Source organism: Brachypodium distachyon, chromosome 3 (assembly GCF_000005505.3).
Source record: "Brachypodium distachyon strain Bd21 chromosome 3, Brachypodium_distachyon_v3.0, whole genome shotgun sequence".
Taxonomy (NCBI): Eukaryota; Viridiplantae; Streptophyta; class Magnoliopsida; order Poales; family Poaceae; genus Brachypodium; species Brachypodium distachyon.
Genome location: NC_016133.3, coordinates 56,875,065 through 57,121,665, shown reverse-complemented (window position 1 = coordinate 57,121,665; position 246,601 = coordinate 56,875,065). Strand labels below are relative to the sequence as shown.

The 246,601-nt window shown below is 47.2% G+C and overlaps 15 protein-coding genes, 3 long non-coding RNA genes and 2 pseudogenes across 32 annotated transcripts; 10 read left to right on the top strand and 10 right to left on the bottom strand.

The window, feature by feature from the left end:
- Window positions 1-3,328: 3,328 nt before the first annotated feature.
- Window positions 3,329-9,582, bottom strand: LOC100827481 (E3 ubiquitin-protein ligase COP1). The gene is made up of 13 exons (XM_010237758.3): window positions 9,055-9,582; window positions 8,251-8,328; window positions 7,510-7,665; window positions 6,989-7,348; window positions 6,637-6,791; window positions 6,463-6,528; window positions 5,888-5,966; window positions 5,642-5,797; window positions 5,465-5,563; window positions 4,993-5,097; window positions 4,738-4,917; window positions 4,003-4,113; window positions 3,329-3,880 (listed from the first exon to the last, which is right to left on the bottom strand). Exons 1-13 carry the CDS (start codon window positions 9,442-9,444, stop codon window positions 3,710-3,712), a joined length of 2,106 nt encoding a protein of 701 aa, XP_010236060.1. The 5' UTR covers window positions 9,445-9,582; the 3' UTR covers window positions 3,329-3,709.
- A 130-nt stretch (window positions 9,583-9,712) lies between these two features.
- Window positions 9,713-16,627, top strand: LOC100824813 (pentatricopeptide repeat-containing protein At1g76280). 6 transcript variants are annotated; one of them, XR_002964805.1, is made up of 7 exons: window positions 9,713-10,529; window positions 10,627-10,739; window positions 11,029-11,222; window positions 12,470-12,652; window positions 13,007-13,136; window positions 16,400-16,458; window positions 16,550-16,627. XR_002964805.1 is itself a non-coding variant. In XM_024461103.1 (6 exons), exons 1-5 carry the CDS (start codon window positions 10,417-10,419, stop codon window positions 15,752-15,754), a joined length of 723 nt encoding a protein of 240 aa, XP_024316871.1. In that variant the 5' UTR covers window positions 9,713-10,416; the 3' UTR covers window positions 15,755-15,790; window positions 16,400-16,538. The 6 variants fall into 6 exon arrangements, 3 of the variants coding, with proteins under 3 accessions (XP_024316871.1, XP_024316873.1, XP_010236056.1); XR_002964804.1 differs by lacking the exon at window positions 16,550-16,627 and having other exon boundaries at window positions 16,400-16,535; XR_002964806.1 differs by lacking the exons at window positions 16,400-16,458; window positions 16,550-16,627 and adding an exon at window positions 15,635-15,770.
- LOC100824507 (pentatricopeptide repeat-containing protein At1g76280) lies at window positions 16,627-21,616 on the top strand. Of its 7 annotated transcripts, XM_024461099.1 has the most exons (10): window positions 16,627-16,819; window positions 16,906-17,072; window positions 17,606-17,701; window positions 17,796-17,908; window positions 18,212-18,390; window positions 18,757-18,984; window positions 19,798-19,941; window positions 20,106-20,294; window positions 20,419-20,538; window positions 20,617-21,616. In XM_024461099.1, the coding sequence occupies exons 6-10, from the start codon at window positions 18,793-18,795 to the stop codon at window positions 21,025-21,027; spliced, it is 1,056 nt and encodes a 351-aa protein (XP_024316867.1). In that variant the 5' UTR covers window positions 16,627-16,819; window positions 16,906-17,072; window positions 17,606-17,701; window positions 17,796-17,908; window positions 18,212-18,390; window positions 18,757-18,792; the 3' UTR covers window positions 21,028-21,616. The 7 variants fall into 7 exon arrangements, with proteins under 7 accessions (XP_024316867.1, XP_024316868.1, XP_024316870.1 ...); XM_024461100.1 differs by lacking the exon at window positions 17,796-17,908 and having other exon boundaries at window positions 16,906-16,979; XM_024461102.1 differs by lacking the exon at window positions 17,796-17,908 and having other exon boundaries at window positions 16,906-16,979; window positions 18,195-18,390.
- A 755-nt stretch (window positions 21,617-22,371) lies between these two features.
- On the bottom strand, window positions 22,372-25,417 carry LOC100824200. The gene is made up of 7 exons (XM_003572983.4): window positions 25,160-25,417; window positions 24,966-25,059; window positions 24,361-24,418; window positions 24,202-24,245; window positions 23,930-24,078; window positions 23,570-23,591; window positions 22,372-23,266 (listed from the first exon to the last, which is right to left on the bottom strand). Exons 1-7 carry the CDS (start codon window positions 25,375-25,377, stop codon window positions 22,652-22,654), a joined length of 1,200 nt encoding a protein of 399 aa, XP_003573031.2. The 5' UTR covers window positions 25,378-25,417; the 3' UTR covers window positions 22,372-22,651.
- A 7,574-nt stretch (window positions 25,418-32,991) lies between these two features.
- LOC100826865 (1-aminocyclopropane-1-carboxylate oxidase 1) lies at window positions 32,992-35,493 on the top strand. The gene is made up of 3 exons (XM_003570497.4): window positions 32,992-33,247; window positions 33,532-33,761; window positions 34,542-35,493. The coding sequence occupies exons 1-3, from the start codon at window positions 33,119-33,121 to the stop codon at window positions 35,182-35,184; spliced, it is 1,002 nt and encodes a 333-aa protein (XP_003570545.1). The 5' UTR covers window positions 32,992-33,118; the 3' UTR covers window positions 35,185-35,493.
- A 1,237-nt stretch (window positions 35,494-36,730) lies between these two features.
- On the bottom strand, window positions 36,731-39,709 carry LOC100823891 (glucan endo-1,3-beta-glucosidase 12). Its single transcript, XM_010238594.3, has 3 exons — window positions 39,538-39,709; window positions 38,032-39,408; window positions 36,731-37,091 (listed from the first exon to the last, which is right to left on the bottom strand). The coding sequence occupies exons 1-3, from the start codon at window positions 39,611-39,613 to the stop codon at window positions 37,057-37,059; spliced, it is 1,488 nt and encodes a 495-aa protein (XP_010236896.1). The 5' UTR covers window positions 39,614-39,709; the 3' UTR covers window positions 36,731-37,056.
- A 4,100-nt stretch (window positions 39,710-43,809) lies between these two features.
- Window positions 43,810-49,239, bottom strand: LOC104583871. The gene is made up of 10 exons (XM_010237753.3): window positions 48,872-49,239; window positions 48,666-48,733; window positions 47,315-47,456; window positions 46,837-47,124; window positions 46,602-46,755; window positions 45,585-46,529; window positions 45,249-45,487; window positions 45,106-45,179; window positions 44,702-44,813; window positions 43,810-44,229 (listed from the first exon to the last, which is right to left on the bottom strand). Exons 1-10 carry the CDS (start codon window positions 48,890-48,892, stop codon window positions 44,206-44,208), a joined length of 2,067 nt encoding a protein of 688 aa, XP_010236055.1. The 5' UTR covers window positions 48,893-49,239; the 3' UTR covers window positions 43,810-44,205.
- Window positions 49,240-51,312: 2,073 nt separating this feature from the next.
- On the top strand, window positions 51,313-58,142 carry LOC100823275 (annotated as a pseudogene).
- Window positions 58,143-59,852: 1,710 nt separating this feature from the next.
- On the top strand, window positions 59,853-63,028 carry LOC100826552 (N-alpha-acetyltransferase 40). The gene is made up of 8 exons (XM_003570496.4): window positions 59,853-60,100; window positions 60,917-61,019; window positions 61,250-61,329; window positions 61,434-61,748; window positions 61,926-61,999; window positions 62,136-62,178; window positions 62,274-62,342; window positions 62,747-63,028. The coding sequence occupies exons 1-8, from the start codon at window positions 60,032-60,034 to the stop codon at window positions 62,756-62,758; spliced, it is 765 nt and encodes a 254-aa protein (XP_003570544.1). The 5' UTR covers window positions 59,853-60,031; the 3' UTR covers window positions 62,759-63,028.
- A 5,203-nt stretch (window positions 63,029-68,231) lies between these two features.
- LOC100825927 (homeobox-leucine zipper protein ROC8) lies at window positions 68,232-72,809 on the top strand. Its single transcript, XM_003570494.4, has 9 exons — window positions 68,232-69,073; window positions 69,169-69,286; window positions 69,465-69,650; window positions 69,771-70,241; window positions 70,339-70,437; window positions 70,551-70,980; window positions 71,069-71,352; window positions 71,481-71,573; window positions 71,663-72,809. Exons 1-9 carry the CDS (start codon window positions 68,961-68,963, stop codon window positions 72,008-72,010), a joined length of 2,142 nt encoding a protein of 713 aa, XP_003570542.1. The 5' UTR covers window positions 68,232-68,960; the 3' UTR covers window positions 72,011-72,809.
- Window positions 72,810-91,433: 18,624 nt separating this feature from the next.
- LOC100822966 (protein NRDE2 homolog) lies at window positions 91,434-100,483 on the top strand. Of its 3 annotated transcripts, XR_001407207.2 has the most exons (13): window positions 91,439-92,044; window positions 93,129-93,543; window positions 93,873-94,208; window positions 94,321-94,942; window positions 95,047-95,209; window positions 95,572-95,929; window positions 96,398-96,508; window positions 97,108-97,456; window positions 97,987-98,209; window positions 98,636-98,857; window positions 99,296-99,705; window positions 99,787-99,880; window positions 99,991-100,483. XR_001407207.2 is itself a non-coding variant. In XM_014901465.2 (11 exons), the coding sequence occupies exons 1-11, from the start codon at window positions 91,527-91,529 to the stop codon at window positions 99,447-99,449; spliced, it is 3,471 nt and encodes a 1,156-aa protein (XP_014756951.1). In that variant the 5' UTR covers window positions 91,439-91,526; the 3' UTR covers window positions 99,450-99,706. The 3 variants fall into 3 exon arrangements, 2 of the variants coding, with proteins under 2 accessions (XP_024317399.1, XP_014756951.1); XM_014901465.2 differs by lacking the exons at window positions 99,787-99,880; window positions 99,991-100,483 and having other exon boundaries at window positions 99,296-99,706; XM_024461631.1 differs by lacking the exons at window positions 98,636-98,857; window positions 99,296-99,705; window positions 99,787-99,880; window positions 99,991-100,483 and having other exon boundaries at window positions 91,434-92,044; window positions 97,108-97,537; window positions 97,987-98,126.
- Window positions 100,484-100,687: 204 nt separating this feature from the next.
- Window positions 100,688-103,747, bottom strand: LOC100822650. Its single transcript, XM_014900649.2, has 5 exons — window positions 103,353-103,747; window positions 102,901-103,088; window positions 102,394-102,505; window positions 101,599-101,850; window positions 100,688-101,342 (listed from the first exon to the last, which is right to left on the bottom strand). The coding sequence occupies exons 1-5, from the start codon at window positions 103,528-103,530 to the stop codon at window positions 101,071-101,073; spliced, it is 1,002 nt and encodes a 333-aa protein (XP_014756135.1). The 5' UTR covers window positions 103,531-103,747; the 3' UTR covers window positions 100,688-101,070.
- Window positions 103,748-111,329: 7,582 nt separating this feature from the next.
- On the top strand, window positions 111,330-130,117 carry LOC100822344 (annotated as a pseudogene).
- Window positions 130,118-148,725: 18,608 nt separating this feature from the next.
- On the bottom strand, window positions 148,726-149,319 carry LOC106866488. The gene is made up of 2 exons (XR_001406860.2): window positions 149,249-149,319; window positions 148,726-149,142 (listed from the first exon to the last, which is right to left on the bottom strand). It is a non-coding gene; the product is annotated as an uncharacterized LOC106866488 (long non-coding RNA).
- A 4,646-nt stretch (window positions 149,320-153,965) lies between these two features.
- Window positions 153,966-154,772, bottom strand: LOC106866485. Its single transcript, XR_001406856.2, has 2 exons — window positions 154,693-154,772; window positions 153,966-154,418 (listed from the first exon to the last, which is right to left on the bottom strand). It is a non-coding gene; the product is annotated as an uncharacterized LOC106866485 (long non-coding RNA).
- A 5,630-nt stretch (window positions 154,773-160,402) lies between these two features.
- On the bottom strand, window positions 160,403-161,525 carry LOC112271530. The gene is made up of 2 exons (XR_002964618.1): window positions 161,185-161,525; window positions 160,403-160,948 (listed from the first exon to the last, which is right to left on the bottom strand). It is a non-coding gene; the product is annotated as an uncharacterized LOC112271530 (long non-coding RNA).
- Window positions 161,526-162,626: 1,101 nt separating this feature from the next.
- LOC100825613 (universal stress protein PHOS32) lies at window positions 162,627-164,652 on the top strand. The gene is made up of 4 exons (XM_003570493.4): window positions 162,627-163,005; window positions 163,112-163,221; window positions 164,094-164,212; window positions 164,307-164,652. Exons 1-4 carry the CDS (start codon window positions 162,828-162,830, stop codon window positions 164,398-164,400), a joined length of 501 nt encoding a protein of 166 aa, XP_003570541.1. The 5' UTR covers window positions 162,627-162,827; the 3' UTR covers window positions 164,401-164,652.
- Window positions 164,653-164,881: 229 nt separating this feature from the next.
- On the bottom strand, window positions 164,882-168,325 carry LOC100825308 (putative D-cysteine desulfhydrase 1, mitochondrial). Its single transcript, XM_003570492.4, has 10 exons — window positions 168,057-168,325; window positions 167,828-167,893; window positions 167,504-167,698; window positions 167,305-167,415; window positions 166,799-166,890; window positions 166,133-166,222; window positions 165,940-165,997; window positions 165,756-165,869; window positions 165,437-165,534; window positions 164,882-165,216 (listed from the first exon to the last, which is right to left on the bottom strand). Exons 1-10 carry the CDS (start codon window positions 168,285-168,287, stop codon window positions 165,012-165,014), a joined length of 1,260 nt encoding a protein of 419 aa, XP_003570540.1. The 5' UTR covers window positions 168,288-168,325; the 3' UTR covers window positions 164,882-165,011.
- A 1,420-nt stretch (window positions 168,326-169,745) lies between these two features.
- On the top strand, window positions 169,746-176,700 carry LOC100824699 (probable cyclic nucleotide-gated ion channel 20, chloroplastic). Of its 2 annotated transcripts, none has more exons than XM_024460773.1 (13): window positions 169,746-170,004; window positions 170,541-170,991; window positions 171,218-171,403; window positions 171,862-171,960; window positions 172,336-172,473; window positions 172,995-173,246; window positions 173,805-174,071; window positions 174,324-174,469; window positions 174,607-174,684; window positions 175,079-175,208; window positions 175,442-175,688; window positions 175,771-175,933; window positions 176,137-176,700. In XM_024460773.1, the coding sequence occupies exons 2-13, from the start codon at window positions 170,551-170,553 to the stop codon at window positions 176,300-176,302; spliced, it is 2,313 nt and encodes a 770-aa protein (XP_024316541.1). In that variant the 5' UTR covers window positions 169,746-170,004; window positions 170,541-170,550; the 3' UTR covers window positions 176,303-176,700. The 2 variants fall into 2 exon arrangements, with proteins under 2 accessions (XP_024316541.1, XP_003570538.1); XM_003570490.4 differs by having other exon boundaries at window positions 169,747-169,916.
- Window positions 176,701-176,790: 90 nt separating this feature from the next.
- On the bottom strand, window positions 176,791-177,898 carry LOC100825003. Its single transcript, XM_003570491.4, has one exon. It carries the CDS (start codon window positions 177,826-177,828, stop codon window positions 177,232-177,234), a length of 597 nt encoding a protein of 198 aa, XP_003570539.1. The 5' UTR covers window positions 177,829-177,898; the 3' UTR covers window positions 176,791-177,231.
- Between the last annotated feature and the right edge of the window lie 68,703 nt (window positions 177,899-246,601).

The window sequence follows — 246,601 nt, the reverse complement described above, 5'->3', positions numbered from 1 at the left end:
GGGGCGGAGGTAGAGGAATATTTATCCAGGTGCACAAACTTTAACCTGGTGCACTTTGCGCACCACAACTTGGTGCAGTAGACAATTGCAAGGCTTAACCACTACTGAAATATTTCTTGGACACTGATTCCTGTGCACTAGGCGAAGCTCAAGTAGCTCCGCCCCTGGCAAAACAGTATCTTAATCTCGCAGCATAGGATATCTGAAGATACTTTCCCACCCAAAAAAAGGATAATCTTTGTTTGTTCAAACTAAATCATTGAGTCGACACAGCATCATAGCAGCAGAAGCCAGAAGCGGTAATTTTTTAAGAGAAGCTGTAATTAGCAACTCGTTGGCGCATGGCATTTTCCAACGGCCAAGTAACCCGGGCGCGAGGAGCCAGCCAGGAGGACGGATCCTTTAACCTTCCAGCATTCAGCAACCGATCGATTGCTGAATAGTTGTCAGCTCTGATCAGAGGACTGGTTGGTTGGTTGCTTCGCCTTGCCTCTGGCCGTCGCCAAGGGCCAGGGCCGGAGATAGCTATTGTTGGCACGTACTTCCTCCGTCTCGTATGCCTCTCTATATCATCAATTTAGCTAACTAAACATAAATTAAGTAATTAAAAGTTATATCATTAGAAAGTTTTTTCGATAACGAATCTAATGATATACTTTTTTTAAGAAATATACATTTAATTAATCAAATTAAGAATTTATGAACGCGTTCATAACTCGTAATATTATGGGACGTGCTACGAACCAACGTGTACGTTGTTGCAGTGGGCAGTCTGGCTTTGGCTTTGCGGTCTCGGCCGATGGCTTCTTCCGGAGTTCGAGCCTTCCCCGGTTGACGGCTTGGCAGCGCAATGCCATCTGGACTCTGTAGATCTCTCTAGCTTTTCTGGCTTTGGTGTCTTGCCTGCAGCAACCCCACCTCTGCTTCGGCCGCCAGGTTTCAGAAAACGTGGTGCCGCTGTGCCGTGAGGCTGACACTTCCAGTGGATCGTTGCACGGAACTGCGTAGTGGTGGTTTTCGTGGAATCGACTGGACAGTTGACACTTGAGAAGAAAATGATGTCACGCTGTTCCTTAACTTTCTTTTGTTCAAACCCACAAAATGATGTTGCTGAACTTCCTTCAGTTCAAACAAACATCACTAATTACAGAGTGGGGGGACTAGCCTGCCAGCTGAAGTCTTGTCACCACATTGTGCGCAGTGGCTTAATGGTTGTCATGCACATCAACATGATTTTTTTGTAATTTACTCGACGAGTAGGGTGCATGGTGCATGCACCAGGCAGAGCATAGACGCCCGGCCAGACCATCATTAGACAATCGAAACAACTTGCACCGGTATGCATAACTTTATGCGAGGTTGTTCTCATGGGCGGATCCAGTGTATGAGCAGTGGGGGCAATGATCCCACTCAATTTTGATACACCGGTACAAATGCTAGATTTTCATCATTAATGTCTCCTTTAAATTAAGTTACAGCTTCTTAAAAAGTCTAAGTGTCTTCTCTTAACTTCTCTTCTGGCTCCGCCCATGACTTGTTCTCGTGCTGGATACATCGGTAGTAGTACATCACAATCACAATCCAGCTTGAGCCTGCCTGCCCGTCCAATTTTTCGTTATGTTTTATGTAATGTATGCAACTGACAGATTCCACTCGAATCAGAAATAAGCAAAAGATCCCCGTCAGGAACTACCAGCTCGCGCCGGGAAAGCTCAGCACCGCTTAAGAAAATGCCTCGGGGCCTTGGCGTATTCCTATTCCCATACGGGAAAAAGAAAAAGGTCATGCATGCAGGGAGATGACTGCCAGAATATTCTCGCTTTTCACTATTCAAAAGAGAACCTTTTTCCCTTTGAAGAATCAGAAGAGAACAAATACGATGACGTCCCAGACGAATCAAAGTACAGAGGCAGAGCGAAAGCGGCGTATCGATGGATCGAGCTCAGCTCAGTCGATCGATTGGCCTCTTGGGGCAACTAAACAGCTGCTGCTTGGATGCACCGCCGCCCAACAACATGGAAAGTGATCACAAAGTGCATGCAGCTTTAATAAGGGTTTCATCAGGCCCTGTTGATCTTGATCTGTTCCGTGCTCTTTTTCTTGATGTCACAGGATCTGAGTTATCGACAAGAAAAAATATCTCCCCTCCTGGTTGGGATTTAGATACGGACTGCTAGCGTTTATGGACATGAACGTGGCATCTGGGATTTGTCAGGCGGGCGGCAGGCAAACCCAAGGCTGGGAATTGAGCACGTCTTCGTGTAGTTTGGCTGTTTGGGAACTCTGCGCCCGGCCGGGCCGAATCGGATCTAGCTCTTCGGGCCGGACAAGCCAATGAAATCTCAGCCAGGGATATGCTATTGCTTGCGTTGTCGCTCGTTTGGCCGATCGACGGGCGCCCGCCGCCGGTTTTCCTTGCAGGGGCATGTGTGCTAATTCACGGTGTGAAAAGCTTACATCACTGCTTCTCAAGTGTTGGAGGCTTAGAGGTAGCATGAGTTTTCTTCTTTTAAAATCGGCCTGCTACTAGCATTTCCTTTTTCGACCGATAAAAATACAACGAGGGGACAAAACACCACCGTACTTGCACAAAACCTCACTCGGCGACAACAACACACACGGGTGGGGTACGTGCCATTTCTTGTCCGCGTACTCCGATTAATACACATCAAATACTACTACTATCCCAATACTAACAAGACGAGCCCCACATGCCCACCCGTAGAAACGCGCAGTTGTTTACTCAAAAGCCATACGCAATATGCACGGGGTGACCCAGCGTTGCTCTGCAGCAGCTCCGTTGGTTCGGCTGCTCAAACCCCATAGGCCGTTTGGGCGCCCGAAAGGCCACCATTGCTCTTGCGTATTCGCGTTTCTCCGACCCGGCGGCTTCGACCAGGCCAACCAAGTACAAAAGGCTGCGACGCGGCAGCCGGCACGGCGCACCGCCTGACCTACAGGGTGCAGCCGGTGTCTGGTGCTTCAGGTCTGTGGCCGAAAGTTGAAAAACTAGCTGGACAGAGGTTGTTGGCAGGTTCACTTCACCCCGCCGGCTACTCGGTTTTGTCTCGAACGTAACATTGTTTAAGCTAGATGTGAACTTTTGTTGTCAGAGTAACACGATCTCACCATCACTGTAAAATGTCCATACAGGTTTTAGGGTACATACAACGGATGCGCTTGATCACAGGTCACGAAAGCCAGCCGACATGACAGGAAGCAACTATTTATGTGTTTTCAGCTTTGGCCTTTAAAACCAAAAGCATATAAAAAGGTCGCAAAGAAATGATGATTTTTTTTGCTTTCAAGCCAAATAAAAACCCACAAGTTAAGCCTAACCGAACACCTTGGTTACTCACATAAGAAGCGCGATGAACCAATGTTTTATTGCCGGTGTGCTCAGCAGTGCGTATCTTCCCACAGTTCCTAAACATTCAAGCCTGGCTTTCATTCAAGGCTTATTTCTCACCGCATATAAATGATAAGTCGACTGCTTTACCCCCTGTACAACAGAACCACCACTATGCACATTCCGAGCCCTCGAAACTCTATGTCAGCTGACTGTCTCCAAAATTCCGCGCCCTACAATGGAGAGATCAATATGCCTCCACTCCCACTTTGGGACATATAACGGCACAACAATGAAACGACTGGATATATATATGATATACACAAGCTAGCTATGGATCTCAGAAAGCCCTTGATCACGTCAAGGAGCGAGCACAAGAACTTTAATCGTCCCCTGACTGTTAGCAGTTAACATGGTAGGGCTATCACTCTTCCAGCAGACAGCGCTAATGAAATAAGTCCCAGGGTCATCATCAGCATCATCCACATCGGAGGATACAAACCTATGACTGGAAGCAGGTTTTGAGATAGCCTGCAATTCATGTGGAGTTGCTTTAAGTTAGACTGAAAGGAATTTTGATCTATCTGCTCGATTAAGCAGCATGGAAAAAGATGAAGCGTGGGGAAAAGGGCATGCCATAAGCTAGCAATTACCTTGTGGTAAACGAAAACCTCATTCGTTTCACTCCCGCAAGCAATATAATCGTTACTCACAGACAGCCCAACAAAGTTCTTCTCATTTTTGTGCCCTCTGAAGGTCCTTACCTGCAAAACATTACCAGTTCAACAAAAAGGTCAATAACATGCTACCTTCCAGTACCATTTTCTTTCATCCCTAGCACAATATAATAGCTGAACCAAATACTAAGAGAAAACGTGAAATCAAATACTATGATCAATTAATTGACGTATCAGTTTCCCTAAAAATAGTGCCAATCATAGGTTTGTATCCTCCATCCCATATTAAGTGTCGCAACTTTATCTAGATACGCATGTACCTAGACGCGTTTTAGTGTGTAGGTACATGCGAAAGTTGCGACTTGCGACACTTGATATGGGACGGAGGGAGTATACAAGAAAATACCCAAATGTTACAAGAGAAGTAAATTTCTGAAGTTGATATTTTTAGTAGTGCCATATGTGTATCACTGATAATTTTTTAATAAGTTTATAGTGAAATTATTCTCTAAAGCAAAAGATATTAAAGAGCATGAACATCCCGATTTTGACCCATGAGATCTGGAGACATTTACAATACCACAAACCTCCAATTTTTTACTTATAAGATACTAATGCATCCAAACACGCAACTATCACCCTTATGTTGTAGAAGCACAAGAGGAGACAATACAGTAAAAACATGGCATGGGTGATCTCAATGAGACATACTGGGCAATTTTCCTTGACATCCCATAACCGCAATGTGCTATCAGTTGATGCAGATGCAAGCTCATTATTAGACAAGAACTTCACATAAGAGACAGCTTTCTTGTGCCCGCCAAAAATATGGAGAGGTGTACTTGGATTCCGTAAATCAAAATAATGAATATTGTGATCAGCAGATCCGACCTGAAAGATTAGTAGCATCTGGTGAGCAAACAAATCATTTATTTGATACAAGTCAAAGAAATGAATGCAACATACCGCTACATAATAGCTCGATCCAGGATTATATTTAACAGAGCAAATATTTGCTTTCATATCAATGTTGATAGCGCTTGCTTCCTGTTTTGTGCACCACACTTTGACCTAGCATACACAGCAGTAGCTTCCACTTAGCTAAAACAGAAGCACCATGAAACTGCAACACAGATATTCAACACAACATTCTGAAGTTTCTATCTATGCATTATTGGGACTGGGATACCCAATAAAGGTAGAAGAATGTAATTTTTCAAAGTGAAGGATGGAAAAAATCTTATTAAAACCCAGCCAGCCAGGTTAAGTTAGATTCTAAACTAAGTTATCTTTAATGTATTCCAACAGCTAAATACCAAGATCTCCCTTTTTTTTAAACTCAAATACCAAGATCTCTTTCTTTTTTTTAACTCAAATACCAAGATCTCTTCCGGTTGGGAATAGGTAAAATATTTGCACCATTTCAGTTCTCAAATACCTTGCAATCATCACTCCCAGATACTAGCATTGAGGGCTCTGTACGTGAAAAATCAACACTCCATGCCCTTTTCTCATGCTCTTCATACTCCATCACACTCTATCAAAAATCAATAACATAAACTTCAGTGAACAATACATAACTTTGCAAAATGACTGTGGAACAGAGCAAGCTTACCTGGCGAGTTTGAACGTCCCAAACAGTAACTATACCCTCATAATCACTGCTTGCTATAACATTCTTCGAGTACTTGTTCCAGCTAAGACAGCTGAGTTTAGATCTGGTAGCCATTTCAACGACTGGGCAGTGGACATCTGATGGCTCATTAACAACCTAAGAGGTAGGATATGTCAAATTTGAGTAATTCCAAACTCTAGTTGTGGGCTTATGGCCAACACAGCTGCCCTGAATAAGTTTACTTACTGTAGAAAATTCAAAGACTTTAATGCGCTTCGAGACTCCTGCAGTAGCGAATAGCTCATCATCACGATCAAATTCAATACTGCATTTAAGGAATAACAATGTCAGATCACATAGTTCGTGTAAGGTGGTTGAAGGAAAAACATACAGGACTACAGGTAGACATCAAAAGGACTGGCATATGTGCCTTCAAACCAGAGAAATAGGAAAAAGAACCATATTTAGTCCCTAGTTGGATACTCCCTCCGATCCTAAATTGTTGTCGAAATATATACATACATCCATATTTGGGCAAATTTGAGTCAACAATTTAGGATCAGAGGGAGTAGTTATTAGTTATACATTGATGTTAGCAAATAATCTTTCAATAGATTTGTTCGCTAAGTGAACACTCGCAAAGCTGATCAACAGGAGCGGGTCAGATTGAACAACAACACTACTTGCCTCTCTGCCCCTATGTTAGCTTGGGGATTGTGCTACAAAAACACTACTTGCCTCAGACAAAGCCTATGCAAAGGAAATCAACTGTGGTCAGATTGAACTACATAATGATGGTGAATACTGATCAAAACGCTTACCTCGAAACAATGTTTGGAGAGTGAAACAGGTCTCCATGTCTAAGTTCCGCAATAACCCGCAAGCGACTGAAGCATACATCACATGATAGAGAACAAAATATATGATAAGCTCAGTGAATACCATAAACACTACTGTGAGCATATTATGTTTCTAAGACCAAATAATGAGCCAACCTGTATCGAGTGAATGTCGTTAGAACTGACTGAAAATCATCAAGACCCGCATGATAACCTTCTTTATTCATCATAACGGTGTCTCTTTCCTCCTGCCTGCGTGACTGTGCTCCATTACGCCGTCTTTGCAGATAGTATTCTTGAAGCTCGTTAAACTGCATTGTACCTCATACCATTAAATAACAACAAATTGCACCAAAACACCGAATAAGAAAAGGACTATGTGTCTGGTCTATGTTCCCAATTTACTTTCTTGCTATCTTGGTAATAATCTAATGATGTATTTAACTAACAACAATGATGACCGCAACGTAGAAGAGTGAAAAAAAATCTTGAAGACACCAACACCAACCTGTGCTTGAACTCGCCTCTTCCGAGCAATAACATTGCCAGATTGCATGGGGGGATTAGGAGGGTCTGAGCTAGCAAGGGCTTCCCTCCTTTGAAATCCCTGATGGTTTGCCTGATGTCTCAAATCAAGCCTCCTATTCTGTAAACCCCCTTGAGATGATGCACTAAGCGGTGCCCGAGAATTGGAGGCAAAGAGACTGCTAGGTTTGTCCGTAGGAGAGGACCACATCTTTGATGCGGCAGGTTCATCCAAAAGCATGCGCAACTTCATGGAGTATCTTTCTTTTGTTCGATACAAATCTAACCTATGTCTCTCCACACTGCTTATATCATCTTTGATGTACTGTAGATCAGTTTGAATCTGTGTAAAAAGAGCCAATGATATTAACAAGAATTAACTTTGTATAAAAAGCGACGCATAGAAGGATGGATAGAGTTTCTGTAATATAAATTTTATTGCCATAGTATGATGGAAAAAGAAGATAAACACTTGTATCTATATCATCAGGACTCAGGACAAACCTCATTCAACTCTTCCAGTTTTTGCTTTCTAAGGCAGTGCAAGAAGACTAGCAATATTTGCATATTTGTCTCGGATTCTTGTTGTTCCATTTGTCTCTTCTTCTCAGCAATCAAAGTCATAAGGCTGTCTAGCTCTTTAACTGTCATATCGTTTCCCTATAAACAAGAAAAGTTAAACGCCATGCCATACTGGTGATAGATCACCATTCTTCAGTAACTTTTTGTTGTGTGTATAAGAGCAGTGGTAAGAGTAATGGTAGTTATGCTGGTAAGGGAGAATAAAGAGCACTGAACAATGCAGGGTCAAAAAATAAAAATTACCAAATACAACTGTCATTTAGCGAAGTATGAATATATGATGCTCCAGAGGCAAACATATAGAACTGACTAATTAACTGATCAGTGTTCATATGCGATAACAGAGAGAATCAGCAGCTGTTCCTTAAAAGTTGGTGGTTATCTAGATTCAACGGTGGCGCAGCATACTGGGAGCAAAGTTTGTTCAGATAATTAGATGCGCATTGCAGTTAATTAGATTCGAGTCGTCGACAGTGGATGCAGGAAATAGCATGTCCATAGCAGAAAATGTTATAGTAAACATCTTTGTCCAGATCAATATATATCGCCATTCGCTACATATTGCAATGAGCATTAAAGAAACTGAAATTTGCAACAATGTTTCTGGAGCTGCCAAATATTACACGTGCAACGCCAGTAAGCAACACATGTGGAGTGACTGACCTGTTGCACAACATGTCGAAATTGATCAACGGGAGATGCTGTCTTTGCAATTTGGCGGGCCGACATTTTCTTCACGACCTATGTAGGCATAAGGGCGGAAAATAAAAGTTTGTGATTCCTTTCTGTAATGCTGGTATCAATAACAACTAACCAATAAGCATGAAGAGATGCTCTTAAATGTGCACCATGGATCCATTCAACATATACCAGGACAGACTATCTTAACAAAACTAAGGAAACATCGTAGCCATAGCATGGACTATTACATAACAAGCTGAACTAACAGAAGAGTAATGCAAGTTCACTTGTGAACAAACCTGACTACAATAAACTGCAATGTATCATGTAAGCGAAATAAACCGAACTATTTGACCAGGACTCTTGCCAAATATCTACAGAAGTACCACGAAACGTAATGTGGTAAACAAAATCATCACAAACACTTGATACTATTCACTAGTTGCTCCCAAAAGGCAAGAATCTGGTGATTTATACTGCATGCTAAAAAACTCAAAGAGCATTATACACATTCTGTTGAAAGCAGCTCTACTCGCCTGACAACAGCCCAAATCACACCCAAATCCAAGCAAATGGCATCAATTAACAGCGCTAAGTTTTCAAACTACTCCTGTAGCGTCGAGAAAATCCTGCTGGTTTTGCCACACTGGGAACCTCACCACGGGAACCCAAATCAGGCCGCGGGAACCTCTCAGCGACGGACAGCCGATAGCACATGAAACAACCGAGGACTGGAGGCCTCGGGACAGCAGTAGTGACTACTAAAGCGAAAGGGAAGCAGCGAACCTTGTCGAGGAGGAAGTTGGGGTAGAGCTGCGCTTTGGTGAGGTAGTTGCCGCAGCAAGGGCAGTCGCTCTTGTGGCCGAGGTGCGTGACGATGCACATGTAGCAGAAGCTGTGGCCGCAGGCGGTGAGGAAGGCGTCCTTGATGACGCCCATGCAGATCGGGCACAGCAGGTCCCCGTCTGGCGCGCCCGCCGCCGCCGCCGCCTCGCCGTCCGCCAGCGCCTGCTCCTCCTCCTCCTCCACCTCCGGCGACCGCGAGGCCGCGCCCGCCTCCTCCGCCTGCTGCCGCGCCACCACGGCTTGCGCGGCGGCGGACCCGTCCCCAGACCGCGCCGGCTCCGGCTTCGGCACCGTCGGCACCAGCGCGCCCGGCACCGATGAGTCCCCCATGGGGGAGAGGAGAAGACGATGCGTGGGGATGTGTGTGCGTGGGAGAGAGAGCAGAGCAGCCGCAGCGCCAGGAGGAGGAGGAGGAAGGAATTGGGTTCGGCGGTTGTGTGGGCGTAGGAGCTAGAAGAAGGGTGTATGGGTGGGAGGAGACCACGTCGGGGAAGACCGACCTTCCCGACCGACCGGAGTACTACCGGACGGGGGCCCCGGTGCCGCCGCTGCACGTCTGGCAGGCGCACGCCCACGACGCCAAAGCCCAGCCCGGCCCAGCCCAGCCCAAAAGCACTCGAGCAACTACCAAATGGACATGCTGTTTTCGCTCAAAAAAAAAATGGACATGCTGTTACTTGTCCATACGCTCAAAAAAAAAATGCTGTTACTTGTCCACGAACGTGAGATGTGGTTGCAGCCGCTGGCACGTGATGTGTAAGGTTGGCAGTGTACAACTAGAGCTTAATCGACCGAAGATGGCCATGATCGGCGCGTGTTAATTCGGGATACCGGAAAGGTGGAGCCTTGTTAGGAGAGGAGACGACGTGTTGCGTTCTGGGCTTCAGAGGAGTAAAACAGATGATGATGATGATGATGCTTGCTTTGTTGCTTATGGGAAACAGTAATGACAATGGCATATATGTAGCCATGCAGTGGTGACAGACAAGACTTTTTCTCTTATATGCGTCCCAAGCTGTTTAGAGATAAAGTAAACATAAAGAGATGAGATGTTTGTGAGCTTTAGTTTTGAAAATGAAATGAGAAATTCAAGGATATACATGTGTCTTTATTCTTTTTCTTGAAGAAACATATATTGGGTTCTGTCGACGCAACGGCCAATCAATTTTGGTTTGGATTTTTTTAGGCGGAATTCAAATCGATGGCTATTAAGAAAATCGAAAGCTTCACCGGTTGGATGGATCACCGGTCTGGGTTTTTTAACTATGCCTCCATGCAGCAGGCACGCGACGAGGAGAAGAAATGGCATCTTTGGCCCGCGCCGCCGCCTCCGCCGCGAAGCCCCTCGCCGGCCGCAGCCTTGGCTCGTCCCTGCCGGTCCCCACCCCAGCTCGAGCCGCCCGGATCCTGCGCAGGTAGGCCAGTAGGCGTCCCTGTTAATGGATTGATGGATGGACTGGGTGTGCGTGCGTGCGTGCGCTTACATTAATACATCGATGCTCCTGCGCGCAGGTCGGCGGTGGCGCGGCTGGAGACGCTGTTGCCGCTCCACACCCCGGTGGCCTCGGCGCGCCTCAAGTCCTGCATCGCCGTCGACTCCACCTGCTGGAGCTCTCTCTCCCAAGGTAAACCCTCCGCTTTTCAGTTCCTCTGGTTGTTAGGACCTACGAAGATGCAATGTTGACATTAGCTTAGATGTGTTATTGACATTAGCTCCTGCGCGCAGGCTTGAATTGCCTCAGTATAAGATGCTAGCGTTCAGCTGAACCTAAACCTAGAGCACTTTATATTTCATTTCTTATTGACTTGGTGGTCTTTGTCACTTTATCCATTTGTTTCATTGTATCCACGGTTGTTTATTGTAGCCTGCAAGTCAGGTGGTTCCTTGTGTAACCAATGTTCCTTTGACTGCAGAGCATCAGGATTTTACATGGAGGACTAGTTTGGCTGCTAGAATGACGCAAATTGATATTGTGAATGCTCTTCGTAAAGGTGATCGGCAGCGACCATCCGTTATGCTCTCGAATCTTCAACAAACTAAAGAAGCATTAACTTCAGAAGATTTTTCTGATATATTGGAGTACTGTGCAGAAGCACCTGATCCTTTGGTAAATCAACTGTCAGATGTATATTGTACCCAAAGCACAGTGTATATTGGTGTAGTCATCTTGATTAGAGCTCTTTTTGGTGTTTTCCAATATGTCTAGTTTGTGATGGAAACTTTGGAGCTCATGGAGGAGAATGTCATAGGTCTTAGTAAAAACAACTATAGATCTGTCACTCGAGCACTCAGCAAAGGAGGGCATATGAAGGAGGGACGCCAGACTTCTCATAACCCAAGTGATTTTTTTGTCTTTGTAACTTTAGATGGTTTGGGAGTATAATTATACGAATGCACTTGTAAAACTGCTTTAAATAGAGCATCGGTTGCAGCAATATACAGTTGTACCGTTTCTTCTGTGCACATTTTTCAACTTCCCATATCTTAGTGATACTAGCTAGTTGAAATGTCAATACCAAATTACCAATGCACTTTTGTGTAAAACTGAAGCTTCCCACTAGGCAAGACCTTTTTCAGTTTTCAGGGTACATGTGCCGGTATCTGTTCAAGTTTGTGCATTGGCATGCCACAAATAGTTGCATCCTCACTCATGTTTATAGAACAAAAATCTACTTGTAGACCTTGAACTTCCGTCGGTGTCTACTTTCTGCCTAAAACTGCAAAACTGTGTATGAATAACACTGAAAGCTCACCATCTGTTCAATCCCCCAGTGCTGTGGTAAGCACATGGCGTCCAAGCTATCCAAAACTGCTCGTTTGGTGGATGGGATGACGAGGGTCTGCTTTTAGGTGGTTTTGAAGTTTTGAGACAAAAAGAAGGCCAAATTTCTGTGGTCTAAAAGTGGACTTTTTCGTTGTTTATACTATAACTGCGAGTGGTGAATCAGACAATGGGCTGTACCTTCTTCAAAAGTATTTTGCTATTTCACAAGATTAATGCTGTTTAAAGAAGTGCGAGGTATTTTTTATAAAATATGTATAACTACCACGTGCTGTACTGTTCCAGAAACAAGATATGTATATATGTGTTCGCCCTATATCTCCTCTTAATGATCTATTATTCTATTTACTGTTTTGATGAAAAAACATGTTGTTTCGCTCATCTTTTCTTTCTGTTCTTCTAGATACGCCCTGCAGTTCTTTGTAATTTAATTTCTTGCATTTATGCTCTTTTGTTATATGTTTATCTGCTGATTGAATAATCCCTTATCCCTTGTCGCATATCAGTTTTTGCAGGAGATCTGATAGCTCCTTGCAGTCTACAAGTTGTTCACAATCATCTTTCCAATGTAGGCACTTAACTGGCTCAACTCTCTGGGGGGAAAAGAAAGCACCCACAGTCCCTTGCCAATCTTCAACATCTTTTTAAGTGCCTGTGCAAGCATCAGAAATCTGAATGACGCTGAAGGCTGTCTAGAGAAAATGGGAATTCATCTTGTTGGGAAGTCTGAAATAACATACTGTGAGCTTCGAAAGGTTTGTATGAACAAATATTCAATATGCCTAGTGATGATCTTCAGAAGATTTCATTTCGTATATAGTATTTAGTTCAGCACACTTACCTGTTGGCTGCAACAACGAGAAGACATAACCATCCATGTATTGTTAGCTATTGGGTCCTTGTTTCTAAATTAACATCTGATTGCCTTCATTTATCTTTTTTGTTCTCTTTTGGTCCATCACTGTAACCATTTCTTAGTTCGTGAACTTTTTGTTGGGAACTCTTGCATGTTGATTTTAGTTCTTAATGCTATGAAATACAGAAAAGTCACATGCCTGTTTCTTTTCTGTATTTCATGTTTTGGGCATGTCGTGGTGGTGTCACGGCAGATGCCATAGGATGGCTTATGTTGGGGCCGATGGACGAAGGAGGATCCGGAGGAGGGAGGACGTGATGAGAAACACGCACAGACACTCGAGCGCACACAGATTTACCCAGGTTCGGAGCCCTCTTGTCGAGGTAACGCTCCTACTCCTGCTTTGTTGTATAATCCGAGATTCCGAGATCTACAATGGCGCTCCTTGAGCTGTATTCTTGAGAAAGAAGAAGAAGAAGAAGGGGAAAACCCTAGATGCCTAAGTGTTGGATCCCTCTTCTGGGAGGGGTGGTGCTCTATTTATGGACCGCCCATGTCACACTGACATGTGGGTCAAGGGCTAACGTTATCTTCTATGGGCCCTGCCGGACACGCGCCTTGGTTTCCTTCGGGTGGCATCGCAGGGGACAAGACAACTTTACTTTTCCTGGCGTCCTGCAACAAGTACAGCAGCCGCCTGCCAGCTTCCGTCACTGATTCTCTTTCGGTGCTTCTTTGTGCAGTCGCTTGGCACCGCAACGTAAGCAGCGACTGCTTTTCCGCGATAAAGATAGCGCTGCTTTACTTTGCGCCACGCGATGAGGATAAGACCGTTGAGACATCTCGACGCGGCCGAGATCAGAGTATCAGTCCTTATCCTGCAATCTCATAAGACAAGATAGTCATACCGGCATACACTTGGTAGGCCGGCTTAGCATTAGTTTGGCTCAAGGATGCCGGCGTACATGCCTGTGCCGGCTTTGCCTTCATCATCTCGGCTAATGTGTGTCGTCAAGACCCTATCCGGGGTCATCCCCCCGACAGGGCATCTTTTGTTTAGGAAGTCCTTTTTGCATTTATTGTTTTTTTTTAGATAAAAGGCTTTTCGCCCTGTTCCATTTCCATAGAAACGAAACAATATTTTATCCAGTTAAGCTCCGGTTACAAGCACCAAGTGCTGAATTGCGGAAACTCGAAAGAGTAAAGTCTACCACCCACACATAGGAGGAAAAAACAGGAACTACTTGTAGCTAGTTTGCCCCTAGCTCGATTATCTCTTGTATCTGTATAGCTTCAGAGTACCCTTGGCCTCCGGCAGGTTGGGTGTTCCAGGCTCCACCACATCTGTTCGGCGTTTCTTGATCAGCGTAATCGGGGAGCCTCCGTTGCTTTGCATTCCATTAGTAGCAGACATTGGTCCCAGATCAGATTGTCTCTCTTTGGGCAAAGCGGTTGCCAGCGCTTTAATAAGCGAAGTAATTTCATCCATAGGACCTGTATATTCAACCAGATATGTCGGCCAAACAGAAGATCGTTACGAAATTTCCAGATTGTCCAAGTAAAAGCAGAAGTAATCATATTCACAACACCATTTCTAAATGATGTCCACTAAATCCTGTAAAATTGTTTTCGCCACCACACACTCAAAAAAGAGGTGGTGAATCGATTATAGCTCATTACAGAAAAGGCATGTTTTGTCATTTAATTCCTGTCTTTTACCTAGATTATCTCTAGTGAGTAATCTATTGTTGCTTAACAGCCATAAGAACATATGGATTTTCGGGGGAATTGTGATGTTCCACAAAGCTGGCACATAAACAGGGGACAAACCTCTGAAGTTAACTACATCATAAAGAGATTGTGAAGAATAAATGCCAGAGGTATTAAGCTTCCAGAACATTTGGTCTTTCTCTGTGGTGAATTCAACACTAGTCAAGATCTGAGAAAGAAGTTCCCATTGTTCCAGCAACCTAGGTCCAAAATTCCTTCTAAAAGACAATTTAATCTCTATCCCATCCCAAACAGCATCTAGAGTTGCTAGTTTTTCATTACAAATGACATATAAGTTCCAGAATTGTATAGCCAGGCTAGAGCCTCCAAACCACTGATCTTCCCAAAAACGAATGGATTTACCATCACCTACAATCCATTGGTATCCTAGTTGGGCAGCATAGCTGGCCCACATTATACCTTTCCAAAAAGTAGATCCCACCTCTTTGTCACAGGCAAAGATATTGGGGTTTGAAACATCATATTTAAATTCAACAATTTGTTTCCATAATCTATTTGAGTCAAGGTTATATCTATGAATCCAGGAAGCAAGCAAAGAAACATTAAGGTCTCTTAAGTTAGGGATTCCAAGGCCCCCATATTCTTTTTTTGTGGCCATCATTTCCCAATTTGCTAGATGATACTTGAAGTGTCCCTCATAGTTGTCCCACAGACAGTGTGCCATTTGAGAGTTTATGACCCGAATGGCCCAACTTGGAAATTTAATAAAAGACAATAGGTAAATAGGAATACTTGCCAAACAAGCCCTAATCAAAACAAATCTCCCTCTATAGGAGAGCAACCTACCCCTCCAACCAGCTACTCTTTTAATGACCTTATCCACCACAGGTTGAAGGTCCTCTTTCCTCAATTTACTATGATGTAAAGGAACCCTAAGATAAGTAATGGGAAGTTCACTTGTCTTACAACCAAAGACTTGAGAGAGTGAGTTGATTTCCACCTCCTCTAGATTCATAGGAATTAAGTCAGATTTATGATAGTTAATTTTCATCCCAGAGATCTGCTCATACATGGTGAGTATCCATTTCAAATTCTGTGCAATCAGCATGTCGTTTTTGAGAAAGATTAAGGTGTCATCTGCATATTGCAGGCTAATAATGCCACCAGAGCAGAAAGTAGGGAGAAGGCCAGTAACCAGGGAGTGGTCAGCTGCTTTTCTGAGCATCCTAGTGAACACATCAGCAACAAGGTTGAACAGGAGAGGGGATAGGGGGTCTCCCTGTCTCAAACCTTTGCCAGTTACAAAGTAACTACTTTCAGCATCATTCAATCTAATTCCAATGGAACCTCCATGAGTTAGGGTTTTTAATTTAGTTCTCCAATTCAGGCTAAAGCCTCTTTGCAAGAGCATCTGGTCTAAAAAATCCCAGTTGACTCGATCATAAGCTTTCTCATAATCCAGTTTGAGTAGGATTCCCTTCTCTTTTTTATGATAGATTTCATGAATAATTTCATGTGCTGTGACCACGCTATCTAGAATATATCTTCCTTTTATAAATGCAGTTTGATTAATGGAAATTAACCTATTTGCACAGCACCCCATCTTGGTGGTGCAAGCCTTAGCAAAGATTTTAAAGCTGCAATTTGTGAGGGCTATGGGCCTGAACTTTTTGAGAGAAGTGGCATCAGGTTCCTTGGGAATTAATGTAAGCATAGCAAAATTTAACCTATAAAGGTCAGCCTTATTATTATCAAAATCTTTAAACATCATTTATTGTTGTATTATACTTGTTTCTTGGGATACAATCTTATCACATATATTTTACATGCTATGATGATTAAAATATGTTTAAATGTTCCACTTTAGATCTAATATTGTGGCAGCTTGCTTATTTGGTTGTATTATTGTTTTTAGCTTGCAGTTTTTCAGAGAAATTTGTCTGTGGTGAATGATTTGTGGAAGGACTGCACTAGGTATTATAGTCCAAGCATTATTATTCAAAGGAAATTTTTGAGGGCTTTCTCTACACTAGGGGACCTTCAATCTGCATATCAAATCTTGCAGCACATGGTAGTTCTTGCTGGTGAAAGCCCTGACCATCTGAGGGTGTCTTGTAAAGGGAGATACAATCAACAAGATTAGACATTCCTGTACCTGCTTTGAATGAAGTAGAAGATCTGAAGCTTGTAGTGGACACTGACCTGCCATCATCATTTGAACGAAAGATGGGTACTGGAGGAGATTCGATTGATGCCCAGCCAGAGCTGTTCCAGATGGAAACTCAACCATCAAGACATGAGCAATTGAAGGGTCATGTAGCATTTCTTTCTGCTGGTCTGTTCTGCGTTCCAATTTCATATGCTATGCACTATTCTTGTCAGCTCAGTTATATAACTTATGCACTTTCAGTCTTGTTCCAGGTGGCAATCATGTTGACAATTCTGAAATAGACAGTGGGAGGATGTCAAAGACACTGCGATTTGCACCACTTGCAGTAAGGAAAATTTTACGATGGTCTTTCAATGATATTATACATGCGTGCATGTGACTTGACAACTGTGAGTTGTCTGAGCAATTATTTCTTGAGGTAAAACATATATATGGCTAATGTGTATTATGGTCAACTCGTCTTTCTGTTGCACTTACGTCTTTACCTAAGCACTTCTCTTATTACATTAAGTTTACCAACATTTCTTTCTTCTGGACTGTTCAACAGTCATCACTATGGTAAACATTGCAGTTGCTTACTGTTTTGTTTCATTTGTTGCTTATAATTTTACCCTCTTATGAAAGTCACGAGAGCAGAGCATGAACTCCATTTCTGCGTGAAGCACGAAATTCATTTAAAGTTTTAGTCACTTACATGTCGTCCTGCACGCTTGCAATTATTTCAGTATTTTCATTTTTTTTATAGTTTGCAGCTATTGTTAGTGGAAAAGTTGACAACAAGTGCGATAATTTCATTTATCACTTATTTCTTATTTTAATGGTGATAGCATTTAAATCAATAGCTTTTCACATGCATCTAACTGTGTCGATGATTTCAAGACCAGAAATTTCTTAAGGTGTTCACATCAGAGAAGTTTGATATTGGTGCTCTTCGTTGTCCTTTCTTCCCAGATGCGCAAGATTGGACTTCAGCCGTCAAGATTTACATATGATGGTTTTATCAATAGTGTGGTAGCTGGGAAAGGAGTTGCACATGCCATCAAAGTGGTATGTTACCAAAGCTTGTGGTATATCCTGTTATGTGAAAGGATATCTTGTTAAATATGATTGTGCACACTGTACACCCATTATTTGGTGACAGGGGTGGAGGACCCTATGTGTCAAGCTATCGCATTAGCCTTACCTTAATTCAGGCACAAATACCCACTATTCTGAGACCATGGCTAAACAATTGATCAGGAACACCAAAAAAAGGTGCAGTGACATAGAGGAGAGCAATCATGGATGGTCTAGTCAATTCATAGATCTAGTTCTTTCTTTTTTACTTTCTTTCTTTGAATATTGCCACACCAAAAAATTTGTTTGTCCTCCACCACTATTTGGTGAAACCCTGAATATAGTTTTGCTATACCTTTTTTTTGTTGCATAAAAGTAATATGCTATGATTTTGAATAGATATTGTAATATTAATCCCTCCACGGAAGCTACCATGTAAAACTGAACTGTATCTGTTCTTATGCAACTGCTAATCGCTGTTTAGTTCCTCGTGCTTTCCAGATTGAAGTGATGGACAGAAGGGGTATTGAACTTACAATGATACACTCGCTGCTCTTTCAGTTGGCTAAAGCAAAAGTTTACAGTTGGATCTGGCTGAGGATTTTCTGGAAATAATTTCAGAGATACAACCGAAGTATATACATGCTTTTAACGCTTTGCTTTCTGGTTGCGACATTGAGGTAATACATTGGCTCTGGAAAGAGATTTCTCTGAGATGTCATGTTTGTGTCCGTACCTTCCCGTCATCTAAATTTCAGCTCAGTCATTTTTACTGATCAGCTCATATCGTCTATCATAATCTCTGTCATTTCCCGTCCTTAATACTTGGTGCTTTGTCATATTCACAATAATAATACTCCCTCCGATCCTAAATTGTTGTCGAAATATTACATGTATCTAGACGCTTTTTAAGAATAGATACATCCATATTTGGGCAAATTTGACTCAAGAATTTAGGATCAGAGGGAGTATTTCTTTTGTTACCAATGTGCCCGACTTTGCTTGTTTGCATTGAAAGTATGAGCTAAATCCCCTCTTTTTTGTAGAATGAGCAAGAAAGGGCTATCCGCATACTAGCTAAAATGAAACAGTTGGATTTGAAGCCAAATCTCAGGACTTACGAGCATCTTTTTTCTGTGTTTGGCAATGTCAATGTTCCTTATGAAGAAGGAAATATGCCATCACATGCTGAGGTTTTGAAAAGGATAAGCATAATCGAGATGGACATGTTAAACCATGAGATCAAACATAGTTTTGTGTCTATGAGGAACTTGGTATGTCTACTTCCTATCCATATAGAAGTTCATCTTGTTTTCATGCACAGTTCAGAGGAAACGGAAGTACATGGCATGTAATATTCTTGCTAGGAAAAACACACATTTTGCTATGTACAGTAGAACTCTCTACTTCTAAGGCAATAATAATTTTAATATCCTGTTGCTACTTGACCTTTGCTATGGTCATTGTGAGACAGGGAGTCACATTTTCTTCTTTCTCTTTTTATATGAAATTGATTTATCAAGAGAGTTGGCACTTGGCGCTGGTAAGGAGCAAGAATGCAACAAAAGTGGCTAACCATTCTGTTAAGAAATAATTCCATTTGTATGGCTTTGTTACTTGCTCACATCAGGCTCTAAGCTGGTCGAAAGTCATTGTTTTTTTCTTTGCTTATGCTGGCATGTCCATGAAAGGAGATGTCATGTGGGGGCGCACGTATAGGCGCCGGCCACCTAGGGCAGAGAAGGAGCTGACAGGAGCATAATTTATGCTTGCCTTAACCTTCTCTCTTTCTGACCAGCAGTGATATCTTGATCACTTCAAGGTACCAAACCCGCTGTCAGTTCCAGTGTCTAATCTGTTAAAAAAATAGTTTATAATAAGTGGAAGGAAGGTTCCACTTTATTTGGAGTTTTAAGAAAAGGTTTCACTTTATTTGAACAGGATATCTCAATCATTTGCATGTGAATCGTGGTGTAATTGCCGAATTTCTGGTTTTGATCACTTGTTAGTATGATCTTTGATACTTCTTACAGTGATGGCATGTTCTGAGATCTTGATGTTTAATTTGCAACTTTATGTTATTTCAGATACGAGCCTTTGGAGCTGAGGGTATGATAGAGGAAATGCTGAGGTACTTCAGTGTTGCTGAGAATGTCTTGTGGAAAATGACTTATTCTCAGAAGAGTGGTCTCTACGGAGTTGTGTTGCACGCTTTGGTTAAAGCCAAGGAAGTATGGATCTACTGTTTTTTGCAAATTTGTTTCTTGTGACGAGAACCGGGTCTATTTCTTCTCCTATTTTGGGGAGTATGCATCAGGTTTCAAGGATATTTTTTAATGCCTCGTCTGATTCTAGTGGAACTTGTTGAATTTCATTACCTCTTTCTAATTTGCAGACACACAAGGCAATAAGAGCCTTCAAGGTCATGAGATCATGTGGTCTTCCAGCCAATATTGCTATTTATAACATGATGATAGAGTGCTGCAAGTTGTTGCCATGTTTCAAATCAGCTAGTGCTTTGTTGTCCTTGATGCTCCGAGATGGATTATGTCCTACGATTTTTACTTTTACATCTCTCATAAAGGTAATGCTAGTTAACAGAGCTGTTACTACTCATTGTGTAATATACTACTGATTCCTTCGGTTTAGTTGATTTGAATGTATGGCCCCCATTTACTTGAGTCTCATGTCTTGTTATTCCCTGACAGGTTGTATTAGTGAAAGAGGATTTTGAGGGGGCATTGGATCTGTTGGACATATGCATAACTGGGGGAATTAAACCTGACATAGAGATTTTCAACACAATACTCTCAGAGGCGAATGCAAAAGTATGTCAATGATAATAACTTGTCAGTTCTTATTCTCAAAATGTTGAAGTTAAACTATTGTCTTGTCATTCTTCACAGGGTCAGATTCATGTTGTTGAATATATTGTCGAGTGTATTCACATAGCAAAGACTCAGCCTGATCATTCAACACTTTGGCACACATTTTGTGCTTACGTGGATAAAGAATTGTACAACACTGCGATTGAGGCATTGCAAGTCCTCAGTATGAGAATGATATCCTTGGACGCAAGCATTCTCAAGGAAAAAGGAGCAGTTTTAGAGGATCTAATCCTTGGTGAAGAGACAGACGCTGAATTAAGGATCATGAAGGCATTCGAGCCAACTGAAGAACATATCGCGACAGCTTTACTGAATCTGAGGTGGTGCATAACAACTGGTTCCACCATATCTTGGTCACCCGAGGACAGTCTCTGGGCGAGGAGGTTGGCATCGTCCTATGACGGTAACAAGAGACCGGACGTGCTATGAGATTCAGGCATGAAGTATCTGTCTGTTCAGACCGAGGAGAAAGGCCAGCTGGCCAAATTCATTGGTTTTGACATGCTCTTGAGGCAAACTGGGGATGTAATTCTCCGCGTTGTTCTCCGGGCCAGGCTTGCAGCTCACGTGCAAATTCTCTTGCCTGTGACTGAGGTCGGACGAAGATTGAACTGCGTGGAACTCATATCATTCAATATAACAAATACGGAGTACTAACAAATTTCGAGTTAAGTTTGTACACTTCAGTCAATATCTATCTGTTACCTTAGTGTCTCATGGCCTCTATGACCTGCCAACATAGTTATTTGTTTCGTTATTTCCCACTAATTTTCCCCATTGGGTCTGTCTTGCTTTGAATAAAGACATTCTTTTTGTTGCTGTATGGGACGGTTAAGTCATCAAAGAATGATGACATGGTAGCGTGATGTATGCTCCTTGTCTCTCCATTCGATGCAAAAAGGTGTAATTTTGTTGTAGTAAGAAAGGATGTGATTTATTTATTTTTCTCTGCAGTGGAGGAAGATAGGGCTGCCCTATATGTAATCTTTTTCTATAGAGATCAGATGTTTCTTCCTTTTCTTGAAGAAACATATATTGGGTTCTGTCGATGCAACGGCCAACCAATCAATTGGTTTGGACTCTTTTCAGGCGAAATTCAAATCGATGGCTATGAGTAAGAAACTTGTGGACTTGGGCGGCCGAGACCAAGAGAGTGGGCTCTGAAGGTTTCACTAGGTTTTAACGCGCTCCAAGCAGCAGGCACGCGAGGAGGATCAGAAATGGCATCTTTGGACCGCGCCGCCGCTAGATCGGTCGTGCGCACATCGGCCCTCGCCGCCGTGCCTTATAAAAGTGGACGGAGGGCAAGCCACAGTTTGCAGTTTCAGCTACGAACCTGCACGGCCAATGCGTGCCAGCTATCTGGTTCATAGGGACGCCAGGTCAAGCTGGACAGAGGAAGTGCCAGAAGAAAGGGAGTTACCGTCGGCGTGGCACCATCTCCATTACCGTCGGTGGAGGCCACGAGCAGCAGGCACGTCGATGCATACTGGCTCACTTGATATTGGATCAAATTGGGGTTTTATGCGTGGGGTAAGCAGTTATATAGATGGAAGCCATCAAGATTGACGGTGGATGGGACGCCCTTGGAAATCAAACTACCTGCAAGAAGAATTCCCCCTAACATCTACTCCCTCCGATGCATATAAGTGCCAACTAAATCAGCGACACTATCATGGATCGGAGGGAGTATACAGCTTTCTTCTTGTTCCTTTCAGTTTTCTGAATGTTGCACACTCTACTGGTTTCATTTAACCGGGGATGCTCTGATCATACGGAAATAAGAAATACTCTTGCACCAGTTTTCTGAATGTTGGACTACCTGTCTCCCTAATCATACGAAAATAGGAAATAAACTTGCACCATGGACTATATCATCAGAGAAACAATCTAACACCACCAAAACATAGTACTCTGGAGTCTGGAGTTCTAGCATACACTCTCGTCGCACACAAACATCCTTATACCACCAAACACGCCACAATTTGCAGTTCTAGCACAAAATATCAATTTCCAGTGATCCCCAGTAAGTTTGGTTACCAGCCTGCCCCCTTCAGTCGAGCAGCTCGATGAGTGTCTTTCTCACCTCCTTGGCGAGGTCGCCGCGGCGCATCTCCACCTTCATCTGCACCAGCCTCTGCCTCTTGATCTTGGTGTCCATCGCTCGTGCCTTGTCGTCGTCCATCTTCCCGAACTCCCTCTTGAACAGGCCAGGGTGTCCCGCCTCCAGCTCCTTCACCTCCTCTGCCAGGTATGGGTACAGCTCACACATCTCGGCGAAACTCCTAGGCTCGTCGCCGTTCGCCTTCGCCGCAGCAGTCTTGCCGCTGCCCCATATGATGTTGGAGAGGTCGTAGAGCTGGCGGTCGTGTTCCTTCGTCGGCACCTCACCCCTCTTGATGGCATTGTTGTACCGCTGCCTCAGAGTAGCTTGCTTGGACTGGAGCTCCTTGCTGCCGTAGGCTCGGTTGTCGAGCTTGCCGGCGAGGGCCTCCATGAGAGCGTCGGGCTGTGGCAGCACGCCGTGCTCCTGGCGGTGAGCGACGAGGGCCTCGAGGATGTGGACCTCGTCGTCGGTGGACCAGACGCGGGGGATGCCGCCTGGCTTCTTGGCCTCGCCCGACGACGGGGGCGGCTTCAGCTTCTCCGCCTCCATCTTCGCAGCCTGCTCTGGCGGCGGCGCCTCCTCATCGGACTCAGATGACTCACCCTCCTCGTCGGATTCCTCGCCTTGCTGCTGTGGGACTGGAGGGGCGGTGACAGGGGCCGCACGGGCGGGCTCCTCCTCCTCGTCGTCCTCCTCTTCCTCTTCCTCTTCGTCTTCATCGTCGGTGGTCTCGGACTCCTCGCCCTTCTGCGGCGGCGCCGGCGGGTTCCTGGTGGGAGGGGGAGGGGACGCGAGGGCGGTCTCTTCGTCCTCCGACTCCTCGGAGCGCGAGCGGGAGTCGGTCTCCGAGGAGGAGGAGGCCGCCGGCGGCGGCGGCGGGGCCTGGCTCTTGGCGCCGCGCTTCGGGGCCATTGCCGGAGACTAGGGTTGAATGTTTTTGGAGGAGTCGACTCGAATGGGTTTCTGCCGCAGCGGAGTGGGGAGGGACTGTGGTTAGGGGATAAAAAGCATCAGCTTTCTGGGCCTCGCATTCTTTCCTGAATCCTGACGCCTCAGCTTCGGAGGCCCATGGGCCGAGCCACAACTTTCTTGTGCAGTTTGGGCTGCGAGAGTTCTGGCGGCCCGTATTTTATTATGTCTTGAAAAGACCCAGCCCAGTAACTTCCCAAGGGCGAAAACACTGTTTTGAGAATGCTCTTTTAGCACTGCGAGGCCGAGAACTGCAGCAAGCTTGAGGTGTCGAAGAGTTCCATGAACCTCTGGTCGGTCTTCCTCGCCTTGGCCGCCGCGAAATGGTGGTACTCGTCGAACACCGAGGACAGGCGCCACTTCTGCAGCTTCCTCAGGCACCCCACCACGCAGCCCGTCCGGTGCTGAAACGTCAAAATTCATACGAGGAAAATTGGGTGTCATGAATGGAACTACTGAATTCGATCGATGTTGTGCGAGTTGTACAATGCAGAATAATGAAGGGCTTCCGTAGTTCCCTTACATACCTTGCCTCTCTTGCAGTGGATGAGCAATGGGTGGTTTCTTACGTCTGGATCAGCCGAAGCATTCAAGGAGAAAGGTTGATGACAGATCAATCTCAAATGTGTTTGGTGTGATTTTTGTGTCGTTTGGTAAACAAAAATGCAAGTGTAGTAGAAGCATACCCAGGATGACTTTTAGCGCCTCTCGGATGGTTTCTTCAGGGATGTTGACAACCGGTTCCTGCAGCAGCAGCAATGTTTCATTGTTAATAGCCGACCGCGGCAACTGTGAGTGAAGGCCAACTTGCCAGCGTCGACGACCTTTAGCATTCCACTGGCCGGTAATATATTGATTTCTATTTAAAGATCACAGTGGAATATGTTCCCGTTGAGTCATTGTTGTTGCAGTGGAGACATATGTACATTGCTGCCGGCCCATGTTTTGCCTAACCGAAGCTGAAAGCTGTATCAGATCACACACACGCGGCACGTACGACACGACAAGACGCGATGCAGCAGCGCGCGCAGGAAAAAGGCAAGTGCCGGATCCGTTGTACAGAAAAAGGCAAACCTATCCATCCGCTGCGACTAACACGATGGTGCCATCTTCCTTTTAAAAAGAAGAAGCAAAGAAAAGAAAAACTGATGCCATCCAATTACCGTGATACGTATGCAGCAGAGCGCACCCAAGCAAGCAATCTAGGCCAGTTGGATGCAAAGATCGTTTCGCCATCCTCGGAAAATGAAGGAACCGGAAGCAAAGTAAGAACGAATCGCTCGTGTTTTACCTTTTGGCCTTGGATGCCGAAGTGGTGGAGCTTGATCCCGGCGCGCCCGAGGAACCGCGCGTTCTCCTCCGGGTACGGCTCCGGGCACAGGTACCTGAAGAAACGAACCCAGCAGTCAGCACACAGGCATCATCAAGTCATCAACTTCCGTTTATTAATGAGAGTAGAACGGGCAAGCAAAGCGCACTACTGACACGATGGAGCGGAGGCTGAGGGAGAGCAGGAACCGGAAGTTGGCCGCGGCGGGGAGCCCCGAGCGGAAGATGCCGTCGTCGACCATGGCGAAGTTGAGCGGCGGCATCATCAGCTGCGGGGACGGCTCGCACACTGCCTCAATGCCTGCCACGACGACGGCGTCCTTCTGCTCTGTTTCTTGGCCCCTCTGCTTCGGTGAAGCCTCCAGCAGCCTCATGGCTTAGCTCGTCTCCTGTCGCGGCAGCAGCAGGCGTGCGTCTCTTGTAGCACGGGTCTGTGGAACGGGGCCATGGCACGGTCTGGTTATTTATAGCAGGACGGTGGGAGATTACGGTTACGGAGAGGAGAAGAAGGTTTTAGCTAGCCATGTGGTCGATGGCGATTGGCGCGGTGAAGTTTTAGCCGGAAGCCCGAAAGTGGCATTACCGGAGCTCGGTTCAGACGCCACGGAGCAGAAACGCAGGATGCACCGCGAGTGTTTTTGACTGAAAACAGCTCAAATTTTCGTGTTGTCTGCCCAATCACGGCGTCGTGGCGTGATCGATCTGGATTCTGGACCATAGTTCACCGGTACGAGTGACCGGATCATAGCAGTGGACGTTGACAAAATGATCGGTGGTTTGGTACCGACTGGAGAGCAACGCCCGGTGCTTTGTGGGAGCAAGGGGAGCAGTGGCGTGGAGTGAGGCCTGTCAGGTCAATCATCTTTATGTGCACGCTAAGACTATGAACTCGTGTCTCGTTCGTGACATCGCTCGTTGAAGGTACGGTCCCAGCGTAACCAGCTAGTACAGGGAAACGGAGATCTAGAGCTGATGATGACGGGCAGCACGAGGCTTCGAGGCCAGTTTACGACCAGCGCAACCTCTTTTTTTCTGCGGTGACTGGTTCAGGCCGCTAATTTAAACGCGAAGCACAACGCAAACACATTCACCCTCAGCAACCTACTAAACAATACACATACTAAACAATATCTGACATGTGAGGAAACAAGTGAAACCGCCAAACCACTCGGTTTCAGACTACTTGAGACAAACTGTATCAAAATGCGTGAGTGCTTTTGCGATAAGTGCGGTCCGGCGATACGACTACCGCAAAAATTATGGTTTCTGAAATTTACTCTGAAACTAATGTAGGGTTGTACATGTCGATGGTTTTTTCTATAAACTTAGTCGATTAATTTTTTTTTACTTAGAATAAAGCAAGACCATCTCATAATTTGGAAGACTGGGTAGTTAGCACTTGACTACTTGGAAGAGTACCTTAGCTGCTAAGGTTATGGTCAGAACCGACCAGTTCACTTAAATCGAGTGGTTAGACTGCAAGACAACATGCTAGTACTATGTTAGCAAGCACCCAATCGAGTCCCCTCCCGACTTGAAACTAAATAATCGTCGTATTATCATGAGTATACAAACCTGATGCATTTCAAAGCAAGATATGAATTGTACGGACGCCTATAGAAGGGCCACACAACTTTTCTCTGGTGCATGTGCATCTACAGGTTCCACCAACCAAATATAGCGGATATGTACAATACAATATCTAATGACAAGACATGGTTTAATCTGGTAGCTTGTTCGAGTGGGTTATCTCATCTCTTTCCGGTATTTGGAAATCACCTTTCAAGAAAGGGTATTCGCCATTGGCAATTGCAAACCCCAATCAGGCAAACAACACACAATCTAAACATGCATTATTGCACGCCCAACCAGAATTCCCAATTTGTTAGGCCAAGACAGGAGGCAGTGCGCGCGTTTCCAGTCGCGTTCGAGTATAGTGCAGGACATAGACAGATGGTACAGTATAAAACATCCATGCTGGAAACCTATTTGTAGGGCGAAAGGATTTCCTCTTTGCTGAAACCATACTTGCCCTACCATCGTGCTTTGTAATCTGTAAGAGCTTGTCAATGAACAGTGGACGAATCCCACCTAAAAAAGTTGTTCAGAATTTCAGAAGAGAGACCGCAATCGAAGAAGAATGCAGGATTAAAGAGACAACCACTGCTTGGTGCACATGCTGTGAACCTAATTACTTAACTACTGACAAATAGTACTCGTGTCATGTTCTGAACTTGGTTTAGCTCAAGCTAGAAAGAGCACGATCCTTGTTGTAGAAGGTTTTGCTCGACATCAGCGTCGTAAGGTAACCTAGCTAGTGATTTGAGTTGTGTGGACTCCTGAATGTTGCTGCATTAAACTGAAGACCTGCAGCTATCTTGTCGAAACTATAAACGGATATGGCGTCTGCCGTCCAAAGTCCATGTATATAACGAAATCGCGGTTGCCTTTTGACTAAAGCGTGAGTCCTGTTGCGTCTGAACTCTTATGTCTCCATTTTCATTTGTCTGAAACGTGAACTTAATTAGCCTGTATTCCCCCCACACAAAAAAAAACTTAATCAGCCTGTACGCCCCAAGATACAGTTATCATCTTTTCTTAGTACAGTTTATATGGAAGATGGTGATTGAGCGTGCGAATCAAACAGGGCAATGGGCCAAATGGACGGGACGCGACGTCGCGGCACGGTTGTCCCCTGGAAAAGGCGATATCAGATCCCATTGGTCCCATTGGACGGACGGACGGATGATTGCATAGTTCGGCATGGCCCGTCGCACGAACGCACGTGGCATCTATATATCTGTATACCAAACGGAATCCACGCTACAGTTTTCGCTGACAGAAAGAAAAAGACACCGCACAAATCATATCCGTACGCTTATCTTTTCGAAAGAAAAAAGAAAAGAAAAATATCCATACCCTTATAATTTCACTGTGATCAGCCACCCATCATGCATGGGTCCGTTCCGTCCGATCGGCCGGGAAGAGAGTACGGACATGGATGGATCACGTACGCGACCGGACCGATCCCGAGGCATGTGCGGCGGCTGTTTTGCGGCCCGTGATTCCTTTTTTCTGCCGTGGAGGACTGGCCCTACTGGCTACTGCACGCCAACGCCGCATGGGCCGCTGATCCGCTATCTATCTTCTTCCAGAGGAGTATCTGGGCATCTCTGCTCTCTCTCCACGATCGGCCGTCTCTCCTCCAGCTTTCCCGGAGATCGAGCATGGTGCCCGATTATACAAGAGAATTTCGTTCCCTCCCGGTCATCACATCTACTGCGTGCTTCGTAGCTAGGCCTTATTTGTTTCGTTTAATTTTTAGTTAGGACAAGTTGGTTGATCGGCTGTTGGATATACATAGATCGTGCTCTAAAATTCGTAACGAACTATGGAGATGCAGAGGGGGGCAGTAGCGATGGCGTCCATATGCTAATCCGACAGCTCTAACACTATCAACAGAGATTACGTCCGAAATATAGCCACACCCTACTTGTTTTGGTCTGATCTTCGTCATTTCCCTTTATTCCTGAAGTTACAAGTGCCACGCGTTTAGTTTCTGATCTTTGATCGGCTTGAGTTGGATAGTCAGGGAGTGGAAATGTCCAAGAAAATTTGTGCGGTTAGATGCTAATACAAGTGTAGATTATATAGGCACTAGCGCCAATTCCACTTGCATGTCACCAATGAAGCTTTCTTTATGGAATGGGTGCTTACTTACTTTCTCCCGAATCTGGAATTCTGCCATGAGGGTATATAGATAATAGGAGCATCTGTGCAAAATATAAATCTACGCATGCGTCTCCAAGGTGGCGACCCCCGAATTAGTGTCTGCTGGCGGAAATGATTCGTGCACTAGCTATCAATTAACAAGCGTCATCACACATGCCAATTGCCACACAAATTATACAGACGAAGCTGCCGGGCTTGTCCAAGAGGAACAATCTTATCCCAAGGGAATATCGATCGATCGCAGCATTCTGCTTTTGTAAAGCGAGTGTTCTGTTGCGGAAAGTGGCAGGAAAAATTCCTTTTAATTAGCAAACGTTGGCGGATTAAGGTTGCGTTCCGGGAAGGAAGGGGCACACTACGAACTGCCTGGCAGCAGCTAGCTCTAGGACGGATTAGATTTGGATTCCAGGCCGTTTTGCAAAAAGTTTTTCCAAAAGGCAGCAGCAGCAAGCTACCGGAGAGCATATGTACCTAGATTGCAATCCCGAAAATAAACTCACGTGTGTGCTATCCAAACTTAAGATTGGTAGATGGTAGTATTGGGGATCGAATAAGTTTCTGGACCATCCGCAGGTTGTAAAAGTATTAATTGATTGTGGTGTGATAGATCGCGCTTTGCGTGAGGGGGAGAGATAATGCAACGAAAATGCAATGTTTCTTCATCTCTGAATGTAAACCGTAGAATTACGGTTAGTTCTTCCATTCTTTGGGACGTGCTCCGGCCGGTGCGAGATAATATAGCACAGCGAGAACCAGACTTGACAGCGAGAGTAGAACCGAAAATGCATGTGAGAGTGCTCTAGTAGCATCTAATGAAAACCATGGATAGTGGACAGAGCTGTCGCGCGGCGCGTATACATTGTCATGTGCTGTCCACTTGTTGACTAGGAATAGATCGCTAAGGAACAATGTTGACAAGGACGTACCCGGTAAAAAATTTAAAGACCCAACGATGCACGAGAAGCATTGCTTTGGATGGACGAACGTAACAGCGCAATCCATGTTATCTTGAGCTAGGTTCTAGCTCTTTGATTCATCGCGTGCGCGTTGCCGACAACACAATCCGACGGAAACAGCTTTTGTTTCTAGGTACTTCTCGGGTGGGTCCCGAGCTCCTGGTCTTAATTAACATCCTCTGGTCGACGTACGGCAGTATAGAAGGCAGTGGTAGGTACAAATCGCACGAGCGCGGCGGCGCATGCAGAGCACGCTAAAGCAACACTGCAATGCAACGGCTTAGTTAATTAACCAGCTGCAGCGCGCGTGTGCCACAAACGTATTCGTTTTCGTTCCAGTATGAACATTGAACGGGCGCTACAGAGGTCAGCTATGGCCGGAAAATCTTTTCGGCGTCGTCCTCGTTCCTCATCCAGTTTCGCTGCCAGAGTCGTTAGACGTGCTAATTATTTTTTGCATTTGAACTACTCTCCTACTGGGCAGATCATCGACCTGCCACTGGTCAGCGGCCGGGGTTTGGCGGGTGATAAATTAACACTTCTGATCATGTTATTGCCATCGACGATCAGCTCGGCCGAAAGCTCTTTCGGTTTGAGAAAACTTGAGATCAATCGATATGATCCCATTTTGTGTCTTTCCGCCTCTCTGACTTTTCTGGCGTAACGGCCGAGCTTTTTTTCTTTTTTTGCTGCAGCTACTCGCGGCCAAGCGGCCGTGATCTGAATCTTTGACTCTCGCGCGGCCCGCGATTTCGTGCCAACGGAATCAAATCTCCACACGTACGTCGACGTTCCTTACTTTCCTTTAACACAGCGACAGCACTGCATGCACGCGCGCGTGGGGATTTGATGCGTTAACCAACTAACTTTCGCCGGCCGGCCAGATGGCTCGCGCAAGCCCCAGATTCTCTTTCGACCGGGGCACCCCGTACCTACGTACGTACGTGACACGGACTCTTCGCAACGTCGCGCGTGCCGGGACGAGTGCACGAGTGGCCGGTCGATCGACACTAGCCCACTGGCGGCGCATGCCTCCCCATGCGCGCGGCTAGCTAGCTAGCTTGCGAGATCCCGGAAACTAAAATCTATGGTTCCTTAGAAGAAGAAAAAAAGGTATAGCTGTTCGATCGATCTTGCCGTGGCTAGGGAGACGGCAACGGGTAGATGGACCGGAAGTCGGGACGGAAACAGCTCCGAGTCGACAGCTGCTCGATCAGCTCCAAGACTAGTGGCAACAGGATCACCCGTGGTCGATTCGGATTGGTCCGCACGGGTGAAGCCCAGTCACGCTGCACAGAGATGGCCCGCCCGGATTATAGCAGCACGCATAGGGTATAACGTACATGTACGTGGATTCGTTATAAGAAAGAGTATATCAGCCATAGGCAGCACAGCTTGAGAGCTGTTATTGTGGGTTTATTGTGCAAGGACTATATTTGATCTTGTACATGGCCAGTGGCCACCAATGCTGTCCCCAGCGCGCGAGTACATTTCACGCATACTGGCTAGCCAGCTAGCTAAGCCATGCAACTTGCCAAATGCCAATCTCTGCCATTTTTCATCCTTTTAAAGGTGGCCATATAGCTGCCCGATTTTGTCTTAAAGCTGCCCGAAAAATGGTGGCCAGCTAGGTCAGCACTATATTTAGTCCTCGCAAGAAAATACAGCATGTACAAGACTTCTTGATGCTATATTTAGAAAGGCTCGTCTCCATGTTTACAAATGCCATGGAATGATTGAAACGTCGATCAAACAGCCATACCTGAACTCCAGCAGTTCTACCGGTTAAAAAAAAAATCTTACTACCCACTGCTTCGTTTCGTCCATCAACAAAGTACGTGGCCAGTCAGCGTGCACTGAAGCCCAATGAAATCCAGTACCGCGATTGAGCCTTTTCTCCGGTTGTAGCTTTTGATCCTTTGCTTTCCCCAAGCAGGTACATAGCCACGTCCATTCACTTTGTTCCGCCGCCCCCAAAGCTGGCTCGTAAATGTATCGAGACAAGGCCGGGGAAAAGCAAGCCGTCCACCGAGCTTTGGTCCTGCGGTGCAGCTGGTAGAAACTACAGAAGGATAAGATGAATGAATTGCCCGACAAAGTGCCCAGTTCACGCTGTCAGCCTGACCATGCGCCGTCGTCGCACCGAGAGCTACCAAGACAGTAAACTTTTCAGAGATTGCCAGTGTGGTCCAGTGACAGGAGATCGGAGCTGATGGATTTGGCACGGCCGAACTAAGCTAGCTAGCTAGCTAACGTTTCACCCGGCCCCTACCGGCCGGGGGCTGGGAAGGAAAGCAGAGGTGACACGCACTACAGAAGGGACAATCTGACCAGACCACCGATGGGTCGAGGACATGGCAGGGGTCTGGCCTGGCCTGTCCTGGTGTCCCGTCCATAGCTGCCGAGCACCACTCACACGCACACACTGAACTTACTAGGAGCATGAATGGTGCTCCTGTTCCCCAACTTTAATCCAGCACTAGTCCAGGCCTCAGGGGCGCCCAAGACACAATAAGTGCAGGACAGTGCTATGCCATTCAGGTAAACATTGCCCCCCCAAAAAAGTTACTAGCAACTGGCTAGCCTTCCAGATCGATGGCTATAGATAGGTCGAGCGCGTACGTGCCCTGTTTCACATCGTCATATGCAGTGCATGATCCATGTCCCCGGCCAGCAACTAGCTTAATTTCCCAGTCAAGTGATGGATATGTATCCATGTTGTGTTCACAAAATTGTTGACAGCAAAAACTCCACTATACTGATCGTGGCCGGGGGCGTGTCATGCAGGGTGTACTAGGCCTAACCTTGTCATTGTCAACCCATAAAGTAACGGACAACTCGATCCGTACGTTACATACAAGTTCAACATGCACTTAGTTACTAATACTAGGTTGGGTATATAGAATAAGTAGCTGCCTAGCTAGCCGACGTAGTACACTATCATGATATAGCTACTGTACTACACAGTATTATGCTACTGATCCGTCTCCATCAGGCGTCGGCTATTAGCAAGAAGCAATATTCTCGGAGAGAACTTGGATATGTCCGGTAACCTACACGAACTTGCGGCTGCGGACGCTGATCCAATCGATTTTGTTCGTTAACCAGGCGTTGCTACGTCGTCCAGACTGCTTTAAGTTTGTTCCCCGGCCTATACTTAGATTCCACCTGACTAAACTAGTCATTAATTAAGCTGCCAATCGTAATCTCGTACACGTCCCGGCCGGCTGGGTCGACATTTCAGCCGATGTGCGCTGGCCCGTGCGTGCGCGGGCGCGGCCTATAAATTGGGCACTCCATCGCCACCACCAGCCTCAGTGCGAACAACACACATACTAGCTCGCTCGTCTTAAGCTCTAGCCTGCAGCCAGCCAGCTGCAACACAAGCACGCATATCTACAGAGAGTGAGAAGGTTCAGAGATAGAGATGGCAGCAAGCGATGCTGATGCCCCGTTGAGCTTCCCGGTGATCAGCATGGAGAAGCTGGAGACCGAGGAGAGGGGCGCGGCCATGGAGGTTATCCGCGACGCCTGCGAGAATTGGGGCTTCTTCGAGGTGCATATATGCCACCAACATGATGAATAACTTGATCCTAATTTCCTAAACACATCTCCATTTTCAACCGCTAGCTGCTGCTAATTAGTCTATGGCCAGAAAGCAAAGCTAGGCCCGCCCGCCTATATTCGTATTCGCCATGCACTAGCTAGCCCGTCCAACCAGTTAACTGAATTTTTATCGCCTCAATATACTACACCTGTCGCGTACGTCCATGATGAAGCTCGTGCTAATTACTACTTTCAGTTGGCCCGTTCCTAAAGGTTTCTGTATGTGTTGCGCAGCTGCTGAACCATGGCATCTCGCACGAGCTGATGGACGAGGTGGAGCGGGTGACCAAGGCGCACTACGCAGAGTGCCGGGAGCACAAGTTCCAGGAGTTCGCGGCGCGGACGCTGGAGGCCGGCGAGAAGGGCGCCGACGTGAAGGACGTGGACTGGGAGAGCACCTTCTTCGTCCGCCACCTCCCGGCCTCCAACCTCGCCGACCTCCCTGACCTCGACGACCACTACAGGTACGCACGCACGCACGTACTCCTGCTGGATTAATCATTCTTAGTGTTTTTTTCCTTCTTCCAAGGGCCCAATGGACAGCGTCAGCGTTTTGACAGAAATTAGTACTTAAGCTGCAAAGGCGCGCACTGAGATTATTATCAGTTTTTTAATCGGAGGTGTCTGGTTCCATAATTCAACTCTAGTTTGAAGCTTTGGGTCTTGTCTTGCTCGCTTTGTTTAGTACTCCGTCAGTTAATAAAGCAGAGCTGAAAAGCTTGACGAAGAAGCCTGTTGCTAGGCTTACGCCTGACCAAACATTCTGTACTGATCGCATCAACCAAAGCCACACCTGACGTAGAAACTCCTATGAAAGAATTACAGACTGCACGTGGCAATTATGAACAGAAGAGAATTTATAGAAAGCAAGTCCCTACTCGTTTTTACCGTCGATCAACACCCCCGTGGTGTCATTTTCTTCAAGCACTCTGTCCCAGCGACAGCTCGCAACAGAGATCTCGCTCTGAAAACAGACACGTATGCAACGGATATAGTACGATACTGACAACAACAAACAGATAAGATCGAGCCACATCGGTCGAATCCTAAGTACAGTAACCAACACGCCTCGAATCTCCTTTTCAGCCAGCGATTCACGGCCTTCCGGAAACTTTTAGCAACTGATCACCGTCAACACACAACTACTTGCTGGGATGTCCAAAACAAACCACCCTTAATTGCCTTTCCTATTGTGTGTATGTACTCACTCACAAGTCATATCCGTATGCTGCATGTGACGACAGGCGAGTGATGAAGGAGTTCGCGACGGAGATCGAGAAGCTAGCAGAGCGTCTCCTGGACATCCTCTGCGAGAACCTGGGCCTGGAGCAAGGCTACCTGAAGAAGGCCTTCGCCGGGTCCGGGGGCCTCCCGACGTTCGGGACCAAGGTGAGCAGCTACCCGCCGTGCCCGCGGCCCGACCTGGTGGACGGGCTGCGGGCGCACACGGACGCCGGTGGCGTGATCCTGCTGTTCCAGGACGACCAGGTCAGCGGGCTGCAGCTGCTCAAGGACGGCCGCTGGGTGGACGTGCCGCCGATGCGGCACGCCGTGGTGGTCAACGTCGGGGACCAGCTCGAGGTGATCACCAACGGGAGGTACAAGAGCGTCATGCACCGGGTTCGCACCCGTGCCGACGGGAACCGCATGTCGATCGCCTCGTTCTATAACCCCGGCGCTGATGCCGTGATTTTCCCGGCCAAGGAGCTCGTTGCGGGGAAGGAGAAGAAGGAGGGTGTGAAGGAGGAGGAGGTGTACCCGAGGTTCGTGTTCGAGGACTATATGGACTTGTATGTTCGCCACAAGTTCGAGGCCAAGGAGCCGAGGTTCCAGGCCATGAAGTCCTCGGCCGCCGTCGTCGTCGACGCGCCCATTGCCACCGCGTGAACGGTACTGAAGTGCAGCAGTAGTAAGTGAATTGTGGTTTGTGCATGTGTATCCTGCTGGGAAAAAAAAGGTATTGTACGTTGTGTACGGCAGATAAAACCCTGTTGTGTGTGTGGTGTCACTGGTGTGTTGTGCGTGTGTGTATAGTAATGTAATGTTGTAGCAATCGTGCCCTGAATTTGTGTGTGGCAGGAGTCGTGTAATCGAGCTCGTGGTCGTGCAACGTGCAAATACGTTTGTCGCGTGCATCAGATCAGATCAGTGTCTGCCTGTATATACCTGTATGGCCATGAACCGGGCCGCGCCTTACATGGGCCTCGTGCAGTCTAGTAATGGCTTTCTCTCGACTCCTTTTATGCCAGTCGCGACCTCAGGTTCGATCTCATATGTTTCACGGGCCTAAGAATCCAACGAAGGGGATTTACTTTTGGGCCTGCTAGTTTCCAGACCGGGCGAGGCGAGTACACGAGCAACAAGGCTGCAATTTTTCCCAACTTGGCTTACTTATAGGCCTGCTAGTTTCCAGGCCTGCAATAATTCCATACTGGGCTAGTGGGCTAGGATATTTAGTGGGCCTGCTAGTTAACAGGAGAAACGAACGAAACGGAGGCACGGAAACAGATCGAAACGAGCCCAGCTACACGTACTGGTCAAAGATTCAAACAGAAAAGTGCCACATGTACTGATGACAATCTGTACAGCTGTGTGCTTGCATGCAACCCAAAACTCGCATGTGCGTGCATGGTCCTGGGGCACGGTTTTCACCGCAGGGTGACGTGCGCAAAAGAGATCATCTCGATCGGTGAAAAAAAAAAGTCCGAGCCGATATTCCCTTCTCTTTCCTCCGATCGTGGTGGACTGGTGGTCCTGGTCCTGGTCCAGAGCCCGGCCGGGCACCGACTCCAATTGGCAGCTTCCTCCTTCACATGCACACGCCGAGGAGGCAGCCGGTCTCGTCCCAGGCAGAGCTCATGCCCGGAGGTCACCCACCCACGTGATTCCAAGCCGTTCCTGGAGCACACTGCGCGTGGTGGCAACGTATGTGTCATGCTGTGTGCCCAACGTACTCAGAGAACATGTGGCGCGACGGAGAAGAGAACCGCAGATCTCCTACCTGCGGCCGGAAGTTGCTAGCTCAAATACTTGATCCAGATCCAATGGGGAAAATACTGTGAAAAGCGATGTTGCTTTGTGGCCCCCTTGCGCTTTTCAAAGTAGTCTCTGCGACGAAATTTCTCCCGGTTTGGGCATTCCGCACCCAAAATTTCGAGCTTTTTCAGGTTCAGTGCCCAAATTCCTAACCAGACTGCCATTGCAATTGGTACCAACTCCAGCATGTGTAAAAAGCAAGACATTGACACTGCACGAGCAGGACGGAGAAGAAGGGATGCTGCCGCCATCATGAGTTGAAACTCGATAGCCAAATTGACTTGCAAGCAAAGCACCATTATCGGCACACAGACAGCCCCGATACGACGATGAAGGAGACACGAGTCAAACCAAGCAAAATCACGGGTCGAGACAATCCACAGTGGCTCACATCACATGGCCGCAAAGGCTAGAAATTAATCTATATATACTATAGTAACCAAAGCTTACAGCAACAAAGTACTAGTAATAGCGTAGTTACAGAGACTAGTTAAACAAAGATATCCCCCATTTAGCCAAGGCTGCAAAAAAGAAAAGACATCTACAGTACTGAATCGTTCTACTGGTAGTACCCTCGACGATGCAGGAGTCGAGGAGAAAAAGAGCGAAAGGGCGCAGAGATTCCAACATCCCTCTCCCGTCTTTCCCTGCTGCGCTGGCCGACCCCTTCCTTAATCTTCTCGCATCCCCAGATGCATGCTTGGATACTGTTGCTGGTTTGGCTCAGACCGTCGACGGCAGCTCGCACTTGCCCATCTCTGTAAACAAGGGAACAAACACGAACACCCAGTAAGATCCACAGCTTAAAACTTCAAACATCTTTGTATAAAAACTCTTTGTTCTCCAACGTGAACATGAATACCGGTGCTAGTGCTGGGACAAGCAGAGTAAAGAAATGTGCAACCTACTCGTACGCGAACTAGCACAGAGCAGCCGAGGAACCATGAAAGCGGCGACCGCCGTAGGCGACCTCCAGACATGGCACGCATTCCAATGGTCGAGGAGTTAAAGAACACAGGACGTGTCATGTCATGTCGACCTGCGAGATGAGCTGACTCCGTCTCCTCACTGCCATAACTCTCAGGCCTGACTAGCAACGCAGCACGCTTAATCATGGCTCAATGAAGCTAGAAGAACGTCAGGTTCGGATCCAATGCAGATACTTAAAACACGACCTTAAATGACAGTGCTGATGTGCAAATCGCAGTACAGATTTTGGTCACATGGAGTGCTATAGCTAGTTAACCGGGGCAGGCGTGCGTGACAGAGTGGGTATGTGGGGGCTGATTAAAGAGCCGGGAATCATTCCCGTACAAACACAAAGCCCCTTTGCGTCCATGATTTGAAACGTGACCCGAGTAGTATCTGTAAAATCACCGTTTATAGTACCAGTAGCTGGTACGGGATGTCTGGTGATTAGATGGTGGGTTCCCACTCAACTTTTTTACCGAAACACACATAAACACTAAAACACACCGTGGTACTTACTATGTCGTGTTGTATGTTTCTTACTTATGCACGAAAGGTACCGGATTAGGAGTAAAAATCGTGTGTGTTGTCTAGCACCTACAGTTTGCATTGTGATCCAAGCAACGGAATGTACATACCGTACGAGCAATAATTTGCAGACAAGCTACGACTATGAGCAGTTTGAGCGAGCGAAGCAGGATGAGAAGGTGAGCGAACGAGGGAACTCACTTGGTGCCTGGTTGACGACGTAGGCGGCGCCGGCGAAGTCGCAGGTGCCGATGGAGCGTCCTTTCCGCTGGTAATAGTCATTGAAGGCGTAGGAGGCGTGCGACACCATGGTGTTGGGCTCGAAGCACGCCGCCCCGGGCTGGATGGCCTTGCAGTCGGCCCCGCCCGGCCCGCACGCGTAGTCGAGCGCCGCGTGCAGCCTCGCCTCCCCGGCCATGGCGTTCGCCACGCACCACGCCTCCCCCGGCGCCCCCACCTTCACCCCTGCCGGGACGCCACTTGGGGCGGCACCATTGCCGTTCCTGCCGTCGTCCTGCCACCCGAGCCCCCCGCCGCCGCCATTGCCTTTGCTGCCCTTGCCGCCAGCGCCAACGCCGCCGCCGCCGCCGAGGACGAACTCGACGTCGTAGACCTTCTGCTGGTTGGGGTAGAAGACGCCGTAGTTGCGCTCCGAGGTCGGCCCGGGCTTCTGGTTCTCGTTGAACAGCGCGAAGAGGTACACGTCGATGTCGGCATCCCCACGGCGCGGCGTGCCCGCGTTGCCCGACAGCACGCGCCGCACGAGGTTGCCGTTGTAGGCTTCCGCATTGCTCGCGGCCGCGCCGGTCTCCTTGGCGTCCCCTTTCGACGGCCACCCGGTCTCGGACACAACGAGCCGCACGCCATTGTAGGCGTTGCCGCCGAGCTTGCCGACGGCCGCGAACACGGCGTCCAGCTGCGCGTCCAGGAGGCTGTAGTACTTGAGCCCGCTCCCGGCGTCCAGCTCGCCGGCATTCGGGCGGAACAGCGCGTAGTCGAGCGAGATGACGCCCGCGTTCTCCGCGTAGGCGAAGAACGGGTAGGCGTTCACCATGAGGTAGGAGCCCGTCTGGGACAAGAAGTCCAGCATCGGCTTCATGACCGCCTGCGCGAGCTCTTCCCTGAACACGCCAGCCGAGGGCGGGTAGGACGAAGCCAGGGCCGTGAGCGCGATGGGGGAAGAAACCTTGACGGCTTTATCGAGGTTGAGCCTCTGCAGCGCGGCGTGGATGTTAGCCATGGCGGGAACGAGCTGGGCCGTGACGTTGCCGGCCGTGGCGAACACCTCGTTGCCGACGGCCACGCCCTGGATCTGCGTGGCGGGGTAGTATGCCGCCACGTTGCGGCGCACCCATGCCAGCGCGTAGGACGGGCGCCGGGCGGCCGCGGCCACCTGCTCGTTGGGGAGCGCCACGATGACCTTGACGCCCGTGTTGGCCAGCGCGCGGAGCACGGCGGGTTCCGTGTCGTAGAGCTTCACCTGCGTGATGCCGTGCTGCTTGAGGAGGCTCACCACGGATGCCGGGCTCGGCAGGTCGTTCGCCACCCGCCCCCAGTTCACGCCCACCGTGCCCGCCTCTGCAAGCACAACCAACATTCGTCAGTGAAACATACTGTGGATTGCTTGTTAGTACCGACAAAAATGTCGCTCACGCCTTGCACGCGCGTCCGTCGTGGCTAATGTAGCTGGTTAGTTGGTTGGTTTACCTGAGGTGGAGAAGAAGAATAGCAGGGACAGTGCTGCCGCGGCGGCGAAGAGGAGGCGGGCGCTGGGGTGAGCCATGGTATGCTCTGCTCTGCTCTGCGGCTGCGGCTCCGACAAGGCAGAGCAAATGGAGACGGAAGGGAAGCCGGGGCAGAGGATGGAATGGAAAGGGCGGGGGGCGAGGATTTATGGCGGGGAAGCCGGGTGGCTGCGGGGTGGGGCCGGGTCGGGAGAGTTGGGAAGTGGTCGGGTCTGCACTAATGCAGTAGCGAGAGCTGGGTTTCGTTCGTGGGGTGACGTGGAGAGAAATGAGTGGCTGTGGTCTCGTGTGCCCTGTTCGGTGAGTGCTGCTAGTGCGCGCAGGGGATCCGGAAGGTGATTGGATTAGTGGGGAAGTGGAAAGGAAGAAGGCGCGGGGAGCGTGAGCGCCGGGTGTTGTAGGAAAAAGGGTCCCTCTGATCCCCGGCTTTGGTAACCGTTGCTGCCTGCACGACCGGACCTACCCGCAGTACGGCCGGATCAGCTGGATTGTTACTGGTAGAGGTAGTTAGTGGGCGATCAATGCCGATCGCGTCGCGTAATTACTCGTTCTCAACGGCTCCTAGGCGGTGCTTTTTTATTTCCCTTTTAACTCCTCGATCACCTTTTTTTCGTTCGGGCAGAAAATGGCACTAGAAGGAAAATTTGTTGGGTATGGGTCTTGTATCTGCAATTTTTTTTTGGCAGCTCTCGGATCTGCACTTTACTTGTTAAACTTGTGGCCAATGGGCGGCTATCAGAGCAGGAGACCATAGTTGTATTACGTGTATATACCCCGTCACATATTAACTCACTCAAATTTGTCCAAATATAAATGTATCTATGCCTAAAAAAGCATCTAGATATACTTAATAGAAAGTTATTTAATATGGAACTATCTCCTGAGTCTCTGATGTGAGCAGCGTTTGTATCTTTCTACGTTGCAAAAAAAACAAAACGTTTGTATCTTTCTGAAGAACTATAGATGCGAGTATACGACCAACCGTATACAGTATAATCCCGAATGACAAACACGGAAATCTGTGCCAACAGTTCTGCTTTGCCTCCATCACATGGAAACTGCATCCGTACGTGGCAAAACGCTTACCCCGTGAAACCGACAGCCCTACTCGTAACAAACTCGCTCTGCATTTTGCATGCATCCGTGCGTGATCCGATATGGTCCCCCGTCCCGGGGGACGCACGCAACGTACGTATAATAACCACACACACTCTCTCCCGACTTAAATCGCCTCGTCGATCTGAACAGAAAGCCAGAGCAAGTGAGCAGTTAACGCTTTCGCATCAATGCGGCACGAAGCAAGCCGCCGGGGCAGCACGCGATCTTCTGAGAAGGGGATGACCACTGCGTACTCACTCTACTTACCTTCCCGTTGGATCTGAAGAAGCCACTGCACCGGGCGCGTACTTGCAATGATTCAGTGAGCTCGATCGGCCTGGTGCCGTTGGTTCTGCCGTGTGACCGTACGTACGTACGTGGCTAGCTGCCACATCAAGACAGGATTAACTGATATGGATGGGGAGCGAGCAGAGTGGGTAGCTACGTACATCGGACAGCCGAAAGAAGGGTTTAAAGTAACTATCGCGCACACGGGCAGTTAATAAAAGTGGAAGGCGCCCCGCAAAAAAATAAAAATAGAAGTGGAAGGCAAGAAAAGGAGAAGTACGTCGCAGTAGTAGCTTTCCGTGTTTCTAACTTGGGGTTAGGTTGCTTATTGTACCGGTGCAGTACAAATTTTTACAACTCACGGTTACGCGGCAAGGACAGGAACACAGGGGACTGGGGAGCGTGCGTGCGAAAGGGAAGAGGGGGCCTTTTAGGTGAGGCCGGCCGGCTCTTAACAATGGACAGCACGCAGCGCCGGCTAGAGTAGGTAACGAGAAGAGCTAGAGTACTCAACTACTGTACTCATCGATCATGCTGGGGAAGAAGACATGGTACGCTCCTACGTAGTCGGTGGAGCATGTACAGCACGTTCCATACGTCCAGACTAGAGTTTTTGTCACGGCTCGGGACTAGTACTCGTAATGCACGCCGTGACACCACGTGCAGCTGGCCACGCAACAGGGTCGGTTACGTACAGGTGTATACAAGTTCCTCGGTCTGGGATTGCTCGTCAGAAATCCAGGCATGATGTGCTAGCTTGCTCGTCAGATATCCACTTCTCGATCGTTGCGGATGCATGCCGACACATGTATGTATCCTTGGACTGGACTGCTAGTAGAGCTGTTCGTCCTGATTTCTTGCATGCTCTGCACATTATCGAACTACTCCCCTTCGTCTCTCTCATGTCAAGTGTCTTTTCATTATCCTGATGTTTTTATTTAAAATAGATACGTACAAATTTAAGTCATTTAATACGGAGCGTAGTCACCGAGCACCAAGCAAACGAACCGGAGGAGTTTCCCGTGGCATGGGATGGTTGCAAGGACTGTGTACCGTGTAGCACATACGAGTCTACCAGTACCGTGTGAAATGGGCCCAAATGTTACGGGATGCAATGGCATTCAGATTCAGAGCGATGCATCAGGAAACCACTTAGCAGGGGCCCGCGCGCACGCGGCATCTGGAAATGACCGCCAGATAGCAGATAGCGAGGCGTCGACATCAACCGGGTGCGCCATGTGCGCCGTAACGTCGACGTTGGCCGCTGGTTTCACTTTCAGGCATCAGGCGCAAGCACGCTCGCCGCCAGCGTGCGCCCCCCATAGTGCCGGCCCCAAGTACAGACAACTCTGGGGTGCACATTCGTCCGGTCACGTCTTCGTTCGAGCCAGTGGCATTGGCATGTTTGGTCGCCCCGGAGAGAAGAGATCACCTGTGATCCAGTTCAGTTCAGGATAGGGTCAGTATAGTAGCACGGTTTGCTGTTCCATGTTCTCTTCCAGCTTCCTTCCTTCCACTTCAAACCTGCGGTGGAGAGCCGGCATTTTGAAGGAACTTTGTGGATTCTAATTAAATGAACTACAATTCCTAAAAAAATTTCTAAAAATCTCGTGAAATCCACCTGTGGCAAACAACTCCTAGCTAAATGGCGATCTCCCCTAAATCTAGTCTCCATGCGTTGGCATCTTTGTGTCTTGTAGATGCAGCGAGACGACTAATCATGTCGTTCACATTAGAAAGATTATCACTCCTGCGCATGCGTGTAAATATGCAAGTAGCATGACACACCCTCAGCCCCTCACACATTCACACATGACACACCCATCGGTCTGCTGCTGCCCATGTGGACCTGGAGCAACACTTCAGAGTCGAGACACGGTCTTCCCAGAGGCATTTTTGTCGGTGTGATTGAACAATTCATCGCTCATTTGCGATTTTTTTTTTACAGAACGTACGTCACTGGACGTCATCCTAGCTTGGCCCACCCCGGGTTGGTGATTGGTGATTGGTGCTTGGATTATGTGTGTTGTATCGCATTCGCAGTACCGCGTCCTCAGCTCCGGCAGTAGATAGTGCGACAACAGTGAAGGGGAGTGTGCTCATGTGAACCGAACCTTTTTTCTGTTAAGTCCACACTTCACACTGTAGTGCCAGTGAGCTCAGCTCTCACTCACTCATGACCCTCTTGGACCATGAGCAGCATATTCAGGCTCTCGGATCACGGCGGTCTAAAGAGTCAATGGATTTAGACGAGAGCATGTCCCAGGTGCTGAGTCATATATTCCTGCCTGGGGGGAAATTCCACGGGCGAGAACGAACCTTTGCCGACCGATAATTGTTTCAGAGTTGACAATGTTTTGTTTGCTCTGAATCTTTTCCAAGCCTCCTTTTTATCTTCATGCTAAAACTGGGAATATTGCCTAGAGCTTGCAAAGTTGCAATCCTTTCACGGTTGGACTGGACCCGTCTCTACCAACCCCACATGCCCGCGGGTGATGCTGGCAGCATGCAACGCCACCTCCATGTGCTCGGATGAAAATTAGGGAAGAATAGATGAGATCTGAGCAAAAGCAAGTGGATGGAATTCAGAAGGTGATTGCCCTAAAAAAACAAAGAATTCAGAAGGTGATCATGCTGATTGCTAATCTTGTTTTCCAGTTGAAAACATTGCCAGACTCTTTTCTCGATTCGAAACAAGGGCAGGTACAGATCTTTCTTGGGCAGATTCGTTGGTTGTGCCTTGGAATATCACGTTTTGTGTGTCAGGACGGCCAAACTGGCGTAAGCTACAACGCGTTGCAGCAATATTTTTGTACTGACGGTAGAGTACTGATGTGCTAGTGCGTGCTATATCAGCGAGATTTCCATAACTAGGTAGCTGAGCTAAATACATTACTGACTCATATATAATTACAAAGCTGTTGTTACGTTATTGGTGGATATATGCACGAACCTACTATACAGCCTATTACATTACAATGGAAAAACAACGACAAATTCCGCGAACGTCCAGCTGCGTTGATTTTGCTTCAGCTTCATTAATTTCCCTCTTTACGGAGGGAACACGCTGATTGGAGTTATCTGACGAACCATTCAGCGTTTATGTATTTGACCTGTACATGACTCTTCCAACCAAGTTCCTCGCGAAGGTTCAGTCGAGTAGGACTCCACATGTTATCTCGTCTCAGCCTGAATTAGTTACTTACTTTGCATGTTAATTTGCTAACCTAACTGTCATCTCGTCTCAGTTTTCCTTTGCTTTCCTTTGCTGCAGAAAACACACATGAGAAACGCAATTTAATAAACGTTTCCTTGTGATCCTAATAAAGGTATAATTTGAATGTCTAGTTGGTTTTAACGAGCTATCCAGTTATTAAACAAACAAAAACTTAGCAACCCAAATTGAGGCAGTACGTATAGTGAAAACAAAAGAAAACACGTTATTGGTTCTCACTAAAATTCAGTTCACCAAACTTCCTTACGTAGCTACTATGTAATTTAGGGTAGTTTACTACAGATTGGTGCCTCTTTTATACAGGGAAATCCCTGTAAAAAATGATATAGTTTACTCAGGCATATTGGTTGTCGTGGAAGTTGGAATGATCCGTAAGTCAAGGAGTATCATAACAGAATGAATATTGCCATGTCTGAGGGGTACACATTTTCGTAATTAAGTAAACAGTCTTGAATGAATACAAGAGCCACAATCAATTATAAGCAAAAACAAATGAAGTACTCACAGGATGATTTTGACTAGCGTACTTCCGAGTTCCTTCATAAGAAGTGGTACATCGTCTGCCAGTTAAGGCACAAGAAAGGTGCCGGAGAAGTACTTCTATGTGACTGTAAATGCTGCAGCATGTAGTAAAGTTAGCAGGTAGAACACATGAAGTCGTAATGTGTGATAACTTAAAAAAAAATACACATTTTTTCAATTTCTTCCAACCACTTAACAATGCTACACAAAAAATTATCACCTCAGCCAGAGTTGCTTAGAAATGACAAGGCGGAAAAGCCATTCTGAAGGTAAATATTGAACTTAACAGAAAAACAGAGGTATTTCTCATCATTTGGGTTTTGGATTTAATGTTTCTTTCATTTTGCTAGTACTTGACTTCTGGATACAAGCGAGAAGAAAGATTACCTGAGCCGATGTCTATTGCATGCTGAGAAGAACGCAACAAAACCATACAAAATACTCCGGACTGCACGGAAAATCTAAAAAAGAGCCCAAGTAAGTTCCATAATACCCTACTTGAAAAAAAGCTCCAAGTAAAATTTTGTTACCTGATACAAAAGATCTTTCCAGAGTGATCCCCAAATGGAAGTTTCCGATGTAAGCCCAGGTGCTCGGGATGCAGATCCAACTTGATACAATGAACTTAGTGTCGACCAGGTTTGCCGGAGAACATCAACAATATCATCAAAGAAGTCTGCTACAAAACTTGCTAGAGCAACAACAAGCCGGATAGGTGCAGCTAGTATCTCTCCAATGAACCAAAATACAGGGAACAGAACTGAATTCGCTGCAGTCAACAAATTGTAGCAAAGCATCAGAACGAAAAAACAGAAGGGAAGGAAAATAAATCATTCGGGAGGACAAAACAAGTTCAACAACCATACCAATATTAAGGACGGTACTTAAGACAAGCCAAAATGGCCACATAACCATCTGCATGGTATTGATAACTGCACTGCATGAAGTCTCCATTGCTATCATGATAGCTGAACTCAGATAATCTACTGTTTCAGCACACAGGTTCCATAGTGGCAGAGTAAACTCAAGAACCTCCAAAATTGGCCCCATAATTGGCTTTGTCAAAATACTAAGAACAGACTTGGTTGCATGTACAATCTTAAGAGACCATGTAAAAGCCTGTTGGAAATTATGCAGAAAGAGCATGGTTCCTAGATACTTCAGCCTCGAGATCATCTCCCATGTCTCTATCCAATCAAACAAAGGGCCAAATAATCTTGAGGCAGTTGCCTTCAACATGGGGACATTCTTGTAGAGATCATAAAATCCTATTAGAACAGTAATTAATGACATCACGACATATAATGCTCTGGCGAGAGGACACATCCATGGGCGATATATCTTGCAGAACACGGGATATGATTGAAAAAAAATGACCCATGAAGGAAGGCCATACTCAAGTAATGTTAGCAGCCTAACATCAGACAATATAACTTCTTTCAGTCTGAATGGGAGATCGTGATCACTGAACCGGAACAAGATCAACACATCCTTGTAAGAACTAGGCTCGAACAGTGGCTTGCCAGTGTCATTATCGCTGCAACATGATGAAGATGTATATGATGAATATCTTGGTGACGTCACAATTTCTGAGTATGATTCTTCTGACATACTGCTACCAGCATCAGATCTTATTATCTTTCTCCTCTTGTAAGGTCCAGAGCGAGGTGGTGGGATGTACGATGAGCTTGTGAAATTGGACAACACCCTAGCACATTGAACATCTCCAGAGTCATCACCATCACTCTGTACACTCTCACTGTCCCATTCAGGTGTTATGAAGTCATTCGGAGCATCATAAAATACATCACCTGTACAGCAAGCATATAAGTAGATTGTACTTGCGGACAAGAAGAAGAAGGCATATAATTTCATACTTTTACCTTTAGGAGAGATATTGTTAAAATAGTCTTGTAAGAGCTGACATTCAGAGTAATTTCCTGAGAACCAAGAAGAGATTAAAGAAGAAGCTTGATTAACACTATCAAATTCCCATCGTTTCATGGTTTTAGCTTCCACAGCCATTGATGTATCAGTCTACAACAGCATAAAGTGAAGTAAGCATGCATGGTCCCGTAAAAGTTGCCAACGGAAACTTATAAAATTAAGCAGCAATACCTGAAGTTCATTCAAATAATTAATGCCACGCACATCAGCCCAGTCTACCTCAAAAATGATAAAACCATATAAAGTCCGATGCAGCTCCCTGTTCAGCATGCGAGAATCCTTCAACTTATTTACTTGAAGCTTCTTATTCCGCATGGCATCATCTATCAAGGTATACCATTTGGATGATTTATTCCACAAACGGGGAGTAGATATTTGGCCCTTTGAAAATACAAGCTTTGTCCCAACTTCATCTCTCTTTCTCCTAGTTCTAGTGTTTGCGAAAGGAGAAAGTCTCGACTGAAACACAAAACGGCAACAAATAAGAAAAAAGAAGAGCCAGAATCAATTTTGTCGCAGACGCAATGCATTGAAGAGTAAGCATTGAAGATCTATTCCTATATTATTATGTACACTTTCGTGAGCTTATGATTATTATAATTGTAATGCCAACTGAAGATGTTGTGGTGCATAGAAGAGTAAAGTGGACCTTCGTAACCATCAATTGCCACAGGTGAGCAGGTTTTGTGTTCTGGTCAAGCAGCCATGGGCGGTTGTCGAGGAATATAAGGAATTTCTTGGTTTCAGGGCACAGAAATATAGTAAGTTCTGCAAGATATGACTGTAGATCCCTGCAAATGGAAATAAAGCACAACGCTGCTTTAGTTAGATGTGATCGATGAAGATTGTTTTAGAGGGGAATATAAATTTACTAATGCGTTAAAATATCATCAGGTTACATGGACTATGAACACCTTACACTTCTGCAATTTTAGAAAAAAGACTTGCAACTCAAAATGCAAGAGAACTTAACGGCATCACAGTGCACCATTTTCCACAACAAATTATTGCACTGAATAAACCTGCAAAGGAAATTGCCCACACTACTATTTTTCATTTCATAAAACTGGAACCAGAGGGATAGGAACATGTCGGCAAGTTCAAGTGGGAAGATATCCTGAGCAACAAATCCTTAGAGATTTAAGATTTTTCTTTCCTCTGTTATGTAGGTAACCCAAATGTTCCAAATTACAAACAGCAAGCACACACTTATTAATCTAAAGGAAAAAGGTATCAGGCAAGAGCCTATAAGTAAATCCTAGATGATGATGCAGAGATCAACAGTATCAATCTTATGTTTTATCATATAGAGTTAGCTACAGACTACAAGCACCATCTCTCTGAGTGCAGGCAGGGTAAACAGTGATGGATGGAGAAGCATCAATCCTTTTTTTAACAAACCCACGCAGTACCAACCCCTTTCCTTTGCTACACAATTTTGACCGTCATCACTTTATATGGCAAAATTTCCCAACACCGATTTACTGTCTACATTGTCACTGTTCCAAACTATCCAATAAAAGAGTAAATGCTGGGCTGAAGGGCAGTACAGAATGGAACATCCACATCAGACAATTCAGCTACCCCATTCCTCATCTGGAAGATGTCTTGTCTATATCTCCAAAATAGCAGGTTGGAACTTTCTCCCCGCGTAATCCCAACAAACAATCACTACTTTGAGACCCTTGCCAGCTCCATGCCGTTAGGAACTGTTGCGACCAGAGGTAAACTGTGTCCACTAAGGTAATTAAAATGAAATTTGCTCTATATTATACCCACACAAACAGCATATTCCCTACAGCACAAGAGCACAGAAAGTAGCAACTGAAATTTAAGCAACTAAATTCCACCGGAATGTGCATTGCAACGGAACCAGTAAGAAATTGGGGATAAATTGTCAACGGGGAGATCACAAGCTCCACAAGCATCACCACAACGACATCAAATCCCCCACAAAACTATGACTCAAAAAAACAAAATTCCCCCAAACTGGTGCTTACCCGATTTGCAAGCTGGTAAGCGGGAAGAAATGGCGCTTCGAGTCGCCCCCCATCTCGCATCCGGCTCCCTGAATCGCACACGCGAAAGCACGCCAAAATCCCCACATCAAGTAAGCGGGCAGATCAGACGAGAGGAGAGACCCAGAATCCAAACGCGAACCGAGCACAGAATAAAATCGAAGAGAGAGCTCGGTCCCCTCACGTACCTGCGTCGCGGTCAGAGGCATCCCATGCGGACGGCGGAGCCGTGCCTATCCGCATGCCCAGGTGGCCAGCCGAGCGTTAATGGCAGCTCCCGACGCCGCCTACCGTGTCTCCGTGTCTCCTCCCCCCTTTCCTACGCGACACCAATCCCCAACGACCACCTTAAATACGTCCACGGAGCTGTCTCTCTCCCCTCCTTGCGGCCGAGCGAGAACTAGCCTGGCGCTCCGCCGGCGGGTGACCGCCCGGGCGTCCGGATCGCGGCGCGGCGCCTCCGCGGGAGAAGAAGAAGAAGCTAGACGAGCCAAACCATCCAGCGGCGGGCGCGGGTCGTCAGAGACACGCACACGCCGCGGCAGTAGTATATTCTTCCTTCTGGTGGGGGGAGCCTTCGCCTTCGCCTTCGGGTTAACTTCTTCTGGCCCCCTGTGGGGGCGACGCGAGACGGTGGCTCGAGTATCTAGCTCTCCATGACATGCAGGGCCCAGGATGCTTTGGGCCCGGTATGTCGGGCGGGCCGTTACGATATTTTTTCCTTCTTTCAGGACGCGGGTATACGTTCCGGCGCGGCCGGGATGATGCCGATAGCGCGAGCTTTCACGAACCGCGTAAACTGACAGGTGGGGGACCACGTGTCAGCGATGTGGCGCCACGTCATCAAGCTCTGGGCCTCTTCCTGGTTGCCGCGCGTCGAAGCAAAGCGAATACTACGACCGGCCCGTACTTGGCCGCCGCGTAGTAAATCCAATGACGACAGGGGCCACAATGACGGAGGGGCCATTGTCAGTGACCGTTGATAAGTAGGTGCAAGTTTAATCCGTCGTGGGTAGATAAGCAGGATCCTCTGCGGGCGTCCCACGGCACGGCCGTTGACGTGCGCGCGCCACGTGTGTGGTGCTCTTGTTTTGGGAAGATTTCATTCCAGTGAATGTGAGGTGGCATGGTGTTCGGTGTTTCGGGCAGGCGCACGCGAGTGAATGGAGAAGGCGTGGGTAGAGACGCCTCGAGCGTCGCGTCACGATTTTAAATGCAAGATGGTAATTATTGGCCTACAGGCTATACCGTCAGCCAGCCAGAGGCAGTCAATGATCATGGGCCAGCTTGGTAACAAAGGAATACATACAGACCTCCAAAATCATCCGAAGCACGTTTTATAGAGTTTTGACTAGCCGGAAAGGAGTGAGTACTGTTTATAAACATCAGAATCACAATAATAATAATAATAATTATTATTATTATTCTGAACATGAAATCGCGTCGTGTTTATACTCGCAATCGTGTTTTTGGACCCGAAATGATCCCGCAAGCCAGGTCTAGGAATAACGACGAAACGTTTTCAAGCGTGCACAAGTTCATCTACTACCAATGCGATGTCTTCTTTCTCAAATATGGCCACTACAACCACTCACAAAAACAACAGCAACGATAGATAGGTGTCTTGAATCTTTGAGGCTAAAGAAGTGACCATTTATCAACAATTACGATGTTAGCGTGAAATGTGGGACTAAACTAAGATGGCATGAAGAGCTTGAATAACAAGTTTGGTCTCACGCTCCAATGAGGCGATGGGTCGTCTCCCTCTTTTTTTTTTCTTTCAAGCGCCGTCGACTCTTGAAGAAAGACACCATAGGGCTTATTGCCCTCGCCGCCTGAATATGTAAGGCAAGTGTTCATCGGTTTAAGAAACTCAGAAGTGTTCAACTCTCTCATTTGTGAGATAGAGAATATTTTACCGAGACAGTGAGCCTCCGCAGTGTTGGCTTTTTTTTTTACAAGTACATAAACCTCCTTCTTAACCAAAAGTAATGAAACTACACAAAGCTCTCCCGTTTTAAAGGAAGAAAACAACCTGAACGAAGCATTTCTTGTTTTTTTGAAGGCTGAACGAAGCATTTCAGTTCAAGATTTTACGAAGGCCCGACCTCCGCAGATAAAAGACCTCGTGCCGAGCGACAATTCCGGAGTTTCGACAGCATTTTGTTTTTTTACCGAAGGAGTTTCAACAGCAGATCCATTCTGTTTGCGACGGGGTAATTTTCCGACACCTGCCAGATCGGGCCGCATCGGGACCGTCAATGAATAGGCCCGAAGCCTGTTACGTAGTTGTCAGAGCGGCCTAGTTTGTTTTTTTGAGCGAAGTCAGAGCGGCCTAGTGGTGCCTGCCACGGACTTAGATCCATCGTGCACTCTAAACTCGAGAAAAACGTTCGGCCCAATACAGATCCAGCCCAGCCCACGCAAAGGAACGGAGCGCCTCCTTGCGAGTGGGCACTCTCTCTCGCCGTTAAATACCCCCTCCTTGCTTGCCGGCAATCGAAAACGCTCCCCCCGCCCGTCTAGAGGGTTCGTTCCGCTCTGCTGTGCTGCCGCCCCCGGCCAGGCCAATCCGCCGTCCCGCGGCGCGTGGCGAGGAGGGCTCGATTGCGAAACCCTAGCCGCCGCAATGGGTCGCCGCCGCGAGGACGAGGAGGAGGAGGAAGAGGAGGGGGCATATTATTCGGAGGAGGAGGAGGAGAGAAGGGGGGGCAAGGGGTCGCGGGGCGGACGAGGGAAGCGGTCGCGGGTCGAAAGCTTCATTGACGACGCGGCCAGCGAGGACGAGGAGGAGGAGGAGGAGGAGGATGACGACGAGGACTACGACGGCGGCGGCGGCCGCGGCCGTGCTTCTCGCAGGAGTAACCGGTCGATCCTGATCGACGATATGGCCTAGGTCGACGACGAGGAGGAGGAGGAGGACGAAGGCGAGTTCGAGGACGGTGAGTGGTCGCTTGCTTTGCCCTAGCTACCCATCCCACGCCCGTGTCCATACCGTGGTAGAATCGTTAGGTTGGTTTCCCATATCTCGAATCCGGCAAAGTTACTGCCAATTTCGTCTAGGTTTATGCTTTCTAAGTCATTGGTTCCTTAGCATTTCTACATGATCGAGGATTCCAGTGATCACCGACAGCTTCGAAATTATGCCAGTTCCTTCAGTGGAATAACCTGGACCTTGTTTGCATTTAGTACTGTAGTAGTTACCCTTGTTGGAAACAGCGAGGGTGCTAAATTGTTTAGTTCGTTCATGCTATGCTGCCTAAATGTTCCATGTTAACTTCAATGTTGGTTAGGTTTGATAATCTTGTGGCGGTTTAGTCATATTAGATGGCAATGGTTTCTGCGAAGCTCCTTATTTTTCTGTTGTGAACTACCATTAGACCTTACAAGTAAACCATGTTAATTCGATCCTCTGGAATAAAGGACCAGAATCCATGTTCATGAAAATCATCACTTCTTGCCACTTATGTCTTGACTTACCCAGGATATACCTAGGAAATTGCTGTTCCGATCAACAGTCTGGCTCTGTCCAAAGCCACATTGTCATAATGATGATGGACATGCCTAGGAAATCATATCCACTAGAAATTCCTAGGGACCTATAATCAAGTTATAATTTTGGTTTGGATAGTCTGGTATGCCTGTTAAGCTCGGTTAGTGCTATTCCTTAATCAGCGGATGTGCCATTATGTTTCTTAAGATTGGATGATGCAGACTGTTATGTATAATTGATCATCAATTGCAGTTTATTCATGGATGTATCTGCCACTGGTCCTGAGTGATTTTCTTATGGGTGTTTATTGGGATAAACAAATTTCTGAGTTAAGTTGTGCAGTAGGCAAAAGCAAGGCATTTGTGTTAACGATGTGACTTATGCTCCATTGCTTTGGGACAGGCTTTATTGATGATGCTCGGGCTGACAACCCTGATGAGAATGTGGGAAGGATCTCCAGACTTCATTCGAATCCTATGGAGGAAGAGGACGACACAGAAAAGATGGCAGCTTACATACTAAGGAGATATAAAGAGCCATCAAACTTTGATTATGTTGACGAGGAACTAACTGAGGTCGAACAACAAGCTCTCCTGCCATCAGTGAATGATCCAAAGCTTTGGATGGTAAAATGTGCGGTAGGTTGCAAGTCCTAGGAAAATTAAGCCTGGTGGCTCTGGTCCACTATTTGTTGTTTCTACCATTTTTTTAGAGCAAAAGCCTCTCACCCCGTTCCATTGCAATGAAATGAACAGTTTGTACCCTATGACTTCAGATTGGACATGAGCGGGAGACAGCCATTTGTCTGATGCAAAAGTTCATTGATAGGCCAGATCTCCAGATCATATCAGTGGTTGCATTAGAACACCTAAAGAATTACATTTATGTTGAAGCAGAGAAAGAAGCCCATGTCAAGGAGGTAACTATTAACTAGTGCTTAAATTGACATTCTAGACTTTTTTGTAAGCTATGTTAACTAAACTTTGCCAGGCTTGCAAAGGTCTGCGGAACATCTTCACTTCAGCAAAAATAACTATGGTTCCTACAAGAGAAATGACTGATGTTCTCTCTGTCACGAGTAAGTCTGTTGATCTTTCAAGCGACACATGGGTCCGGATGAAGCTTGGTATATACAAAGGGGATCTTGCTAAGGTATGGTCATTGCTGGTTCCTTTGTTGATTTTAATATACATATATTGTTCGGTTATTTACTTTTCTTAGCTTCAGGTGGTTGATGTTGATGACATGCGCCATAAGGTTATTGTGAAGATCATTCCTAGAATAGATTTACAAGCTTTGTCAAATAAACTGGTAAGTTATCTGTTAGTTGCTATTAATCCTTATTGTCTACTCGTCAGATTTCAACATATAATATTAAGAGTTGAGCTCATTGATATCATATGATTCAGCTGTATGAAAATATAATTTGTAGCCTTTGAATTCTTGAAGGACTTCCGATTTATCAACCTATCTTATGGATAGAACACACTCATACCGGTTGTTGTGCTTGCTTCTTCGATGGCGTAGCATGATGCGGCTTTTGTATTGTCAGAATGGTCTTGAGATTGCAAAGAAGAAGAAGTCGTTTGGCCAGAACGATCTTGATGTTGCGAAGAAGAAGAAGTCTCTTGTTCCACCGCCAAGGTTCTTTAGCGTCGATGAAGCTAGGTGCTTTTTCATCGTTTTGTCATCAAATGGTAGCTCGCATTTATTTGTTTGTTTTGCTGCTTTTTTTGCTAACTCAACTAAAACAGGGAGATGGACATTCGTGTCGAGCGGAAGAGAGATAGAAATTCTGGGGAATACTTTGAGGTGGTTGGTGGTTTGATGTTTAAAGATGGTTTCTTGCACAAAACAGTCTCAAGAAAATCAATCAGCATTCAGAATGTTCGGCCATCACTTGATGAATTGGAGAGATTCAGGGGAGTTGGTGATGACATGAATGAGGACATGGCTAGCTTATTTATAAACAGGAAAAAGGGTCATTTCATGAAAGGTGATGCTGTAGTTGTCGTTAAAGGTGATCTGAAGAATTTATTGGGTCACGTGGAGAAAGTAGAGGATGACACCGTTCACATGCGACCAAAACGACCTGATCTTCTGGTAATTACTAAACATCAACCAAAACAATCTGATATTCCTGCAAGTATTTGCAAAGAATTATTGTCTACAATTTGACTAAATATTGAAACACTTCTCTGTAACATGCAGAGTACACTTGTCTTCAGTGAGAAGGATCTTTGCAAACATTTCAATCCTGGAGACCATGTAAAAGTGGTTTCTGGTGTCCGAGAGGGTGCTACAGGCATGGTAGTTAAATTGGAAGGACATGTCTTGATCATTTTATCTGACACGACAAAAGAACATGTGAGGAATTTTTTATACATATATGCATGTGTTGGATATTGCTTTTAAAACATTTTTTAGTATGCTTACAGTGAAGAAAATGTAACTCCCTTTTTTTCTCTCTCTGTCACTGCAGATTCGTGTGTTTGCAGATCATGTTGTGGAGAGTTCTGAGATCACAACAGGGATTACCAGAATTGGTGATTATGAATTGCATGATCTTGTTCTTCTTGGGTAAGCTCAGAATCTGTAGCCCATCAATTCATCATATCTAATGGCTACCAAACAACTCGTCATTTTTCTTCACTTTTCAGCGATTTATCTTTTGGTATCATTGTAAGGGTGGAAAGCGAAGCATTTCAGGCAAGCATAACTCTCTAAAATTTTCTTATATGGCTGTTCTTTTTTGCACTTCAATTTTCTGTATTAACCCCACTATACAATTAGGTTCTCAAAGGAGTTCCTGAGAAACTGGAACTGGTCCTTGTGACACTGAGAGAAATTAAATGCAAGATTGATCGGCGCACATCTGCTGAAGATAGCAAGGGTAATATTGTGTCAACTAAGGATGTTGTAAGGGTCATTGACGGAAAATTTAAGGTGCATATATTTTTGCATTTTTTCCTTCTGTTTTTCCTTTTGTCATAATAACATCTATTCGTTATCTTATCTTATTTTACTCTTATCAGAGGCTAAAAAACATTTATTTTTGTTACAACAGGGAAAGCAAGGATCTGTGGAACATATACACAAAGGAATACTGTTTATCCATGACCGCCACTACCTTGAACATTCAGGCTTTATCTGTGCAAAAGCGCGATCTTGTTTCCTTGTTGGGGGATCAATTGGCAACAGCCGCGGGATGGTATGTGCTCTATTAGCTCAATTAAATTTTGTTTCTACATTTAGAACATTGATTGTATCTTACATTCACTTGTTTGATGCAGGGTATGGATACAGCAGATCCAAGACATGGTGCTTTTAGATCTCCAGCAAGAATCTTTGAATCTCCTGGAAGGCTCCCTCCGAGAGGACCTTACGCAAACTGTATGAATATTTGTACTTTGAATGGTCGTATGTGCCATTAGTTTTTTATCGGTGACGTATCTGGTGAAAACCTGCATCCAGTGCAAACTTGTATACTATCCTCGTAGGCCATTGGAGAAAAAACACATGCCTCAGATTAAAGGTGGAAATCCCACCAGCCTGATCTGAGCCGTGCGTTTTTTTCCACTGACCTACGAGGTTGGTTTGCAAGTTTGCACTGAATAAGGGTTTTCACTGGATACGTCACCGTTTTAATCAGCTCCATTTCTCTGCCAAATTATGGAACTTGCATTATGCTGATATAATTTTACTTCCCTCGCATGTAATGCAGTTGGTGGAAGGTTTGGAAGAGGTGGTCGTGGTGGAAGAGGGAATGATGCCTTGGTGAGTAAATGTATCAAAATTAAATCTGGTCCATATAAAGGATATCGTGGCCGTGTTAAAGAAGTGAATGGAGCACTTGTGCGTGTGGAGCTTGATTCACTTATGAAGATTGTCGCAGGTGAATCTTTGTTCATCGTTACTATTGTTGTTCTCCTAATGTTTGAAGACTAACCTTGCTAAAATATATAGTTAAGAGAGAGGATATTGCTGACACAGATACTGTTGCAACACCATTACGGTAAATTCTTTTTGCCATCCAGGTTTTTGAACAAGCTTTACCAAACTCATTTTCTAACTCTAAATTTTTAATCGTATTAGCAGTGAATCTCGTCCTTCATGGGGCAGTGAAACACCTATGCACCCATCTCGAACTCCACTGCGTCCTATTCAAACTCCAATGTGGGAACCTGGAGGTGTGCTTGGCTTACATTCTTTCTTATGGTTGATTTTAAATTATCATTCCTTTTATACATGAGTTTATGCCATTTTGGACATATATGCCATTTGAGTTCTACGACATGCATCTTTGACTGCTAATTTCTATCACAATATGTTGCTAAAAAGTTATAAGAATATAGCGTTATAGTTAGACATCGCCTACAATGGCTGCCAACTTACCGTAAATTGGGAAGTTGCTTAAAATGGAATATATAATGGATGGAAATATCATAGTTGCACCTACATTGTGTTCTTAATTCTTGATCTATAAATATATCTTGGTGCTTATTTTTTTCTTGTTCAAAGTGAGGCATCATCCCTCTCCTGTTCAGTTGCCTATCATGCAACAGCTAACATGATATAGATGTCAATTTATATGTGTATAATTATTCAATTTTCTGGGTTCGAACAGAGTAGCCCGTTTCTGTATTCCTGTCATTGTTTCATTGTACTATGTCTTGTTTCTTTTCTCAAATTACAGCGACACCAGATGGAACACAAACTCCTATTCATAATCAAGCCTGGGCACCAATGAGTCCACCGAGGTTCGTATGCTTTTTGTAAAACAAATTGGTTACTTTGTACATTCTCTTGGAAGTTGAGGTCCTGAAATTTATGAATACATTAGGATCATCTGTTTTATTAGTAGAACTATTTCAAATTTGCTTTTTTAGTACTGGATTTTGTATTGAAATTTATTTGGCATTAACCTAGATGTGTTGTTTATTGCTGATTATGTGAATATTTCCAGGGATAACCAGGAAGATGGAAATCCTGGCACTTGGGGCACTTGGGGTAGCAGCCCAGCTTACCAGGTTTGGTGTGCTACTCTTTGTTAACTTGAAGATTGTTTAACTTTGTGTTTGACAACTGAAACGTATGTGTGTTCCCCTTTTCAGCCAGGAACTCCAGTAGTTAAGCCATACGAAGCCCCCACTCCTGGATCAGGATGGGCAACTATCCCTGGAAGTGGTTTTGGCGATACTCCAGGGAACGCTCCAACACAACCTACTGCTCAACCAGTGACCCCAATTCCAACATCGTATCTTCCTGGAACTCCTGGTGGCCAGCCAATGACTCCAGGCAATATCGGAATGGATATAATGTCTCCCGCGATAGGTCTACCCTTGTCCTTGTATACCGTTTCAGCAACAATTGGGATGCGATCGAAGCAAGTACATATCTGAATATATTTGTCAAATGGTGTCAGGTGATGAGGGCGAAAGTAACTGGCTCTTGCCAGAAGTTTTAGTCAATGTGTCCAGAGCAGATGGTTCCACCAGTGGTGTTGTGAAGGAAGTGCTCCCGGTATGAAGAATTGATAGTCCTTGTACTAGTTGTGTTTCCTCAATCTTTGTTTACTTTTCTGTTCTAAAATCGCTGAGAATTTGAACATCCAGGACGGATCTTGCCGCATTGCACTTGGGTCGTCAGGCAGCGGGGATGAAGTGACAGCTTCTCCAGATGAACTTCAGATTGTCAGGCCAAAGAAGAACGACGCACTCAAGATAATGAATGGGTCCATGCGTGGAGTTACAGGAAAACTGATAGGAGTCGATGGTTCTGATGGGATTGTTAGAGTAAGAGTTGAAGGCACGCTTGAAACCAAAATAGTAGACATGGTGATCTTGGGCAAACTAGCAACTCAAGATAGCTATGCAGGCGAGTTCAGTTAGTGTTTATATCTAACTTGTTAGTTATTATCTGAATTATCCTAGACCTAAAAATGTAAGGCTAAATGTTTTTAGTCCAGCAACTTGAGATCGCTGTACACTGGCCATGTTGGTTGCTACCTCTTCATGGCACTTGTTAAGTAATTTATGAATTATTAGTGCATTAGATGCTCGTGAATGTTGCCTATAAATATAGATGTACCCAAATGTTGGATCTCTCACTACCTGGCTTAACAATGACAGCCTTTTTTTTCCACATACTCCGTACATGATAAGAAAACAGCTAATTTGAACTTTAATTTATGTTTCATGTTTGATATACTTAGTTCAGTTTCAAAATATCGTCAAGAGATTGCGTAAGCCTTACAGAAAGCTCGGAGGCAGTTGGTGGAGTTGTACATGTATCATGTATGCCATGAAATCTGCAGAAATCCTTTTCATTACCTCAGCAAGGACTGGAGCAGAGGGCAGTTGCCGTGAAGAACGCAGCAGTTTTTGCCTGATTGATTGATCGTTACACCTCCATTTCATCAGCCATGCCTATCGCGTGTGGTCATGCCATTGCTTGTACGAAATTGAAAGAAAAAAAAATGCTGTCGAGGTTACTCTCCGGTCATGCCATTGCTTGTACGAAATAGAAAAGAAAAGCTCTAGAGGTTACTCTCCGTAAGCACATATAAATCTATAAATCTGTTGCCAATTCTAACTTTTTTTTCTTAAAATATATGATGTTATAGTTTTGTCCCGAGAGTCAAACTTTTAAAATTTATAAAAAAAATCAACAGCCTTTAACTCTAAATTGGTTTTGTTGAATGTCCCTTTATTAAATTTATCAAGATATATATTTTTATAGTACAGTTATTTAATATTGTAAATATTGGTACATTTTTCTATATACAATAAAGTTGATGAAACTTCTCAACGTTTGACTTAAGAGATTCATGAACTTGGCAGAAATGAATACTTTAGCCTATGAACTGGAAAAACACACACATAAACATCTAAAATGGGATTACTGTAACACTTTAGTCAAAAACGGTTCGGCGGGACTAAAACACGCCACGTAGGCAGCCATGACCACGGGTTGTTACTCGATTTTCTTAGGGAGTTTCTTGCAAAATGAACTCTGCATTTTTCATCAAAATGTCCTTGGCCAGGACACGCAAGTGGTAGTTTATGTTGTTTGTAATGGATGCGTGAATGCAGTAGTGCACTCTTTTGTTGAAAATGATCAAAAATAGAAATCCCGGCGGGAGCCGCAGTCCTGACCGAAATCGACGTGGCGGCCACATGACGTGTTTTAGCACTACCGAAGCATTTTTGGACTAAAGTGTTACTGTAATGTCAGTTTAGGAATTTATGTGTGCGTTTTTCCAGTTCGTGAACTAAAGTGTTCATTTCTAGTTCATAAACTAATGGTGTATTTTATTCGAAGACAAAATTGAAATACTCCTTCTGTCCCGAATTAACCGCATGCAAATTCAAGTCAGTTAATTCGGATCAAAGGATTATTTTATACTTCTCTGTCCCGAAACAAGTGACCTCGATTTATATAGATTTTTATACAAATTCACATAACTTATTTTCGGAAGAGTATTTAAAAACAGAGTAAAATTACAGTACTCCGGTCGATTTAGTACAAAGACGAGTAATATGGTCGGAGGGAGCGGTAATCTTCGAACTGCTGGGCAATTGCGCGGAGCTCGCCGGAGGGAGGAGTTAACGGCGAGGACATGCGTTGAAAACGGCAAAGCGGCGGTGAAGACAGAGAATGCCGTGGGCGCCGCAGACGCGCTCCGTTTTCGAAGGCCCAATCAACTCCCCAAGAGCCCAACGGTGCTAAAGAAAACATCCTCTGGCTAGCCCGCTAGTGAGCAGCTCGTCCTCCTTCCTGGCCCACTGCGCCCCCGGCGGGGCTTCCTTTCTTCCATTCCAGCCGGCATCCAGGAGGCACGGGACGGGCACTAATGGCGACGGCGGAGAACAAGAGGCCCCGGAGCAGCGGCGGCGTGGAGAGGAGGTCGAGTAGGAAGGAGGTACTGCCCCATATTTCTCTCCTTCCCTTCTTCTTCTGCCTGATTGGGGTGGTATTTGCCCAGCCCTTTTCCGCTGCCGATGGCCAGTTTCTTCTGGCGTTATCCCTGTGTTTTGGCGACAATATAGTTAATCTACAGGTAAAAAGTTGGCCATCGGCAGCGGGTAACCCCAGATTAACTATATCTGGAACCTCATACTCCGTATAAGGTTCTGGAACCTCGTACTCCCTCCGTCCAATATTAGTGGTCGAAATATTACATGTATCTATACGATTTTTAGACATGGATATATTCATATTTTAACAAATTTGAGGCAAATAATATTGGACGGAGAGAGTACAAGGTTCTGGATATAAATTAGAAGATAATAAATGGGTCCGTGGGAAGATTTTGTTTGACTGTTAACTGATAGAACTTCCGTATGTCCACATTCACCTATGTTACGAGTTGTAAATTGAAAAAATGTTTGACGGTTGGTAAAGAATAAATATCATAAGTCATAACGATGCGTTTGTAAGAACATGTGTTCTTGCACAGGTTGTAAATAGTCTGAAATTGTCAGCCTGTAGTGGTTGTAAACATTTTTGCAACATTTGCTTCTTTTTTTAGCTTTCAGGGTTCTGTAGTTCTCTCTTCTTTTATTAAGCACAGGGAACACTTGACTCTTTGGTCAGCTTTGTTTTATGTAACAACAATCATGCCCTCAACCAGGTTTTCTAGATAGCAATAATCATATCCTTAATCAGCTTGGTCTAATAGAGTTGTCTAAGTATATCGAGAGAGGGCTCATGCAGATAATTTCATGATTTTGGCTAGATATTGGGGAAGAAGAAGGCGATTGATGAACTTATAAGGAAAGCTGTAGCTGTGAAGGATCATCTAGCACAATTTCCGGATTTTCATAAATATGAGAGAAGCGGTAACCTAAATTCTCTTTCTGGTGAAAAAAAAATACTATGGTAGGACTATGACGTTTCGTTCTGATGAACCTAATACGCTTCCTAAATTTAGCTTAGCGATGTGAATAAATAAATTCTGAGTGTGACATAGGCCTTAGCTACTCCAATTTAGCACAGTTTACATTGGAGTCATTCTGTATCTTTCGTGGGATAAGTATTATCATATCAAGCTCATTTTGTTGGTATTTAGGTATTTCGGTCTACTTGGAGTCTGGACATGGCAATCGGCTTTCATTACCAACAAGGAAGTACATCCAGAATCTTCTCAAGGTCACATGTTTACCTGCTTCTAGTGCTACACGATGTTTGCATATGTACCTTTTACATGTTCCCCATAATTATTTTGAGTGTAACGCTGGTAAATAATAATTTAGGTTAACATGGAGGGACCTTATGGATCTGAATGGCCTTCAGAAGAGAAAATTAAATACCGGGAAATGGTTGCCCCGGATGCACGATATATTTTTGTCTGGCAATATACAACTGACCATGTTGCCAAAAACTCCATGAAGCAAGATGTAGGGGCAGCACGTAATGGAGGTCACTTGCTTGGTTTTGTACATTACAGATTTGTTGTGGAAGAGGATGTGCCTGTTGTTTATGTGTATGAGCTACAATTGGATCCTTCGTTCCATGGGAAGGGCTTGGGGAAGTTTCTAATGCAGTTGATTGAACTTATAGCTTGCAAGGTGAATTCATTTGCTTAAATGCCTAGTAGTTTATTATTCTGTTCTGCTGAATATTATGTTAAGACATCAACTGTCGTGGTGTTCTCCTTCTTTCTTCTGGTTTATGCGTGCTTTTTGCCAATTGCTATTCTGCTGAAATCTTGGCTTGAATGATTATAACATTTTGATTGTGTGCAGAGCCAAATGGGAGCTGTGGTGCTGACGGTTCAAAAATCTAATACTGCTGCTATGGCTTTCTACAACAATTTACGGTAAAGTTTTAAACTTGAATTTTGTGTCAGCAGCTTATTTAGAGTGCACTGAATGTATCACCTATTGGTTGTTGGTTCATATTATAGTGCCTGTTACACTCTGATTGCAATATATGAATCTTATTTTCTCTCACAGATATGTGATATCCAGTACCTCGCCTTCACGAGTGGATCCACTGGTATGAATCCACTCATAAACTAGTTTCATAAACACAATCTTTTTTTTTGACTGAATAAACACAGGCTATTTATGTTGACCCTCTCATTTTTACAGATCGGAATTAGTAAAAGCTATGAGATTTTGTGCAAGACATTTGAATCTGAAGCTAAGTCCAAATTGGAGGTCTGTAGCATGTTCAGTACCGCTTAAATTCACTGCTTACCTTGCAAGTTTGCTGAATGACCTGCCAATGATCTAACCATTATGTTCCAATCAATAAAGTAGCCTATATGGCTTTTCCTCAACAATAACGAAAAAAGAATGACCAATGTGCCACTAATATGTTGGTACTCGCCAGATTGTTTTGAATTAGTTGTGTTGCCCCTTTTTTTTGCTTTGCATAAAGCTTGAATTAGCTGGTACAATCTGCTATAACCCTGTAACATATTAACATGTACTCTCTCCTTTATGGAATGGAGGGAGTAGGACTCTGCGTAATTTGCTACCGTTCAAGTTCTCTTAACAGATTCCATAGACTGCACATGGATCTTTTATCCCAGCTAATGGTTGTGCCAAATATTGTGCAGGAAGGCGACTAAACAGTGACAATACACTGGTCAGTCAAGGAAATGCAACATGGCTGCGGTTCTTCTTCTATCCATGCGTTGCGTTTCTAGCTTGGGCTGCTTGCAGTGGGTTCCGGCGGCCTGTGTCATTGTGATTTATTCAGGCTTCAGGCTGTTTCGTTTAATACTTTCATGGCGGCCAATGTTTGCGAAGTTCAATGTTGGAAACTTTGTTTCATTAAAAAAAAGTCTGCAACTCTGACCGAGTTTGCCTGGCATCATATGAGGGGTTCGCTGGCGAAATTTCAGTTAGTTCGTGTTCTCTATGGCTCCCAGTTTAACTCCTGGAGTCAGTCAAACCCAGATTTGGGCACAAACGCATTCGCCTGGAAATGCATTAATCGTTGTTAATGCGTTGCTACGAAAGCTAGGAAACCAATCACGACAAGGGATACGTTTGAGCACAGTTCTGGTTTGAGCCTCTGGATAGGGAAGCATCGAACCGAATCGAATCAATTTGTTGAACATGAGCAGCACTACATTTGAGACCTTATACAAGGTGAGTTGTTGGGCTTGGGCCGAAAGAGGCCGAGCCGGCAGTACACTACTAGGCCGAAAGCGGCCGGGCCGACAGTACACTAGCCTAATCTAATCGCCGCCTCGTTGCCCAGCCCCTCCTCGGGGTTCTCTTCCCCTTGCTGGTGATCGCCGCCTCGGGCGTCCACGCGATCTCCCCTTCCTCCAGCTCCTCCCCCATCTCCATCTCCATCTCCTTCGCAGCGGCCTTCGCCGCCGCCGCGGCTCCTGCATCAGTGAGGGCTTTCTCCTTCTCCTTCTCTCTCGCCTTCTCCGCCGCGGCTGCTGCATCAGCGAGGGCTTTCTCCTTCTCCTTGGCCGCGGAAGCGGCGGCGAGGGCTTTCTCCTTCTCCTTGGCCACGGAAGCGGCGGCGAGGGCTTGGCACCGCTGGAACCTGAGAAGGAGCCTCTTGCGCGGCGGCAGGTCCTCCTCCCTGATCTCCGCCGTGCTTCCGCCGGCCTCCGCCGTGGGCTTGGGCTTGGGCCTGGCCTTGTGGTCCGCCCGGGCCGCCCCGCACCTGGAGCACGTGTGCTTCCTAAACTTGAACGGGTACCTGGCCGGTGCGAACTCCGCGCACACGCGAACGCGGCGGCGGACGCCCTCGTCGTCGTCTCCGGCGCCGGCGGAGGCGGAGGCTGGGGCGACTTGCTTGCTGCTGCTCCGGTGGATCACGGCCACGATGTGCTGCTTCCTGCTGCCGCCGCCCGCCGCCGCCGCCGACATCCTCGATCGACCTAACCTCACCCCGTTCTCTGGCTATCTAGCACTACACTCCACAAGGTACAGCTCTCTTACTCGATCCTTCCTTATCTGGCTGCTATGAGGATGATGACTCTGAGATGATCCATCTCTGGTTCAAGGTACCCGTATTTATAGCGCAGGCCAGCAGCTCGCTGAGCTCAGGCCAGCCATTCCTTGGAAGCAAATAATGCCAATAAACAGAGATTAATTGGAAGAGTTAAAACGCGAGCACAAATTTGGACCCAGCGAGCGAGCGCGTTCACGAGGCACAAAGCGCCAGGATCAGAACCGTAAAACAGCTGCATGCGTTTGGCGTCCACCGGCGCCGGTGACATACAGTGATACAGAGCAAACGCTTCCTTTTTTCCGTTTCTTGCCGTGGTGGTGCTTCTTCTTCTTCGACCGTATATGCATAGATGATGATGGATCCAACAACAACCACTTCGCAGGGGCTGCACTGCACCGGCTTCGTGCGGGGTAGCTAGCTAATTGCTTCCGGGGTACGCGTTCTTCGAGCCGGGGCTGCATATATGTAGAGACAAAGTTAGCTTGTGTCATGGCTGCATGCTTCTCGTGCCAAATACTAGCGGTGTATATCCGGCAGGTGATCGCCCCGGCTGACAGAAGGTGTTCTTCAGAATTTAGAGAGCTTGGAAACACGTTCGAAAGGAAGCAGCTAGCAGGGTGTAAACTTTGATTGACACGAGACTATAGCTTATCTAGGGGTGTTTTCGAAGAAGAAAATTATGAACGATGACGAATCTTAGTTATCCGCTAGCTGAAATTAGAATCATTATTGTGGTTATTATATACTACTACTCCTGAATATTTTGCAATTGTAACGCTAGACTCTAGTTGGTAGCTTTGCACAGTGTAAAAAATTGTATCTCGAACACTTCTCATGAATTTCGTCCAATGGTCATTTTCAAATAGATCCTATATGCTTTTGTACCCATGAAAAAAAATACAGTTTTGCTAACTTTTAAGTAAAACCAAAGGAAACATGTTTGAACGATGGGTAGTAAAACGTTAGATAGTTGGAGCGGTGGTTGTAGTCTCGAACCATCAGGGATCAAACTAAGGCGGATTGTAATTTCAAAGGCAATGTACCGACCATCGACAATGACATGCAAGTGGCGACTTTGTCAGTCTCAAGTCACTCCGTGGCTGCGGTCTTCTGTAGACATTGGGTGAGCGTCTTTATGTGATGGTGTGCGTCTACCATGTAATTGGTACTAAGAAAGATCCCCATGAGGGGAAAAAAATGTGTAGAAAAAGAGAAAAGAAAAAGAAACAAAGGTTGCTGTGAACCGGGCCAATAAGGAAAAAAGGCAGCCCAGGCCCAAATACGGCCGAACCGTTGGTGACTTGGTGACATGGGTCACCCGGGGTCAGCGATCCTACGAGGAATAGCAGCCCAAGTGGGGAGAAGAAAGGTAACTAGGCCGAGAAGCGTGGCACATCGAAGCAAACGCAAACCACGCGTCCATTCCGCTCAGTCTACTCCGATAACCCAATCCTCGGCCCAATTCCGCCTACCACGAGCACCCTAATGATAATAAATAAAATAAATACAGAAGGAAAAAAAAAACATGGCATCTCGTAAATGCGGTGTACTGGTATGGTACCTGCACTACGTTCCATTTCCAGCATCGACCTTGCACACATGCTGACGAGCATCTTCTTGAGTTCTCCGGAATACCGAATTACCGTATTCATCCTAGCTCGTCTGGGGTCTGGTCGACGATGTCCATGGAGACGCACCTGATGGGATCATGGGAGGCACCCCGTCCACCGTCTTTATGTGCCATCGTGTACCACCGTCGAGTACGTACAGACATGCTTTTGCTGCGTACGTACGTCCGTAGACCTCCGTCCAGCTTTGACCGAGCAACGCTAATTAACTGATCCGATGTTAAAAAAAAAAACTTATCCTTGGCACCATGAGAGTAAGTTGGATGATTTAAGAACGTGCAGTTGTTCCGACTGCCAGAGAAGACGGGATTTTCTCGGGCTGAGATATAATGTACGCGTACCATCGTGACGACTTGGAGATGTCACGTTTCTCAATTGTCACATCACAAGCTGCATGCTAGCCAGGGGACAGACGGGCAGGGCGGGGGCATGGGCAAACTGGAAATGGTAAATTTCACTGGCTCCACCACCACCGTCAACTCCTCCTCAACATCAACCTGCGCCTGGCTGCTGCATGCACCTGCCCCGTTGTTAATTGTGTGCAGATTCGGGAGCCGCAAATGCCACCCTCGAAATGGCAGCAAATCTCTTCATTGATCGATGGCGACCGATGTTAATCTTGTGCAACGCTCTTTAATATAGTTAAGTTAAGAAGTACTCCATTTAGTCCATAGATAGGCGCACCTTTCATTCGTGGTGATAAGGACAAGAGCAACGTGTAGGCAAATATTATTGTGCAACTCCAAATAAGTCTAAATCAGATTAACTATATCAACTCCTCTTTCCTGCTCAAATAATGAGTGTCTAGTGCTGGTACAGGTCTTCTTTGACGCGTAAGATAAGATGCCAACATGTTCATCATTGTTGCGCGGTTGCAGGAGAGATTATTACTCCGTGATAAATACGTCCATCCACCTAGAACTCGGCCGAATGAATTCAATTGACGTGCACAGGATATCAACATTTAAGAGGGAAATAATGAAGAGTGTGCCAAGCAATGAATCGTGTGGAGTAAATGGGAACCTGGAAAATAGCTGTACAACATCACCTCTCAAGGGGCCATCACAATCATAACAAAGTTAACAACAACAACAACAACCAGCATTTGGTTGTCTTTATCACCAAAATAAATCAACATGGTTTCGCTGTTCTCAAAATTAAATCTCGCTCGTCAGGTCAAGAGTACCGTTGCAGTTCTTTAAAACGAGAACTTTTGCTTCTTGCAGTATTTTGGTAGGAGTCATGAGTTCAGTCACACTCATATCGACCCATTTGGGCTTTCATCTGTGGTGTACATGCCTCGGAGATGGAAAAGTTCATCAGAATAATTCCATGTACTAGCAACATTTTTAGGGAAGATAAATCAATCAAGTGACTGGGTCTAGACATCTAGTCATGACGTACTAGGAACTATTTATGCCAGTACAAGGTCAATGTTTCCTCACATCACATCGGCGTTACCCCCTTTGATGTACTGCTCCAGTTTTAGATGACTGCTAGTACTACTAGTATGAGTGTGAGTGTGCACTTCCAGTTAGATACACCACCAGATGTTATAAAATCAAGGGGGGATAGAGTGTCAACCAAACACGCCTCCCGATGGGGAGCAAAACTTGTAAGCAAATCAACGTCCAAGAAGAAATATGGAGTAATATAGTCAATGGACTAGTACCAGATGGAGCTGACCACGAATGATAAAAACAACTGGACAAGCCCATCGTGCGTGCGCCCAAAAGTTTTACGATCCTAGAGCCCGAGATCACGGAATCTTAGGTTCGGAAGCACCTGGATTTCGCGAGCTCACGTTTTTTAATCACGGCTGGCGCATCCAAATCAAAACTCCCATGCATAGAAATGCCAACACGCCGGTCCGCTTTTGCTCTGCTGCCGTGTGTGTGAGAGAGAGAGACGATGAGATCGATCTTTCCAAAAACCTCCACAGAAGGAAGTGATGAGTTCAATCTTTTGGTTCTGGATCCCGATGCCATTATCGCATTTGGGATGCAGCGACAATTTAATGTCTCGGGCTATGTCCTTTTCAGGCTCCGGTCTCCATCCACCGGCTCCTCTTGGGTGCCAGGATCCGGCCCGTTAATTACCCCAAACTCCAAAGGCAAGCGGAGCCTTGTCATGGCCGGATAAGCTAGACGATGATTTCTTTTTCTTTTTCCCCGTTCCTGCAAATACACGTGCAAAATGTATCAGTTATCATGCTGTTTTTTTCCTCCTTACTGCAAATACACGTCAATATGAACAGTCATTGTTTGGTTCCAAACCGCATCAAGAATGGGATTAGCATAGTGTACAGGAAAGGAACAGGGAACAGTGGGAGTAGTAGAGAGTAGAGTGCAGCGGCGTGCAGTGTAGAGCGGGTGGAGGGTTGGGGCAGAGAAAGTCAACAGACCCGACCCGTTTGGGCCGGGCCATAAATGGCTCCAGCTGTTCCCACCCAAGCCCGAGAGAGTGACAGAGGGGGGCTTGCGACGGACGGCCGGAAGAAAGAAAGGAGAGAGAGGCCTCGAAGCGAGCCGAGCACTCGCAGGCAGGGCCCCGGGTTTTTAAATACTCCGGCTCTTAATTCGCATCGGTTATTGCTCCTCCTCCTAGCTACCACCACAGTGTACTGTACGTACTCCTCCCAGTACTCGTACACATACATACAACGGGCCAACGTACGCAAATCCAAGAGCGCGAGGTCTCGGGAGTTAAGGAGAGAGATGAGCAATGGGGGTCCTGGATCCTGAATCCGAGAAGTTTAGCGAGGAAAAGAAGAGACGACGCTGATTTTCATTTGATTTCTTCTCCTCTGGCTTAATAAGCCACTCGACCTCGTCCTCTTCCCTGAGCTGTATGTTTACTGCTTCTGCTTCGCCAGGACCAGAGCTTACATTACTGCTCTCGTAGCAGCAGTACAGACTACTACAGCGCAACCCCAGCGCGCGCTCCCGTTGTTGTTGCTTCGCGAGGCCGGCTATATAGCGCCTAGGAGTAAGGAAGTGGTACTAGCACTAGCCTTCCGTCGATCCATCGTAGTAGTTGTAGGATAGTAGCACCGGTTTAATACTGGATCGGGTAGTCTTCTCTGGCGGCGAGAAGCCACATTCTTGATTCTTTCCCCCGGATCGATCGCTCACCATATACGCTCCAAATTAAGGTGCTCCTCCTGGAGATCGAGGCGCCGGCCGGCTGATCGGGGTGCTCAATTCCGTGCGGCCGCGAAAGATGGAGTACGGCGACGACCTGGCCGTGGCGGCGGGCTCCGACGCCGCCGTCGCCCAGCGCCGGAAGAAGAGATACCACCGCCACACCCCGCGCCAGATTCAGCAGCTCGAGGCGTACGCGCTTCTTCCGATTCCCCTTGCTACGAGTCCTTTGATTCTTCCTTGGGCGCTTTGATTGATGAGTTGATTGATTTCTTGTGTGTGCGCAGGACGTTCAAGGAGTGCCCGCACCCGGACGAGAACCAGAGGATGCATCTGAGCCGGGAGCTGGGGCTGGAGCCCCGGCAGATCAAGTTCTGGTTCCAGAACCGCCGGACGCAGATGAAGGTATGTATATACATACGTCCACATTCATCACTCTGATTCTCTTTTCGTGGGTTTGATTCTTGAAATCCCTTCTGTTAATTGCCGAGTGAGACGGCGGCCATTAATTTAATTTCGGCGTTGCTTCTTTTGGGGTTTGACGTCGGAGGGGATGATGCAAATGCAAGCTTTCATTTTTCAGGCGCAGCACGAGCGTGCTGACAACTGCTTCCTGCGCGCGGAGAACGACAAGATCCGGTGCGAGAACATCGCCATGCGTGAGGCCCTCAAGAACGTCATCTGCCCCACCTGCGGCGGGCCTCACACCAACGACGACTACTTCGACGAGCACAAGCTCCGCATGGAGAATGCCCACCTCAAAGAAGAGGCAAGCCAGCTAGCCTATGCCCTTTAATGGCCGCCGCCGCGCGCCCATCGTCTGTACTGTGCTCTCCACCTACCTGCCGCTATCGGCATTCCTTCCTAATCGGCGCGTCGATTCTTGCAGCTTGACAGGGTGTCGAGCCTGACGTCCAAGTACCTGGGCCGCCCCATCACGCAGCTCCCGTCGTCGATGCAGCAGTCCTTGTCCATGTCGTCACTGGACCTGTCCATGGGCGCCGCCGCAGCGGCCATGGGCGGCCCGTCGCTGGACCTGGACCTCCTCAGCGGCGGCGGCTCGTCGTCTGGGATGCCGGCGGCGTTCCAACCCGTCTCGGACATGGAGCGGCCCATGATGGCCGACATGGCCACCAGGGCCATGGACGAGCTCATCCGGCTCGCGCAGGCCGGCGACCACGTCTGGGCCAAGGCCGACAACGGCGGATGCTGCCGGGAGGTGCTCAGTGTCGACGCCTACGACACCGTCTTCGGCAAGCCCGGCGGCAGCCGCGGGCCTGATGTGCACGTCGAGGGCTCCCGCGACTCCTGCCTCGTGCTCTTGCCCGCCCACGCCCTCGTCGACATCTTCATGGACTCGGTGAGCACGGCTTCCCAGTTTCGTCCCCGTGCATTTTTTTTAATCTCCGATCGACATCTTCATGGACTGGCGCCATTGTTGTTGGTGGTGGTGTCAGAGCAAATGGGCGGACTTCTTCCCCACCATCGTGGCCAAGGCGCGCACGGTGGACGTCCTCGTCAGCGGCATGGCCGGCCGGAGCGAGTCTTTGGTTCTGGTAAGATCATCAGCAAAACTAAGTCTATTGCTCCTCTGCATTGCATCATGATCAATCATCCGGGCGATATGAATCGAGAGAGAGAGTTACATTACACTTTCCGGTGGCGGCAGATGCAGGAGGAGCTGCACGTGATGACGCCGGTGGTGCCGACGCGGGAGCTGTGCTTCCTGCGCTACTGCCGGCAGATCGAGCAAGGGCTGTGGGCGGTCGCGGACGTGTCCGTGGACCTGCTGCAGCAGCGCGACCACGCCGCCGCGTCCCGGTACTACGGCGCGCCACCGCAAGCCCGCGCGCGGAAGCTCCCGTCCGGATGCCTCATCGCCGACATGTCCAACGGATACTCCAAGGTCACCTGGGTGGAACACATGGAGACCACGGAGGGCGACAACAAGAACCCCATCAACCCGCTCTACCGCGACCTCGTCCTCAGCGGCGCGGCATTCGGCGCGCACCGGTGGCTCGCGGCGCTCCAAAGGGCTTGCGACCGCCACGCGTGTCTCGTCGCCGCCTCGATGCCGCACCGCGACATCGCCGCCGGAGGTAACTCATATACCGTTCATATATATATGATCTTGATGAGCGATGACATTTTGGATCGAGTTGAGTTTGATGTTGAATGGGATTGTAGTGACGGCGGAAGGGAAGAGGAGCATGATGAGGCTGTCGGAGCGGATGGTGAGCAGCTTCTGCGGGAGCCTGAGCGCGTCGCAGGCGCACCGGTGGACGACGCTTTCGGGCCCGGGGTCGAGCGGCGGCGGCGGCGACGACGTCGGGGTGCGCGTCATGGTGCACCGGAGCACGGACCCGGGGCAGCCCAACGGCGTCGTGCTCAGCGCCGCCACATCCATCTGGCTCCCCGTCCCCTGCGACCGCGTCTACGCCTTCGTCCGCGACGAGAACACACGATCCCAGGTCCCAAAACCAATTCAAATCCTGCCATTATGCTACTCTAGTTCCTTCAATTCCTTAATCTGCATGTTGTCACGTACGTAAACGGAGATAAATTGACATGTCTCGATCGTGTGTTCTTTTGCGTGCAGTGGGACGTGCTGTCGCACGGGAACCCGGTCCAGGAGGTGTCGCGCATCCCCAACGGCTCGCACCCGGCCGCGAGCTCCATCTCCTTGCTCAGAGTAACCATCATCTCATACTAGTTTAACTTGCCCCCAATGCCCCAATGGCGTCGAAGTAATGCAGTCTGACGGGGGATCGATATGTGCAGGGCCTGAACGCGAGCCAGAACAGCATGCTGATCCTGCAGGAGAGCAGCACGGACGCGACGGGGTCGCAGGTGGTGTACGCGCCGATCGACCTCCCGGCGGCCAACGTGGTGATGAGCGGCGAGGACCCGTCGGCGATCCCGCTGCTTCCCTCGGGGTTCACCATCCTCCCCGACGGCAGCGGCGGCCCCGGCTCGGGGTCGCTCGTCACCGTGGCGTTCCAGATCCTCGTCAGCAGCCTGCCGTCGTCCAGGCTCAACGAGGAGTCCGTCGCCACCGTCAACAGCCTCATCGGCACCACCGTCGAGCAAATCAAGGCCGCCTTGAATTGCTCCACCACCACCCATTGATTTGAGTTCCCCATCCCTGCATGCATGCACGCACAAGTGAATTCTCCCCCACAATGCATTCATGCGTCCAGAGTTTTTGGTTGGTTTGAAAGCCTTGAATGCTCTAGATCTCTCCATCTCTCTTCTCTCCCATCCCCTTGCATCGCACCTACGAAAGCTAGATCTGCGTGGTGTCCCTCGCTTGGGGTTCATCCGCTGCCGCCGCCGCCTGCATGCAGTTTGATCCATCCATCCGTCCATCCATCTATGCCCAATTCGATCCCCTCCCTCAGCCGGTCCACACTTCTTCTTCTTCTTCTTCCTATCTCGTTTAGGTGTCTACTCCGCTATGATGATCTCTTCATTTGCAGGGTCCAAGTCTCGTCACGTTTGGTTATTTGGAGTTTGCTTGCCAAGCATGCATATCTTTCTATCTCTACTACTCGTAATCGCCATGCATGGAGGCTTTGCATGAACCCGAAGGAGTCAAGAACGCACCATGCCTGTCCCGTTCCTCTTTTGCTGCATGCTTCTTCTGATATAATCGCCACTCTTTTACTAGTAACTCTTGCTCCCGCTTCACTACCGTAGTTGTCGTTGCAGCAGAGAGGAGATGAATGGTATGGTTCGGGTATTGACTTCTGTCCCATCAATGTAAAAGCCTTCAATGAACATTCAATTTTTTTCCCCAAAGGAGTGCTGTATGTACGTAAGGCTGGAGGAGCCAGTGTGCATTGTTCACTTTCTTTACTTTCTTTCTCGGTTCAGTTCGCTGCTAGCTTGTTTAATTGGCCTGTGGAACCTCTCTCATCATTGCTTATGTGACTGTCTTATTTACTACTCATTTCGATTCTAAATTGTTCTCGAAATATTACATGTATCTAAACATTTTTTAAGAATAGATACATTCATATTTGAACAAATTTGAGTTAAGAATTTAGAACGAGAGGGAGTACTCCCTAGCTTAGCGTTGTGATCGATCGACACTGACATGCGTGCGTGCACAGTAGTGGTAGTTATTACAGTTTCTGTGTCCGGCGCAGGGCGTGTACGTACGTGCATGTTTGTGGTGTTCGAACTTGAAAGAGCCCGCAGAGCGCAGGCTGTCAAGTGGGCCCGCGTTAGGCCACTGCGCCAGTTGGGTTTACTCCCTTGCAGCAGCAGCATTTGCATGGCATTGATCACTCGATCAACCCCCTTTCAATTTGCCCCTTCAATGTTGGTGGTTGAGTTGAGTTGCCACCACCCTGGCCGATCAGCTTCGAGACGTTATGCGTATGCGCCCACACACGCCGAGCTGTTTCTAAAAAACAAAATAGAAAACTGCATGATCCCGATTAGCTAATTGTGGGCTGTGTGTAACACGTGCTTTTTTTTTCTTCTATTTTTGCGGGGAATGGGTGGCCTTTCGTGTTTTCCATTTTTCACACGAGTAGCTTTTTTGGCCAGATAACAAGAACATGTGTAGGTACGGCACTACTAGTACGTGCTGAATAGGGGAGCGCCTATGAGTTCGCCATAGTGATGCGACAGCGAGGAGCTCGTAATTGCGGTTGCACTGTCTTCTCGCAGGGTTTTGAAATTGTCGTTGGGCCGTCTTGAATGCCGGGGAGGGATTAATTGCATGATGTGTGTGTCGTCTACTACTGGCTTTAGCAAATCAAGCGAGACCTACGTACGTACGTACCGCATGCCGGGTCGTGGTCGAAGAAGACGTACTGTACTCGTCTTCGTGTGCATGCATGATGCGATCGATGGTTAATTGCAAATTGCAGCAGGATGCCAGAGGTGATTAAGTACGTACGGACCTCGTAATGCGATCCAGAAAATGTGTACGTAGTCAAGTCTACTCGTGCATGCCCGTTTGATTTATTTATTTTTGAGGGCAGTGCACATTAGCAGTCCAGCTCGACGAAGACGAAGACGCGGTCAGCCTGTCAGTACGACGACACCCAAAATTTCAGCGACTCTCCTTTTTTATAGCAGTTTGTTTTGTTTATGTATGGTACTCGATCCAAACTTAGCAGGAGAACCGCGCGCGCATCGAGTACGTGTGCCCTCTGTGAACCCCAAGCTCAGCTCGAAGGCTCCAGCTATTTGCTCGATCATATGCATGCAATTTACGTGTAATCGTACATTGCAATACTGTCAGCTTAATTAAGACAAGTAGACAATCCACACCACAAGGTGAGCTAGCTTGCTTGGACCCGGCCGCCGTGTGTGGACATCGATCCAGTTCATGATCCAATTTCTAGCTAATGATTGCATGCGCGCGATTCACGCATGGTCCCAGTTACGTCGATGAAACATGCATATATGCGTTGGCTGGCCATGGATACGTACGTGTACACAAGATCGATGGTACGACAGTGTACGTCAGTACGTACGTGTGTTCTCCGCGCGCAACATGCATGCATCGCAAGGTCAATTAAGCTGGCCATGCATGCATGCATGCAGTCGATCGAGCTAGCCCTTATCTCTCTGCCCAGCTGGTCCACCTGACCGGCTGCATGCATGCAGCCCGGCTGTCACAGTCGATCGTATCTCGGTGATCGCGCACCGCTAATGAAGCACGTACTCCTGCTCGTCCTCGAGACCCTCCTCAGGAATGCGTCGCGCGCCAAATCTTAATTGAAAAAAAGGGGCACACATGCATGCATGCAGATGCAGTAGACTGTAGCCGCCGTATCGAGCTAGCTAGCCTGGTCCTTGAGATTGATTACTCCATGATTCCACTAGCTCACTGGTGGCTAAGCTAGAAGTGTGGTCTGAGACTCTGAGCTGAGGTGTGTACTGTGTTTGCGTACGTGGCTGCATGCGGTCGTCGACGCATCCATGCATGCATGCATGCAGCTAGCTAGGGTAGCATTCAGCGATTATGCAAATTCGGACCAACGCACGGTCATCGACGGGTAAAGAACAGTCACGCATGCAACTGACTGCATGCATGATTAACAAAGTTGAATCCAAAAGTGAGGGCGGAACGAATTATTTGCCAAGACGTATAAGCATGTCTAGTCTAATTATTGCCGCCGGCTAAGTTAATTATGCAGCGAGCAAGCTTTTGTCGTTTGTCAACTGAAGACGATCGAGTACGTATCCGGCCTTGACGTAGGTTTATGCGTGCGAGACGACGTACAAGTACATTATACTCCTACGGAGTAGTATATTTCTTGCATTGCATTTTGAGGCTTATCCCCGGGTTGGTCGTCGATCGACTGGTAGTAGAATTGCCGCGATGCTGATGGAAACAACACTGCCTCTTGCTTGCACGTAAGTTGAATGTGCAATCGATCCCAATAAACAGAGGCATTCATGACCTCCAAATGGGGGCTAGCTATCTTCAATGCCGTTAATTTATTAAGCCACGCACCAGACCCGGGCCGGCTGGCTCTCTGCGTCTCTGCGAGAGAGAAAAATGCAGTTTGTTGGGGTAAATGCAGATCCTTGAAAATCATTGTGGAGCCACCACACTCGATGGTAGTAGAAGTAAGCAGCAGTATTGAATTGCACTAAGCAGCGGTACGTGCTCTCGTGCTAGTCCTGCTACAGGTGTGTTTAAGTTTTTACAAGTCCATGAAAAAGTTAGCAGTGGAGTATCTTCGTTCAGAGACAGACGATCGATGCAATTCAGAAACCCTGCAGTTAATTAACTACTCCCTCCGTCGTCTTATAAATAACTTAAATTTGCTCAAATATGAATGTATCCATGTCTAAAAAACGTCTAGATACATGTAATAGAAAGTCAGTTAATATGAGAAGCAAGGAGTAATTAATATATGTCCACTCGCACCGGAGGATAGATCAATGAGATGAATTATTATTTTGATTTGCCATGATATTTTTTTCCCCTAACATCGGTCATATTCTAAACTAGCGTATTAAACAATTTTCATATATCAAAATGACTATTGTTGTAGTAAAAACCCTTATATGGGCCGGACCGTAAATCCTACGTGGCGACGACTAAGTCAACATTTCCCAAGCATGAGTCAAGACGCCCACGTGGCATGGTCAATCCTACGTGACAAAAAAAGACAAGTCAACAAGTCAAACCTCTCATGCCATAATCAAATGGTCAAATGAGCTAGAGTAGGCGGCAATAAAGGCGTGAGGAGGGGGCCCTTAGTTCATGGTGGACCATAGACCAAGTCCCACTTTTCTCACATGGTGCACACAAAAGTTATGAACCAAGGAGCTACTTTTACCACTTTGCGCCCACTTTTCTCTCTCCCTCAAGGGTAGCCATGGTCTTTTGTCATGAACCCCTAGGCTATAAATACCCCCCATGGGGGCATTTATTATTCACTCTCACTTGAATAAACTCATGGGGAGAGGGCTAGAGTGCTCCCTCTAAGGTTCGCTCTCGCGCGCCGCTCTCGACTGAAAGTCGATCGGCCTCAAGGAAGCCTTCTAGGGGACTCTAGTTTCGAGGCACCGAACTAACCTGGGTTGGCACGGGCTCGAAGGAGAAGGGGTTGGGTTAGAGTTTCGAGGGTATCCTAACATCGATACTTGAAAAGACGCGTTCGGTTGAAGTACGAGGCGGCTCCGACGAACCTCTCGCCAAAAGGTGTCTTGGGAAGATCCGCTCGGCCCAAACCCTTGGCTAACCACCCCCTCGAAGCCTTTCCTAACATAGGATTAAGTCGCACCCACAGGGTCGACCAAACCTATTCAAAAAATATCGACGTGTCAACTTGTCCAACTGTACGGCGACCTTCGCTATAAGTCCGGCGTACACGCCCTACTTTTATACCCGCACTTGTGCCATCGAGCATTGGCACCCCTTACTCTAATTGTTGTCGAGAACAACAACAGTGGTGACGACCGTGGGGAACCCTCGCCGCAATTGAAGATTTAATGGCCCTGACGAAGCCTACTTCATCGGGTCTCCAACTTGCCGCGAAGTCTACACAGTTGCAAACGAAGAAAGCAAGTGCCTCGGGGGCTCCCGAGGAAGAAGGAACCCTCACCAATCCGGACGTCGCCGCAAGCATGGTCGCCACGACAGAAGTCACGGTCGCCCCTCCGCTACCGGCTGTCCCGGAAGGAACCGAGGTGCTCGAAACCGTCGTAGGAGGTCCCTCGACACTCACCAACGTAGTGGCAAGGATCGGCGAGTTGCCTACGGTTGCCGCCCTTGCAGGGGATACGGAACTCGGCATGCCTCGCTCGATGGTCTTCGCGCCACCTTCCCTACAACCGGTGGTGACCCTGCCCTCGGAACCTACAAGAGGAAACAATGTGGCGTCGGGAGGATCCGCGCCAGAAAACCAAGGAGTCCCGGCCTACGACCCCTCCAACCCGGGATTACCTCCACTGGCGCTCGCCGCGATCGCCCAAGGAGGTCCTTGGTATCATCGTTATTGGGAGCTTCCGCCGCAAGGCGCTCTCCAAGTCGCACACACTCAACATCAACCTCGCTTTGCGAGTGCCCCGCAAGCGCCCCTTGCTCCCCCGGTCGGGGTCGAACAAGGCGGCCACCAGGTACCACCTCAAGCCGCGCCTCGCGGGAATGAGACCCCAGCGTGCATGGAAACGAGCAAGTGGCGGAATCCGTAACCCGTGCCAGCGGCGAAAGGAATTCCCGTCGACGCTCCGACCCTCCAAGAAACCGCCGAGATCATTCTTCAAGCGACCCCTCTAGCAATGAAAGCGACGAGGGAGGACCTCGCCACTGAAGGAACCAAAAGAATCGGCCGACCTGCAACCCGCTCATGCGGGAGATCCAAGACACGCCTTTTCCGCCAAGGTTCAAGCCATCCACAATACGGCCGTACGACGGGGAGTCGAATCCTCTTCAATTTTTGGATGTCTACTCCACCGCCATACGGGCCGCCGGGGTAGGTCCCGTCGAGATGTGCAACCTCTTTCCGCTCGTGCTCACTGGATTGGCGCAAACTTGGTTTTATAACCTGCGGAAGAACTCCGTGCACTAGTGGGAACGCCTCCAAGAGGTCTTCATCGCCAACTTTCAAGGAAACTTCAAAAAACCCGTACAGGCTCACGAGCTATACGCGGTGAAACAAAAGCCGGGGGAATCCCTCCGAAGCTTCTTTCATCGATTCGTGAAGGTACGAAGCCAAATTGCCAACCTGCCGTCGACCACCGTGATCGACGCATGCATGCAAGGCCATATCCAAGGAGAAGTAAATCGGGCCCTAAGTCGCAATCCTCCAAGGACGACCGTGGAGCTTTATCGGATCTTGCAGGAATATGCCCGAGGCGAAGACGGGGACATTGCTAAGAAGGACCCGCCACGCGCCGCTCCCGAAGGAACTCCCTCGTCCGACAAACCCCCCGCGCCTGCTTCATCTTCCAAGAAGAAGAGGAGGTGGGGGAAAAGGGGCGCCGGCGACCAAGCCCGGAAAATCTTCACCATCGAAGGACAAGCATCATCCCAAAAGACCTGGCAACTCAAGAAGCCACCTCGTCCGACCGAGGGAGGAACTGGGAGATGCCTCATCCACAACTCGGCAAGCCATAGCACCGAGGAGTGCAACACTCTCATCGCGGCTTGTGAAGAATTCCAGGCACGAAAGCAGGCCCAGCGCAAGGATTAAAAAACTGCCAAGGCTCCGCGCCCCGCCAGCGTCCTCGTGGCTGACCCGACACCTAAGGAAGTCGACCTCCCGTTTCAAGAACCCGCGCATCACGTCGGAGTGATAGTCGGGGCTCCGCCACAGGCCGGGGATCAAAGCGACAGCGCAAGGAGTATGCTCGCAAAGTCAATGTCGTGGGAATCTTCAACTCGACACCACCACTGAAATGGGCAAGCGTGCCAATCACCTTCACCGAGGAAGATGCCAAGGGGATACGCTTCCCGCACGACGACGCTCTCTTTGTGACAGCGATCGTCGCCAATTGTGAGCTCAAAAAGATTCTGGTGGATGGCGGAAGCTCCGCCGACATCCTTTATCTGAGCACTTTGAAGAAACTGATGGAACCACAAGGGGGATACAAGAACGGCTCGTTGCAGCCACCTCTTTATCCTCTCACCGGCTTCGTACCGGGGAAGTCCATTCAGCCGCTCGGACAAATTGAGCTCCTCACGACCTTCGGGGACGCCACAAATCATCAAACCGAGCTCGTGCGCTTCGACGTAGTGGACATGGATGCCTCCTTTAACGCCATACTCGGGAGGACTACGCTAAATCGTCTCTGCGCCGCTGTCCACCACAACTTCTTGTGTATGAAGATCTCGGGCCCAAAATGTGTGATAACGGTCCGCGGCGAGCAATCTTCTGACAGGAAGACCCTCTACCGCCATGAGACCAAGTGCGCCGAAAAGGGAGAATCATCCAAGAGTATCAACATGCTTTCGAATGCAGGAGCATCCGGAAACCGATCACCCAGAGCGCTACATCCCTAAGCCCCTCCCCGAAGGAGAACTCAAGGAAGTACGCGTCTCCCAAGAAGACGCCATGCGCACGGCGAAGATCGGGGCCGACCTCCCGAGTAAACTCGAGGAAGAACTCGTCGACCTACTTCGCAAGAATTCCGATCTCTTCGCTTGGTCGCCTTCCGACATGGGAGGAGTCCCGCACGACGTCATGGAGCATCGCCTCGCCGTAAGGCCCGACAAAACTCCCGTAAAGCAAAAACTTCGGAAACTCTCCACCGAGCGGTGCGAGGTCATCAAGCGAGAAATCACCAAACTTTCCGACGCCGGGCTAATCCGAGAAGTTTGGTATCCCGAATGGTTAGCCAATCCTGTCTTGGTGAAGAAGGCCAACGGCAAGTGGCGAATGTGTGTCAACTTTACCGACCTGAACAAGATGTGCCCCAAGGACGATTACCCGCTCCCTTGGATCGACCAACTGGTCGACTCCACGGCGGGATGCGAGAGGTTGAGTTTCTTGGATGCCTATTCAGGATATCACCAAGTCCAAAGGCCAAGGAAGACGAGAAGAAAACCAGCTTCATCACTCCCATCGGCACATTCTGCTATCGCAGGATGCCTTTTGATTTGAGGGATGCCGGCGCAACTTTCCAACGCCTCGTCGGCCTCATCCTCAAGGAACAATTGGGGAGGAACGCCGAAATATACGTTGATGACGCCGTCATCAAAAGTCAAATTGCAGGAACTCATCCCAAGGACCTGCGTGAAACCTTCGACAATCTCCGCAAGTACGGCATGAAGCTCAATCCGAAAAAATGCGCATTTGGAGTTTGAGGAGGGAAACTCTTAGGCTTCCTTGTCTCCCAACGAGGGATCGATGCCAATCCGGAAAAAATTCGGTCCATCCTGGAGATGGAACCTCCTCGCTCCGTCAAAGATGTGCAACGCCTAGCGGGAAGAATGACGGCCCTAGGACGATTCGTCGCCCGGTCAGCCGAAAAGGGTCTCCCTTTCTTCAAAGCCCTGAGGAGCCTCAACAACTTTGAGTGGACCGACGAAGCCCAAAGGGCCTTCGAAGAGCTCAAGACCTATTTGTCGACCCCTCCACTTCTCACGAGCCCAAAACAGGGGGAGCCTTTGCTCCTATACCTCGCCGCGACCTGGTCGCCGTAAGCGCAGCACTCGTGAAGGAAGAAGATGGGTCACAACGCTCGGTGTACTACGTGAGCGAAGCTTTGGGAGGAGCAAAGGGTCGGTACACCCAGATCGAGAAGATCGCATACGCCCTCCTCATGGCCTCTCGAAAGCTCCGTCATTACTTCATGGGCCACACCATCATGGTGCCAACTACCTTCCCACTCAAGGAAGTCTTCGGCAACAAGGAGGCCACCGGAAGAATCGCCAAATGGGAAACGGAATTGGCGCCTTTCTCGTTGGAACTCACGGCGAGAACGTCCATAAAATCCCAAGTCCTGGCTGATTTCGTGGCTGAGTGGCATGCTCCACCAGCCTCGCCCGAAGAAATCACATCCAAGACCGAGCCCCCCGAACCACATTGGATAATGAGGTTCGACGGTTCTAAGCGCCTCGACGCTGCGGGGGCTGGAGTTATGCTCATCAGCCCCGAAGGAAAGATCTTGGAGTACGCCGCCCATCTTGACTTCAATGCCACCAAAAATATGGCAGAATATGAGGCGCTACTTCTCGAACTTCGACTGGCCAGGGCCATGGGAGTCCGACGCCTTCTCATCCAGGGAGACTCCCAACTGGTGATAAACCAAATAGACAAATCATATCAATGCCTTGACGAAAGAATGAAGAAATACATCGAAGAAGTTCGCAAGATGGAACGATATTTCCTGGGCACGGAGGCGCAACGCATTCCACGAGGAAAAAATCACATGGCTGACAGGTTAGCCCGAACGGCCGGTTCCAAGGAACCGCTGCCACCCGGTGCATTCTTCTAAGTAATTTGCGCCCCATTCATAAAGGAAGAAACCGACGCCCTTGACGAAGCTTCAAAGACCAGCATGGTCATCGACGCTCCACCCTCTTGGATGACACCGATTACCTGCGCCTTAAAAGGCGAGGTAGACAAAGAAGCGGAAGGCCCAAGCACCAAAACTCTGCTCGCAAAAGTCAAGATGTACGTCCTCCTCGACGGCATCCTATACAAGAAAGGAGCGGCCACATTGCTTAAGTGCATAACTCTTGACCGAGGAGCCGAGCTCCATCTTGCGCCAAGGGCCACCACGGCAAAAACCTTACGTCAGGGATTCTATTGGCCCACCATGGTGCAAGACGCAATCACCATATTGCGGAAATGCGAAGCTTGCCAGAAAATGGCTAAGTCAATCCATGCGCCCGTGACTTTCCTGAAGAATATCCCGATAACATGGCCATTTGCACGCTGGGGAATGGACCTCTTCGGGCCTTTTCCCACATGCAATGGGGGCTGCAAGTACCTCGTGGTGACGGTTGATTACTTTTCCAAATGGATATAAGAGGCGCCGCTTGGCAAGATCACGTCACAGGCCGTTCAAACTTTTTTCTGGTAAAACATCATATGCCGATATGGTGTCCCACGAGAACTAACCGTGGACAACGGCAAATTGTTCGACTGTGCGGAATTCATCAAATTTTGCGAATGCCTTGAGATCAAGCTGCATTTCGCATCCGTAGCTTACCCCAAGAGCAACGACGCATACGAAAGGGAAAATGGACTAATCCTCCAAGGACTCCGCCGAAGGGTAGAGCACACGGTTAGTAAAGCAAGGGGAGCATGGGGAGATGAATTTGCTAGTGTGGTTTGGGGCATACGCATCTCCGTAAGCCGTTCCACGGGCCGAACACCATTCTCTTTGGTGTATGGAGCCGAAGCAGTTCTTCCCGCCGAGGTCGAGTTCCGCTCACCTCGGGTCGAAAGGCTCCAAGAAGCCTGTGAGATCGAGATAGGCAATCAGAGGGGGGGTGAATGATTGCGCGGAAGTAAATTAAAACTTTTTCCGAAAGTTTAAACCCTAAATCACCTTTCTGTCCGTGATAGTAAAACAGCCGTAACTTTTGATTGGATGAACCAAAAAATATGTATGAGTATGGAAAATAAAGGTATTAAAATTATCTAACCAACGCAACAAGAATCAGCTCAATCGGACTTACCAATCAAAAGATATGATCAAAATAGTAACAACTGACAGAAAGTTACGAGGATTAATTTAAAACCAATTTCGAGGAATAACAAGAAAGATGAATTAATTGCAATCTTCTCTTGATCTCGTGATAAACCTGCAGCAAAGTATTATGAACTTGTGATGAACCTGCACCAAAGTATTAGAAAGATCTAGCACGAAGATTTCACGAAGATCCGAGAAGAACAGAGATAACACCGCCAACGAATCTCTTTATTGTAACGATGTCGATCGATTACAAAAGATGCAACCATGCATCGAAGAACTCTCCAAGAATTGATCTAGATCCAAAGCTTTGAGTTCTCTCACGTCCTTGCTAAAACCCTAGCTAGGATGCCCTCTATTTATAAGTGAAAATTCGCAACTCTAAACCGAATCCGAATCCAACACGGACTCCTCTGTCCTGGTCAGTATTTTGCCCGTGGGGCCCGCATACGACCTCGGATTGAGATGACTCCAAATGTAAAGTTGTTCGTCTCGACGACGCGCACAACTTTCATGTGGATCACTTTTCCATCCGATGCCATCTTGATGACGCTACTGTTTAATCTTTAAACATCTCTCATCCAGTCACGGCTGGACCTACATATGTTCACCTCGATGTCACTTCATGCGATCAACTCTTCTTGTGATGTCTTCAAAACTCGACCATCACGTATCGAATATCTCCAATACCGTACATCTCCGGTATAAACGACATACGACAAACCGGTGCCCTTCCGGATCATCGTAGCCTTCACTTCCATTGTTCCTTCGCACGAACGTCCCGCATGACCTTGATCCTCGATCTCAGCTTCCCAAGCTTCGTCTCTCGATCCCGTCATCGACCACGTTTTTCTAGCTCTGGCAACACCTGAAAGCGAACACACAAATAACCAGTACGAGCACAAGTCCACGACTTGACTCAGGGTAAGTTTCACACAACTCACGCCATGTTTTCACATAAGAAACTAATGGATCAGCACACCACTAGCAAAGCACTAAGTCCAAACAAGATACATGTCATCACTTAAATATCCATATTATCCAAAGTATCCACATCAATGTTTCATCTAAAACACTTGCCAATGTTACACATCACATATGATTTCACAAAGCCACCCCAATTGCCTTCATCAAAAATGAAGAGCATCACAAGACGGCGGTCGATCTTGTGGAAGAAGCTCGTGACAAAGCTCTCATGAGGCACGCCGTCTACGAGCAAAGCGCCGCACGCTTCTACAACACAAGGGTGCGGGAACGAGCCTTCTCCCAAGGAGATCTCGTACTGAAAAAGAATGTCGACCCAAAGCTCCAGCGCAAAGTCGACCCTAAATGGGAAGGACCATACCGCATCGCTGCAGTATTGGGAAATGGTGCGTACCACCTTGAGAATATGAAAGGGCAAAATCTTGTCCATGCCTGGAACGGCGACAAGCTCCGGCGTTTCTACGCCTAAGGAGGACTTTCAAGGGCAATCCTTGCCGCTCCCGAAAGGAGATCATCAGCGCCCAACCGGCCTCTTTCCTACGAAACTTCGAGGAATCATAAGCGCCAATGAGGCCACGTCTACATAAGACTTGTAAGTGGCCATCGGGCCATACTTTAAGACAAGGAAGTAAGGATAAATAAAGCAAGTCCTTGAGGAAAAATTAAGAGTGACACGAGACACTCACACGACTCATCGTCATAAAAGAGCCGCTACCCCTGTGCCACTCACCGAGGAACGCGGAAAGGTCTCCGTTGGCCCGAGAATCCTCTAAAAATGTCCACGGACATAGGTCGCTACTAGCGACTTGTTCCTTGGTGGATCCTAGCGTGCCTCGAGGCCATCCACCAAGTAGAACCAAGTCTCCCGAGGACCGGAAGCTCCTTAAAACACATGTAAGGAAACCGTAAATAAGCGAGTTATGCATGAGCTTATTTACCTCGGAGAACCATGCTACCCGTATGCGAGATGTCGCGCGCGGGTCTGCATGATAGTAACCGGGTTAAGCCTCCATAATAATCGCGGGAAAGTATAGCTTCCTGAAGTCCGAAGAGGGAAAATTCCGCATGAAATTTCCCGAACAGCAGGTCGAAATGTCCGGATCACTACCGGCATATCGATAGCGAGCCTCACAAGGGTACTAGGACCCATGGCTCGTAAACCATGGCCTAAGGCACCGAAGCCAAGTCGTATCCCAACGGCGACAGCAATTGATGACACAAAAGTGTAATCATAGCGAACGATCGCGAGCTGTATAAACTGAGAAAATATAGTACTTCATAAGAAGGAAATGTAGTACTCCGAGAAACACATGTTGATCCAAGTTAACATTTCCGATAATGTCGACTACATGGTGAAACATGAGAAATACATGCTGAGCTAAGTTAACATTTCCGATAATGTTGACTACATAGTGAAGCATGAAACACAACAAAAAAACTGCCTTACAACCTCTTCGACTAAAAGCCTAAACATTCTAGCCATGAGGCTAAGTCAAGTGGAGATATGCAACATCGCATAAGTAAGTAGCCGAGGTACATCACCACCTCCGAGGGCGACGAGGCTCACACCTCACCATCACCCTCCTGAAGAGCGGGCTCAAGGCAACGCACGAAGCGTTGAGCCCGAGCACGAAGAGGAGCACCCTGGTCCGCTAGAAACTTCTTCGCCCCGTGAGACATCTCACCCTCAAGCCCACTCATCCCGGCACCTCCGTCCAAGACTACTGCAACCGCCGACGAAACAAGTCGAGCACCCGTACTCAGGAGGCACTTCTTCACGGTAGGCTCAATGAGCTCCACCTGGGAAGTAAGCACCCTGCTCGCCTCATCCACCGTACGACACGGAGGAAGATCCGGCTGCGGAACACTCCTCAAGCAAGTCATCGTCTCCCGAATCTCGGTGGCCTGGGCAAGCAAAAGCGAAACCACCTTGAGACGACGATCCGGAGGAGGACAAGCACGAGGAGCAAGCATCGGGCCGTCACCCGCTGCCGCCAACTCCACCTTGAGGGAAGCAGCCTCCGCGCGGGCATGCTCCCTATCAAGGTTGGCCACCACCAAGTCCTCCTCAACTCGATGGGTCCTCGCAATCTCGTCCTTCTGGTGCTCCTCAGCAAGTCGAGCCCTGGTCTCCACGGCCGCAAGCTCCGCAGAAACGCGGGAAAGCTCAGCCTCTACGGCCTCGCGCCGCACCCTCTCTGAAGCCAACTCACTCAAGGCAAGGGTAGACTTGGACATCTCCATGTCCAAAACAGCAGAAAGCACACCCACCTGAGTCTTGAGGGTAGGAAGGGCACCCACGGCCTCGACCAAACCCCTCACCTGCAAAGAAGAGGGAGTTAGCACAAAGCTAACCCAAAGGACAAAGGGAGATAAGTCACGGATGCTCACCAGCTCCAGTGTCACGAAAGGGTCTCTCGCTCCATCATCGGCCGTCGGAAGTGCTCCATCCCTCGCTTGAGTCGGGGGCTCGCCCTCAAGAACCCCGGGCTCCGTGGCCCTCGCACCTAAAAACAAGCCAAGAAGATCATGTCAAAATCATTCGGAAAAAGAATGACGTGACCAAAAGAGAAGGACACTCACCCGAGGTAGGAGCATCCTCCTCAGGTCGCTCGCGACCAATGGAGAACACCTGGACGCCCGCACCGCTGGCTCCGGTCGACAACTCCACCACTGAGTCGCTCCGAAGCCGAAGCCCCGTCTCGCGAGTGAAAGCCTCAACCTTGTGACTCGAAGGAGGAAGAACTTGCTCAAGTGTGCAGATCCAAGGTCACCCTCACGGGGGACCTCGACTCGCCCACGACAGGATCTGTTGAATCCGCCGGGGCGTAGTCAAGAGAAGGAGAAGGAGTCGGGGGAGCCTTCCTCTTGCATCCGCTCGACGGACGAGGTATCTTGGGGACCGGCGTGATAGGCACCGCCAAGCTCAGCACCGCCGTTCCCGCCTCCGCCTTCCCGCAGGAGTCCCGCAGCTTGGACCCCACCGCCAACATCGACGGTGTGGCCAAGCGGGAGTAGCAATCGCCCACTCGGAGAAGCGACCAAGCTTTGGGTCTTGTCGCACCGGCACCATCTTCCCGAAGCACCTCGCGATGATGTTGTGGCATCCCCTCTCGCTGATCTTGGTCTCGTAGTCGCGGTGCTCCGGTCCGTCGTACGGACCTATCAGCTGTGCGGCCCACAACGCCGCCCTCTCCTCGGAAAACGTCGCTGAAAAAGACAAGCCAAAATTGTTAAGTACCTTCACAAGGGAAAACAATCAAAGCACGAAGGGGAGAGGGGCGCCACTCACATGCGGTGACGAGCTGTGGAGGACGGAAAGATCGAGGGACCCCAATCTCGGACCTCGGACGGCTCCTCATCATGAAGCGTCCCGCCATCACCATCTCCTCCATGAGGTCATGAAAGCTCCTCTCGGCGGATACCTCCTTGATCTTGGCCACCTTCCAGAGGTCGTCCGACCAAGGATTGTCGGGGTGAGACACCTCCCTGAGACCTCAGGCCCCAGAGTGCCGGGGGAGATCACCCGTGTGCCGAAGACGGGTCTTCGAAGTCCGAAGAAGAAACCACTGGGACTCCCACTTGACGAACAACTTCTCCGCACTCTTCCCCGGCATGAGCAGGAAGTCGTCCCCAAAGCCGGAACGAAGCCTCAGGTTCACCGAACCAAAGGCGCTCAGAGCGAAGCCGTCCGGAGTGAGCAGCTCCCTCACCTCCACGGTAAAGTAGAAGAGCAGAAGCTTCATCGAAGGCTCCTCATGAAGCGCCGTCTAACACAGCCACCTGAAAACGTCCAACCTCACGATTGTCGACGGGTAAAGCTGGGCCAACTCGATGCCGTACGTCTCCAGGAACTCCAGCGATTAACCGTCTTCAAGGCATCACACTTATGGGGAAATAGTTATAGTAAGCTATTGCTGTGTCGTCCCCTCTTATTGTGCAAGACACCTTATCACTCTATTTTGTGCCACATCGGCAAGTCATCTTTTCTATTTATAAGCTTGGGAATTGGAATGCTGGTGAACCTGTTTAGCAAATATGAAAACCCTAAACCCTCTGCCGTTGCATATATAGTTTCGTGTTCTAATAATAATTCGCTTTTAAGTGCATCCATCAATGCATAGGTCGGAGGTAAACACGTTTTTTTCGACAAAAAAATCCTTAAAACAATTGTAAATGTTGCTACACCAGTCCACCACCGTTGTTCTATGACCCTGAGCCTAAAGGGCCACCGCATGACGCATATGTAATATATTATGTGGTGCACTTGGTGTGTTAGTTTTGATGCAAGCCTGACTTACAAGAAATTTAACTAGCCGAAAAATTATCATACCTTTTTTTTTTCCTTTAATAGCCTAACATAGCATGGACAACATATGGCTTGCCAACAATATGATCCTGCTATCAAGAAACTGTTTTGTTATTTCTAAGACGGTTGACGCTAACAACCATATATCTGATCTAATCATTAAGATTTGTGCAGGAGTCATGCAAATACAAAAAATAAAAAAATGAAACAGATGATTATAATTGTCCACCCAGAAATACTTATTTCACGGGCCACTAACACGTAGACACTTCCATCGAGAAAACGGTACAACTGGTTTTTTTTCCAGAGGTGATGCAGCTGGTTCTGGGCTTCTGGCACACTGCACGGTCTGATATCTGGCCCGAAAATATTTTGCACCTTCCACCTGGCACTTTGTATTGGTCAACTAAAATCTCTGCAAATGTGAATTCAACTAAAATCTCTGCAAATGTGAATTCAGTTAAACGACTAGCTATACCAACTGCATATCCCAAAATTACAGCCAGTTTTGACAGAGCCGCGTATCATAGCCTCCAATCTTCAGGCCTTGTCGGTGATGCTCAGCGCATTTGTGCTCCCTGTCTTGCACCCTTTGTGTACCTTAATTCATGGCGGTGTATGCATTGGTGCACACGCGGCAGAAATCCGGCCGACTTGGCGTGGTGGACAGCTCGCCATGACATTCATCTTTGTTGCAGCCTCTTGCACCATCGGTCGTGTTTGATTCATGATCCCTACACAATGCTTGCTACACTGTCAAGTAACACAGCTTCTCCGAACTTCCGCATGCCTCCTACTCCTATCATCGAGCGAAATGGTATCATGGTATATATACTATTTCGGTTGATGGATCACCAAGAGTACAAAAACAACTTAGATTGAACTTTCGAAATGATACAAGATGTGGTGGAAGACAATGCAGTATTTATTTGATGGGGACCTGTGTGGGATGAAGATCGTCGGGAGGAAAAGGATTGCCCTTTTAAAGGCATGGGAATTACAAGATTGTACACGGATGTTGAACAAAACACGAGGTACCAATTAAATCAAGCAGGCCAGGCACGCATGTGAGGGTGGGCTCACGAGCTGATGGCCTGTAAAAAAAGGGCGCGCTTGGCCGGCCCAGCTCGTGAGCTGGAGTGGGCTGGCAACACGGCAGGCGGCAGCCTACTTGGGACGCGGCCCAGTCCACAGTCGACGCCCAATCTTCCCGATTCACGCAGTCCATCGACGCTGCTGCTGCTCGCGCCGCGTCGCCGCCATGGCTGCTGCTCCTTGCACGCCAGCTCGCGGGCCAGCCGGAGCCGAGCCGGCAGGACCAGCTCGATCGTGTCCCAGCTTGCTCTGCGTTTCCATATACAGGCAGGAGTTCCAGCAACATGGAAGATGTGAGAAAATTTGATCCTCAAAGCAAAAAATTAATAAAATTGAAATCTTAGTGAAGCTAGACTTAAACTTAAATGAAACTTGAAATGTTCATAATTCAATAAGAATTCGCTGATCCTCTTTCACTATATTGGGGATGCTTTCGTCATTGGTGCTTAAGATTAATTAAGTCGCTACAGAGGTTAATTAATTAATACCAGTGGGGATTACTCCGTACTCAATCTTGAGCTTCACCATAACGTCATCTTACTTCACCACAGCGTGGAGATCATCGTTCTTCGGTTCATCCGCCTTGTACATTGTTCACCAATTGGCGCAACCTTGACTATGCAAACTTCCTCATGCCTCCTACTCCTATACAGAGAGATCGTCGCAGAACTGTGTCGTGGTATTCTTGACCACCTCTCTGCTAGCTAGTACTATTTTTGATTGATGGATCACTTTGAACTTTCGGCTTGTGTTAGGAACAGGGAGTGAATGACCTGTCCTTTTAAAGAGGTCAGAAGTGAGTAGAAACTTGCATGTGCATCTGAATTAAATAGAATTGACATAATGTACACTGAAACTAATATGAAGTCTCTAGTGCTTGAGACCTAACACGTTACCTGACGCATTAAGTTTGAGCAATCTGTACTCCAACACAATTATAATGAAGTACCCAACATAACACAACGTACAGCACATCGAATAGTTCCATGATCCAAGGGCACTGGTTTGAACGTCCAATTGTTGATTCTTCTGACCAATACCACAGGCTAGGAAAAATAATTCAATCACTAGATCGTACTAGTACAGACGAAGAGAAATCAATCACCGGAATATACAAATTGGGGTAACTATACACGTGCGGCCATTCTGTTTTGTTCCTCACGCAAAGCTGGCGATTGATAGATTACCTTTTTTTTTGGCGAGAAATAGATTACCTTAAACTTGTGAATTGACGAGGTTCACAAAAACTATTACTGTATGTACGGGCGGAGAAACTCCGGCTCAGCTTTCCTTCCAAATTACTTAATTTAGACCGACTAATTCTAATTATCCTTGAGAGCTACAAGGATCACTCACCTGCTTGCCTCATCATCTCCTAATTAAGATCCTCGGCTCCAATGTGCTTACAAGGAAGAAGAAAAGGAGTGAGGATGGCGGCGGATTGGGAGTTTTCCGGCCAATTCTCTCTTTGGAGCCGGGATATCGCCGGTGATAGTGATGGAGCCAGACGAGAAGACGTTGCACCTGGCTGGTCTGTCTTGGGCTCGCCCAGTCCGATCCGCTAACCTGGGCTTGTTGTCTATGATGCGGCCCACCTGAATTGGCTCCCAAAAAAACATTCTGCAAATTGAACGAGTGAATTGGTTTCGTGCACGTTAGGACCAATAAGCAAGGGCGGCAGCACATACATGGCTCGATACATGCACCAGTAAAGTGTAGTATTTCCAATCCACGTCTAATTAACAGGACGAGATGCTGCCTGCTTGGTCGCAAGGAAACATGGTCACGCAGACATACGTATGAATTACTCTATCGGGCCAAGTTCTCCTTGGATACAAAGGGGATCTACCTTTCGTGCATCTGACCAATACCAATCACACTGTTGCCGCGACGTCCATAGAACTCATACATCGCGTGGTCGACAGCTTCCCGCTACAATAACCTCTGCAGAAAGCCAGCAACGTCTGGCAAAAGCCCATTGTAGATCTTCGTCATTTCGTTCACGATTCCCACACAATGCTTGCTTGTTCGCCAATTTACGATGGATTTGCTCACTTCTCGGTGCCTCCTACTCCTATTTCCAGAACATGCATGACGCAATATATATAGTTTCCTATTAGACAACATCTGGTTCTACTATTTTTGGTTGATGGATCCTTGAGATCACACAAGAACAATCTCGACTGAACTTTGGGTGACATACAAAACAAGATGGAAGATGGAGTGTTATTTATGTGGTGAGGACATGTGAGAAGCGGGGAGGAAAAGGTACATGAGAGTTAGAAGCTTGCACATGGATGTTAAATATACAAGAGCACAAAGTACCAATTGAAACAAGCAGGACCATGCATGCATACGTATGTGTCTCCGGTTTATTTTGCACGTCCTTGTCATGGCGTATGCATCTGGACAAACAAAAAAAATCTGTTCACCTGAGAGTAGCTGAGAGGCAGGAACCTACGATTTCACGGGCCGGTTTTCACTTAAAAGGAACAAGAAACGAAAAAACAACTCTCAAGTCCGGCCCACACGTCCCAAACCCATCACGGCCTCACGGGCTCCACTCCGTCAGTGTCTCGAACATTCCCTTCGTCCAAGTTACCCAAACACTCTCGGTTCTCGCACGCCGCCATGGAGCCCTCGCCGGAGCATTCGCCGCCGACCACCGCCACCGCCGCCGACTCCGCTGGAGGAGGATACCAGGCGTTCCCTTCCACCAACTCATCCTCACTCTTCCCTCTCTTCCCGCTCTCCGCCCCCGCCCCCGCCGCGGAGTCCCAGATGCTCTCGAACCCTAGCTTCTCCTTCGACGCTTCCTCCCTCAACATCCCATCCACTGCCCCCTCGTCCCTCCCGCCGCCGCTGAGCCCTTCGTCGGACGAGGAGGCGGCGTCTAAGCGCGCGCCCGCGAAGTACGACCTGCTGCCCTCCTCGCCGTCGGCTTCGTCGTCCGACGAGGAGAGGGGGTCGAGGCGGAAGGACAGGAAGAGGAGGAAACGGAGGAGGGAGAACGAGCGGTATGATGGGGCGGCCGCTTCGAGGAAGCCCGGGGTTCGCGCCTGGGCTGGGTCGGAGATGAAGCTGGCCAAGGATTACTACTTAGATGGGAAGGGCGACCAGGATAACCTGGCGTTTGGATCCATTTACAGGTCAGGCGTTTGCAATTTGCTTATGTACTGTGGGATGCAACCCGCTTGTTCCATACGAAGCTTCTATCGTGCCAACTATGCTGAATTGACTGTTTATGTGTTCGTTTGTAAAGTTATTGGCGTGTAGCTACCCTTTGTTGGTTGCATTGCTGTGGTGTTTGGTTCTAATAGGACGTGATTTGAGTTTATGTTTATTTTTGCAATTCGATGCAGGTGTTTTAGTTCACATGCCGAAGGGCTGTGTAAGCAGTTTGTAGGCTTGCTTATGTTTAGCGCCTTAACAAAGTTATTAGCATCAAGTTTGATTTCCTAGATGCAAATACTACATGCTTAAACTCCCAGAGCACTAACTAAAAGTGGGTCAGACTAATTGAGTTTCAAAACTTGGGAGGCCGAGTTAATGGTCGATGGACATTGAGTTTAAACTTTAAACCGTAGGTGCTTAATTGCTTATAGCTTATCTTTATGAGTTCGGCATTTATCTTCTAGGACTTTCTGGGCTACCAAATTCAGTATTTCAGTTACTTGTATGAATGCGAGCAAATAGTATAGATTTAGTTACCATCATCTGTAGCTTTGTACATAAAGGAATTAACCTTGTAGCTGCTATTGCCTATTGGCAAATGATACCAGACTCTCTTTTAGTTAATATTTGATTTCTATTCTTTTAACAAGTTCTCAATTTCAAGTCTGCTTAGAATCGAACTTGGAAGCTGCTGCATCTAAATCAAACCTTTATCAGGGTGTGAACCATGAAATATGTTGTATTATCCAATTCAAATGTGGCAACCAAAGAGGGGAAATCAGGAAATGTACAACAATAGTGCTAATGGAAGCTTTTACTGATGAACAATCCGACTGGTATGGTCGATGTAGAATGCCAATAATTTCTTGGAATTAGGACACCGTCAGGTTGGCATTTTTTTGTGTACTCCTCCTTTTGGTCAAAATGTCAATGCTTGACAAGATGTTGAAATTTACCATTTCTTGCCTGGCGCAGAGACTTCATTTTTGTTAGTTGAACTTATTCATATAGCTGATTCTGTTCTGTTTACTGAAGTCTAACACCAATGGTAATATGCAGAATGGATATTGCACGCTACAAGACTCAACGTACGCTAGAGGAACATGGTCGTAATCGGCTCGCGTTTTATTATTCTGGAATCTCTTCATCACATATGGATGTAGATTCAGATTTAGATGGTTTGGATAGCAAAGTAAGAGCTGGAGGTCGCTACTACTCAGCAAAACATGCAGTCTTAGAAAGGAATAAGGGTTTCAAACACCTGAAAGTGTTGAAAAGAGATAGGATCGCAGTTCAACCTGAAGATTTTATTCCCGTAGACACATCATCCCTTCCTGCGAAAAGCACAATTGTGCAACAGGAGCTTGAGGAATCTTGGGAAGATGAAATACTCCGAAGGACAAAAGAATTCAATAAGATGACACGAGAATGTCCTCATGATGAAAAAATTTGGCTGGCCTTCGCACAATTCCAGGTATCACAATTGTGAAATATATTTCTTTCACCAGGCTATGCATATGTTGCTGTATAATTTATAGTTGTATACTCCCTCCGATCCTAAATTATTGTCTCAAATTTGTCCAAATATGGATGTATCTATTCTTAAAAAGCGTCTAGATACATGTAATATTTCAACAACAATTTAGGATCGGAGGGAGTACTAGTTATAAACAAAATTGTAAGTTATCAAACTTATGACTTAAAGTTCTATTTCAGTCAGCTTTTCCCCCATCTGTTATTAGTAGTTAAGAACTTAAGATTAAGAAATATACTAGAGAAATTTCCCCTGCTTTTGTATTGCAGGACAAAGTAGCCAGTACTCAGCCACAAAAAGCAGCTCGTTTGCAAACAACTGAAAGAAAGATTAGTATATTGGAGAAAGCCGTGGAGCTCAATCCGGATAATGAGGAATTGTTGCTTTGCCTTCTGAAGTCATACGGAGAGAGGGATAGTACTGAGAGTCTCTTTGTTAAATGGGAGAAAACACTTATGGAACACCCGGACAGTTGTAAGTTGTGGAAACAGTATCTACTTCTGTGCCAAGGGGAATTCTCCAGATTCAAAGTATCTGATATACGAAAGTCTTACACATATGCAGTGCAGGCTATATCTGCAGCTTGCGCCAAGCTATGTACGCAGGTTTAGTGTTTCTTCGAACATAGTTCAGCTTACCTGCTTTCTGCTCCCTTCCCTCTCTCTCTTTGTATGAATGCTCTGTTAGCCAATAAAATGTTTTCTTTTGGATCTACAGGATAGTCAAAATACTGATCTCAAGGCATCTCGTCCTTCCTTAGTTCATCTTGAACTTGGTTTAGTGGATATATTTGTGAATTTGTGCCGGTTTGAATGGCATACAGGACATCGAGAATTAGCAACCGGGTTATTTCAAGCTCAAATTGAGTTTAGCTTATTCCCGCCTCCCCTTTCTCTGTCCACAAGCAGTAAGCAAAGGCTCTTTGAGCATTTCTGGAACAGTGGTGGTGCCAGAATAGGAGAGGATGGGGCTCTTGGATGGTCTACATGGTTAGCCAAAGACGAGGAGAGTAGACAGAACATGGTTATGCAAGATAATTTCCAAGAGCCTGAAGGGGGAGGCTGGAGTGGTTGGTTTGACCCTTCAAAAAGTCATGATGAAACAAACGTGTCTGACAAATCAATAGAACCATCAGAAGCTGATGGAAATGATGCAGAAGACCATGATGCTGAGGACACACCTGCACAAGATGACGTTCAATCTTTGCTAAAAAAGCTTGGCATTGATGTGGATGCTGAATACAGTAGTGAAGTTAAAGATGCAAAAACTTGGAATAGATGGTCCTCGATGGAGTTGTCCAGGGACAATGAACAATGGATGCCTATTCATGAAAAGTCTGGTACTGTATCGCTCCCTCCTCCTGTGTTGGTAGATTGCCAAGGTCACTTTGTTTATTTGTTTAATCAAGCCAAAGCTAACGCTGGATACTATTTCCTGGAATAGGACCTCACCTTTCCGATGACGCTGGAGAAGTCAACGATCAGCTTTCTAGAATAATCTTGTTTGAGGATGTTACTGAGTTCATGTTCTCTTTATCTTCAGAAGTGGCACGATTTTCTCTGATATGCCAATTCATTGATTTCTATGGTGGCAAAATTCCTAGATGGTAATTTCTTTTAGTTCTATCCTGATAAGCTGTGCTCATCTTATTCCTGCAAACAGAACCAGATAATTGCACCCTATTCTCTTGTAAAAAAGTATATTTTCCTTCAGTGTGCAAGGTGTAAAACTGCTCCCTAAAACTACTTTTGTGCTTGGCAAAACAAAAAGTATATTTCGGAAGATATTAGCACCATATCTTCCGAAAAATATGGAGTTAGCAAAACAAAAAGTACTTTTGTGCTTGGCAAAACAGAACTAGACCGATGCATGGAGTTGCACTATGGATAGTTTGTCAGTCTTTACTATTTTGACTGTTGTTTGTATACTTATCTATTGGCACTAACCACCATTTATTTTAAATTCCAGGACATCCACCAACAGTTCAAGTTGGCTTGATAGAATTTTGAGCCTAGAGATGATACCGAGTGATATTTCGGAAGATATTAGCACCATATCTGACCTTGTGAACAAGACTCAAAGTTCAAGCCATTGTAGATTGGAGTCATTATTAGGAAGCATGCATGATCTTTCTCAAAGACCTGGCTTGGTGAAATTTCTGAGAAATGCGATGCTGCTTTCCCTTGATGTATTCCCTCGTAATCATATATTGGCAGAAGCTGTTCTTGTTACCACCCAAATGTATACCACCCAAGAGAACACTTCGTCTGCTCCAGCTAATGCATCTCGGGCTTTGGCCAAAAATCTACTGAAGAAAGACAGACAGGTATGCTGTCCTCTCATATTTTTGTTGTGAAGCATAACAGGTTAAAAGCTCATTTCTAGTTGTGCAGTGAAGCCAGCAACAGAAAGTAGTTACTCATGTCCTTTTAACCAGATGTTATTGAGTGTGATCTGCATCAGTTACTAGATAAATGCATCACATAGTTTGGGAACCACAATCAACTAATCGAACCAAGGCAATCCAAAATTGTGGCAGAACCGCATAAGTCTTCCATTCAATAACAGCTGTTTATATTTTCCATTAACCAGTTTTATACTCCATCCTTCACCTTATTTTAGATGTTTTTTTCCGAGAATTTTCTCTGCCCACGTTTTTGTTTTTACATATGCTGTGCTGTACATTTTGTGTAGTAAAAGTTACATCTATCAGTAATCAGTCTTGATTATGTGTAGCTTGAAGCATTGCATTTTTTTAGACGAAATGTGAACCATTTCCGTTTCTCGTTGGCAGGATCTTTTGCTTTGTGGAATATATGGTCGAATTGAGGCTATGCATGGGAACACTGTCCAAGCAAGGAAGGTGTTTGACATGGCACTGTTATCTACTGAAGGAGCTACAGAGGTATCATAAAACCATACATGATTGTATTTTAAAGAAGTCTGTATATTCAGTCCTAATCATTGTTATTTGCTACGACTACGTAGTTGTAATATGCATTGCTGCTAGACCATCTTCTTTTTTGTGTACACAAACATAGACCTATCTCTTGAGTGCATGATCTAAAATAGATGTCTTTAGACATTGGCATGGTCTTCAATGGCAATATTCAGCAATAGTTTTTCTAGTTATAATATATTAGTAAACGAAATTAGAAATTAATGATTTGGAAAAAGGTATGGTCATCTCTATTGTAATTTGTAAAGATAGCTTATTGGTTAGTGAGTATATCTAAGGGTGAAAACGGGATCCTGCGAAAGTCCCACTTCTAGTTCAATTCTCAAATCTCCTATTCAAATTCTGAACAAAATTTTGAATAGAAGATTTGAAAAATGAACTAGAAGCGGGACTTTCACGGGATCCCGTTTGCATCCCTAAGTATATCTCCTTCCAAATTTTGCTGGTTTCAGGGTCAATTCTTTGTATCAGTACTGCAAGGTGGTATGTATAATCTTTTTTACTTTAGCACATTTCTGTGTGCCGGTTATTGCTTTTGTTGGCAGGACCTCATCAGGAAGGTTCCTATTCTTTATTTGTGGTATGCTGAGATGGAGGTAGCAGTATCTACTTCAAGAAGCAATTCTGACTCGGTGCATCGTGCACTCTACATTCTGTCCTGCTTGGGGGGCAATGTCAAGTATACTCCTTTTGTTGGTCCTATATCACGGCCAATGGTATTAAGGGCTCGTCAAGGATTTAAAGAGCAGATTAGAAGCTTGCAATCTGCATCTGCATGTGGTGGTTTGAAAGAAGAATCAGTTGCTCTAATTTGCTCCGCATCCTTGTTTGAGAGTATGACTTCTGGTTGTTCTTCTGGTCTTGAAGTGATAGAGGAGGCCTATCCATTTTCAGGTCCATCCTCTCTCTGTTTTGTTCTCGATGTATTTGGAGATTAGTATATTGGAGAAAGCCACAAGTCATCATGCCTCCCGTGTATGGTCTATTCCTATATGAAAGTGGCTTTACTATATGAAATGACAGTTAGTCTTTTCATTCTTTTGCTTGCCATCTTTGTTGCTGATAGAAACTGCAAACAACCACATACTAAGTGCCAGTTTCGTCCTATGTCATGAACCCATTTATATTTCTTCTCCTATTCCATATTGGCTGCTAATTATTGACAGTGAAATATGCACTTGTATATATGGTTCTGTTAGTGGCAGCTTATTTGATCAATTGTTATTTGTCAAATACTCCCTCCGTACCAAAATAAGTGACGTGGATTTGTATAAGAATCTATACAAATTCAAGCCACTTTTTCTATTTCTAAGTTTTCTAGTTTAGGTGTTGTTTTGCAATGCCTGCTAATCTGAAAATTATTCTCTATATAAAATTTGCAATCGATAAAGCATTCTCTTATCATGTGAGCATGATTTATTCAGGGAGCAGCCATAGCTTGGAATTCGAGGAACTGTGGATGTATTACACCAGACTGATCCAAAAAAATCTTAATCAGTTGAGTCTCTCAAGGGTTTGGCCAAGCATATTGCAAGGAGTACAAACATATCCTTACAATCCAAAATCATATGCAGCCATGTTAAGTGTGAGCTGTCTTTACAGTGTTCCCAACAATCTGCGTCTCACACTGGACATATGTTGTCAAAGGTAAGAATCACCTTGTTTCCATGGAAGAATTATATCCATGTCCCTACTTCTTTTCATGATAGTGAAAACAAAATGTTGAATATTTGGTAGAAGTGATATAAATTTAACTGATAGTGAAAATGTTTGTCTAGTTCTCCTTTAATAATGGGTCCTCCATGAGACTTCGTTATTTGTATGCATATACAGTATTTAATAATGGGTCCTCCATGAGACTCTAATAATTTGGTATATGTAGCTTGTGAGCATACACATATAAATATTCCTAACTGTCTTTATGCAATTTTGTTGCATTTATCATTTATGTTTCACTAACCAGCTGAAGTCTAGATGTTCTTGCATACTTTTTTTACTGAAAACTTTAGGGTAGGCCCTGATGTAATATATTTTTCTTTCATGCTTTATGTTGACTGATTATTTTCCCAACAGGGACCCTTCCATAATTGCCTTGCTGTTCGCTTTGTCCTTTGAATGGAGTAAAGCAGGATCTAGCAATAGAATACACGGTCTGTTTGAGAGAGCTCTAGCTGATGATAAGTTAAAGAAGTCTGTTCTGTTGTGGCGATGTTATCTAGCTTACGAGGCGGAGATAGCATCTAATGCTTCTGCGGCACGGCGTGTGTTCTTCAGAGCTATACATGCTTGCCCATGGTACGCCGCTGACATATGATTTGATATCAAAGGTTAATGGTGCCATTTTACTTATTGCTAGCCACCCAAGCCCTTTTAGATTAATGTTTGCAAACAATGGGCATACAATCTATACAAAGTGCAACTTACGGAAGACTGTAGTTTATGAAATGTTAGCTTTGAATATCTAGCAGTTACTTGCCTTTCTTTGCTTCCCATACAATGATACATTCTCAGGGATCGCCTTGAGAACACCCAAATGATTTTAAATTCATGTGTATTCTCTCGCAATTCTTTTAGCAGCCCACATTTTCTAATATCAAACTTTAGATTTTATCTCCAATCTCAGATGATGGTTGTGTACTCAAACACTGAAGGTTTAATACGATGCTATTGACTCTGTTTTTAACTGTTCCTCAAAAGAACTATGCATTTAATTCTAAAAATTATACGTTGCAGGTCTAAAAGATTATGGCTTGATGGTTTCGAAAAATTGAGCTCAGTTCTGACTATGAAAGAGTTATCAGATCTCCAGGAAGTAATGCAGGACAAGGAATTGCACATTCGCACTGACATCTATGAGATACTGTTACAAGATGAAACTGATATCTGATTAGACATATCCTTGGATCGTATTCAGAATTCCAGATCTGTTCCGCATGGCAATTGTTGCAGCTGTTAGTTTCCACGATTACAACCAAATGCAGTTCTACCTTGCAGTCAATACTGAGATCCTTAGGCTTGTTGCTCAGGAACATGTTATCTTACATCAGATGGGATCTGGAAGCAATTTTAAAATGACCCCTTTGGATGCCAATTTCGCCAATTATAATTGTGTTTTACATTCCGTTCCGCCAATCTGTTGGCAGGTTTGTTGCCACTGTGGTTTTCTCATGTGATGCATGGTTATAGAATATATGCAATGGCCTCACTAGAGTCTTTAACCACAGGACAAAATCAACTTATAAAGGTCTTGTTGAAACTGCTGTGAAGGAAACTATAAGATAGTGGGGATACATAAATGCAAATCTACTGCAACCTCAGGCAAGTGATCATCTGTTTTGCAGGAAGCTTGTTTTCCCATTTCTTATTTCTCCCGCTACATTTTACATCTCTCGATATCATGTTTATCATGGTTTTTTCTGGTGAAGCAGCTTAGCGGTCTTCTGTGCAATTTCCTCAGGAACTCGGCTGTTAAAAGAAAAGCTTGGTTTATTGGGGGCTTTGTGAAGGTTCCTCGCAAATTAGTAGAATCACTAGTTTTCTACATCTGCCCTTGGAATGAATGAAGGGAAGGCATTGAGTTCAAACATACAATAGTATAAATATAGTAAAATGCTACCCCATACTGCAATGTTTAAAGTGACACAGCAAATTTGAGCTTTTAGAGACCACTGTCAAAGGTAGGCTTGGAGAAATGGGCTGGAGGATGAGTAGCAGGAAGGATTTATGTTAACCAGATCTGCTTCAGTAATTGATGTTAGTTCTGTGCTGTGATACCATAGGCTTTACTACATTTCAACATCGTAGGATTTGGTTGCTTGAGATGTGTTATATGTACAGTGTGGACATGTGGTAACACCGCTGCTGGAGGCCAGTCGCTGACTCGCCTGTTCTCATATGGTAGCCAGATTTTTTGATGGTCCAGATTTTCAGAGACATCAGGCTACTTGGTTGTTTTGTTATTATTGTGCACTTTGTGCTTGCATAGTTCATAGGCACAGTTCGGTCCACTTCATCAGAGCGTGGTTGATCTATGTCTCGCCCTACGTTGCCTGAAGAGGCTGTATAGTACGAACATACGTATTCCTTCGTCCAACAAAGAATGTCTCAACTTTGACTAAATTTGAATGCATCTATACGCTAAGTCATGTCTAGATACATTCAAATTTTGACAAACTTGAGACATCTGGACAGAGAGAGCAGTACAGTTCATGAAAGGCTGGTAATTGACACAATGCGGTTGGCAGGGATAGCGATACACTGACATGTCGATGCAGTCTCGAGATGCCAAGTTGCAAGCTACCGAATCTACAAGCCTCCGATCCGGTTGATTACCTTGGCTGCTACTTATTTACAATGGTTAAGCTTGTCACAACGGGGAGGAAAAGCCTATACAATTAAAAGGGGAACCACTCTTCCTCATGATGATGATCCATGCCATATGAAGACTCATCGGCCTCTTCACATAACCGATTCCCTTTTTCAGCCTCTTGGTTCTTCTGCAACTACATTCAGTCTCTTGTTCTGATGATGGTTATGGTGCCCTTCCCTCTCGTTCTGATCCTCGTGAGGCTAACAACTGCTTTCCCAGACATACCTAGCCCATGAGCCGACACGGCAGGGCCGCACGAGAACGCGCCCACCGGGTGCCGAACTGGCCTCGCCGGCCGCTTCAGGATCCTCCGGTTGACGTCGTTCAGCGTCGTCGCGCCGCCTCCGCCTTCCAGCCCCAGCGGCTTGACAACCGCAAAAGGGTACAGCACATCTCCGCCTCCTTTCTTCCCTGTACACAAGCCATCCAAAACACTGTCTTGTCACACCGTCTAAAACAAGGCTACGAACTACAAACTGGGGCCAAACCAAAGAAACACACACGATCACCAAAAATTTGTCTCAGGCTGCCGCAAAAAAGGGCAGCAGCGGCGGCAGGTAGCGGTCCTGCTGCTGATCCCCTGCTAGTGTTCCAGTTCAACTGAGCATGGACACATGCGCGCGGCGCGAGTACTAATTGCTCACCGGTGCACCCAACCCAAACCCACCTGCAGCCAGCTTGGAACAGGACGAGGAGGACGGCTCGCTGCCACTGCTACTAGTACTACTGTTGTAGCAGTAATGGCTGCCGCCTGTAGTTGCCTTCTGCAGCCGCAGCGTCCGGACAGCTCGCTCCTCGGTGCCGGAGAAGGCAGGAGGAGGCCCCCCTGCTGCTGCGTCTCCCCACGCCTGTGAGAACGGGACCCCCTGCACCTGCACCTGCTCCTTCTCCTTGCCCGATGCGTCCTCCTCTTCCTCCCCTGCCCACGTACAACACGTCCGTCCCGGCCCATTTATTAGTTTCTCTTTCGAAATACAGCACGACACGTAACGTACTAGCATCGTGCCACTATTAACATCCAGAATAAAGTATAGATATTCCGGTACGTGCTCCCTGCACCGATTAAAGAATGAGAGTACATTTTTTGTGTGTGTACAAACATCTGGATGTACATAGGAATGTATACTACAGAACTTATTAAGAAACACTGTGTCATGATGAGCTATGAAAAAGACAAACGCGTGGATCTTATATACTACTTCCGATCCATGTTACTTGTCGAAATATTACATGTATCTAAATGTTTTTTAGTATAGATACATTCGTACCTAGACAAATTTGAGACAATTAATATGGATCGGAGAGTGTAAATTTTTTTTTTGAAAGGAGGTTGAAACCCCTATGTATACCCGACTCCTATATATATTCTGCAGCTGTTTTTTGTTTTTTGAACTTAGGAGTACGAAACTTGTAACTAAACGGATGTTAATTAAGTTGTCCAGATGTGGATGCACGGAATCACCTGAGCCGGCAATGCTGCGGGTTTCCGGGCCAGGGACCATGATATTCGAATCATGGAGGAGAGACCCGGCCTCGCCGCTGCCGCCGCTGCTGCTAGGACGATCCCAGAAGCTCTGCTCCGTGGACAAGGAAAGAAACAAGCACAAAGCGACGGGTTAGAGAAAAAGGGCCAGGAAGAAGACAGCATGCGGCACTGCTACACTCCTCTGCGTGCATGCCAGGGCAGGCAGGAGACACCTAGACACGACCGGAAACTAGAGTGGTACTTTCTCTTTTACGTGCGTCCATTAGCGTGACAATGAACATACATCTTTTAATCAGTTCCCCTGTCTATAAAGTACTGGTAAGAACTAGCAGTGCTAATTGGACTATCTTTGAAAATCTTAGTCTTTGAAATAATTAACATCACATCCCTTTGTCTCATTACATGTATAGATGTTCTTGCATTGCATCCATAATACATCTATGAATCATCTACTCCCGCAGGGGAAGATAGCTAGGAACTTACCTGAAGAAGGCATTGCAGCTCTTCGCCCGCCGTGAGTACCGAGCACCGCGGCGGCGACAATGGCTCCTCCGCCGCCGTCATCCTCTGCCGCTTGCACCGGTCGCTCCAGTGGGCGACGGCGTCCTCCAGGTATCCTCCTCCGCCGCCGCTCGACGACGACGACCCCGGCGACGACTCCGGACCTGCAACTATACGGCCCCAAAACCAAAAGCTCAAACGCTCAATGTCGACACATCGCTGCTAGCTATATCTACTACAGCCACGCCCTATCTATCTAGATAGACACAAGGTCACAAGCAAGCAAGCCATCAATATAAAGAGAACGTATACGTGTGCTAAATTAAATGCATTCTTGTTCCGTGGCACCAGTAGCCAAGGCAAGCAAGGCAGGGGAGTTTTGGTCCGTAGCTATAGCCAGGGATGAATTAATCGATATGCTATCTCTGACTTACACATGGGCATGGCGGGGAAGGAGGAGGGGAAGAAGCTGACGGCGCCGCCATGATTGCCTCCTCCACGGGCGTTGTCGTCGTCTTCGCAGCGGAGCTCCCAGTCCCAGCCAGAATCGAGCGCCGTAGTACTCCAGCTGCAGTCGCCGTCGTCGTAGCAGCAGCTGTCCAGAAGCGCCATGGCGTCCTTACTCAGTTTAATTTGGCTTTGTTTGCTTGTTTTGAAGTGAGCTGACGGGTGATTTGGCCTCTCGTTGGAGTGTGGGTCTTAAATAGGAAGGACTTTTGGGAGTTTTGCGTGGCTCGCGTGCGCCAAAAGCCGTGCCGGGTTGGCTGGATGGAAATGGCTGCTGCATTTGCATGCCTCCGTGGAATTTGTAGACTTCTTTTTTCCCTTTCTTCTTTGAGAGAGAACAGAAGTGTTGGAATTTGAGGGGAAGCCAAAAGCAGAGCACCTGGTATTTTTACGTCGAAAAAGAAATGGGGAAGCAGCAGCCGGTCAATGGCGAAAGAATGAATAAACAAGAAATCAAAAAGGGGAAAAAGGGGGGAAAGTTGCGGTTTCTGCATGTGGCCCTTTCTCGTGATTCGTTCTGCTTGATTGCCCTGCCCCTTGCTCCTTTCCTCTTTCTTTCATCGGAGAATGTTGCAAGTCCATCAAACCAGACCACCTTTTTTTTTTTGTGAAATCATTGAAAGCAAAAGGGTTCTAAAAAGAGTGTTGCGCCATAATTAAATACATTGCATAATCATGTTACTTCATATAGATTCTTCAAAATAATATTATCACGTGCTAAGGTTATTTGAGATCGATCAAGAGGTACATATAGTGGCTCTCTATTCATTTGGTAAATAAATCAATTCTTTCACGTGCTTTCCGCATGGTTGATTAGAAATGCAAACGGGATTCTGCGGATGGTCCACTTTTAGTTCATTTCTCAAATCTCTTATTCAAAATTTTGTTCAAAATTTGAATACTATAACATTGTAAAATTGAAGTATAAGTGGTCCTTTTGCGCGATCTAGTCTACATCCCTATGGTTGACACGGTTCAGTGTGAGAAAGGATCGGAGTTAACAAATGTGTTTTGAGTAAAAATGAGTGAAAGTTGCTAGCCGCTGTGAACGAACCCTGTTGGTGTTTTGGTCGTATCCTCGTGCTGCAGCAGACGGGGACAGCGGCTGTGGCTTTAGCATCCTTCCACGCATGAAACGAAAATCTTTGGACTGAGGCCAAGGATTTTTCTTCTGCATCTTTACTCGTCAAGGTTCAAGGATATGCTTCGCACTCTGCCATCCATCATGCATTGCATGGTAGAACTGCGATCTTATCATGGCTCCATGTACCTGGGACTCTACATAGCACTCCTAGCCAGCGACTGCTTGTTCACAAGGGTGGGGCTGGCTTAACATATCACCTCCCAATGATACCAAAAGGGACCACATCAACTCTGATGATCTCAAACATGCATTGGGAGCGATGTATATTCAGAGTAGTACCACTCATATTACCATGTTTCTGTATCTAGAGAAACAGAACAGAACAACACATTTCTCCCGGTGGTGATTGCTGCCTTTTCTTCAAGAAGAGTTGGCGATTCATTGTCCCTGAAGAATGTTCTTTGTTTATTGTTTTGCAGGGTGCCATAGGGTTCAGGTTTCATTCAAGAGAATACTCCGTAATAATTTAGTACTCGGCCACCACCCAAAAAGGGTTTGGCGTTCCAAACACTTTAAAGGTTTGATTGATTGTGTCCATGATCAGTCAATCTATCGAAACGAGGAAACGATCAAAAGAAACTACTCTGAACTCTGAGCTGCAGTGCCCCTCACTCCTCAGTGTAACTTGCATCGAGAGAGTGATTCATTCATTCATCAAGCATTGATCAATTACATAAAGCGCAGCCCGTCCAACACAGGACGATCAAGCTATCCTCCTGGGACAGAAGGAGCTCCCTAAAGGAGAGGTCAAGAAAGGGGACCAAGCAGTAGGTTTAAACGTACTTAGCACTGACAGAGTGACAGGCATCCATAAGCTTTGAGAAAAAAAAACTCATCGATGCCTCCTTTTCCACTTCTCGTCTTTTCTCGCTAGCTCGATCGATCGCCCATTCTTTCCCCGGCGGTCAAATGCATTGCAGACTCACGCAAATATGTTAACGTTCCTTTGCAGCTTCCAGCCTTCCACACCACTCATCCGTCAGTCATCTCAAAATCTGAAATGGTACTAGTGTCCTTCGTTTACCGTTCTTGTTCTTTGCATTTTTTTTATCCCGTCCTCTTGCCACTTTGGCAATGGATAAATGGATTCTACCATCGTGGCTTTTACCTGCCACCAGTTCATGATTGGGTAAGCCGTCCTGTTGTGTTTGTTGGTGATGGACTGCTATACTGCTACTGCTAGTGGCCAGTGGGGTGTGCTATGGCTATGGGCAGAAGGGGGCAGCAGTAGCGCGGCTAGGAAAGGCGTTCTTGCGCCCTGTGTGCTGCTGCTTGACGATGCGTGTACTTGTTGTTCGAAGTACGCTGTCCCCGGCATTATCATCACCCCATGTGCCTTGCTTAATCGAACCTGCTATTTACAATTAGCTACTCCCAGACCATAGATGTGCCCTTTTCCTGTTGATCTAAGAGTGCCACCAACAATTGAGCTTCGGAGTCATGAATCACAAATCCCAATTTTAAAGCATGTATCGGCGCCGCGCAGGTGTAGTACATGAGGCTAATCAACTAATAGGATTTGTTTACTGAAATTATACTACAGGGATCAAGATTCAAGAGCCATGAGAGCGGATATTTGGTGACACGGGACCCCCAGTGGAAGCTATGGAGTAGAGGAATTTTACCGCTCGCTCGATTGGATGACTGACTGTCCGTAGATTCTGGCATGAAATTATTGGCAACTTTTACCAACCAAAGCTTTCTTGCAATGAACAGCGGAACGCGCGACTTTTCAAAAAGGGCCACTAGTAACTAGACATTCCCTACCACTGCTGTTGCATACAGTGACGAATTTGTAATCCGTTTCTAGTACTCGTACTCCGGCGTCACATTGTATTAAAATCTTCTTTTGCGACAGTCACATTGTATTAATTAGAAACGGTAGTGATCAAATTGCGGTGTCATGATATACCGTTAGTCTTAGAATTAGCTGTGCATCGATGTATGTGTATCAGGCATTTGGCAACAGCCTGAAGTTTCACGCGCAATATACATGGCGAATTCTCCCGTGCTCGTTACTCCAGCGAGGCTAAATGGAGTACTACAAATGGGCATTTTTGTTTTTTCACATTTCGCATGGCTAATTTTTTTTTTAAAAATAGATGGAGTCTTTCTCTCGCACTCCCGTTTCCAGTCCGCTGCCGTCCTCGTGGGCGCGCTGCCGCCTTACCGGCCGCGGCCACGGCCGCCTCTGCCTTTGCCCCGCGCGCCGCCGCCAGCCCACCTCCTTCTCTCTCCGCGCCGGCGCCGTGCTCGCCCTCGTCCAGCGGGCCACCGCCCACAACCAGCCGCTTAGCTGTTGCCCCGACCCGCGCTGCCACCTCCGTCGACCTCGCCCTTGCGTGTGCCGCCGCCGCCCTCAACCAACACCAGCCTCACCCTCCACCCACCCAGCCGCCCTCCACCCAGCCCGCGCCGCCGACCTCGAGCGTGCCGCTCCATTCCGCCCTCGCCGTCCTTGCCCCCAGTGCGCTGCAACCGCTCTCCACCTAGCAGTGTAGCGTCGTGACATCGGGTGGCCTCCGCTGGCGGCGGAAGCTCCTTGGAACAGGGCCAAGAAAGGGCGTTCGGTTGTGTTTCGGGATATTTTTTTGGGGGGGCAGCTGTGAGATTACATCTTTGCTCTTACTTCTAAATACTCCGTCCTATTACTCCACACATCTCAATTGGAGTATCAGGGAGTATTAACACATATGAGCCCTTGGATCTAAAAAATAGACGGCCCAAATTAATTTTGGGTACAGTAGAAGAGCTCATATACATCTCTGAAGCTAAGCTAGCGAAGTTTCAGGCTCAATATGTATCTCTGAAGCTAGAGCAACAATGCGAGGAAAGAACTTCAGAATTTCCCCTGTTTTCAGCTAGATCAACAGCTTCAGCAAATCAGCAGCAAAAAAAAAAACCGTCCAGACAAAACTTTCAAAACTTGTCAGTTATCTCATCATCGCGTGCAAGTCAACTGTTTTGCCAAGAGCGGAAAGCCTGAGAGACTACAGCAAGAATTTATAGGGCCAGCCAGCCTTGTCCCTAGCTAGCCAGCCAGCCACCCCATCTGATCAAGCTGGAGATTTTTCGTAACTGTTGTTCGCCATTGGCGCACTTACAATGATTGGCCCATCCACGATCCATCCATTGTCCCTCTCAAACACTCCACAGTTTCATTCACTGGATCGATGGATCGAGCTGTTTGTTTTGCAGCCAACGGGGCCGATCGAGCGACACACATGAGCGCCATCCTGGGTTTCCTTTTCGGTCTCGGGGCTTTACTACTGCCCCGATGGGGCTGTTCCAACAGCACGCGGCACGCCTGTAATTGGACTGCGACTAGAGCATTGATGCAGATGCTGTAGTACTACTGGCGAGTTGGTTAGATCGGCGGGGTGAAAGAGTTGGCTCCTTTGATTGGAGCTCGCGGTGAAAGCTGAACCCAGACGGTTTTGCGGATGGAGTGTTCCGATCGAAGCAGGAGTATTTTATCCAAGCTCAGCTTTGGAATCTGGAGACCCTTGCCGTTTGATCATCCGTTTCAAATCTAGCCGGCCTTCGATGCATGCCATGGCGCATTGGCATGCCGAGTTCTTTTTCGGAAAAGAGGTGAGGACGTGAATGTTCGCAGATCCCTAGAAAGAAAGAAAGAAATTCTCGGTTAAAAAGACGAGCAAAGCGATCGAGACTGGCGGGTTCGCGAGGAAGTCTTCCAACCCCGTTGTGTGATGGTCTTTGGGATCTGCTGCGTTGTTTGTGTGGCGTTGGAGTCGGCTTCGCACAGACTTCGGTGCGACGACCCCGTGCGCTCGTGCTCGCGGTTTCCGGGCCGCGCAATTCGTCCTCAGCTTGGGCTTTCCACCAGCCTTACCGGAAAGGCCGCGGCAGTAAATTTATGACGGGCCGGCCCACAGACCGGCAGCCGCACTTCAAACTTCAAACAGAGGCTACGGCCTACGCAGGGCTAACGTTATTTTTTTCTTTCCCGAAAAGGACCGAGGGACAAGTATGCACTCCGTATTAAAGATCATCGATTGAAAAAAAAAACACTCGTTACAATATAGATGCACGTATACATATACCACGAGTCAAGTTCGGCCACCGGCTCTTCGAGAGCGAATAATCATCCTTTATGAGATACACATGGAATTGATCCCTACAGGTATCCTACACGCCTACTACAACTCGAGGTCCAATCTTGACCCAATTCTTACAAACATTCCACGCAAATTCAACCTTACCCTAAGTAATAACGCTGGCCAGTTTTTCGTGCCTGTCAGTGTTGATCGTCCATCCGTGGTGATCGTGTACTAATCTATATCTATACCTATCTAAAAAATGCGGACCGTTTCTTTCACCACGCGGTTTCGTCGCCTGTCAAACTTCACCCGCCTCGCCCGATCCCTCGCTCGACGCCCCTGTCTCACCACCCAGCAGGCTCGCTCGCCTCACTTGATGCCCCTGTCTCGCCAGCACAGCCGCGCCTGCTGCCTCCCTGAGGCCCTCACGGCTTCCCTGCCCCGTTGCGGTCCCTCCACCCCCCTCCCCTGCCCTCACCCCGATTCCTCTGCTCTCCTCCCTCTCGCCTCTCCAAAGCCCACCACCCGAACCCGCGGCCGGCTGCTCCCCCTCCCCTTCCCCGACCCTCTCCTTCTCCCTCTAGCTACTCTCCTGGATCTTCACCGCTTGTGGCTCGCTGCCGCAGTAGGTGGATGGGTCGCAGCAACGGTAGGGCGGAGCCGTGGAGGCGTTCGACGAGGTTGAGAAGGGAAGGGGCGACGGGGTGGGACATGCCCAGCGCGTGGCGATACTAGACCTCTTCGTCACGCTGCAGAGAGGATTCGGCGAGGGCGTTGGCGCGGGCGGCGGCAATGTCGACAAAGTGCGGGAGCGAACAGCTTGGCGGCAGAGAGCACGTCGCGGTAGGAAGGAAGGGGCGCGTCGGCCCGGGTCCGCGGCTCCTCTTCCGTGGCGGCGGCGGCGTCTCTGCGGGAGCGGACGACAGTGGAGAAGCGGAGGTCCCCCGCTAGGCGGTGCGCGAGCGCAGATTTCGGGTGGTCGAGGGTGAGCGTATCGGCCTGCATCCCTCGTGATCCTGCTGCAGCACCTCCCCGACCAACTTCCTGACGTTCTCGGTGGCGGACTTTCCCATCTTCGTACAACGGCGCTTGTGGAAAACCACGCTCGTGCAAATCCTGGTCAGCATTCTTCATAAGTTCGTTTCAAAGACTGCAGTTAGCACAAGCCTCCTCTCAAGGCACAGTACTGATGTTGTCAACAACGCCATGGCCGTGCAGCAGCGCGACGGCACCGTGAACGGTGACTCGGTGGCCAACCTGATCAACGGAGGCCGGAGACCGTCGACGGCCATGTCGTTCAAGAACGGCTCGTGACTGATTTTGTTCTGTGATTTTCTGTCATTGTTGTTGGCCTATCGTGCTACTGATTTCTTGCAAGAACGGCTATGTCTTTGAGTTGATTTTTGAAAATTTCGTTCTCTTGCTTCCTCACCCATCTTTTTTGGCCCAACATCTGTTTGTGACAATGCCTTATACTCCGTAGGAGATAACTGTCGTGTTGTCTTTGCATAATTGCAGTGTTTAATTAAAGTGCTATTGTATATCATTGCCAACGAACTGCCGACCGCCACCGAAGACCCGCGGGCCAGAGGGTGTTTGTTGTAATTTTTTTTTCTATTTTGCTTTGGGGTCCTTCGTGGAAAAGTGCAGTACTTTGGTAATTTTTGTTTGCCTTTTGTACTTTTCTGTTGTAAAAAAAGTTGCCTGACCTACTCGCCGCGTCGGGTAGACTTGCAGGTCTGGCAGATCCGAGTCGGTCTTGGTCTGGTAGAATGTTAGACCCAGATGCCGGGGCCGGGTCCGGGTCACGGTTTCGGGGAGCAAAAGGAGTAGAAGGAGTAGCGGGAGAGCGACGCGGGTACCACGTTGGGTACTCGGGTGGAGGACGAAGCGCCCGAGGAGGGGAGGAGGAAGGGGCCTCGGAGCACCGACGCTTGAAGTTACATAACCTCCACCACCTCTCCCCCACCGCGGGTCTCTCTAATTAGAGTACAAAATAGAAGATTTAATCAGAGTGAAATTTTAAGATGTCTAATAATGTAATTTTGTTTTTGTTTTTCTGATTTGTGAGTATAAAATAGTCTATTTTGTTATCCCGTTGCAACGCACGGGCATTTCGGCTAGTTTAAAAAAAAAAACTTTGATCGTGTACTAGCTTAAATTAGATAGTAATCTAGCTACCAGCGTTAGCCATGCACGATTCTGGAAATAAACTGGTCCACTGCAACTAATACTGCCCAAAACTTCAAAAACCAAGCTCATCCTAGAAGCAGGCCAAGGAAATGTGAGAAGTCCGTGGATCTCCTCATGCCCTCAGATCGTTTCGTCCCCGCATCGCCTGGTCGTTGCGCAAGCTCGTCGACTAGCCGCCTCGTCTCCTCGCCTAGCCGCCGGTGAGTTTTTTAATATCGCTCCAGCCTCCAGACAGGGTTAAGGGGATCGAGATACATGGCTGTTGTACAGGCGCACATGCACGGTCAGTGCTTCGTATTTGATCTATACGCCGGTGTAGAACTTTTGATGCTTCGTATACGATCTATAGGCTTAGAACTTTCGAAAACCTCACCGCGCGCACAACTAATTTGGACTCCCTATATAAGCCTCGTGAGATTGGTACAGGCATTTAGGAGACACAAACCAGCCTAGCTAGCTTGCTCCAACACAGAAGGAATACGTGCCTAGCTAGCTATCTATATATGGCAGTGTCACCACTGCCGAGATGGGCTCCGACGACGCCGAGCCCCAGCAGGCCGCTCCGGTCGATTTCATCATCCGCCGCCACGGCTCCTCACAAGTCCTCCTGTCCTGAGATATTCCTGGCGTGGGAAGATCTATCGGTGACTGCCGCCAACGGGGGACGACCACCGGAGGGGCGCAGCAGTGCCTTGATCCTCGATGGGCTCAGCGGGCACGCGCGCCCCGGCCAAGTGCTGGCTCTCAGCTAATTTTTTTAAATAATACCATTTTTTTAATCATTTTCAAAAATAATACGCGTTTTTAATTTTTTTTAAATAATACGGCCTCGGCCTGGGCGAGGCCGATTGGGCCCAGTCGGCCTGGCCCAAGCCGATTAGGCCCAGTCGGCCTCGGCCAGGCCGCTTGTCTAGCCCGCGGGCCCCCCACGCCCAGGCCGACTGGCCCAGTTGGTTTGGGCCAGGCCGACTGGATTCAATTCATTTTTTCCTGGCCCGATTCGAAGTAATTTCATATTTTTCTTCGGATCCTTTCGGTATTTTGAACTAAAATACTCGACAACATGGATAAAAAGCCGAATCCGATTGGAAATAATTAGTCTTCGTCGCTACTTCGTTGCATTATCAACGCATACAGGGCCGAGGCCCATTTTTGTTTTGAATCCTTGCGGTTTTTTGAATTTAAAGACTTCACAACTTGGATAAAGAGTAACATAAATCGAGAAATTGCTGGACAATTTCTGTGTCGATTCTTTGCGGTTTGTTTGAACTGAAAGACCTGATATTTGGATAAATTAACATACATCGATAATGTGCTGGTTACGGAACCAAGGCACGAGTAAATTAACATAGGTAATACCGCAATTAGACATAATTAAAGATAACAAATACATAAAAACACAAGCACTACTGAGTCCACTTAGGCCATTTTTCGCTCGTATCGCCACGTTCTTCTGCAGCCTTTGCCACGGCGGCTCTTCAACACGTCGAACTGCTCGTTGAATGATGGGTAGCAATTTCTGACCTGATCGTGTGCAAAGCGTCTCTGTAAAAAAAAGAAGTTAGCTTCATTTATGATTTATGTAAACTAATGTATGAATTTCACATTCGACATACCTTACTACGTGTCCAAATTGTCGCGAAAGTAGGCAGGTCGATGTGTTCTAAGTCAAACAACTCCTGCTCAGGGTTAGGGTGCTCGCCCGTAACGTTTGGTCGGCCGATAGAAAACCTCTCTCACGACCATAGCTGCAACAATAAAGGACATCCAAATAGGGCTGACTTGGGCGACGCAAGCTGGCAAGCGTTGCACATACCTCGGTACGTAGCCGCTAAGACGGCCGAAACCCAACTCCTCTGTGTGATGTCGTCACCAGTAGTTGCATTCGCGATCTCCACTGCAATAGGGATGTAGCGTGCGCTAATGGTGGTGACGTGGTTCTCGGTGAACATCACCTTCCCGAGAAGCCACATTATATATGCCTCAAGGCTCCGAGTGATCTGAGGCTCAGTCATTTGGGTCTCTGGATACCCAAACTTCTGAATCTGCATGCAACAAAAACCAAGTGTTAGTAAACCCATGCAAGTATATGAGTTAGATATATTAACTTAAAACACATCGATCTAACCTGGTAATTGAGCAATCAATCTAGCTTAGGTCCGTGAGCCTCCGAGGTGAGTGGCCCATCTCCGGCAAGAATACCTTGAAAACGTATGGCACAAATTAACACATAGTTCCACATAGAGTACAAACAAATTAAAACACAGGGCACGAATTAACACATACCTTGAAAGCGTAGTGCCATACCCTCCTGCCAATCAGCTGGTGCCTGCAACGGTCCTATGGGATCACCCACCAATGGTAGTCCCAGCAGCATCGACACATCCTGGAGAGTAGGAGCCATCTCTCCCCAGCGAAAGTGAAACGTGTGTGTCTCGGGCCTCCATCTGTCCACTAAGTAGCTCAGCAGCGAGTGGTCAATTTGTACCCGTGTAGAGTTGAAGCCTCGTCGCTCGCCCTCTACCATTTCCGCACGAGTTGCCTCAACAAGTCGTGCGAAAGGTAAAATGCCAGCCCACTTCAAACTGCATAAATAAAGTGGACATGCAAGGGATGAATAAATAAAATGTAAATGCAAGGGATTATTGAATGAAATGTACATGCAAGGGATGAATAAATAAAATGGACATGTAAGGGATGATTGAATAAATACCGCTGAATCCAGGCAGGGTGTATCATCCAATTTTCCTTAGGAGTGCGCGTGACAAGGGGCTCGACCCTCCCAGGATGCGCCACCAATCGAGCAGCCCGATGCTTACTCTCAATCTCTGGAGATAGCAATGATACTCTCTCCATTTTGTGCCTGCAACATTTATAAACATAGTTAGACATACAAATTAAAGTTAAGCATAGTTAAACCGAGAGTACATATTAAAACATAGTTTCACAAAGCGTAAAAATTAACACACAGTTTCACACAGAGTACAAATTAAAACATATGGCACAAATTAACACTTAGTTTCACGGAGTACAAAATAAAACTTAGTTCCACATAGAGTACAAATTAACACATAGTTTCACAGAATACAAATTAACACATAGTTCCACATTTTGTACAGATTAAAACATAGGATACAAATTAACACATAGTTTCACATATGCATGATAAGCCTAGTTTCTTCCTCTCCCTCGTCATCCACGTCTCCCTCTTCCACGGGCAGTAGCTCCACCGGTACCGAAAGTTGGACAATAAGTGTCCCTGTGGCCAAAATGGTTGCATAGAAAACATTGTCGTGACGGTCCTCCGGCTTCAGATTCATCCATATCATTTCGGATGCGCCTGGACGGGCGTCTGCCTGTGCCTGTCCGCAGTAGCCCGGGGTCAGGGATGTACCGCCTTTCACCAGGGGTTACCTTGTTGAAATTGCCCATTGCATGAAACCCTAGCATCTCACCCGTCCATGTGCTAAGCACAGACTCTTTCAGGTAATAGGGAGACACAAAAGAGATTGCGTCCATCCCTAGTTGCCCGCAAGCAGCAAGTACATGTGAGTAAGGAAGGTGAAGCAACTTTGGTTTGTTGCAGGTGCACTCACACGTTGGCCACGCTTCATTTCCAACGCCGAACTTGTCAGTTGGCAAGCGCACCTCAAACTTGTGTTCTTGATTACCGATGGCGACGACAGTATGCGACCTAGCTTTTCCATCTTCTCATCCATGTACTTCATAATCTTTTCACAGTACGGTGTATTTGGATTGTTCATGATATGCATTTCAGCTCTCTAGCGTCTTTCTCTGAAATACTTCACCGTGCCATGGAAAATACCCTCAACGATGGCTGTAAGTGGTAAAGTCCTATTTCCCCTCAGGACAAAGTTGTATGTCTCTGCCAGGTTAGTAGTCATGACGCCGTACCTAGCGCCATGTGTGTTGTGCAGCAAAGACCACCGCTCCAGAGGCTCGTGCTCTATCCACTGCTGGAAGTTTTTAATCTGCCTCCCAACCCTTCTTCTAGTGCCGGGTGGGTCAAACCCTGTCAAGTCACAAAGCCCAACAGGTTCTTCCTCAGATGGTCCTGTTCCAACTGCTGTCCGTGCAGTCACTGCTGCTACATGTGCTGCTACCGCCGCGTTTCGTGCCGCTGTCCTCTCCCTAACATGTTTCTTCGTGAACTCATCAAGATAACCACGTATCCTAGTGTACTTCCATTGTTGGTTCTGTTTGCAGAGTTTCTTGAATAGATTCATAAGTGACTTCTTCCTGAACTGCGAGAAGAAGTTGGGCCCCAAATGTCGCATGCATCAATGACTCTGCATGTCCTGCCATGGAGTCTATTCATCAGGCCCAGGGTTTGTCAGTGTCCTTATCGCACTGAGTATGCCTGCATGTCTGTCATGAAGGATGCACACATTCGGCTTATCATGCACAACTGCTCTCTTGAGCTGCCTGAAAAACCATAACCAACTTTCAGTGTTCTCACCCTCCAAGCTCTCTGCTTAGCCCTCCAAGCCTTGCCATACGAAATGTTGTACTTAAACCTTACCCTGACCTTATGCATGATGGCCTTCACTTCCATTGCTTTGCTCTCCACTATCTCCGTGTAAAGCAACCGAGCAAGAAGCGTTGACGAGAGGTTACGATGGTCTTGAGGGATACTGGGAATGACACATGTGTGCAACACCAAGTCACTCACAACCCAATCTGTGTCATACTTAGGAACATAGCCATGCACCCTCCCGGGACAATCTATTTGTTCGCACTCCATTGTCAGATATTTTTGTGAAGAGACTATTGTTTTGAAAACCCTTTGCGTGGACATTGCCCAAGCAACTATGGCATCCTGCAGATGTTTCCTGTCAGGAAATCTGGCACCCTTCGCAATGTTGTTCTGATGATATTGCCATGCAGAGTCATGCCCATCGTTCACGGTCATAGCTGAAGAGAAGTGTTGATTCCATGATGCAGGAATCGGCACCTCCTCTTCGTCCGACTCATGAGACTTATCGTCATAAGAACTACGACCATCTGTATCTTCATCCTCCATCTCGTTCTGCAAGTGACCATCTTCTTCGTCCGCATCTGCCTCGCCAGTGTACTCATCCTCTCCTACTGCCCCGGAGCTCTGGCCTGATTCATAACCACCACCTCCAGCATTCGACACAGAGTTTGCATTGGACAAATCATAACTTGATTCACCCTCGCCTTCAGCTGGATTGGTCTCATGAGCGACAACCTGGATTAAGGCAATAGGTGTAGTTCCCCTTTTCTCGCAACTTTCTTACCAGCGCACCCACTTTGATGTCCGGTCTATCAGCCTCAAAACCCAGAAAATATTTGAACTTGACTTGGTCCACAATGCTTGCACACGGACGGTGTATGTTTCAGGATTGACCGCTAAACATCCTGCCAACCATTCCTGCAGCTGACTAAACGTCCATGTTTGAGGGGCCGTTAGATCCAACTCCACATACTTAAACTGACTCAGATCAGCTCTGTGCTCGGTTGTTAAGACAGTATCGGAACCGTAGTAACAAACAAACTTCACTACACCAGACATCTCTGATGCCTAAAAAAAATGTTTAGACGCGTCAAATACTAAGCAGTACGGCATATAAAAAATATTACTACGCGTCAAATAATAAGCAGTACGGCATATTAAAAATATTAATACGCGTCAAATACTGAGCAGTACGCCATATTAAAAATATTAATACGCGTCAAATACTGAGCAGTACGGCACATTAAAAATATTAATACGCATCAAATACTAAGCAGTACGGCATATTAAAAATATTATGACGTGTCAAATACTTACCAGTACGGCATATTAAAAATATTAATACGCGTCAAATACTGAGTAGTACGGCATATTAAAAATATTATGACGCGTCAAATACTAAGCAGTACGGCATATTAAAAATATTAATACGCGTCAAATACTAACCAGTACGGCATATTAAAAATATTATGACACATCAAATACTAAGCAGTACGGCATATTAAAAATATTAATACGCGTCAAATACTAACCTGTACGGCATATTAAAAATATTATGACGCGTCAAATACTAACCAGCACGGCATATTAAAAATATTAATACGCGTCGAATACTAACCAGAACGGCTTATTAAAAATATTAATACGCGTAAAATACTAAACAATACGACATTAACCGTTAACCAAAATAATGAGCACTATCAAACGCTAAAACATACTTTTGGCATCACCACCATTGCTCCAATCAAAACATATACATTGAAGCAGTACACACGTATCCTCATAAACATATACATTATAAGATAAATACGTCAGAGATTAGGATTTACCCTTGAAGCGTGTGAACCCAACCTCGAGCAGCCTCACGGTCACCGGATGAGCACCACCACCTCCAAACTCCTCCAAACCACCAACATTGCTCCAACTTTGCACCACAAAATTAGCTCCACATGGCCAATGAAAACAGTAGATCGAGGTGTCTTTGGGTGCCAACTAGGTAGGTGATGTGATTTTGTGGATTAAATGGGATCAAAATGCACTGATTTGGGCTAGAAAATGGGGGCATTTGAGGAGGAAATGAAGAACAAGAAGAGAAGAGAAGAAAGGAGCAGAGGAGGAAGAAGCAGAAGCAGTGGGCGTGGCTGGGCTCGCGCGGGCGCAGGGGAGATGGGAAGAAAAGGGAAAAAGAAAAAGGGAAAGATTCCCCGGCCCATCAGCCCGCAGTCGGCCACGGCGAAGCCGACTGGCCAGTTGGCCTGGGTGAAGCCGACTGGGATTCAATCGGCCTGGGCCAGGCTGGCTGGTGAGGGCCCCGCGCGGTGGACAGCCGGCCTGTAGTCAGCCTGGGCCAGGCCGACTGGGCCTAATTGGTTTGGGCCAGGCCGACTGGGCCCATTCGGCCTCGCCCGGGCCGAGGCCGCAATTTTTGTAAATTTTGAAAAACGCGTATTATTTTCGAAAATGATTAAAAAATTCGTATTATTTAAAAAAAATAGCGGCTCTCATGGGCCCTTCGGGCTGTGGCAAAACTACCCTGCTTGACGCCTGGGCTGGTACCTCCTTCCTCCGATCGTAATTTGTTGTCGAAATATTACATGTATTCAGATGCTTTTTAACAATACATATATTCATATTTGGACAAATTTGAGTCAAGAATTTAGAATCAGAGTGATTACGTAATAACTTTGCTTAACCCATCGAGGAAACTAAGGCTCATATATATGTACTGCACGCTCATGCATGTCTGTATGCTAAGACAGGACGACTCGGACCCAACATGACAAGGAGAGGAGGACACATTCTAGTCAATGGTGTCCGTGACAAGCTTGTATTCGGGACCTCCGTACGTTTACATCTGACATAATCCGTCTAGCTAGCTGGTACATCCATATTTAAACAGATTTGAGTCAATAATTTAGGATCGATAGTTGACTTGATTCAACTAGCTCACAATTAATCATGCGTGCAATGAATAACGTATTGGATTATTAAATTCCAGGCTTATGTGACCCAAGAGAATGTGCTGATGGTGACCCTGACAACACTACTACAAAACAACGGTTTATGCAACGGCACATCAGTAACGGGTCCGGCGCGACCGTTACTGATGAACAACATCAGTGTCGGTCGCGGCCGTGACCGTTACTGATGAACAGAGCAGGCTCTGCCCGTCCACGCCCAGCCATACATCAGTGGCAGTCGATTAAGAGGCGTTCGCCACTGATGAACCACGCATCAGTAACGGTCGCCCCAACGCGACCGTTACTGATGTACCCAAGATTATCAGTAACGGTCGCCCAATTCCCGACCGCCACTAATGATCGTCGCGGTTTAAATACGCTGGGCAGAGCCGCCGCTGGTCGCGCTGTGCGTCGTAACGGACCAGCTGCGGACCTTTCTTCTCCGGCGACGGCGAAGCGCTGCCCGCCGGCACCATGGCCGCCGGCGAGCTCCCCAGGTAGCCCCTCCTCCCTCCCCCTTCCTCCTCTCTCCCCCCCGCGCCGGCGGCCGCCGTCTCCATGGCCGGTGGGCGGCCATGGCGGTCGAGCTCCATTTTTGGAGCTCCGGCGGCCGGCGAGCTCCGATTCTCGACCCCGAAGCTTCCCTCTCCCTCCCGATCTATCTCGCTGGCCTCCAATTTCTCACCGAAGTTCCCCAATTTCAAATTTTTGAGCTCTGCGGCCGCCGGCCAAAATGCGGCCTCCTCGTCGTCTCCCGGAGCTTCCCTCTCCCTTGCGAGCTCTCTCTCCCTCCCAATCTTTCTCGCCGGCCTCCAATTTCTTTCCGAATGTCTCTAATTTCAAATTTTTAGTTAGCTGTGGTTAATTAACACATTAATCCCCTTGTCAATGATTAGGCTAACTATTTTGCTTTGTTTGTTTTCTTGTGTATTGTGTTGTAGATCGAAGTACCGTTCTTGGATGTATGCCGGAAAGAATCAATGCTCGATGGATAACCGAATGGACGGTCTTTTTGGAGTCGCGAATGGTGATATGGAACGAAAAGGACTTGTGATGATGCTTTGTCCATGTCGCAAATGTGGAAACACATGCATGATGAAGCCTGAAGATGTTCAGATGCACGTGCTGGCATCGGGTTTTGTGGAAGGTTATTCTCGCTGGACTTGTCACGGGGAGGATGCGGTTGATGTCGGTAGCGGTAGCTAAGATGATGTCATGCGGTATGATCTGGCGAATGATTCCAAGGAAGAAACAAGGGTTGATGAGGAGGCTAATGTGGAAGGTTAAGGAGCTCCACGTGGTAGGATTGCCGAAATGCTAGATGACCCGTACCTACGGGACCAGCTGGAGGACCCCGAAGATGAGGCAGAGTCTGCTCAGTTCAAAAAATTGTTGGAGGATGCAAACACACCCTTGTATGATGGAGCCGGCGAAGAAAACAACGTGCTCGAAGTGACGCTCGAACTTTTGAGGCTGAAGGCAGCATCATGCTGGTCAGACAAGGGCTTCACGAACTTGTTGAGTTACCTTGCTTCGGTTTTTCCACAGCCAAACAAGTTACCCAAGAGCACATACGAGGTGAAGAAGATTACATGCCCGCTTGGATTAGATTGCGTGAAACATCATTCATGTCCAAACGACTGCATGTTATACATTGGAGAGTACGAGAACCATGAGAGCTCCACATATGCGGTGGATCGAGATACAAGAAGAAAAACGCCAGAGCTGGCGAAAACGATGGGGAAGAAGTGATGAAGGGCAGGCCGGCAAAGACTGTCTGGTATCTTACGGCAGGTGGCCGAGTTGAGGATTGGATGCAGAATGTTAAGGACGCGAGGTATCTCGTCCATCACGATCCGGCGCAGGCTGCATTCGATCTTGACGGGCACTACCGTGTGGAGGAAGCTGGGGTCCTAAGACACCCTGCCGATGGGACTCAGTGGAGGAACTTCGACACGACATTTGAAGATTTTGGGGCAGAGCCCAGAAGCCTGAGGCTCGGTCTCAGCACTGACGGGATAAATCCTTTCAGAAACATGAACAACAAGGACAGCACATGGCCAGTGATCTTGTTTGTCTACAACCTTCCTCCATGGTTAATCATGAAGAGAAAGTATATTCACATGTGCATGCTCATACAGGGTCCAAAGCAGCCGGGAGCTGACCTAAATGTGTATCTGCAGCTAGTGAAGGATGAGCTGAAGCAGCTTTGGAACCTTGGCAGAGTGGTTTGGGACGCAAACAGGAGGGAGTACTTCACGATGAGAGCAGCGCTTTTGACCTGCGTGCATGACTACCCCGCGAATGGAAATACTTCATGCCAGGTGACACATGGGTACAAGGCCTGTACAAAGTGCGAGGAAAACACGACATTGGAGAAGTTGTCCGCTTCATCCAAAATTGTTTACATGGGCCACCGAAAGTGGTTGGATGCTAAAGACCCTTGGAGGGATGACAAGGAAAGGTTCAATGGGATGACGGAGCACGGGACATCACCGAAGGAGAAGTCTGGTATGCAAATCCTCGAAATTGTGAACGATCTTGAGGTTGTCCCCGGAAAGATTGATGCGAAGAAATATAAGGAACCTGAAGGCGTCGTGTGGAAAAGGAGGTCCGTATTCTGGGACCTGGAGTACTGGGCACATTTAGAATGCCGCCACAGCATAGATGTCATGCAAGTGGAGAAAAATGTATGCGACAACGTGCTGGGGTTGCTGACGAACATTCCAGAGAAGACGAAAGATGGACCCAATGCACGGAAGGACCTGGAACTCATGTCTATCAGGAAAGAGTTGTGGGGCAAAGATCAAGTGTCGGCAGCCGACAAGAATGGTTTCGTGACGGTGACCACGTGGTATCGTCTTACATGTTACAACCTGTACAAAGACGAGTTGCATAGGATGTGCAAGTGCCTGCAGGGCATTAAAGTCCCATCGAACTATTCGTCGAGCATCAAGCATCTAGTTGACATGAAGAGTCACAAGCTATCTGGCATGAAGTCTCACGACAACCATGTCATACTCACTCAGTTACTTCCAGTCGCAATCAGAGGTATCATGGAGCCGCACGTAAGGGAGACAATCATGAAGCTTTCTGACTTCTTTGACAGCATCTCGCTGAAGTCAATCACCGTTAGACGATGCCAGATACTGAAAGATAGTATGATACAGATTCTGTGCGAGCTCGAGATGTTCTTCCCTCCATCATTCTTCGATATCATGGTCCATCTAATGATCCACATATGCGATGAGATCTTGTCCCTAGGGCCCTCGTTCCTGCATAACATGTATGGTCCTGAACGATACAACGGGGTTCTGAAGCGGTACGTTCGTAACAGATCGCGTCCGGAAGGTAGCATCGTGGAAGGCTTTAGGGCAGAAGAGTGCATCGAGTTCTGCACGGATTGGTTGGCCGATCAGAAATCAATAAGTGTTCCCAAATCACGGCACAAGAGCAAGCTCGATGGCGAAGGTGGCCTTGTACATACATACCTTAATGTCTATGGAAGAGGAAGGGAAGCTAACTTTGAAAAAGCACATTTGGTTGTGTTGCAAACTGTCGATTGCTGCCGGCCTTATCAGAAAATGCACATGGAACAACTGCGAAATGAAAACCCTAAAAGAGGAGAAATCTGGATCCACTGGGAGCACAATAAAACATTCGCAGCGTGGCTGAAAAATTATTGGTACGACAGGGAGACGACCAATGTATCAGAAAAGACGGTTGCATGTTTGTCACGGGAATCTGCTTACCATGTCTCTACTTGGCAATCATATGCGATCAACGGCTATAACTTCTACACTTTGTCTCAGGACGATAAAAGCATTTATCAAAATAGTGGTGTAGTCATGACTTCTGAGACCGCGACCGACGGCAACAGCAAAACCAGAGCGTTCTTCAGCGTTATCGAGGAGATCTGGGAATTGGAGTACTCGATCACAAAGATCCCAATGTTCCATGTAAGATGGACCAAAGGTGACAAAGAAGAAAGTCACATGTTCACGACGATGGTGCTACCTCCTGAGATCCCTCGTGAACAAGTTGACGTGAGAAAAATCCTGGCAAAAGAGGAACCATGGTTCTTTGCTAAACAATGCAAGCAGGTATTCTACATAGATGACCCGGCAAATAAAGGCCGCGTCGTAGTAAGAAGAGGGAAAAGAAGCATTGTTGGAGTGGACGGAGTTACTTCACAAGAAGACTACGAAGGTTTCCATGATCCGGCGACCGCCGCAGATGACGAAGAAGCGGAATGCACGATATTAACGGGGAAAAGGAGAGGGAAAAGAGGAAGTGATGGGAGCGAGAGCGACAAAATACCACAAAAACCCTACCTCAAAAGCAGTTCTGCGAGGAGTCAAGTTATGACTTACCGAAAGAAGGAGAAGCACTAGTAGTCACATTGTAAAAATGTACTCGTACTGAATCTTAGTGCAAACTTTGTACTAAGTGAAATTATGTGTGAAATTTATATGCATGTGATGAATTTTTTGAAATTTGTATGCATGTGATGAAATTATGTGTGAAATTTGTACTAGAGAAATGCATGAATGTATTCCTCAAACATAATTTCAAATGCATGAATTGATTCCTCAAACATAATTTCAAATGCATGAATTGATTCCTCAAACATCAGTAACGGTCAACTACTGTGCGACCGTTACTGATGTATAGGAGCACATCAGTAACGGTCGGTCGCTCTGCCGCCCGTTACTGATGTGAGCACATCAGTAACGGTTGCGGAGCCTCCCGCCCGTTACTGATGTGTGGGTGATCATCAGTAATGGTCACGAGGTTACGCGACCGCCACTGATGTGCTTCGGCATATAAAAGCGAGCGGCCGAACCCTAGCCCGTCACTTTCCTCGCCTGCGCGTCGCTTTCCTAGCAGACCAGCAGTGGAAACCCTACGAGAGGCGAAGCCCTGCCAGATTTTTCCGCCGCCGCCGCCGTCGACCCCGAGCCCGACGTCGCGCCGTCTTCCTCCGCGCCCCGAACCCGACGTCCTGAGCCCGTGCCGTCATCTCCCTCTTCCCGCCGCCGTCCCCGAGCCCGTGCGCGCCGTCGTCTCCCTCCTCCGGCCGCCCTCCCCGAGCCCGCGCCGTCGTCCCCGAGCTCTCCTCCGACCCTGAGCCCAATGCCACGTCGTCTTCCTCCGTGCCGCCCGACCCCGCGCCGTCTTCCTCCGCGACGACCCGACCCACAGGTGCGCGCCTCCTTCTCCTCTGCCTCCCTCCCTCTCCTCTGATTTAGGCTTGATTTAGGGTTAGGCTTAGGGTTTGCTGATAATTTAGGATTTAGGGTTAGGGTTAGGGTTTGCTGCTAATTTAGGATTAGCATTGTAGTTAGGATTTAGATGTACATTTCCCACCACACACCAGGGCATGTATGTGGAACATGGGCACACATATTGTAATAGCTAATTTATAACATGGACACATTTTATTTAACATTGTGAATTTGATATAGTATTGAGTTACAGAGCATTGTAGCGAGCGAGGGGATTGAACACAAGGGCATTATTGAACACATGATCAGTAGATAATATATAGCACACATGATACATGATGTTAGGTTTTTTATATGCTATATACATGATGTTTTATATACTTGTTACATGTTGTTTTTTATATAGCAGTTTTATATGCTATTTTGGAGAATTGAGTAATGAATTGTGGGCCCGACCATCTTGTCGGGTCATTGGAGAAGGGGCCGGCCATCGTGCTAAGGGGGTACATATGCGGGTGGGTTTTTTATGCAGATTTTGAGCTCCTAGTAGAGAAAAATTGCTAGTTTTTTAGCATAGGTCATGCCAAAATTTTCGGCCGATATATATTTGATGGTTTTGATGGCATAGGTACAAAATGAGCAAGAGTAGCGAGAAACCAGTTCTTGATCGGGAGGAGGTAGATTGTGTCGATGAAGAGTCTTCATCGGGAGAGCAAATTGCCAGCTCTGGCTCAGGTAGCTCTCGTTCAAAAGAGTGCGACAACGAGCGATAGGTGGAAGAGAGTAACCCGCAGCCTTCTGAAACTCCCGCTAAGAAGCAAAGGAAGAAGACGCCGAGGGGGAGCCACAACTTGAAAGAGTTCTGTTACGTGGTCACCCGACACTCTAACAGAGACCGCCCGAAGTCGCCTGAGAGGGCACAGAAGGCCTTCGCAACGACCTGTGGAGTCGTTGCACGCAAGTATTGCAAGATCACCGACGAGTGGAGTGATCTCCCAAGTTGTTAGAAACACGTGCATCGCGGACGTTGCAAGGAGGTTCCAAGTCACCGACGAGTGGCGCGAGCGATTCCTAGTGGCCGTCAACATAGCAGTCCGCAATGTACTTGCTAATTGAAAAACCACCGCTAGAAAGTGGATGGACAAACCCTAGGAGATCATCAAGAAGAAATGGCCGTCGGTAATTGATGAGGTCGAATGGGAAAAATTCAAGAAGGAATCGTCTGACCCTGCCTTCATTGCGAAGAGTGAACGCATGAGGGTGTTGCGCGCAAGGAAGCCCTTGAACCACAGGCTAGGGAGTGCAGGGAAAGAGGGGAAGAAGAAGGTCTGGCGCAAGCAGGACCGAATTCTCGAGGAGGCAGGCAGGGTGCCTCCAGTGCATGACATGCTGGAGGACCAACGTGCTACAGAATATGCACGTCAGCACATGACACCCGAGGAGTGGGTGGACATTGAGCCAATGCAGCCGCCTGTTAAAATTTTTACGGTAAGGGTTCACGTGCATTTATTTGTTTTCGGCGTTAATTATAACACTCCTGATCCATATAGACTCACGTACTGTCTTATATGATAACAGGAAAATGCCCACAAATGGGAGGAGAGCAAGAGGTCAGAAACCTCCGACAACTCCGTGCAGAGCAAGAGGTGGGAGTCGGCTGTGACCGCCGGCTTGCAAAAGGCGGAGCACACGGGCCGTGTTCTAGGAGAAGGCGAAGGGGCCTACTGGGATGATTATTTCCCGCCTGCGCCGAAGCGAAGCAGGGTCCAGAAAAAGCTCCCCGCTTCTGCTGAGATAATTGAATAAGCTAAGGCGGAGGCGCGAGAGCAGGCATCTATCGTGTGTCAAGAGGTGTCGCGGGAATATGCAGTGCAAGCCGTCCATCATTTGGTGTCGGCATTGGCCAAAGACCACCCCGCCCTTGACGCCATACTCGGGGGAGGAGTGGAAGGTTTGAGGAACCTCCTTCCTCCTCTTCCCCCGCGAAAGAGCACCCCGCTGAAGAGCAGCGCCGCCTCCGACACACGTATGGAGGACGAAGATACCTACACCCTAGGTTACAGCCCGGCTCCTAGCATGGACAACCCCCCCGCTACCCAACCGGACCCAAGCGAGGGCATCCGGGATAACGATCCGGGTCCGAGCGATAACATCCTTGTAAGCAATCTTTTCAAACTCTTTTTCACTCCTTACCTTCATGAATAAAGATCTTACACACATATGCCTTCTTCTTGTTACGCGCAGGCACCGGTGAAATGTCGTATCCACATTGACAAGCCTGGATAGGCGCCATTGGCCGCCTGATGCCCAGACAATCACCGCCACTGGTGGACGTCATTCTCATGCACGACGCACAAGTGAGTGTGATGGTGGACTCCTTCGTCGACGACCATCGGGATTATTCTATCCCGCTACCTCCGGAGGAAGGCGTGGATATCCTAGGCGGTTGTCCAAACTACCGCATTATGTGGCCTAGGAGCTTGGTATCTCTCTACAACCAGCGCCGGCCCTCTATGACTCCATCTCCCTCCGCCCACAAAGGTACTTCTCAATCGCCGCTCGGCCTTTCCCCTAGGATACTTCCTCCTGTCGATGTCGGCGGAGATGAAGAGCGGGCAATGTCGATGCCTGCACAGCTCAAAGATAGCCAGACCACAGGGTCGGCACAGGCTGGAAGCGTCCCTCCTACCTTCTCTCTCTTGGGTGCCGCTGAGTCCATGGGTGGCCGCAAGATCGATGACAAGTACAAGGCAGAGGAGCAGAAGGCATGTGACAGTAAGAGGAGGCATAAAAAGAGGGGGCGCGGTGGCAAGACCATCAAGTAGTCATCCGATGTCACTCAAGATGAGATGCACTATGTGCCTAACATAACTGGAGTCTGGGAGGACAATAGGTCTGACATTCTCATCAAGAACCCATATCAAGGCCAGAGATTCGAAGACGGATCCTATTTCGTGGCTAGGGAGTTTGACCGGGTGCTTATTTACTATCCTAGAAGACCGATGCTTACCGAAGATTCCCTGCGTGCCCTGTCCAGAGAGATGCAAGAGCTTCATCAGTTCTACATGCAAGCATCAGCTGGTTCTCAACAGTATGCCCAACAGATCAATGTTAGAATCCCAAAAGACTATGCCTTCTTTGACCAAGAAACCGGGAACATGTAGGAACGTCCTATCACGTTTGGTGTGGAGTTCAACGAACTGTTCCACCTCTTCAACCGCCAAAAGCTTGATATCAACCTCTTAAGGCTGTGGTCTGCCTATCAAATAAGAGAACTGCAGCGAATGGAGGTCAAAAAAGTGGTCATTCTAGACCCCGCGATGTTCAACTACGGTGACATCGGTCTTGAGCCAGAAAAGAATGCCTCAAGAACCATGGCATCTAAATACTTGGTGGCATGCCTCGAGAAATACGCGGACCACGACTTTTATCCTCTTCTTCCTTAATTTGGAGTAAGTTCAATTTTATATATGGAACCGTTTGTTTTTTCTAATTCAGTCTTTCTTATACACCCTTAGATACTAAAGTCTGTTTCTTTTGAAAATAGAGACCATTGGATCACACTACTCATTTGTTTGCCTTGATCCGTGGTGTACTACTTCGATTCACTACTTCCGAAGAAGGGTGTTCGGGGTAGGTTCTGGAAACCCATTAAATCACTCATTAACACTGCCTGGAAAGTGGCAACCAAGGAAAAACTAGCTGGTAAAGGCTATAAAGACGAGTCTCACCACAACCACATGTTCCCTTGCCAGCAACAGTCGCAAGGCAGTATGTTCTGTGGCTACTACTGCTGTCACATCCTTATGGAGAATGCCAGCATGTTCAAGCCTGAGTGGAAGGGGTCAGTCGCGGCGATGAAAAAATACTGGCGGCCCCGAATGACAATGGGACACCGACCTAAATGGGTCGTATATAACATTCAAAGGGAGTTCGCCCATCTCATCAACAATGAGGTCATCAAGTCTAGTGGGAACTTCTACGAACGCGTGGAATAAGTGGTGTCTAGGGTTCACCCACGACAATAGATTCAAACTTGAAATGAGATACATTTATATTTTTTATATGCTTCTATGAAATTTTGACACTTTGTAATTATGCTTCTATGAAATTTTGACACTTTGTAATCAATGTTGTGAAGTGAGATACATTTGTATTTTTTATATGCTTTAAATGATGCGGCTTATATACATTTGTATGTTTTAAATGATGTGATGTGATGTGCTGTGATGTGATGCAGCTTTATATGTATTTTTCTGTGATGAGATACATTTTTCTGTGCTGTATATATTATTCTGTGTATTTCCTGTGTATTTTCTATGGTTTTAATTATTTTTTAAATACCGAAAATGTATCAGTGTCGGTCGCTCGACCGACACTGATGATATATACATTAGTAACGGTCGTGTCGGCCTGCCCGCCACTGATGTCTATATATATCAGTAACGGTCACTGCGACTGTTACTGATGATAACGGCGGCCCCGACCGTTACTGATGTTGTTTTTCGACCGTTACTGATAAACCTTTCTGTAACAGTGCAGCGGTGGAGGCCGTGCGCTACTCGGCACAGCTCCAGCTGCCGGACTCCATGTCGCCGGCGGAGAAGCTGTCGCGCTCCGACCACGCCATCCGGCAGATGGGGCTGGCGGCCGTGTCGGGAACCCGGATCGGCGGCCGCGTGTGCAAGGGCATCAGCGGCGGCCAGCGGAAGCGGGTCAGCATCTGCGTGGAGCTGCTGTCGTCGCCGGCGCTCGTCTTCCTAGACGAGCCCACCAGCGGGCTCGACAGCGCTGCGTCCTACCACGTCATGAGCCGCATCGCTGGGATCGCCGGGAGGGACGGGACGACGGTCGTCGCCGCCGTCCATCAGCCAAGCACCGAAGTGTTCCAGCTCTTCCATGGCCTCTGCCTCTTGGCCAATGGGAGGACGGTCTATTTCGGGCCAGCTTCAGAAGCAATAGAGGTTAGTACGTACGTAGCTAGTGTATCAAACAGAATTATAAACGTCTTGGCGTATATATGTATGATCGAATCCGTCTGACGGCCACGCTTTGATGATGTGTAAAATTGTAGTTCTTCGGTAACAATGGCTTCGCATGCCCATTGAGGATGAATCCCTCCGACTACTTCTTAAGGATGATAAACACAGACTTCGAGGTCCAAATCAAACTCATCTCTTGAGGTTTCGTACGTATTTTTTCGTCCGCATGACGTTTGAAGGCATATACATCATGTTTGCATAGGAATATGAGGAAGGATCTGCTGTAACTTTGCCACGTGCTGCCGAAGTAATCCACATTTTAGTCAGCTCTTCCAGATCTCTTGCTACTTTAAGAGCCAAAATGGAAGCACGAACAATTACACAGGTTTAATTTCTTCTCCCATGACCAAGATTTTGGATGTGTCTGCAGGTTGAGTTTCAAAAAAGTTATATATGTCCCGTACGTTTATTTCTGTTTTCCTCATTATTGTGTATTCTTTTGCAGGGTGCTTCTGTAAGGAAGAAAAAGCAAGCTTGCTTCTTGACCAAATCAATTACCCTAACTAAAAGGTCCTTTGTTAACATGCATAGAGACTTGGGATATTATTGGTTGCGATTTGTTATCTACATCGCCCTTTGTCTATCCATTGGGACCATTTTCTTCAATGTTGGTTACAGTTATGCATCAATCCAAGTAAGTGGCCAGTTCCAATGATTTCTTAAAGAAACAACGGATTCAAATTTATACTCCGTATGATAAAGCGCTAAAAACAATTTGTCGTAATGGCATTCTAATCTTATTTTTTGACCGCTCAGGCACGAGCATCCATGCTTATGTTCACATCAACCTTCTTGACAATGATGGCAATAGGGAGGATTCCCATCATTTGTCGAGGATATGAAGGCATTTGAACACTATCTTTTCATCTTATTAAACCTATAATTTTGTTTGCACGATTTAATTTTGTGATAGATGACACATTTATAACAGCAGATATTTGAGAAAGAGCGGCTCAGTGGACACTACGGCGCTACTGAATTTGTAATAGCCAACACGCTCTCGTCGATTCCATAGTTGGGCCGGGCCTCATCTCCATACTACCTGCTGCAATAGCCTATTACCTAACGGGGCTTCAGAGAGGAATATACCACTTTCTCTACTTTTCTACAACTCTTTGGGCAACCACAATGTTGGTCGAGAGTCTAATGATGATTGTTGCAGCAATTGTGCCTGATTTTCTCCTGGGTATCATCACAGGATCTGGAGTACAAGGGTTACTGATGCTAAATGCTGGTTTCTTTAGGCTTCCAGCTGACCTCCCAAAACCAGTATGGAAGTACCCAACTTATTTTATATCCTATCACAAGTATGCTTCTCAAGGACTGTACAAGAATGAATTCATAGGTTTGATGTTTCAAGATTTTGGTCGTGCTGGAGACCTGAAAATTACTGGTCAGTATATCTTGAAGAACAACTTACAAGTGGAGTTGGGTTACTCTAAGTGGGTGGATCTTGCGATATTACTTGCAATGGTTGTCATCTATCGGGTACTTTTTCTGGTTATTGTAAAGGTTTCCGAGATTGCAAAACCCATTAGAAAACATCTAACCGTGAAAATGTAATTGTGAATCTTCTTTTCTCTAAAGTACATGGACATGATTGTTGCCGATTCTACCGGTGCCGAAACCTAATGGCACCAGGCTAGCTACGTTGCTGGTGAGTTGTCGATTGGCGGGTTGAAAGAGTTGGTTCGGGGTGGGTTTGGTTGGGCGGGCTGGGTTACTTGGCCCGCCGAACCACGTGTTTGGTTGTTTGGGTGAGGCGAACCCAATTTTGCATTTGGTTGGTTGAGTTGGGGTGAATGAGTTTGTCCAATTTCGTGTTTGGTTGTATGAGTTCGACTGAGTGAATCGAACCACTTTTCGTGTTTGGTTGACGGAGCAACACGGTGAAAATAAAATCCATTATCTTTGCCTATTGAACATTGAACAATAAATATACAAAATGAATCATACAAATAGCAGATCTAAAAAAATTGAAATTTCCACATTGACAACACATGACATGGTGTTCTCCCTTGCCCCGTGAGCCGCTCAGCCGACCTATTTGGCCGGCTCACGCACCCTTGTTTCGGACTTTCGTTTTCTTCTGTCGTGGCTAGCCAGGCGCCCAACCAAACACTCGCAGTAAAGGCTTCAGGCCGGTTGGCACCGCGCGATGGCGGCCCGACCCCTTAAACCAAACAAATCCTTAATTGGAGTTCGCGGTGAAAGTTGAACCCAAACGGTTTTGCAGATAGCGTGTTCCGATCCAAGCAGGAGTGTTTTATCCGAGCTCGGATTTGGAATATGGAGCTTGCTGTTTGGCCCGGTCGCTGAAAGCTAGCCGGCCTGTTTTGGAATTCGACGCGAGAGCCCTTTCTGCGTGCTCGTGGTTTCCGGGCCGCGAAATTCGTCCTCAGCTTGGGCTTTCCGCACGGTTTCCTGGGACTTCTTCCACCGGCCTTACAGAAGGCCCGCAGCAGGAAATATTTGACGGGCCGCCACAGTTGAAAAGAGGAGCTAAGGAGCAAATAAACAGTGATTTTTTTTTGAGGGAAAGCAGTGATTTACAATAGGCAGACAGAGTTACTGTAAATTAAGTGACACGCGCAGTGAAAGCAACAATGCTTGAAACGGTAATTAGTAAAGGTAACTCGCCGGCTTCAATCCCCACCGTTGGATGCGATAACGCTTCACCACCTGATAACTGAAGACAGCAACAGCATAACTCGACTATTCTTGAAAGGTAACTTGAAAATTAAGTACACCCTTCGTTACAGATAAACACGGAGTTGTATATATATATATATATATATATACAACTCGATCGGTACAAATGCAAAAGATCTGCAATACTCGATCGGCAGGGACGCACAAATTTACAATACAATACCCTGTCGGTACAGATTCACACATTCATTTACAATACCCTATCAGTAGAGATTCACAGGAGCCACATGACGAGGAAAACCTCGTATATAGTTCCCTTACATTCATACACCTGTGTGTGTGTGTGTGTATGTCGTTAGAACATGCGCTTCGGCCCGTGCAAGATGCATCAAGTGAATTGGCAGTTTGGCAAGGAAAAAAAGGCTAACCTTCAGCAGGTGCAGAGCAAAAGCAGAGGATTTTGAGGATGCTCTTCAGAACTCCGCCGCGCCTCGGCAGCGGATTGCTTGTTTTCCCCTTCTTCACCATGTTGTCGGCGATGCGTCTCCCTTCCATCAAGAGCCAAAAAAACGAATGTGATTGCAAAAACAGACTTCTATGTCGATCGAGGAGTACTAGCTGCTAGGAGGGCAGCTAGTGTGGTATTTAAAGCAATTGACAGAATCTAGCACGCTTGGCTACTTTGCATGAATGTACTTCTGTAGCCTAAACAATGATTTCGTGCATGCATTTTCGTTCCTGATTCGGGGAATAAAAATCAGAAAAAGCGCATTCTTAAACGGGTGATTGGGGGTGCAGGAGCGCTCCTTCTTTTGGGGAATGCATTTCCTTTTTGGCCGTTAGTATGAACATGCATTGTTGTTCTCTTTCATGGGCGACAGAGAATATCTTGCTATTCCCTGATTCCCTCTTTGTACGGCTGGCAACAAAAACTAGATCGAATTTGCGCAGGACTGGGTGGTTAACGAGAAACATCTTCACTGCAAATGATACCTTACTTCCATGGTGCCAATTGCCATGTTGACAAACATCTTTAACCGGGAGTTTCTGTGTAGTTGGCTGGCACGCTTTAGTGTTTTTGTTTTTGTTATGTATAGAAGCATAAAGATCTCTTTTCTCTAGCTCAGCATTTTCATCAACATTTTCATCAACCTTTTCAACAACTTCAGTCAGCTTGGATTCGAAAAAGAAAGAAGAGAATTTCAGTCACCTCACCACCGTTGTTTGTCAGCTTCCAGAAGGCATCGATAGTCTACATCCGAGAGCAAGTTAAAATTTGGAGAGTTAGCAGGTCAAGGCCCAAGGCATAAATCCTAAATAATTTCTGAAAAATTTCAAAAGCCCATGCATAAGATAAGAGAAGTGAAATAGCCCCATCTTGTTAGCGCAAAGAGTGAGAGATCAACATATAATGAATTTTGGTTCTTTCTCCATTAGCAAGGGAGCAAAGAGATATTGCAAACACCCCTCCTCCGCCGCACGCCTTGCCTCCAAATTCATGATAACTAGAGCCTCCAAAATCACCATTGCCCGCATGGCTACTCGGTTTTCTTCGTCATATTGGCCGACAAACAGATGGTTTATCCTCATACGCAAACCGCCGCTCCGAACCGGCACCAACATGAATGAGGGTTCTTGGGCTTGTAATCTAATTATATGTGATCTGTTGTTTCCTGTTGAATTGGGTTTATTATACCATTTTTTTTTTTTGCGTGAGCATTGTGTTGTTGTTTAGCACGTCTAATTTGTTTTTTAAATATTTACTAAAAATGTCTAATTAGTCGAAGGAGTAATCTAGTTCTCCATTTGGGCTTTCCGCACCATCATGTCAGCCGGCCGGCCGGCGCATCTGAGATACACAGGCAAGCATCATCTATCTGTCTGGTTCAAACGAGCTTTCAAAAAAGGGAAAAAGATTTTTGACGTATTGGTTCATCGTTCATGGAAGAGGGCAAAGCAAGTGGTTCATGGAAGAGGGCAAAGCTGGTCTTGCTTTCCCCTGAAAAAGCTAAAAAGAGATCGTCGAGTAATTAGCTGGCCGTGGGTGGTGGTTAACGAGAATGTTTTGCCTGTGAAGGCACAAATGATATGATACCTTGCTTCCTTGGGCCATGTTCTCGAAGATCTTGACCTGGACCGTCAGATTTCCTCTGTTCGGGCTTTCCGCGTCCTCTCGCTTCTCGGCCTACTCAAGAGTCAGGACTGGCGAGATTTCCACGTCGCGGAGGCCGCGCCAGGATGTTATCTTGGGCTACTCAAGAGTCATGACTTGACCATGCATCCTTCCACCGTGAAAACGACAAGTCTTCCCCTAAAAGGAGGTAAAAACAAGATGCCCGCGGCAAGCAAACACGGTCACGCATACGATCTGGCCAGCGGCAATACGCGTATAATACGGAGTAGATGTCAAGGTATGAACTGCCTTTTAAGGCTTTTGCAACAAATATGTTATTAGAGTGTTTATGTTATACTCTCTCCATTTCACAAAAGTTGGCACTGCTGCATCACGTATGACAGGATCGTTCTGGTTCAGGTCTTCAGGATAGATAGATATATTGGTTCATGATATATTGAAAGATCTTGACCGGGAGTTTCCGTGTAGTTAAAAACTAGCCGGCAAGAATCTCATCTTTTTTCGCTAGCTTAACATGTTTTGTCGAACTTGTTCAGTGATGACACGGTAACAGTTCGGCCCAGTTCATCTCATTTGAAAGTTAATTCATCATCTGCATGCGAGAAGGTATCAATAGTGTCTGTGGTGTCGATGTCCATACAAACCTATATCCTATCGTCCTGATGTTCCAAGGGGGTTTGGAGATCCGATTCATGTTGGAGATGTAAAGATGTTAGGCTGGTCTCGGCTTTTCGTTGAAGGAGGAAAATCATAATTACAAGAGAACAAAAGAAGAGAAAAACCCGTTCCTGCTAAGCAGTACGGCTGTACAAGCAAAAGCCCACGCTACGTCTCTCCCCTCGCCTCTTTCCAGAGGCCAAATTCAGATTTACATAGGTAAGCAAAGTCCTCCGGCTTAGCATCGGCCTCATCGTCCTCAAAGGTTCCGCTATTTCTCGACTTTCAGAGATTCCATAAAACATAACCAGCCTGAGCCACTTGGGGTGCCGGCCACTTTTGAATTTCACACCACCAAGTCTTGATCGACTCCTTTCCCACCAGCGACTCCTGCCCCCTCGGCATTATCTCAGACAACATCCTCCAAACCTCATGTGCAAAAGGGCAAAGAAGGAAGAGATGCAAGGCCATTTCCAACTCAATCTTACAGTGGCAGCAGTCCAAACCTCATGCGCAAAAGGGCAAAGAAGGAAGAGATGCAAGGCCGTCTCCAACTCAATCTTACAGTGGCAACAGACATCTTTATGAGGCCAGCCTCTATCTTGCAGTCTATCATCAGTTCACAACCTGTTCTGAAGAAGAAGCCACAGGAAGAACTTAACTTTTCCTTAAACTATCACGCCATCATCGGCAAGGCATTTCTCAACTCCCGGTAAAAAAAGACGTTTCCCAATCGGCTCCCCCTCACTTCCTCCACGATTTGGGATGCTCGTGGCAATCTGTTGATCCGACGATCCCATGAAGCTCTCCCCTCATTTGCCACTTTGGTAGTCTACTATGCAAGATATAGTTTAAGGAAAATACAGACCTTCTTGCCATTCAATTCCAGCAAGATCGCTTCAAACAAGCGCACATCTGACTTGCCGTATATCTTCTCCCTCCAGTTATGAAACACGAGCGAAAACTGTAACGAACAACAATGAAATTTAAAAAATTCAAATTTTACCAATATTTCATCTTGATTTTTCACTAAAATTCTACTTCAACTCAACCAAATTTCAATAATTTAGCGAGTGCCCTTTGCTCCGTTGATAATAGATATACATGACCTATTGCATGATCGTAATTTACATGACCGAACACTTGCGTCGTCAGCATAGGTACGCAAGCATGCAGCGGTCACCGCCGGCCTCCCTGATCATTTTGTGCTTAATTAGTCACCGCCGCCAAGTATGCAGTACCGCCGGCCGGCGACCAGCAGCCAGCAGGTAGGCTGTACGGATCCAGGGTGGTGGTTTTCAAGCTTCCGACTCGCGCCGAAAGTGAAAGACGAAAAGCCAATTACTGCGTGTGGCCGAAATTAAACACCCTGAAAATGAAACGGAACAGGTCTCCATCTGCAAGGAATCTCGCAATCAGTCTGCTTTAAGCATATCTGAGGTTCTTTGTCTACACGTCGCGCAGGCTCTTGTTAATTGGGTCTGAATTTCAGCATAGAAGCAGCATCTCGGGTAGGGACCTGTTTGTTTGGACTTCTGTTTCAGCTTTTAGTGTTTTTAGCAATTTCAAAAGCACTTTTCCTGTTTACACATGAAGCTGATAAGCACCTCCGGACGTGCTTTTGGTGTTTCTAGCTGAGAAGCATGTCTCCCCGAACAAACAGGACCCTGGTACTGGCGCACCGTTTTGGTTGACCGAGAAGTTTTTTAAGGGGGCAGCATGGGGACGGGCATTGATTTTTTTTAGGGGTGATTCTTCTTTGTTGAGAAACTGGGGATGGGATTGATTTTTCTCTTATTTTTCAGAGGAGGGGGCGGCATTGATTTTTTTTAGTGAGGGGATGGCATTGATTTTTTATTTAGAATACATGTAATAACTTTATTAAAACTCGAAAATCATTTAATTTTTTTTAGAATACTCGAAAATCATTACAGTTTCGGTGCTTCGGATCAGCTACGTTCGTTTTCAAGCCCAGAACAGCAGTCAGCCCAGAGATCGTTAATGAGCCCAGTTGAAGAGCCTAGTTTACCAGGAAGATCGCAGAGACAGAGAAATCTGTCCCAGGCCAAACTTCCCACGCCCCAGCCCATGGCCCTACTTGCCTGGGCCCAGGTCTCTTCCCCAGCTTCGTACGTCTCCTTCCACCACCTCTTCAACTCCATTGCAAGAGCGACCCTCGCCGGCAGCCTATAGGAGCTCGATCTCCATTGCAAGAGGAGGTCTTCATGGCGCTTTGATCCTCCCGTCCCGCCATGGACGATGACATCACCAGTGGTCGGAGGCGATCCATGGCGAAGCTCGATGATAGCGGCAAGAACGATGAGGACGGCCACGTCCAGAAGACCAGAACAACGGAGCAATCGCCGGAGGCGGCAACCAAGCTATATGGATTAGTTACATGCGTGGAGAATCGAACTACAAACCCATCGTTATACATAAACACGATTACACGAATGACTACTTATATATACAAGGCAATAGATACGTAGAGGATGCATCGTCTAGCACTATAGCTAGCTGTCGGGCAGGCTGCGAAGAACAGCCGGCCTTAACCTTCCGCGGACGCACATCAGAAGAAGCAGAGGAGCTTCAGGATGCGCTTGAGAACTCCGCCGCGCCTCGGCAGCGGCTTGCCGTTCTTGGTCATGACGTCGTCGGCGCTGATCTCCATCGACAACTTATCAGGAGTAGTAGTTATTTGCAGCTGCAGGGCAGCGAATACATACTCTGTCTGGCGCTTATATAGGCACTTCACAGGTTCACAGGTCACAGCTAGCACCACCTCTGTAATGCAACTTGACAGGACGGCAGGAGTGTGTACTTCTAAAGTTCAGATCCTGATTCGGGGGATAAATTCAGGACAGATGCGCACACACAACTGCACAAGTGAACGGGCGACTGGACGGTGAGTGCTGAACACTCATTTCTGGAATTGGGAGGCCCCGCCGAATAACCGTGTACGTACGTACGAATCAAGGAACATTTTGACGGCTTCAATTCGATGGACCGATGGACCTGCAGACTGCAGTCACCTATGCATGCGGCACCTCGTTCTGGTTCAGGATAGATACAGGATAGATAGGGAATACCAAAATCATAATTCTTAATTTCACGGTACGTAAGCATGCCGCGGTCACCCTGAAACGGAACAGGATCATATTTAAGGTTATTGTGTGTCCACGTCCGCGGGTTCTTCTTTCTTCTGTGTAACAGCACAAGAGCAACTTTTACATTTAAGCCCCTGTGTGGACGTGATTGTAATTTATTTTTGTTGCATAATATGTTACATTTGCATCCATGTCATGCCATGTCTACTTATTTGTGTCACATGAGTTTTAAATTTGCATCTCAACTTGTGGTTTGAATTCCTATTGTTTGAATTTGCTAGAAGATTCAAATATGAATCACCCTCTTTTGAGTTTGAATTCTTTTCCCTCTATTTTTCAAATGAGAGTCAAATGGGTATGTTTCAAACCTTTAACTCATTTGAATATTTTACAAATACTAGTAACATATTTGATCTCTCCTACTTCTCAGCTATTCAAAAGGTGTTTGAAATTTGAATCCAAAACTATTCGCAAAAACAGAAAAAGAAAAGGGAGAAGAAAACCTTACCTGCTCACTTGGCCCGAGCCAACCCAGCCGCCTCGGCCCGCCTTCCTCCCGCGCGCGCGAGCAAGCAGCCCAGCAGCGAAGGCCTCGGCCCAGCCTCTCGCGCGCGTCGCGCGGCCTAGCTCGGCCCAACCGCCAGCGCACCGCCCCACTTCCCGTTTTCCCGCGACGAAAGCGTAAACTTCAAAAGTGCGCGTTCTCTCACAAGCCTTCTTCTTCCTCTGCTTTTTCTCCGTCCCGACCGGTGAGCCCCCCGGCCACGTCATCTTCGACAGCGACAGTCGTGCCTCCCCCCTCGCCTACATAAGCCGCGCCGCACCTCCTCCTGCCCGCGCCGCCTCTAGGAAACCCTAGTTAGGGTTTTCCCCCTTCCCTTCTGCGCAGCGCCGTCGCCCGCTCCTTCGGCCGTGGACGCCACCGCGTCGCGCCGCCGTCTCCGGCCAAACGGTGACGCCCCGACCGCGTCACAAGCTGAGCCTCGTCGTCATCTACGCGCCCGTGCAAGCAATTGGACGGAGAACCCCTGCATCGACGCCTAGGACATCTTCCCCAATTCCGGCCGCCGCTCGTCTCCGGCCAAATTCCGGCAAAGCCATCGTCTATTCCTCGTCATCTTCCTCGCACGTCACCAGGGTGAGATGCTCTTTCTCTTGCCTCTTTCCGCGCCGTTTTTCGTGCACCGTGGCCTCGTAGCGCCGCCCGCATGCTCCGGTTTGTCACCGGCAAGCCTCTGCTCGTCGTCGCGCCGTTGTTGAGCTAAGGACCATGTGATGGCCTTCGTGCCATCTAGACCCTCTCCGCGCGCCGCTCTCGTTTCCGCCGCTAGTTGGTGCACCGCCGTGCCGTGTGGTCGTCGCCGGCGAGTCCTTGCCGTGGCCGCCGCGCGTGCCCCAAGCCAACAGTTTTGAATTGTTCAAAACGGTTTGCAGCCTGTAGCTAGTAAGATCCGTTCCACCGCCCACTTGGCTAGCTCCCTCGTCCGTTCGCTCGGTCAGCGCGACCCGCGTTCGAATCCTCGTGGCCGCAGGGGTAAAACCCCCAAATTTTTGTGCTTGAAACCGGCCACTGACAAGTGGGCCCCTTGGACCCACCTGTCAGTCGCCTGGTGCACCGATGCGCCCGATAGACCGAGTCCATGCGCCGGTTCCGAGTGGATTTCTTTTTGGTTTTGTTTAATTGCATAAATGAAGTTAATCTTGTTTAAATCCTAGAAGATGCTTGCTATATCCAATTTGGGCAATCCATATATGTTTTGGAATCATAAAAATGCAAGTAATTTAACTGTGCAATTAGAATTACATTTTGAGGTTTCATATTTCAAATCTGATCCAGATTTGAAATTCAAACGTATGAACTTGTTTAGTCTCTAGTTTAAAATTGGTAACTCTTCTGTGGATAATGTAAACATCAAAGTTGATCTCTGTAACTAGTAGAACACAGTAGCATACTTGGTTAGGCCATTTGTGTATTTTAAAGCTGTTGTTTACCGTAATCTAATCACCTAATGGTTAACTTTGTTGCTAAATAGAACCTTTTCACTTGCATATGGTCGCATCATGTTGTCACATGCCATCTCATGTTGTATTGTGCATTGTACCTATGAAGTGTCACTTACTCGCATATTGTATGATTTGGATCTTTACGATAGCGACTCCGTCTTACTCCGTCGATGATCTGGGCTCCTACACTTCTTCGGATTCCCTCTCTCGGTGCCCAGCGACCGAGAATCCAGGCAAGCAGCCATTCCTTGAACATGTTGTTTGTACCAATGCCTCTCTCTCATTCTTGCATTAAGTTACGTTCTTAGTTCTTGTCACGATGCCTCTAGGATTACATAGCTTTAGTCAGCTCTACTCAAATGCCTGTTGTCTTGTTCCTTGTCCTATTACTATGTCACATCTTGTTTTGCTCTAATTGGTCATTAGAAGTCTTGCTTAGATTGCTCGTCTAGTGTCCTTACTTGGGCTTATACAACTGCTACATCCACATGCTACTTTTCTGTATTTAATTGCAATTATTAAACTGTGACATGTTATTACCTGCACAAGGCAACGATGGGAGGCCGTGCTAACGCATTGGTGTTTTGTTCCATTGGCGCCGACCTAAGGACTGAGTTCTCGTTTTCGCCGACCCAAGAAACTTCGCGCTAACCGCTCGTGGGAGAATATATGGGTTCCCCCTCGGCTTAGTACTCGTTTCATAGCTCTTCCAGGGGCCACATAGTTCGGGCATTTCCTTTTGGCATATCGCATTTACACTGGTGTTGTGTTTGGAGACTTGTTGTTACTTTGCATACATATAGGACTGCGGCACTAGTCTGGAGTGGTCATTCTGCGGACACTGAACCACTACCAGCTGTCCACGCAACTCTTGAGTCCGTACGACGCTTCGGCCGGGCTCTCGTTTCGGATTAGACTCAGTTGGGTGGTCCCCTGGATTAGTTGTGGGGCTTGGAAACGTCGTGTCGCTCAATCCTGCCGGCACATGCTTTTGCGTGTGTTCCATGCTAGTGGCATCAAGGGTTGGACGAACGTGTACGGGTAAATTGGCACACCCTGCAGGGATAAATCTTTCGGAAAGCCGTGTCCGCGGTTATGGATGACTTGGTTGGTCATTACTTGATCATAGAGAACCCATACCAGTTAATTAACTTAATCTCTTAAACTTGAGTAGTAATTAGCCTGAATCATGGATATGCTTAAACTGCTTAAGTGTGAGTGTCCTTTGGATTGCTTCCTCACAGGGTGTTGAGGGGGTGATAGGAGGATTGTGTTGTTGGTGTTTAGTAAATAGGTTAATCACCTCACTTGGTAGACGCTCCTTATCTTCTATCTAGACGATGTCATTAGTGTGTCTCTCCAGATATATATATCGCTGCTGCATAACCCACCTTTTACCCATCCTTGAGACTTGTTGCATATCTAGTTCAGATCTCCCGTAAGTCTTGCGAGTACTTTGTACTCAGTTGCTTTGCAACGTTGTTTTCCCCAGAGTTTCCGGAGGAACAGGTGAGTGGTTACTTCGTGGAGTTCGACGACTACAGCTTCGACGTTTAGCCAGAAGATTCCAGAGCAGGGTTCTGAGAACTTGTGGCGGCTCTCCTTTTCAGTTTTAGCCTCTTAGGCAATATTGTAACTTGTCCGTACTCGGGCATAATTTGCTTCCACTGGTGTAATGATGATTGTGGACATGTGTCCATGAGTTGTAATAACTTGGTTTTTTTGCTCCATGTATGAGCTTGACTTCGTTCTTGTGTCTTAGAGTGATGTAATGATATCATTGTTGTTCTAACCTGCGGTGAACACCTTGCGTGTATGTTGTGAAGTGTTCGTCGTAGGGAGGCACTGGGACTTGATTTATGCGCGAGTTAGCATTTAGGGCTAAATTGCATAAATTCAGTCTCGGGGTCTCACATTCCGTCCGAAATTCAGAGAGATACAGTATTATTCATCAAGCATGCAAAGTACTCCCTCCATTTCACAAAGTTTGGCGTATTTTGTTTCGTTAAGATAAGATTTTGACCAACAATTACACTATTAATATGTACCATATATGATACAAAATCATGATTATTAGAAAGAACTTTTAAAGACGAATCTATTGATATAAATTTCATTCATGTAAAAACACATATTAATAAAGTTATCATTGGTCAAAATCTTGTCTTAACAAAACAAAATACGCTAACCTTTGTGAAATGGAGGGAGTAGTTCTAGTAGTACCGTAGGAGATTGAAAACTATAAAAAGGTAATTAATCTACTAGCATTCAAAATGAAGCAAATACAAGTACACGAAGATGTTTTACAACTACAAGCCAGCCCAATCTACTCCCTCTATGTCAAATTAAGTGACTTTCTATTACATGTATCTAGACATATCTTAGTATACAGATACGTCCATATTTAGACAAATTTGAGTCACTTAATATGGGACAGAGGGAGTAGTTGATATGCCCTATGACATGACACACAAAAGACTAACCTGCACTATAGTACACCTGCAAGAGCTATGTTGGCGCGATCTCACGCCCGCGGATCTTCGCCTCAATCTCCCACCGTGGCTGCCATCCTTCTGGCACGACGGGCTCGACTCGGCCTCTGAACTTGGGAGGTGGCAGGTCAAGGAACGCACACAGTGCCGCCAAAGGGGCACTGAACAACTGCTCGTCGTCCGTGGAGGGGTAGTAGACGCGGGTAAACGGTGGTACGTTGCCAAAAGGTGTTGGGCTTCCCATCTATAGAAAACAAGAAGGAAAGCTAAGAGAGTATCAGTGACATGATTAGAAGGTCGGTTGTAAGTAGGATAAAAAATAAAAGTAGAAGGGTGGATAAAATGACAAGAATTATAATTAAAGGTGAAATTGCAAATATAGAATTGGATGCATGATGATATGTGTATAACATGACAACATGATTATAGTGGTAGTCGGTATAATAAAATGAAATATGCATCTGTGGTATAATAAAATAAACATGCATATGTGGTATAAGGCATAGTATTTGGTGTATATGTAAAATAAATCAACAAACATGTCATGCATATGTACGATATAAATGCAATGATTTAGATGAATAGGGATAAGGAGTAAAATTTATGTATATATAGATCAGATAGGGATAAGAAATAATCCTAAGGTTTGGTCTTATCCTAATCCAAGCTAGGGGCACGTTCCTACAGGCAACACATTGCTTTGATACCATCTGAAGCGACCGCCCCCGTACAGGGTTCGATCTCTGTGCTTAATGTGCTAGTCCCTGGATTGACTCACTAGCACACACAGTTTCAAGATGTAATACCAAGATACAAAGGTCAAAGTACTTTATTACATCGCATCATCTAGAACTTAATTGTACTTACAAACTTGCATAACCCCTTGGGTCAGCATAACAAATAGTGTTTCAAGATAACAAAATATTGTTTCACAAACGGCAGCGGAAAAAGGGTGGAGCAAATGGGCCATAACTACTCCCAAAGGAGAGGGCATGTTGGAATGTAAGCACATGACCCAAAGAACATCGACGAACCTCACTCTTCGTCAGATTCACCTGCATTATTAATTGCAGCCACTACGTGGTCAATACATTGAATGTATTGGCAAGTTCACCTGGAAGTTATAACAAACCTAACAAGTATATGCAATTTGAGGCATAGTGGGGTTCAGGCTTTTTGGCGTGGTAGCAAAACATAGTTTATCTTACTACAATTGAATGTTACAATATTGTTAACTAATGGACACCGGGTAGAAACACCGATGCTCCTATTAATCTAAGGACATCGAGTAGATATATCAATGCTCCTAAACCCAAGTTCAAACCATTCATTTTATTTAGAAATTGGAATGAGTGAGACTTTCCTTACAGCCCCCAAATCTAGTTGCTCATAATTGTCCGTAACCGGGGGACACGGCTAAGTACTTAGTTTGACACTCTCGAGAGGTTGTACACATTTCCCACAAGAATTCGACGTGTTAATCCCTTGCTGTCCTCAAGGTAGAGTAGCAACAGCATCGACTTCAAGAATTTTCAGAACATAATCCCCCAGACCACCTGAGGGACCCGCGCTCCCACCTACACAACTATCTCAGTACAATCCCTCGGATCTGGGTTCATATTTCTTACTCCATCCAGCCAGAGCCCATTTAGCTTGTGGTTGTACTGGAAGCTACTAAACAGGAAACTAGTCCAGTCTCTGATACCCCAGGTGGCATTCCACATTTGCGACGCAAGCGCTCCCCGAATCCACAGGGAGACGTCCATGGACGATCCATCTCCGAATCCACGGAGACTCGACTCAGAGGGACCCATAGAAATGGACCTGACGTCGCATAACATCTCAAAATCTCAAAGCAGTCCACGCAGGATGGTTCATTAGGGTTGTTTTGCCAAGTTTCCAAAATTACTCCACATGATCATTTCACAGTGATTGAAATTCCCTCCCACGTTTACTAACATAGCATGGCTAAGCAATACTAATCACGATGGCTATTGGTGGAGGTTTCATGACAAAGGTAACCCTATAGCTAATAGGTCAATCATAGTTAGCATAAGTACGAGTAATAATCCTATCGATGCATTTCTGCAAGCAACACTAATGCATAAGTATTTTAAAAACAAACAGTAATAGGGTAATGATCAAAGTGAACTTGCCTTGGTAACAGTTGGAGTTCAAACACTCGTCGCAATCACAAGGTTCGTTCTCCGAGAAAACTATACGGAACAAACAAACATACACATACATAAACACACAATTCACATCACGACAAAATAAGATATGCTATGATGCAATGCAACATGTGAAATGACTTGGTTTATTTTATTTGGGTGATCAACCAGACCATAAATCTGGTCCAAAGTATGAGCAATTAAAAAATAGTGCATTAGGTTAAAAACAATAAGCAAAAACAAGGGATTAAATCCCTAAATTAAAGTTTTATTGGCATCAGCCAAATAATTTAATTCAAAATATTTATTTATCTCTCCCAATGGACAGAGGACATCAATACAAAATTTTGGGCACTGGTTTCACTTAAAAAGGATCTCTAATTAATTAGTTATGAATTAAATGGCATTAAACCCTATTCTGTAAATTGACTGAGGTTAAGTTATCCAAATTTAAAATTAAACTATGCCAAAAGATTCTACAGGTTGAGAGCTTTCCAGAAAGGTAAATTTGCTAAATTTGGCCTAGAGGTTTAAAAGACATGATCATTTGAAGTTACAGGGTCTTTTCTGCAAATCTACCATTTAAAACAAAACCGGGATTAAAAATTACATTTTCTTTTTCTATTGAAGTGCCACATGTCGGCTCCTCATTGGCGCGTACCGGTTCGTTTAAAAACATAACTGTGATCTAATCTCGGCCGTTGATGAAGATCAGACGGCTGTGATCGAGCATGGGGGCTTACCGGTGGCGCTAGGGTTCCGGCGAACTCGGGCGAGCGCGGGGACGCGGCGGCGGGCAGTTCCGGCGAGCTCGGGCGTCAGGGAAGCGTGCGGGGGGCCCGGCTCGTCGAGGCGGAGACGGGGACGGGGTCGGCGAGGCTCGGGGACGCCGGCGTTGACGCCTAGGATGACGCGAAGGCGGCGGGCGGCGGCGGAGCTCTGGGTTCACGTCGGCGAGGTGCTGCGGTGCGCGAAAAACAAAACAGAGCGCGTCAGTTTGTCCGCAAGGAAGAGAGGAGAGGGAGAGACGAGGTCGCGTCAACCATGACGTACCGAGCGGTCGGCGGTGAGCTCGGGACGATGGCGGGCGACGGCGACGAATTCCGGCAGCGTGGCCGCGCAATCGAGAGGGAGCGGAGGGGGAAATGAGAGAGGAGGGCAGGGGCTTTATAGTGACGCGCGGGGAAAGTCCATTAAGGCTCGGAATCGCCGGGGAACGGTGATGGCGCGCGGGGACGGCGGCCGGGATGCGCGGCGAGACGCGCGGGCACCTTCCCTGCGGGGGGTGGCTCGCTCGGGCGCGCGCGCTGCCTGGGCCGGTCGGGCTCGGGCGGGACTGGGCCGGTTCGGCCCAAAATGGCCGGGATGGTCCGGTTTTCTTTTTTTTTTGTTCTTTTCTTTTTCCTTTTCTGATTTGTTTGATATCTTTTGATTTTGAACTCCAAATTGGTCCAAATAAAATCCAGAAAATTTGTAAAATCATGTTTTATCATGATTCAACTTTTGGGAGTAATTTCCCTTCCAAATAAAATATATAAAAATACATTTGCCCTATAAATGCCTTTAGGGCTTTATATCTATTTATATAAAATAGTTTTTCAACTCCAAATAAATACCCAAAAATTATGGGATAGATTATTTATGCAATAAACCCCTTTTATAGATAAATCATATTGATTTAAAGATCCAAAGCTCAAATGGGTGAATAACTTGGTTTTAAAATGGAATAAAACCTTTTCAAAGCCTTTTGAGATTCAAATTTGAATTCAAACATGCAAATGTGGCATGATGCTCATGAATGCAATGCATATGAAAAAGTTTGAAGTTTTGGGATGTTACAGGAAAAGACCAAGAAATGGCATGATAAGCACATCTTGAGAAGGGAATTCAGACCAGGACAGCTAGTATTGGTTTATGATTCAAGATATCATCTTTTTCCTGGGAAATTCAAGTCCAGATGGTTTGGTCCATGTGTGGTGCAGAAAGTTTTGGGAAATGGTGCATTGGAAGTTCAGAGTCCTTCAGAGGGGATATTTCCAGTAAATGGGCAGAGAGTCAAGCACTATTATTCTGGTGATCCAATCTCTGAACCTGATGCTATGTCTGAAGAAGATGAGTTGAGGCAAGAAGGCCTTGACAGTGGGCAACCAACATGAGCAACTACAGGAACAGGGGTCAAGCTAGTGACCATAAAGAAGCGCTACTAGGAGGCAACCTAGACTCATTTTTGCATTAAATAAACATTCTCTTTTTTTTAAAGCGATGTGTTTTTATGTTTGTTTTTCTTTCTTTTTCTTTTTAGGAATAAATTGTGTAAGGGATGCAGCCTGGAACATAGAAGCAAAGAGGACAGGAGATTCAGAGTTGAAATGCAGAAACTTGGCCTGACAGTGTCAAAGCAAACGCCTTGGTGAGCTGTTTCTGAAACACATCTTGCTGAAATTTATCATTGATACTTCATCTTTGAGTTAATTGTTGGCACTGTGTGAACTCTTGATTCTTAAATGTACAAATTGTTGTTGAGAGCTTTTTCTGTTCTTGTTAATCCTGTGAAAAACTTGGCTAAGTATTTAACATGTTGTCTCTTTATCATACACCATTTTGAGTATTGTGTGATAATTTTGCTTGGATCTAGTAGCAATTCTCTAATTGGTTAGCTTGCAAGTGCATTGTACCTTAAATTTCCTTCGTGGTTTGTCTATCACCCTGGATTCATTCTGAATTCTCAAAGTTAGGTTTCTTACTGTGAAGATTGGCACCTCTTAGAACTAATAGACAAGGATACTGTAAAGTTGAACTGGTTATGGGGCTTGGTTGTATTAAAAACAAGTTTTCCATCAGCATTGCATCCTTGCATAATAAGTGGCTTTGTCCACATGTCATGGCATATGCATAATAAGTGGTTCTTACCACATTGCATAATAAGTGGCTGGACCACATTTCATGGCATCTTTGCATAATAAGTGGTTGATCCCCAATTTCATAGCATACCTGCATAATAAGTAGCTTGACCACAATTACTGGCTCTACAAAATGTTTTGTTCCTGAATAAATGGCATTGCCACATTTGCAGTCTCAAAAAGAAGAAAAATTTCAAAAGAAGCTGGTTTTGAATAAGTGGTGAATACTCCCACAGTGCATTGCATTTGCATTTATTTTGCATTCATCCTGTTTGCCAAAACAATATTTCCATTTCCTAAGTTCAATTTGATACTAGTTTCATAGTTTAAATTTTAGCTTTCCTTCAGCCTGAATTCAATGGTGATAGCTTAGCATGAATGAAGGGTCTGGCACACTGTGTTTGCAAGGTTACTACTCAAAGAAATGCTCCTAGCTAACTTCCAAAATTATTACTCAATCCATTGTATTATCTGGAGACATTCTTGTTTTGGTAACTTTGCTATGATGCTGATTCTTAAATTTTGAAATTTTTACTTGAGGACAAGCAAAAATTCAGTTTTGGGGGGGTGATCAGCATCAATAATTCAATATTAATTAATCATTATCTGATGCTAAGCTCCCATTTTTTAGATTAATTGAGCTCTTAATTAATGCTAATCATGTGTTTAGCACTTCAATGAGCATATTTACATGCTTAGTGTAATTATTGCAGGATCTGTGCGTCTAGACACAATTTCTTCATCTTGGAGGGGGGAAAAGGAAGAAGACCAATTAAAACATCAACTACAAGTCCCTAAAGGATCTACTTGAGCAGATATGAGATAACTTGAAGGGTTTACCTCAAAATTTCCAACCACTCCATCCTTTAGCAAAAAGGCAGCTTCATGCCTAAGGGAGAGAGGGGGAGTCTCAGGAGAGAGGAAACCAGAAAAAGATAGGAAGAAGAGAGGAGAGAAGAGGGAGGAGAGAAGCTCCATGCTCATGTTGATGAAGACCCGAAGATCTACTTCTTTCCTGTCTACTTCCTGCTTCCCCTTCACCAGCAAATCGACGACGTGCTCTGGGGTTTTATCGGCGACCAGTCCAACTCTTTCCTGTCTAATCCTGCTTCCTTGATGTACGAAGTTCTGATCTGAAACCCTAGCTGTAATCTCTTCCCTTTCCTGCTAAATTGTGCTTAGATTAGTGTTGCTGCTGCTTGTCTGTGATAATTGTCGCTCTAGTTCTTGTTTAAGTTGTTGAATTTAGTTTCCTTGTAGTAAATTGTTCTAGTTTAGTTTGTAGTTGCTGTGATGTTTAGATCTTGCTGTTTTCCCTCTAATCTATGCTCTTCCTTGTCTAAAACAACTTGTTTCTTCCCTGTCTAGGTAATTTGCTTGCCGAACTTCTCTGCTATACTTTAGTTTGTGTTAATTCCACAGTTTTATAAACCAAAAACAACTAAAACAAAGGATCCAGTAGCTTTTAGTGTTTATTTCAGTTCTGAAATCTGCAACAACTTTCAAATTGTGAGTCTAACTTTGAGAATTAGTTGGAATTCAGAACTCACTCTCTGTGGAGAACAGGACATAAACCTCAATATTTGCATCGATCAGCATGCACAACCTATCGTGTCGCACACTCGCACATACAGGCTTTGCAACTTGCAAGTGGTACAAAATTAAAGGCACGTCGGGACCAACAGAAAGGTTCCCTGAAGAATGGACAGTGTGTGGAACTAGTCCTAGGAAGGAACAGTTCAAGTGTTCAACCTGGGGCGATGACTTGAAAGACCGAAACGATGCCTAGAATCTGTTCACTCTCTCAAGTGTGAATTTTTGGAGGCGTTCTGACTTCTGACCTTGCTCTTAACTTGATGCCCTTTGATTGGAGCCAGATCCAATAGGGAGTAATATTGTTTTGTTACAGGGAAAACAATTCACTCTCTCATGCAGATTCTATACTTGTGGGGAATTTAATCATGTCCCGGTGTGGGTGCCGAAATGCCATGCATGTAATGTGTTACCTAGGCCTTCCACAATGGTTTAAGGATGGCACATGCCAGACGTACACAAAACCAAATACCCAAGCTTTATTTCGAAATCCGGCTCTTTGTACACATGACACTTACAAATCACAAGACATGCCAAGGAACAAAACAACTGAGCACTGCAAACTTAAAGCCTCTGCACCCTTATAAGATCTCATGTTCATATATTAAGGTTCTTGTAATTATTCTTCCGTGGAAGATGGCGAGCAGCCGCAGAGCCACTGCCAGATGCTCCTCTTCACGCCGTTGCGAGCCATTCTTCTTTCTAACTTCCTCCTCCTGAGATCTCCTAACTCCTCCACCGGCTGAAAATGCTCCAAGAAATTGCCCCTGAAACAACAGAGTTTCTGACACGAGCGCCCTAGCTCTTCCCAATTCACGAGACCAAAAGACCACTGTAAAGTGTAAACCTAGTGTATTCACCAAGAGATCTAGCTCTAACTACAAAAAAGGTGGAATCAGGAGATAATAAAATACAAGAGTTGTGTAACAAGAGAGCATCTATCGACTTGTCACCGTGTCACCCCACAAAAGGCAGAAAAGATACCTGAAAATAGCACCTGCTGCTTGAACTAATGAAGCAAGCAAAAAGGACTGCACCGGTGCGCCCCCGGTATGATTGATGCAACAAGCAGCAGCACTTCCCAAACCTATTTATAGAGGTCCCGGCTCACACAGTCACACTCACATAAGCAGTTAACTACACTTGTCAGTACCCCCTGGCCTACATGTCTGTCTTGGAGTGTACATACATGAGACTTTACTAGGAAAAGAACACGAACATTCAGTGAATACCTGACACTCTACCCACGGTACTCCAAGCCACACAAATTAACTTGGGTTGCGCGCACCTGGCCGGCCGGTGATGTACATGAATACCAGTCACACAAAAAAGAAAAGAAATGCTCAGCATATTTAGACCAGGTCGCCGGCCATAGTTAAACACTGGACTTGCGCTTAGTTTATGGAGTACTTGTCATAGAATGTTCAGTGAAAGGCACTGGAAAAGTCTTGCCCAGTTATAAGAAAAGTTGCTTGAGATCCAAGTATATATATGCTCTACATGTATTTTGTCGCCTTGATTGCAATTATAAGTAAAAAGTGGCAGAAAACGACTCTTGCATGCATGCACGAATTGAGTTGATCACTGCCGCTAGCTGTCAGTCAGTGTGAGCAAGTGACTTGACCGTGAGGCTGACTTAACATAACAAACAGCCTTCGAGGTCTGATGCCTTTCCACGCTTGATCGTTTCCATTCAACGGCCGGTTTGATGGTTCAATAATTAAGTAGTACTAGTAATCATTAAACGGTTTGGTCGGCATGTGTGCAGCACGATCGATCGACCACATATGCTACGGGTAAACGGAGATCGAATGACATGACCGGTCTCGAATTTCTCGATGGATCGCTAGCTGTCCGAGAGGCGAGACCCAAAGCCAAGCTTTTTAGCTACAGGCCGGCCCCGTTGAGACTTGACTGAAGCATTATATGTATGGAACGGTTCAACTGCTAGTAATGTTGCACGTAACGGGAATGCTTAATGCAAACTGGTTTTCAGTCCAAGTATGTATATACGTCCCTCGAATCCTCGATCGCTTAAAGGAAGAAATGCAGAGTGGTCGATCTATGTACAGCTTCTTCGAAAGAAAAGGAGTGATTCCACGAAGACGATCCTGGAAAACAACAGAGTATACGTGACTAACATTGCAAAAAGACAAACGAAAAAAAACTGAGACAACCGCACACATTTTATGGCTGTGTGCATCGATTGATGTCTCCTCACCATTTCGGAAAAAAAAACTGCACACATTTTTCTTCTCACTTTAAACCCAGTTATGCTACTTCCTTCGGCCCATATTACTTGTCACTTTGTATTAAATATTTACAAGTAATATGAATCGGGGAGAGAGTAACTGAAAAGTACAATGACTCTGGAATAGAGCCGGACAGTATTTAAGCTTGGGAGTGTGCATGACGTCAGCGTTTACGTACGGCAATAGTGAATATCGTGGCTTGGGAATAACAGCAGAGATAGCTAGGAAGAGTGAGTGAAGAATCCGTGGGAATACCCGTCACTGAAGAAAACGACCGAAGGAGTCCAGGAACTTGAACTTGAAATTCGTCCCACTTGTCAGGGATTGCAGCTTAATTACGAAAGCAAGTCCAAAATTGCTCCGGCCGGCGGCGGTGAGCACGTTTTCAATTTTATTTTTTTGGGAAAAGGAACCAGGCTCCCGATTTAGTTAACGAAATCGTACAAGTTCACAGGTTCGAGGAGTCCGACACGAAAACAGCAACAGAAGCAGGAACAAGCTGAAATTCTGCAACCACTACACTTTATTACAACTTGCTGAACTGAAGCTGCTTAGATTAGCTACCTGGGTGGAGAGGAATTGTTACACCCATCATTACACATAGACACGAAGTATACTACACGTAGTGGTACAATTCAGCAGTTCAGCTGTGTATCGAGCCGCCTGCTCTGAAGATCGGCCGGCTACTGCCTACTGTCCTTCCTGGGACGGACAGCAAAAGCAGAGGAGTTTGAGGATGCTTTTCAGAACTCCGCCGCGCCTCGGCGATGGCTTCCTGACAATGCTCGCTTCCCCCTTCGTCATGCCGTCGCCGGCGCTCTCCCTCAAGAACCAACAGGTACTTGTACTACTGAAAACAGAGTGTCACGTCGATCGAGGAGTGGTAGTTACTGTCAGCGGCAGCCAATACTCTGTCTGGTGCTTATATAAGCTAATGGGCGCTTTCACAGACAGCATCGACGCCTGGCTGGCTACTTGACAAGTTGAGTGTCAAGTGTGTACTTCCTGGCCTGGCAACTTGGATCCAGGAGTGTGTACTTCCAAGCCAGATTCGGGAGGATAAAATCGGAACAAATGCCCAGTCACAAGTGAACGGGAGACTGACTGACTGGGCGGTGCAGGAACAAATGCTTCTTTTTCCGGAATGGCAGGCCCCACCGCATAATAATCGTGTCGACGATCAAGCAACATCTGACGGCTTCCCTTCGAGTCTTCAACACGCAGGTGGATGCGACGGGAACAGTTCAGTTCACCGTATGCCACCAATAGTGCACGACAACGGGCTAGTGACTGATAATACATTTGCGTAATTCACGACATCTCGTATGTATTTTCGTTATTTGTTACACAGATTTCTAGTGCATGATGTTCGACGTAATTTGGTACTTGCCTCGTCAGCAGACGTACGCAAGCATGCCGCGGTCACCACCGGCTAATCATCTCGTGCTTCGTCATCAGTCCGGTTCAACTAGCAAGCCACATAGCCTGTACCGCCGGCCGGCGGCCAGCAGTTTGCAGGCAGGTTGTACGGAAAATTCCAGGTGGGGTTTCCAACTTCCAACTCGAGCCGAAAGTGAAACGGGAAAAGTCATTTTCTTGCTTGGCTGGAGTTAAACACCCTGAAAGGCTGAAACAGGTCTCCATCCGCAAGGAATTTTCTCGCCAATCTGCTTTAAGCATATTTTAAGTTTTTTTTAAACAAGGCAAAAGATAGCCGGTTTCATTACTTAAGGATAAGTTTTTTTTAGGGGAGACTTAAGGAGAAGTTGTGCCAAGGCCGAAACAAAACACAACATGGATCTAATCTCACGGAATTAAATTACACAAAGACTTTGCTCCGGCCTTGCCCCAAACTCCCAAAGTGAGGCCTCGGCCTTGATTTTTGAGGTTCTTGTGTGTTCACGTCCGCGGGTTCTTTTTAGTTGGGTCTGAACTTCAGAGATACTCATCAAGCATACAAAATAAATTTTACAGAACCACGCTTTTTGTGATTAGGATTTTTTATAACCACAGTTAATCGTCTCACAAAACTACACTTCCTAGACGAGTTTCCTCACAGACACCAAATCTCATAGATTAGGTCATTTGACAGGGTTCCTGATAGGTGGGACCCACCTGTCGGATGTCACGAAGAGAGAGCCGTTCTTTATTTTGACTGAATCGGGTTGGTTAATAAATAAATTAAAAATAGAAATAGGCTAATGGGTCGGATCGAATGTTTAGTTGGACAAGTGTCATATGACATGTGGGCCCAACCTGTCGGAAGTATCGTCAGAAGCCCTAATTTATCCGATTTGGGTTCTATGAGAAAGTTTGTCCCAAAACGTATTGTTCTGTAAGACATTAGCGCGTTAAGTGTGGTTCCGTGAAACTCCAATCACGAAAAGTGTGTTTTCTGAAATTTACTGGTACACGCAGGAGATATAAAAAGAGTAATTAATCTTCGAGCACTTAAAATGAAGCAAATACACGTATGAAGAAGTTGTGCAAGCCGATCAAGTTGATATACCCTGCATGACACGATCCAGCGTAACAGAACACACATAAGCTAGATTAACCTACACTACAGAATACACCTGCAAGCTAAGGCTGCAAGATTACAAATCAACTGGAACGGAACACACAGCTGCATCCTGCATGATCAGCAAACTACAGGTGCATGAAGCGGAACAGTCTCAATCTTCAGTCTTGGATGAGGAGAAGCAGCCGCAGATGAGCTCCTGAACGCTCTTCTTCACCCCGTTGTGATTACCCATCCCTTCCGCACATACAGGCAGAGAATGCTCCGCTTTGCAACTTGCAAGTGGTACAAAATTAAAGGCGCGTCAGGACCACCGGAAAAGGTAGTGTGGAACTGGTCCAAGCAAGGAACAGTTCAAGTGTTCAACTTGAAAGAGTAAAAAACGACCAGGAAGACTGAAACGGTGCTTGCTAGAATCTGTTCACCCTCTCAATTAAGTGTGAATTTTGGAGGCGATGTGACTTGTGACCTTTTAACTTGATGCCCTTTGCTTGATGGATCGACATTCCAGATGGAATCGGTAATCATTATTAGCAGCGCGTTACGCGTTATGCTGCGGGGACTCGATCGATTCGCTTCTGCGTGGTCAAATCCAATTAGTGGCGAGTAACTCGTCGAAAAGTGAAGATGTGGCGAGCAGAGTGGCCTTTGAACAAACCCGGCCGGCCTTATTACAACCTAATCAAGCTTTTCTTTCCTCTCCAGTTAACCTACGTAATCAAGCTTTTGCTTAGTAGTATAAGCATGTGATTAATGTGCCTGAGAGTGAGCATCAATTTTGACTCCCGTTCTGAAACTGCTCGTGATTTTGCCTTGCATTCTTAAAAGAAAAAAGAGTTAATTGTGCGAGCAAGCATCTGTTTGACTGATGCATGGCCGAGGACAGGTGTCCGATCAAGAACCCATCGAATTTCAAAATAAATCTAAGTTGCATACAAAATAAATCTATTGCAAAACATAAATATAAATACATAAAAACATCATTCCATTCTACAAGTGTAGTCACGGCGTGGGCCACCCCGCTAGTTCTCCACCTGCGTGTTTTATGGATGCTACGTTCATGGCACACGTACATAAAACCAAATACTCAGGCTTTATTTCGAAATCTGACTATGTACACATGACACTTACAATCACAAGACTCCATACCAAGGAGCAAGTGAGCAACGAACCAAACAAGTGAGCACTGCAAACTTAATGCTCTGCTAGTATCAGAGGTTGTTGTACTTATTCTTCCGTGGAAGATGAGGAGCAGCCGCAGAGCCACTGACAGATGCTCCTCTTCACGCCGTTGCGACGAGCCATTCTTCTTCCTTCCTTGCTCCTGAGATCGATCTCCTAGCTAGCTCCCACAGGCTGAAAATGCTCCAAGAATTTGCCCCTGAAAAAACAGCAGAGTTCCTGACATGAGCGCTCTAGCTAGCTCTTCCGAATTCACGAGACCAGAGGCCACTGCAAACCTAGCGTATTTACCAAGAGATCTAGCACTAACTGCAACAAAAGTGAAAATTTTAGAAGATAAAATTCACGAGACCAGAGGCCACTGCAAACCTAGCGTATTTACCAAGAGTATTGAAAAACAAGTGTAACAAGACAGCATTATATCTATCCACTTGTCACCATGTCACCCAACGAGAAGCAGAGACAATATATACCTGAAAATAGCACTCTGCTTGAACTAATGAAGCAAGCAAGGAAAGACGGGTGAGGCTAGCTCCGATATGAATATGATTGATGCAACAAGCAGCAGCACTCCAAAGGCCTATTTATAGAGGTCCACGGTCACAATCACATACTGTTACATCAGCAGTTAGCTAGAGTCAATCAGTACCGCTGTCCTACATGTCAGTCTTGGAGTGTGTACATACATGAGACTTTACTAGGAAAACAACATGAAAATTCAGTGAAGAACTGTTAACTCTCTGCTTTACTACTCAGGGTCACACAACCACAGAAACTTGGCTTGCAAGTACCTGGCCGAAAGGTAAATTTAGTACTCCGTACAAGAATACCAGTCACACAAAAAATATGCTAGAGCTAGTTAGACCACGTCACCGGTCATAGTTAAACACTGGACTTGTGCTAGTTTGCACTTGTCAGTATGAAAGTTGCTGGCAAAATCTTTTGAAAGTAAAAAAAAAGGGTTGCTTGCAATGCAAGTATATGTTCTATGTACTCCCTCCGTTCCATATTAAGTGACTCAAATTTGCCTAATTATGAATGTATCTATGATTTGAAAAACGTCTAGATACATAGAAAGTCACTTAATATGGGACGGAGTTAGTATATTTTTTATGTGCCACCTGATTACAATTGGAAACTGGCAGAAAATGACACTCTAGCTCCTCGATCGCAAGCATACGACTAGATGAACTGTCCTGGGCATGTGACGCAGACGCTGACAGTCAGTGTGAGCGTGTGACTTGACTGCGAAGCTTATTTAAGAGGCTGTTATACGAGGTTTGATGCCTTCGACGTCCAATCATTTGATCCATTCAACCTTTTGATTGTTCGATAAGCAAAAAAGCAACACAGTGATAATTCGATCGATGACGATTTGGTCGGCATGTGTGCAACACGGTCGATCGGCCACATATATATGCTGCTACGCGGAAACGGAGACTGACTGCATGACCGATCTCGAATTACTGATTTGATCCGCTGTCTGGCCAAAGCTAATTAAGCTTTAGCTTAGCTCATCCCTTTACTGAAGCATCAAGCACGGACCGTTTACCGTTACCTGGAACGTACGGTTCAACGTACGTACTGTTGCTAGTCTTATTACACGTAACGAAAATGCTTACTGCAAAGTAAGAAATTAAGTATTACTCCGTCCAACAAAAGATGTCTCAACTTTGACTAAATTTGAATGCATCTATACACTAAGTCATGTCTAGATATACCTAAATTTTGACAAAATTAAAGCATCTTTTGTTGAACAGAGGGGATACGCTAAATTTTATTGGAGGGACGGAGAAAATATATATAGTGACATCATACATGAGACGCTTTGCTTGCATATTCCGCTCACACACTGCAGGGAATTCAAGGAAAGCTAGCTAGCTCGATCGAGAGCTCAACGTCTCAATCACAAGACTAGCTAAGAAACCAAATGAACCAAGTCAATACCCGACGTCAATGTCGATTCAAACACTCACGCTCACACCCGCAGCTTAACTTTCAACCATGGAATAATTAACTTTTGGAGATAGGACCTTTTAACCTTTCGCTCGCTCTCTCCATCGTGCACTCGAATCTAAACTAAATCCCTGGTCGGGACCGTCGGAGGCGACGAGCAGCCGCGCAGTAGTGGAACTTCCAGATGCTCCATCGTCTTGAGTCTTGACGCTGTTACGTATATACGGTTGGGTTTTCCCATTGTTTCCGCTGTCAATTCCTATGCTTGATAACTATTTTAACCGTCAATGTAAATATCGTTGGCTAGAGTCGCAGAAATTAAACATAGCTAGAGGGCTGTCGTCGCTAGCTAGGTGCTTACTACTCTCGATTCTCCCTGATCGGAAGGCAACAAGCATGAAGGAACTTTTTTTTAATCCAAAAAAAGAACTCTCAAACTCCCAGATTCAGAAGCAGCTAGCTGCTCCTGCAGTCAGTCAAAACACTTAAACAGTCAGTCAGTGGAGTGCTTATGTTTGCTTAGTGACAAACTGACAAGGAAGTGAGGAGGTAGATTAGATTGTGTAAGTACAATCGCACCACCAAAAGCTTAGTACCGTTTTTTTTTTTGACAGCAAGCTTAAAACCGTTGTTTCTTGAGCTTGGGTGATGCATGGTGCAAATCGTACACATACGCACCAGATGTTTATTTTTTATTTTTAAAGACAGATCGCATCTGAAACAACCAGAAGAATTAGCGAAAAGGAACTGAAAGCAAAAGGTTAAAAAACATCAGCAATAAGATGCACTGCTACCAAACACGTACTGGAGCTTTTATTCATGTCGAAATTCCGTCACATGACACTTGCAATCACAAGATCCACATAGTACCAACGAATAACCAAACAATTGGGCACTGCACCCTCTTTTAAGTTTTAACAACGTGTGCATTATATATTAGGCTCTTGCAATTATTCTTCCGTGGAAGACGACGAGCAGACGCAGAGCAACTGTCAGATGCTTCTCTTCACGCCGTTGCGATCAGCCATTGTTCTTCCCCTTCAGGTCTCCTAGGCCCAGAAGCTGAAATTAATTGCTCAAAAAATTTCTTCTGAACGAAACAGCAGAGTTCCTGACATGCATGAGTAGTTAATTAGTATTAGTCACCGACTTCCCATTTACAAGAACTAATTCTCTAGCGAACCTAAGTACCTAACTATTACCAGAAGATCTATTGGAGTGGAGTATAACACAAATAGAGCATGTATGAAAAAAATGTTGGTTTCGCCCAAAGATCAGTCACATGAAAACGCACACGATCGAAAATTTATTTGGTCAGAGCCACCTGGCGTGTCTCTCTTTTTATTTTTTCTCAATATTTCAAATCTCACGACCTTGATTACAAGCAAGAGGGTTGCATGCATATATATACATGCACAAGCCCAACACCATACGGACTACTAGTCCTACTCGAACACAACTCACGCTGAATCACACATGCACATGAACACTACTAACTCACGCATAGACACACTCCTAATCTGATTAGGACACAAACACATGCACCTAGCTAGACTCAAACTCAAGATTATCCTAACAATTTTCCCCTAATTTTGAAGTTGACGTCTTCCATGCTCCCCTTGCTTTTGGCTCTCTCTTCAGCTTCATGACTCGTCGACTCAACTCAACGCATGATCCGGACTACCAACCAACACGGACACATCTCGCGTGCTACATGCAGATTAGACACACCATTAATCTCACGCAAGAACTCAACTAAACTGGTCATGGTCCCACTACACGCCGAACTTGATCTTCTCGTCGAGATACGCAGATGACCCCATGCCACCTCGTCTGCACGCACGTCGATCTCTTGCTCCGATGACTCACCATACCGGACAAACTTCGACCATGACGCACTTCCGCTGCAACAGAGCCTCACACCAATGAGCACTTGGACACAACCACGACTCACGGACGCTGACGCTAAAAGACATAACTCCTCACGAGCTTGCTGACAACAGTTTGCCCTGATGCCGAGTACTTTTCGGTGATCAGTATTATGATCTCCCGTTACTGGAAGATCGGCCCACCTCGATGACAACTCGATCCAATCCACTCCACGCTACTCCGTTGCACAACCGCAGATCGCCACCCTGATCCACGGACGCCGCTTCGCCACCGTTGCCCGTCCCGAGGCGCTAGCACATCGCCTCCCCGGGGCAAGCACGTCTTCAAATCTTGGACCTCGCTCTGGTACCAAATGTTGGGTTTGCCCAAGAAGCAGTCACATGAAGACGCACACGATCGGGAATTTATTTGGCCAGAGGCACCTGTCGTGCCTCTTTTTTTATTTCTTCTCAATATCTCAAATCCCACGACCTTGATTACAATCTAGAGGGTTGCATGCGTATATATACACGCACAAGCCCAACACCATACGGACTACTAGTCCTATTCGAACACAACTCACGCTGAATCACACATGCACATGAACACTACTGACTCACGCATAGACACACTCCTAATTTGATTAGGACACAAACACATGCACTAAGATTATCCTAACAAAAAAAATGTAACAAAGCATTTTTCCAGGCAGGGACAGTACCTGAAAACAGCAACTGCTTGAAATAGCTGAGCAAGCAAGGATTTAGTGCGCCTCCGGTATGATTGATGCAACAAGCAGCACTCCTCCCCAAAGGCCTATTTATAGATAGAGCCCCAACACTTACACTCAGCACAAAGCAGTTAACTGTAGCTAGTACCCCTACGGCCCTACCCGGTCGGTTCTGAAGTGTACATACACGAGACTTCAGTTTACTAGGAAAAGAACGGGAAAACTCAATGAAGAACGAGTCCAGTACGTCCTGAACCTGTCCCTCTGCTATAGCCTTTTGGTACACCAATTTAGCAGCCACACAACCTGGGAAACTTGGGTTGCACGTACCTGGACCAAAAAAGGTTCAACCAGCTAGACCAGGTCGCTGGTCATAGTTAAACAGTTGGGCTTAATCAGTTTGCAATTGTCATAGAATGTTCAGTGAAACATGCCTGCAAAATCTAGCCGAGAGAAAATAAAGTTCTTTGCAATGCAAGTTTTCAGGCTCCTTGCATGGAGTAGCAACAGATTTCAACAATTGCCTGCACATGACCAGTCCTAACTACAACTGAGAACCGGCAGAAAATTACTCTTGCAAGATCCAAACTGACCTGCCGTTTTTGCAGTGCGATGCTGTCAGCCAGTCAGTGTGATGTGGAGCGGGTGACTTTGACTGACGACTGCGAGGTTCTGTACTGTATTTAATTCCAACAGGATTCCATTCCAGGGTGTAAAATTGTGTTGAGGCCTTCAATGTTGTTCAACCGTCTCATTCAACGACGGTTTGGTTCGTTAATCTGACGGCTTTGTCGGCATTCGTGCGACACGATCGACCGGCCACATATGGCTAGTAGGAGTACTACGCGGTGTACGCGTTAACGGAGACTGATGTGCTCGTTGTGTCTACTCCAGAGTCCGACCAAAGTGAAGCCAAGGAAGGAAAGCTCCCTTGACTGAAACCATGGACCGTTTACCGTTGCTTCGAACGGTTCAACTGCTGCTCTAGTATTCCACGTAACGGAAATGTTCTAACGCGATGCGCGCACAGCGGAAGAACTTCAGAGAATGCGACCTGTGCCGCTGTGCAGAACCTGCTTCAGAAGATGAGGGGGGGAAACAGAGTAGGATGTCTATGTACGCGGCCTGAGAACTGACCATTTTTTTTCAGCTAGAAATATATTCGGAGGTTATGACAATTGTTTCGTTGTCTATTTGTAAGACGTAGTACATATTTACCTAGGAGTAGTACGGGGTGTGTTATCAATGAACTATATTGCGCTAAACTTATTTCATAATCAGACGATGGAAAATTAACAATATAAGCATAAACAAATGGTTAGCCAAAGAGCGGAAATTACCATGAGAAATCTACCGAATTGACAAACAAAACCTAATTGAAAGCCAAGTTCCAGGAACTTGTACTGCATAGTTATTGGTTACACACATACCATGTGATCATTTTTTCTCTCTCGAACACACCACTTGATCAATAGTAGTTGAGTACTCCGCATTCCAGAAGGAGTGCATCTTAATTTTGTTATATACAACATCAAATCCATACCAATATTTTTTTAGAAAAAAAAACGGAGGCAGTATATTATCTGATGAATAATGCACAAACATCATGTTCCACATGCATGACAATATAACGAAGCAGGCGAGATTTTTATTCAGGGATATGGTTTACATGACTCTTGCTTGCATTGTTCCCCTAAGAGTGCAGGGGCAGCTAAGCTCGACACACAAGTTACACAACTCCTACTACATAACCAATTGAACAAAGACAACTCACTAATATCGGGCGTCATCTGACTGATCATACCCACACTACTACGGAGTACTCTCTCCGTTCCACATAATTGACACGGATTTAATACAAGTTGTACTAAATCCGTGCCAATTAATATGGAACAAAAGGAGTACTGTACTAAACTTCAACATGGAACAACTCGTTGAGACCTACACGTAGGAAAGAATTTCACCTATCACGGGGAACCATAAGACCCTTGACCTCTCGCTCTCTCGTGCATTTAGAAACTTCGGATTTGAATTAGTCGCGGGTCTGAGGCTTCGTGCAGCCGCAGAGGAGCTGCCAGATGCTCTTCTTGACGTTGTTACGGCCGCCAGGTTTCGCCATTGTTCCTCTGGAGATCGCTGAGCACCACAGGATGAAATGCTCCACCAAGATGATCCTGAAAATAACAGAGTAACATTGTATTCAGGTAACTGTTTTCAGGACTCTCTTAACACAGCAGAACTCTGTCTTCAGCTCTGTCTGAGGGTTTCTATAAAAAGCCCGACCCGTGGGAGGGATATTTTGTCCCAAACTACGTTTGGAACTATCAAGCAAATACATATCACCAAAATAACTACCACTGGCTAACAAAAATGCTAAGAAAATGACAGTTAAAGAGCTCAAAGAAGCTACCTGAAATTCGCGGCTCTGGAACGATGTACACAACAAGCTCGATGGGTGCCTCTGATGCAAACAAGTTATACCCCTATACCTCTATTTATAGGTGAAATGACACTGGGAAACATGGCTTTGGAATACCACTGGACGTTACTAGGAAAAGTTACAGAGACTCCGCACGAATATTCAGTGAAGAAGGACTGAACAAGTCCAGAACTTGAACTTGAATTTGACTTGAAATGTGGCCCGGCCGGCCATCCAGCTGCAGAAATTTCAGTGATGCCTGCTAAAGGAGTATAGCAGTTGGCTTAGTTTAATTAACACACACCCATGACCATCAGACCATGCCCTGTTCGTTAGATTACGCCCTGCATAGAACGAGTCCTGGACGTCAAGATTTGTCGTAGGTACCAATCACACATGTTTGTGTAGGTAAATGCGACCGGCAAAAATTTGTTAGAGAGGAGACGACTATCACTGCTAGTTAATTCCTCTGTTTAACTGTTTGGACCTGGAGATGTATAGAAGTAAAAGAAGGCCGGATCGGTGCATTGCTCAAGTGATTGGCTGGGAACTTGATCGATCTTTGCCGCGTGCGAACGTGCATACGCGTAGTAGAAAGGGAACAAGGCCATTGCGCCTAACGCGGGTTTCATCAACTGCTTCTCCTTCTCTGTCGAAGCGAAAAGGTGAATCGAATCCCAGGAGAAGATCAATTCAGTGAAGAACGAGTCCGGCCTGCGGGCCGAAGGCCTTCAAAAGGCCCAGGACCCCACATCCAGCGGGCCTGGGCTGGGCACATCTTCCGGTCCAAACAATGACCGGCAGATTGAGCGTTGGGGTTGGACCGTTGGAGTTTGAAAGGGCTCACAATAGCAGGCCCGTTATGGAGATAAGCGAAAAGGGCTTGTAATCTGCGACTTCTCGGGCTGGGCCGTGCTTTGGATTGGAGACGGCAGGCCGAAAACCCTGGATTTCGCTTGTTTTGGCGAGGGTTTCATCTACTGTACATCACACACGTCAGTCCTTCCAAGCAAAGTTTTGTTCTGCTCTTTTCGTTTACCGGCTCCAATTTCCACTTGGCCGAAGCACGCATGCATTGCATGCACGAAGCCTTCAGAGGGTGATGAAACAAAGTTAAGAGTAAAAAAAGGAAAACCAAGCACACGATTACCCGTTCCCGGTTTGCAAAAACCCGCCCATAGATTTCCAAACTGAGCCACTACAACTCCTACTACCCGTTCCGTAATTAAAACGGCTGAAAACCACAGTTGGACACATTATTGGCTCCGGCCCAAGTTTTGCTAAAAATTGGGTCCGAACTTTGATCTTTCCAGATAGCTGGAGATCCTTCTGGAGATCATCCCTACCATCATAGCTGCCCACCTGTCAGCGATCCATCGGCCATGAAAAAGGAAAGAATCGAAGAAACCACTTTGCTGATGGAATAAAGCCAGCCTAGCCTACGGCTTCGAGATCAACAGGGTATTGCTGCTGGACTGTCTATGGGCGGACAGCGGACTCCAACAACCTTAAATACCGCTGCTTGGGGCACAATCCTATGACCCAGAAATAGCTCACAACACAGACCTCTCTGCATCTCTTCTTCCCTTCCAAGCTCCACCAGCCTTTTTCTTGGAACTCAATCAGGCAAAGACATGGCCGCCGAGAAGCACACCATTGGCCTCGCCATGGACTACTCGCCGTCCAGCAAGGCCGCCGCCAAGTGGGCGTTCGATAACCTCGTGAAGGCCGGCGATCGGATCATCCTGATCCATGTCCTCCCCAAAGGAACAGATGCCAGCCACAAGGGGCTCTGGAAGAGCACCGGCTCACGTATGTGAAAGTCATGGAATTTTCAGTTCTGTTCTGTAGATCAGACTCTTTTCTGTTTCACAAAGATTGCAACTGACACTGCTGTTTCAATTTCCCAACACTGAAGCTCTGATCCCTCTGCTGGAGTTCATGGAGATGAACGTGCAGGCGAGGTACGGCGTCAATCCTGACAAGGAGGTGCTGGAGATCCTGCAAGCTGAATCGAAGTCCAAGCAGGTAATATAGCTTTACCACAATTGCTAATAGAATTATCTGTTATGAGTTCAGTCTATTCAAGGCCCAGCTGGACGTCTAGGTTGGGAAAGGATACTACCGTTGTAGTTAGTATTTTCAATTCAAGTCAACGAGAGGTATTTCCACACTTTAACTATGGGACTGAATCATATATCAGGAGTTTTACATGAATTTCACCTGAGTTCATATTAAATATATATTTTTGTCAACTTTCGAAAGCATCTGCTTTGTGCAATTAATCACCAACATGGTGCAATCTAAACTGAAGAATTTGTTCAACAGTAGTAAATGTGTGAATTTAAGTGATATTTGCATCTGTGCAATCTAAACTGATGAATTTAAGCAATCTGTTCATCGTGTATGTCTTATTTTAAGTAAAGCTTGCCTAAACCTCACACTTAAGAAGGAATATTTTCCAAACATCGCTTTGCCTATAATTTTTTGAAAGCATGCCCTAGACCAACAGGAAATCCTTGAAAAAAAGTCAATGAATTATTGCTACTGAAGCACTTATTGACATAAAAATCTACATCTCATAGCAGGAAAACCCAATTGTGTAAAAAAACATGGGCTGCCTTGTAACTAAAAACAACCAGCGGAACTGATAATCCCTTTCCCTCACTGTAGCATGTAAACAAATTTTGCTTCTACTTTCTTCACACTTTTTCCATCGCATTGTTCATAGTTCCTTTTTTATAAGGGCACGTTCAAGCACCAGCCCATCCAAGGGAAAGTGTGGTAGTATAGTTACTTTGAACGTTGCCTGCCTTGAATGGCTCCAGCTGTTTAGAAAAACAGTGTCGAACCAAAATATGCTGCTAACTAAATTATCAATTCCATGCTGTCTGGAATAGGTAGAAGTACTGGCAAAAATATACTGGGGTGACGCAAGGGAGAAGCTTTGTGAGGCGGTAGATGATCTCAAGGTGGACTCCGTGGTGCTTGGTTGCAGGGGCTTAGGGCCCTTAAAAAGGTAACATACATCTTCACGATTAAACTATGAGTAGTTAATACTTGGCCAATCAGAGCTTTCTCATATTTCTACGTTTCCTTGAACCTTGATTCAGGGCACTCCTTGGAAGTGTCAGCAATTATGTAGTCAACAATGCAACCTGCCCAGTTACGGTGGTGCGTGGACCAACTGGATCAAATGCTGCATAATGCTTCGTTAAAGATATCACTTCTGGAATGATAAGCTAGTCTGTGGGTCTGTTCGCGGTGCAGCTGTATGCCTGTATCTGAGATGATGCTGTCTAAGAGGATATTTGGCTCTGCCAGTTGGCCTTTTCAGATTCTTCGTAATAGTTGTCATAGTGCAATTTCAGTGCGTTTATCTGTTACCTCCTACCCATACATTTCTGTCGTTTCTTATATACAGAGTAAAAAAAGCATATAACCTTGTTCAGTGGTGCATCGTGGTTTATGTGCATTATTCCCCACTAAAGCCAGTGAAACCCAACAGAACAGGCGACCTTGTTAGTTGGCAGTCTTTTTATATGAATGAGGGGCAATAAACAGACCCTTCTAGGCAGGTCTCAGTAACAAAATGGAATATTCAATAGAAGATACTTTTATAACTAAAAACAAGAAATCATGTCAAGAGAAGAATGATGAAAGGAATATAAACACAAATACATTAAGCTTCATTTCCAAATGGCAGAAAGGTGCTCTTTATTATTGAATTATATCAGTGTATACAGCAGATGTTCTTAAGACAAATGAAATGTCTGGAACTCGAACACATAGCGGAAGCAATTTCTAGAGCATATCAATCAGAACATCTTACCAGTGCCATCTTTGCGTGGGAGAGATTCTTGAAGATCCATTCTGCGCCAGCTCCCAGCCAAAGATGACATCTGATCAACCTTATCATACAAACCAAGAAGACCACCGGTATGGATAAAAAGGACTTTTCGTCCTTTCCACTTGGCTGGATTGCTAGACATGTCTTTCAGCATCCCATATGCCCCCTTCCCACTGCAGAAAGAGAATGCATATATATTCAGCAAGATAAATGATAATCACAAAAAAAGCAAGAGAAAATGTAAAATCTCTTCATCAATTAGTTGGAGGGATCCTTGGTATTAGTTTCACTTCGATAGAGAGAAACATTCCGTACGTTTTATTTTTAGCTAAAAATACTAGCATAAAGGATATCAAATCATATGAGACATCACACGAGAAAGGAAAGTATTACCTGTATACTGGATCCAGCACAATGCCCGTTGCTGCAGCTATATCTTTAACAAACTTAAGCTCCTCGGTTGTGTTCATGGCGTAACCTAAGCCTTTAGCCTGTAAAGCAGAAGTTGCAGCTGAGCAAGCAAAATATTGAAAATTCAACCAACTTACACGTTAAACTGTGAAATGAATGAACAAGCAGCAGAAAAACCATGTCATGTGCGGATGCGGTGCTATGCATCAGTGCACTACACATTAAACTTTTGGAGTCTTATGCTCAACTTCTTTCGAATATACAAAAATAAACTTTAATACAAGAGATAAGTTATACTCACGTTTTCAATGCTGACTATATCACGCGAATCTAAGCCAGATTGAAGTCCATCAATTAGGCCTTGAACATAATCATAGAAGTATTCAGGGTCATCACAAACAGAGAACGCATGGACCTATCCTACAAAAAGATAATTAGTACGGAAACTTCAGCGAGATAAGAATATACACAAAGAAAGCTCATACTTTTGCCTTTAAGCTACTCAATTTTGATCCTAAAGCAAGACCAGCAATGGTTCCACCACTGCACAAAGTACAATATCATCAGGCCATAAAGTGACAATTTCACAACTTTCAGGATCTAGGGATGACACAAAAGCAAGTGCACACACATAATTTCCCCATAAAAAGTTAGAAATGACGGGTGCTAATGAACTACCTGCCACAGGCAACAATAATGTCATCAAACTGAACATCACCAGATAACTGAATTTGCTGCTCAATCTCCCTTATTGCTTCAACATACCCCCTATAGCAGCAAGACACAACATATGTTATGACCCGGTGATTCCTCAAAATAAAATAAAATAAAATAAAATAATACTTCCTCCCTCCCATATTAAGTGCCAAAATATTACATGTATCTAGACATATTTTAGTATATAGATACGCCCATTGGTGAGACATATTTGATATTTGAACTCCAATATTTCTCTGTACAAGTGTACATCACTTAATCTTACATTATTAACCATTAATTTTGACTTGGTCTGAATATAATAAACTATATTTTCAGTCTTTATTTGCATATTCAACATAGAAAGTCACTATACTTAGATTTCTAAGCTTTACTGGTTAATCTCTGTATGTACATTACCCAGATATTCTTGATTACACCATGAGATTCAGTGCATACACAACTCCCAACCATAGCAAGCTAACATCCAACAAACATAGCAATAATCACTGATTTTCCGATGAATTGAGATGAGACACACCAATCCATGAATACTATTGCTTGAGGAAACCTCAAAATATGCTATAAACATGAAAATAAGATAATGAAAATGTAGTTTAACACTTAACATTGGATATATGGTAATACCAAGTTCCAAGCGAGTTGGATCCACCAACAGGAATCACATATGGCTTGCGACCTTCTGCCAAAAGCTTCTTTTTAAGCAAGTCAGCTAAAGCCTGTAACAAACAAAGCGATGATGTAAATCGGAACTTCTTAAGCAATATGTAAGCTTGAAGGATAATGAAAAGAAAACTCAGATTAAAAAAAGATAATCACCGAGGAAAGTATTTAATGAACAGTGGCCACAAAGCCTTTTATAGACAAGAATCCAAAGAATAGCAGTAGAATCAATAATTAAAATGGAGAGAAAAGACGATGCTACTAAATATTTGGATCAGAAAAGGAGCTGTAGCATGAGCTACTTGGTGGAATAATCCATTAACAACAGAAGTAATTGATCAAGCATGGGTAAGGAGTATCACCCATGTGTATATGAACAAGCCTTTGGCTACGCATGGGCTGAGAGAACTATGAGAAACTCAAAGCAGAAATAGGGTACATATAAATGTACGTCAAGGATAAGAGCGTACCACGCTACCAATTTGCCCATACTCTTCTTTTGAGACAAGATCAATGTGTGCTCCCAACAGTCTCTCGACAAGGAGATTGCCAACCAAACCAGGGTCCTTATCCACAAGAAGCTGAAAATATTCCACAAAAACCAGGTCAAACCAACTGCATTACCACATAAGCATTCTGTCAATTTCACCTCACAAGCACTCAAGTCACCTTGGAGGTACGCAGTATCAGATAGCAATCAAGATTGAGGTACTTAGCAGCCACTGCCGTCGCACGGCAATGGTTGCTCTGGATGCCACCAACAGTGATAACGCAGTCCGCGCCCTGAGCAACGGCGTCTGCCAACAGAAACTCGAGCTTCCGGACCTTGTTCCCGCTCAGCTGCATACCAGACAGATCGTCCCGCTACAATTTCCCCAAAACTACCCGTGTCAGAATCAATATGCAACAAGCAAACCAATATTAAGCATATCATCTTTCACATTTATATAGCCAAATGGTAACTGAACATCATATTTGGCTTTTGTGTTGCACCTTGATCCATACTTCAGTGTCTTCCGGCAAATTGGGCAGGTTCCACTTGTGAATCGGAGTTGGGAACTGTATTGAATAGAAAGTCTATGAATTACACACAGAGTGGTCGTTTTTACACACTGCCTCTAGTCAACCTAAACTGCTTCAAATTCACCGGGTAAGTTGCTTTGAAACTGCCTACTAGAGCAGGAAGAGGTAGGGTCCATTGATGGAGACAAGGAATGCTTACGTGGCCGAGGGAGAAGGTGTGGGGAGGGGCTAGGGAGAGGTGCGAGGCCCAGGACGGCGGCGTGTAGGGCTTCTTGGAGAGGAAGCTGCCGATCTGTGCTGCGCCGGGAGAGGCGGCGGAGACTCCTGCCATGCCGGCGGCGACGATCGAGCTCCTGCGGCGGATGGCGGCGACGGGGGAGAGGAATGGGAGAGTGGAAGTGACGGGGAGGGCCGGCCTGAGGAGGAGCATGGGGAAATTGACCGATTCCGTGCGCCGCCGCCGGCTAAAGGAGGCCGCGGCAGGCCCACGTGTCAATGACCCTTTATCATCAGGTCACCGAGGGGAAGTTCAAAAGACAACTTATCCGGTGAAAATTCATCAGGGCCTCTTTGATTTAAAGGATATAAAATTTTGGGAGGATTTGAATTCTTAGGATTTTTTTTCTACATGGGTTGTATGCATGATTTGTAGGACTCCGAAACTTTTAATCAAACTTCTTTCCACTAAGAATTCATTTGCACGAATTTTTTTCCTCCGCTCCAACTTCTCGTTAGAATACCTTTGTTTTCTTGTGTCCAATCATACAAACTACGGTGCAACAAAAATCGGTAAGATTACATGACATTGCAATCATGTGATTTTCCTATATGTTATTCCTATCCTGTGAATCAAAGAGGCCCTCAATTCAAAGCATAGTGCAAGCTACCTCTGTACATCATTAGATAAAAAACACACGGATTGAATCAAAAGGTGGAAATCCCACAACCACTTAATCAAACTTTTGCACACAACCTTCTACCCCCGAGTTTAAGTGGTTCGTGCGAATTCCCCGTGCGTTTAGATCTAATGACATATAAAAATGGTTTGCATGGGAGTTTCACCGGATATGTTGCCGTTAAAAAGTACAACAACTGTTAAGAAAAGATGCTCGATGAAAAGTAAAATGAGTAAATATAAGTTTATTATCAGAAAACCAAAGCTTTTGTTTTTTTTCTTTTATTTAATCGCAACCTTTATACTCCCTCCGTCCCTTTATATGAGTCATTTTAGTTTTTGCACACATACCAAGGAATTGAAAACAGCATGCCTGTTGCCTAGCCATCCCAACACAGTAGGCCTTTTTTTATCCTGCTTGGCCAATCACACGAACCCTCTCATACAACAATTGGTCAACGTGCTGCCATTTATTTAATGCATGCAACTGCAGCAGCTACCAGTGTGGGCCAAAAATGTTCTATGTCTCATATAAACGGACATCCCTATTTGAATAACATGCCTAGAATAACTGGACAAGGAGTACTAATTTGTCACATAAAACCCATAATTTCGTAATCTACCAGTTTGACATTATTATTATTTTCCAAAGATGCGTCAAAGAACGGTTAAAAAAATGAATTTACTCGGCGAAGACACGTGAAGAACACGCTACAAAATTCTCGCCGTCGCCGTTTTTCCTCCCGGGAAGAAGAAGACGACCAGGGGTGGACTCCACCTCACCAGGTGGCGCCGTGCCCGTGTGAACCGGCGAGCGACGCCCCGCCACCGTCCTACACCCCACGGCTGCACACTGAACATCTGGGCCCACAGCTTCACGCACTCCACGAGTACACCCTGTCAGTGAGATGGGTTAAGACCCCCGCCCCAAAACCCGCGTCTCCTTTTCCCCTGGTAGAATACAAGACGCCCTTGACTGCTTGCCACCGGCCCCCGGGGTCTCTCCTCTCGCTATCCCTCCGCTTAGCGGCGAAGCCACATTAAAAATGTCTTGAAGCGGGGAAAAAGCTCGCTCGCTCTCTCGGCTGCGCGGAATCTCTGCCGCGCCTCCGCTGCTGATTAGGAGCACTCTGGCACCATCCCGAAGCACGGCTCGCCGGGCCGGTTCGTCTCCTCTGCCCCCATTTTTCTCTGCGTTTAGTAGGAGTCGATGAGGGAGCGCTAGGACTCGATGCTTCCAGAGCAGAGTAAGGTAGGCGTTTTTTTTCGGGGTTATTTTGCGTGATTTCTGGTACTTTTTGCGGGGGATTTTGCAATGCGCGTTGCGGGGCTCGGAATTAGCGGCGTGCGGCGGGGTTATTTTTGGAACATTCTGTAGCATTTGCGTCGCGGGATGAGGCGCTGCTGGATTCGATTATTGCATGGATTCCTGTTCCCCTTTTTTTAGCCTTTTTTTATTCCAAGTGCTGGCACGGGAGATTGCGATTTGGGGCCTGAGAAAGCTGATTCTCTAGGTTGTTGTTTTATTGGTGCAGCAGTGATTGTTCCACTAATTCCCCGTGTTATTTCTCTTCTGGGGTTTATGGGGATGCTCTAGACTTAGTAGCCTAGCCGAATCTCGGTATGTTCGCGAAGGCCTATCTCGACGACCACACGTTGTTTCCAGTTCCTGCTATTTGCTTTTGTTTTTTCTACAACCTCTGTCAACTTGTGTGTAATTTACACTCCCTCCGATCCATAATAAGTGTCGGGGATGTACTGATGTGCTAATGTAACAAATGTTTGCAGGATTAAAAAAATGGCCGATCAGGAGAGAGATGATATTCCTATGTTGCTAAGAAATATTGAGCTGCCAAGGTTTCCTAGGAGTACATCCATGTGTATTCCAGTCAGGGATGATGATTACGAAGAAGAAACATTTGTATCCCATACTGGTCCTCTATTCAGTCAGCCACCAACTCAGACTGCCGCAGCAGGCAATCTGTTCACAAGCAGACACACACCAGATAAGCTGCCGCCGCGACACCCCCAGGGGAAACAAGTCAGCAAGCCACAAGCTGTCATGCCAGAAGAAGCTGGAGGAAACAGGTGGTCTCACAGTGGAGACATTCCAAAGAATGAACATCTGATGATGTCTGGACCTTTGGGACAATGTGATAACCCTGACTGTGTCAACTGCCCACCTGCATGCAAAAACAAGAGGCACTTCCAAAAACTTCCAAATCCTTTTGACAATAAGGTGGTTTTAGTTGTTCTAACTTGATAATTATGATTAGATCGCCATACTTTTTTTGTAGTAAAACAACCTAGCATGTATGACAGTATGAGTAACACATTGAGATTCTTGAGTCTATTATAAATTGAGGTATAGATCTTAGCTTGTTTGGTTAGCTAGATTCAGCTCTTAAATATCCTTTACAGCTGGTGACTGTAGCATTAATGTGTTTTTCTTTGCTCTCTTGAAGCTTCATAACATTCTTTACGGTCATCATCAAGGGTGGAAGAATCGAATTGAGCGTTACCTTTCATACATTCCGATTATGAACCCACACGCGAAGGTTGTTCAACATTGGAATCAATTCTTTGTGATATCATGCCTGGTTGCCATTTTCATCGATCCCCTGTTTTTCTTCCTATTGTCAGTAGAGAAGGTAACTGTTATAAATTTTCTCAGCTATGAACTCCATTATCTTTTACTTGTCGCCTTTGGACAATGACAGGTTCTGATTACACCTTTTTTTTTGATAAATGGCAGTAGTATTGCCTTTGCATTAAGTACAATGCAAGTTATTTACAAGCATCGTGCCTGTACAAAGGGCTTCATGTGCCAACATACACCTTTGATCATTAATTATTCTATTTGCATGCGGAACATTGTTGAAGTATATGTAGTAATACCACCTGCACACTGTTAAATCAAAATACTGCATATTAGTAGCTAAAGGTTTAAAAGGTTGATTCCACACATTGTAAAAAATAATACCTACTGTAAACAAGAACGGAGGATGTACCAATGAAAATAGCAGATGCTGGATTAGTTATATTACCTGTTCTTTTAGTAATTCTGATCAAACCAGACCACACTTGTCATTTTCGTGGTTCAATGCAGGACAACAAATGCATAGTTTTGAATTGGAAGTTTGCTACAGGGCTTGCTGTTGTGAGAAGTGTTTCTGATGCTATTTATTTTCTGCACATGCTTCTTCAGGTAAGTGGTTAATCAGTTGCGATCTTCTATAATCTAGATAAAGCTTCACAATTTATACAAATTTAATCATTCATGAGTAGAATAAGTATTTCTGTCATGGGTGATTTTTATTGTTTTGCTAGGTTGTTTGGCATGGTACTACATGTTCAATTTTAGTGAAACAGTTAACCATCTTAAAATTTCAGCTATGAACGAAACACCTTGTCAATTTACAAGGCTACCAGCTTATTTGTTCTGCTGATCTTGTTACAAGGCAATATTTCTGACTAACACCTTGTCAACATATAGATAAAGAGACCAGCTTAGGTGCTTTATTGATTTTTTTTTTGATTTGTTCAAGGTGATATTCATACATATAGATAAACTCTCTTTCAGTTCAGACTGGCTTATGTAGCACCAGAGTCACGAGTAGTGGGAGCTGGAGATTTAGTTGACGAACCAAAGAAAATTGCAGCTCATTATCTTCGAGGATATTTTGTACTTGATTTCTTCGTTGTGCTTCCACTCCCTCAGGTAACTTGTATGCCTCGTCTTTCTGCATTGATGCTACTGGTTTTACAAGCTCCCTTGCTCCTTACAAAGATGACTTTTTATTGGTGCCAAAATGTTATTCTGTTCTCTGTTTTGGCATGGGAAATCAAACATTTTGACTGATTTTGGGTGCTATGGTAGCAGTTTCCAATATATTTAGGATGAGAAATATGCAAGAACAAGTTTCTGTTTAGCATTGCAACATTACATATATTTTGGTACAATGATGACTGTACATTCTTCCTGAACTTGTGACTCGTGAGAAATTGTTCAGGATATAATGGAGTGGTTATAGGAAAGACAAAAAAGTGGCATGCTTACATAGTCTTAAGTCTCAACACACTTTAGCTAAGTTGGAGTACCTTGCTGCTTTCTGATCTATTTGTGTGCATGCAAATGCAAATTTTCTGTATGTGCAGCATTTGATATGATTCTAGTTACTTCTTGTGAACTTTCTTGCTATCTTCATGACTGCTAAGTTTTTCTTTCGTTCCTTGATCAAGGTGATGATATTGGTAGTCATCCCTAAATATGTTGGGCTATCAACGGCAGACATTGCTAAGAATTATTTGCGTGTTACTATTCTTCTCCAATATGTCCCCCGCATCTTGAGATTTGTGCCATTGCTTGGGGGTCGTCAGAATGCCACTGGATTCATATTTGAGTCAGCATGGGCTAATTTTATGATTAACCTTCTAATGTTTGTTTTGGCGGGACATGTCGTTGGTTCCTGTTGGTACCTCTTCGGATTACAGGTCAGTTCAATCTTTTGTAATTTTTATGCACATTTGTCACACGTATTGATGCATAAGTAAATGTTTTAATTTAGAGAATCATACCAGTTGGCCTATCCTTTTGTACTCCCTCCGTCCCATATTAAGTGACTTTCTATTACATGTATCTAGACGCCTTTTAGGATAGATACATCCATATTTGGGAAAATTTTAGTCACTTAATATGGGACGGAGGGAGTATTTTACTAGTGCAAGAATGTGCCCTCTGTTCTCACTGATAGAGGTAGGGAATGGTTATGATGGCACATCCAGACATCCACTTATACAGTTGTATTCAATTGTATATGCTCAGATTATTGAATTTACATGTATGATTTTTTTTTTGATAAAAATTTCTGTATACACCTGCTCAGTTTAATGTGTACTATGTTCAGTGTTATATATACTTCAGTTGTTATCCTTGATCATCAGTTGTCAATTTGCACAGGAAATACTTTTAACTTCGCAGCTGATGCCTATGTACTTAATACAAGTAGACATTGATTATACCATTTTCTTTTGTTTCATATTTTGTCACAGAGGGTTAACCAATGCCTACAAAATGCTTGTTCTGCATCAAACATTCCATCTTGTGAAGCTCTTCGAGATTGCGGACGCGACATTGATTTTGGGTGGCAGAATTATCAAAATAGGCAGCAATGGTTAAATGACTCTGCCTCAACAGATTGTTTCAAAACTGGAGATGATGCTACTTTCCAATATGGGATTTATCAGCAAGCTGTTTTGCTGGCTACAAAACGCAGTGCTGTAAAGCGTTACATATATTCATTATTTTGGGGGTTTCAGGTATTTTGACCTGTGTTCTTCCATTTCAGTTAGGTATCCCATTTGTTGTGTTTGACATCTGTGGTGAATATTCTCGCAAAAAAGATGCGTTGTGAATAGACATCGACAATTTCCTTGCGAATCTTACCTTTTCGTATATCTGCACAGATTCTACTGAGTACTGATGTTCCGTGCTATTTGCATATATGCTAATCTAGAGGATTTCAATTTAGCCCTGACTGAAGTTTGTGCTTGTACATGGTTTTATTTCAGCAAATAAGCACTTTAGCTGGAAATCTTGTCCCGAGTTACTTTGAAGGAGAAGTACTCTTTACGATGGCTATTGTTGGTTTGGGATTGTTACTTTTTGCATTACTTATCGGGAACATGCAAAATTTTCTCCAAGCTCTTGGAAGCCGGTATGTGGTTATACTGGTGGATCACTTATCATGGAATCTTATCTGTCTTACTGCCAACGTGCTCACTTACATACTGTGGCAATCAGTTAATTGTAATAATATTGACTACTCGTGTATGAAATTCTATCTTTCCATAGGAAACTAGAAATGCAACTTAGACGGCGTGATGTTGAGCAGTGGATGAGCCACAGACGACTGCCTGAAGATCTGAGAAGGTTTTTCTAACATATTTCGTATTATTTTACATATTTCGTGCTCTTGTACTGCAAATGGCAGCTCTGTCCTATTCAATTTTGTACTTACCGTATTACTTATCTACTTCTTTGGTTAGCATTAGAATTTGCTTTCCATTAATTTCTGTTGTTTCTACATTTCGTACAAAAGTAACAGTTTGTCAAATACTGGTCTTATCAATTGCCAAGTTTCATGAAAATCCATCTTAAAACTAGACTTCATGAAAAGCTGCCTTCTTTTGGTCTGTGGAGGAGAAGAAATGTGTATTGTAAATTGGGAACGAGTTTGTAACCCTTGGAACTTTTTAGGTATTGTCTTTCCACACTGTAAAGATTGTAACCTTGGAGGCTAAATTGGAGCTTTGTAAATGTACAGGAGGGTTAGACATGCAGAAAGGTTCACCTGGGCAGCTACCCAAGGAGTAAATGAAGAGGAGCTTTTAAGCAATTTACCAGAAAATATCCAAAGGGACATACGCCGACATTTCTTTAGATTCCTTAATAAGGTTTGTTTTTAGTGGGCTGCAATTATTTACTCTCAATTGGTAAATCTCAATCAGTGCAATGAGGAGAGAGAATGGCAGAACTTCTAAAATCTTAAGAAAAAGAGAGATTCAATATTGATGTGTCCACCAAATGGATTATCCCAATATAAATAACTAGAGACATCAGATACGAAAAAGATGCATGTATTTAATCTATTCAGTTTGTAGGCCCACCTGAGCGTAATGTTTTTCAGGTCCGGTTGTTCACCTTGATGGACTGGCCTATCTTGGATGCTATATGTGACAAATTAAGACAGAACTTATATATCAGTGGAAGTGACATTCTTTATCAAGGTGGTCCTGTTGACAAAATGGTCTTCATAGTGAGAGGTAAGCTAGAAAGCATCAGTGCAGATGGAAGCACGGCTCCATTACATGACGGAGATGTATGTGGAGAGGAACTCCTCACATGGTACTTGGAACACTCTTCAGCAAATAGAGGTATGCAATTTCTGGCCTGCTTGCCTGTTTGTTATTCTCCGTGGTTCAATACTGTAACATCACACAAGTGCTACTGTTTCAGATGGTGGGAAAATCAAATTTCATGGTATGCGCTTGGTTGCTATACGTACTGTGAGATGTTTAACAAATGTCGAAGCTTTTATACTCAGAGCAAGTGATCTTGAAGAAGTTACTTCACAATTTGCACGATTCTTGCGCAATCCGCGAGTGCAGGGGGCAATCAGGTAGCCATTTCTTTGTCTAACCTATTACTATATGATTATCATATGCCTGCTTGTTGGACGTTGAAGTTGTGCTTTTGAAAATACAAGTAACTCTACTAATTTGCCGTCTGTGGGATTTATTAAAGATTACCAGCTAGAATTTTTTGGGATAACAAGAATTGTTATCTGATCTTGAACCTCAATGATGCATCTGCATTCGACAGGTATGAATCGCCCTACTGGAGGACCATTGCCGCTGCGCGCATCCAAGTTGCCTGGAGGTATCGTAGAAGGCGACTGAAGCGAGCCGAAAGGTCAAGGTTGAGTGAAGAATCTAATCGTATCCCGGGATGGTCAGATCATGCTTTTCAGCATGGACAGAGGGGGTGACTGTCTGCTTAAGTAGGCACTGACTGTTGGTTACAGTTGTACATCTAGAGCTGCTAGAGATCCTGGATCCCTGTCTATGCACTTGATGAAACCTGTGGCGCTACGATTTTGTAGGCTTTCCAGATCTGTGATCTCGTAGCTCCCGATCTGGGGAACTAACCTCCTGTATATACTGAGGTGCCAGTTTTTACAAGCGTAGCTGTTTTTGGTTTTGGCATGAAACGTCTCTGTTAAAATCCTAGGTGCAATTACAGACTTGTGGCTCGGCTCCAGTCAATTGCTGATTTGCTGATTAGATCACCAAGCCGGACATCTGCATGAGATGCTGAAAAGTGAACTTGCCAGGTGTTGGATTGTTTCGAAGTGCCGTGAATAGCATAAACCTCTGTTCTGAATTCCAGATTTTCGTCTGAACATCCGTGTATAGAGAGCAATATTTTAGAAAATTCGGTGAGCTGCATACAGCAAAGGTAACTGAACTCCCGTAGTTCATGTTCATGCAATGTCCCTTAGCATTGTGTTGGATTTGAATATTTAATACGGAGTACTACAAACTTTGCAAGCCCCAAACCGTCTGAACTTCTAACAGGCACAGACACACTTACTACTATAGACACTAGTACAACAAAAACTAAGATGGATCCACACTTCGAGGTGAAAACCATAGGTACGCCCATCTTCGATGGCTCAGCAACGATAGTGCATGATCGTTCGATCTCTTCGTGAAAGCAGTCATTCTGAGAGTACTTCTTTACTGTTTGTTCTAGTGTCATTTAGGTGGTTCTTAAGCCTACCTGCAACCAGCCAACGCTGCCAACCACTCTATCTACTGCATCGTGTCTATCTAATCAAACCGAGTATAGTTTCATCTTACATGGGAGTTACTAGCACGGTTTATCATTGTTGCACTTGTACTGTACAGTGTACAGTTAATCCTCTTCCTCGTAGTACTCCCACTCCTCGTCATCCCCCAGCTCATCGTCGTCGTCCCCCTCTTCTTCTACGGACGAATCCATGGCCATGGACAAGGCGCCCCAGTGCCGGACGGCGAGCTCCCACCCTACCACGGACCCCTCCTCGGCCGCGTCCCACCTCGACGAAAAGAACCCGTACTGGGACCCAAGCAGCCCGGCGGCGAACAGCACGGCCGAGCCCGCTTTCCCGGCCCACGCGGGCGCCGCGCCGCCCTCAAGCTCGAGCAGCCGCAGGAGCGCGGCCTCGGCCGCCACCGCCACCGCCGGGAGCGCCAGCATCCGCCACGCCATCCCGCGCCTCATCTCCTCCGACAGATCGAGCCCGAGCCCGAACCCCCCGCCGCCCGCGCGCCGTTCTGGGACTGCCTTGGCGCCGGCGGCGGAGGACGAGGCGGCCGTCGTTGTTGGGGCGGCGCCGGTGGCCTCGACGTTGCCGGAGGTGGCGGCTGGACGGAAGTTGGTTGCGCAGGCGCCGCGGAGGGGGGCGGCTGGAAGGAGCGCCGGGCGGGAGACGGTGGCTCGAGAAGGAGAAGGCAGGAGGAGCAACTCCATGGCAGCTAGTCGGGTGTGTTGTGAATTGTGAACGTTGGTATACGTGTCAAGGCCGCATATGCGTTATCCTGGGACTGCAACGTGAGATATTCCTGCCCCGTCTGTCAGGACAGGAACAACAATTTTGAAAAAATTGGAGGACTATTACAGTTCGCCCGTGGGAAAGACTTTTGTCATGTCTTGTCTGACATTAGTGTTTTTCTATTGTTTTTACAGTGTTATTTCCTTCAATTTCAAAAACAAAATTAACAAAAATTACAATGGTTGTTCGATAGGCAGAGATTACAGGAGATTTATAAAGGTTTTTCTCGCAAAACACCTCATTTTTTATCAATTGAAAACACTTCTCAAATACCAATACACTTGTGACTAGAAAATACATCCACAGATGTTCGTTCGGCGACTAGTAGATCTCATGTTCGCGACGAATGGCTACTGTGGGCATCAAAGCCTTGTATGGCGACGACATTTGCATTCTAGCTTCCTGTTCAGTGCGTTTTTCGATCTCTGGAGGACGAAGAGCAAGTGAAGGAAGAAAAAGACCAATATGTATTTCTATGTAATTTTATTTGTTATTGCTCGTTTGGGGGCTTGCTGTCTATCGCTTGTACTATCTTCTGTTTTCCTTGATGATTATAAGATATGAGATGCCCTTTGGGCTTTGGGTGTCTTTCTACCCACATAAGCCAGTGCTATCAAATAGCCATCATAATGTTTTTGAAATATATTTTTAGATAGAGCGCTATATATTGTAGTGTCTTTGTGAAATTTCAATTCAGAACACAACATATATTGAATGGTTAATTAAAAAAATACCACCGCACAATTCTCAAATTTTGAACAATACCAGTGCAGTGACATCTTAAAACCAATTGTTAGTGGCACTTTTTGAAGAAACTGCATACTTACGGTGGCATTTTTCGAAAGATGACAAGTGCACTAATGTTGATATGCAATAATTGCGGCGGCATATGTCATATTGAAAGAAACAAAAAAAAAATCCTCACTTCCTCTCTCTCTTCGACCGCTACTCATGGTGAAAAAGCCTTTTATGTAAATAGTCTATCTCTTTTGTGCATTGTACAAAAAAAATAAAAATGAATGACCTGCGAGCAGAAACCAAAAAGGAAAGAAGACCGCATATCAACATATGATGTGTAAACCTAGGTGCAATGTGAGATATTTTTCATCAATTTTATAAAGAAGAACCAAATTTTGAGAGAGTAGAGGATTATATTCCTCTTTAATCTCCTGTATGCATGCTTTTTTTACCCGGTTCTTTTCCTCCACTATGACCTTAATCACAGCTTACACATGCACCCCTATCGTGTCCACGTCGTGTTGAGTCACTACGCCAGAATGGGTTACCGGCGCACGAGCTCCAGTGGGGGTACAGCTGGTCCAAAAAATTCACCGCCATTGGACGTCGTTGGAGGAATCCAAAACGAATACCAGTGACGGTGAGCAACCACCGCCACTGCTAGTAGAGCACCGGTGGTGGTGAAAGCACTCGCACGACCAGCACCGCCACCGGTGCTCTAGCACCCGTGGCGGTGGTCATTCACCGCCACTGGAGCTCTTTAGTGGTCACCGGCGCACGAGCACTAGTGGCGGTTAAAGTGGTCGAAAAAACAAACTGCCACTGGTAAGTCGTTGGAAGAATCTGAAACGAGTACCAGTGGCGGTTAGCTTCCACCGCCGCTGTTAGTGGAGCACTAGTGGCGGTGAAAGTCGCATGTGGAGCACTAGTGGCGGTGCCAGCACTCATGCGACTTTCACCGCCACTAGTGCTCCTAGTACCAGTGGCCGCATCAGTTAACCGCCACTAGTGCTCCTCAGAGATTCCCATCCCGGTTACCAGTGGCGGGCAGATACTTTGAACCGCCACTGGTAAGTTATCTATAAAGCAAAGTTACTCTGGCCTTATCTTCCTCAGCTCGTGTGTCTCTGGACCAGCTGCGGCTCCTCACACAGGCGACGGCGAAGCTCTGCCAAAATTCCATGGCGCCGGTGGCCGGAAGGTTGCTCCCTTTCCCTCTCCTTCTTCCTCCTCTCCCTCTCCTTTCCTCTAGCTCCTTCCTCTCTTCTCTTCTTCCTCGATGTGGCTGAAATGGCGCCGGCGGCCGGGAGAGCTTGATCTCTCTCCAGGAGCTGTCCCGGCCGCGCCCCTTGCTGGGGAGGTCCCCCACTCTTCCCCTAGCTCCGTTTCTCCCTCCCCTATGGCTCTCTGGTCCCCTCTCTCTCTCTGTGATTAATTAAGCTCTTTCTCAATAAAATATGTGTTGAATGTGCATGTTCCGCGGCCATCGTGCCGTGTTTGTGAATATTTTTGTTTGTACATGTATACGGGCCATCGTGCCGTTTGTGTTCACATTCGGGTGTGGGTGGGTGTTTATTTGGCAAGTTATTGTAAAATTTGTAAATTTTATAGCAAAGATCATGCCGAAATTTTGTGTGATCCTATATGTAACTTGATTTATGTTTGTTTATCGTGTTTTAGCTCGATGAGCCGTGCTTGGATGTACGAGGAAACAAGAAATTGCGAAGAGTGGATAAGAAAACTGAAGGACTTCACTGATGTCGCCACAGAACATATGCTGAGAAAAGGGGACGACATGACATGTTGTCCATGTAGCAATTGTCGTAACACAATGATGCTTCTGCCCAGCGATGTGGAGTTGCACTTGCTCCTACACGGTTTTGTGTCGGGTTATTTACGTTGGACTTGTCACGGCGAGGATGCCATTGAAGTTGAAAATGACCTAGAAATGGAGAACATGGAGCATGATGATCCACCCGACGAACCATGCCGTGGCGAAGATCAAGAAGTTCTGCAAGGCAGGGTGGCCGAAATGCTAGATGATGTGCACCTGCGTAAACAGTTAGATGATGCTGACGATGAGATAGTGTCCCGTAAATTCCAGAAGCTAAGGGAGGACGCAGAGACGCTGTTGTATGAAAATGCAGGTCTGGACAAAAGTGTGCTGGAAGTAACGCTCGAACTTCTCTGAATGAAGGCAAAATATAACATCGTGGATTCGGGATTCACGGATATTTTGAGTTACCTTTCTACAGTTCTTCCTGCGGGCAACATGTTGCCTAAGAGCACGTATGAAGCGAAGAAGGTTGCATGTCCCCTCGGGTTAGAGGTTGTCAGATACCATGCTTGTCTGTTGGACTGCATCATATACAAGGGTGACTACAAAGACATGCACAGCTGTCCAGTATGCAAAACATCCCGATACAGGCAGAAAGACCCCAATCCTGAGGGCCTCCCGGAGGAAGAAGTGACTCATGGTCCAGCGGCGAAGACGGTATTGTACCTCCCGTGTGGTAGCCGGATGGAGTGTTGGTTTCAAAACGAGGAGTCCAGGTGGTTCATCTTCCACGACCCGACTCAGAAGGATATTGATCCTGATTGGGTGTACCGTAACGACGATGGTGTACTTAGACACCCCGCCGATGCGGCTCAATGGAGGACCCTGGACGAGGAGTTTCCAGACTTCGGCGCAGAGCCCAGGAACATCAGGTTCGAGATTAGTACGGACGGAATCAATCCATTCGGAAACATGAGCAGCAAACACAGCACATTGCCGGTGATCCTGTTCATATACAACCTTCCTCCGTGGCTTATCATGAAGAGGAAGTACATCCACCTATCCATGCTCATACAAGGCCCTAAGCAACCGGGAGCTGATCTGAACATGTATCTAGAGCTACTGAAAGATGAACTTGCGGAACTTTGGAGTACGGGACGAAAGGTTTGGGACGCTCACAAGAAGGAGTTCACCCTTCGGGCAGCTTTGTTGACATGTGTGCATGACTACCCTGCGAACGGGAACTCATCTTGCCAACGCACACATGGGTACAAAACGTGTACAAAGTGCGGGGATGAAACGAACTCACAGAGGCTGCCAGTTTCACAGAAGATTGTGTACATGGGACACTGAAAGTGGTTGCAACCCGGTGACCCATGGAGGAAGGACAAGAAAAACTTCAATGGGAGGTCAGAGCCTCGCCCGAAGCCCAGGGAAAAGACTGGGCACGAAATCTATGAAATTGTTAGGAACTTGGAAGGTGTTGCTGGGAAAGCAAATCCGAAGTGAAAGAGAAGGATGGCGATGGACCTGTGTGGAAAAGGAGGTCGGTGTTTTGGGACCTGCCTTACTGGAAATTCTTACAAAGCCGTCACACCATAGATGTCATGCACGTCGAGAAGAACGTGTGCGACAGCTTGTTGGGCTTGCTAATGAACAATGCAGATAAGACAAAAGATGGGCCAAAGGCACGGAAGGACCTGGAGTTCTTGGGCATAAGGAAGAAGCTGTGGGCGGTAGAGGAAGAGTCACCGGAAGACCACAATGGTGAAGTCATGGTAACGACACGATGTAAACCTGCGTGTTACACCTTGAGCAAAGCCGAGTTACACAGAATGTGCCAGTGTCTCCGCAACATAAAACTTCCATCCAACTACTCGTCCAACATCAAGAGACTTGTTGACATGAAGAGTCACAAGCTTGTTGGCATGAAGTCTCATAACTGCCACGTGATTATCACGCAGTTACTTCCAGTTGCAATAAGAGGTGCCATGGAGCCATGGGTGAGAGAGACGGTGATGAAGCTTTGTGACTTCTTTGACACAATCGGGCAAAAATCCATCACGGTGGAACGCTGCCTCCAGCTGAAGGATTCAATGATACAAATTTTGTGTGAATGTGAGATGTTCTTCCCTCCAACATTCTTTGATATCATGGTACATCTGATGGTCCATATCACCGACGAGATAATCCTACTAGGGCCCTCCTTTCTGCACAACATGTATGGGCCCGAACGATACAACGGGGTGCTGAAGCGGTATGTTCGTAACAGAGGGCATCTGAAAGGTAGCATCATGCAAGGCTACCATGCAGAAGAGTGTGTGGAGTACGCCACTGATTGGTTGGCGGATCGCAAACCCATAGGAGTACCTGAATTACGACATAAGGGCAAACTAGAAGGTGAAGGTGGGCTCGACCGGAAGGTTTTGGATGTGTATTCATCGGGGAGACAGGACGACTATATGAGAGCACATACAATGGTGCTGCAACATATGTACGAGGTCCAACCTTTCATCGACATGCATATGGAAGAACTTGAAAACCGGTACCCTAACAGGAGTGCTGATTGGATACACAAGACCCACAATGCAACATTCGCCATGTGGCTCAAGAGTTTTTGGTATGCCAGGGTGGCGGCAAATGAAGAAGAAAGGACCGCTCAAAAGTTTTCGCGGCTACCCGCCGGTTGCGTAGTGACTTATCAGTCGTACGCAATGAACGGGTATACGTACTACACCAAGGATCAAGATCGTAAGAACAGTTACCAAAATAGCGGTATAGTGCTGGTTGCTGAGACTAGTTCTGATAACCAAGGCACTACATAAGCGTACTATGGCGTGATCGAAGAGATCTGGGAGCTTGACTACACCTTCACCACCATCCCCATGTTCTGTGTCAGATGGGCACGTGATGTCAGACAAGAAGATCATAGATTCATAACAATGACCATGCCTCGTGGGGTTCCTCGTCATAAAGTGGACGTGAAGAAAATCCCGGCAAGATGGGAACCATGGCAGTTTGCTACAAAATGCAAACAAGTTTTCTTCATCAACGACCTGACAAGCAAGAACCGTGTTGTTGTAAGGAGAGGGAAAAGAAGCATAGTTGGCGTCGACGGAGTTACTTCACAACAAGACTACGAAGGTTTTCCTGATCCAATGTCAAAGCAAGAATAAGAAGAAGCATCACGGACAATCCAGACAAGGAAGAAGTCAAGACCCGAGGCAAGAGAGGAGGCATACGCTAGAAGCAGCCACAACGAGACCCTAACAAATAAGATGAAGGAGAAGACCAGAAAGAAGAAGAAGGACAAGATTGTGAAATAGTTGAATATTTGTGTATCTTTTCGTAGTTGATGTTTAACGATGCTTTTGAATAGAAAACTGTAACTTGTATCATGTCAAATTTGAAATCAAAAGTCTTAAATATGTTCTGAATTTGAAATAACTTGTTCAAATTTGAAATCAAAATGTCTTAAATAACTTGTTCAAATTTCAAATAAAATGTCTTAAATATGTTCTGAATTTGAAGTAACTTGATCAAATTTGAAATCAAAAATATCTTCTGAATTTGAAATAACTTGTTCAAATTTCAAATAAAATATCTTAAATATGTTCTGAATTTGAAGTAACTTGATCAAATTTGAAATCAAAAAGATGTTCTGAATTTGAATAACTTGTTCAAATTTCAAATCAAAATGTCTTAAATATGTTCTGAATTTGAAGTAATTTGATCAAATTTGAAATCAATTGTCTTAAATAACTTGTTCAAATTTCAAATCAAATGTCTTAAATATATTCTGAATTTCAAAATAACTTTATCAAATTTCATGGAAAAAAATTAGCCCACCCAGTCAACATAGCTTTTCGGGTTCGGGCCCATCCCGGCGAACCAGAGAGCTGCCTACTACCTACTAGGGCAGGTTTGTCCGGGCCCACCAAGTTTCGGAACGACAATCGGGCCCACAGGCCAGGAGAAAAGGACAACCGGGCCCACAGGCCAGGAAGAGAGGTACGGGAACCGATTTGGAAGTGAGAGTGCAGGTGGAGAAGGCTATTTATGCTGGTCAGATTCTCTGTAAACTAGCGAGGTGGGACTAAAACTACCAACCCATTGCGCGAAAGCTCGCTCTGAGGAGCACTAGTGGCGGTGAAAACACACGAACCGCCACTAGCATGAAGCACTAGTGGCGGTGAAACGCAGCAAACCGCCACTAGTGCTGGCGCAAAAATTCCCCTCGCTCTGAGGAGCACTAGTGGCGGTGCTCGCAATGAAACCGGCCACTGGTATGATACGCAGGAGCATTGGAGACCCTAAGTTTGTGTACCGCATATCAATGGCTGTTCTCACGACAGAAACCGCCACTGGTGATGAATTTCCAATAAGATTCATAATATATTCTCTGGGTTTTAGATAAATACACCACCTGTTCTTTTATGTATATAATAAGATTGTTTATTCTCAATAAACTTTTGAACCATAAATTCAAATGTTATATATCCTAATTTCTATGATTAAGTGTCATTATGTGTGGCTTTTGTGCTATAAAAATTCTATAAAATTCATTTTTTCTCAAAACATTGTCAAATTTGGTGTGGACACTTCCCTATTGCTATAGAACACCGATAAAAAAATAATTCAAGTTCAAACAAAAAAACATGTCACATTTGGTTCATGGGGTTGGATGGTTTCTAAGAGATCTACCGAGATGGTTCCAAAATGAAGAAGCAATGTGAAAAAAAAATGAAGAACCAAGGTGCATCCTTTTGAATTTGTAGACCAAAATTTATATGTAAGATTGTTTATTGATAAAAACATTCCTTGCAAAATTTCAGATCATTTTGAGCAAAATTCAATTTTATAGCAATTAATAACTTGAATATGAACAACATAATCATATAAATGGTTGATGATATTTTTGTATTTAGGTTTCAAACTTTGCATGGGACATGATATGAGTAGTTTACAGTCAAAAGGACAGGTGTTTTAATTTTTGAATGTACACAAAATTTAATATGAATTTAAAACTTGATTCAGAAATTAGTATCAGTGGCGGTTTTGCGGTCAAACCGCCACTAGTGCTAGATGCAGGAGCGCTGGTGCAGCACCAGTGGCCGGTTTTGCAAATAGACCGCTACTCGTGCTAGCTCCAGTGCTATAGGCACCGAGGAGCACTGGTTGCGGTTGGTGGCACAAACCGGCCACTAGTGCTAGATCCAGGAGCATTGGTGCAGCACCAATGGCCAGTTTTGCATATAGACTGCCGGCAGTGCTCGCTCCAGTGCTATAGGCTCTCAGAAGAACTGGTGGCGGTCCGAAGCACAAACCGGCCACTAGTGTCCAGCACTAGTGGTTGTTTTGCTTGGTGAACCGCCACTAGTGCTGGCGCAAAAATCCCCTTGGCCAGCACTAGTGGCCGGTTTATGCTTTGGACCGCTCGCCACTAGTGTTGTCGTGGTATAAATAGATAGCGACGGGACTTAGCGAAATTTCGAACCATTCTGCCGCACGCGTCTGACAGACCAGCAGCGGCACAGCTTAACCTAACGCGGGCGAAGCCCTGCTCCGCCGCCGACTCGCCACCGCCGCCGCCGTTCCCCTCCCCCACCCGCGTCGCCGCCGCCGTTTCGCTCCTCCTCCCCCACCCGCCGTTCCCCTCCGGCCTCTCCTCTTCCCCTTCTCCTCCCCGACTTGCCGGCACCACCGCCGCCGCCATGGTGCGCACTCGCTGAACCGGTCGCCGCCGTGGCTTCTCCACGGCGTCGGCCACGGCGGACCTTCCGCCCCGCGACGAGCCGACGGAGGAGGCGGTGCCACCCCGCCGCACGGCAGATTCGGGCTCGCTGGATTTCGGACGGCGGCCAAACCCCCCCGCGACGACACACCGCCGGGGTCCCCGGCTGTCGGCGACGAGGGAGAGCCCGCCGGCGACGAGGCGACGAGGTAAGTTCTAGGGTTAGGATTTTTTTTTAAGTTTACTGTTTACTGTTGTAGGGTTAGGAATTTTTTTTGTGTGAATGTGAGATTGTTGGACAAATTTGAGACAAGAATTAGGATTGGAGTATAATGTCATACTGAATTCTAGGGTTGCTGTTCTAGGGTTATATATTAATAGAATAATTTGTGGTCAAAGCATTGGTCAAAGGAAAGGTAATACGCCCATATTGTTGGTCATATTAATAGAGTAATTTGTGGTCGAAGCATTGGTCAAAGGAAAGCTAATACAATTGAATATGCATTTTGTGGCATATGCATGATGTGGGCCCGGCCATCGTGCCGAGGCCGTTGAAATTTAGGGGGCCGGCCACCGTGCCGAGGGGGTATATGTGGGTGGGTAATTTTTATGCAGGTATCATTGTCGGGTAGACAAATTCGCTAGCTTTATAGCACGGGTCATGCCGAATTTTTCAAGATTTACAGTATGGGTCATGTCGAATTTTTCAATTTTTTAAAGTAATCCATGTAAGAGCATTGTATAGGAAGCTCAGGATCGCGATGGAGAAAACCCTGAGGACTCATCTCAGGGTTCTTCGTCGTCGGGCACACCAATAGCCCATAGCCAAGACGACGAGCCTGAACACGGCGGTGGTGATCCATCGGGCTTCAATGCAGGCTCTGAGGCTACCACGTCGCAGGCTACTTCTAAGAAGAAGAAGAAGGCGCCGCGTGGGTCTAACAAGTCGACGAAGGAGAAATTCATCGTCACCAAGACTGACGACGTGGGGAAACCCAAATCACCAAAAAGGGCCGCGTCGTGTTTCGTCAACACTTGCAATGCAATCGTTCGTGAGTTTACGAACATCAACCAAAGATGGACCGAGGTGCCGCAAAGCGCAAAGGAAGATTGTTACGCCAAGGCATGGGAGAGGTTCGAGGTGCCTGATCCTGCACTCCGTGAAGAAATATTCGGAGCGATGAAGACCACAATGCGTAGGGGTCAGAGCAATTGGGGTACCAAGGCCAGAATTTTTTTGAACGAAGATTGGGAGACGGTGATTCATAAGAAATGGCCGAGGATCAAAGAGGAGGAATGGGAGGAGTTCAAGGAGAAGGAAAAGGATCCAAATTTCAAAGAAACCGAAGAGTGGTACGCGGCGCTACGTGCCAAGAGGAAATTTAACCACCACCTTCGCAGTCGTTGTATGGAGGGAAAGAAGCCGGTGTGGGAGAAGGAGGATGCCGAGGGATAGTCTCTCCTGTCCCAACAATGCTCCGTCATGACCGGTCCACCACCTTTGTGCGGAGTACCATGACAAAAGAACAGTGGGCGGGCCTGAAGCCTATCCGCGATGACCAGAAAGTTTTAATCGTAAGGCCTCAACCGCCACTTCTTTTTCAGTTTAGCTTCTAACACACTCATTTATAAATTGGCACCGACTTTGTATTATTTCAGGACAAGGTCGCCGAGTTCGAGTCGGAAGGCTCCCACGACGAGCTCCGTGCATAGTGGGATTCACCACTAAGCTATGCTCTAGGAAGAAATGAGCACGGGGGCCATATTCGAGCCTTAGGAACCGGGGCCCTTCGCCGCAAAGTATTTCCTCAAGAGAAAGAAGCCTGAAGCCGTAAAAGAAAGGCCGAGAAGCACGAAGAAATAATAGTGGGTGGCGAAAAGGGCGGCGAGGGAGGAGTTTTTCGCTTGCTTGAAAAAAGCAAGGGACTCTGGCCAGACTATATGGAGGAGTTCGTTGCTACACATGATGGCAACCGGGGCGCGACACCGAAGCCTATCACTCCGCAGGATCATCAGTCGACTCCGAATCCTTCGCCGCCACCGTATAAGAGCAGTGCTGGCTTCGGCACCGAACTCCCGGGTGACCCTGATGGCCCATCTGATGACATCCCGGTAAGATTCTTACTGGTGCCATAGTATATATATACTCAATTACGTCATTCTTCACACTATAACACTAACGTACGTATGTTAATTTGTTTGTCACGCATAGGAGAGTATTAAGTGCCGGATATTGATGCCATCCACCGGGAATCCGTTAGGCGCGCATGGTCTGCTGATGCCAAGAATGCCGGTCGTGCACAACACGCCCATGGCCCCGGATCATGTCAGGGTGCAGGTGGACTCCGTGCTCCCGGAATTTGACAAGATGCCGGTCCCTTATCGTCCATAGGAGGAATCAGTGACTCTAGGGAAATGCTGGGGCACGTACATCCAGTGGCCCAGGAGGTTGGTTGCCCTCGCTACCCAACCTTCTCCCTCTCCGTCGTGTCCCGGAGCGTCTCCACCGGCTTCCGCTCGATGACTTCCCTCTCCAGCGCCCCTTGGCCCATCCCCCAATAAGCCGGCACGTCCGGATTCACCAACGTCGGGGCAAGGAGGCTTCGATTTCGAACCAGCGCAAGACTGCAGTGATGATGACGCTGCACCGGCTCATGTGCCGCCGCCTAATCCGTCACCGCCCCACCATAAAGATAGCCAACCCTCACAACCACCACGACCTGCACCCGTGCCACGGAAATCTGTGGCGGGCGCGCTGGAGTACGCGTCTGGCAAGCAGGTCTCCCAGACCTTCAAGGATCAAGAGGAGGCCGAGTTTTTGAAACGCCGGCGCACCAATGAGAGGGGGTCCAAAATCAGCAAGAGATCCAGTGACTCGAAGAGTAAAGAGTTGGAATCAACGGGCAAGCAACCCAGCAATCCGCCAATAATCGAAGGGAATTGGGAAAACCGGCCAGATATTTTGAATATGAAGCCCCCCCCCCCGTCTTTAGCTAGTGATTTAGTCGGCGGAGCCTACTTTGTGGCCAGGGAATTCGATAAAGTGCTGATGTTCTACCCTGGACAACCGATGGTCAGCCTTAAGGACCTAAGGAGCCTGCCGCGAGAGATGCAAGAGCTACATGGCTACTACATGGCATCATCAGCTAATTTTGCACAACATGGTCAACAGATGAATGTGAAGGTGCGAGAGTATTATGGCTTCTACGATGCCGAAACGGGGGACCTGCAGACAAAGGAATTTACCTTCGGCGTGGACTTCCTTGACTTGTTTCATGTCTTCAACCAGAAGTGCTTAGACAACAACATGTTAAGACTCTGGTGTGTATACTTCACAAGGGAGTCCTTCCGCCTGAAAGAACCACACGTTGCCATCGCCGATCCTCTCCTGTTCAGCAAAGCAACCATCGGTTTAGAAGAATGGAAACGGTGTTCGAGAGAGAAGGCAATTTCATACCTAGCTAAGTTCTTCGCAATGCACAAGCAACGCCGTTATGTTCTTACACTCTACCATTTAGAGTAAGTTGTTCTCACGACCATTGCTTTCTTTCTCGTTCCACTAAGTTGTTCTCTTTTCGGTTATAAATGTGTGTTCTTTTTGTAAACAACGAACATTGGGTGGTGGTGGCCTTCTGTTTCGAAGAAGCGTCGGTGACGTATCTTGATCCACTCCGACGGAAGAAAGACTATGAGCCGCGCGACTTCAAAGCGATCGGAAGAATCTTCGAAGAGGCATGGAAAAATGGAGTGACTGACTATGAGGTGCCAAGCTACGGCAGAAAGAAAATGACCTATCACAGAAACTTCGCATCCATACAACAGCCGCAAGGTACGGTCTTCTGTGGATACTACTGCGCGTACATCATCCGCAATTGGGTCACCTGTTTCAAGCCCAAGACGAAGACGACCTACTAGCAGATGGCGGATTACTTCAAGACGGAATCAGAATATGGACACAACCCAGCTGTTCTTGTGTTCGATATTCAGAGGGAGATAGCCACCATTCTCAACAAAGAGGTCCTGAAGGAAAACGGTGATTTTTATGAAGGCGGGGTTGTGCCGATGTATTGAATTTTTGATGTACAATGTTAAATATTGAATATCTGTGTTTTTGTAATAAGTTTTGTGAACGGATGCTGTTATCTATCATGGATGCGTGATTTTCTCATATATATTGCTGTTATCTATGATGCTGTTATCTATTGCTGTGCTGTGATATATTGTTGTTACAGGAATGTTCTTGTCGGAGCACGGTCTCCGGCACCGGGGATGCTGAGCACCCCATTTTTTGTTCGGTGGAGAGCGAGGTGATCGCTCCGGTGATCGCCGGCGTGGCGATAGGCACGAAGAGTAAACGCAAGAGTTTTTACCCAGGTTCGGGCCACCCGAAGGTGTAACATCCTATGTCCTGCAATTTGTTATATTCACAAGCTTAAGAGTGTACAGATTGCCCGGGGGGTTCCCGGGCTGGCTACTTGGGCGAATGCTATGATGTGTTCTAATTACTTGGGTCGGAACCCTTTTTCCGGCGGCATTGGTCCTCCTTTTATATGCAAGGGGATACCACAGGTGCCACGGTGTGCAACGTGACACGTTAGCTAGACGTGTGTCACGCCCACATGAAATACAAATTTTTTCATCCACGCTGGACGCCATGCAATGCCCGTCCTACTGTATACGGTAGAAAAAGTAGCTCTTAGGACGACCGGTCTAGCCTTACTAAACAAGACTAGGCCTGCAGTCTTGTCCTGTCTTGACTGTTCGGCGGGTCCTGCCTGCATGCCCGAGCGCGGGTTGCCAGGGTGCACTTTCCTGGGTGGCGCATCCGCTAGTTGCCGGGAGACGCTCCTATGACTTCCTGGGGTCGGGGTCTCCGGGAGCGCTCCGTACTTGGCTCCTCGTTTTGCCTTCACTGGGGGCCGTCCCCTCGAGGCAGGCTTCCCGGGCTCGTTACTTCCCGGGAGTTCTTCCTGATGCGGCCCCGTCAAAGGCGACCCATGCGTCCAGTATCAGTGGGACCTCATGGGCCACTGGTACGACAGTTCTAATATAAAAAAATATTTTTTTAAAACCGGAAAAGAACAGTGGCGGTTTCTGTTCACCGCCACTGGTAGAGTACAGTGGCGGTTGCGTCCCACCGCCACTGGTGCAGTACCAGTGGCGGTGACAGAGAACCGCCACTGGTGCTACGAAAGCATACCAGTGGCGGTGAGGCATCACGGCCACTGGTATACCACCAGTGGCGGTGGGTAAGCACCGCCACTGTAATGTATCAGTAGCGGTGCGTACTCACCGCCACTGGTACATTAGAGTGGCGGTGCTTCCCACGACCACCGGTGCACTTTCCGGAGCTCCATACGGATTACCAGCGGCGGTTGTGCAAACCGCCACTGGGGCTGGCTAGCACTGGTGGCGGGTATCATCACCGTCACCGGTGCTCGTTAGCACCAGTGGCGCAGGCTTAGTGGCGGTCCGGGTTACCGCCACCGGTGTGTAATCCGGACCGCCGCTGCTAACTTTTTCCGGAGCAGTGAGTCTATATAGTCTCTGCCTTCAACTCATTGCAATAAAGTAGCATTTGCAAAATAAAGAAGAATAGGCAATTGCAATAAATACAAAACTAAGAAGAGTGCAAGTGCACAAAAAAGATTGCACCTCTACATACAAAAAACAACAACAAAAAACTAAACTTAAAAGATAACAAAACTGAAAAGTGACTGAAATTAATTATAACTTCACGAAAGTGACTGAAACACCATTGAGCATAATAATTACTGATTTTTTAACAAAAAATCAGGCGTGTGTTTTGTAGCAATCCCGATTAAAAAGGGTTACCTAGACTGTAGTGCATACTGGCGGTGCAATTCATCGTGTCAAAGTAGAACTGATGGTTATTGGAAGGCAGTCTAGAAATTAAAGATCTAAAAGCATGCATGCTCCAAACCTAACACCCTCCATCTCTACTCCGGTGAGGTCATATCCTTTGAGCACGGACACAAAAGACTCTCTCGGACCATAGAGATCATTGTTGGATTACATTAAATAAAAGGATATGAGCACGTGTGAGAGTTTTAAAAAAGAAAGAAATATATGAGCAGCCGCCGTTCACCTAGTACAGAAGAGGCCATGCATGCAATTGCAAAGAAGACCCAATTATGCGAGGGGGCGGCCGTGTGAATCCTCCACATGCATCATATATCTATGCAGTTACAGTACAATCCGAAAACATCTAAACAGACGCATCCCTTTTTTTACCCAATTTTCTCTGGCCCATTTCCTTATTTCCAGATGAGCACATGTGCGCCAATTGGAAATATGTCCAATTCAACCGACACTATTACAAAAAAGTTTATCAGTAACAGTCGAAAAACAGCATCAGTAACGGTCGGGGCCGCCGTTACTAACTTCGTGTTACTGATAATACCCATCATCAGTAACGGTCGGAGCGACCGTTACTGATGTACCATCATCAGTAATGATGTACCATCATCAGTAACGGTCGCAGCGACCGTTACTGATGTATATATACATCAGAGGCGGTCGTTCCGACCGTTATTGATGTATATATCATCAGTAACGGTCGCGTTGCCACATCACTGTCGGTCGAGTGACCGACACTGATACATTTTCGGTATTTAAAATAATAATTAAAACCATAGAAAATACACAGGAAATACACAGAATAATATATACAACACAGAAAAATGTATCTCATCACAGAAAAATACATATAAAGCCGCATCACATCACAACACATCAGATCACATCATTTAAAGCATACAAATGTATATAAGCCGCATCATTTAAAGCATATAAAGAATACAAATATATCTCACTTCACGACATTGATTACAAAGTGTCAAAATTTCATAGAAGCATAATTACAAAGTGTCAAAATTTCATAGAAGCATATAAAGAATACAAATGTATCTGATTTCAAGCTTGAATCTATTGTCGTGGGTGAACCCTTGTCGTGACACGGGGCTTTGACACCGGGGATGCGCGGGCACCCCCTTTTTGGTTCGGCAGTGGGCAACGGGGATCGCTCCGGCGATCGCCGACGGAGCCAATGCGAAGCGCGCCAACACACAATGAACACGAGCGCACGTTTTTACCCAGATTCAGGCCACCCGGAGGTGTAAAACCCTACGTCCTACTTATCTGAGCTTGTATTGACAGGGGAACAAGTGCTAACAGGTTGCCAGGGGAAGCCCTCGGGTGCTCTCTTTTTGGCTAAGTGTCCTTTGCTACTTTGGGCTACTGCTAGTGTGGTACTACGAGTTGGTCCAGCCCTTTGACCGTTGGCGGGGGTCCTCCCTTTATAGCCAAGAGGATACCACGGGTGCCACGGTGCATGGTTTACAAGTGGCGAGCAGGGAGCTCGGGCAGCTCCTCCTCGGTGCGCTGGCACACATGCAAGAATACTAGCCCCGTAACTAGGGGTCTAAAGATCTAAAAACTACTCTTGAGCAATCACTGTTTGCTTGACTTGACGGGGAATCCCCTTTCTGTCGGTTCATTAAATGCGTCGTGCGCCTCACTCCTTGTCCTGACGAACCCTGCGCACAGGGTGCCTGCCGCGCGCCCATGTGGCATCGCTGTTCTGCTTGCTCGGTCCCGCTCTTGCAACGGAAACCTGCGCCCGGGAACGCCCCTCCCGGCAAGTAGCTTCCGCAAGTAGCCTCCCGAGAGGCGCCCAGGCGGGTATTCTCCCCCGAAGCCCCGCTAGTCCTGCCGGGCTGGTAGCTTGCCGGGCAGCTTGTACACTGCCGCCCGGGGTGTGATCCTCCCGGGAAGCAGGCGAGGCGACCCACGCGTCGTGCAGCGGTGGTACGCCGGGTGCCACTGGTGCGACAGTAGCCCCCGGGCGTGGGCCGGCAACGCCTGTTCCTGGGCGGGCTCCTCCCTGGTCGGTTGCCGGGCTACGCCCTCAACCGACGCGTGGGTCCTGAGTCGTCTCGGGCCTGCGTCTCTCCGTCGTCCCAAGGACTTCGCCGTTACGGACGGGGTAGTGGGTGCGAGATTTCCGCCGTAACCTCCCCATTAAACACGGGAAGTTAAGGCCACTCTTCGCATTATCCCCACGATTCGTAATTATCCCAGCGCACCCGTAGGGTGCGGATGTGACCGTTACTGAGTAGCGGGGTGCCGAGAGATAAGGCCCCACTGCTGTGCCGAGGGATAAACACTTAGCCCCCCAGCCTTTCTCCTCCGTCTTCTCGTTCCTTGCGCTCACGAACCTTGCCAGCTTCTGCCCACGCTCCCCATGGCGCCCCCCACAACCAGGAAAGGAAAGGAAGGGAAGGCCCAAAGAAGCCGGCGGCCAGCAAGAGCGAGGCGGCCACCAAGGCCGCCGCAGATAAAGAGCAGAAGAAGCGGGCGATGAGGGCCACGCTCGCCTTCTTCCGGCCCGGCTACAACGGCGAGGCGCTGGACAAGATCCGGCACGCCGTTGCCTCCAGGTTCAATGAGTACGGGGAGACCCTGATCTTCCCCGCCGGTGGCGAGCACCAGGAAAACGACTTCCGGGTGTTCGAGCACTTCCTCCTCGCAAGGTTAGTGCCGCCGTTCTCCCTGTTCCTCCATGCGCTCATGGAGTCGTATCAGTTGCGGGTGGCGCAACTCCACCCCTCCTCCCTCTATCTCCTCGCCATCTTCCAGTTCCTCTGCGAGGCGTTCGTCGGAGTAATGCCGTCGGTGGCGTTATTCCGGCACTACTTCTACCCCCGCATCGATAACGCGAAGGCGATGTCGTCGGGGGTGGTGTTCCGCGCCCGCGACCGGCTGAAGTCCGAGTTCATCGTCCGGTCGAAGAAAAAGATCGAGAAGGAGTGGTGGGGCGACTGGTGCTGGGTCCGCTTGGAAGACCCCGAGGAGTTCATCTACGCGCCCACCGTGCGGCCACAACCCAACGGCGGCTGGCGGGACCGGTACCACCGCGACGCCGATCTCCTCCCCATCATGGAGAAGATGAAGGCCCTGCGGCTAGCGGGGCTCACCGACCTCGATGTGGCGCGCACCTTCATCAGCCGGCATGTAGCGCCGCTTCAACTGCACTCCCGCTCCGCGTGGATGTACACGGGGTCCAGGGACAGGACACGCCTCCAGCGCGGGGGCGTGGACCAGGAATCACTCCAGGTGTGGGTGAAGGGGATCTCCGGCGAGGACGTCCCCGTCACGGGGTTGCCACCGGGGGTTATCTCCCTCCATGCCGGTGTTCCGGGGCCGACCGACATCATCGCCTCCTTCCCGCCCTACAACGAGTGGGGGTTGATGGACGATTCCCCCACTTAGACCCCGCGTGCTCCTCCGCCTGCACCTCGCGGGAAGCGGGTGCTTGAAGAGAGCGGGGGCGAGTCGGAGGTCAGCTGGCCCTCCATTCCGTCCTCCGACGACGAGGTGGGCCAGCCTACCGCGACCCAGGTAGTCATCCCCGTGGACGACGAGGAGGAGGAAGAGGAGGATGACGCGCCCCTGATCGTGCGCAAACCAAGGGCGCCCGCAGTGGCGGCGACCCCTTCCACGGCGGCCGCCGACGCCACGGCGGCCGCCGACGCCACGGCGGCCGCCGACGCCACAGCGGGGACCTCATCCGCAGCGGCCCCCGGCAGTGCGGCGGCAACCACCCCAGCGGCGGCCACTGGCAACGCGGCGACGACCTCCCCAGCAGTGGCCACCTCAAGGAGGAAGCTCCTCCCGCAAGCCCGGCGGCCCCGCAAGGTACTCGTCCAGATCCTCCGGGTAACTTGGCTAGCCCTTCGGATCTTAACTCTTCCTTCTGTTGCAGGCCCGACCGCACCCACGCCGGGAGCGGGCGCTGCGGTGATCGGCCTTGACCCCGTCGTCAAGGTCGCGGGGATGGCGGAGGTAGCCCCCGCGCCAAGCCCCACCGCGCCAGCCGCAACAGTGGCAGCAACCACCGCCGCCCCCGAAACGGCGCAAGGCGACGTGCACGCGGCCACAATGGCCGCTGGTGCGGACTGTTCAGCCAACCAGCAGGAGGCGGCCCCTGCTGGGGGCGCGGCAACCACACCATCCCCGCAACCCCCAGGCGCGGGTGCCAGGGAGGCTGCAGCGGAGGAGCAACAGGACGCTCCACCGCAAGTGGACGACCCCCTGCTCGGCCAGACAGTGGCGGCGGGCGCTTCGTCGTCGTCGGCCGCCACCTCCTGCACGGACCTCGGCACCCTCGCCGGGGTGGCTTGGAATCCCATCACTTGGGACCCGAGCATTTTCGACAAGGGGCACCGGCTCCTTGACGCCGTCAAGGACCAGTAGCTGGCCTTCGTCACCTCCTTCAACCAGGTGAAGGAGCACCACGTGGAGAAGGAGCAGCAGGAACTCTCCCGGCTGCGGGAGGAGGCACGCCTCGCTCGGGAAGCCCAAGACGAGGCCACCGTGCAGGTCGTCCCCGAGGAGGAGCTCTACCGGCGACAGGAGGCTCAGCGCGCTGAGCACCAGGATGCCCTGGACTCGGTGGTGGCGGCGCAGGCGAAAGCCAAGAAGGAGCACGCGGAGGTGCTCGCTGCGGCTCAGGCTCGCATCGACGAGAAGAGCGACCTGATCATCAGCTACCTCGGTCAGATCCAGGGCCTGCGCGTCAAGCTGGAGGTGTAGACCAAGGCCACGGAAGACGCGGTAGCAACGGCAGCACGACAGGAGGTAGAGCTCAATTCTGCCATGGATAGGAGGGCCCGTCTCGAGACCGAGTTGGCCACCATTCGGGAGGAGCTCGTCAAGGCGGGCGAGGATAATGTAGCCATGGCCACACAACTCTCAGCGCAAGCGAGCCTCCTCCGCAAGGCCAACCACGGCACGCTGATCGGGCAGCGGGAGCTGGAGACCAAGAAGCTGCTTGGAATCGCCCGATCGCTGCGGCGACCTGCTGCCGCGGTTCGAGCTACGGGCCGCACGGGTGGACGGGACGGACGTCACCACGCTGATCCCGTTCTTCTCCGACTTGGTGGGGAAGCTCGCGGAACTTGATGCGTGGATCCCCAAGTTCTGCAACGAGGAGATCGCCAATTGCGCCCGAGAGGTTTCCGGGACGATCCTTCTGAGGGTGCAGCTCCGGCACCCTGAGTCCCCTTTGAGACGCTACTGGATGCTTGGTCGGACAGCGAGGACGCCCCACCCATTGCCAGGCGGTGAGCGGGTTCGTCGACGAAGTGGTCGAGCGGATGCAGCGGAAGCCGGACTAGTAGGAGGGCGCCAGCAACTAGTCGCCGCAGCCTCCAGCGAAAGCCGCCCCAACCAGTCGCTGCAGCCCCCCGCCGGCCCTCGCCGTTCCTTAGTGTTGTTTTTCTTTGCTTTTGTTCCCTGCAAGTGTGGCGCCTGGCGCCGTTTAAACAATTAATGCCTTATTGGTCTATGCAACTGTTCACTGCTTAATTCTTGTTTCTTGTTCCCGGGGTTGTCTCACGGGGTGGATCCTTTAGCCTTAGTGTGTTATGCCTTGTGTTGCCGGGGACTCGCGCGCCACGCACTCAACCGGACCAGGGACCCGGGACGGACCCGCAGTGCCGACCAGGGGCCAAGTAGCGGCGACGAGCCACTCCGCTTGCGGGATAGCTACTCCCAAGCAAGCGCTCCCGGGACGGACCCGCCAGCCGCACAAGGAGCGCACTCCCCCCGCAAGCGTCCTTTCAACACCCTATCCACACGCATGGTTTGGGCCGTGCTAGTGAGGCAACGTTCAGTTTTAGACAGTTTATCGTTCAAGTTTATGCACTTAGCTTTTCGTTCGTTCCGTGCTTGGAATGCTTGCCGGAGGGATGCGGCAGGGACGCTATGACAGTGCACCCATCGGTGCTAGGCACGGATGGCATGCACCACCATAGCATCGCCGCAGCAGCCCTCGCCTTTGAATCCGCCTTGGATGCAGCAGGAACGTTGTGGCGGGGCCGCCGCCGCCGCCAAGCACCGGGGGCGGCGCCGCCACAACGTCTCCGCATCAACCCTCGCCTCGGGGTAGCCTGGTGGAGGGGTGCAACAAGGACGCAATGGTAGTGCACCCATCGGCACTGAGCGCGGATGGCATGCACCACCATCCTGTCTCTGTAGCCTCCCTTGCCTTTGCGGCCGACTTCTGGCTTCGCTCTGAGCTGCTCCATAGTCAGCACGCCCTTTTATAGGCGCGGAGGAGGGGCTTGCCACCACGCGCGTCGGGTCACCGCGGCACACGTGGCGCCACACCCCTTGAAGCGCGGCACGGTCCTCGCCACCCTGCATGCCAAGTCGCCGCGGCACACGTGGTGGCTCCCTCCTGAAGCAGGGGCCTCGAAGTGCGGCGAGACCCTTGTAGTGCGGTCACTCCACACCACAAGACGCCAGTAAATGCCACAGCCCATGGAAGGTCCACGAGTGTTACAGTGCGCTAGATTTCACCTTTACGTGCATGTCAGATTCTTAGCAAGCCCGAGATGCTGCAATTTTTTTTTCGAAATTCATGAAAACATATAGCAACATGGATAGCTCTCCTGCCTCCCAGCCCCCGGGCACAGAAGGGTCGATGCCAAACTTGGGTTTGAGCATTCTTACATTCCAAGACGCAGCGTCTGTGTGATGCACGTTGCGGTGAGCCCGGCAACTGCATGCCCCGTGTCGGAGTGATTCGGCAACGGGTTATCGTTTTCGAGGCTCCGCAGCCCCCTGCTCACAACCAAGTATGGAAAGAGACTTCTGTGCACCTATAGCAGGAGACAGAAGGAGGAGAAACACACAAATAATCGAAGCAACTTCCGGGAGGGATTCTCCCTTCAGGTAGCGGGCGATATCGACCGCCCAAGGCGGTGTTTCTCTGCTTACGCATGCCGCTACATCGGCGACATGGACCCCCACTGTTGCGGGGTTTCCTTCAGTTGCCGGGGGGGCTTCCCCAGCAGCTGGCTTGGGGGCGACCAAAGGCGTAGTCTGTCTGTGCCAGAACACCCTCGCTGGAACCCTCCGGTGCTCTGCTGCCAACTTGGACAGCTCGTCAGCCGCGAAGTTATCCTTGCGCTTGACGTGCTCGAACCGCAAACCCTTGAACTTGTGTTCCAGCTTGCGGACTTCGTCGACGTACGCTGCCATCTGCGGGCAGTCGTAGTCCTTGTTAACCTGATTGATCACGAGTTGGGAGTCCCCGTGAACGACCAGGCGCTTGATATCCAGAGCGATTGCTGCCGGCAACCCGGCGAGCAGCCCTTCATACTCTGCTGTGTTGTTAGTGGAGTTGGGGAAATCGAGTTGGATGGAAAACCTCACCTGATCTCCCGTCGGCGACTCGATGACGACCTCGGCGCCGGCTCCCTGGAGGCTGAATGCGCCGTTGAAGTACAGGATCTCGTGGCCTTCGTCCAGCTTGCCCGGCAGGCTGGTCTCCGGCTACGCCTCTTCTATGCCCGTCGAAGTCCATTCTGCGATGAAGTCTGCCAGGGCCGTACTCTTGATGCTCTTGGTGTTGGTGAAGTGCAGATCAAACTCCGACAGCTCCATCCTCCACTCGGCCACCCTCCCGGTGGCTTCACGGTTGGTGAGGGCTCGCTCGAGGCAGAACCCCGATGCTACCGCGACCCGGTGCGCCTGGAAGTAGTGGCGCAGCTTGCGTGACGCAAGCAGAATCACCAGCAGGAGCTTTTGCACCTATGGGTACCTCGTGCGGGCGTCGCGCAGCATCATGCTGACGAAGTACACAGGGTGCTGTACGAGCCGCTTGCGTGGTGCTAACGCTGCCGGCTCGAGGGAGGTCCTCGGGTCCGAGGCGGTTGCCGGGGGCGGCTCAGCCCCTGCCCCGCGACCTCAGCTCCCGGGATGTCCTCCTCTCTCTCGGCAACCAGCACTGAGCTGACCACTTGGGGGCGACGAGGACGGGTGGCGATTTCAGGTACTGCTTGAGATCCTGGAACGCCGCCTCGGCCTCGGGGGTCCAATCTATCGGGCCCTTCTTCTTCATTACCTTGAAGAATGGTAGGGCGTGTTCGCCCAACCTTGAGATGAAGCGGCCCAGCGCGGCAACGCAGCCGTTGAGGCGCTGGATGTCCTTCACCTTGCGGGGAGCCTCCATTTTCTCGATAACTTCTATCTTCTTTGGATTGGTTTGAATCCCCCTGTGCGAAACCAAGAAACCCAGAAGCTGGCCCGAGCCTACAACAAAGGTGCACTTATCAGGGTTCAGCTTGAGTTTGATCCTGCGGAGATTATCAAATGTCTCCCGCAAGTCATCAATCAGCGAGTCCCCGCGCTTCGACTTGATGATGATATCGTTCATGTAGGCCTTTACGTTTCGGCCTATCTGGGGTCCCAAACACTCGCGCAACGCATGCTGGAATGTTGAGCCTGCGTTCTTCAACCCGAAAGGCATGCACGTGTAGCAGTAGCAGCCAACCGGGGTGATGAACGCTGTTTTCTCCTCGTCTTCGACTGCCATCTTAATTTGATGGTAGCAGGAAAATGCATCCAAAAAACTCAGCAAATCGCAACCGGCAGTGGAATCCACTATTTGGTCGATGCGAGGTACAGGGAAATGATCTTTTGGACACACACGGTTAAGATCAGTAAAATCTACACACATGCGAAGTTTACTTTCCCCCTTGGGAACTACAACAGGATTAGCTAACCAAGTAGGGTATAGTACTTCGCTGATAGCCCCCGCAGCATTGAGCTTGTCCACTTCTTGCTTGATGAAATCTTTGCGCTCCTGCGCTTGCCGGCAGATCTTCTGCTTGATGGGGCGGGCGTCTGGGCGCACCGCGAGTCGATGCTCAATCATCTCCCTAGGGACTCCAGGGAGATCCGACGGCTCCCAAGCGAACACATCGGTGTTCTCCCGGAGGAAAGTGAAGAGGGCGCTTTCCTATTCGGCAATGAGGTTCGCACCAACGGTGACGGTGCACTCCTCATTGCCATCTTGGAGGGGCAGCTTCTTCACCTTGGCGGCCTCCTCCTTGAGCTTCTGGCCCTTGCCGGGGCGCGAGCTCGAGCCCGCGCCTCCCCTGGCAAGCTCTTGCGGGGCAGCACGGGCCTTTTTAGTTGCCGGGCCATCGCCCGGCAATCCTTCACTCCCGGCAACGTCGTCGTCACCGGCATCGGCTGCGGCGACGGCCCTAACGACCTCGCCAAAGCACCAGGCCGCGTCCTTGAGGTTGCACCTGATGGAGAGGACTCCATACACGGACGGCATATTCATCACGCCGTAGGCGCAATGAGTCGCCGCCATAAACTTGATCAGCGCCGGCCGACCAAGGATCCCGTTGTAGGGCAACAGGGTGTGCGCGACGTCGGACACTACGTGCGCGGTCTTGAACGCTTCCCGGGACCCGAAGGTCACGATCCGGGGGTTTACTCCCCGGAACGAGTCAGTGGGCTTCAGCTGCTCTACCGGCAACTGGAGTTTGTCCACTAACCTGGCGGACAGGAGGTTCAGCACCGCTCCGTTGTCCACCAGCAGCTTGGTCAGCGTCATGTTATTGATGATCGGTGAGACCACGAAGGGTATGACCCCTGAACCCAGCTGCCGCGCTGGGTGATCGTCGGCGCTGAAGGTGATCGGGACGTGCGACCACTTCAGCGGCCGCTGCGGCTCCACATCCGGCAACAACGCACACACCTCCCGGGTGAGGCGCTTCACCGCGGTGTGGGATGAGAGAGCGTAAGCTCTCCGATGGATGCAGGCGACATCGCGGGGCTCCTGAAAGCCCGGCTCGTCGCCCCCGGTGCAGTCGGACTCGTGCTGCTCCTCTGCGCGAGCCTTGTCTCGTCCCCGAGGAGGGCGCTCCCAACCGGCGCGGGCCTGGCCGCGTCCCACCTGGGCTTCCTCCCTGCCGGCACCGTCGCCGGCAGGCTTCGGCCTCGCTCTGGGGTTGTTCGAGCAATCACGGGAGAGATGCCTGATGTCGCCGCAGTTGAAGCAGGCTCCGGCTACTCGGCACTCGTGGCGCTGCTCGCGCCGCTTCTTGATACCCTGCAGGACGTGGCAGTCCTGCGCGTCATGGGTAGCGTTGGCGTGGATGGGGTAGCGGGACGCGTCGCCCGGCTTGCTGCCAGACCCGCCACCAGATGAGGCCTTTTTCGCAGGCCTCGCGGTAGCCCCGACTCTGTGGCGAGAACTTGCTTTCCGCTACGCTTCCAGGAGCTCTTCTTCTGCGAGCCCTAAACTGGGCTTGCGGCAGCTTTAGCTGCGAGTTCGGGCACCAAGCGCCCTTCCTCGGCCATGGTACACTTGTGCGCCAGGGCGTACAGATCCTGCGGTGCATGGTTTACAAGTGGCGAGCAGGGAGCTCGGGCAGCTCCTCCTCGGTGCGCTGGCACACATGCAAGAATACTAGCCCTGTAATTAGGGGTCTAAAGGACTAAAAACTACTCTTGAGCAGTCACTGTTTGCTTGACTTGACGGGGAATCCCCTTTCTGTCGGTTCATTAAATGCGCCGTGCGTCTCACTCTTTGTCCTGACAAACCCTGCGCACAGGGTGCCTACTGCATGCCCACGTGGCGTCGCTGTTCTGCTTGCTCGGTCCCGCTCTCGCAATTGAAACCTGCGCCCGGGAACGCCCCTCCCGGCAAGTAGCTTCCGCAAGTAGCTTCCCGGGAGGCGCCCAGGCGGGAATTCTCCCCCGAAGCCCCGCTAGTCCTGCCGGGCTGATAGCTTGCCGGGCAGCTTGTACACTGCCGCCCGGGGTGTGATCCTCCCGGAGAGCAGGCGAGGCAACTCACGCGTCGTGCAGCGGTGGTACCCCGGGTGCCACGGGTGCGACAACCCTAAACACGACTTGTTCCACGCGTTCGTAGAAGTCCCCACTAGGCTTGATGACCTCATTGTTTATGAGATGGGCGAACTCCCTTTGAATGTTATAGACGACCCATTTAGGTCGGTGTTCCATTGTCATTCGGGGCCGCCAGTACTCTTCCGTCGCCGCGACTGACCCCTTCCACTCAGGCTTGAACATGCTGGCACTCTCCATAAGGATGTGACAACAGTAGTAGCCACAAAACACACTGCCGGGTGGCTGTTGCTGGCAAGGGAACCTGTGGTTGTGGTGAGGCTCGTCTTATAGCCTTTACCAGCTAGTTTTCCCTTGGTCGCCACTTTTCAAGCAGTGTTAATGAGTGATTTGATGGGTTTCCAGAACTGACCTCAAACACCCTTCTTCGGAAGTAGTGAATCGAAGTAGTACACCGTGGACCAAGGCAGACAAATTAGTTGTGTGACCCAATGATCTCTATTTTCAAAAGAAACAAACTTTAGTATCTAAGGGTGTATAAGAAAGACTGAATTAGAAAAAACAAACGGTTTCATATATAAAATTGAACTTACTCCAAATTAAGGAAGAAGAGGATGAAGTCGTCGTCCGCGTAAGTATTTAGATGCCATGGTTCTTGAGGCATCCTTTTCTAGCTCAAGACCGATGTCACCGTAGTTGAACATCGCGAGGTCTAGAATGGCTACTTTTTTGACCTCCATTCGCCGTAGTTTTCTTATTTGGCAGGCAGACCACAGCCTTAAGAGGTTGATATCAAGCTTTTGGCGGTTGAAGAGGTGGAACAGTTTGTTGAACTCCACACCAAAGGTGATAGGACGTTCCTGAATCTTCCCAGTTTCTTGGTCAAAGAAGCCATAGTTTTTAGGGATTCTAACATTGATCCGTTGGGCATGCTGTTGAGAACCAGCTAATGCTTGCATGTAGAACTGATGAAGCTCTTGCATCTCTCTAGACACGGCACGCATGGAATCTTCGGTGACCATCGGTCTTCCAGGATAGTAAATAAGCACCCGGTCGAACTCCCTAGCCATGAAATAGGATCCATCTTCGAATCTCTGGCCTTGATATGGGTTCCTGATGAGAATGTCAGGCCTATTGTCCTCCCAGACTCCAGTTATGTCAGGCACATAGTGCATCTCATCTTGAGTGACATTGGAGAACTCCTTGATGGTCTTGTCACCGCGCCCCCTCTTTTTATGCCTCCTCTTACTGTCCCATGCCTTTTGCTCCTCTGCATTGCACTTGTCATCGATCTTGCAGCCACCCATGGACTCAGCGGCACCCAAGAGAGAGAAGGTAGGAGGGACGCTTCCAGCCTGTGCCGACCCTGTGGTCTTGCTATCTTTGAGCTGTGCAGGCATCGACATTGCCCGCTCTTCATCTCCGCGGGCATCGACAGGAGGAAGTATCCTAGGGGAAAGGCCGAGCGGCGATTGAGAAGTACCTTTGTGAGTGGAGGGAGATGGAGTCATAGAGGGCCGGTACTGGTTGTAGAGAGATACCAAGCTCCTAGGCCACATAATGCGGTAGTTTGGAGAACTGTCTAGGATATCCACGCCTTCCTTCGAAGGTAGCGGGATAGCATAATCCCGATGGTCGTCGACGACGGAGTCCACCATCACACTCACTTGTGCGTCGTTCATGAGAATGCCGTGCACCAATGGCGGTGATTGTCTGGGCATCAGGCGGCCAATGGCGCCTACAGACTTCTTAGGCTTGTCAACGTGGATACGACAATTCACCGGTGCCTGCGCGTAACAAGAAGAAGGCATATGTGTGTAAGATCTTTATTCATGAAGGTAAGGAGTGAAAAAGAGTTTGAAAAGATTGCTTACAATGATGTTGTCGCTCGGACCCGGATCATTATCCCGGATGCCCTCGCTTGGGTCCGGTTGGCTAGCGGGGGGGTTGTCCATGCTAGGAGCCGGGCTGTAACTTGGGGTGTAGGTGTATTCGTCCTCCATACGTGTGTCGGAGGTGGCGTTGCTCTTCAGCGGGGTGCTCTTTCGCAGGGAAGAGGAGGAAGGAGGTTCCTCAAACCTTCCACTCATCCCCCGAGTATGGCGTCAAGGGCGGGGTGGTCTTTGGACAATACCGACACCAAATGATGGATGGCTTGCACTGCATATTTCCGCGACACCTCTTGAGACAAGATAGATGCCTGCTCTCGTGCCTCCGCCTTAGCTTGTTCTATTATCTCAGCAGAAGCGGGGAGCTTTTTCTGGACCTTGCTTCGCTTCGGAGCAAGCGGGAAATAATCATACCAATAGGCCCCTTCGCCTTCTCCTAGAACACGGCCCGTGTGCTCCGCCTTTTGCAAGCCGGCGGTCACAGCCGACTCCCACCTCTTGCTCTGCACGGAGTTGTCCGAGGTTTCTGATCTCTTGCTCTCCTCCCATTTGTGTGCATGTTCCTGTTATCATATAAGACATGACGTGAGTCTATATGGATCAGGAGTGTCATAATTAACGCCGAAAACAAATAAATGCATGTGAACCCTTACCGTAAAATTTTTAATAGGCGGCTGCATTGGCTCAATGCCCACCCACTCCTCGGGTGTCATGTGCTGACGTGCATATTCTCTAGCACGTTGGTCCTCCAACATGTCATGCACTAGAGGCAACCTGCCTGCCGCCTCGAGAATTCGGTCCTGCTTGCGCCGGACCTTCTTCTTCCCCTCTTTCCCTGCACTCCCTAGCCTGTGGTTTAAGGGCTTCCTTGCGTGCAACACCCTCATGCGTTCACTCTTTGTACATCTAAATCCTAACTACAATGCTAATCCTAAATTAACAGCAAACCCTAACCCTAACCCTAAATCCTAAATTAACAGCAAACCCTAAGCCTAACCCTAAATCAAGCCTAAATCAGAGGAGAGGGAGGGAGGCAGAGGAGAAGGAGGCGCGCACCTGTGGGTCGGGTCGTCGCTGAGGAAGACGGCGCGGGCTCGGGGACGGTGGCGCGGGCTCGGGCTCGGGTCGTCGCCGAGGAAGACGCCGGCGTGGGGTCGGGCGGCGGGGAGGAAGACGGCGGGGTGTCGGGCTCGGGCGGCATCGGGCTCGGACTCGGTGGAGAGCTCGGGGACGACGGCACGGGCTCGGGGAGGGCGGCCGGAGGAGGGAGACAACGGTGCGCGCGGGCTCGGGGACGGCAGCGGGAGGAGGGAGACGACGGCGCGGGCTCGGGGCGTCGGGCTCTGGGCGTCAGGCTCGGGGTCGACGGCGGCGGCGGCGGAAAAATCCGGCAGGGCTTCGCCTCTCGTAGGGTTTTGCCCACTGCTGGTCTGCTAGAAAAGCGACGCGTAGGCGAGGAAAGTGGCGGGCTAGGGTTCGGCCGCTCGCTTTTATATGCCGAAGCACATCAGTGGCGGTCGCGTAACCTCGCGACCGTTACTGATGATCACCCACACATCAGTAACGGGCAGGAGGCTCCGCAACCGTTACTGATGTGCTCCTATACATCAGTAACGGTCGCACAGTAGTTGACCGTTACTGATGTTTAAGGAATCAATTCATGCATTTGAAATTATGTTTGAGGAATCAATTCATGCATTTCTCTAGTACAAATTTCACACATAATTTCATCACATGCATACAAATTTCAAAAAATTCATCACATGCATACAAATTTCACACATAATTTCACTTAGTACAAAGTTTGCATTAAGATTCAGTACGAGTACATTTTTACAATGTGACCACTAGTGCTTCTCCTTCCTTCGGTAAATCATAAGTTGACTCCTCGCAGAACTGCTTCTGAGGTAGGGTTTTTGTGGTATTTTCTCGCTTTCGCTCCCATCACTTTTTATTTTCCCTCTCCTTTTTCTCGTTAATATCGTGCGTTCCGCTTCTTCGTCATCTGCGGCGGTCGTCGGATCATGGAAACCATCGTAGTCTTCTTGTGAAGTAACTCCGTCCACTCCAACAATACTTCTTTTTCCTCTTCTTACTAAGACGCGGCCTTTATTTGCCGGGTCGTCTATGTAGAGTACCTGCTAGCATTGTTTAGCAAAGACCCATGGTTCCTCTCTTGCCGGGATTTTTCTCACGTCAAGTTGTTCACGAGGGATCTCAGGAGGTAGCACCATCGTCGTGAAACTGTGACTTTCTTCTTTGTCACCTTTGGTCCATCTTACACGGAACATTGGTATCTTTGTGATCCAGTACTCCAATTCTCAAATCTTCTCGATAACGCCGAAGAACGCTTTGGTTTTGCTGTTGTCGTTGGTCGTGGTCTCAGAAGTCATGACTACACCACTATTTTGATACGTGCTTTTACGGTCCTGAGACACAGTGTAAAAGTTATAGCCGTTGATCGCATATGATTGCCAAGTAGAGACGTGGTAAGCAGGTTCCCGTGACAAACATGCAACCGTCTCTTCTGATACATTGGTCGTCTCCCTGCCGTACCAATAATTCTTCAGCCACGTTGTGAATGTTTTATTATGCTCCCAGTGGATCCAGACTTCTCCTCTTTTAGGGTTTTCATTTCGCAGTTGTTCCATGTGCATTTCCTGATAAGGCTGGCAGCAATCGACAGTTTGCAACACAGCCAAATGTGCTCTTTCAAAGTCAGCTTCCCTTCCTCTTCCATAGACATTAAGGTATGTATGTCCAAGGCCACCTTCGCCATCGAGCTTGCCCTTGTGCCATATTCGGGAACACCTATTGATTTCTGATCGGCCAACCAATCCGTGCAGAACTCGATGCACTCTTCTGCCCTAAAGCCTTCCACGATGCTACCTTCCGGACGCGATCTGTTACGAACGTACTGCTTCAGAACCCCGTTGTATCGTTCAGGCCCATACATGTTATGCAGGAACAAGGGCCCTAGGGACAAGATATCATCGCATATGTGGATCATTAGATGGAGGGAAGAATGATGATACTGAAGGATAGTATGATACAAATTCTGTGCGAGCTCAAGATGTTCTTCCCTCCATCATTCTTCGATATCATGGTGATTGACTTCTGCGAGATGCTGTCAAAGAAGTCAGAAAGCTTCATGATTGTCTCCCTTACGTGCGGCTCCATGATACCTCTGATTGCGACTAGAAGTAACTGAGTGAGTATGACATGGTTGTCGTGAGACTTCATGCCAGATAGCTTGTGACTCTTCATGTCAACTAGATGCTTGATGCTCGACGAGTAGTTCGATGGGACTTTAATGCCCTGCAGGCACTGGCACATCCTATGCAACTCGTCTTTGTACAGGTTGTAACATGCAAGACGACACCGCGTGGTCACCGTCACGAAACCATTCTTGTCGGCTGCCGACACTTGATCTTTGTCCCACAACTCTTTCCTGATAGACATGAGTTCCAGGTTCTTCCGTGCATTGGGTCCATCTTTCGTCTTCTCTGGAATGTTCATCAGCAACCCCAGCACGCTGTCGCATACATTTTTCTTCACGTGCATGAGATTTATGCTGTGGCGGCATTCTAAATGTGCCCAGTACTCTAGGTCCCAGAATACGAACCTCCTTTTCCACACGACGCCTTCAGGTTCCTTGTATTTGTTCGCAGCAATCTTTTCGGGGACAACCTCAAGATCGTTCACAATTTTGAGGATTTGCATACCAGACTTCTCCTTCGGTGCTGTCCCATGCTCCATCTTCCCATTGAACCTTTCCTTGTCATCCCTCCAAGGATCTTTAGCATCCAACCACTTTCGGTGGCCCATGTCAACAATTTTGGATGAAGCGGGCAACTTCTCCGATGTCGTGTTTTCCCCGCACTTTGTACAGGCCTTTGTACCCATGTGTCACCTGGCATGAAGTATTTCCATTCGCGGGGTAGTCATGCACACAGGTCAGAAGCGCTGCTCTCATCGTGAAGTACTCCCTCCTGTTTGCGTCCCAAACCACTCTGCCAGGGTTCCAAAGCTGCTTCAGCTCATCCTTCACTAGCTGCAGATACACATTTAGGTCAGCTCTCGGCTGCTTTGGACCCTGTATGAGCATGCACATGTGGATATACTTTCTCTTCATGATTAACCATGGAGGAAGGTTGTAGACAAACAAGATCACTGGTCATGTGCTGTGCTTGTTGTTCATGTTTTCGAAAGGATTTATCCCGTCAGTGCTGAGACCGAGCCTCAGGTTTCTGGACTCTGCCCCGAAATCTGGAAATCCCGTGTTGAAGTTCCTCCACAGAGTCCCATCGGCAGGGTGTCTTAGGACCCCAGCTTCCTCCACACGGTAGTGCCCGTCAGGATCGAATGCAGCCTGCGCCGGATCGTGATGGACGAGATACCTCGCGTTCTTAACGTTCTGCATCCAACGCTCAACTCGGCCACCTGCCGTAAGATACCAGACAGTCTTTGCCAGCCTGCCCTTCATCACTTCTTCCCCATCATCTTTGCTAGCTCTGGCGTTTTTCTTCTTGTATCTCGATGCACCGCATATGTGGCAGCTCTCATGGTTCTCATACTCTCCAATGTATACCATGCAGTCGTTTGGACATGAATGATGTTTGGCTGTGGAAAAACCGAAGCAAGGTAACTCAACAAGTTCGTGAAGCCCTTGTTTGACCAGCATGATGCTGCCTTCAGCCTCAAAAGTTCGAGCGTCACTTCGAGCACGTTGTTTTCTTCGCCAGCTCCATCATACAAGGGTGTGTTTGCGTACTCTAACAATTTTTTGAACTGAGCAGACTCCGCCTCATCTTCGGGGTCCTCCAGCTGGTCCCGTAGGTACGGGTCATCTAGCATTTCGGCAATCCTACCACGGTGAGCTCCTTCACCTTCCACATTAGCCTCCTCATCAACCCTTGTTTCTTCCTCAGAATAATTCGCCAGATCATACCGCAGGACATCATCTTCGCTACCCTTACCGACATCAACCGCATCCTCCCCGTGACAAGTCCAGCGAGAATAACCTTCCACAAAACCCGATGCCAGCATGTGCATCTGAACATCTTCAGGCTTCATCATGCATGTGTTTCCACATTTGCGACATGGACAACGCATCATCAAAAGTCATTTTCGTTCCATATCACCTTTCGCGACTCCAAAAAAGACCATCCATTCAGTTATCCATCGAGCATTGATTCTTTCCTTAGCGTACATCCAAGAACGGTCCTTCGATCTACAACACAATACACAAGAAAACAAACAAAACAAAATAGTTAGCCTAATCATTGACAAAAGGACTAAGGTGTTAATTAACCGGAGCTAACTAAAAATTTGAAATTAGAGACATTTGGAGAGAAATTGGAGGCGGGCGAGAAAGATCGGGAGGGAGAGAGAGCTCGCAAGCGAGAGGGAAGCTCCAGGCGACGACGAGGAGGCCGCATTTTGGCCGGCGGCCGCGGAGCTCAAAAATTTGAAATTGGGGAACTTTGGAGAGAAATTGGAGGCCGGTGAGAGAGATCGGGAGGGAGAGGGAAGCTTCGGGGTCGAGAATTGGAGCTCGCCGGCCGCCGGAGCTCCAAAAATGGAGCTCGGCGGCCATGGCCGCCCGCCGGCCATGGAGACGGCGGCCGCCGGCGCGGGGGGAGAGAGGAGGAAGGGGAAGGGAGGAGGGGCTACCTGGGGGGCTCGCCGGCGGCCATGGCACCATCAGGCAGCGCTTCACCATCGCCGGAGAAGAAGGGGCCGCAGCTGGTCCGTTACGACGCGCAACGCGACCAGCTGCGGCTCTGCCCAGTGTATTTAAACCGCGACGATCATCAGTGGCGGTCAGGAATTGGGCGATCGTTACTGATAATCGTGGGTACATCAGTAACGGTAGGACCGTTACTGATGCGTGGTTCATCAGCAGCAGTTCATCAGCAGCGGTCGCCTTTTACCTACCGCCACTGATGTAACTCACGAGCTATGATGGTTCATCAGTGGCGGTCGTCTCGCGCGACCGCCACTGATGTATGGCTGGGCGGGGACGGGCAGAGCCCGCTGTGTTCATTCAGTAACGGTCGCCGGATCCGTTACTGATGTGCCGTTGCATATAGACCGTTTTGTAGTAGTGCGATTGATGCATCGATCCATGATTCCATCAGGTGGTGCAAGGTGCAATAACAATGGTGCGCGGTGGATGCTGGACTTAAGCTGGACTGTTGAGTACTTGACGAAGAGATTGAATGATTGATAGAGTCTAATTAATTAGAACCAACCCAGGAAAACAAGTCTGGTCACTAATATTCTGGCCCCGCGGCCTATTACATTATTACCGACGAAACCACACGGCATGCAGCACCAGATCTCACTGTCACAGTGTGTCACGGGCTCAAGACTACGAGAAGAATCCACGGGAGTCAACGGCTAGTTTAACCATAGAATTATCAATTAAACCTCTCGGCTTCGGGCGGTCCGATCGAGGTCCTTGTTGCGGTGGTGCTCGCAGAGGCAGGAGGTGCCCTGCATAGGTTTCTCGCATCGCCACCCCTTCCCGTTCGAGCGGCTGCACCGGGAACCTGCCACCGGCGTCGGCGTCCGCCGACGCTTCTCCCTGACGCGGCCGTTGTTCAAGGCCTCCGATGGCGCCGGTGGCATTGCCGCCGGAACCACTTCGTTGAGACGGTTTTCTGCATTGACCATCATCAACGGCCAGGGCTCTGGATTATTGTCGCCGGGCCCTCCAGGCTGCGGTGCATGCAACAATGGAAGCATGCATATCATTAAGTGATAAAGACTTAATTAACATGCGACAGAATGAACGATGGACACATCCGGGTGGCGATGCCAATTAATCTGGTAAATGATGCATATAAAGCAAGCTAGCTAAGCTATAGACGACCGCAAGATTGATAGAACATACTAGTACAGCTAGAGTACCATATATACATGTGACGATGCAAGATAATGCCTCGATCGATTAACACTAATCGTGTATGATCGAACAAAACGGAGAGGAATTAATAGGTAGCCTAGATTATGACCACGCATGCCAATTGCACATACACATACAAATGGTCAGTATTTAATTATTACTCGCCGGGAAACAAAGGCTAGCTAGCAGGCACAATGCATGTGTGCGGCAGGCAAGGAAAGGAGCGAGCGAGGAAGATGCATGAGAAAGCAAATCAAGCTGTTCGTACGTCCGATCAACATACACAAGCGGCAAAATACTTGGAGACGGCTACATGAGTTCACCAGATTACTACATTTACTAGTGGAAAATAAAGACTAACTAGTAGTAGTACTAGTACTGCCATCCCATGGATACACGAGCCGGGCCGGGTACGTACTGTAGAGGGGCTAGCTATAGCGTTTTGTCTTAACAAGAGTAAGTTAAAACGGACGGATACGTGTCATGCGTCCGGTTGTACGTATTTATGGATATATAGCCCCAACATTAATAAGACTAGCAAAAACACAAGCCGAAGCTGAATGATTCCCAATTCGGACGGTCGTCCTTATCATCTACCGATATACCACGGTTAAACCTCGAATGATTTGGATAATACTTAATCTTACATCGTTTCGTACGTACCTGATCGCGTGGCCGTCGTCCGCCGCCGCCACTCCCTGACGCCCTGCACCAGCGCCGGCGAAGAAATAGAGCTGGCAATCGCATGCCACCACGTTGCAGGCCTACCAGCAGATCATCGAGTCGCAACATAATGCGAAACCATAGAGAAAAAGAGGCGTCAGTACGTCTATACATGACACAACGGGTGCAACCTAGACGAAATCAAGAACTACGAGTTTGCAATAACGGGAATTTTCTCCTCTCGTCCCCTCTTGACTCGTCAGAGCAGTGGGATACAGATCGATCAGAGATCCGGCCGGGAAGAACAGCACGATTAATATAGTGAAGAGGCGGTATATCCGTATATACCTGGTGCGGCGCCGGCGCGGGGGAGGGCAGCGCGAGGGTGAGCTCGAGATCCACCACCGGCCGCCGGCTGCAGAGCTCGCAGAGGCAGCGGCGGCGCACCTCCTCGCGCGAGATCCAAGCCATGGCCACGCGACGAGTTAATTTGCTGTGGACGGAGAGGAATTTTGGGGAGAGAGGCCGTGTAGAAGGAGAGGCCGGGCCGGGGACTGGAGCCGGGTGGGGGTCTTATATAGTGTGTTACGAGGAGGAACGGAAAGGGAAAGGAGTAGAGGAGCGGAGCAGCGTGCCGGCCGGCCGGTGCAGTTTCCGCTTGCACACTTGGGGCACGTGGCGGAGATCTAGCGGCCGGCTGGATGGAAATTAAGGGAATGGACGGACGGGCGCGCTGCTGCTGCTCCTGCTGCTGTTGCTGCTGCTGCACATATCGACGCGAGGAGAGCGTGTGAGGTAGGCCGGGCGTTGGGATTGTTTTGTTCTTTTGCTCGATCGAGTGAGAGTCCACGTGCTAATACGCCATGTGGGGGCAGTACAAAACTCTTGCTGTACGTACTGTACTGCAAAGAAAGGCAACGGCCGGGAGGTGCCAGGTATCTAGGCAGGCAGGGTGAGGTTCGTGATCAGTATGACTACTCCGAGTACAAACAAATTTTCTTACGTGGCTCACATTGCTAACTCACGAACGGAGCTCTCGATCGTCGCGGGTGTGAGCTAGTGATCTTGGCGCAACAACGATTAGGATTAGCTACCGCATTTTCTGAATAGGACTTCTGGATGTAGTTTTATGTATGACTGAGTCTAGATATATATAGTTATATGTGAGAGCTAGTCCTGGATTGCCACTAGTCCGAGACGGATACGGTACGGATACGGTCTCTTGTGCGGCGGAAGGTCTACGTGTGACCTAAGTTATTGAATTACACTTAATATAGTGCTAATTAACATGACGGGGAAATAGGCCATGCCTCCTTAAATGCGGCGCAAGGGTTTGTACGGATATAGTTCATGTGTGGTCCAAAGAGTTATATGTGCGCCGTACGTTACTTAATTGCACGCGCCGACAGATAGCTGGCGGGAAAATAGTCCACGGTTCAAAAAGTCTTGATGGATAAGTGCTCGGTTTAATTTTAGCGGAGTTTTTTTTGCGAGAAGACAAAGGTGATATATACTAAATCAACTCTTACAAGACCATCTTGAAAGACAAGAAAAATTACACATAAGTTCTTGGGGGAAATCGATGTGATCTTCCTCCTACGCTCTCTGCTGGCGCATCGTGAGCTACACTAGATTCTGGAACTCCAAGCCACATGGTAGTAAGAAAAATGTTGTTGACGTAGCAGCCGAAAAGTCACCGATCAGAGCTAGAAGGCACGACATAACAACAATTTTTTCCCTAATCAACAAAAGTCAACTTTCTCTAATGAAGTTGAAATTTGGTCATCTTACATAACACACCATTTGGTTACCATTGGTGCAATCAATGATCAATTTGGAGAAAGTTGAATTTTGAAGCTCCCTCCAAAATTGTCCATTTGGGTGGGCTCACATAGTAAAAAATGGCTATCTTTCCCTGGTCAAAAAAGTCAACTTTCTCATATGAAGTTCAAATTTTGGTAGGTGAGCATAATTTCCAACGGAGATTCCATTTTTGCAATGCAAGGTTGATTAGTAGGAGGTTCAGTTTGAAAGAAATTCACAGGAAATGACCAAGTGCCAATAACAGTACATGCTCAGGTTCAGTTAAAGAGCAACAGCCTGCTTTGCATATCAGTACAAATAGATAGTCTTCAGGAACAAACGTTTTGACAAAATTGGAGGACCTTCGGTTCCGATTTGCCCTTGCGAATTATTGTTTGGTACTAGTGTTTTTCCGATGCTTCCGAAAATTATAATTCTGTTCAAATTAAAAAACAATAGAAATTCAAAATGATTGTTTGGTACGCAGAAATTATAAGTGATTATTCCTAGGTTTCCTAGCCTTCACAAAACACCTCATTTTTGGGTGGAAGGGGATTTGAGAGTATTGAGTAAACACTCAATCCCCTCAAATACCAATACACTTGATTAGAAAATACACTAGTACGTGGGGTGTGATGCCTCAAACAGATGTTTGTTTGACAACTACTAGATCTTGTTGTTCGCGGTGAGTGGCTATATCGCGGTTTTCAAAGCTTTGTATGGCGAGGGCGTTTGCAGGTGTCCCTATCTCTCGCTATTTGTTCAATGCATTTTCCAATCTCTGGAGAACGCGTGTATTTTTGCCTGGTCTGCACGAAGACACAATTTTGAAAAGATGCCCGGGCTTTTTCCGGGGTTTGGGGCCAGGCTGTCCATGCCCATTTATACATCAAGCGTTATTTTATACCATTTGAGATTCTCCAAATAGGGCTGGGACATAGAGCGGAAATCTACCGGTTCCTTAATATATGGGTCACACATTCTTGTCACACATTCAAATTGAGGAGTCCCACAATATACATCCTTGGACTCGTCCGCCCCCTACGCTATAGACAAGATTTGTCGAGCACACGTGGACCGCAAGTGTCGCTTCTTTGCTTGGCTTGTTGCCCATGCTAAAATCCTAACGACAGATAACCTCGCCATTCAAGAATGGCTCCACAACCCCATTTATTAGCTTTAATTGTTTCAACTTCCCTAAAAACGCGCTCATTTTTGTCGTGATTGCAGCTTCACCAACACCAAGGAGGTCTAGGGCTTCGTCTATATGTATAAGCGATCGCTCTGCCTTTCTCATGTACACGCAATGTCGGGGCCCTCAATGATTCTTGGGACGGAATGATCTCTGCCCTTTCCAAGCATGAGAAGAGGCATGTCAGAGGTGCGTGAGTGTGTGTGTGTGTTGGGGGTGGGGGGGGAGGGGGTTGTTCAGGGGCAGAGCCAGCCGGCTCATGAAGCCCGGGCAAATCCTCCACGCGGCAACTCATGGATTTTTGGCCGAACAAAAACAGCCTTAAATCAATTAATCAATACTACTAATTGATAGTGTATGTCATGGCCTGGAGCCTGGAGCCTGGGCTGGCTCGGCGGTGGCTCTACGAGTGGTTGGTTTGCCCACCTCGTCCATGAGAAGATTCATTAAAGAAGAAGAAGAAGCAGCAGCAGCAGCAGCAGCAATATTGCAACAAATACAAAACTAAAAAAGTGCAAGTGCACAAAAAAGAGGGCAGCTGCTACGTAAATATTGGGCTGAAAAGTGCAAAAATTATAAACTTCACAGACTGACTGTAAAACATGGCTGAAACACCACCGAGCATAAATATTTTAAAAACAAAATTGCCCCGGTGAGCCTTCTCTTCTACAGTACTCGCTGTGCCAATATCTCCGTTTAAGTCGCCGCCGTCATCTTTTGGTCCTGTCGACGACGACTCCGTCACAGGCATGAACGCAACCTCGTGTCACCTCGGGGTCCTCGTCAGGATCTCTTCTTCCGCTCTACCATACTCAGGTGATGTTGGGTTTAGTCCCACATCAAAAATTGACTGTGAGGGAGCACAATATATAAGGTGGAGCAAACCTCGCCTATTGGATCGGTCTTTTGGGTTGAGTTAGGCTTGAGGCCTTATATGTTGTGGGCTCCTGTGGACCTGGGCCGGTAAGGCATCAGCTCATGTATGACTAGTTGGGCCGAACCGTTGTGCGCTCTAACATTTGGTATCAGAGCCTCGTGGTTTATCTCTTAGTAATGGGAGATCAAGGCCCATGGTTGAAAAAAAAACTGAGGGAGCCCGTTCAACCCGATGTGTGACGGGAGAGAATGTTGGGTTTAGTCCCACATCGAAAATTGACTGTGGAGGAGCACAACATATAAGGTGGAGCAAACCTCACCTATTGGATCGGTCTTTTGAGTTGAGTTAGCCTTGAGGGCTTATATGTTATGAGCTCCTGCGGACTTGGGCTGGTAAGACATCATACAGTTGGGCCGAGCCGCTGTGCGGTCTAACATTGGTGAGATTGCTGTTGCTCGACGTGCGTGATTAGTAGACCTAGCTGATTGATTGCTGCTGGCTTTGCTCTGTATGTGTGCGTCTCGCCGGATTCCGTTGGATCGTCGGAAAGTACTCGACGTGTTGCCGATCTCAGCGATCTGAACCAACAGGTGATACTCTGAAGCACGCACTATACGGAGTAGCTAGCAATTGCTCCACACGGCCGGAGGTCGGAGCCATGAAAACTAGCAAAACCGCACGGTTTGCACGTATGTGTGCCAGCCGGCCGGCCGATGTTGCACTCTCTCTCTCTCTGAATGGCAAATCGACTTGGGCGGTTGCACTGTATGCAGTACAGTGCAGCATGCATACCCAATTCAATCGACCAATGCATCCATGATTCCATCGGATGGTGCAAGGTGCAAATTCAAGCTCGATTGTTGACTTGGCGAAGAGATTGATCGATTGATATATAAAGTCTAATTAACCACGGGAAAACAAGTCTGGTCACTATCTAATTTATTTGCCGCCTACTACATTATTGCCGACGAGACCACACGGCATGCATCACCAGAACGTTTGCATAACCACTGTCACAGACTCACAGAGTCACAGGTTCAAGACTACGAGAAGAATTAATCCACGAGGAGGCATATGTAAGCTAGTTCAACATGCAAACCAGAGAATAATTAACTAAACCTCGGCTTCGGGCTCTGCGGGGGCCACGGCCAGAGCGGCGGCGGCGGCGCGCTTGGAGGCGCATCGGGCGCTGCGTTCGCGGCTCTGGTCGAGGTGGTGGTCGCAGAGATATGTGGTGCCCTGCGTACGCTCCTCGCACCGCCACTTCTTCCCGTTGGAGCGGGTGCACCGGGACGACCCGGACGCCGGCACCGCCTGACCAGCACGCTTCTTCTTCACGGCGATCTCCATTACGGCCTCCGTTGGTGCCGGTGGCATCGCCGCCGGAACCACTTCGTTGAGGAGAGGGTTTTCTGAATTGACGACCATCAGTGGCCCGTGCTCTGGATTGTTCTCGCCGGCGTGTCCGTTCTGCAGGCTGCAGAGCAACAATGGAAGCATATCGTTAAGACGTTAAGTGTGCCGGACTTTGTTAAGATGCGGCAAAATGAACGTAACATCCGAGGGGCGATGTTATATCTGGTAGGTAAATGATGCATATAAAGCAGGCTAAGCTATAGATCATCACACAACATTGATACATATAGCTAGAGTACCATACTACGTACATGTGACGCTAGCTGCAAGATAGATAAATGCTTCGATTAACACTAATTAGAGACGTACTACAAATTTCCGGAAAACATAGAATTAATGATTTTTGGCATGTACTGATCAACACCAGCAAAGCCCAAGGCGGGATGATTTGGATCAAGAATGCTTTCCAATTCCAGACCCGTCCTTATGATGGTCTACCGATATACCATAGTTAACCTAGAATGATTTTGGATCCCGTTTCCACTTTTGGTCCGTTGATACGTACCTGGCGTCGCCATCATCCGCCGCCGCCGCCGCCGCCTGACGTCGTGCAACACCGCGGCTGTAGATCAGCTGGAGCTCGCAGCTAGGCACCACGTGGCCCTACGAAATCAAAGAAACTTTCTCTAGGAATCGGGTAGAATTACGGGTGCGTGCTAGCTGATCTAGTATAGTTAAACACTGCGTGGGACACGGACAGACGGTGTACCTGAGGCGCTATGGAGCGGAGCGCGAGTACGAGATCCCCCGGGTTGCAGCGCCGGCATAGGCAGACCGGCAACCTCTCCCGCAGCCTCCCCCTGATCCTAGCCATGGCCACGAGACGTGTTTCTCTGTCGACGGAGAGATCGAGGAGAGCGGTAGCTAGCGGGAATTTTGGGGACAGACTGGGTTTAAGGAGAGGGCCGGTGAACAGGAAGGCCTATATAGGACTTGAGCGAGGAGGAAGGGAAATGAGAAGTAGAGGAGCGGAGCAGCGTGCCGCTTGCCCGGGTGCAGTGTTTTCGCTTGCACATGGACACGTGGTGGGGATCGATCTAGCGGCTGGAAGGAAATTAAAGGGAATGGACGGGCGCTGCTCGATCCTGCTGCTGCGCATATCTGGACGCCCAACCAGACGCGAGGAGAGCGTGAGGTGGGCCGGACCTAGCTCGGGGTTGGGCTTGTTTGCTCGATCGAGTGAGTCCGCGTTCAAATACGCCACGTGGGGTAGTACAAAATTCTTGCTGCACGTACTGTGTATACTTTACAGAAAGTCAAATGGGAGGTGCGAGGTATCTAGGCAGGTGAGGTTTCTGATCAGTATTACTACTCCGAGTACAAACAAATGCTTACGTACCTCACATATATTGGTAACTCACGAACGGAGCTCGTCGTCGCGTGTGAGTGTTTGCGCAAAGACTATGATCAGATACTCGCAAAGTGTTTTCTAGCGGCACGGTTTTCCTGGGTTTTTTTTCTTCATCGTTGGGGAGTAGGAGTCACCAACTCAGAGAAGTGATGAGTGATAACGATGACTTGGTGAGAGGTGGTCCAATCTCCAGGGTACTTGTTCGGCGCTGACCTTGCATATTGCTCCTCTGAAGCTCGTCATCAGAATCGGTGTCTTTTATTCACGAGCGAGGTGGCCGATTGTTTGGCATGAGCCGACGCGAGGTCGTGTTCCTGCAGAGGCAGAGACCCCGTTATTGGTCATTGGTGGGGGAAGTCGGAGTCATCAGCTCAGGAGGAGTGCTTGTGTGACTTCTGCCGGCAACCTCTACGACTATCTTCCTTTTGTTGTATGCGTGTCAAGTGAGCATGGGTGGCTAGATCAGTCAGTGTGGTTATTGGTGCGGCCATTTTTATGATTTACATTTGTTACGGTTTTTGCCCGGTTTTAACTGGACAACTCTATTCTTCTTAATTAAATGGTTCGAAAAAACTAGCAGCGCCGGTAATATAAGCGACCGCACGCGTGAATCTCACCTAGCTGAGATCCTCACTTGAAGAATTTTGAAAAGGACTTTTGATGTAGTTTTATGTATGACCAAGTCTAGATTATAGATATAGTTATATGTGAGAGCATGGGATTGTCGCTAGTCCGATACGGATACGGTCTTGTGCGTGGCGGAAGGGCTACGTGATGTTTACGTTATTGAATAACACTTATTAGTGCTAACCAGACGTGGGAAATAGCCTCCTTAAATGTTGCGCTAGGGTTAGTACGGTTATTGTCTGGTGTGTGGTTCAAAGAGTTACATAGGGAGTACGTTATCGAATTGCACGTGCCGACAAATGGCTGGCGGGAAAATAGTCCACGTTTCGTTACGCTTTGATGGTATAAATGCTCGGTTTAATTTTAGCCGAGTTTTTTTTGTGAGAAGGCCATGGTAATATATACTAAATCAATCAACTATTACAGGAACATGTTGGAAGACAACAAAAATTACACGCAAGTTTTTGGGGAAATCGAGGCCGTCTTCCTCCTACACTCTCTGGTGGCGTACTGAGCTAAGATTGATTCTACCTCTGGACCTCCGAAGCACATCATCAGATTTTTGTTGTTGTCGATGTAGTAGTCAAAAAGTCACGGGCAAAGCCAGATGATGCAGTCGACTCTGAACTGAGAAACGGACCGCCGTTATGACAAGGCGGTCGGCGGCGGAGGTGGAGGAGCGCGTGTGGTAACATCGCTTAGTTCGCTTGCTAATAGATGGGATTCCAACACCCCTCGTATGTTGGTCTCTCTTCTTCTAAACTAGAATGAGACTACTCCATTCTCCCTCTTGTCACTTCATACATGGGTTTTTGAGATTTTTCTAGAAATTAAATTTGAATTGGGCCTTGGACCAAGGCCTCTCCAAATTCTAGCAATTTTGAGCACGGGACAGAACTCTGTAGTTTATCCAAAGCATTGTATCTGTAATGGATGTCGAATAAAATTACATGTGATTCTAAAAAAAAGACACGCTCTCTCTCCTCCGAAAAAAAACTCTCTCGGGTCATAGAGATCATTGTTGGATTGCATTAAATAAGGATATAGGCACGTGAGAGTTTGAGAAAAAAAAAGATACTCCATGAGCACCGGCGCCGCCGGCCGGCGGGGCGGTGCATGCTAGCAGTCGTCGTTCCATTTCTGCCCTCCACCTTGTATGCAAAAGAAGAGGCAATTAATGACGCGAGGGGGCTATACCACACGGTGAATCCAAAAGCATCCAACAGACGCATCCCTTTTTTGTACCCAATCTTCTCTCTCCCATTTCCTTATTTCCAAATGAGCGTATTGCGCTAATTGGAAGGAAACATGAGCATTTGATCTTGTTAGGAAAGCCTTATTATTAGTAGTGTATTTCCTTGTACGCACTGTGACTCTGTCGTCCCAGCCTCGTGTGTCGCCTCGAGGTCCTCATCAGGATCTCTCCTTCCGCTGTACAGACTACCCAGGCGATAATCTGAGCACGAACTACAGAGTAGCTAGCAATTGCTCCACGGAGAGGTCGGAGCCATGAAAACTAGCAAAACCGCACGGTTTAATTTGCCCGCATGTGTGCACGCAGGCAGTACTGCACCATGCATACCAAGTTCAATCGATCGATGCATCCATGATTCCATCGGGTGCTGCAAGCTTAAGGTGCAATAACAATGGCGGTGGATGCTGGACTCAAGCCGGACTGTTGAGTTGTTGGCGAAGAGATTGATTCATTCGATAGAGTCTAATAATTAACCAACCCGAGAAAACAAGAGTCTGATCACTATAATGCGGCCCCTATTACATTATTACCGACGAAATCACAAGGCATGCATCACCAGAACACTGTCACACTCACAGGCTCAAGACTACGACAAGAATCAAAACAGCTAGTTTAACTTGCAAACCAAAGAATTATGAATCAAACCCCGGCTTGAGGCGTCGCGGTTGCCTTGGCCTTGGCCAGAGCGGCAGCGTGCCTGCGCCTGGCCCTGGTGGCGCACCGTTCGCGGTCCTGTCTGTGGTGCTCCTCGCAGAAGACGAGGACGCCCTGCGTCCGTTCCTTGCATCGCCACCCCTTCCCGTTCGTGCGTCTGCACTGGGACTGGGACGACCCTGCCTCCGCCGTTGGCTCCCGCCGACGCTTCTCCCCGACGCGCGCGCCGGCGTTCTCGGCCTCCATTGGTGCCGGTGGCATCGCCGCCAGAACCACTTCGTTGACGAGACGGTAGTTTTCAGCATTGACCATCATCAGCGGCCAGGGATCTGGATTATTATTGTCGCCGGTTTGTCCGTTCTCCAGGCTGCGGTGCAACAATGGAAGCAGCATATCATTAAGTGCATGCACTGGACTGATCTCAAATAACAAGCACGAAATGAACATAAGGGTGTGGCGATGTCAATCTGCTAAATGATGCTTGTATATAAATCAGGATGAGCTATAGACCACAACGGTGATACATATAGCTAGAGTACCATACATGTGACGATGCAAGATAAATGCCTCGATTAAGACTAATCATGTATGGTCGAACAAATTAAACGGAGAGGAATTAATAGCTACAGCCTAGCTTATGACGCGCAGGTGCGTTGCTACGAACCAAAGGCATATAAATGGTCAGCATTTATTACTAGCCAGAAAACAAAGACTAGCTAGCAGACACACAGCGCATGTGTAAAACCAGCAAAGCCTGCAAGGCGCAGCGGAATGCTTTCCAATTCGGACGGACGCTCCTCATCATCTACCGATCGATATACTTTCAAATCGTGTTTGCACTATGAGTAAATTCGTTCATACACGTACCTCGCCTGGCCGTCGTCCGCCGCCGCCGCCACCGCCGCTCCCTGACGTCCTGCACCAGCGCCGCCCAAGAGCAAATACGACGGTGGCAGTGCTACCACGTCGCCCTACCAGATCGAGTAGCACAAAAGGCAAAACCATGGAGAAAACGGGCGTCAGTATAAATCAAGAAAATTACGAGTTTTTACACCCGATTATACTAGCTACTAGTATAGTTAAACTGTAATACCTGAGGCGGCGCTGGGGAGGGCAGCGCCAGAGCGAGCGTGAGATCCACCGGGCTGAAGAACTGGCACAGACACGGCTGCGGCAGAGTCATGGCCTGAGCCGGCGCTGGGGAGGGCAGCGCGAGGGAGAGCGTGAGATCCACGCGCGCTGGGCTGCAGAACTGGCAGGAAAAAGCCATGGCCGCGCGAGAGAGGAGAGAGAGCTTGTTGGAATTTTGGGGGAGAGGTGGGGATGAGGAGGATGCCTATAACCGGAGCGGGGAGGCCGGGGTCTTATATAACAACGCGGAGGAACGGAATTAGGGAAAGGAGTAGTAGAGAGGAGCGGAGCACCGTGAGTGCGTGACGGTGCAGTTTTCCCACTAGGGCACTTGGCGGAGATCTAGCCGTTGAAAGGAAATTAAGGGAATGGACGGACACGGGAGCTGCTGGCACATATCTGCGGTGCGAAGAGGAGCGTGCGGTGGGTCAGACCTCTGGGTTGGGGATTTGTTTTGTACTCGCTCGATCCAGTGAGTCCGTGTGCAAAATACGTCACGTGGGGGAGTACAAACTTTTGCTGTACTGTACTAGAAAGACCATGGGAGGTGCGAGGTATCTAGGCAGGTGATGTTCGTGATCAGTATTACTCCTCCGAGTACAAACACATGCTGACGTACCTCACATTGGTAACTCACCAGCTCGTCGCGTGTGACGGTGTGAGTGTTAATTTGCGCAAAGACAACGATTATCTACCGCATTTTCTCATGTTTTTTACTAGGACTTTGGACGTGGTTTTATGCATGACTGAGTCCAGATGTAGTTATATGCGAGAGCCATGGATTGCCGCTAGTCCGATACGGATTGTGCGGCGGAAGGGCTACGTGTGGCGTACGTTATTGAATTACACTTATTAGTGCTAACATGGCGGGGAAATAGTCCATGCCTGCTTAAATGCGGCGCTAGGGTTGGTACGGATATTCAGTCGTGGCGCTAGGGTTGAATTACCACACGGTACATTATTGAATTGCACGCGCCAACAAATAGCTGGTGTGGAAATAGTCCATGGTTCATTACGCTTGATAGTATCAATGCTCAGTTTAATTTTAGCGGTGGGCCGAAGGTATTTTTTTTTTGTGAGAAGGACAAGGTGATATATACTATGAGTAAACTAATCAACTCTCACAGGAAAGTCTTGAAAGACAAGAAAAAATTACACATGTACAAGTTCCTGGGGGAAATCCATGTCATCTTCTTCCTACACTCTTCGGTGGCGGATCGTGAGCTAAGTTCGATTTGCCCCTGGACCTCCGAACCACATCACGGTCAGAAAAATGTTGGTCACGTAGCAACCAAAAGTCACCAGTCAAAGCCAGAAGACACTGGCGACTATGAACTGAGAAACAGACCTCTGTCTTCCTGGGCAAGAATTTGATGATCAGTAGGGTTAGATGACCAACCCAGATTTGGGGAGACCTAACCTCACCAGTTCAATGATGAATTTGTAGCTGGCTGGAAACCCCAAAAACGTGGCATGTAGCATTCCGAAAATGGCTAGGATGGTGATTTACCAGACTCGACAAAAACGGCCAGAAGCGTGTACATGGGCCACGATACCGGAAAATTGGCTAAAAACCAGAAAAAAAAGGGCTATAGACCGCGAAAACGCCAAAACAACTATTTTTCCTGACCGGCAAAAAAGGGCCCAAAAATGTCAATCATGGTTCACCATATCAAAAATCAGCCTAAAGCCCAAAAAACTTGGGATATAGCCCATCAAAATAGGTAGAATGGTGATTTTTCGATGTCGGCAAAAACTGACCAAAAAACGTATACCGTGGGTCACGAACATTGAAAAAATTGGCAAAAAAGCCAAAAACATGGGTGCTCACTGATCGACTCTGGGAATTGCAATTAAGCAAATCCTGTAGTTTAGCAGTAATTTAAATGAAGTTCTCCACAGAGATTAGATGTGCAACAGTTTCTTTACCTTAATCCATAGCTAAGCAAGCAAATTTGGTGGCAAACAACTAAACTAAGCAAGTAAAAGCAATCTACAACTATGTTTTTGGGTTTTCTGATTTTACTGTTCAAAATTTGAAATCTGCTTTTTTCAGGAGCTGAAATCAAACAGTGAAGAGATTAAAACATAACACTAAAGAAATTAAGGCAGGGAATGATCTAGAATGAATATGGGGTTGAGACAAGGCATAGAAGCAAGATTAAAAGGTAGGGAAGAGGATGAAGCAGGAATTTAGGCTGGGAAAAGCAAGGTTTGAGGGCTAGAAACAGATCTAGAGAGCTATGTTTTAACTGTTTAAGTCTGAATTTCAGACAGCGAACAACAAAACTTAGCAGTTTGGACAGGGAATTTGGAGGAGTTCTAGAATGATTTGGAGGGTGAGACAACTTGTAGAAGGAAGAGGAAGACTTGGGGAAGAGATATCAGCAAGATTTCATGATTGGAGAAGAAGGAGGTGAGGGCTAGGAGCAGGTTTAGTTGGCTACTCAGTGCAGAAACAGAGAAGTTCAGAATTTGGACAAAAGAGATTCAGAAATCAGAATTTGTTGTTTTGGCCGAAATTTGGAGTTGGGACAGAGGTGTAGAGCTAGAAGGATATGTGGGCAAGGTTTAGAAGCAAGAATTGGGGTTGGAAAAGGTCAGGTTTAGGGAGAAATAGAAGGTTTGAGGAAGAACAACAGGGTTTTGGACAGAAATTGCTAGAATTTGGGATTTGGATGAGAAAATAGACGGGCAGGGGTTAAGAATGGGTTTAGGGGAAGGATTAGAGATAGGGGAAAGAAAGAAATAAGAGGAGAAGAGCAGATTTAGAGAAGAAGAGGGAGGAACAGCAGGTTTTTAGAGAAGAAGAGGGAGGAACAGCAGGTTTTAGAGAGAAAAGTTCAGAATTTAATTAGGAAAGGGAGATGAAGTTGACGGAAGATTGAGGAATTGGGGAGGCAAGATTTGGACTTTTTTATTCTAATACATCACAAACGCATATAGGAACATGACAGAAACATGGATCTAACAAGAACAAACATAAATCGACAGAGTAAACACAAGAACTACAAAAGTTGACAGGAACAGTAAAAACAGTAAAACTTAGACTAAGAACAGCATGCAGATTAAGCTATTGGGACAACAAGAGGGAATGATCATAGGGAACACATCACATTTATGGCCTAGAACTCTAAGAACAAGAGGTGAGGAAAGGGAGGAAGGAGATGGAAGCCATGAAAAGCAAACTAGAAGCTTCAGATCTCACCAGCCCTTCCCAGGGCTGGTCTGGTTTGAACTATGGGGAGGCAGGGATGGATGGATTCGAAGGAGGGGTGCTGCATTGCTTTTATACTCCCTCCTGGCTCTCTCCTGTGGTGCATGAACATGTCAGGATCATCTTTAAGCATTTGCACAAAGCTCCCTTGCTTTCCTTCCTTGCTGCATCGGCATATCCCACCTTTTTCTGCCTTTTTGCATTTGAGGGCAGCTTCTACTGCCTTCTTCTCTGCACTTATGGTTTGCTGACCAAGTCTTTCTTCTTCTAATCCTTCACTTTTAGTCCTTGTTGCATTGCTGATGAAGAGGGAGAGAATTCTTTGCAAAACCACACAACAACAAGGGTCTTTTTCTTCAGTATTAGCTTGATGACTTGGCCTTCTTTTCTTCCGCTTTTTAGTTTCTTCTCCTTTGATCCTTGATACATGCTGATGGAGTAGAAAAGGTGCCTCTGCGCACCAAACCTTCATATAAATGCAAAGGTGCTGTAAAATGGCAGATTTGGGCATAATTGGTTCGAATATTTCAAATTCGAATTCAAATCTGCCAAAATTCAAACATGATCAGTACTAAATGAGTTTGAAATTTTGTAAAGTGAGTACTGATCACTCACGAAAATGAACATAACAATGACTTTTCTCACTAGAATGAAATAAGAACCTAAAATCCCGAAAACCTTACTTATCTTAATCCTAATGCCCCCCCCCCCACCCATCTCTTTCAAATCTCTTAACACATCTTACATTCAAATAAAATTTTAAACCTACTAAATAAATTATGCGAAAATTCGGGGTGGAGCATATTTACAATATTTTCTTTCCGACTAAAAATAATATTTATATAATATTTTAACTAATTATTTTCCTTCTTTGAAAAAATCAGCCAAAACAATGTTTTATCAGTTTATGGGAAGTTTTTGCTTCCGAAAATACGCATAAAATTCTCTAAGAAAGTTTGAACTGTTTTTGTCAAATTTATCAAATAAAGTGTTTCAGCTTCAGTTCAAAATTTTAGAGCAGTTTAAAATTAAATGTTTTGGCCAGATTTGTATTTTAAAACATGTGCCTAGGGTCATAAGAAAATCGACCAAAACCCAGAAAACATGGGCCTATGCCCATGAATACAGTTGTAACGATGATTTTTTTCTAACCGGCAAAAATGGGCTAAAGATAAGAAAAACATGGCCACGGAAACGCCAAAATGATGATTTTTCCTGAAGGACAAAAAAAGTACCCAAAAATGTCTATCAGGGTTCACTGCATTGAAAATCGGCTGAAAACCCAAAAAACTTGGGCTATAGCCCCATCAAAGCAGGTAGAATGGTGATTTTTTTATGCCGGCAAAAATTGACCCAAAAACGTATATCGAGGCTCACTTTCATCGAAAAAAGGCCCAAATTCCAAAAAAGATGCGTGCCCAGGAAAACGGACATAGCAATATTTTCTTCGAACTAGAATAAAATAAGAAACAAAAATCCTTAAAACCTTACTTATCTTAACTCTAATTTTCCCCCATCTCTTTCAAATCTCTGAACATATCTTTCATTCAAATAAAATTTTAAACCTACTAAATAAATTCAGCAGAAAGGGGGAGCATATTTACAATATTTTTCATTTCCGACCAAAAATAATATTTATATACTATTTTAACTATTTATTTCCTTCTTCGAAAGAAAAAATCAGCCTAAACAATGTTTTATCATTTTTTGGAAATTTTTGCATCCGAAAATACCCATAAATTCTCTAAGCAAGTTTGAACTATTTCTTTCAAAAAGTAGGAAACACATCCTGAACTCCTCAAAACCTAACACCCTCGTCTATACTCCGGTGAGGTCATCTTTTCCTGTTTCCCCACCATCGCCAACACCTCCGTCCGCCAGTCTACGCTGATCGCTAGCTCCGGTGAGCCCCCTCTTCTACACGTCGTCCTTCCCCACCTGATAAAATTCAAACTTTTACACCTCATAACAACCTGAAACCTTTCATAGATGCCTTACCACTTTCCTCACAAACATTGGTATCGGAGCCATCCTGACTGTTGGTTGACCGTAGTGAGAATGGATGTTAGACTAAGGACTTTGAATTAAGGATTACTTTAAACGAATAAACTATTTTAAAAACTAGGCCTGCGGGGGAGAAACCCCCGAGTATCGTTTGAAAGAAGAAGACCTTCTCACACATGCCTAGAAAATCCCCGAACCTCATGCCCCACCCATACACAGCGGCACCACGTGAGATCATAGCCGACATTAGACATGTGCTTTTTGGTATGGGACAGACGAGGGGATTTTTTTAACCCTCTGGCTTGAAATTCGCCTGCCAGTGGAGTTGAGCCCAGAACCAAAGGGGTGCTAGTAGAGCCCCTAATCACTAGGATAGAGACTCGTTCGCAACTAATAACACTACTACATAATCACTTATTTCTGACGCATCGGAAAACCTCAACGTTGACGAAAAACAGACACGTCTCTAATCAAGTGTCAGAGGTAAACAAAACACTACTAACACGTTGAGACGCGTCAGAGATATAGATTACGTACGTTCTGATGCTTCTTACTAGCGAAGTGTCACATGTGAGCAAGTGCGAGTCGTGTACTTGCTCGTAGAGGTTGCTCTTCTGACACTTGCTCATCGGCGAAGCGTCAGAGAACATGTTACCTCTGACACGCTAGCTCCGGTGAGCCCCTCTTCTACATGCCGTCCTTCGCCCACCATCATCTTTTCGTCGCATCGAAGTCGACTCCACCTGACCAGAAACCTCTCTCCATACACATTCATGATTCCTGGCAAATTAGCCTAAGTACGGTCGACTGAGACATCAAGAACTCTATGTCTTCTTTTTTGCGGCGGGGGACTCCGTTGAATGAGCAAATAACTGATTTTAATAATTACTCCCTCCGATTCTAAATTGTTGTTGTTGTTTTAGTTCAAATTTAAACAAAAGATCACGCATTGTTCGTATGTGATCCCCCTCTCTCTCTCATGAGCAAATAACTGATTTTAATAATTATTTTTGTGATTTTCTCCGGTACTCGTTACTCCACCGGAGCCAAACGGAGTATTAGGCATAGGCATTATAGTCTTTTCCCGATAAAAAACAAAAACCAGCTTTCTCTCTCTTCCTTAATTTCTCCTGATCTCGTTCTCCGGCTGCGCTGCCCCCAGTGGCCGTCCCTCCCCCGGCCCTATGCCCGAGCTCCTGCCTGCCCAACCGAAGCCCTAGCAGGCAGTGTCGCAAGATGCCCCATTCCTCCTCCGTGCGCTCCTCTGCGTCGTCGTGAGCCAGAGGCGCCGCCTCCCCTTTGCCGCGATCGGGTCGCTCCGCATGCCAACGGTGACCGTCGCTCGCCGTGGCTACCGCCGTCCTTAGCTGCATGGCCGCCCTACTCCGGCACGCCGCCGCCGGAGTCCTCGCCGCAGCCGCTGTCACCCTCCGAATAGAGTGCCGTCGCGGTCCTCGCAGCGGCCACCGTTGCCCTTCACATCACGCACCCGCACCAGCACCGTCCTCCTCTTGCGCCACCGCCGCGCTCCTCTAGTGTGCCGCCCCATCTGTTAGAAATCAGGCCAAGAAACACAACGTGATCTGGACTCTACACGAGGTGGATTTGGGGACGAACCTGTTGTTCTCCGTCAGGAACTGAAACTGTCGAAAATGAAATTCAGAAAACAGACAGAGACCATACACACAGGTGTTTTTGCGACGCGTTCAACTTGCGCCTTTTCTGCTCTCTTCCTTTTATTCAGAGGACCACGACGACGTAGCGATCGTGACGTATTCTCACGCTGCACCTCTCCACGATCCACTATGTCCGTGCCATCCCACGGATCAGATCAGGCGAGGCTTCTAACTGAACTACAACAGAAAGAAACGATCCCTTGTGAACAAAGCACACGTCAGATCCTACAAGCTAGGAAAAACAAAACTAGTCGGTGTGCACATGACAAAGCAACACTCGGATCTATCTATGCCACGTACTGATCGTGACAGAACTTATTTTCTACAAGTGAAATTAACAAAGCAACTAGGAGCAACGAGAGTAATAAACAACATTCTCTCCCTTAGTCTTGTTGCGCCTTACCAACGCTTGTCATGCCGATCTGTTCCCTCATCTCCAGGAACTTAACTCTCCCCAACGCCTTCGTCAGGATGTCGGCCTTCTGATCTTCAGTTCGCACATGTTCTATCACCACTGTCCCAGCTTCAACACACTCTCGGATGAAGTGATACCGGGTGTCTATGTGCTTGCTGCGCTCATGGTGGACTGGATTCTTACTCAACAAAATCGCAGACTGGTTATCCACCTTGAGCTTCACCTGAACTGAAACTTGTCCAAGCAGATCTTTCAACAATCTGCTCAATCAAATTCCTTGGCAAGCTGCACCAGCAGCAGCTATATATTCAGCTTCACAGGAAGAGAGAGCAACAACTCTTTGTTTCTGCAATACCCAACTGATTGGATTCTCACCAAGATAAAAGATGATGCCAGTAGTGCTTTTTCTGTCATCTAAATCACCTGCCATGTCACTGTCACTGTAACCGACAAGCTTCAGTTGGGCACTCTCCCCTCTCTTGTACAGGCAGCCATACTGCAAGGTGCCCCGGAGGTATCTAATTATGTGCTTGACTGCTCCCAGGTGCTCTTCTGTAGGTGCTTCCATATATCGACTGACAAGCCCAACAGAAAAACAAATATCCGGCCTTGTGTTGACAAGGTACCTCAGGCTCCCAACTACACTTCTATAATCTGTAGAATTTACCAAAGGGATGTTACTTACTTTGCTTAGTTTCAGTCTTGGTTCCATGGGGGCCTGAGCCGGATTGCAGTTCATCATGCCACTTTTTTTCAGAATATTTGCCGCGTACAACGACTGACACAATGAGATGCCTTGGGCTGACTGCTTCACTTCTATCCCAAGGTAATAGCTGAGCAGACCAAGGTCACTCATGCTGAACATACTCCTCATTTGCTGTTTGAAGAGCTCAATCTCACTTGTGTCACCTCCTGTTATCACAAGATCGTCTACATAGACACCAACTAGCAGACTTGATTTTCCTTTCCTTCTTTTATACAGAGCATGCTCAACAAGGCACTTCTGAAAGCCAAGCTCTGTCAAGGTTTTGTCCAACTTTGCATTCCATGCTCGAGGGGCTTGGCGCAAGCCGTATAGTGCTTTGTGCAGGCTAAGAACTTTCTGTTCCTTTCCTTTCACAGCAAAGCCAGGAGGTTGTTCTGCATACACCTCCTCCTCCAATTCCCCATTGAGAAAGGCAGATTTCACATCCATGTGATGAATCTGCCAACTTTCTTGTGCAGCCAATGCAAGAAGTAAACGAACTGATTCCATTCTGGCAACCGGGGCAAAGACTTCTTCAAAATCTATCCCCTGCCTTTGAACATACCCTTTGGCAACCAACCTAGCTTTGTGCTTGACCACTGCTCCCTGTGAGTCCTTTTTCAGTTTATACAACCACTTCAAGCCAATGGCTTTCAGCCCTCTAGGTAGATCTGCAAGTGTCCAAGTTCTGTTGCCTTTAATCGAATTTATTTTTTCTTCCATTGCACTCTGCCAGGCTCCTTCTTTTTCTGCCTCTGCAAAATTACTCGGCTCCTCCATACCGAGCATGCACATGTCATCTTCTTCATATACTTCTTGAAGTAGACGCTTGCCTTGTGGGCCCACCGGTCCACTTTCAGGTGTCTGAATTTCCTGCTGAATTTCTGTCACAGCCGACGATTCAGATAGTGGAGACAGTGCAGGTTGCATTTGTACAGGAGTTTCAGCAACTGCCTTGTACTTTTCTTTTACTGCATCTGCCCCTTCTTGCTTTTCTGGAGCCGCAGGCGTCCGCAATTTCCCTGTTACAGCAATATTTTCTGGTGATGACTGGACAATCTGTGGTGCTACTCCTCCAATATATTCATGGGCATAATCTTCTATTATGAAGTTTGGAGTTGGCACGGCATCAACTTCTTTCTCTACCGAATTCCAGCACCACTTTCTTCCCTCGTCAAACACTGCATCTCTGCTCACGACAAGCTTCTTTGTCGCTGGATCATACAGTCTATACGCTTTGGACTGCATTTCATATCCAATGAATACCATTGGAGCACTTCTGTCCTCGAGCTTTGCCTGGTGTGTGCCTACTTTCCTGACATGCGCCACACACCCAAACGTGCGAAGATGTGACACAGTTGGCTTCCTCTGGTGCCATGCTTCATATGGTGTCTGCCCAATGACACTCTTGGTTGGAATTCGATTGAGGAGATACACAGCAGTTGTGACTGCCTCTCCCCAAAATCTGCCAGGTACAGACATACTCTTTAGCATACTTCGTGCAGTGCCCACAACGGTCTGATTTCGCCTTTCTACAACACCATTTTGCTATGGTGAGTAGGGAGCCGTAAGGTGTCTCCTGACTCCCAACTGCTCACAATAACTTGCAAAATCTCTTGATGTAAATTCCCCTCCACGATCTGTCCTGAGGAGCTTCAGTTTGTGCCCGGATTTTGCTTCCGCGGCTAACTGAAATTTGTTCACCTCTGACAGTGCCTCATCCTTGCTCTTCAGTAATCGGATCCACATATAGCGAGACACATCATCTACCAGGAGGAGGAAATACTTTTTCCCTCCTGGCGTTGCTGGACTGATCGGCCCACACAAATCTCCGTGTACAAGCTGCAGCGGATACTCGGCGCGGTACTTTGCTCGTGCAGGAAAAGGAATTCTACGCTGCTTCCCGAGCATACAACCATCACAAATCTGCTCGAGCTTGTCGAGCAGTGGCATGTCGCGCACCAGATTTTCTTGTGCCATCTTCTTCAGGGAATGAAAGTTCACATTACCCAATCTCGCATGCCACTTCCAAGCCTCTTCTCCATGTACTGCTTGCAGACAAACAGGCTGCTCCATCTGAATTGGCAAGATATACAGCCGGTTCTTTGCTCTCTGAACTCTAGCTAGCACCTTGCCGACAGGATCTGTAATTGTCAATACCCCTCGGTGAATAACAGTCATGCAGTCAATCTCATCGAGTTGGCCCAAACTGATTATGTTGCTTCGGAGCTTCGGTATGAAGTAAACCTCGGTGAGGAGACGATGCTCGCCGTTCTGGCACACTCAACACTGTCCCCCTCCCATGAATCTCAACCACCGATCCATCTCCGAATCTGACTGTACCTTTAACTTTCTTGTCCAGTTCAGAAAACTTGTCAACACATATGATTACTTGCCCCTTATCAAGATACCAATTCTGATTTTGAGTACCTCTCAACTTCGGCAATACCTTCTCTTCGTTCAGAAACACCTTCTGTTCTGACTCCTCAACTGGCTGCACCATCTCACAGATTTCAGCCACAAGCAACGCAGGCCCATCATCATCATCATCTGACCTCGCTGCAAGATTAGCTCTTTCTCTCTTTGGCTCACGGCACTCAGAGGCAAAATGACCCATGTCATCACAATTAAAGCATTTAATTTTGTTCTTATCAAATTTCCGGTGTTTCTTTTTCTTACCATCAGAATTGCCGCTTGAGCTGCCGCCTTTGTCGCTGCGACCACCACGGCTGGACTGGGCACGATTGTTCTTCTTCGTGCCGCCACTGGAGGATGCACCCTTGCTCTTCGGCATGAGCTGCTCGAGCGCACGCGTGACGATCAGCAGCTGATCATCGTTGCCGCCACCGCCGCCGCCAGCGCGCGCCTCCTCGAGTCCTCCTCGCTCTCCTCGAACACCCGTAAGCGCCCGATCGCCTCCGCAGCGGACATGTTCTTAACATCTCCCCACTACCGGATTGTACTGATGATGGTGGAGAAACGCCGCGGCGAAGAGACGCTGCACCACCCTCAACTCCGGCAGCTTCTCTCCAAGAGCTCGTATCTCCCCGACTAGTGCATTCAGCCGGCGAGAGAACGCAGTGATATTCTCCCCATCCTGCATCACGATCCGATCGAACCTCCTCATGAGTGACTGGATCCGGGCCTCCATGACCCGATCTTCACCGATCCGTGCCGTGCGGATCGAGTCCCACACCTCCCGCGCGGTCTCAAATGCCATGATCGACATCATGACATCGTCTGGAACCGACTGCGAAATTGCTGTCATCGCGCCGTGATCCATCTCTTCATCAACAGGACCTGTCCCATCGATTGCCGGCCACACACCAAGGTGGCGAAGGAGGATCTTCATCTTCCCGGCCCACAGCTGGTAATTCGACTCCGTCAGTTGCGGGTACTGCACCGGGACGTTACTGCCCCGTCTCCCACTGCTGGTCGATCCATCGCGGTCACCTGGCCGCTTTCCCGGCGGCGTGTACTTCCCCGCCAACGGTGTCGTGAGATCGCCTCCTCTCTTCGGGGACGTTGGCATGTCCCCAAGCGTCGCCGCCAAATCCCGCAGGAAACCCCGCCTCCGATTCGCCTCCGTGGCTCTGATACCAAGTGTTAGAAATTAGGGCAAGAAACACAACGCGATCTGGACTCTACACGAGGTGGATTTGGGGACGAACCTGCTGTTCTTCGTTAGGAACTGAAACTGTCGAAAACGAAATTCAGAAAACAGACAGAGACCATACACACAGGTGTTTTTGCGACGCGTTCAACTTGCGCCTTTTCTGCTCTCTTCCTTTTATTCAGAGGACCATGACGACGTAGCGATCGTGACCTATTTTCACGCTGCACCTCTCCACGATCCACTATGTCCGTGCCATCCCACGGATCAGATCAGGCGAGGCTTCTAATTGAACTACAACAGAAAGAAACGATCCCGTGTGAACAAAGCACACGTCAGATCCTACAAGCTAGGAAAAACAAAACTAGCCGGTGTGCACATGACAAAGCAACACTCGGATCTATCTATGCCACGTACTGATCGTGACAGAACTTATTTGCTACAAGTGAAATTAACAAAGCAACTAGGAGCAACGAGAGTAATAAACAACACCATCCTCCGCGCAGCTCGCCGTTCATCCTCTGCGGGCGCCGCGGCGGTCCTGCGCCATCTTCTGCTCAGCACGACGTCCTCTCATCGGCACTCTTCCCCGCGCAGCCCACCGCCACTGTCTCACGGCGTTTGCAGCCGCCGTCCCGTCCTAACGAGCTCTGTTAATTTGTTAACCGGATACATTACCCATTTAACCCTGCTTCTTAATACTCCACTTAGATACTCCATAAGTCCAGATTGGAGTAGTAAGGAGTAACAGCTAATCTCAACCGCTAGATTGATAAAATGGATGGTTCATATTAATTCTGGGATACCGTAGAAGAACTCTTTTTGTGCTTAAGGTGCAATAGAGGGGTGCAATAACAATGGCGGTGGATGCTGGACTGTTGAATACTTGGCGAAGAGATTGATTCATCGATAGAGTCTAATAATTAACCAACCCGAGAGAACAAGTCTCATCACTATAATGCGGCCCCTATTACATTATTACATTATTTGCCGAGAATCATCAAAACAGCTAGTTTAACATCCAAACCAAAGAATCATGAATCAGACCCCGGCCGGCTTCAGGCGCCCCCGTTGCCTTGGCCTTGGACAGAGCGGCAGCGCGCCTGCGCTTGGCCCTGGTGGCGGCGATCCGATCGGGGTCCTTCTTCCGGTGGTGCTCGCAGAGGCAGGAGGTGCCCTGCGTAGGTTCCTTGCATGGCCACCGCTTCCCTTTCGAGCGTCTGCACTGGGACCCTGCCACCGGCGTTGGCTCCCGCCGACGCTTCTCCCCGACGCGCGCGCCGGCGTTCTCGGCCATCGCCTCCGGAACGACACCGTTGAAGAGACGGTTTTCAGCATTGACGATCATTAGTGGCCAGCGCTCTGGATTATTGCCGCCAGTATGTCCCTTCTCCAGGCTGCGGTGCGACAATGGAAGCATATCATTAAGTGCACGCACCGGACTGATCTCAAATAACAAGCACAAAATGAACGTAAGTGTGTGGCGATGTCAATCTGCTAAATGGTGCATATATATAAGACTAATCATGTATGGTCGAACAAAACGGAGAGAATTAATAGCTACAGCCTAGCGCTTATGACACGCAGGTGCGTTGCTACGAACCAAAGGTATATAAATGGTCAGCATTTATTACTAGCCGGAAAACAAAGACTAGCTAGCAGGCACACAGTGCATGTGTAAAACCAGCAAAACCTGCAACGCGCAGCGGAATGCTTAATTTCCAATTCGGACGCGCGCTCCTCATCATCTACCGATCGATATATATACTTTTAAATCGCGTTTTCACTTTGAGTAAATTCGTTCATACACGTACCTCGCCTGGCCATCGTCCGCCGCCGCCGCCACTGCTCCCTGACGTCCTCCACCAGCGCCGCCCAAGAGCCAATACTGCCACAGCGCCCACAGCTGTGCTAGTGCCACCACGTCTCCCTACCAGATCGAGTAGCAATTAATTAAAATGCAAAACTACAAAGAAAACGGGCGTCAGTGCATCAGGTAGATCTGGCATCTATGCATCCATCCATCTCTATACGACAAGGGTGCAACGCTATATATACGAAATCAAGAAAACTTCACAAGAATTATGACTTTGTACACCCGACTAAACTCAATTCGGCTCCCGTCATGCACTGGGTACTGTACTAGCTAGTATAGTTAATTAAACTGCGTGGAACATATACAACGGAAATACCTGAGGCGGCGCTGGGGAGGGCAGCGCAAGCGCGAGCGTAAGATCCACTGGGCTGCGGAACTGGCAGAGACGGGGGCTGCAGAGTCGTCATGCCCTGAGGCGGCGCTGGGGAGGGCAGCGAGAGGGAGAGCGTGAGATCCACCACCGGGCTGCAGAAATGGCAGGGAAAGGACTGCAGAGCCATGGCCGCGCGGAGGGAGAGGAGAGAGAGCTCGTGGGAGGAATTTTGGGGCAGAGAGCCGGGAATGAGGAGGCCTATGGCTGGAGCCGGGAGACCGGGGTATTATATAGAACGCGGACGAACGGAATTAGGGAAAGTAGTAGAGGAGCGGAACACCGTGAGTCCGTGACGGTGCAGTTTTCCACTAGGGGCACTTGGCGGAGATCTAGCGGCTGATAGGAAATTAAGGGAATGGACGGACACGATGAGAGCGTGAGGTGGGTCGTCAGGCCTCGGGATTGAGGATTTGTTGTCTTGCTCGATCCAGTGAGTCCGCGTGCAAATACGCCACGTGCGGTAGTACAAACTTTTGCTGTACTCTCCCTAAAAAAAAACTTTTGCTGTACAGTACTAATAAAAAGAAAGACCATGGGAGGTGCGAGGTGTCTAGGCAGGTGATGTTCGTGAATGGTGATCAGTATTACTGCTCCGAGTACAAACAAATGCTGACGTACCTCACATTGGTAACTCACGTCGCGTGTGAGTGTTAATTTGCGCAAAGACAACGATATATTATCTACCTCATTTTCTCATTTGAAGATTTTGACTAGAACTCTGGATGTAGTTTTATGTAGGATTCAGTCTAGATATAGTTATATGTGAGAACCATGAATTGCCGCTAATCCGATACGGATACGGTCTTGTGTGCGGCGGAAAAGCTACGTGTGGCGCAGCGTACATTATGGATTACACTTGTTAGTGCTAACATGGCAGGCGAAATAGTCTATGCCTCCTTACATGCAGCGCTAGGGTTGGTAGGAATATTCTGTCACGGCGCTAGGGTTGAATTACCACGTGATTAAAAGAGTTACACGTGCGCCGACGAAATGGCTAGCGGGAAAATAGCCCCGCCGCCGACATGTACCGGGTCAACTTGCCACGTAGGCAGGTCAAACGAGCAAGAACCAGTTTGGGACCTCGTGTGCGTCACTTAAAATAAAATTAGGACCTAAGTGTGCAATTTCATAATTTTAGGACTAAACTGACACCTGCTTAATAATAGTAGGACCGCGGGTGCATTTACCTCTATACTAAATCAATCAACTCTTGAAGGACCGTCTTTGAAATACAAGAAAAATTACACACAAGTTCCTGGGGAAATCGATGTTGTTTTCCTCCTACACTCTCTGGTGGCGCACCATGACCTAAGCTTGATTCTGCCTCTGGACCTCCAAACCACGTTGCAGTCAGAAAAATATTGGTTATGTAGCACCCAGAAAGTCACCGGTTAAAGCCAGAAGACGTCGGCGACTGTAAACTGAGAAACAGAACTCCGTCCCTAGGCAGAATCTAACGAGAACGGCTAGATGACCAACCTAGATTTTGAGAGACCTAACCTAGCTCACCAGTTCAACGATGAAGTCGAAGCTAGCTAAAACACCCAAAAACATGGCATGTAGCATCCCGAAAACGGTTGGGACGGTGCTTTTTTCATACTCGACGAAAACGGCCAGAAACATGTACATGGGCCATGATATCGGAAAATCGGTTGAAAACTAGAAAAAGATGGGCTATAGACCCCGAAAACATCTATCGGGGTTCACCATATCGAAAATCGGCCTAAAGCCCAAAAAACTTGGGATATAGCCCATCAAAATATGTAGAATGGTGATTTTTCGATCTCGGCAAAAAATGACCCAAAAACGTATACCGTGGGTCACGAACATTGAAAAAATTGGCTAAAAAGCCAAAAACATGGGTGCCCACGAAAATGGACATAACAAAGATTTTCTCACCAGAATGAAATAAGAACCTAAAATCCCAAAAACCTTACTTATTGTAATCCTAATTTTGCCTCCATCTCTTTCAAATCTCTTAACACATCTTACATTCAAATAAAGTTTCAAACCTACTAAATAAATTCTGCGAAAATTCGGGGTGGAGCATAGTTAGAATATTTTCTTTCCGACTAAAGATAATATTTATATAATATTTTAACTAATTATTTTCCTTCTTTGAAAAAATCAGCCAAAACAATGTTTTATCAGTTTATGGAAAGTTTTTGCTTCCAAAAATACCCATACAATTCTCTAAGCAAGTTTGAACTGTTTCTGTCAAATTTATCAAATAAAGTGTTTCAGCTTCAGTTCAAAATTTTAGAGCCGTTTAAAATTAAATGTTTTGGCCAGATTTGTATTTTAAAACATGTGCCTAGGGTCATAAGAAAATCGACCAAGACCCAAAAAACATGGGACTATGCCCATGATCAGTTTATGGATGATTTTTTCTGACCGGCAAAAATGGGCTAAAGATAAGAAAACATGGCCACGAAACGCCAAAATGATGATTTTTCCTGAACGACAAAAAAAGTGCCCAAAAATGTCTATCAGGGTTCACTGCATCGAAAATCGGCTGAAAATCCAAAAAACTTGGGCTATAGCCCCATCAAAGTAGGTAGAATGGTGATTTTTCGATGCCGGCAAAATTGACCCAAAAACGTATACCGAGGCTCACGATCAACGAAAAAAAGGCCCAAATTCCAAAAAAGATGCGTGCCCATGAAAAGGGACATAACAATATTTTCTTCGAACTAGAATAAAATAAGAAACAAAAATCCTGAAAACCTTACTTATCTTGACCCTAATTTTCCCCCATCTCTTTCAAATCTCTGAACATATCTTTCATTCAAATAAAATTTTAAACCTACTAAATAAATTCAGCGGAAAGGGCGGAGCATATTTACAATATTTTTCATTTCTGACCAAAAATAATATTTATATACTATTTTAACAATTTATTTCCTTCTTCGAAAGAAAAAAATCATCTCCGAAAATACCCATAAAATTCTCTAAGCAAGTTTGAAATATTTCTTTCAAAAAGTAGGAAACACATCCTGAACTCCTCCAAACCTAACACCCTCGTCTATACTCCGGTGAGGTCATCTTTTCCTGTTTCCCCACCATCGCCAACGCCTCCGTCCGCCAGTCTACTCTGATCGCTAGCTCCGGTGAGCCGCCTATTCTACACGTCGTCCTTCACCCACCGTCATCTTTTCATTGCATTGAAGTCGAGCCCACGTGACCACACACCAATCGCCATACACATTCATGATTCCCGGCAAATTAGCCTCGGCAAATTAGCCTAAGCACGGTCGACTGAGACATCAAGAACTCTCTGTCTGTTGGAGTTAACCTTGTTGTTTAGAGTTTTCTCATCATGTTCATTTATTTGTGTCGTTCAGGTAGCAAGCTGTGGCAGCGCACATGCAGATATGTGTTCACGTGTGTGCATGCAAGCTAAGTGAGTTTAGTACTTTAGTTAGTTGAATTACCTAGTCCAGTGGAGAATGGATGCATGTGTGGGCATCGATAGGATAAGTAGCATGCAAGTAGGTGTGCTATTGCTGACCGAGTTGCATGGCCGTTAGAGGCTTCAGGTGTGGACCGAGTAATCAGCAAGTTGAGGAGGACTCCGGCTGAATCGTGTGGCCGTATCCAACGTGATTATTCGTGGCTTTCTAGCTACCGGCTAGTGGAGAGCAATTAGCGGATCAGGGCAGTAGTGTGTGTGTGTGTTTTCCTCTCTACTTAAGACTTGTAATCAGCTGAGTTTACAAGTGAGCAAGAAATAAAAAAGGCACGAGGTGTGCGGGTGCCAAAGCCTCTGTGAGTTCATTGTGTTTGTGTGTCTTCTTGTACCTTGGGCCATAGATAACACTGTCTTCTTTTTTGCGACGGGACTGTGTCGGATGAGCAAATAACTTATTTTAATAATCACTCCCTTCAATTCTAAATTGTTGTCGTTGTTTTAGTTCAAATTTAAACTAAAACAACGGCAAGAATTTAGTATCAGAGAGAGTATGTTTGGACAAAAGACCACGCACTGTTGGATTGCACGTATGTGAGATCTCTCTCTCTCTCTCATGAGCAAATAACTGATTCTAATAATTATTTTTAGCTTAAGGTGCAATAGAGGGGGTGCAATAACAATGGCGGTGGATGCTGGACTCAAGCTGGACTGTTGAATACTTGGCGAAGAGATTGATTCATCGATATATAGAGTCTAATAATTAACCAACCCGAGAGAACAAGTCTGATCACTATAATGCGGCCCCTATTACATTATTATTGACTAAACCACAAGGCATGCATCACCAGAACACTGTCACATTCAAAGGTCAAGACTACGAGAATCATCAAAACAGCTAGTTTAACATCCAAACCAAAGAATTGTGAATCAAACCCCGGCCGGTTCGATCAGGCGCCCCCGTTGCCTTGGCCTTGGCCAGAGCGGCAGCACGCCTGCGTTTGGCCCTGGTGGCGGCGATCCGATCGAGGTCCCTCTTCCGGTGGTGCTCGCAGAGGCAGGAGGTGCCCTGCGTAGGTTCCTTGCATCGCCACCGCTTCCCGTTCGAGCGTCTGCACTGGGACCCTGCCACCGGCGTTGGCTCCCGCCGACGCTTCTCCCCGACGCGCGCGCCGGCGTTCTCGGCCTCCATTGGTGCCGGTGGCATCGCCTCCGGAACAAAACCGTTGAAGAGACGGTTTTCAGCATTGACGATCATGAGTGGCCAGCGCTCTGGATTATTGTGGCCAGTATGTCATTAAGTGCACGCACTGGACGGATCTCAAATAACAAGCACAAAATGAACATAAGGGTTTGGCGATGTCAATCTGCTAAATGGTGCATATATATAAGACAACAACAGTGATATATTTTGCCTCAAAAAAAGAATGAAAGAGAGTACCATTGATGTGACGATGCAAGATAAATGCCTGGATTAAGACTAATCATGTATATATATGATAGTAGAACAAAACGGAGAGGAATTAATAGCTATAGCCTAGCTTATGACACGCAGGTGGATTGCTACGAAACAAAGACATATATATGGTCAGCATTTATTACTAGCCGGAAAACAAAGACTAGCTAGCAAGCACAATGCATATATATGCAAGGATTATTTAGAGATCAGGAGGGGCTAGCTAGCTTTTTTCTGGCAAGAGTAATTAGGTAGAAACGGTCTGTAGACGCGTGTTATGCGTCCCGTGGTAATTAAAACCAGCAAAGCCTGCAAGGCGCAGCGGAATGCTTTCCAATTCGGACGCTCCTCAATTCCTCATCATCTACCGATATACTTTGAATCGCGTTTTCACTTTGAGTAAATTCGTTCATACACGTACCTCGCCTGGCCATATTCCGCCGCCGCCGCTGCTCGCTGACGTCCTCCACCAGCGCCGCCCAAGAGCCAATACTGCCACAGCGCCCACAGCTGTGCTAGTGCTACCACGTCGCCCTACCAGATCGAGTAGCAATTAAAAGGCAAAACCATAAAGAAAAGGGGCGTCGGTATAAATCAAGAAAATTACGAGTTTTTACACCCGGTTATACTAGCTACTAGTATAGTTAAACGGTAATATACCTGAGGCGGCGCTGGGGAGGGCAGCGCGAGAGCGAGCGTAAGATCCACTGGGCTGCGGAACTGGCAGAGACGACACGGCTGCAGAGTCATGGCCTGAGCCGGCGCTGGGGCGGGCAGCGCGAGGGAGAGCGTGAGATCCACCACCGGGCTGCAGAACTGGCAGGGAAAGGACTGCAGAGCCATGGCCGCGTGAGAGGGAGAGGAGAGAGAGCTCGTGGGAGGTGTAGAGATTTCGAGGTGGACCTAACACACCACGAGAGGGCCTATTCACCTATACCAACTACTTCGGTGTAGTTGATTAGTCCCTTTTTATTTCTACTTACTTAGTGCAACCTTTCGGACGGCAGAGCCACTCACGTTAAAGCAAGTCTTGAATCCGGGCGACTATGCCACTCATGTTGAAACAAGACCGTTATGATTCCGGGCGAATCCGCTCACGTTAAATCACAACTTATATGCACTAAGTATTTAGAAATAACAAGGTCTAACCGGAAGACTTATATGAACAAAGTAGTACTATATTGTTTTAGGAATATTAGTACAAGAGAGAGCATACACACCTTACACTTGCTCACACCTTGTTCTCCACCTTCTTCACTTCCTTATTCTCTACTACACAAGGTGTGAGGCAAGGGCTTCTATTTATAGGACTACATGGCCATTGGATCTTTGACATGTGTCAAAATCTTAGCCATTGATACAAAATATCTAAAGCTTTCCACACACTTCTACATAAATATCTAGGTACTAGAAAGTTTCCTGTTTATTTATTTTAAACTCCTATTCTAGAGTATTCCAAATCTTCTACATAATTCTTCATGCATATCTAAACACTAGAAGGTTCCTTCTTTTATTTATTTTATATTCTAGAGTATTCCATAGTAATGTCTTCTTTCTTGTAATATTGAGAACACTCTAGAAGCTTGCATTGTATTTTCCAACACTCCCCCTCAATACAAAGCTTCTTTGGTGACCATGCCAAGAGCTTCTTGAAACTTCTCGAACTTTGATTTGTTGAGACTCTTGGTGAGGATATCTGCACTCTGGTCTTCTGTCTTTGTTAGCACCATCTCAATTTCCCCCTTAAGGACCTTTTCTCTGATGTAGCGGTAGTGCACCTCTATGTGCTTTGTCCTTGCATGGAAGACAGGATTTTCTGCTAGCCTTATGGAGGATAAGTTATCACAGAAAATCCATACCTGACCTTTTGGAGTTTTGATGAAGGTCTTCCATCAATTTTTTAAGCCAGGTGCTTTCTTGTGCTGCCGCTGCCGCTGATCGATATTCTGCTTCAGTACTTGACAATGCCACTGTAGGTTGCCTTTTGCTGCACCATGTTATGGCTCCCGATCCAAGACTGAAGAGATATGCAGTGGTTGATCTCCGTGTATCACAATCTTCGGCATAGTCGGCGTCGCAGTAACCAATAACCTGGCATTCTTTTGTTTTCTTATATAGGATGCCATAATTTAAGGTGCCTTTGACATACCTGAGTATTCGCCTTATTGCATCAAGGTGAGGCTTCTTTGGTGTGCTCATGTATCGGCCTGCCACTCCAACGGCATAGGAAATATCTGGCCGACTAAGTGTCAGATAGATAAGACTCCCGACCAGTTGCCGATACATGGTTGCATCCTCCAAGTTCTTTCCTTTGTCTTCTTGAAGTCTTGCGTTATGATCCATAGGAGTGGAAATAGGTTTGCAGTCAAGCATCCCATACCTCTTAAGAAGGTCCTTCGCATACTTTTGTTGGCCTAAGAATATCCCATTCTTAGTGTGCTCCACCTCAAATCCAAGGAAGTGTCTTATCTCACCAAGTTCCTTCATTTGAAATCTCACGGAGAGGTTTTCCCTTATCCTTTCTATCTCCTCGGAGTAATCTCCCGTGATGATCAAGTCATCAACGTAGACTAGAACTATTGCTAGTCTTTCTTCCTTGGCCATCACAAATAAACTAGAGTCTGATGGAGCAACTTTAAAGCCATTGTGTACTAGGAACTCACCGATCTTTCCGTACCATGCTCTTGGTGCTTGCTTTAGCCCGTATAGTGCCTTCTTTAGTTTGCAGACATGCTCGGGGTATTTCTTGCTCTCAAACCCCTTTGGCTGCTCCATGTAAATCTCCTTGTCAAGTTCTCCATGCAGAAAGGCATTCTTGACATCCATCTGCCACAACTCCCAAAACTTGCTGGCAGCCAATGCAAGCAAGACTCGAACTGTTGTGATTTTTGCCACCGGACTGAATGTTTCTTCGTAATCCAGTCCATACTCCTGCGAGAAACCTCGTGCCACAAGTCAAGCTTTATACCTTTCAATTGAGCCATCTGTTCGGGTTTTCACTTTGTAGACCCATTTGCAGGATATTGGCTTCACGTCCTTTGGCTTTGGCACTAAGTCCCATGTTTGGTTTTCCTTTAGTGCCTTAATCTCTTCTTCCATCGCCTTCTGCCACTCAGGGTCTCGTGCTGCTTCTTCATAGGAAGATGGATCAATAGGTAAAGACTCATCGGCAAGAGCAGCATTAGCGTACCTTGGATTGGGCTTCCTAGGTCTTGTTGATCTTCGAAGTTCTTGATCATGCTCCTCGGTTTGTGGCTCTTCAGGTTGGTGTATGCCAGTCTTCCACGGACTCTTGGTCTTACTTGGTGAGCTCCTTTCTCCTTCACTTGGGGTTTCTAGCTTCTGATTTCTTTCTCCTTCTATAACCTCCTCCACATTAGGTGATTCAGGAATCTCTTCTTTCTTAGGGGACCACCATGAAGAAGCTTCATCGAACACAATGTTCCTTGAGGTGTGACACTTACCTGTGGTTGGATCACAACACCTCCATCCTTTTCGAGCATCATCGTAACCAACGAAGATGCACCTCTTCGCCTTCTTTTCAAACTTGGTTCTTAGGTGATCTGGCACAAACATATAGCATACGCAACCAAATACCTTGAGGTGGCTGATGGCTGGTTTCATCCTCCAAAGCTTCTCATGTGGTGATTTGAACCCCAACCTCACTTGTGGTAGCCTATTAATCACATGAGCTGCAGTCCTCATACACTCGGCCCAGAATCTTCCAGGAACATTTTTGGCATGCAACATACTCCGACAAGTTTTCGCAAGGTGACGATTCTTGCGCTCCGCTATTCCATTTTGTTGTGGAGTATTAGGGCAAGTTAACTGCCTTTTTATCTTATTTTTCTTGAGATAGATGGTGAACTCATTGGATAAATATTCTCTCCCATTGTCAGTGCGTAGGCACCGTATCTTATACTCGAGTCACCTTCTATCATATCCTTAAATTCCTTAAATTTCATAAAGGTCTCAGACTTCTACTTCATAAAATATACCCAAACGTACCTTGAGAAGTCGTCGATGAAGGTCACCATGTATCTCATGCCTCCAAGTGATATTTGCTTGACTGGGCCAAAGACATCTGAGTGTATGAGCTCTAGAGGTACCTTTGACTGATGCTGCGACTCCTTGTATGGCAATTGGTGGGCCTTGCCATACTGACATCCAGCACAGACCGTGTCTGTACGGATATCAAGATCAGGAAGCCCCTTCACTACGTTCTTCTTCATCATCTCCTTCAACTTGTGGTAGCTGACGTGTCCAAGCCGCGCATGCCAAAGATCAGCTATCTCATTCTTCCGAGTCTTGTCTACGTATGCTGACTCAGCAGAGAGCACAAAGAGTGAGTCTCTCTTTTTCCCTTCCATGATGGGTGTGTCGATCACCTTGAGCTTTCTGAAGATTGCTACTTCTTGTGGACCAAACAGAACATACTTCCCTCCTGCTGTCAGTTGAGGTACTGACAACAGATTCTTCTTCAAGCCTGGGACGTGATAGACTCTCTCAAGTTGGAGTTGTTGAGGACCATACCTTGGAACGGCTGTCTTTCCAACATGGGAAATCGATAGCTTGGAGTTGTTGGCTGTCAGCACCATTTTTCCTCCCTTGTACTCGGTCATATCTTGCAGCTTGTTGTCATCATTAGTCATATGGTTGGAGCACCCAGAATCAACGATCCAATCATCTTTATAGTTGATTTTTGGATCCTTGATTGCTGCAAGGGCTGGCGCCTCCATGTTCTCCTCCAACTCTTCTTCATCCGTTGCAAAGACTGGTGGCTCCATGTCTTCCTCCAACTCTTCTTCATCCCTTGCACGGGCTGGCACCTCCATGTCTTCCTCCAAGTCTTCTATGTCAACCTCTTGAGAGTATCCAGCTTCGGCGTCCCATTCTTCTTCGCTCATGGATGCTTCTAGAGTGATCTCCTCTTTCTCCTTTGTGGTGGCCACATTCCCTTCATAACGCCTTCTTGGATATCGACATTCTCGAGTAAGGTGACCTTTCTTACCACAATTGGAGCATCCATCATTTGACCTCCTTGGAAATCGGCATTCTCGAGCAAAGTGACCTGCCTTGCCACAATTGAAGCATCCATCACTTGGTCTCCTTGCATTCTTCTCGTACCATTTTGGTCCTTGTCTTTCTCGTTGGTCTCCCCCTGAAGAGTTGCTTCTCTCCTTTGGATG

What these genes read in the sequence shown, in the direction of transcription:
- LOC100827481 (XM_010237758.3), bottom strand. Translation starts at nt 9,444, where the DNA reads ATGGGGGACTCATCGGTGCCGGGCGCGCTGGTGCCGACGGTGCCGAAG. An exon ending in AACTGGAAGAGTTGAATGAG is followed by an intron (nt 7,349 to 7,509) that starts GTTTGTCCTGAG and finishes CTTTTTACACAG; the next exon opens with ATTCAAACTGATCTACAGTA. An exon ending in ACGACATTCACTCGATACAG is followed by an intron (nt 6,529 to 6,636) that starts GTTGGCTCATTA and finishes TGTATGCTTCAG; the next exon opens with TCGCTTGCGGGTTATTGCGG.
- LOC100825927 (XM_003570494.4), top strand. Translation starts at nt 68,961, where the DNA reads ATGGAGTACGGCGACGACCTGGCCGTGGCGGCGGGCTCCGACGCCGCC. An exon ending in ACCGCCGGACGCAGATGAAG is followed by an intron (nt 69,287 to 69,464) that starts GTATGTATATAC and finishes TTCATTTTTCAG; the next exon opens with GCGCAGCACGAGCGTGCTGA. An exon ending in TCGACATCTTCATGGACTCG is followed by an intron (nt 70,242 to 70,338) that starts GTGAGCACGGCT and finishes TGGTGGTGTCAG; the next exon opens with AGCAAATGGGCGGACTTCTT.
- LOC100826552 (XM_003570496.4), top strand. Translation starts at nt 60,032, where the DNA reads ATGGCGACGGCGGAGAACAAGAGGCCCCGGAGCAGCGGCGGCGTGGAG. An exon ending in GCTTTCTACAACAATTTACG is followed by an intron (nt 62,000 to 62,135) that starts GTAAAGTTTTAA and finishes TTTCTCTCACAG; the next exon opens with ATATGTGATATCCAGTACCT. An exon ending in CTTCACGAGTGGATCCACTG is followed by an intron (nt 62,179 to 62,273) that starts GTATGAATCCAC and finishes TCATTTTTACAG; the next exon opens with ATCGGAATTAGTAAAAGCTA.
- LOC104583871 (XM_010237753.3), bottom strand. Translation starts at nt 48,892, where the DNA reads ATGCCTCTGACCGCGACGCAG. An exon ending in GGAAAGATCTTTTGTATCAG is followed by an intron (nt 45,180 to 45,248) that starts GTAACAAAATTT and finishes GCTCTTTTTTAG; the next exon opens with ATTTTCCGTGCAGTCCGGAG. An exon ending in ACGCTAGTCAAAATCATCCT is followed by an intron (nt 44,230 to 44,701) that starts GTGAGTACTTCA and finishes TGTTTTCTGCAG; the next exon opens with CAAAGGAAAGCAAAGGAAAA.
- LOC100824200 (XM_003572983.4), bottom strand. Translation starts at nt 25,377, where the DNA reads ATGAGGCTGCTGGAGGCTTCACCGAAGCAGAGGGGCCAAGAAACAGAG. An exon ending in GGCGCTAAAAGTCATCCTGG is followed by an intron (nt 24,246 to 24,360) that starts GTATGCTTCTAC and finishes CGGCTGATCCAG; the next exon opens with ACGTAAGAAACCACCCATTG. An exon ending in AGGCCCCGCCGCCGCCGCCG is followed by an intron (nt 23,267 to 23,569) that starts GCGGCCTCCTCC and finishes CCGCCGCCAGAG; the next exon opens with CAGGCTGCGAAGATGGAGGC.
- LOC100824813 (XM_024461103.1), top strand. Translation starts at nt 10,417, where the DNA reads ATGGCATCTTTGGCCCGCGCCGCCGCCTCCGCCGCGAAGCCCCTCGCC. An exon ending in GCCGCCCGGATCCTGCGCAG is followed by an intron (nt 10,530 to 10,626) that starts GTAGGCCAGTAG and finishes TCCTGCGCGCAG; the next exon opens with GTCGGCGGTGGCGCGGCTGG. An exon ending in CAGAAGCACCTGATCCTTTG is followed by an intron (nt 11,223 to 12,469) that starts GTAAATCAACTG and finishes TTTCCAATGTAG; the next exon opens with GCACTTAACTGGCTCAACTC.
- LOC100824699 (XM_024460773.1), top strand. Translation starts at nt 170,551, where the DNA reads ATGGCCGATCAGGAGAGAGATGATATTCCTATGTTGCTAAGAAATATT. An exon ending in TTGTGCTTCCACTCCCTCAG is followed by an intron (nt 172,474 to 172,994) that starts GTAACTTGTATG and finishes TCCTTGATCAAG; the next exon opens with GTGATGATATTGGTAGTCAT. An exon ending in CTCCAAGCTCTTGGAAGCCG is followed by an intron (nt 174,470 to 174,606) that starts GTATGTGGTTAT and finishes ATCTTTCCATAG; the next exon opens with GAAACTAGAAATGCAACTTA.
- LOC100825003 (XM_003570491.4), bottom strand. Translation starts at nt 177,828, where the DNA reads ATGGAGTTGCTCCTCCTGCCTTCTCCTTCTCGAGCCACCGTCTCCCGC.
- LOC100822650 (XM_014900649.2), bottom strand. Translation starts at nt 103,530, where the DNA reads ATGGCGCTTCTGGACAGCTGCTGCTACGACGACGGCGACTGCAGCTGG. An exon ending in CTTCCCCGCCATGCCCATGT is followed by an intron (nt 103,089 to 103,352) that starts GTAAGTCAGAGA and finishes GGGGCCGTATAG; the next exon opens with TTGCAGGTCCGGAGTCGTCG. An exon ending in AGCTGCAATGCCTTCTTCAG is followed by an intron (nt 102,506 to 102,900) that starts GTAAGTTCCTAG and finishes TCCACGGAGCAG; the next exon opens with AGCTTCTGGGATCGTCCTAG.
- LOC100826865 (XM_003570497.4), top strand. Translation starts at nt 33,119, where the DNA reads ATGGCAGCAAGCGATGCTGATGCCCCGTTGAGCTTCCCGGTGATCAGC. An exon ending in AGAATTGGGGCTTCTTCGAG is followed by an intron (nt 33,248 to 33,531) that starts GTGCATATATGC and finishes TGTGTTGCGCAG; the next exon opens with CTGCTGAACCATGGCATCTC. An exon ending in GACCTCGACGACCACTACAG is followed by an intron (nt 33,762 to 34,541) that starts GTACGCACGCAC and finishes ATGTGACGACAG; the next exon opens with GCGAGTGATGAAGGAGTTCG.
- LOC100825613 (XM_003570493.4), top strand. Translation starts at nt 162,828, where the DNA reads ATGGCCGCCGAGAAGCACACCATTGGCCTCGCCATGGACTACTCGCCG. An exon ending in CTGAATCGAAGTCCAAGCAG is followed by an intron (nt 163,222 to 164,093) that starts GTAATATAGCTT and finishes TGTCTGGAATAG; the next exon opens with GTAGAAGTACTGGCAAAAAT. An exon ending in GGCTTAGGGCCCTTAAAAAG is followed by an intron (nt 164,213 to 164,306) that starts GTAACATACATC and finishes ACCTTGATTCAG; the next exon opens with GGCACTCCTTGGAAGTGTCA.
- LOC100823891 (XM_010238594.3), bottom strand. Translation starts at nt 39,613, where the DNA reads ATGGCTCACCCCAGCGCCCGCCTCCTCTTCGCCGCCGCGGCAGCACTG. An exon ending in ATTCTTCTTCTCCACCTCAG is followed by an intron (nt 39,409 to 39,537) that starts GTAAACCAACCA and finishes TTGTGCTTGCAG; the next exon opens with AGGCGGGCACGGTGGGCGTG. An exon ending in CGTCGTCAACCAGGCACCAA is followed by an intron (nt 37,092 to 38,031) that starts GTGAGTTCCCTC and finishes CCTTGTTTACAG; the next exon opens with AGATGGGCAAGTGCGAGCTG.
- LOC100825308 (XM_003570492.4), bottom strand. Translation starts at nt 168,287, where the DNA reads ATGCTCCTCCTCAGGCCGGCCCTCCCCGTCACTTCCACTCTCCCATTC. An exon ending in ACACCTTCTCCCTCGGCCAC is followed by an intron (nt 167,894 to 168,056) that starts GTAAGCATTCCT and finishes TATTCAATACAG; the next exon opens with TTCCCAACTCCGATTCACAA. An exon ending in TCCAACTCGCTTGGAACTTG is followed by an intron (nt 166,223 to 166,798) that starts GTATTACCATAT and finishes TTGCTGCTATAG; the next exon opens with GGGGTATGTTGAAGCAATAA.
- LOC100824507 (XM_024461100.1), top strand. Translation starts at nt 18,793, where the DNA reads ATGAAACAGTTGGATTTGAAGCCAAATCTCAGGACTTACGAGCATCTT. An exon ending in CTTTTACATCTCTCATAAAG is followed by an intron (nt 20,295 to 20,418) that starts GTAATGCTAGTT and finishes ATTCCCTGACAG; the next exon opens with GTTGTATTAGTGAAAGAGGA. An exon ending in TCTCAGAGGCGAATGCAAAA is followed by an intron (nt 20,539 to 20,616) that starts GTATGTCAATGA and finishes CATTCTTCACAG; the next exon opens with GGTCAGATTCATGTTGTTGA.
- LOC100822966 (XM_014901465.2), top strand. Translation starts at nt 91,527, where the DNA reads ATGGAGCCCTCGCCGGAGCATTCGCCGCCGACCACCGCCACCGCCGCC. An exon ending in GGTGGCAAAATTCCTAGATG is followed by an intron (nt 95,210 to 95,571) that starts GTAATTTCTTTT and finishes TTTAAATTCCAG; the next exon opens with GACATCCACCAACAGTTCAA. An exon ending in GGAGGCCTATCCATTTTCAG is followed by an intron (nt 97,457 to 97,986) that starts GTCCATCCTCTC and finishes TGATTTATTCAG; the next exon opens with GGAGCAGCCATAGCTTGGAA.